Source organism: Pavona decussata, unplaced genomic scaffold (genome assembly GCF_977016875.1).
Source record: "Pavona decussata unplaced genomic scaffold, jaPavDecu1.1 SCAFFOLD_102, whole genome shotgun sequence".
NCBI lineage: Eukaryota > Metazoa > Cnidaria > Anthozoa > Scleractinia > Agariciidae > Pavona > Pavona decussata.
Genome location: NW_028145517.1, coordinates 8,059,643 through 8,320,000, shown reverse-complemented (window position 1 = coordinate 8,320,000; position 260,358 = coordinate 8,059,643). Strand labels below are relative to the sequence as shown.

The following is a 260,358-nucleotide window of genomic DNA, read 5'->3' as shown; positions in this document are numbered from 1 at the left end:
AGTAATGCTAAAGGAGTGTTCAGAATACTAATAGACAAGAACAATAAACAAGAATGTAAAAGTGTTGTTTTTCCTAGTTAGAACAGAAGTTGTAAAATTTTAAAGGAGGTTACTTTTGTTAACTGCCCACTGTTTCTTTAAAATGTGGGAAAACTTGTTGTTCTCCTGTTTTTCTTCTTCCAGTTGCTCATTGTGCTTCATCTCGTCAAATAATTTCACACTGGAAAAACTGTCTAAGGCAGGATTGTCCAGTTTGTCTTCCTTTGAAGCATGCGTCTGATAACAGAATAAGAGGTAATGAGCCTAAAACATTCATGTTTATGTAGTAAAAAAGATTGACTAAGGATTTATGTGCTGTAAAACAAGTAACTGTGGCTATTCCACTAAGTACACAACACATGCGTACAGTAAGTCACAAGTTTTCTTGGTTCGCTGCCCAAGATTTTTTTGCTCATGCCACTCATCGGCTTCCATAAGCAAAATTCTAGCTGTTGAGGGAACCAATCAGAGTGTGCTACTGCCTATGTCTTTCAAGGCATGTTTTTCTCTGGATTTATCCATTCAGTCCTCAGATTGTATCGCCAAAAAAAATATTTAATAATTTTTGCCATTTTTAAATAACTCAAAAACTGTTCTTCTTCCAGGGAATGCTCCAGGCAATGCTCCAGGCCTTGAGAGAGCATACGAAGCTCTGGGAATTACCTTAGCACGAAATGGAGAGCCTAGATTACAACAATTTGGTAAGAAATAATTAGTTTGTGGTGTGTAAGAACCTTTATTTTGTGTAATGATAGGTACAGTTGTTATCCTTTTCCTTGTATAGAGTGATCTAGATAGTCCATTGCAACATTTATCTGCATGGATGGAAAGGTGTTGTAAACCAAAGTTTCTTATCTTTTGACGCAATTAACAATGGACAGGCTGTATCCATGGTTTAATCCTTGCACCATCTAGTCTATATTGTGACAAACAAAGTATTATGACCATATGCAGGGACCGCTCACAAATTGTGAGCCTATTTTGTGAATGTTTATAGTTGTGAAAACATAAGGGAATGTATGGGAATGCTGAAAGGTTCACATTAATGGTGAAATATTGTGAGGAATATTCCACTTTAAGTTTGTCATAAAATGTAAACTTACCTCGGTAACTGTGTTCTGTTGTCATTGTGGCTCAAAACAGCAAATTTGTATTAGCAGTTCAAAGGGTTTTGTGTGGCCCTCTACAGCAAATAAGAATAGAGGAAGGGAGGAAAGCTGGATTTCAGTCTGGTCCAGTGCCAAAACGACATTCCAGCCAAGCTGAGTGCTAGAGGTTTCTTCTCATACCATTCAATTGGAACTTTTTCAAAAACCTGAAATGCCTTTTCCTTGCCATGCCTTTTCATTCTGTGAGATAGGAAGCAGGGGCAAATCTATAACCAGCGATACACTTTCTACTAACTACTCTGGGATAGGAATGATGAACTTGTCTTCTTATCAGGTTTCTTTCATGTGCCATTCATGTGCCTTGCCCCATGGTAGTTAGTAGAACATTTGTTGCTGGTTGTTTGCCCCTGCTTCCCCTCCCAGTGCATGAGGTTATTAAAAGTCATTGTTTGATTGCATCCAATCAGATGAGAGTAAGTGGTATGGCTGTTACAGGCCAGAACACAAACCTCCAGCTATGACTGGCAGGAGTTTTGATTGCTTGATTGCACAATATTATTTGACAACTTGTGATTATTTGAGAACTCGGCTTGTCTGGTGCGTGGTTTTGGAAGTTGTACAATGCAATTTTCAGGGTAAAATTGGCCTCACTACTTGGTATAAAATCTGGTTTCCTCCCTTTTTGTATTATGTACAGTAGACAGCCATTCAGCACCCCTCAGATCGCAAACATTCACTGTTTTGAGTCACAAGGATGACAAAACAATGACTAAGTTAGGTTTACATTTATAATGAACTTGAGGACGGTGCCTCCTTTTTGCTACTGCACATATGTTTTGCGCATCTCAGGATGGTTCAAGAAATTTGGGTTTCCTATGGATGGCGCCTAGTAATACAGGGATATTTTTGTGCAGTTTATAACCATGTAGGAAAAGATTATCTTAGCAAGAGCTACTGAAATCCAAAAAGAAAATTGGGGTAACCACGCATTTTTCAGAGATAATTGAGGTTCTATAAAAAAAAAGGCATACACTGTTTTGTATTTAACAGCTTTTTAGAGTTATTGTTGCTTAAATATATATACCACTAATTTTCTTTTTGGATTCCACTTGCCCTTGGTCAGATTTTTTTGTTTTTTTTCGCATAGTCATAAACTACATAAAAATATCTTTGCACTAGTAGGCACCATCATCAAATGCTAATATTTCTCACAATATTTCCTCATTAATATGCACCTTTCAGTTTTAGGCACTGAAGCAAGACATAAACAAACAGGCACAGCTGACTTAAGAGGCTAAACCTAGGATTTTTGAATGTGACACATTTGTTTCGGACCCCTAGCCTTGCCCTGATCCTTACAAGTTTGTGGTATGAAAAAGCATAGCAAATTCAAATGCTCTTTTTACTCAAACATTTCCTATTTGATTTCAGGGCCAAATTCTTTGATGAGATCGGATGCTGCACTGTCTCTGGCAGGTCAGCTAATAAAACTGTACTTCAGGCTTGTTGTGGAAGTTTTAAGTACATAGCAACAGCCTTACAAGTTTTATCATGCCTTCAAAGAACTCTTCAGTTTAAATTTTAATCCTTACTCCTTTCCTCTCCAAATACAATATTTTTAATACTTTTGGGGTTTGTTTTGTTCTTGTTTTTTTTCCTTTTTTCAATCTTCAATGTTTTTCCAGGTACGCACTTGCGCATGTGTGTGCATGTAGCTACGCCCCTGCAAGACTGTGAATTTTCTTTTTAACGTTTCTCCTTTTGTCTGCATTACAGACAACAGATCATCTGGTGAATCGTCCATAACAGCCACCAGGTGAGAAAAAATTTATCTTGTTTGTTTTAGCAATTCCCACTGAAAGTAATAAAGGGAGTTAGTTTGTAAAGCCTGCTGCACACTTGAGGAAAGAGCTGAGCAAACTGCCTTGTGAGAGACCGCGAGGCAATCAGCTGAGCTGTTTCCTCAAGTGTGTGGTTGAGTTTTTGTGAGAATTGTGCTTCACAAGGTGAAATCTCAAATATCAAACATGACAGATATTTTCGTCACGGCCTCCCAAGGCGAAAAACTCACGAAAACACAACCGCACATGTGATGAAAGAGCTGAGCTGATCGCCTTGCAAGGCAGTTTGCTCAGCTCTTTCCTTGAGTGTGCGGCAGGCTTAAAAAAACTGTGGTGCTGCTTCAGTGGGGAGTGGAAACAAATGTTTGGTTTTATAAACAGAGTTGATGAGGTAAATTGGCTATCGTAAAGAGATTCAAGTGCTGAAGTTCCGAGCGTTAGCCCTTTGTCAGAGCAAATTCTTCGCATTATCAAAGGGCCAATGCTCGAAAGGCCAGCGCTTGAATCTCTTTATGGTGGTCAAATTACCTTATCAACACTGTTGATAAAACCAAGCGTTTATTCCAACTGAAAGTAGGCCAATTGATACATTTTTTGCAGTATGGATATAGCTAATCTTTAACCAAAGCAACCTGATCTGGTCAAACATACCAAATGCTTTTGCCACATGTTTCTTTTTCTAGCACAACTGCAAATGGAAATCGTGGCCCAAAAGAATGGCATCAGCATGTGACACCAGATCTCAGGAATCATCTCGTACATAAACTGTAAGTTGGTACTTTGTTGTTATAGTTTGTCTGGAGAGACAAATAGGATTCCTTGAAAACCTGGGTAGTTTGGTGAAAGGGTAAAGGGGTGTAGGAAGCAAAAGAGAGCATCGAAAAATTCTTCAGAACACAGGAAGCTTAAGTTGTTTTATCCATTTATCCCCAAAGTTGACATGCCTGTTCTCCTCATTGTTACTCTCTCTTTCTTGTGGTAACAGGTGGGCAAATTTGTGAAAAAAAAAATTGGTTCAAAGTATTTCACCTCTGGTGATTGTTTCCCTTACGCTCAGGTCCTGTTTTTTTTTTTTTTTTTTTTGATCAAGTGCAGATATTGTAAGGAGAATTTAGATGCAGCTGACTGCTTGTGCTTATAGGGTTATGCAAGCAGGCCTAAGTCACCTGTAATTAAACATTGAAATTGTATCTTGCAGGGTCACAGCTATCTTCCCCACTCCAGTCCATGACCCTGCTGCCCTTAGAGATCGACGCATGGGCAATCTTGTTTCTTATGCACGCAAAGTAGAGGGAGATATGTACGAAACAGCAAATAGTAGGGTAAGTTGATATGCCTTGTGGTAAATAGGGAATGTTATATTTCTTAATAAAGGGAGATGCTTGTCGCAACTGAAGGTAAAATGTCAGTGATGTTTGGTGAGATGTTACAAATTTCTGGTTTTTCACTTCCTGCAACACAGACAATGATCCAATGAATTGAACATACTGTAAGAGTGTTTCTAGTTGACAGTTACTGAATAGTTAAGTGTTGTGTTGCATTCCTACTACATTTGTAAACAAGAGCAGTTTTCTAAGTTTTTTTTAGCCTAAAGTGTTAAAATGTGTCCTTGGTTCGTTTTAAAGTAACAGACCTCACTGCAAGGTTTTTTGTAAGGCACCTGTGGAGATTCAAAGTGCTCCTTTAATTTCTTGAGTTTGGATTATGATATCTCGCAATACTAATTTTTGTGAATTGGGAGAATTTGCTGTGACTTATGTCTAATGAACGAGATGTGGAGATTTCATGTTGGGAATGTTTTTCTGTAAATAAGGCGAATGACTTTCCTGGAAATCAGATTGTGAAAAAGAAAACTCAATTTAAGTGTCTTGAGGACAGTACCTTTTAACACAGAGGTGTTTTGGCATGGCCTTTGACTATGTAGGAAAAGCAGATCTTAGCGAGGGCTATTAAAATCAAAAAAGAAAAGTGGGGGTAACTATACATTTTTTAGAGATACCTAAGCCATAATAATTCTAAAAAGTTTTACAAACATGACAGTGTATGGTCTTTTTTTCCCCCACCTCGAAGCTCAATGACCTCTGAAAAATGTGCGGTTTGCGTCAAATTTTCTTTTTGGGTTTCAAAAGCCCTTGCTAAGATCTTTTTTACTTCCGTGGCTTTAACTATGCAAAATACCTTTGAATTGGTAGGTACCATCATTAAGAAATTATACTTTTAGAATTATCGCAAACAGTAGAAAAAGGAGGCACCATCCTTGAATGTAACAAAGCTTTTTTTAAAAAAATGTAACTTTGTTTTGCTTATGTTTCTCCAGGAGGAATATTATCATCTGTTAGCTGAAAAAATATATAACATTCAAAAAGAATTAGAGGAAAAACGACAAAGGAGACTTCGTCAACAGCTGAGGGGAAATCTGCCTCTTGGGGGTGGACAAGGTAAGAAAGCTGCCAATTATAAGTGATGTTTTAAATGCTCATATTTGATTCAGCAGTTGTTTGTGGTGTTGTTATTTTGGTTACCATTTGCCTATCCAATCAACTGAACACTTAGTCTTACATCAAGAGGAAACAATCAGTGAAGCAACTTAGTGATTAACTGTGTGTGCATACATGTATGAGGAGTCTTCAGTTGGCCGGTTGAAAGAAGGTCATGTCCAAGGAGGAAACAAGGGTTAAGGGCAAACAAGCAACCAAATTGAGTCTGAGTTATTGTGAAAGCCTAATATACTTGACTGAGATGTTGAAAGAAAACTTAAGAACAACATTGACTGAATGATACTGAATACATAAATGGATTTATGAATAATGCAATGTAGCTTGCAATGGATCATTACTGACTTGTTTCTTTTGTCTCCAGGCAATCTAAGTCAATTTCAACAACTGAATGGAGACTTGGGTGGGTCCCAGATTCCAACAGCAATGACAGCAGCACAAGCAGAAGCGGCAGCAGTCGCCGCTGCTCAGCAGCACAGACAGCCCCCCTATGACGTGGCTTCACCTGTATCAATGCAGCCTCAAAACTCTTCAACACAAGTACCTTCCATGACCTCACCACCTCTTCAAGGCAGGATGTCACCACATCTACCGATGGCAGGTCAAGCACCTTCGGCCCCACAGTCTCAAACAGCACAACCCTCAGCAACTCCTCTTTCGAAGCAGCCCATACCCAACCAGATGTCCCCTTCAGGACAGATGATGACACCCCCTCGTTCTCAGGGAAAAACTCCACCTCGTGATTCAACTGGAAAAAATCTTGGAAATGTTAATACTCAGGCACAGTCACCTTCATCTCAAGGGGACCAGTCAAACTCAAATGGATATGGTTCTGCAACTGAGAGCAAACCTAATTTACAGACTCAGTTGCAAACAATTAAGACTGAACCTTCCACTCCTCCTCCCCCACAACCACAGCAAGGACAGGCCAAGGTATGTTCTCTTTATTTAGCTGTTTTGTAAGCAGTCAAGTTGTTTCTTTTCCAAGAGCATGGGAGGCTCGCGAAGTCAAAATGGAGCAAACAAATTGAGACGGGGGAGGGAGAGGGAGAAAAGGTTCCCTCTTCTTCCCTCCTCCATTTTTTGTTTTTTCTCCCCTTTAAGCATTTGTTGTTTTTTTCATGCTTGTTTGGGAAGGAAATGACTCCCACTCAGGCTAGTTACCTTCAAGTTGCATGTCTTGAGGGAAATTCCTGTGAACGTCAAGAATCAAAGTTTAATGAGAGACTTTGATGTGAAATTAAGCTTTTAATTCATTTTCATTTTTATTCTATAGAACTTTTGCAGGCAAAGTAGTAGTAATAGTTACTGCATGAGTTCTCATCAGTAATATTACAGCTTCTATAAACCAGTGTTGCTTTTTATAATGTTAGGCGCAAGACAGTGTGTCTGGTCCTGTACCATCCAGCTCCCCTGCCCAAACTGGTACCACTATTCCTCAAATTAAACAAGAACCTCAACCCTCAGCAACAACATGTACAACACAACCTGTAGCACCACCTAGTTCCTCTCCCAAACCATCCAGTTCTTCGTCAATTCCTGCAGCTGGTACAATGCGGTTTCCACTTAAGAAAGGTAGGAATCTGTGACTGTTAACAGTAAAATCTCTAGACTCATACATGTATTTCAGGCATTTGTTGTGTTTTGTGATTCAAAAGGAATCCCATTTTAAAAGATAAGGTGAATTTTTAGTGGGCAGCCTGTCATCCTTTTAGCTAAAACCTTGAATAAATAAAATCCCGTAACCGCTTAGTAATATTAAAAAAACATGTGTGAGTCGTAAGTGGATATTTGAGATGAGCCTCGTAACAGGCATCAACCTATATGTACAAGGAGGTAAATTCATATGTTGCGTTGTAAACAATTTTATAATGATTTCACCTGTCTCCAGTTTTTCTTCCAGAGGAGTTACGGCTAGCACTCATGCCCACTTTAGAGAAGTTATATAAACAGGAACCAGAGTCCCTTCCGTTTAGACAACCTGTTGATCCAAAGCTTCTGGGTTGTCTGGTAAGTTGAAATGAAACAGTTGTAAATCTTCAGTAAAATAAACACAACTTAGTCTTAAACATCATCAATACATGGCTCAGATAACTTTTTCCTGTAGTAGCCAGTTCCTTCTGGGCCTGTTTTTTCAAAAGCTGATCAACACAAATCCCCAAATTTTACAAGTTTACTGAGGTTTTCATCTCACTTGTTAAAAATGTCTTCAAAAGCTTAAGTCTAAGTGAAAACTGAAGGGCAAAACTCTTTTGGAAGAATCTTCATTGAGAAGTTATTGATCTTAAATCAAAGTGAAGCATCATTACAGAAAGCTACATTTCGCTTGCTTATTTGTGTGGTTTCTGGCTTAATGCTACCAAGGCAGACATAAGCAAGATTTCCATTGGCAGTGGCAAATTTGGTGCCAAATTCTGAGCCCTATGATATTTGATTCCATGGCTGATGTACCGACTAACCAGAAATAGTACATTTTCTGTAATATTCTCTTTGTAACATGTTTGAAATAACTGCAATTAAAATGTGAAAATCAATGGTATTAATAAAATGCTTTGAATTTTACAGGATTACTTTGAAATAGTGCGACATCCTATGGATCTCTCTACAATTAAACGAAAACTGGATGCTGGACAGTACAATAACCCATGGGAGGTTAGTATGAGCACAATACTTTCTGTATCAGATCTCTAAAGCATTTTGTAGTGGGGAGCAGTACAAAAGCAGTAGTAGACAGCAGGGGCCATTATCCCCTATCACAGTAATTTAACTTTTTGATGTAGAGCCAGTAAAGCAAAACAATTGACACTGCTGAAAAGAACACCTTAAAATTAGTAAACAGGCCATGTTTGAGAGCCTTACATCTTTTGAAGTAGCGAAGTCATTAAGTCTGAACATTTTATAGACTTTTGTATGGAAATTGGCAAGTTTTGTTGGTCTTTGCACAATTGTTTGCAAAAAGTCCTGAATTTATGTAATTATATCTTCGGTATGTTTTATAGACAAGAACCTCAGACTTGGCCATTTTATTAATTTAAAGATGCTCTTTGCAGCAGTGTCAATAGTTTTTCATTACCTATATCATAATTTTAAATTACCATGTTAAAGGTCTGTTCTCTTACCTGTTAGAGGAGTCAAAGAAATGTCCAATAATAGAGCAAGAGCTAAATAATTATCTGTAATGAGCACAGTTGCTGTCTACCAACACTTTTTAGAGGGCTGCTTTAAGTTTTTGGAAGTCAAGAGAACTTTGCTTTCAGCTGATAGAGGAGAATTATGTCCAATGTACTAAGATCAGTACTAAGTGAAGGTCAAGCAGATTATGGTGAGAAGAGAAGAGGAAAAAATGGTGATTAAGCTTTTAACCATTCTGTTTTGTGTTGTTTTGTAGTACTGTGATGATGTCTGGCTCATGTTTGATAATGCTTGGTTGTATAATAGAAAAACCTCAAGAGTATATAAATATTGTACAAAGGTAAGAGATTTTGTCATATTTTTCAAAGTTTGAGATCTTGGTTTACTTTTTTCAATTTAAGGCAGACTAAATTCCTATGAACTGAGGCAGTAATGTTTATTGTAACCTTCATATTCCACAGCTGTCTGAGGTGTTTGAACAAGAAATTGATCCTGTAATGAGAAGTCTAGGATATTGCTGTGGAAGAAAGGTAAAAATATTTACATCAAACACAAGTGAGTTTTACTTTATGTTTCACTCTCCTTTAACCTCTTTATTTTGTGAGGTTAATACGTGCTTGCATGTATGTTGTGCTTTCAGTATATTTTCCACCCTCAAGTGTTGTGCTGCTATGGAAAGCACTTGTGTACAATTCCAAGAGATGCCACGTACTGGACTTATCAAAATCGGTATGTCTTTATTCCTTTACAATAAGAGCAGCATCATTCTAATCACTGCCACAAACCATTTCATTATCATCTCACCATCATAATTGTACTGTGTTTCTTGGTCTATCGTTGTTGTCATCGTTTACTGTTCCTTAAGTTATCAGTGTAAATGAGCTATCAGGTGTATATATTTATTCATGTCTTGTTCTATGTAGATATCACTACTGTGAAAGATGCTTTGAGGAGATCCCCGGTAATGAAGTCAACCTTGGAGACGATACTACAATGATGCAAAGGTAAAAAGCTGTTTACACGTGGTCAGAATCATCATTTCTACTACATTTCTGGATCTCTTCTCACTGTCCTTTTATATATATACCCACCACACAAGATCCTCTTTTTCTGGTAACTTCTATGTAGTTTCCTGTGAGTCTCATTCTTTTTTTCTAATTCTTATTTCAGCACAGTGTCAAAAGAAAATTTCAAAAAGATGAAGAATGACCATCTTGACATGGAACCGTAAGTGACTTTGATTTTCTCAAATTGTTCCTCAAAATTAATAGACATTTCAACTTGTAGAAGGTGCTCCATGCAGTCTCTGTTCTTACTGTTTGTTTGTTTGTTTTTTTGTTTGGCACAGATTTGAGGAGTGTATTGACTGTGGTCGAAAGGTACACCAAATCTGTGTTGGCTATCTGTTGTACATCTGGCCAACTGGGTAAGTGTTCACACTGTTCTAGCATTTCTACTCATTCCGTCAGCAGTGTTTATAGCACAAGTGCTGGTAAGCCCAAGCATTGAACTGCACTAAGAATTAATTTCAATTGATCATAACATGGTCAAAAATCCTAACTGGCAGGAGGCAGACCAGCTGGCTATTTACAAGCATGGCCAAAGAGTTGAACAAGGGGCTACTGAGAAATTACTCCAGCTTGCGGCCAGAGTGGGGCTTGAACGCAGCACCTGGATTTCGAGTCTTGACATCCTAACTGCTTGGCCATGCTGTCTCTATCAATCTTCATCTCTTTCAAAATGAATTTTATACTTGCATCGCTCACTGTAGAGTAAAAAAGTTGACAGGAATGTTTTATGACTAGGTGTCACATTTTGTTGGCAAATAGCCGAGAGGGCATCTATTGACAGGATTCCAGAATACAAGTCTGTTCTAATTTGTTCTTTTCAATGATTGTATGATTGGTCTACCTAGATTAGCAACTGCTACTCAGTCCATTGCAACTAACAATTTAAAATAAATGTTGAAGTTGGCAGTGGAATACCATTGATATTCTTTTTCTTAATCAATTTTAATTAGCTTTACTTACTGCAGAATACAATGTTTACAATACTAAACACCTCTTACACTACTTACAATATTGCAATCTGATTTGCAATACTAACAATACTTACTAAGTACTACACTTACAATGCTAAGGATGTTTACTATACAAGTTTACAATACTTATAATACTTACAAAGCTCACAATACATATGTACGTACATCAACCTACACTAATTACAATAGTAACGATATTTACAATACTTCCAATACCAAACCTTACATTAGAACAAAGTGCATAGCTTTACAAAAAAGAAAAAGATAACAATTCGCTAATGTAAAAACCTACGCTACTTTTTAACAAAGATTGTACAAGTATTTGTCATTACGGATGTGTATTTTTCTGTTTCAATTTTATCATATACAAGATTAATGTAATCTGCAAATTAGAACATTCTTTCATTAATCGCATTAGTATATACGAAGTACTTTCCTATTATGATCAGATGTTTGAGGGTTGAACAAGCTGACCAGTCATTTAACACACTGTAGATAATTTCTTTTTCGGAAAGTGTAGTTATTTTTTGTGTGGAGCGAGTTGTACCAATTGACAAATTTGCACCAAAATGGGCAAGCTATCACACTTGTGGAGAATAAATGTGAGATAGTTTGCTCAATATTGGTACAATAAGGGCAATAGGGGTTTGCGTTTTTTCCATTTTGTATAGAATGTTATTATTTTTATTTTTATTTTATTTTTATTTGTATAAAGGACGTTATGAATAATCTTACATTGTAAGACAGATAGCTTTTCTTTCTCTTGTTACCCAAAAGTCTGGAAATAAGAATTTAGAGATTAGAATGTCTCCAAAATTATATTTGTTAATCAACTGCTCATTTCTTTTGCAGTTATCAGTGTGATGCCTGTTTAGCAAAAAGGGGTGTGAAGAGGAAAGAAAACAGATTTACTGCAAAGAGTAAGTGCAGTTGTAAAACTACTGCTGTGAGTATTTGTATCGTGTACTTGTTTCTTGGAATTGCAGTAACCAGGCTTTGCTTTTCCTTAGAACTTCCAACAACCAAGCTTGGTGATCTGATTGAGAATCGAGTGAATAGCTTCTTGAGTAAAGAAAACTGTCCTGGAAATGTGACGATAAGAGTCGTTTCCTCCTTTGATAAGCAAGTTGAAGTCAAACCAGGAATGAAGTCAAGGTCAGTTAAGGGATTTAAGGAGTCCAAAAAAATTGATACTATTGATACTTGAAGTATGTCAGTATTTTTAGTGCAGTGGTAGTTGGTGGGCCTTTCCATGTGAAGATGAGAGGGTTGGCTGTGCAAGGCTAGCTTGTTCTCTGACTCAGACTTGCTCCCAGACAAGCCTCAGATTTGCTCCTGTCTGGCCTAGTAGCTGAGTCGGCAGATCACCGGTGATCAAAATGCGGATGCCATGGGTTCAATTCATGCCAAGGTCAAAGATTTTTTCTTTTCCTTGTGCAGTCCGCCATTTTCTTATTAGGGTTAACACTCAGTGGGAAATTCATCGGTTCACATAGCGCTACAACATACACTACGGAGTTAATTCTCTGATCCATCATTTGTTCTGTTCATTGTCGTGTTGTTTCCTTAGACTAGAAGCTCTATTCCACCTTGTCTATCTCTACCGAGGCATATAAAGTTATGCTGGGGTGAAGTAGCATCCCACTGAGGTGTGAATGGTTGCAGTACTCCTAGGTTCTTCATGCTATCGAAGCTAGTTAAGTGTTAGTGGTGTGGGCCTGTGCAACTTGCCCCTTGACATTCTACTTGATATGGATGCATCCGAATTGTGCCAATACTTTCATTGCTAACAAACATCATAAGACTGTTAAATTTTCCTTTCCTTAGATACGATGGAGGAAGCTTTCCAGAGTCATTTCCTTACCGTGCAAAAGCCATGTTTGCTTTTGAGGAGATTGATGGAGTGGATGTGTGTTTCTTTGGAATGCATGTACAGGAATATGGCTCTGAATGCCCCCTTCCCAATACGCGTCGTGTTTACATCTCGTACTTGGACAGTGTCCACTTCTTCCAGCCACGTCACCTACGTACTTCTGTCTACCACCAGATCCTCATTGGTTACCTTGAGCATGTTGGACAGCAAGGGTATGTCTTGTTTTTGTTTTAGCCATTGTGGTGGGGTTGATTTTTTGTGAACGTTGGGGCTTACTTTAGGCAGACAAATGGCTCCTCACATTTGAACAGATTGACAGTGTGTCAGATAACAATAGGTCGCAGGTCAAATCCACCAATTAAGGCTGGCAGCTACTTGGCCAGATTTTGGTTATACCCTTCCCCATACATTTTTTCATTAACCGCCCTCATTTACAGCTAATTTACACATATCAATTAATCGGGTTGATTTGGCCCGATGTGACAAAGAAAAGGAGTGAGCAGACAGAAATCAGCCAGATTTAAAAGGTCAATCCCCCCCCCCTCCCCCAACCCCCCGCTACACATAGAGAAAGGATATGAGCTGACAATTGAATATTTATTGTAACACGTCAATTTATTGACCCATGCAATTGAACCTACTGATCAGTCAGGCCAATAAATTGGTACAGTCAAACCTCTTTATTACGGACACCAAGGAGACAGGAATAAGTGTCTGTATTATAGAGGTGTCTGTTTTAGAGAGGTAGGCTTCATATATGGATTTCAGTCTCTCAGGGACCAAGTGAACTGTCCGTATTATAGAGGTGTCCGTAAGGAGAGGTTCCACTGTATGTGTAAATTAGCCGTTAGGCTAATCTAGAAAACTGCCAGCTTACTGAGTTGTGATTGATGCATTGGTTACTTGGATGATTTGGTTTTTGATTGATTGATTGATCTGTGATCTCTTTAGGTATCAAATGGCTCACATCTGGGCGTGCCCACCCAGTGAAGGAGATGACTACATTTTCCACTGCCATCCTATTGAACAGAAGATTCCCAAGCACAAGCGACTTGTTGACTGGTATAAGAAGATGCTTGATTTGGCAGTCAGAGAACGTGTTGTCATTGAATACAAGGTAACTACTCTAATTGCATAAAATGAATTTTCCCCACACTCCAGCTAATCCAGGTTTAATGTCAACTTGAAATCTTACTTACTGTAATAACAGACCTTAAAAAGCAATTTTATTGAGAGAAATGGAATTCTCTTGGTCAACTATAATTCAGCTTTCAAAGAAACCTTGCACAGTAGTCTAACTGCAGTTCCCTATGTGCAGAAGACACAGAAAAGAGTCTGGGTAATGGCTTATGTTAGGCTTCCAGACTATCCACGGGTACATACATGTATCAGCCATATAGTATAGTATTTGTGTATTATTATGAGTTGTATATAGTGTTGGATACATTTGAATTTTTTGTCCTTTTATATTTGTTTCATTTACTGTACCCGGACACGACCTTACGTCCTGCAAAGCTTAACCTTTTTATCAAGCTGAAATAATGCCTGCCTGTCTAGACTGCAAGCTGTTAGCTCTCTTGGTTTTCGCTCAAGCATCAAAAGTCACTTGTTTTCTGCTACTAACTGCAAATTTTTATTGATGTTGTAGGACATCTTAAGGCAAGCCAACGATGATGGGTTGAAAACAGCAAAGGAATTACCTTATTTCGATGGAGACTTCTGGCCAAATGCACTGGAAGACAGCATTAAGGAGCTTGACCTGGAAGAGGAAGAGAGAAAAACTGCTGCTGCCGCGGCAGCTGCCGAAACTGCTAGTAAAGAGGTAATAATTTGTTTCAGAGAATGCTGTTACCTTTCAGGTCACTGGCACCAGCATCTGTCAGAATGAGTTTTTTGTATACTTGCTTTTATTTGCATTTGATAATCTCTTAGTGAAGGGAATTGGGTTTTTAGAAAAGGCAATACAATTTATTCTTCAAAATTGTAAGCTTTGTGAATAAGAATATAAAAATGAACTACTATGTTTCTGACCTGGTAACTAGTTTGTAGACAAAAATACAGGCAATTTGGAGCAAGTGTGTTTTCAAGGCTCAAAATTCACGTGCATGATTCCAAGAGTTTTGGGTAGTACACGCTAACCTGTTTTCACAAGTCAGAAGTTGTAGCCAGTTGTGATCGACTTTGCTAGATACAGTATTTGGACAAGAAATTATTTCTGTTCTTGCAGGGCACTCCAGGGAGCAAAAATAAAGGCAACAACAAACGAAGTAACAACAAGAAGGGGACGAAAAGCAAAGCGAATAACCGCAAGAACCCGAAGAAGACTAGCGGTCCAGTAACGGGCTTGTGTGACTTGTCGCAGAGACTGTACAACACCATGGAGAAACACAGAGAGGTGAGGCTTCATTGTTGGTAATATTACTCAAGTAATCTGAACAGTCTAGCTTGTTGTCTGTAGCTCACTGCGCCTTTCAATAACATGCGGACTCTCAAGGTTCAACCAGCCGTTACGTTTTTCACTGCCGTCAGTTACAGCAGCGGACTTCTAACAAAACAACATTTGGCTCAACGGGGTAACAGGTTATGCTTGTGTACTGTGATTGGCGGATATTGATCCACTTTGTCGGTTTCTGTACTTTTTGTGGTCGGCAGGTTGCCTCCGGTATTATAATTGACGGCAGTAAAACAGGCAAATCGTTAGTTGGGTCGCGAAGTTCATAGTCCGTATGTTATTAAAAGGCACAGTACGTGAATGCATGGCTTAATCCACCGTACCGAGAAAGATGGCTACTGGTACATTTACCTATAATACTTAACGTAAGAAAACCCCCAAAACGCTCATAAAACGCACAGAAAAGTTCTAAAAATTTCAAACCTTTATACACAATGTTGTTAGTACAGGGACGAATTTCGCACAAACGTGGCTTTCTATGTGCCTATTGGCTTGGTTAGGTTTGCAAGGTATTGTGGTAAAATGTACGGCCGCCATCTTTTTCTGTACAGTGGATTGCAATACTGCCTCTGCGGTGATCTTTGTGATGATGTTTCTTATCCTTTCTGTAAAGTTTTTGAGCGAGATTGTTCTAATTAAAGCTACCGAGTAAAATTCTCTTGTAACGTGTTGTGTTGTTGTTTGTGGAAATCTAGGAACATCTTTGAGAGGTAAAGAGTTCATGGTTGGTGTCCAAGGATCGACCTTAACCACATTCCGTTCGTTCGTATTTTTCAGGTCTTCTTTGTTATTCGACTGAATGGCCGCAAGACACCAGAAACAAGTGATCCAGATCCTCTGATGAACTGCGACATCATGGATGGCCGTGATGCTTTCTTGACCCTCTCCCGTGAGAAGCATTATGAATTTTCATCGCTGAGAAGAGCCAAGTACTCCACTATGGCAATGTTGGTGGAGCTCCAGGGCCAGGACCGGTTTGTCTACAGCTGCAACTTGTGCAGGAGACCTGTGGAAACACGCTATCACTGCAATGATTGTGAGGTACAGTAACGATCACTGTTTATGTAATCGTTATTTTACATCATGGCCGATTCGACTGTAGCATGGTAGTTAATACAACATCAAATCTTGAAAATTCCAAATCAAACAAAGGCTTTGGGTATGCGTTAACGTAACTTGTGTCTTGTGGTGGGCACAAGGTCCACAAGTTTAGAGTTAGGCTTGAATCAACATTGCTTCAAAGTTGTTTCAAGTTGCACAAGAGAACTTTTCGCGCAGTATAACTTAAAAACAAGGTCTTGTTATAAATCCCCTCAGAAAAAATTACAGATCTATAATGTGACATTAGATATTTGTTATTATTTTTGCAGGACTACGACCTGTGTGTGCCATGCTACAACGAGAAAGGTCATGAGCACAAAATGGAGAAGCTGGGGCTAGACTTAGATTTGGATCAACAGCAAGAACAAGATGGTGAAAAGGAACGACCTCAGCTCAGTGCACAAGAGGAACGAAGGTTAAAGATCCAGCGTTGTATACAGAGCTTGGTACATGCAACCCACTGCCGTGAGATCAACTGTCAGCTTGCAAGCTGTGCCAAGATGAAGCGTGTTGTGGAGCACACAAAAACCTGCAAGCGAAAAACGGGAGGTGGCTGCCGAATTTGTCAAGAGCTTATTCATCTTTGTTGTTATCATGCAAAGCACTGTTTAGAGAGGGAGTGTGTCGTACCATTCTGTCGACACATTAAACTCAAACTCAGACAGCAACAAACACAGCAGAGGTTTGCTCAGTCCCAGACACTTCGCCGTCGAATGGCTACAATGCAACGTCACGGAATGCAACCACCGCCTCAAATGCCAGGTCAGAACATGCCACCTAATGTGGGTGGGCCTGGAGGTATGGGACAACCGCATCCTGCATTGCAACCCCCTCAACAGCCTCCACCCTACCAAGCACCTGTAATGCCTCAGAAGCCTGTCATTAGTGGTCCTCCGCCACGTGCAGTGGAAGCAGCGCAGAAAATCGCCCAGGCTGCCACTATGCAGGCTGTAGGTGGTGGTGTACCAATGGGAATGCAGGGTCGCAATGTACCACACCCCCAGCAAAGTTTTCCACAACAACAGCCTCCAACTATGGCTACACCTTCTGGGCCAATGGCACCTCCAGCAATGATGAGACAGCAGAATCCAGCTCTTGCACAGCAGAGTATCGGACAAACCCTCCCCCAAGGTATGCCCCCTCAGGGCATGCCGCCTCAGAACATGCCTCAAGCCATGCAACAAACTATGCAACAACCGATGCAGCCCACATCAGGAGCTCCAGGCAACCCGGGCATGAATCCTGCAGTGTTAGAATGGTTCCAAAAACAACAGATGAACCACCCCAATCCTATGATGCCTGGAGGGCAGCAACAGTTCCCCCCGATGCAGGCTGGACAACAAGGCGTCCCTACTGTTGGACCTCAGCAGAATCGACCCAACGTGCCGGTTCCTCTGCAGCAGTTGTTGCATACGCTCAAGTCTCCAAGCAGCCCCCAGCAGCAGGCTAAAGTACTTCAAATTCTGAAACAACATCCACAGCTAATGACAGCTTTTATAAAGCAACGGCAGATTGTGCAGCAGCAGCAACAACAACAACAGCAACAACAGCAGCAGCAGCAACAAGGGATGCCTCCAGGAATGCAACAAGGACTGCAGCAAGGCATGCAACAAGGCATGCAACAGGGAATGCAACAGCCTATGCAACCCAGCATGTCACAGAATATGCAACACATGCAGCCCAGTATGCAACAACAGGCAATGCAACAAAGTATGCCACAAGGAATGCAGGGTATGCAACAAGGCATGCAGAATCCCATGCAACAAGGAATGCATCCAAGCATGCAACAGAGCATGCAGAATATGCAGCATCCCATGCAGAATCCCATGCAGCAGATGCCCATTGCATCACAGGCTAGCGTTAATCAACAACAACAACAACAGTGGCTAAGACTTCTTCAACAACAGCAGCTGCAAAATCAACAGCAGCAGCAGCAACAACAACAACAGCAGCAGCAAAATATGTTCCAACAACCCCAGGTACCTCCATTTTCGCAAATGAACGCAATGAGGAGAGGACAGGTTCAAAATCAACTGACCAACTCACAAGCGGGAATGATGCATCCACACAACGGTCAAACGCAGGCGTCTCTACCGCAGCATTTTCAGGCAAAACAGCCACAGTTTCCTTCACATCTGATGTCCCCACAATCAGCCAATCCCATGTCACCACAGCAAGGTATACATCCGTCACAGTCACCTCGACCAGTCATGTCTCCACAGCCGCACCCAACAGGGGCGTCACCACGGCAACAGCCCACCATGTCTCCACATCCGCAACAAACGACACTCACATCCCCACGACCCACTCCCTCGCCGCATCAAGCGGCCACGCCCCAAATGGACAATCAGTTGATGGATAAACCGATGTTTAGTGCCAGAATACTACCCCCGATCCAGACCCCTACTGACCCGGACCTGTCAATTGGTCAGGAAGATTCACCGCTCACACCCCAAGATCAGTTGACGAAATATGTCGAAAATTTATAATAAAAAATGAAATCCCGACACAAAAAAAAGAATTTTAAAGTAAGGAAAGAGAACAGATGAAATGTACTTTATGGAGCAAACTTTATATGTAGTTTTATCGCCGCGATAATCAAGATGACGAAATTTTCTACCATTCATACCATTATTATATAATTAATTTGTATAGCTGTTAAGCTGATTAATATCAGCTCAGGAAGGAATTGATCCTTCAACCAAAGTCAGAGAGGAGAGACTCCATGGAATTTTAGTTTTAGAAGTTTTTTTGAACGTCTTCAGTCAAAAGGCACTGTATAAAGCGCACATTCTTACAATGCATATATATTTGTCCAAACGTGCTTGTGTACCAATAAATGTGTGCACTTTTCACAATGTTTGTGTGCTTACTAGCCTTCTTATAATTTGTAAATAAAATTAAAGCCCTTATTTCGAAACGTAATCGCGACTTTTATTGACTGCCTACCGAAAAAAAAGTCGTTTTGAAGTTTCGTTAGCACGGAAGGGCCAACATCGGGCACTCTAGGGTTAAAAGAACCAGGGTGAATCTATACGGTCGACAAAGTCGGTGAAGACAAATCCAAGAGGAAAATAAAGACGTAGCTCCATTTTTAAGCTTCACCCCAAATATCTGCCCCTGGGACCCCAAAGATGGGATGAAGGATAGTTGAAATGCGCTTTATTATTATTGAGAATAAAATCGAACATTGACATACGAAGCCTTTCATCAGGAGTACCTGATGGGCCGCTCCTCTGAAGGCTGGAATAGAGCTGGCTGGGAACTGAATGCATGAGACGGTTAACTGGCTGGAATTTTTCCAAAAATCTGAGAATTTTTATTAAAACACTGGTTCTAGCTTGGTAAAAAATGTCTCGTTTGTTTTTCCTCCCTGTCAGGACCACAGTCGCGCGCGTAAAAAATCGTTTATGACTTTTCACTCTAACACCGTCTTTACCAATGAAATTTGAAGGCGCCCCAGGAAATAACGACGGCTCCACTGTTCTATGAAAAACTATTTTACACAGAACATGACCAGCGCTTTTCTTCCACTCGAAAAGGCCGTAAAATACACATGGGCGTCTCCAAAATTTGGAATATCCTGCCAATTTTTCAGTGACATTCACGGAAAAGATTTCGAATTTCCCAAGTGTTAATATCCTGCTGTGCCGTAATTATTTCATGTTTCCCTGGCATTTTTCCGAAAATTTCTCAAGATGCGCGAAGGAATTTCCTGTGAAACAGGCCCGTGATGTTGGACACCCTCCCTGCGCGTAAATGTATTTATCGATGTTATATTTTCAAGGAAGCGTAATGTACAGAATTTGTTAAACAATACCCGTCGACAATTTGACAAGGACATTTCAAGATATCTTGAAACGTTTCTTTCCCTACGATGTCTTCGGGCGACTTGCCAGCCTTAATATCAATATGGTTGAAAAAGAGACAAATACAGCCGACAGCGGTACCTCTGGACGTTTTGCCGGAGCGTTGTACCATGACGATACACTACGAGATTTCGGCCCGCGGTTCGCATATGCCAGCTGGAGATGGTTCGGCGATGCTTTCCGATACCTTGTCCCGACAAGACAGTGAGGGAGAGAAAAGTCGGCCCCTAGATATATGAGACAGATCCCTTTCGTTGGCACCTCAGTTCCACCTCACTGACTTAAACTGAGATTCAGCCATGTATATATAAGACAATGTAGTCATGTGGGATGGCTGTGGTACGTTTTGAGGTTTGAGCATGCGCACGGGCTAAAGCGATAGACAGAAGGATGATTCGTGTTCAAACGACTTGTAGTCTTGGAGCTACCGCTAGTCTTGGACTCCTTTTACCTTATTTCATTCTTACAATTTTTATTGCTGTTTTCCCGAAAACGATTGCTCCTTCGATAGATTGTTGACATTTTTAAGGTGGGGCTCTACCTGAATTTGAGTGAAATTTGAAGAGATTTTAAGAATGGATAGAAGAAAGAAAATGATTTTTGGAACACTAACAGACAGTCGATAACCACGCAAGAGCACCCCAGGTTGCTAGTGGACTAATTTGGTATCCGTCTATTAATTATTAACTACAAATTCTAATTTTAAAACTTCACTACATCTTCAACATTTCTTATTTCTTTTAATTTTACCAATCCTTCAAGAAAAATTATTTCCTTCCAAATATACCTAAAAATCACCCAAAAATTCATAAAACACCCCAAATCATTGATTTGCGTTATGAATGGAGGGTTTTTGTAATGCTTGAAATGCAAACAAGATATTTCCATTTGACCGATTTAAAGCAGCGTGAAAACGGCTTTCAGGTGAACCCCCACCTTAAGGGAATCTGTAGCAAAGTTGACGCCAAGAAGTCACGATTTAAGAAATAAAACTAGATATCGTATTCCGAAAATTCCAGAAAATCTAAGAACTGAGGTCAGTGTTGAAAATGCCAGTCATCATGTTTTGAAATGTCAGCTCAAAATTTTGCAACACTGGAAAACTAATTTATTTCGTTTTCAGATGGATAAATATGTTGTTAAAAAGGACAGCTAGCATTATCGTAAGGCTAAAAACAGCTGATAAATTCGGAGAATAAGATTCCATTCCCTAAACTTTCAGCAAGTCAGTCAGTCAGTCAGTCAGTCAGTCAGTCAGTCAGTCAAACAAACAAACAAACAAACAAACAATCAAATCAATCAATCAATCAATCAATCAATCAATCAATCAATCAATCAATCAATCATTTTATTTGCCCATTTCAAAGTAATAGCATGAAGGATCGTAGATTAAATAATGCTTGGGCAGGAGCTCTCAGCAAACCCTTTGGGTCTTTACGAGGAGAGCCCCTGAATAAACTTACACAAACAACATGCCCTTTAAAGGCAAAAAACGATCAGGGAACAGGAGACTACATTCCAAAACGTGAACATTTAAAAATGTTCTCATTGTATGCCCCTGCCAAATGCGCTCTAAGAAAAAGGATCTTTGCTGATATAAATTTGACCTGGAAACAGTGGAGAGAAGAGCCACTCCGTGGGTTCCACTGAAATTCCCATTTATTTTATTATTTTTTTTATTTATTTTAAATCTGAAATACCCCGATTTCAATGCCCTTAGTGATCCTGATAAAACATTGTTTCTTTTCATTAACAAAGATCCTTTGTATGTTAGAAATAAGGTTTTTTTATTTTTGTTTGTTTCTATGCAGGGAGGAAAATGTCATAATTGTTAGGTAATAAATTTATTATTTTACTTATTTTACTATTGCCATACATATATTTTTTTATCACTGCTGTCTTCCCCATTTTCTATTGCAGTAACATCCTAAGAATAAATAAATAAGAATATAAACATATAGCAACCTCTTTCTCGAGGGAGAGAGCGAGAACCCCTATGAAGAGATTGTGCAAACATAGGGAGCTTTAGCAACGACGACGGGAACGGCAGTGAAAACCTCACTATAAAAACGAATTCGTGCTTTTACAGACGCCGCGATTATTCCAACTCGCTTAAAATGCAGGTGAAATTTCATGGAGTTGAATTCTTGGAGACCGCACCCAAGTTTAGAAAGAGAAAGAAAAATTCGTCGTCGTGTATTTGCGTCCCTCATTAACTTCCTATCAGAGGAAATTTCACGTCCTAGTCGTACAGTAACAGCAAAGAAATGTACCAAACAATGTAATGCATGTTCAGAGTTGTTGTTTTGGTTATTAAACCTGTTGCTTTTTTGACGCTCTCGTTGCCGTCGCCGTTTTCGTTGCTAAGGCTCCCTATTGTTGTTGTTTTTGCTGTCGTCATGAAAGAATGGACAGCGCCGACTGCGAGAAAAGAGAGCTGCCCTGGGGACCAGAATTACGGCAGTTCAGTGTAGTCTAACGTTAATAAAATAATTCGCGATACTTTTAGCTAGAAACTAATTTGAAAAGGCAACAGCTAGATTTTATTGACACCCTTTTGGTGAATATGTTTTTCAGTCGAGTGTGCATTCTGATTTTATAATCAGTCGTATTAGCGGTATAATTACAGTTAATCTATACTTGAATACAGATTCTTAGTTTTCCTTTTAACTTGCCGCCCGTACGTAGTCTAGCAACTGATTAACGTATTTTAAAGGGGATAATTCCCATTCAATGTTCAGTTTTGGAGTTAGCATAGTAGTAGCCACAACTGTTAAGATTTGCGACTAAAAGTCATGGGGTCGTTCACTTCCAAGATCGCTGTAACCCCTGAAAATACCAACTTCCACAGGAAATCAAAGGCAACGATAGATGGCAGTGAAATTTTGGAGAGTGTTGAAAGCACAGAGCCAGCCAACGATACAAATAAAGGCAAGTCGATGAGTGATAGCACCAGCGAAGAACAGCCTCGTTCGCCAAGTGCGCCCCAGTCATATTCGTGGCTTGTGTCATCACCTGTTGATTTGGTCATCAATGAAAACGAAAAGAACGAAACTGTGAAAAGGCCCGAGGAGAGAGGAAATAAGGCAAAATACATAGTGGGATACAACAACGGAAATTATCTGAAATCCTACCAGCCAGTCGCTAAGATCCCGGCAGCTACTGAAACGAAACGAAAGGCAAAGTCCCCGCAGGTAATGTCGGGCGCTAGTGCGCTGTCTCCTTCATCGGTAAAACACTGCAACTACCCGTCATATTGCAAGAGTAGAGATGGAGGAGAGCAAGAGATGAAAGGAACAACTCACCAGACAAAATCTACCTCCGAAAATCACACCGATTGCTCTTCGATTCTCCAAGTTCCGTCCGCTGTCGTTGGTTTCGGAGTGGAGACTGATGTTTGCCGCCGCAGGCAACTTTCAGCAAACAGATTTAGCCGTCACCTCGCCCCGACAACATTTTAGAGCCTACGATTTTTCCTTCTATACTGATTTTAATATATTTGGCTTATTTTAGCTACACGTAAGTTGTAAAAAGAAAAGCTATTACTGTTCACAGAAATACTGAGTTATTACTGTTCAATGGCTTTACGAAATTGCGTGCTGACTTTTTCTCGCATTTCTGGCGGCGTATAGTGCCTCTTCGAAACGAAAGGAATTAGTTTACTGGTAGTGTTGCGAAATATTGAGCTGAAATTTTGCTGAAGAAAACTTTAGATTTCTTTAAAACTAAATCCGAATTTTTCCAGGCGATTTAGACCTTCCGAACAGATATCAACTGAAATAAGCCGTTGGGTCCGGTGGCCCAAGCATTATTCGTAAAACCAACAACTGTTTTTTGTAATGGCTGTTTAGTTCTTATAGAGGTTTTTAGTGTATAGTAGTTTTAAGCTTTATACTGTATATTTCTTTTGTAGTTTATTAGTACACTTTTAGTTGTACTTTGCTCGTAGTATCATCTTTTATTATATTTAGAGCCTCTATTGATACCAGTTTCTGCGAAGTCATAACTGAAAGAGGTCCCCTGTCTAAATAAAGGTATGTATCTAACAGTTAGTAAATTCGGGGAATAAAATTGCGTTTCCTTTCAGCTGAAACATCTGAACAGATCAAACCGTAAAAAGTTACACAACATACACTGAAATATGTCTTTAAAATGGCAGAAATCGATCTCGAAACACAACAGATAATTTTTAAAGTATTTTCAGTTTAACTGTTCTTGTTCTATGTATACCGCAGTAAAATGTACAAGAGAAAAACCTCAGTTTGTCTAACACACTTATCAGCGCAAAATGTTAGTCAGTATGAAGTCAAAATCTATTTATTGATCATATGGTCAAAAGCTGTTTTGAGTTTAGTTTTGCCGGCGAACTCGGCTTTTTCGTTGTTGAAAGAGAGCCGCCTCGCTACAATGAAAGCTGAAAATACACTTTAAGAATATGTGCAACAAAAATTTCCAAGAGAATAGTAAGTAGTACGGAAAGATCACTCGCTCACATTTAACCAATCCTGTACTAGTCACCCGCTTGCTATGTGAAACTTGCTAAAATTCGTCCTTCTGAAGTTAGCTTTTAGATTACTGTCAGTAAATCGATCAATCAATCGATCAATCAATCAATCAATCAATCAATCAATCAATCAATCAATCAATGATCAACTTTCCCTGAGTTAAGATTTCGTCGCAGTAGAGACTGAATATGTTCTAAGGAAAAAGATTCTATTTAAGTGTCAGTAAACTTTAACAACACACAGCGAGCCGATTAAATAACGAACTAACGACCCAGTCCTATTGTTATTCAGTCATTGCATGTAACTTTTAAGATTTTAGCTTCTGTCGTTACGAGTAGTTCAGTTGAGCCAAAAGTCATAGTGTCATATACTCTCAAGAAATTGGTGATGATGATTATATTGTAAATAATAATAATAAAAAAAACATTAAAACGAAAAGTAGTCGTGATATTTTCAGAGTCATTCCTTAAAAATCAAATAAGGCCCACGAGGGCTCTCTGGTGGCAAATCAAAACTGGCCAGGGACGCTGTCTACTGGCTTAAAGAAAATTACTAAGCTGCAGTAAACCAGGAAACTAACTGTAAACCATACATCAGTGTACTTTCAGCAATACTAATACAAGCGAAATATTAAAGATATTTAATGATACATTCTCCCGTTCGAGAAATCCATTTTTTTTTTAATTTAAATTAACACAAAGCCCAACAAACGTATACACACATCACAGTCCATAGACATTGAAACTTTCTGAACCGGAAAGGATGAATTTCGTTCTGATGTTCCTCCTTGCTCAAGAAGTTCTGTGTAATACCGCAAAATTTAGTTCGAAATATTAAAGGTATCTAATGATACATTCTCTCGTTCGAGAAATCCATTTTTTTTAAAATTTAAATTAACACAAAGCCCAACAAACGTATACACACATCACAGTCCCTAGACATTGAAACTTTCTGAACCGGAAAGGATGAATTTCGTTCTGATGTTCCTCCTTGCTCAAGAAGTTCTGTGTAATACCGCAAAATTTAGTTCGAAATATTAAAGGTATCTAATGATACATTCTCTCGTTCGAGAAATCCATTTTTTTTTAAATTTAAATTAACACAAAGCCCAACAAACGTATACACACATCACAGTCCATAGACATTGAAACTTTCTGAACCGGAAAGGATGAATTTCGTTCTGATGTTCCTCCTTGCTCAAGAAGTTCTGTGTAATACCGCAAAATTTAGTTCGAAATATTAAAGGTATCTAATGATACATTCTCTCGTTCGAGAAATCCATTTTTTTTTTAATTTAAATTAACACAAAGCCCAACAAACGTATACACACATCACAGTCCATAGACATTGAAACTTTCTGAACCGGAAAGGATGAATTTCGTTCTGATGTTCCTCCTTGCTCAAGAAGTTCTGTGTAATACCGCAAAATTTAGTTCGTTCAAAACTATTTTCTGGAAGGAACTATTTTCGTAGGGGCTTATTTCATCGACTTGAGAACGAGGTTGGCAGGAAGGCAGTTTTGGTGCACCGTAAGTGACGGAGTTTCCGCAGCCGCATGGTTCTGTGAAGGAGAAATACTGAAGTTCCTCGAAGTTGAAAGTCGTTCATTGTAATCTAAATCATGTTTCGTTTAGGCGGTGCCGGTGGATCTCCCGACAAGGCTACTTTAGAAGAAGAAAGAAGGAAAAACAAACAAAACGTGTGGTTCACAGTGAAGGTTTTCGTTGGCTATGTGGCATTACTAAGATTAGGTAAGGTTACCGTAAGTCCCGGGGGGGGGGGGGGGGGCACTCCCCTATATGAGCTATACGGGGACGTGCCGCTGGATAGGGTATGGTTTTTGGCGTCTCTGTCCTGAACAGGGCATATAATTTCAAGCCAGTCTGTCCTGGACCCGTCCTAGACAGGGTATGGTTGCAAGACTGTCGTCTTGTATTTGGGAATCCGAAATCAGAGACGTTAGTCAGTGTATTTACATTCATGCCAACTCTCCCGGATTATCCGGGAGTCTCCCGGATACGGAACGAATCTCCCGGCCTCCCGTACGGGTGACTAAACCTCCCGGATAAAAGCGACTTGGCGTTTTATTTGCATAATAGGCTAGTATTTCAACTCAAATGTTCCATAAATTTAAGAAATATTGTGTCATGGCTGCATTTGCATACCTGCTTTAACCAGTCTGCCACAAACTTTGAAGGAAACCAAAGATACGCTTCATTGCAATGTAAACGACTTTCTGATTGGACAAACGTTCAACCAATTAAAAAGCAGGGCAGATAAAGCTCTAGTGCTGTGCGAATTTTGTGCCAACTGGGTGGGGGCCGGGGGGGGGGGGGAGGGGGTAAGTGCATCAATTTTGTTTAGGGGGAGGGTAAGGTGATTAGAGGGGGGGTGCTCAGAAGAAAAAATCTCCAGATTTTAGATCTTCAGAGGTTGGCATCTCTGTATTTATTTTAGTGAACAATGCTTCACGTCAATTGAGTTTCCACTTAAGGTTCACCGTTGTTAATGCGAAATTTTGGGATTTTTCGCCATCACTTCTAGGAAGTGTATTATTTTATCTGTTGTGATTGGTATTCGCGTTTCAATGCGTGGAACATCACGTCTGTAAGTGACAGTGGGCCTTTAAATGTTATTACTATTGCCAATAAACACTTGTGTAAGACAAGAGATAGATGTTGTCCTTTGTCCTAAATAGGGTCTTGAAATAGAGGGCGCTGTCCTACACAGGGTAGGTATTTAAGGTTATTTTCGTCCTAAACAGGGTCAGGGTTTCAAACCCCCAGCGGCACCCCTTTACCTAAACATGGGCCAAGTGCCCCCTCCCCCCCCCCCCCCCCCCGGGCCGTAAGTTGAGCTTTACGTTACAGACGTAGTCTTATAGTGTAGGCTTTGAGGCGCCGGAGTGTGGCCTCATGAAACCAGAAACTGAAGTTCATTAATAGAACAAGATGAGAGCAAAACCATTAGCGGTAAGGAAGCTTAAATAGGGTGCGTTTCTATTTGATAAATGTTTGAGCCGAGGTGAAAAAATATCCAGCCATCATACTTGACATACTGTACTTACCCCGCGAGCAGAGGCCCTTCAATCTTCCTAGATAAGTCGGGAAGATCGAAGGGGCCTCTGCTCCCTGGGTATACTGTACTGTGATCTACTTCCATGTGCGTAGTACGGATATTTTTTCAATTAGTTTATAATAAGCCTAGCTTTATATAGTTTTCTTTAAATAACCTTTCTTATAGCCGTTGTAAATATTGCCATCTTATAGCCATCTTATAGCCAATTGTAAATATTATAGTTTTCGTCTTTCTATTCCATAGTAATTGTAATGTTAACGGGTTCTTCTTATTTTATTTCTTTTGGATTTTGTAATGTCTGTAATGCGCATTTGATTATTTTTGTAGAAAATGCGCAATATAAATGTTAAATATTATTATTATTATTATTATTATTATTATTATTTCACCAATAATTAAGGACGGTGCCAACTTTTGTTACTGTGCATACGTTCTGTGCATCTCGAGATACTCGGGTTTCCTATGGGTGATGCCTACTAATACAGGGATATTTTTGCGCAGTTTAAGACTATGCGGAGAAAGCAGAACTTAGCAAATGCTTTTGGTATCCAAAAAGAAATTTGGGGTTAACCAGGCATTTTTCAGAGATAATAAAGCCTCAATTTGGAAAAAAAAACTCCATAATTGTTTTGTAGTTTACTGCGTTTTAGAACAGTTGTTGCTTAATTCATCTCTAAAGAAATGCGTGGTTACCCCCAATTTTCTGGTTGGATTTCAATAGCCCTTGCTAAGATCTGTTTTTTCCGCTGTTTTTTTCCGCATAGTCATAAACTTCACAAAAATACTTTGATATTAGTAGGCACCTTACTTAAAATTGGTTTGAAAGGCTTGAACGCCAGGGTGTATTCCATGGCGGCTGCCAAAGTGCCTATGCCAGGAAAATGTTATGCTGACCACCTGTACACTGTAAATCCTACACCTAAGATCTTTGGTGTAACCTGCATAAAATGCAGCGCCTGCAAGGCTCCTATCTCTTGTGTTATTGTAATAGATGCAGTGGATTTAATGAGCCCTGGCCTTAAACAGTTGCTCGTTTCAGATTTTGATTACAGGGGTGGAATGAGTTCTGCAGCTTTTGCCTGTTTAACCACTTTTTTTGGATTGAACAGTTAGGTTTATCCAGGATTGAAATATCCTTGAGGACCATGTAATGGCCAGGAAAATGTTGAGATATGAAACAGTAACAGATCTAAGGGTGGTCCCCCCCTTATTTTTTATATCAAACCGAGGCCTGTAGGGTTTACGGACTGAGATATTTCATTTCACAAGGAGAAGCAAGTTGAACATTCAAGAGCGGGTCCCCCACGTACCTAAAGGTCTGGATCTGCTGCTGTTTCACCTGGATTCATTGTTATGAAGTGATGTTTTGTTCATGTTTTCCGCAAAGTTTACTGCATGTACATGTTAACTTTGAGATCACTTCAAATCAAAACACTCATTGCTTCTCGAGTCATGGGGAGAACAACCAAATGGGTGACAGCATAACTGTTGAATTTAAGGCCAATTTAAGGCTCAAAAGTGCCTGAATTACTGTTAATCAAAGAAAACTGGTTTGCGTTTTTTTTTATCAAAAGTGTTTTTTTTTTCTATTTCTTTCTTTGCTTTTCTTTCACTGACCCAATATTTTGGCCTTGTTTTTCTTGAAAACTAAACGTAAACCAGTCAAAAAAGAGCAACATTCTCCAACTGAATTGAAGGTCACAGGCAAAAATACAGGCACTTTTGAGAAGAATGACAAGTCAGCCTAAAATTTGACATCAGGCTCTCTCCTTCAATTTTAGTCTTCAATGGAAATCACAATCACACCTTGTTTTTTTATGGTGACAAATTTTAAGTATTTTGATACCTGAATAAGACGTTTTGTCCTCTACTGCAATTAGGTCCTAAGGGTGAAAATATTGCTTGTGGCCGCTAAATTAGTGCTTTCTGGATATCACCTTTTGCGATAGCAGGAGTTTGCAGACTGTCTGCACAGAAATGTTGGATCAGAGAATAACACTCTGCAGTGAATGTTTTAAAACATGTTCAACCCTTTGAGTCCTGATGTCAACATACAAACCTTTCAGTTGCACATATTAATCATCAACTTATTGTACAATCTTTTTCAGCACCTTATGTCTACAAAGCTCTCAATGGATGATGGAGTTCAGTTCCTTCGTTCTGGTACCTATACTTATTTGTAATATTGGCTATGAAACATTGTCTGCTTTTCACATCTTCACTTCCAAAGATCAAACTGCTATTTGCTTGGCTTCAGATGTTCTTTATGAAACTTATTATGAACTTGAACTACAACAAACTCCAGAAAAGGCGTCGGACTGTGGTTAATAAAATGAGTTCTTTGCGTACATATCATAACAAAGAGGATTGCTGGAAGCAACGTGGAAACGTCAAAATCTAAACTTTTTTCAACACTAATCAGTGAATGTGATTCTTCATTGAAAGCTGGCATGAACATTGTTATAGAATGTGTAAAGAGGTTTTTGGCAATCTCAGTAATAATGTAACCCCAAAGTTTTTATAAAATTGTAGAAGTGTAATGCCAAAATCTGTGATGAGTTTCACTTTTAGAAGTGCTCTCAGTAATTAAGCCACAAGTAGCACATGCAAGCCCCTCAAATATCGTGCTCGTGATTTCCTTAGACTGCGAGCAGTCTCTCTTTTACTTGAAAATCCTTGGGGAAGAATGCAAAAAAAACTGAGCAAGCATGACATTTAAGGGGCTTGCACATGCTGTTTGTGGCTTTGTCACTTGCCCCTCAACTATCGTCCTCACTCAGGATTTTTTTTTTTGCGTTCTTTCCATGGATTTTTGAGCAAAAGAGAGACTGCCCACAGTCTACGATTTCCTAAGCAAAGTGATGATAGAGCAGGGTTTAATGGTTAATAGAAATTATATGCAATCTGATAAACGAGATGGACATACCGCTAGGAGAGCTCGAGGAAAGTGGTTTTTACATTAATTTCCTAAAAAGACTTTGTGAGAGCAACCATTTTGCAAAACTTTGCAAAACTTACATTTCTGTTCTTGAATAAAAATGGGTCAATCTAAGTTTTAACAAAGGATCAAGTACTATATGCTGCCTTTGTTGTTTAGGGAAACGACCCTTTGCTCCTTCCCCCAAATGGACAAGGACGTCGTGGGCCTGAGACATTGGCAGAAGCAAACCTAAAGGCCCATATAAAACAGTTTCAACATTTGCTTCAAAATGCGTTCTACACTTTGTTGAACCAAATGTTGGAGGCGTTTGAACAGGTTGTTCAACATTGTTGAATGCGTAAAAAATGTTGAAAGCTGGTTGAAAATGTGTTGAATCAAATTTAAATTGGTTTAAACGTTCATTGAACATAATGTTGAATGGAGTTAAAGCCATTTGAACACTCCATAATTCAACATTTGTCCAACATTTCCCAACATCTGTTCAATTTTTGTTGGTCAAAATGTTGAAGTTGTTTATACGAGTTTTAAGTCTTAACAAAACTGGGCAAAAAATTACAGATTTATTTAAATACAGTCAAATTCAAAAATTGCTACAAAAAAAGTTCCATACATTAATCTCATGTCAATCACAAGGTAAACTGAAATATGTAGGAAAGAAAGTCTTAACTAAATGAATATAACTGTTTTACATAGTTTATTATTATCGTCAAAGTAAAATGCAGGGATGGGTTGTTGCAGTGAGACAAAAAACAGGCGTGAACTGCAGGATAATGTGTGCTTTGCTGCGGTTTACAACTCTATATACTAACTGTATATTCAGTTTTCTTACATCTTACTAAATTAGTTGATTTGCAAAACATTCTAGAAATATTATGCCATTGTTCAAGTTTTTTCTGTTTGTTGTTGTACACAAATTTGATTGGCCAGGTTTGTTAATAAAAACCATTAGCAATTATTTCATTATTTCATTTTAATATCCATGCTGAATTTTTGTAGTCATCTCCAATGGCAACATTGTAATGGGTGTTTGTCAAATAGTTATGTGAATAATATACCACATATATTTTTGTTGGTAGTATCCTGCACTTTATGTCATGTAGTTTATTGTATTTTACTTCTCATGCCAACACTGCATTTCTGGTATGAATTGGCTAGCATGCTTTTCACAGTATTTTAAACAAATTTTACCAAATCAGTTTACAGTCGAACCTCGATTATCCGGACCTTGATTATCCGGACTATTCGATTATCCGGAATTTTTTCTCTGGTCCCAATTTTTTCATGAATATTAATTAGTTGTGATATTGAAAACTAAAAGTCGCAAAAAGCCCAATAATCCTTTCAAAAGACTGCTAAAACAGCGTATTATCCAGTGCACTTTTCAAAATTCACAAGTGCAACGAGACAATACCTGAACTAAAAGTTTTTATTTGTAAATACATACAGGCTGTGTAGATTTCACAATTAAAATGATGTTTTCTTTGCTGTAACCTTTTGTTTACATTCCTATCTCATTAATATTCATATTTTCGATTATCCGGACTCTCGATTATCCGGACTATTTACCGAGGTCCCGAAGAGTCCGGATAATCGAGGTTCGACTGTACTGAAATTTTTGCACATCTAACAGAAGTTGTTTTTTATCAACATTAAGCTTACAAGCACCAAGTTTAAACCCCTTTTATCCAAATTATCCCACAGTTTGATTTTAAAGAAGGGAAGTGATACCCATATTACATTTCCAACCCTTGCTCACAAATAATATTATTGCAACCATGGTAGCACAAAAATCCTGTAATTAGAAAAGCCAGTCAGAACATTTTAATGATAAATTTTGTTACCACAAACCTCCTTTAGAAAACTATTTTATTTTAGTTACATCACTGATAACTACTGGCATGAGACTGATGAGTAACTACTGTTTCTGTACAAAGTTTGAAATGTCATGCAAAATCGTTTTCAAATGAATTCCTCTCATTACTTTTACTACATGGAAAGGTTTTCTTAAAGGAAGAAAAAGGGAAGAAAACATTCTGGTTTTTGCCAAGTAAATGTTATGACTTATAAGTTTACTAAATGCAGTCCACATGGTACGTTCTGCTTACAAAGGAGCTCTGAATACCATTGGGAAAGATTGGGAATGGGGAGGGGGGGAGGAGGGAGAGACAAGGAAAGGACTTCAAATGTTTTGACAGTTCTGTGCAAGCATTTCTTGTCTTTTTGTTCACCCTGATACAGAGCTTGCTTGAAGGACAACTAATTATTCCTGCTTGCTCTTGCACTGTTTACCCCAAGTTAAGCATCCTGATGAGGTCTTCAGAGAACATTACGCCTGTTCTTGCAAAACCAAAGATGTCATCAGGTGCGGGAATGAAGGAATGCCACCTTAGCCTCATCATCTTCATCCCTGTGGCAGAGTAAAAGAATTGAAAGGAGGATAATGAATTACACGAGTGTAGATCTGCATTTACTGGTGACTCCTAATCTACAGATAATTTGAAGTAAAATAGTCAACTTGTCTACCCCCTGCCAGTTGGGATTGAAAATTTTATCCCATTTTCGAACTTCCTTCACTGTAGTGATTTCCTTTGTATTCTCATCATGAATTATTAAAACGTTTGGGAAACTATAGCCTGCGAACACGACAACCGGAAATACGTCTGCTGTTCGCAGGCTAGGGAAACTAAAGCGAGAGGTCATTTCCGAGTCGTTTTGAATCTCACCATGAAAGTGAGTCTAAGTGTAAAGTTTTTCATTTGAAAATTAGTTTTGTTTTCATATGAATGAAAACTAATTTTCATAACAAAAAGTATGCACAAATCCTTGCTTTCATAGCAAGGTTCAAAGGAATTCGTAAATGGTGTATTGACCCCTCACTGTGATCTTCACAAGACTATTAAAGAACAGGGACTTACTCCTTGTAGAAAGTCATTTTGATTTTCTTGGACTTGTTGCTTTTACGTTTTCTGGAGCATAGATAGGCTATTGCTACGATCACCAAAGTCAGCAATGCAGAGCTGCCTATCACAACACCTATCCAGTGTTTCTTCACTTGTTCTGTTAAAGTAAAAGGAAATATACCGTGAAAAAATCTGCCAAAACTGACCAGGCTATTATTTTACACTGTAATAATTACAAATTTATAATACAGTTGTTTCCAAAATTTTTATTTTGTCTTTGTAAGGAAACTCCTCATGAATGCCAGGCTATAACACAAGTCAACAACATGCACTGGTGTAAACACCAGGGCAGGGTTGTTCGAAAGCCGATTAACGCTAATCCATTATTAAAAGTTAACCGAGGTTTTCATCTCGGTCGTTAAAAATGATTTTAAAGGCTCATTTTAAGCTAATGCTAAAGAAAAGTCTAGGGCAAGACTTAGGGACAAAAATCTTTTGGACGAATCCTTACGGATTAGTAAATATACTCTAATCAAAGTTCATGTTAACCCAGGATTACCTTAATCGGGCTTTGAACAACTGGGCCCAGTTTATTAAGATACCTTTTAGCATTTTATGCCATGGTTCGTTTTCATCTGTTCTACCGTCAGTTTTTTCCATGAAGATGACTTTTTTCACCCCCAGGTCGTCATCTGTGTTGTCTTTGATCTCTTCCAGCTCTGTTGAGTTCCCATTAGAATTGCCATAGGCACCAAAAATCCACATGGGTTGATCCTTTGAAACAACAAATTTTTACCATGTGTGAAAACTCCAGCAAATATCTCTTTAAAAACACACCTCTGTAATGTGGACGCTTCTTTATTAATTTTATTAACAATTAACTATATCCTTCATACTGAACCAGAACTAACCTGCACACGAGGCTTTAGCGGAGGAATATTTTCACATGCAAATATTGTTCAATGCTGACAATACAAATTAATATGATCTATTCTCTTGAGTAAACTTCAATTGACCCGTATGTCTATGATAAAACCCCCAGGGGTATTCCCCTATATAAGCTATACAGGTATGTGCGGCAAAAGATATTGCAAAGTAGTATGATGGAAAATGATACCACAGAGATAGAAGGCTCCTAGGAAAGGCACAAACTGAAACCTTTTTGGGGATAAAGAAGACCCCCCACTCCTGTTTGTATTGACAGGTGACTTACTGTGATTGGCACATCTTGTGGATCCCCTGTGTCAAGTTTCCTGGTGATATGTAGCACCTGCACACTTGAATTATCTGTAGAATTTTCCGCTGTAACTTGGTAGTCCATACGTGTGGTGTTGTCATCTTTCTGCAATACTCCGGCTGTTTTTATTGTATTCAAGTCCTGTGAAGATATGTGTAACATGATCATTATCTTGCAGGGGATAGAAAGGATGACACTCAGGGGTGGGGTAGGGGATGGTTAGCAGTGCTGAAGTAGGGGCCCATTCTTCAATGCTTGACTTGCTTGCTTTGTGAAATGAAATATCTTGGTGCCTGAGCCCCTGTTATTTTTTAGACCAAACCGCCCCCTTCCCCCCCCCCCCCACCCCCTCCATAGGTCTGCCACTGGTTTGAGAGAAATAGTTGTATGAATGACAATCTTTCCTAAAAAAAGTTGTGGTCTTGCGGGGGAGACAGTATAAATCATTATCATCCTGTGGTAATCTAGATGGAGACAAGAGTGCCTGACTCTCGGTGGGTAAAAAGAGGTATTTTTATGTATTGTAATTAGGGTTTTCAGGTGAAGGGCCACCTACAGAGAGTTGATACACTCATTGATACACTGCAAAATACCACCATCATATATTATCGGTGAGTACATGGAATCAAACTCATGCACAGAAAGTATGGAAATGTATATATATTGATATAAAATGTTTTGTTGTATATCCAGCTGATGTGCTAAAAAAAAACAATTAAGAATACAAAAGAAAAAAAAAGGAAAATATTTTAACTGTAAACAATGTACGGTAGAACCAGTTACTTTCCACCAAATACGGGGTTTTTCAACAAGCACATTGTTTACTTTTGTAAGTTGCAATACAAAACTAGAAAGGAGTTAAAATTTACATCCACCTAAAAAAGTTCTTTGTTTGGTGGGTTACAAAAATATATAGTCGGTTTTGCCCGAGTACGAGAATAATGCAAGATTTTTTTAGAAGTTCTAACTTTTATTAATTTCTGTGCAGGCGGAAGGAACTGTTTTTGTACGCATTGATGCATATACACCAAAGATTATTTAGATCGGAGACTAACGATATAGAGGATTAATATTAAATTTAATAAGGCAAGGTTTCTAATACGATCTTACCAGAGTTTTTCGCTCAGAAGCGGATGAAAACCATGTAAGCACAAAATCTCCTCTCGAATGGTCAATGCTCTTTGGTTCTTGATTTGAGCTCTCAGAACTGTTCTTCGAAGCGGGCATAAATCCCAATAATACCCAGCCTCTGTCATCAACGACGACGTTTAATTTGAATTCAATGCACTGAGCTTTTTGGTCGACCTTCCATTCCACGATGAAATTGTCGCCGCTGAAGTTGACTTTGTTAGTGAACAGCTCGCTTGACTTCTTCTCGTCGCTTTGGTGTAATGCGTCAGCGAATGTTACAAACGTAGCGCAGTAAAACAGTGCATAAATGGTAATTAGTTTGAACTCGTTTATATTGCTTCTACCCATTGCGAGTCTTTAAAATCGCTTTCCAATGTCGTATACAGCTTTTCGTAAAGCCTTTCAAGGTGACAAAGAGCTTAGCAAACGCTATCTGTGATACAAATAAACTTGAGAAGACGAGTAGAGGACGGCGGTTTCAAATGTTACACAACACCACCGCCACGTTTGAATGTTTTCCTCCTCTATGCAGATCTAGAGCGTACCCTTGAAGTTTCAACTATGTCTTTTTCAAATTTTGCGGAGTTTAACACCCAGAACGTGCTCTCTGTTATACTGCAATGTTGCCTGAGAAAAACTGGTTTTAAAAATAATATTCTCGGTTTCCTAGCACTAAATTTGGCAGTCAGACACGCATAAATTCAACAAGTGAGCCCCCTCCACGTAATATTTCAAATGCAAATGAGAGCTGCTCTCATTTGAATAACACTGTTAACAACAAAACCAAAGCTGTTGTACGTTGTAATACTTCAGTGAATCTGTAAGTTATTGAAATATTCGTACCGTTTAAAAATAAAAAAATGTTCCTTGAAAATCAAAAATGTTGAAAATCAGATTCCTTACGACCGGGCCTTACGACTACTATAACCTGCACGTGGTACCACGTGTTTTAACGCCGGGCTGTCAATTGGTTTTATACGCCCGCCAGTTCTTTACATTACGTCAGTTTTCAAAACGGGATTTTGTGGCTGGGCGAACATTGACATCCTTGAGAAAGAAAAACATTTATAGAAACTCCACTTTAAAAACCTCAATTCCTCACAAAACCCTGCCTAAAACCTTACGAAGTGAATTATAAGAAGAGGTTTCCTCAGGTGTAAAATGGTCGCTGGGATTTGCCATTGTTTTGTTGGGATTCGACGTACTCGGAATGGGAATTTGGTCGTTAGCTTTTGGCATTGAAATGGGATTTGAGGCAAAATTTGGACTGGAAGCTGGAATGGGATTTGAGGCAAAATTTGGACTGGAAGCTGGGATTGAGTTATTAAAATTCTTTTCACGACCAGTAGGGCCGCGTCCGACCTATGGACGTGAGCTATTACTAGGAAGATGTTACTTGATTGACAGTACTCTACGGCATATGTGAGCTATCCTGGCAAGCTTTTTTAAGGAGAGTATTACAGTTAGCGGACCCCATATTAAGCGGACAGCAGCACAAGTCCCATTCCCCCCCCCCCCCCTTCACATTTACTGTAAAAAATATATGTATTAAACTTGACTTTTCTGGTCCTTTCTATTAAAAAAACTTGTATTAAACGGACACTGCAAAAGGCATGCATATTTTTTGTTCACGTTTTAATAGATCGGTCATTTAACTTTGCCGACAAAAAGATCTGTGACATCTTTAGCTTTGTAGACACTAAACAAACAGGAAATACTATCTCTGTTGGCAGCCTGATTAACAAAAAGTGGTCAAATTAGTAACACGTGACCTCATCGACAAAACATTTGTGTGGCAAACAGGAAATTTGTGTACCTAGAGACTTGTCTGTAAAACTAATTACATAATACAAATCCTAGTTTCATCAATTTCTGTCTCAACCAGAAAACGTGTCCCCTTGAATAATGTACTCGCGGGGAAGGTAGCTCCAAACGATACCCACCGATTTTCTCACCCTCTGTCCAGTCACTTTCACTTTTCCTGCGTTTGTTGGTCGCTTTAAAAGTTCGGTTAACCACATGGCCATGAGCTTTGGAACGCGCCCAACTGCTACCATAAGATCTGTTATTTCGTTTGGGCAGCAGTGTATAAAATGAAGCTAAAAAACACACTGTAGGGCGCTATACCGTAACCTGAAGGCCGTTGGGAACTTTCTCCAGTGAAAAATTTAAAATTTCTTGATACTTTATTATTATTATTATTTTTATTATTATTATTATTATTATTATTATTATTATTATTATTATTATTATTATTATTATAATATTATTATAATATTATTATTATTATTATTATTATTATTATTATTATTATTAGTCCATAATCACGAGGGCTATCTCTATGTGACCCATCAAAAAGTATGCGTTCTATTTTTAGAAAGACAAGCCTCATGGAAAATGAAATGGTTCAGATACAATGAATAAATGCTGGATGATATGCAAACAAGAGTCGTCATTAGCCGTTGTTTGCAAACACCGACACTACGTTTAATTATTTTAGATAAACTGTCATGAATTAACAGGTACAGAGAGATCTTCTGTTTATTATATTGCTATGTAACTTTTAAAATAATGTTTAATATGGACGAAGGATCATCAGACAATGTGAATGGATTAAGGGCGGTTTTAGTCAGACAATAGGCCGCAATAGTGAAATTTTCAAATTTCAATAATTGTCGGTGATTGTTTACTACAGAAAATGTTTTGATTGGTTGAATTGAAAGACTGACAACATTTCGTCACCAGTCTGCTCTCGGTTTATGGAAATATGTTGGGGAAGAAGGCGAGCGTTTATCCAAGAGGCGAAGCAATAATGGCAAAATATATCTGTTTTCTACATTTCTTTGCAGCCAATTATCAGGGAGATGAAGGTTAAGTGTTTTACCTTTGACTGAGAAGAAGTTGAAGCGATATGGAGGGCGAAGAAGAAAAAAATGACGTGGTTTATTCGAGTGGAGATGAGGGTGGCACGGCTGTTATGTCGGAGAGAGTGTCAAATCTAGCCAACAGTATTTACAGCGAGTTTGAGCGAATGATACAAAAGTATGACCAGGATGTTGTTTCAGGACTTATGCCGCTTATGGTATCAGTGTTGGAACAGCTCGACAGCGCTTACGGAGACAACAACGAACAGTTAGTTGAGCTAGAAATATTGAGCGATGATAACGAACAACTTATAACACAATATGAGAGAGAAAAGCAACTACGAAAGCTGGCTGAAAACGTAAGTGAAACGATCCTTTTTTCTTTTAAGAATCCCCTATGATTATTGAAATCAAAGACTTTGGTATTTCAATGATAAATTTACCTTGCATGTGGGACAATAATTTCTTGAAAAATTGGTAACCTCTTCGCTATAAAGTTTAATTTGAGATCGTTCTAGATCTTTCACAAAGGCACTAGGGTATATAATACTATTGGAATCAGAGCTATGTTTCACTGTGAAATTTTTTATTGTGGCGGTTGATTTGTTTCAGAGATATAAAGCGATGTTGTTTGATCGATAAATCCTCATTCCGTGTTTTTTTTCGTCAGTAGAAGTCGGAAAGGCGTTGTCTTTTTGACAATTAAATCTTTTTGCTTTTTATCGCAACGCGTTGAAATGTTATATTTTCTCAAATAGTACTTGGTCTATAAATTAAATATTGTCATTTTATAGCATTACATTTTTTATTTACCTCGTGCATGTTTTGGTATTTTTCACCTCTTGACAGTATACTAGACACTGTATCTTTTTGTTTTTTTTTTTTACCCCTTGACCATTCATAAGGGTACTTATTTTACATTGACGGAGATTTTTAAACCGTAAAAAGTAACACATTTGCAGGTGTCAAGGATATTTTAAACATACCTTTATTGTTGCAAGGATGACACACATTAGCAGAGTTGCATGGTGCTTGGGCCAAACAGGAAGATTTTTAATAAATTGATTTTAATAACTTGACTTATATACTTTTGTTGTGACCTATTAATTTTGCAATAAAAGCTGCATGTGTCAGATTTTTCCACAGCGGAAACCAAAAACTCTGAACTCTTTTGTTAAATTTTGAAAGAGAAAATTAAGAAAATAGAACACAATTTTGTTCCACGGAGAAGCTGAAAAGGGCTCTGTGAGTGGCCGTTTGTGCCCAAATTTGATGGCTTGTTACTAAAGTTGACATTTGGAAGGCAAAATGAAGTGTTCACGATTTTCAGACTCACACTGGAATAGTTGTATTAACCTGGCTTTCCAGCAAAAGTAAATTACAGATGTTTGACTGAAATAAATTCCCGCTATTACTGACTCTTGCTATTAAGGACACTAACTTGCGGCCCCAAGGGTGTCCACAATAAAGGTAGTTCACTGTATGTAGTAGCCTCTTACAAGGTTATTATATCTGGGTAAGTTGTTTCTTATCCATGGAAAATAACATTTCAGTTATTAAAACAAATCATTTTGAAAAGTAAAAAATAATGCTGAGGCCTCTTTCAACAGGAGACTATCTTTGTCTTGGGTAGGGTGTGATATGCCATGAGGTAAAAGATAAGTGGTTATGCATCAGTCAATTCCAGCTGTTAAGCATTAGTCTACCCTAGGGCATTTGATGGCCTCATAGCGCTTCAATGATATGTTCATCCACAAAAAGTTTGAATTTGTGATTAAACGTATGTCTAAGGAGGATAAAAATGAGATGGTAGATCCATAGAATTAACTGTCACTGGAACAGTTACGTAGAAATGAGACTTATTTGAGACTTATTTTGGTGGGAATTAACTTTAATTACAAAGAAAGTAAGCCTAGAAACAAAGAAATCAACTTAAGTTTTAGCTGTACTGCGGGGCATTTGAAAAGCTCATTTGTACGTGCCTTGGGGCATTTGCCAGTTTGTTTTCAATAAATCTTAATGCTTGGAGGTTGGCTGGTTGAGGAGGGGGGTGGAAACGCTTGATGCATTGGGACAGCATTAGGCTTAGTTTATGTAAAATCTGAACTTTGTTACAGAGCTAGGTCTTTACTGGTTCTTGATATTGATTGGCCTTGAGCATTGACTGTTTGCATTACTCCCTGGAAGGATAGAACAAGTGTTGAAACCAGGATTAAAGTATTTGGTGGGACATTTAATGTCCCCACTGAACACTTTAATGCTGTGGTTTCAAACATTTTTTGACATTTGCCACTGTTGAAAGCCTGTGAACTTTGAGATTTTAAAGAAAGGCCAGTTTAAAAAAGAGACATTATATCTTTGTCAGCACACAAAAATGAATGCTTGATTACTTAGAGGGTTAATAATGTTATTTAGCAAGCAAACAAAAACATTACATTTTTAATTTTAGATGGATGTTAATTACTAGTGGTACTTTGAATCAGGGGTTTCTAATTTTGTATTGTTACAGGAAAGTCTGAAGGCTGTCTAATGAAATGGTGGTTTATGAATGGTTTCTGTACCTGAGAGCCATGGTGTGGGGGGGGGGGGGGGGAGGGAAGACCATATAGTGTGCTATACAGGGAGACTCTACCTACCCGGAGGGATAGTAAGTAAGTAAGTAAGTAATTTATTTAATGTCAAATACACAGGGGGTGGTCTCCCAGTCCCTTGAGCCACAGGCTCATGATAAAAGTGTTTGACAATATAAAAAAAAGATATTAACTACTAATTAAATAACAGCTATCCATAAAGATAAATAAATAAAAATAAATCAGGTCAAAGGCAATTGCTGCATTGACAGCCATTAAAATTTAACTTAGTTAAGAGTCTCCGAAAGGATGATGCATTAGGTGCGTTTTTTACAGCAGATGGCAACTGGTTCCAGATGTGTGACATCATGTACGTATACATGAGCCATGAAGGAAACTACTATTGTATGAAGTTTGTACAACATTTAGACCATTGCTTCTAAGATTATATGGTGTAACTCGGGGTCTGAATAAATTGGCTACATAGCCTGGACCATTCTCCTTGAAACACTTAAAAAAAGGGGTGCCTTTGGTCACCCTAGTTTTATACAGGAGGACATTGGTCGTATTCTAAGGTTCACAGAAATGGTCTGTAGACTGGAAGGACAACAGTTAAATCCAAGTATTAGGAAGGGTACAGCAAAATATAAAAAGGCCTGATACATTAGAACAACATTAGCCTTAGTTTACACTGTATGCAAAATCTTACTGAACCTTGTTACAGAGCTAAATCTTTTCTAGTCCTTGATATTGCCCTTTAGCAATGAATGTTCACTTTACTACCTGGAAGGATAGAACATGTGTTGAAACCCGGATTAAAGAATTTGGTAGGACATTTAATGTTGATACTAAACACCTTAATGCTATGGTTTCAAACATTCATTTGACATGCATCTTCCACTGTTGAAAGCCTGTGAACAACTAAAGAATCAGTCATGTGTTATGAGCACTGGGAACATTAATTTTGTAATAAAAAGAGTAATGTTGACACCATTATTAATGAAAGCATTTAACAGAACATTTAATGTCCTTTTAAACACTTGGAGTACAGTGGTTTTGAACATTATTTCATATTTTAATACCATAGCACAGCTTTAAAAAGACTGGTTTGTGTTACATGTCCGTCAAGCTGAATGAGCAGTGAAAAAATGTTGAAACCAGGCTTTAAGTGTATATGACAGATAATTATCAACCCTTTCAGCTGTACGAGTGCCAGTTGGCACAAAACGCACAATTTTGTAAATATTTGATAAATTGTCTCTGCCTTTTTGCAAACAAAATTGTCCGAGTATGCTTGTGTCACTTACTGAATAATATATATGTTCATTCTCATTTCATTCACCAGGCTTAAAATAAACTATCACATTTATTGTGCATATGCCACACATTGACATTCAAATCCTAGCAGTGTGTCAAATGTTTGTCCCATGAACCTACTTTAATGGCCTTAGCTCCCACGAGTCTCCTGTAGCTCAGCAGTAGTAATTGTAAGGTCTTAGGCTTGACTCCTGATAGGAGCACTCAGATTTCTTTTTTTCTGATTGCTAGTTCCGATTACTAGTTTGGATGCTCTACTACTGAGCAACAGGAGACTCGTGGGAGCTAATGCCATTAAACTAGGTTCATGCGACAAACATCCTGCATACTGCTAGGATTTGTGTGTTGATGAGTGGTAAATGTGAAATAAATGCAATGTTTTAAACCTGGTGAATAAAAGATAGAGGTATTTTTAACAGTGATATGCTTTTCATTGGCAATGTGTTATGGATTTCAGAAATACCTTGAGATTGAAGATCAGATTGAAGTTGAAAAGAGGGAAACTCAAAAGCAACTTGACATGTTTGAACACGACAACAAAAGCTTGGAATCCCGCATCAAAAGCTATCAGGATCACAGTGAGTGTTATGCCTCATGCACTTGAACCTGAAAACCATGTTGTTGTGATTTGTGTGAACACAGCCTTGTTCCTGTTTTCAGTTGAACGCCAGGATGAAAGAATAGCAGAGATGAAGCGTGAATACCACACGCTCCATGAAAGACACTCGGAGGTGAGTAACAAGTCTTATTTCATGTTCAAGTGATTGAGATAATTCTATTTTAAGGAAACAAAGTTAATAGGCCATTTCCGAGTTGCTTTGAACCTCATTATGAAAGCGAGGCCAAGTGCAAGTTTTTATTATGAAAATTAGTTAAATGCAAATAAAACTAATTTGCATGTAGCCTCACTTTCATAATGAGGTCCACAGCAACTTGAAAATGGCCTTTTTGGTGAACTTTTCCTTTAAATTTCTCCAAGAATTGTTAATGGTTTGAGAAGCTATATCAAACACTCGGAAGAGTGTTTCTTTTTCATTGGATTTCCAAACACCTCAAAGTTGGTTTAAAAAACTCGACAGGGCCTCGTTTTTTCAACCTACTTCTCCAAACATGAAGAAGAATGTTTCATTGATTTCCAAATGCTGAGAAGTGGGATTGAAAAGAAAAACCAATTTTGAGGTACACTGTATTTGGAGGTAGGGTGAAACACTCTCTTTAGAGTTTGATATAGCTTGTCAAGCCTTTCATAGTTCTTGGGGAAATTCAAAGCAAATGTTCACCCAATTTTGTGATAATTAAGATCACATTTCCAAACCTCCTTCACGGTAGTGATTTCCTTTGTTTTATCGTCTTGTTATTATTAATGAGTTTGCGAAATATAAATACATAACATCATAGTTGTTCCTCGCGAAGCGAGGGCCGAAGGCCCGAGCGTAGCGAGGTTAATAAATTTGTCGGGCCGAGCCGGCCCGAGTGGAGCTAAGCCGCGCGAATTCGAGCGAAAAATATATTTATATATATATATATATATATGTATGTTTGTATATTTAGTTGAAGGTGTCCGCAATGACGTCAGACTGTCTGGCGTCGTCTGAAAAAAATTTGCATACATCGTAAAAAATATGCGTGCATGATCAAATTTCAACTGCAATGTTCATCAATATTCACTGATGCAGAACTATCTCTCCAGAATCTTTTCCCTTTCTTCCAGAAATCTTTTTTTGTGAAAGATTGCATTGAAGAAATTACTCGTTTTGTGGCCGCGGTAAAATAATTTTCCGTGGGAAATAAATTCATCGAACACGACAGCGCTTCACGCCCGTTGTGCATTTCATCGCGTCAGAAATAGATTTTTAACCGCAAACTAGCCCGTGGAACTACGAAAAGACCATGCTCATCAAAATAGTTGCTATGTTCAGAAACCTTTTAATCTCCTCATTTGATGCTACAACACGAAAGAGGGCTTTCCACCCAGCCCCAGCTTCGCGAGGTTTTGCGAGTCACGTATTTCTAGTTAAAATAGGTTTTTGTAATTTAATGGTTTCTGTTTGATCCTAGATACTCCATCAACATATGGAAAGGTTACAGAGGGATGAAAGGAGGGGTCCAGGGACACCGTCAGATACTACACCGAATAGAATGCTTTTTAGGTAACCAAAATAGATTAGAGTATACCTATTACCTGAACTAAACTAAACTAAACAAACTTTTTAAGAGGGACGTTTAGCCCTTATGTGAATGTTATCCATAGTTATAACAATGAAAAACGGGATGGAAGGAAATTGCTCACCAGCTTTCATCTGAATGGTAAAACTTAAAGTTGAGGATTTTGTCCACAGACTTAAAAGTTAGAACCACCTTGTATAGCATAATGAACAGTACCACAGGAAAGGACCGTTCAGTAACTTTCATTTGAATGATCACACTTTAGGATTTCATCCACAGACTCAAATGTTAGAACCAACTTGTATTTATAATAATAACAGTGACATCATAAATGCCACCACCAGAAAGTACTGCTCAGTAGCTTTCATTTAAATGGAGGGACTTCAAGATTTCATTCACAGACCCAATAGTTAAGTCACTTTATACAGCATAATAAACAGGAAAGTACTCCTCAACAGGTGTCATTTGCAAAGTCACAGTTAATGATTTTATTCACAGGCGTTCCTGCCCACACTACATGGGTAGAGATGAGTTGGTCCAATAAAACCTTTGGAACGATGAAAAAATTTTCTTAAACGTTAAAAATCAAAGACTTCTGAAATCTTTTCTTCTTCTTTTATTCAGCAGACCAAGAGCAGTTTCAACAGAGTCTCCAAGATCCCCCATGGGAACTCCTGTGAACTCCCTAGGGGAGCTGGTGCCCCCTGACACCTCTCCACATTTACGTAAGAGTCCTGACACAGAGATGCCCCCATTTCCTCTCAGAGTGGATGGTAACGAGATGTCACTTGAAGAAGAACAACTAGCAAATGAAGCAAAAGGTTTGTAGGTTTGTTGTTTAGAAATCAGAGAGGAGGTAACCTTGGCTGTAGCTTTCAAGTCACTGAAGAGTCACACACCAGGTTTACAAAATTGGAAGCCCTGAAGTGTCCTGCTATGGTATCTGATGACTGTTTCAAAAATAGAATATTTTTGCTGTTTACACAGGGTAGCCATCTTCAGTTTTGCTTGCTTATTTCTCATCCCAGCTACAGCGTAGATAGCTTGCACATTGTCTGTTTTCGTTTCAAATATTTGCTTATAATCATTAGCTGAGAAATAGCTTCTAGTCATTGAAATGTTGAGTGCACTCATTCCTGTACTGTTATCTGATGTTAATTATTTAAATTTAGATAAATTAAAGGCATTTCTAAGGATCATTTATCGCATGCTTTACTAAGTAGCATATTTCCTAACAGTCACAGTATTTCTTAATACTACGCAGCTAAAGGTGCTGAGAAGACGACACCAGGAGGAGCTTCGGCCAACACTCAGACCAATCAAAAGTCTCCTGAAGAAGTTCGTGCTGGAACTAGTGACACAGAATTGAATGCTATCACTGGTAAAGTGGATGTCAACAGTAGTGAGGCTATGGTTAAAGGCTCGCGTTCAAGCACAGCAAGCTCAATACAGAGCTTAGATACCAACACTTGTAATGTTACAGATGTTGACAACATGCCAATCATGACTGTGACAGATGTTGAACGAGCAATGTCTGGAGAGCCTCAGACACCTCCCGATGGAAGCTTTGTACATGTACACCTGAGTAATGACGCAGCAGCCATCATGGCCTCAACACCTGAGTTGAAACCTAAGGCATCATCATCCCCAGTTGATGTGATTAGAAGAGGTGGGACAAGACAGGCAGAGCGTCCAGTTTCCCTTGATCTGGAGACACTACCTGAGGGTGTAAGTGCACACTCGCTGTTTGCAGAGCTCTCAGTTCAAGAGCCAGACATTATTGGGCAGGTTGATACTGGTGCTGATATCACGACCATGGTTGGGGAATTGGACACAGTATTAAAAGAAAACAAGGAGTTATTACAAGCCAAGTAAGAATATTGATGTTTGCAAATTTTTTCAAACAAATTTATCAAAATATGTTTCAAATGTTATTTGACCCCTCTATTGATGGTTTAATTTTTAGAACCAGACTTGTTACCCAAAAGAATGACCTTCTGAAAAGGGTTGAAGAACTATCCAAGTAAGTGCAATGAAATTATTTGTTGTGATTAAAACTTGTTTTAGGCATACAATTATCCGTATTGGTCTCCGTACATCACACTACATAGCAATATTTAATAATGGTATAATTACTGGTCATGTCTTACAAATTCTACTTTGTCATGTGCACCTTTAGAAGGGGTGGTTATCTGCTGTCAGGGCAGCATTTACATTAATACCTATGTATGATTACTATCTTATAACTAGTGAGAGAGATTTGTCCCGAGATGATGTTGTAGCTCTTCAGGACACCAAGAACAGACTTACCACTCACATATCAGAGCTTGAGCAGGAACTCAAGAGGTATGCGCTGTATTTATAGATTGTTTGTTCAAAGTTAAAGCTGGAAGGTGCAAATTAACTTTGTTTTGCTGGATTTAAAAGAGGCACAGAGAGATCTTTGCTTAGAAGTTTTCATTATGTAAACTTTTTTCATCTGGTAAATCTACAGATAAAACTAGTGTGACCATTGTATTTTACGTTAGGAGTTAACACATACTATTCATGTCGCTTCTCTCTGGATGCTGTACAATTTCAGGGTTTGGGCGCCATCTTGGACTGGCTGACCACCGATTTCATGCGAGGGCCTCAAGCTAATTAATGTTATTTAACCAGGGTGACCTCTTCAGTATAAAATGTTGATATTAATAGGGGCCCTGCCAAAAAGAAAAGAACTTAAAAAACCTAAAAAGCAGAAATACAGCCACTAACTTTAAAAGTAATTAAAAGCTTGTAATCTGTAGACTTCTAAAATACAAGTTTTAAAAATCATGACAGTTAAGATCCTTAATTTGATTTGGTAGCCAACTACAACTGTCCAGTTCACTAGAGATCGAATGCACTTTACCAATCCATGATTATTACTAGTTATTAAAAAGTTAGTAATCACCGTGTTGACTTCACAGTTTTAAGGTGTGGAGGGCAAGCCTTATATGTCTATAGTCTGGTTGGTGTTAGAGTGGATTAATAATTGTTATTATTTGTTTCATGTCAGAGTCAAAATGGATGCAGAAAAGGCAACTGTTGCTTTGAAAGAGGTGAAACTTTGCTATTATTTGAAAACAACAACAACAATAACAAAAACAACCAAGGTTGCCATTTTACAGTTTCTTTATCACTAATAAATGTTACAGTTCAGTGACTGACCATGGCACTGGGTATTTTGTTTGACAGGCAAATGTTTCAGCTGCTCACCGTAAAAGGTTCACTCGAGTTGAAATGGCACGGGTACTCATGGAGAGAAACCAGTACAAGGAAAGACTGATGGAGCTTCAAGAGGCTGTGAGATGGACTGAGATGATCAGGTAACTGATTGGCTCTTCATTGGTGGGCTGTGAGCCTCATTATAGCTTACTGTTTAATTTCATGTTCTCAGTTGACAAATGAGTGTTCCTATGATAGAGCATCCAACAGGTGTGTCGATGGCCATGGGGTTAAACTTTACGAGGGTTATCACATTAGAGACCTTAAGATTCTAGTACGAGTACGAGTACGACTACGAGATTTGACTTCAAGTTTTTAGCGAAGTACTAAGAACAGATATATCACAGAAAATTTCATTTCACTCTTTACGAACGACAAACTTGACGCCGCTGGTTTGAATGATGATAGTTTAGCCCTTTCGTGTTTCCAAAAAGACGAGATCACCTACGTTTCGAGGACTCATTTTCGCCACTACGAGATTCTTACAAAAACTCGTTGTAAAATGAAGACAGCTATCTCGTTTTCCCACCAAAATGACACTGGTTCACGCGCGCCCACTCTTTGTCTATTGGAGAAACTCGTAGTCGTACTCGTACTCGTACTAGAATCTAAAGGTCTCTATTAGTAATGATTGTTTATTTTTAACTCCACAGAGCATCGAAAGAGAGAAACCTAGAATTGCAACAGAAGAAGAAATCATCCATTTGGAAGTTGTAAGTTTTCGTTAAAAAAAATAATATTAACTTTGAGGGGTTATTTTCAGTCTTTTAAAGTGTAATGCAACTTGGAAGTTTAGCTCAGCGTTAGGAGGATGTATAGGTCCAGGTTATTTTATTTAAATGTATATATTTATTTATTATGCTTTTAGGAAGAACATTTTTTGAACAAAACATGTTTCAGATGTTCCAGTACATTTTTCAATACTTGACTAAGAGAGATTTGACACCCTCTCCTGAGGTTAACCAGTGCCCATATTTCACTAACAAACAACCACAAACTTTATTTGTGTACCCCAGTGTCTACAAAACACATTTCCATTGTAACACACAAGTAATAGGGGTACTGGCTACTAGACTATACATGTATAAGTTCCCCCATTGTTGCCCTTCCCTGCTGTGGAGATGATTGCAAACCTATTGGCATACTAAGGCAAGTGTATTTGAAGATTTCTCTCACACATACAGCACCTTTGTAGGTACTGTGACAGTCTCTGTTATTTTTTTAATTTTATCTACATATTAGTGTTTTTCAGATGCTCAAGTCAAAGCAGAAATGAGCACTTTGTCCTTACGTTTCCTGTCTCCAACCTATGCCATTTCTCAAGTTTTCTAAATTAGCACATTAGACACTAAAATTGAATGTGTTCAGTACTAAGGAGAATAATTAGTCAGGTTGTACTTATATGGGACAACCCTCTTATCAGTTTCAGCAACTTGTTTGGCCCATCTCCAAAGAAGCCTGCCCCTCCCATGGTCAGTATAAGGTACAATTCCCCTCAGGGGGATGGAGAAAAATCTCCTTCTCGACGCAGTAACTCTCTGGACTCAGGATCTGGAGGCAATATCACTGTGGCTGGTGGTGGTGGATTTGGTAGTGAAAAGTAAGATGGAATTTTTGTTTGCTAAGCAATGCTGTAGGAATTTGTGTATGAAGCTGATTTTGTTTCCTTTGTTGGATAGTCATGTAACTGAATGTACTTTTTCGAGCTAACGGGAAAGTGAGGCAGTGATAACCTTGTGGCCAGTAGAATCAGATTTGTGTGCATGTGGCAGAATTCCATGTGCATTTTCAGGGCATATCTAAATGTGGGTTGTGGGTTGAGTTTGTTGATGGTTCTTGTCCCCACTCCGAGGGTTTTTCTCCGGGTAATCCGGTTTCCTCCCTCCCAAAAACCAACATTTCCAAATTCCTATTCGACCTGAAAAACAGTGGATGGAAGAGCCAACCCATGGAATTCCCTAAAAATTCCGATTTCAAATTATAGCTAGACTATGTTTTTTATAGAAGTTTTAGGACCTTGTGAGCCTCTGTCTCCTTTCCCTACTCTCCTCTTCCACTGTCTTATCAGTGTGATGGGTGGCTGTCCATTTTGCTTTGTGTGGAAGTTACTGGCTGGGTGCTTTGCCAGCCATGGGACTAGACCAACAGGGTTACTAACATGCAATTATTCACTCTATGCAGCTTTGACAGGCAGCGACTTGTGGATAGAAGAGAGCGTTACAGACAAGTTAGAGCATTTCTAAACTCAGGTGAGAATATCAACATTTAACTTGTACATTTATGCACTGTAAAGACAGAGACAAAAGTATTTAATCACATTCTCCACATACACACTCCCTTAGGGTTGGTTCACACTGGAAGTGTAAGGAACCTTCCATTCCAGTGTGAATCAAAAAATGGAGACTGAATCGCAATTGCGAATATCAGAATGTTTCCTTTTTCTTCCAATTCCACTTCTGATTCCGTCACTTTCCAATCACATGGCTCATTTCCAATCCCTTTACTCAAGATTTAGAATGGAAAACATGTGCCTTCCAGCTTTTTGAACTAAAGCGAGGTTTCCGTTTCTGCTTCCATTGTATTGATTCACACAAGGTCAGAAGATTCTTCTGATTGCAATTTGGCTTCCATCTCTTCTGTCGCAAGTGTGAACTAGGCCTTCCTGCTTGCTGTATGTTAAAACTTGTGTTTATCTCCAGATGTGGCAGAGGGGCGCATGCAAGCCTATGGGTGGAGTCTTCCTGCCAAATATTCAACAGAAGTTGCCGAGGGAGGAAAAAGTCTTGTTTCAGTTCCTGTGCCAGTTTATTGTCGACCACTTAATCTTAATGACCCAGGAATGAAGGTGAGTATTTCAGATTAATTATTACTTAAATGCTTATTATTTTTTAACTTGGCTATTTCTTACCTTCTTTTAATTCAATTGTCCTATAAGCCAAGCTGGGAGAGTTGGTGTGAATGGGACATAAAGGAAAAGCATTATTTCAAAACAATAACTGTGCATTTAACGTATTCTTGAACAGATCTGGTGTGCTGCTGGAGTAGATCTTTCAGGTGGAAAGACTCAAGATGGTGGTTCAGCTATCGGCGCCAGCAGTGTATTTTACACAGACAGTGCTCGTGAACAGGAAGAGGAAGGAAAAGATCCAAAGACTGATGCTAAAGTGTCTATGGTTTGGATCGGCAGCAGTACACACTCTTGCAGTAAAGTTACTGTGGTGGATGCTAACTATCCTCAGAACATCTTAGACTGCTTCATTGTGTGTACATCACATTTGCTATGTATCACGCCAGTCCCTGGTGCCTCAGAAGGAGATTATCAAAGCTCGGAATCAACTCTTGAAGGTAACAATGGTTGCCATTTTTACAAACATGTAACGAGAAAGTAAATCTCCGGTAGGTACATGGTGGAAGTAAAACTTTCTTCTTTGCACCCTAACTTACATATTGCTGTTGATTATAAGAGATTTAGCTTTAAGAAGCTGTTCAGTTCTAATTGGCATTGGCATGTGAGGCCTGAAATTTATGTCAGTATTGGAAGTACATGAAATCTCTCAAAGCTGTTCGTGGCAAGCTGTCTATAAGTTAACTCTTCCTAGAGGTAGACAGACAGATAGAACTGGCCCCTATGATTTGCTTTAGAGAGAGTTGACTGTACTAAATATGTGAGTTCACACTAGACACTAAGTTGGTCTTAAGTAGACTTAGCTCAAGTCAACCTAAGTCAGCCTAAGTATGCTTCGTCATTCAGATGGAAAAAAGCTTCTCATGCCAACCTGTCAGGCGCTGATATGGTTAGTGATAAAAATTATTTTTGTTTAAACTCATCATCAATAGATGAGCTTGGGAACAGGTGCCTAAAGGTGGTGGAGCCAGGCTGAAATTTGGCGGCAAGGAGGTATCCATGGCAACCCTGCGAACGGCCACCACCCGGCACCGTCACACTGAATAAATCAGTGGAATACTTACCTAAAACTTACCATAGAGAAGGGAGGGAGGGAGCGGGAGCAAAATCACAGCAGCAGACAAACAGCTAACTGCAGCCGAGCAAATGCAAACAGCGAATGACCTTTGAGCGAGCAAAGCGACGAAAACAACTGCATGAAAGCGTCACAGCGTGTCCCTGCTAGAACTCCTGGGCCGCCCCTGTGACCACTGTGAGGGAAGACTGCTGACCCGCATTGTTTCGAGCTTAACTTAGCCTAAATTTCATTTAGCCACATTTTGTTTTCTGTCACACATGCCTTGGTTTTTAATTGCGAAAGCAAGACAAGACTGATCTCTATCCAGTTTCCTTTGATTTGCCCCAAGACAGAAATTCTGTACAAAATGAGACCAAGAGGTTTTTAAGATCACTGTAATTACCACAGTGGCATTTTTGCATAATTTGCAAAAGCTAGTTAGTGAAATGACACTGATAAAAATGTGATAGAAATGCCTTGAGAAAAAAGTGAAACTATAGCCACACAAAAGGGCTCAACTTACATAAACTAATGTTGTATATGAGAAGAAATCCTTGGAACACAGTGGAGAATCATAGTGGTCCTCCAAGGGCTGATACATGTTTTATTTTATAGCGCCAAAACATGAGGTCTTGACCCTGATAAATCTGTGGTTTTGATGGGTTTTGCATATCATGTTTCCCTTTGACTTTGCAGCTCCGAAGTCAGAAATCGTGCATTTTGTACTTAGCAGTTCACACATGTAATTTTTACTACGTCAACTTAAGAGATTGTTAAAGTGTATATGACACAAAATCTTTTATTAGCTTATTAGGAAGAGCTTTCAAAATGATGAAGAATGGCATTTATTTCATTGCGATAGCATTCTTGGTTGCCGAGTTATTCAAGATTTAGGCTTATGCAAATTAGACAACTTGTGACGTCACAATACTGACACTAATATACAATACTGACGCTAATAAAAGATTTTGTGTCATATACACTTTAAGACAGACTTAGTGGTCTAGTATGAACCCTTATAATGTGTTATATGGATCTTACGGTTAAATGTGAAAAAAAAAAAATGTTCTTTCAGAGCCTTTGCAGGCAAACTCGGAGAAAGGAGATTCAACAGGAGCAGCAGCATTTAGTGATCCATTGGGTAAAGCATTTCCTTGTGATTAAAACTTAAGGGAGCTGCTAGTTTGCAACCTGTTTTCCATTGATTGGTGATAGTTTTATGTGCATACTTGTTTTGTTGCCCACCTCAACATGGCAAAAAAGCTGAGCTTAAAAGACTGCTCTACAGTTATCAGTATTATGGTAAACGACATGCCAACAATTCAAGAAAAACAATACCTCGCAAAACAACATACCAGCAAAGTTTTGTCAACAAAATCTTTTGAATACTCACCTCTTTGGACAATGACCAAGTCTTTTATTCCATTCTTGATTTTTTAGTTCATTTTGCCATGTTCAAAAAGTTTCATTTCAAGACAAAAAAACCGACATTTTGTCGCAGTGCATTGAAGTAAAATGATTTTACTTCAAGATTTCCTGCGGATTCTGGTACACCTGACGTGATAAGAGATATGAAAATTCTTCCTGTTCCCGGAGCTAATCAGATTGTAGGATTTTCAGGATACTGCCTGCTCACGAACACTGAAATAAATGATATTGTGTTCTACTTTGATATGTTTCCAGGTGTCCAGACAGCCCAGGGACCCGGTCAAGATGGTCCAACAGTAACAGACATAACAACTGGAGAGAGCATGGTGACAGGAAATGGAAACATGGATGGAAGAGAGAAAATGAGTAGTGTACTGCCAACCATGTGGCTGGGAGCACAGTCAGGATGGTAAGATAGAACAGCTGCAATGGTGGTGTAGTAGTTAGCATGTTGGGTTGGGAGATCAGAGGGTTGGTGGTTTGAGGTTGGGTTGACCTCTGCATTTGTTGTGTTGTTTCTTTAGACAAAGAACCTTACTCCAGCATATAAATGGGTTCTGGTAGCCAACATGCTGGGGGTTTTGCTGCGATTGAATAGCATCCCATCCAGGGAAGTAGGAATACTCCTAGTTGCTTCATGCTACTGAAACTGGGTTATGCTCTGGCCAAGGTGGCACCTTTCCTTCAATAAATGTCAGTCATTCAGTTAGTTAGTTACATTGCTGTTTTGTCCCAAGCATCACACAAATTATTAACAGTATACAGTTCAATCTCCTGTGAGCGACTGCCCAAAATGTCAAGCTTGCTTGCGAGAGGTCATCGCTTATGAGAGGTTTCAAACTATAGCAATTTGACTGAGAAGTGAAACGTTTGGTATGCTGGAAACATGGTCGCTAACTGGAAGTGGTCATCACGTACAAGAGGTGGTTGCACAGGGAGGTTTGACTGTAGTACTATGGTGGAGAGTGGAGAGTCTGGACTGGAGGACAACAGAGACAGTAAACCTCGGTAAACCTCGGTCATGGCATCTGTTGAAGGCATTGATGTTTTCCTTGCTTAATGACTGCTTCCCTTCATGAGTGTCAAAGCCATTTAGTTAACACAATCAGTCTACTGTCAGTCTATTGTCTGGTTTGTGAGCTAAGTCACTAAGTCATGTTTTGCCTAGTCAGATGATCCATCCAATCATCAGTTAGTCAGCCAGTCATTAAACCAGTCTATTCATTAGCCTGTCAGTCAGTCAGTCAGTGAGTCAGTCAGTCAGTCAGTCAGTCTGTCAATCAGTCGTTCGGTCGGTAGGTCAGTCAGTCAGTCAGTCAGTCAGTCAGTCAGTCAGTGAGTGAGTCAGTCAGTGTGTCAGCCAGTTAGTCAGTCAGTGTTCAGTGTTAATTGTTGCTGGATTTTTGTTTCAGTGTGTATGTACACTCTGCCATTTCTGACTGGAAGAAGTGTATACACTCCATCAGATTGAAAGACTCTGTGCTGAGTATAGTGTAAGTTCATCCTGACATTTTATCATGTCAATAATGAAATTTCTAATGTTGTGCAGGCGTGGAATCTATCTATTTTGTGTTCTTGTAATTTACATATAATGCCTTTCTTTTGCAGATATGTTAAAGCACGTGTTCTAGTAGCTCTTGCAGATGGAACTGTTGCTATCTTTCACAGAGCTTCTGGTGAGTTCAAATTTCCTTCTTTTGAGTTCGGTTCATGTAAAGGACATCCACCCACTGGATTTGTCTCCTTTGAAGTTATTAGAGTCAAAGCTCTTCTCCTACTCAGCAGAGATGAGTTACGTGATGACTTCAAATAATTGCAGAGATAGAGACAACTGATGGTTATATTAGATGGAACATTTTGCTCGTAGGGCGTCGTTAGTACCCACAGTGAAGATGCTGGGGCAACTCAAAATTAGAACGTGACTGCAAGAAAACAGGCTGCGTGATTTGCCTGTTCAACCTTGGGTTGGGTAGTATAGGAACTGTTGAGAAGGATGTGTTAATCTGTCAGCGACACAGGCCTACCCGGAAGAAAAAGAAATCCGAGTTCTCCCACCATGAGTCGAACCTAAGACCATTACTAGTTCGGATGCTCTACCGCTGAGCTACAGTTGACTCGTGGGAGCTAAGGCCATTAAGCTATGTTCATCTGACAAACATCCTGCATACTGCTACGTGTAGGATTTGAATGTCAATGTGTGGCAATGCACAGTGGAATAAATGTGATGGTACATTTTACACCTGTTAAAAGGAAATCTGAGTTCTGCCAACAGGAGTCGAACCTAAGACCTTCTGATTACTAGTACTCATGGAAGCTAAAGCCATTAAACTACTGTAGGTTCATGTGAGACAGAGTGTAGTAACTTGTGTTGTTGTATATTCAGATGGTCAGTGGAACTTTAACAACTATCACCTGTTGGATCTTGGCCGGCCGCATCACTCCATTCGCTGTATGTCTGTTGTGCATGATAAAGTGTGGTGTGGATATCGTAATAAGATTCAAGTTATACATCCTCGGAGCATGAAAGTAGAGGTAGGTCATCTAGTGACAAGCATAGGGAGGGGAGAAAACAACGAACTTTAAACTCAAGTGTGTGCTAAAGAAGAATGCTATAAGATAGTTACTACCTTCTCCACATTTTTGTTTTTGTTTTTGTGCTTTATACTTTCCATATTGATCCATTGCTCCAGTCTTAGTGACGTGGCCGACAACCTTGATGGATTAGAAAATTATTCTGCAGTGTATGTTAAAGTGCTAAATGAACCCATAAATTTCCTTCTGAGCGTTAGCCCTAGTAAGAAAGTGGGAGACGAGAGTAAGTCGTGGGTGTTCTTTGTACCCTTCACATTCACATTGCCGCAATGAGCATAATCATAATCACCGAGTTGCTCCCGTCTGGCCTCGTAGCTCACGACTAACGCTCAGTTGCAAATTCGTGGGTTCATTTAAGCACTTCAACATGCACTGCGGTGTTATTCTGTTCAAAACCCGAGTATGCAGTTTAATTACTAATCAATAAAGATTCTTCCAAAAGACTGTTTGTTCCTTAGTTTGGAATAAGACTGTTTTTTTATCATTAACTTTAAATTAGCTGTTAAAAATAATTTTAACAGACGAGATGAAAACATCACTTAATGTTTAATCGGGGATTAGCTTTACTCGGCTTTTGTGTCATCATTTGTACCCTGTAACAATCTTGGCCCTTTAACACCTCGTTTGGGTTTGAATTTTTCTCTCCACAGAAAACCTTTGATGCTCATCCCCGGCGTGAGAGCCAGGTTCGTCAGTTGGCCTGGATAGGAGATGGTGTATGGGTGTCTATTCGTCTGGACAGTACTCTCAGACTGTATAATGCCCATAGTTACCACCATCTACAGGACATTGATATTGAACCGTATGTCAGCAAGATGCTTGGTAAGTCATCATTTGTCTTCACTTCCCACAATACACTAAGTAGCCTTTGAGAGCAGTACGCCTGTTACGGCTTTTGTTTCACCCGCCGTGAAAAGAACCAAAAAAAGGAAAAGGCGTGTGCTGTCATAAGCTAAGTGCTACACGGATAAAACATTTCACGTGTGAAAAGTTGAAAAACAAACAGTGTCACTAAAAAAGGCACTTTGAGCCTAAATGGCCATATGGCCAGAGTTTCTGCAACAAGAAGCAACTTTGCGTATTCAGGCTCCTGATGGAATGGATGCTATTCCACCGTAGGGTTACCTCTAGCAGTATGTCGGCGGTATCTATTTATACACCTGGGTGAAGAGAGACGATGTGGGAGCAAAGTTTCTTGTCTTAGGAAACAGCACAGTAAAACAGAGACCAAGCTAGCCTCGAACCCTCCACCCCTCTCTCATGCTCCGGCCAAAATTGTGATTGCCTATCGCGCTAACCACTACACCACCTTGCCTCCGTGCAAAGACAATATAAATTATTTTACTCATCATAGACTACGCGCTGAGGTTGTGTCTGTTCTTTAATGAGACGCAAAATTTTCCCACATGAACAAGTGAAGAGGCAGTAAAAAAATCAAGGGCGATTCTGCTAGCCACCAGCCCGTGTTGAATTCCTATATGGGTAGTGTTAGCCTCTGAGGATGTTTCTTTGTATGTGGAGTGTCTTTGTAAGCAGAAAAACCAAGAACCACATCAGGTGGAGGCTGTCTTAAATAACTTCTGCCTTTGCTAGTCACAGAAAGACACAGCCGTAGACTTTATTTCGAGCTATTAACAACTAACACTCGCACAAAACTCCAAACAAGAGCCTGCTCGCAAGGGTGACTCTTTGTCAATTGACTTCTTTTGTTGTACCCTGTATCCTTGTCCTACGAGATTTGTTTTAAATAGAGCTTTTAATGATCCTTTAATTAGGCGTCAGAAAAATCTGTTTTATCTCGAGTTGATTGCGGGTTCTCAATGCTCATGTGTGAGTTTATCAGTGTCTTATTCCTTCATTTACGGGCCACTCATCATTACGGAGATTTAGAATCTCGTTTACGGCAAACGGCAAACGTGAGATTCGCGTTTATGTTTTCTTGAAAAAATGAGTACATAGATGAGAATAGTGCAAAATAATTCTGGCTTTTGTTGCTAACGCAGCGAGAAAAACAGCGAGAGGCAAATGTAGGATTGACATGGTCACGTGGTCAATTCTGCCGTTTGCCTAAATTTCTGTATTACGTTAAAAGTAACCATAAATAAAAAGACTGTTAAGCAGTCTACCCGAGTTAAATCTTCGTTTACAAACGTGTGTTGATCTTGTTTCAGGTACTGGCAAGTTAGGTTTTTCTTTCGTTCGTATCACCTCACTGATGCTCACCAATGACCGTCTCTGGGTGGGAACTGGAAATGGAGTCATTCTGTCAGTACCTCTGGTGGCTGCGCGTCCTGCAAGGGATGATGGGGAAACAACGACGAGCTCCCCAGGGACCGGAGGGACAGGCGGTCCCGGTGGGCCGGTGCGAGTGTATAGTAATGAAGGGAGAGATGGAGAAGCCACCAGGGGAGCTAGCTTTATGCCCTACTGTTCTATGGTGAGAAAAGAAAGAGCTCTTAGATAGCTTTATGGGGAGGGGGGGGGGGGGGGAACTCCTTGGAAGTTTTTTATTTATTTTTTTTTTTGGGGGGGGGGGGTGCGGCTCAGTTCTCGAAAGCCTGACCCTATTTCAGACCAAAAAATGCCGTTTTAATGCCACAGACCTGGCCTCTGTAATTCATACCGATTTTCAGACCGAGTTTCAAAATCCATACCCGTTTCTGTAAAACCGATACCCGATTTCAGACTTAGAGACCAAAATGGTTAAAATCTATGCCCCATTTTAGACCAAATTGGCTGAAAAGCTATAGCCTTCGGGGCCGCACATACCTATATAGCTTATATATGGGAGTATCCCCCGGCCCCCCGGAGATTTATGCCCTACTGATCTGTGATGACAGCAGACTAGAGTAGAAGCTGTCGAAAGGAGCGAGGGGAGGTAAGGGAACACAGATTTCTCTCTTCCTGTTTTGCTGTTGAGTTGAATAGGTGTTTGCAAGGTCATAATTAATGTGTTATTATTCTATGGTGAATAAAAAAGTATACAGCCCGGTGTTGGAGTTTCATTCACTTTGGTACAAAAATTGCATTCTTATTCGTTCATTGCGTGTGATTGCCTTTGGTTAGAGTGATTACTTTGCTTTTGGTTTCTAATTTCCAAATGGCTTCCCCTGTTACAGGTGAACGCGCAGTTGTCATTTCACGGTCACCGTGACTCGGTCAAGTTCTTTGTGGCCGTACCAGGCTCTATGAAGAGAATATCACAGCCTGCACCCTCCAACAGGTCAGCCAGCCCCACTGGACTCCCGGCTAAGTCCAGTCCAGAGAAGAGAGTCACCGAGTCCATGCTGTTGGTGTTATCTGGGGGAGAGGGGTACGTGGATTTCCGTCTGGGAGACGGAGAGGAGACTGCGCTGGAGGAACAAGGCGGTGACTTGATATCTGTCACCACACGTGGCCAGTCAACCAATGAGAGAAGTCATATCATGGTTTGGCAGGTGTCAGTCACGTGATAGCTGAATTGGCTTTCTTGGAAAAGCATCAGTTACGCCACGAAGACTAAAAAAAATGTTTGTTTGGTTGGCTTCGCCGGTTTTAATGATATTTAAGCGTATGCCTACCCGGCCTTAAGAGTCCACGTGGGCCCAAAGAGGATAAGTAAGTAAGTAAGTAAGCGTATGCCTAAGCTTGTGAAGATAGCAACCAGATAAGCACAAGGATACACTTATGCTTATGTCATTGCCATTCATTCTAGCTTCCTATGCGAATGCTTATGTCACTATTAAAAAATCAGCTCTAAAAGATCTGCAAGTAGCGGCAGTTTAGTATAGCGTTGAGGAGACAGCAGGCCGAATGAATACGTTCAATGAAAGCGCCCTTTTCTCTAGCATGACGCTTTGAGATCTTACTCACAATTCTTCTCAAGTAAGAGAAGTTGGAGTTGACCTTTATAATTACTGCATTTTGAGGAAGCTTTTTTATTTTGTAGATATTAAATCAAATGCATTTATTTTCACAAAATTAGTTTACAAGCCCATGTAAGAAGCACTCATAAATAAGCTTCATTTTAGTCCTGTTTTTGACGATTTACGTTCTGTGTTTTGTTGCAGTGCCGTGAATATTTGTAAATAAGTTCCTAATTAATTCCTAAAGTTACAGAAAGTATTTTTTGGTGGTATGTTAAATTCGTTACGAGCGGTATCTATTTTCTCAGGTTTGTGGCCTGTACTTTAATTACAGTGTAATGTATTAGAAATCAAATATATATGATATATAACATGGTGAATTATGTCAAGGTGAAGACTAGCCTGTGTTTGGGCTAGGAGAAGAGTAGTACTAGTAGGTTGTGAAAACAATTTTAGACTGCGATTGGTCTTGATTTTTCCTCAGACCTTCTTCACTGGAAATTATACAAAAACGGCGAGGGATTCTCTGCTTACTGAATCCAACGCGCGCTTCGTAGATTAGAAGAAGAAAAAGACCGTTTGCAGTCTAAAACAAATTAAGTAAATTGTTAAAGACTTTAGTCTGGTGGCTCTTCCTTGTCAAGAAACTTTAAAACCGCCGAACAACGGTTTTGGTGTCATTGGCCAGACGTGAGGTAAATCTCAGCCCGCGACATTCAGACAACGTGTGGTCGTTATTGGCAACTGAAGTAGAGGGTTGACGTCATTATCAACCCAGCCTAGAAATACATACCATTATAAGAAGGAAAGGAGCCCCAGGGGGGGGGGGGGGGGGGGGCTCCCACATAAATATGACGGGGTTGATTGCGGTATTAAACTGAATAAGGGACTGTTGGAAGTCTAGGTCCTTGTCGTCGGTTATCAAGTTTCTTCATCTGGTGTCACGACACCAAAAGTAATCAAAAGTATGTTATAGAGATTACACAAGAATAACCATTTCATGTTTGAGCCAAGTAGACTGATCTTGTCGTAGCGATTCTGTTTTTAAGTATCACTAGTAAACAGAAACCTATCAGTGGAAGTACCGTGCGCTTACCATTTGCAGGGGAAAAACAGCTTGGGAAAAGATGGTACATGTCATCAGTTGATTTTTTCGAGAATCTCCGGTTTTGGTGAACGACAGAAAACGTAAGACGAAAGAAGAACTTCTTTCACGGGCGAAGATTTAAGTTCGTTCTCCATCGTATATTGAAAGACCCTGGAGAAGTTTGGCGAGCAAACGGGTAACCTACATCTCCCTTCCACTTCAGTGAAATTACTCTATCCTTGGGCTTAAAAAAATTATTTATTGTCTATTGTCTCAACTCTTAATATTTAGTCGACTAAATATTAGTTAATTTAATTCAAATCTTGACTGTGTACCTGTTGGAATGTCGTGAAGTGGAATGGCCGTGAGGTAATGATATCTAGCAAGAAATTGAAGTCATTAGAGTATTTTAAAAACACCTGTACGTCTGTGTTTAACAAAAAACACTAAAAATTAAACTGAGGCGTCACAGTTTGTGTATTTTTATGTACAGTGAATGATTTCATTGTGGTGTTCGTGGAGAGTCATTTTCTCCATCATTTCTCCCTTCGGTCATACGTAAAAGAATATAAAAGTTCGTCGAAGTTTTACTTTGAGAGCTCAAAGCTGATAAGTTATTTGTGAGTCTCGGTGGGTTTACTAACTCATGTACTAAAAATGTTTCAATTTGAGTTTTTTTTAAAACTGAACTATGCATTAACTATGCATGTCTAACCTCGGTAAATCGAAATAATAACTTCTAAGTAGTACTCGACAGTATAAACAGTGGAAATTGAGAGACTTTACTTCGAATAAATTACGCCTTCACAAACAAATCGAATAATTCAACGCGAAGGAAGCCAGACAAGTTTCAGAGGGGTCATGACGTTATCGCAGAGTAATTTCCGGTATAATTCCCAGCAACACAACGATAAAATATCACGCAGTCTCTCTGAATAAAACCATTCAATTATCTCGATTGCGAAGGGAGGATAGTTTTTAAAAATCTGCGAAGCATACAATGGGGAATGAATGGGGCTACATTAAGCATTCCGTGTAAATGCCATAAGGGGCATCTTGTTTTAAAATTCTTTGACCAATAAGCGTAGCAATTTCGGTAAAAATGATTTCAAGCTGTTGCCTTTTTTCCTTCCTTTCTCTTCCCCACCCCCCACCCCCCCTCCCCGCCCCGAAAAGCCTGATACTCAGGCTAGAGTTGCCAACGGAAGGGATCTGTCCCATATGGTCTAGGGGCCGACTTTTCTCTCCCTCACTGTCTTGTCGGGGACAATCAATCGGAAAGCAGCATGGAACCATCTCCAGCTGGCATAAGCGAACCGCGGGCCGAAATCTCATGGTGCATCGTCATAGTACAACGCTCCGGCAAAGTGTCCAGAGGTACCGCTGTCGGCTGTATTTTTCTCTCTTTATCAGCCATTTTGATATTAAGGCTGGCAAGTCGCCCGAAGACATCGTAGGGCAAGAAGCGTTTCATTCATGTCCCTTGTCATGTCCTTGTCAAATTGTCGACGGGTATTGTGTACTATTCATAACCTTTAAGCCAATTTTTCACATTAAACACATTCCCTTGAAAATATAATGTCGATAAATACATTTTCGCGCGGGGGGGAATGCAACCCTTTGGTGTCCAAGATCAAGGGCCTGTTTAATAGGAAATTCTTCCGGAAATTTGAGATATTTTCCGTGAATGCCAGCGCCGAAAAATTGGAAGGATATTCCGAATTTCCGGAAGAGGGTAATTCGATTGGACAAAATTGCCTGGGGAGGCCCATGTGTACTTATTTTACGGCCTTTTCGGGTGGAATAATTTACCCTTTGATACGAGCTCCAACCTCCTTTTGTCGAAGCTTAAGTGGGACAAGCTGTCCCTTCGCCGTAAAAAATAGAAAGCTCTAATTATGTACAAAACAATTAACAAACTTATCCGGAATACCTTCAATGTTTTTTCACTCGACGCTACGCTGCTGATTATAACTTGAGAAGCTGAAGAGAAACTCTCTTTGCCCAAACCAAATGCCAATTACCTGAAACGAAGCTTTTGCTATATCGGAACTCGTCTGTGGAATAACTTGCCCCAAGACTTAAAAAAAACTAGCTTTGGGTCCACTATAAACAAAGCATTTATTTATTTTTTATTTTATTTTTTATTGGGCACTTCTCAAGAGGGTTTCTGACATATCGGATTCCCACACGGAAATCAGGTAGAACAGTTGTAATGAGTTTTTAGTTTTAACTTTTAGGTCAACTGATGATTCTCCGCGGTCACTGCTCCGCGGTTAAATAAAGTTTTACAATACAATACAAGAAAAGCGCTGGTCATGTTCTGAATAATTCTACTAAATTCCAGGTAAAACACTTGCAGTTCAAGTCCACTACTCGATAACATGGTCTTGATATCGAAATACTAAAGTATGTACTTCATAGTTTGTGTTTTGGTGAGATAAATGCGGTGTTGACTAGCGCGTGAATTTTACAAACATAAAGGACCATGAAGGGTGTACTGAACGCTAATGATAAACTTTGTACGGTCACACGTTGTTTTTTGATAAAAATTGCCGGCAATTCAAAATAACGTGGAAACATAGACCTTAGTGGATGACAAAAGTTGAGAAAAAAATGAATTTGTTGTGTCCACATCAGTGGCGCCGGCGTCGATAAGTCAAAGGTACATTGAGAATACTTGCTTGCAATCGGCGAACGTGATGAAAACAATATTGGAGACAGATTACACTCTGTTTTTTATATAAGAACCTCTAATTTTGGAGCTGAGGCTGAACGTTCTTACATTTAATTGCGATTTGAGGCTGAAAACGTTCTTAAGATGTTCTTAAATAACATGGTATACACTACATGTATTTCAGTAAATCAATGAGGACGTGACCAGGAAACCTTTCAAAGCGCATTGTCTGCTGAGATATGGTATCAAGAACTGCTGATTATGGCAAACCAAGATGTGTGTCACCATTGTTAATGTTATACAAAACATGCCCTTAAGTATTTTGGTTAATTTCCATTTGTTACCTTGATTTTATATACAGATTAGCAAAATAAAAACGTTCTTAATCGACTCTCAGCCTGAGGAATGTTCTAAATACGTTCTTAAAATTTTGGTTAATCTCAGCCTCGACGTTCTTATAAAAAAGGTTCCGTATAGAAAAAAACAGAGTGTATGTGATTGCAGTTCGTTGTTTAGAGTATTCAGGTTCTTAGTAAGATCATTACTACTGGAATATTATAACGAACCATCGTATTCTGTGAGACACTCGTCTGCCTGTTCCCAGTGTAATCTCTGACGATTGCTCACTTTATATCATAAAAAGAGTAATTCTCAGCGATGCAATGTCGAACCAACCTAAAAATTCCACCTGGAATTTACGTAGTACTTCTCTTTTTCACTATTTTTCACCGCTATCGATGACAGCAATTAACCTTTAAAAAGATTTCGATGTGGAGAATACTTGTAGTGAAAGACAAACAGGACTTTGTGGCAGAACAAAGTAGTCTAAACACCAAACTGCTTGTCTGTTAGACTTTCTAAAAGTCCTTTCCTTCGTCTGTTCTTGGTAAGTGAGCAAGTCCAAGTGTTTTTCACGGTGATTGCTCACAACCCAGCTGGGATAAAAATTGTGCTTCCGAAAATGAACCTTGTAACCTCCAAAACTTCAACATAGGTCATACACGCTTTGCTTGCCTATGTCAATGGCCATTATGCCTTGCAGTATTGTGCCCCTCCTCAGTTGGGGCTCAATTAGACTCTGGTACCCAGTGTTGACCACGTGATGTTCCCATGGGTCGACGCGCGCCGTGGTGGCCATCTTGTTGGCTGCAAAGCTGATGGGTTCCATTTAGCGGGAATTTTGAAGTGGTTTGGTGATTTTTGTGGGGCTGCAAGTTCGTGATAAGGTATGTACGAGTGGTTTTTACAGATATATTTGTATGTTATGTTTTTCTCAAGGTATAAAGTCAGAGTGGGATTAGAAAAGAGTTTTATGGAAGAATTCGAGCCGAGTGGAATGGCGCGAAAATCGCTCTTTCATTGATTTAGAATGACTCAAAACTGCACGAAAACGCATTTTAACCCAACGTTAGGATAGGCAACAACAACATATAGTGTTTTATTTACTTTATTCAGTAATAAGACTTGTATTTGTTCCTCAAATTGCGCTGCCAGTCTTACAAATTCCAAACTCCTCACCCCCCAACAACCTGGTTCCCAGGAACCTCTTTCTTCCTCTCTCGAAAATGGACCCTGCGTGACTGTGACACCTGAAATCTGGGTGCTTGACAAAATTGTTGTTGGGAAGGAGTAGCCCAGGCAAGGAAATAGGAGATCGCATGACACAAAGAAAGCTTATAATTTTTTTAAATCGTATTTATTTGTAATTTTTTCCTTTGCCTCGTATAATCTCCCATGTCCTTACTAGGGCCAATGATCAGTGCAAAATTCAGGGGTTCACTTTTATGATAACTTTTTAGCACTTTAACATATACTGCAGAATAAATTCTCTGATCCATCATTTATTGTAAAGAGGCCTGTCTTACACTTCACAGAGCCAAGTTTATGGGACAGGGACATTTTCAGGTTCTGTAAGGGGGCTCACCCTATACAGCTACCTGGAGGCCCCTGATTCTGTGTTCAAGATGTCTTGTAACTCTTAAGATTGCTGAAGTCCAACATGGGAGCAAAATTCTCAAGTTTTGAAAATTATTATTGTTAAACAAAATAATTGCAGGTCTGAAATGCAGTAAAAGTTTTAACAGGCATGCAGCAAACTCCCACCCAAAATTTAGAAAAGCACTCCCCCAGAAATGTTTTCGTAGAGAAGCCACTTCAATGAATCTAAAAATTCCAATCCTGTTAACGAAGCTCCACTTTCACGTATGTCAATATCCAAAAGGTAACAATGTTGTTTCTGTCTGCTGTATTGTCATAGAGATCATACTTGAAAAATCCCCTTTATGATTATGTGCATCAACAACTACAAGGAGATTTTTGCCTTTTAAGAGTCCTGCTGTCACTGTGCATACAAAAGATGAGATATTGACAGGGGAAATTGCAGCTTGTGGTTTGCCTGCTCTGTCATCGTCACTGACAGTGAAGCATTTTTCTTGCTTCACCCAGACTAAAAGTCTGGAACGGACTACAGAGCTGGCAAAGTACAGTAATGCTGATATTTTTGAAAATGGTAGTCATGCTTGAAATGTTTTTGTTTTTATAATCACAGAAAATGCCAGACGAGAAAAAGGTAAAAAATAAACTTCAACTCCAAACACCCAAGCCAAAGAGGTCAGTATAGACAACTGTTTGACATGCATAGTTTATTATTTAAGGTTACCCGGGACCTTCAGAGGTGTCTCGCGTTTAAGCGATGTAGCGCGTCCAGTTTAAACTATAGATACCTAAACCCCTACATCAAATTAAAGCTTATAGAGCTGACTATCAAACCATACCAAGAATTTTGAAATAAAATAAATTGTCGAATTTTTCACGACCTCTAATTGCCAGCGTCCGAATCACCTTTTTATAGCTACAAGTCAAAGTGAATTTTGTTTTTTGCTAATTTAATTTGCTCCTCAGTTTCCGGACCCAAAGCGCTAAAATAAAGTGTCTGCGTTTTGCCATATTCAATTGCAGTGAAAAGTTATAGAGCATTTTCGAAATAGGATGAAAAAAATGTGGAGTAATCGTACAAAAATCGATCTTGGAGAAAAAATATTTCGAAAGAAAAAATGCGCAGACACGTTTTTGTTGTTTATATGTTAAACTAGTTACTGTCCAAATTTGAAGGCAAACGAACAAATTCCTTTTGAGTTTTAGCTCTTTGAAGTGGCTCCTCCAAGTGAAAAATATTTATTTGAGAAAACAGCGCTAAAAATTCGGCAATTCATTTTATTTCAAAATTCTTGGTTTAGTTGGATAGCCAGCTGTATAAGCTTTAATTTGATATAAGGGTTCAGGTATCTACAGTTTAAACCGGACGAGCTACATCGCTTGGACGCGAGACACCTCTGAAGACACCTCTGAAGGTACCGGGTAACCTTAAACGGGGCAATCTATAGCCTATTTAAAAATTAAAGGGAGGGAACCATTAGGATTTACATTTTTGGTAGAAAAATGATTGTGCACTCGGTTCATGCAGCGTTACTTTCTATTCCCGTTAAAACTGCTCTTTTCTCCATTTACCGTATTTACGGTACCCAGCAGTTTTCAAGAACGATTTCTATTCTTAGCGCAGATTTGAGGCTAAACAAATTTTTAGCAAGAGAATATTAAAATTTTGGGAAAAGTTAGTTTTCAACACAAAATGAAGTAAAGCGCAGTTTTCAACAGCGGGTTGTATTCTTTATGCAGATTTGACGCAAATCGAATATTTTTGGAAAATGTGTTTTTCAATTTGGCAAAAGCCAGTTTTCAACACAAAATAAAGTAAAGTGCAGTTTTCAAGTGCGAGTTGTATTCTTTGCAAAGATTTGACCTAAAGCTCATTTTTTGGCAAGAGATGCTTAAAAATTGGCAAAAGCTTGTTTTAACACAAAATAAAGTAAAGCGCAGTTTTCAAGAGCAAGTTGTATTTTTTTATGCAAATTTGAAGGAAAACGAATTTTTTGGCAAGAGATGCTTAAAATTTGGCAAAAGCCAGGTTCCGAAACAAAATGGAGTAAAATGCACTTTTTTAAGAGCGAGATGTATTTTTTGCGCAGCTGTGATGCAAAACGAATTTTTTCGGCAGAAAATGGTTAAAATTGGGCAAAAGCCCGGGTAACCTTAAACAGGGCAATCTATAGCCTATTTAAAAATTAAAGGGAGGGAACCATTAGGATTTACATTCTTGGTAGAAAAATGATTGTGCACTCGGTTCATGCAGCGTTATTTTCTATTAATTTACTCCACTTGAATGTTGTATACACTTAACATTCGATGCTGTAGACTAACTTTTTTGGTTGGCCAAAAAATCAATATCCATTGGACAAGAATGCAAATTTCAATCCACAGGCGGTTGATCTATACATGTGTATAAATGCAAGTGATTCAGAGGATGAGGATAGTGATGATAAGGGTTGATGTCGATACTTCTTGATCTCCCTCTATAAATAGTCGATAATTCAGCACAGTATGCACTTTGCTCATTTGCCAAAATTCCATGCTTAACCTTGGGGCATTATTTTATTTTGTTTTGGTTTTAGCCTTGCACCAACCAGATATCAACTGAAGGAATTAAAAGAGAAAGAATTTGGCAGGAAAAACCAAGACATAAGGTAATTAAAGAAATGACTATGAGGAAATGGGAAATGCAACAGAATGTAGTTAATTCAAACTTTGAGGGTAAACCCACTCAAAGATTTGTGAATGTTTTGACCAAGCGACACCTGGAAGTTTTGGGTGGGTTACCTATTGCGAGGAGACAAAAATGGACATTTCTAGAAGCAGAAGTCATGCTACTGTGTGGTGGCTGCTTAATATAGCACAATTCTCATTGGATATAAAGGACTGATAGAAGTGGATAACATTAATGGTGCTCATTAGCTTGAGAAAAGATTATCTCTGATTGGCACTAATGACTAATTTAGACTGGATAATGAGTAACAGCTTTTAGTGCCAATTATAGTGAAAAAGTATCGATTATGAATAATGTTAACTTAAAATCATGTTTAAAATAGCTTTTATATGAATGGTTTGTACATTCTTCTCGAAACTGTAGACCTTGTACAGTATAATTAGTATACAGTATGTACCCACAGGAAAGTACTGCTCAGTAGCTTTCATTTGAATGGTCAGACTTTAGGATTTCACCCACAGACTCAACACAACATCAATATAATTTTATTGCATGGCTCTAGGTTAACTTTCAGTATGTTCACAGTATATTGGCGTAAGTATTTTTTCGTGGTTTATGACTATGCAGGAAAAGCAGATTTTAGCAAGGGCTATTGGAATCCAAAAAGAAAATTGGGGGTTAAACCACCCATTTTTCAGAGATAATTAATCAACAATAATCCAAAAAAGCAGTAAAATACAAAGCACTGTATGGCATTTTTTCCATATTGAAGCCTTTGTATCTCTGAAAAATGCGTGGTTCCCCTTAATTTTCTTTTTGAATACCAAGAGCACTTGCTAAGTTCTACTTTCTCTGCATAGTTTTAAACTGCGCAAAAATATCCCTGTATTAGTAGCCACCACCCATAGGAAACCCAAGTATCTCAAGATGCGCAGAACGTATGTGTAGTAACAAAAGTAGGCACTGTCCTTAAGCTGATTTTTACATTGTATCTTTTGTCAGGTAAATAATCTCAGGTGTGGAGATGTCGTCCACCTTTGCCATCGCCGATTAATAAGGTGAGTTCAAACAGATAATCACACTTTTTTATATTTCTTTTTTATGCTTACTCTTATCCATTGAATTCAGCTGTCCTGATGCTGATCGTGCAATGCACAGCTTATTTGTGTTGTTTATTTTTTAAGAGAAATGACAGATCATGAAATGTGTTGGTGAGATGGTCATAATTGTCTCCACTTGAAGCAGCAATGTGACCAGGGAATTGTTTTACCCCTTAGGCCAAAAACCAGAGTTCGTAGTAACAGGATGAAAATTAGGCCAAAAACTAGAGTCTGTAGTAATAAGAATCTTGAAAATTAGGTCAGAAACAGTTGTATAGTATTAGGATGAAAATTAGTCAGAAAATCAGAGTTGTAGCATTAATAATAATAATAATTTATTATTTATATAGTGTGCGAATCATAAACAGATGCTCTCGCGCGCTTTACAATAAAGATATCCTAAATAAATATAATTTAAAATTACAATGGCAAGGTCAATGGCTAAAATACAATTCTCAATAAAGGTCAAAGGCTTGACGAAATAAATGAGTTTTAGGATGAAAATAAGGCCAAAAACCAAATTGTATAATATTAGGATGAAAGTTACGCCAAAAACTAGAGTGTATAGTACTTATTTGGAGGAAAATTAGGCGAAAAGGAGAATGTATAGTATTAGGATCAAAATAAGAGTGTAAATTAGTATAAGGATAAATATGAGTCCATAATCAGAGTTTATAGTATTAGGATAGGAATGAGGCCAAAAACCAAAGTGTACAGTATTAGGATGAAAATTAGGCAAAAAACTAGACTAAGTATAAATAGCATTAGGATGAAAGTTAGGCCTAAAATCAGGGTGTATAGGATAAAAATTAGTCCAAAAACTGTAGTGTTAGTATTAAGATTGAAATATTAGGATGAAAATTAAGCAGAAAACCAGATATATAGCATTGGGATGACATAATATTAGTTTTCTTCATATTAACTTGATAGTCTGTTAGATTTCATCCAAGCATCGATTTTTGCAATAATTTCTTCGTTTAAAATAGAAAATAACTGGGTAGTGTTAGAGTGAGAATAGATGGGCTTAGTGTTTACTTGGGAAAATGAAGCATGATTCTTACAGATCAGTAACATTGCTGACACATTTGAAAGGATTCTTCTATTATTGCATGTTCTTTTGATGCCACACTGTCCAGGAATAAAAGAATGTCACAAAACGCAAGTGACATGTTTTTTTCTCTTTGCTGTTGATTAATGTCAGAAATGTTGCCAATTAGTTATCATATTAATACACTGTATTTCATCAAACATGAATATGACAGTACTGCCAACCAGAATTTACGGCAGCTTGACATGACAAGTTTTGTATATTAATTGATAAGCATTGCAGTTCTAAGTCCAGGAAAATGTCTGCAACCCAGGTCACAATTGATTAATTTTAATTTTACTTGTGGTACCCCTGTCAGACTGCATGGTACAGAATAATAAAATAATTAAAAAAGTTAGAAATAAGAACATTCAGTCAATTCAGAATTGACAATTTTTACAAGCTAGTAAGCTTATTTTTTATAAATTACTTGTTTTGCTTTTCAGGAACGATCCTTTGTTGTATGCATGTACTCGATGCATGGAGCAAAGCTTCCAAAGCCATTGGAAACACTGTAGAAAAGACGTTTGGCAGGTGATTAGTTAAAGAGACTCTTTTGCTTAAGAGAGTTGAGATGGAAAAGAGATGAAAAAGAGATGGAAGGGTTAAAGTAAAGTTAAAGTATTTTAATTTTTAGTAAAGTGTACTAGGTATGTCCAGTTCGAAATGCGTGCAACCAAACAGTGCACACAACAATGAATATGGCAAAAGGTCAAGGGTTTCGATGAAACGTTAAGACCTAACAAAGTTAATAGAGTGGACAGAAGTTGAGGTCTGTTTGACAAAATGGTGCATTTGACTAATAACATTGTTGCCAAAAATAGAATGTATTCTGTTAGATCGTCCCAAATGATGTAAATAGAGAGAAAGAATTGATTAGAAGAGTTTTGTGAAAGATGCAAATTCAACCAAAGTGGATAATAATTGGCAAATTTGATTATTTTTTAGCTCAAGGTGGATTTCATGCAAATAAATTAAGTATGGAGATGACAAGAGCGATAAATTTGAGAAACATAAGTGAGTAAATTATGATCATTTGGGTAAGTGTAGTCCTGAGCAGGGCTGTTTGGGGAGACGTTGACTGATGTTACGACAACCTGAGCAGACATCATTATCAGAGTTCAGTGAATAACAACCACTGACAACCAATAATTATTATTGGCTGTCAGTAATCACAAATCAAGCTGCTTTACTAACTTAGAATAAACACCCCTGAACCATTACTACCAGCCACCTGCCCTTTACAGTGCGACTTCTGTCACCGGGGTCACTTAAGCAAAGATGACCAATCACATCACAGGACACGAACAATGAAGTCCAGTTAAAGTCGATCAAACCAATCAGTGCTTACAACCAAAGCAAGCAAAAATTACAATGTTTTCACAAAGAAAGGTAAATCAGAGGATTCTTTACCGAACATTTTTTTTTTCAGCTGATGAGAAATTACATGTAATATTTAGATTTGGCTCAGAGAATCACGTATTTAAAGACAAGTAGAAGGTAATCGTAAAGAAATCAAAATTCAGTCCATGATCTTGCAAATGGCAGCGCGTCGGAATATCTCAATAAACTGACTGTTGACAAACTTCGACAAATGATATTTCAAAATAATGCATGAAAGTTTAAGGGAAAAAAAAGTTTTTCTTTGAGGTCTGATTTTCTGGGCTTAGTAGCTGACTCTCCTATTTGCTCTATGCCCTGACCAGGACCTGGCCTTGTCAATAATATCAAAAACTCAGAACCTTATTGATCTTTTGATATTCTGTTTGATATTCTGTTTGGTATTCTGCAATCCCTCACCTTAGTGAAAGTTTGATGCCTATATATATTAAGCTTTGTCTAGATGTCTGGTAGCCGGACAGGAAATAGCATTCGCACTAACGTTAAAATGAGCACTTAAGGTGGTAAATTACCTCACTTACGGGGTCCAATTACGCGGGAAAATGCTGCCGTATATATGCTTATAAAAAACATCTGCAAAGACAAAAACTGCAGAACTATTCAGCTGAACTATTACAGGCTATGATTTTCGGTATTGAGGACAATCCTCTTAAATAGGAAAGCCAAAACGAAAGGATGAAATAATGCGACCTCGAAGGCTGATGAGTTTTTTCACTTAAATGTTTGTTTTGCTTGAACTGTTACGACGAGCAAGTCTTGTTCGACATAGCTTTCTCCTTGTTTTTTCTCAAGAAACCTTTCAAATTTTGAATCTCCCTCGTCACTTTGCACTTTTTTACTTTTCTGATTGGTTTCAGATGAGTCGCTGCTTTCGCTAAACGTGGCAGTACTTTTGATTTGCATCTTTGAAGGCTCCATGCTAATTCGCATTGACCGATGATTGTATCCAGATAATCGTAATAGGGGAAACCTTGTTTAATCTTCTTGAAGCCCTCCTCGTCTGTCTTTTGAGCTCGTAGCTTTAAGTTTTTAAACTCGTGTTCAAGATTTTGAATCCTTTTCTTGAGTTGAGGTAAGGTTCTAATGCTTTCAATGAACTGCTCTTTATATTTGTTGTAAATTTCACTCCAGATTCTCCCATGCTCTTTAGTTGATACCTTCTTTAACTGTTCTTAATTTGGTCCGCATGCTTGTAGAAGGTCTTCTGTTTCTTCTCTGTTCCAGTCTGAATGTTTGTGGTTGTTTCAAATTTTTTGAGTACTTTTAGTGGCTTTCTGTATCTTCTGACTTGACATGACCACTTATGTTAGTACCGTTGGACACGAAAAACTGACTTGAATGGGTCTAGAAGAATAAACTGCATTCGGAAAATCACTACCACTGGGTTGAAAAGAAGACGTAGCTGTTAGTGGAACATATCTCATTTTGTTTCCAGTACTTAGTCTCGCATCAATGTCATGTCTGTCAAATTAATCATTAAATTTCATACCAGCTCAAAACAGTGAAATGATACAATAAAAACCTACGTATCTTTGGCAAAGGATATAAAACAGGACTTACATTAAATTGTAGTCAAGTAGATTATCTTTGTGCGCCAAATTATGTCTAAAAAAGTCATACTTGCAAAAAAAAAATTTGATGAGGCCACCGTGACATGAATATCCTTGCTTCCTCACCTGCAAGAGTGAATTTTGCGGCTCCAGATTATTGACACTTCAATAATTAGCTTCCGACACTTTGATTGGATAAGTGCACTTTCAAGGAAGGTTCCAACCTTACTTGAGTGTGCACTTCGGCACTTTGATGTTTGAGGTTTCCGTGGCGACAAAGTACAATCAGTCAAGTGAACAAGACTTGTTCACACACAAGTTTGTCTCAAGTTCACTTCAAACACACTTCAAGTGCAAATGAAATGTCTGGTGTGAACCCACCCACTGAGATATTGTGACATGCCGCCGTTTGCAAGATAATCAACTGAATTTCGATTTCTTTACTATTACCTTCTACTTGTCTTTACGTGATTCTCTGAGCTAAATCTAAACATTAATTTCCCATCAATTGAAAAAAAAAACGTTCGGTAAAGAATCCTCTGATTTAGCTTGTTGTGAAAACTTTGTATCTTTGCTTGCTTTGGTTAAAGTGCTGATTGGTTCATCCAACTTTAGTGGGAGTGTCCTGTGATGTGATTTGTCAACTTTGTTTAAGTGACCCCGGTTACAGTAGTCTCACTGTAAAAGGGTCTTTTGAACAACATCAACAAAACAGGCAGACAATCGAAAAAGGGACTAACTTCACTAACAATAGACTGATGGTCATTTTACCAAAATGTGGATCAAAACACACCATCATGTGTTATAGTCTTCACAGCTAGTACAACCATGGCTTAACTGACAGATTCATGAACAATAACATTTGTTACTTCATTGACCAATCTGGTCAATAACCAGATACATAAATTTTTGCACCATCTACTGCCAATCCTTGATAATTATTGAACTGAGTCCGGTTGTAGAGACATCAGTCAATGTCAGCCCAAACAGTGCTTCTCAGGACTACACTCACCTGTATGATCCAAATTTACCTACTTACATGTAAATATTTCAAAATCATTTCCAATTTTTGCAAGGGTAGCAAAACTGGCAGATTTGATGAAATTTCACCAAATGAGATGAGTGGAGGGTACTAGAAAAGGACAAATTTTGTGAAATGGTAGAATTTACAATTTGATCAAAGGTCAGCATTACATGTTTTAAAGGAATGAAAGCCGGAAGAGAATTTTACAACAAAAATCTTGACCTTAGTAAAATTTTGTCATAGCCACCATTTCTGACAAATTTACTGTTCTCAGGCTCCCTGAACCTGGGGGTCTAGAAAACCAGGGATTGGGAAACAATGATTCAATGAGTGTATAGTACTGGGATGAAAAAAATTAGGTGAAAATCAGAGTGTACAGTATTGGGATGAGAATAAGGCCAAAAATAAGAGTGTATAGTATTACAATGAAAATAAGACCAAAAATCTGAGTGTATAATATGAGGATGAAAATTCGAGAAAAATCTATAGTCTATTGTAGTAGGATGAAAATTTAGGCCAAGCCCCAGAGTTTATAGTATTAGGATGAAAATTAGACAAAAATCTATAGTCTGTAGTATTAGGGTGAAAATTAGATAAAAATCTATAGTCTATAGTATTAGGATGAAAATTATGCTAAAAATCAGGGCCCAGTTGTTCAAAGGCCGGATAACTTTATCCTGTGGATAAGTCACTATCCGACAGTTTCAATCTGTGCAAAGATTTCAGTATTTCATCGTGTACAAGCGAATATGCACACTCTAAGCACAGTCTAGTTTAGGAGTGAACGGAAACCTTGGAGAACGTTTAACGTGAAGTATATTTTAGACCCCGAATAGTGCCTTATCCAGCGGATAAAGTTATCCGGCCTTTGAACAACTGGGGCCAGAGTGTATAGTATAAGTATGAAAATTAGGCCAAACTCCATAGTCTATAGTATAAGGATGAAAATCGGCCAAAAGCAATAGTCTATAGTATTACGATTAAGATAAGACAAAAATCTATCGTCTATAGAATTAGGATGAAAATTATGCCAAAAACCATAGTCTAGGAAAATTGGGCAAAAATGCATAGCCTATAGTAGTACGATGAAAATGAAGACATAATTCAGAGTGAATTGTATGGGAAGGAAAATAGGCCAAAATCTATAGTCTATAGTATTACGATAAAAATTGGCTAAAAAACCATAGTCTATAGTATTAGGATGAAAATTAGACCACAAACCAGAGTGTATACTATAGTATTAGGATGAGTGCTAGGTCAAATCCTATAGCCTATAGTTAATTAGGATGGAAATGAGGCCAAAATCAGAGTGTATAGTATTAGAATGAAATTAGGCCAAAATCCAGTCTATAGTATAAAAATAACACATAAGCTAAAAATCAGAGTGTATAGTACCGGGATGAAAATTAGACAAAAATGTAGTCTATAGTATGAGGATGAAAATTAGACCAAAATCCCTAGTCTATAGTATTGCGATGAAAATTACACCAAAACCATAGCCTATAGTATTAGGCTGAAAATTAGGCCAAAACCCATACACATAGTCTTTAGTATTAGGATGAAAACTAGACCAAAAATGAACGATAAAAATTAGGCCGAAATGCATAGCCCATAGTATTAGGATTAAACTTAGGCCTAAAATCAGAGTGTATAATACTGGGATGAAAATTAGAGAAAAATGTAGTCTATAGTATTAGGATGAAAATTAGACCAAAATCCCTCATCTATAGTATTGCAATGAAAATTACACCAAAACCATAGTCTATAGTATTAGGTTGAAAATTAAGCCAAAATCCATAGTCTATAGTTTTAGGATGAAAATTAGACCAAAATCCCTAGTCCATAGTATTGTGATGAAAATTACACCAAAACCATAGTCTATAGTATTAGGATGAAAATTAGACCAAAACCTGTAGTCTACAGTATTGTGATGAAAATTACACCAAAACCATAGTCTATAGTATTAGGTTGAAAATTAGGCCAAAATCCATAGCCTATAGTATTAGGATTAAAATCAGGCAAATACCAAGTCTATAATATTAGGATTAAAATAAGACCAAAATGAAAATTAGTCCAAAATGCATAGCCTATAGATTTAGGATGAAAATTAGTTCAAAATGTATAGCCTATAGCATTAGGAGGAAAATTAGACAGTCTATAGTATTATGACGAAAATTACAACAGAAGTCAGAGTGGATAGTATTTTAGTAGAGAAATTAGGCCAAAATCCATAGCCTATAGTTAATTAGGATAAAAATGAGACCAAAATCAGCGTGTATAGTATTAGGATGAAAATAACGTCAAAATCCATAGTCTATAATATTAGAATGACAATTCGCCCAAAAACCATAGTCTATAGTATTAGGATGGAACTTTGGTCAAAAATCAAAGTGTATAGTATTGGGATGAAAATTAGACAAAAATCTATAGTCTATAGTATTAGGATGAAAATAAAACAAAAACCCCTAGTCTATAGTATTGGGATTAAAATTATACAAAAACCATAGTCTTTTGTATTAGATTGAAAATTAGGCCAAAATCTATAGTCTATACTTTTAGGATTAAAATCAGGCGAATACCCAAAGTCTATAATATTACGATGGAAATTAGACAAAAAATGAGAACGTATAGTATTAGGACGAAAATTAGGCCAAAATTCGTAGCCTATAGCATTAGCATGAAAATTAGTCCAAAATGCATAGCCTATAGCGTTAGGATGAAAACTAGACAGTCTATACTATTATGATGAGAATTATGACAGAAGTCAGAGTGGATAATATTTTAGCAGAGAAATTAGGCTAACATCTATAGCCTATAGTTAATTAGTATAAAAATGAGGCCAAAATCAGCGTGTATAGTATTAGGATGAAAATAACGTGAAAATCCATAGTCTATAGTATTAGAATAACAATTCGCCCAAAAACCATTATAGTCTATAGCTGTATTAAGACGAAACTTTGGCCAAAAATCAAAGTGTATAGTATTGGGATGAAAATTAGACAAAAATCTATAGTCTATAGTATTAGGATGAAAATAAGACAAAAATCTATAGTCTAGAGTATTAGGATGAAAATTAGGCATAAACCCATAGTCTAAATTATTAGTAAAATTAGGCCAAAAACCATAGTCTATAGTATTAGGATGAAACTTAGGCCAAAAACCAGCGACTACAGTGTTAGGATGAAAATTAGACGAAATCTATCCTCTATAGTATCACGATAAAAATTAGGCCAAAAGCATAGCCTATAGTTAATTAGGATTAAAATAAAGCCAAAATCAGAGTGTATAGTATTAGGATGAAAATTAGGCCAAAATCTATAGTCTGTAGTATTAGGATGAAGATAAGACCAAAATTCACGGTGTATAGCATTAAACTAAAAATTTGGCCAAAATCCCTTTTCTATAGTATTGCGATAAAAATTACACCAAAACCACAGTCTACAGTCTGTATTAGGTTGAAAATAAGGCCAAAATCCATATCCTATAGTATTAGGATTAAAATCAGGCGAATACCCAAAGTCTATTATATTAGGATGAAAATGAGACCAAAATGCATATCCAATAGCATTAGGATGAAAATTGGTAAAAAATCAGAGTGTACAATATTATGTACAGTATTAGGATGGAAATAAGCCAAAAATCTATTGTCTATAGTATTAGGATGAATATTAGACCACAAACCAGAGTGTACATGCAGCATCAGGATAAAAATTAAGCCAAAAATAATAGTCTATCGTATTAGGATTAAACTAAGGCCAAAAACCAGGTCTAAAGTGTTAGGATGAAAATGAGACAAAAATTTAGTCTATAGTATTACAACGAAAATTACGACAAAAGTGAGAGTGCATAGTATTAGCATGTAAATTAGGCCAAAATCCATAGTGTATTCCATTAGAATGCCAATTCACCCAAAACCCATTGTGATGGAGATTACACCAAAACTATAGTCTATAGTATTAGGTTGAAAATTAGGCCAAAATCGATAGTCTATAGTAGTAGCATTAAAAATATGTTATAGAGTTCCAGTTTATTTGATGAAATCATCTGTAATGAGATTTTCAATTGGAAAATAAATTCGGAGTCGAAAATTGTCGATGACATAGCAAATGAACAGAAATAGAGTCGGCTGCAAAAAAAGTTTCATCCTAATACTAGACTATAGATTTTTGTCTTATTTCCATCCTAATACTGTACATATTTTTTTGGTCTGGATCTATAAGTTATAATTTTCGGCATCACATTTTGTATATCTCGACTAATTTTTGGCTTTTGGAATAATATTTCCATATCTGGATATTTTGACCGCGACGGAACGCCATAGAATAAAGTGTTAGGATGAAAATTAGACCAAAATGCATAGCCTATAGCATTAGGACTAAAATTAGGCCAAAAATCAGTGTATAGTATTGGGATGCAAATTAGGCCAAAAATGAGAGTGTGTAGTATTAGGATGAAAATTAAAAGTCATCATACAGTCTTCTTCCGATAACTTGAACCAATTTTATTTTCCCTTCTATTCAGGTCATCTTCTATATAATTTTACCCTCAATAACTTGAACTGCTGATAACTCAAACTTTTTTCAATTTCCCTTGAAGGTTCGAGTTATCGGGAGTCGACTGCATTTCAAATTTGTTCTTTTGTGACATTTTCGTATTCAGCTTTTCAGTAACAAACATTAAATGATGCTCTTTGTCTAAATCTCCTCATAGTCACCCTTTTCCAAATTTACTTATTTTGTTGAAGTGGCAAAAATGTCAGATTTGGCAGAAGCTGCCAAAGGTTGAGTGTGATTCAGTGCAAATGAGCTCAGATGCAGGGTGCCATGGAAGCGATGAATTCGATATAAGCATTTGATGCACACGAATGTTAAAATCTGCTGTGAATGAGCTGAGTAGAATTAATTTGTGCACCTTTCTGGACATCCGTTCTCATTTCAGCCATTGTTGGTGTTGAGTTTCCAAATTGTTCAGAAGCAACTTTTAAAAAATTAGGAAGGTTTCTTTTGTGCCTCATTAAACTCAAGATCTCCAGAAGATGCCATCAGATAAGAATTTCAGGTGCTTCTGAACAAGCACCAAAGTCTGGACCTTGAACAAAGTTCAGTCAAGTTTATCAATAGTTTATCAAAAGTTTATCAAGTTCAGTCTGCAAAAGTTCAGTCTGTAAAGAGGGATACAACTGAAGGATTGAAAGTGAAAATATTGTAATACAACAACAAGCACCAAAGTTTGGACCTTGAAGAAAGTTCAACCCTTCAATTGTATCCCTCTTTAGAAATAATTCTCATTACAGACTGAACTTGATATTAATTGTTCGCTCTTAGAGTTTCTTGTATATTGCTGTAACTTATGGCTAAGAATGAAGGGCTTGGAGAAACAGGGATACGTGACTTGGCCTTGTAATCCAAATTGCCTCAAGCAATCTTCATTTTGGGTTGCAGCTCTACATTCGGGGAATTGGCTGATTTTTTCTTTTACTTTATTAAATTATCTAAATTGTTCTCTGCCGAAAACAGCTATTATGGAACAATTCATGTTTCAAGGTCAAATTGTCACTTATGCCACTTCCATCACACTCGAGGTTGTTAAAATTTACAAGCCTCAAGTTGTAACCATTTTCAAACCTAAGCTGTTGTCAACTTCTAATTTAATTCTGTATTTGAAGTGTAATCTTAAGGAGTGTGATTTCCATGAAAATTCAATTTTCAATTTTTTTGTTGGAATTGTGAATGTTAGAATAAATGTTTTGTCAAATTTCTCAGAACAATTTTTTTATAACAGCATACAACTTCAACACAAACTTTGAAAATTCAATTTTGACTGGAATCATGCTCCATATAAAGTGGCCAAAGTTTTCACTTTTTAACGTGTAATTGTCATATATTTTGCTGTTAATAAAAAATCCATTCAATGTTGTGAGTTTTTGGTTGAGGCTTAGATTTTAATTTTCCGAGTACTTGGAGATGAAAGATGGAGTATGAAATAAAGAGATGGAATATGTTAACAATAATGATATGCATATGACATAGAATAAATATGCATGACGTCACAGCTCATTTACATACATGAATATTCATCGACATAGAATCAGAATCGGGTTTGAACTTTTAACTTGATTCTGATACTGAATCCGATTCTGATGCTCAGGATAAAGACTTATAATCAGATTCAGTATCAGAATCAATTTTAAAGTTTAAACCCGATTCTGATTCCGAGTCTATTTCGATGAATATTCATGTATGTAAATGAGCTGTGACGTCATCCTTCCTGCATATTTAATGATTTGTATCATTGATAAATTCAAATTTATTCTGACATCACCCATATTGAATATTGATTGAAATTTAATTTATTCCAAGACTCACATAACTACAGTAACCAACACCAGTTGCAATACACTGTTTTGTAGTTTTTATTGATTTTCACTCTTTTCATGGTAATATTTAACTTTCATTTTTTACAATTTAATACACCAGAACTCTAATTCCATATACATTTTAAAAAATACGTACAAATAAAGGAAACAATTTAGATATAAATAAAGACAAGTTCAGAAACGAATTTGCCATATTAAAAATTGGAAAAATTACAAAATTTCGTAGAGATCTAATCCCATGATATACAATATACAATTTTCCAAAGAAATGATGGCTATTATCTAGATGCAATACATTCCCTTGTAAAAATTACTTGCGCTTCTGTTTCTCTACTCTTTCCTTCAGTGTAAATCAGATCTTTATGAAACTACATTTTGCTAAATTCAATAAATTCGTTTCTGAACTCATTATTCTCATTATAATAGTATACCCTCTACTTTTCGGCCTAATTTAAACTAATACTATATACTCTAAATTTTGGCCTAATTTTTATCCTAATACTAAACAATAATTTTCATCCCAACACTATAGACCACCGTTTTTCACTAATTTTCATACTTATACTACAAATTATATATTTTGGCATGATTTTCATACTTATACTATACACTCTGATTTTTGGTCTTCTTTTCATCCTTATGCTATAGACTATGGTTTTTGGCCTAATATTCATATTAATACTATACGCTCTGATTTTCGGCCTGATTTTAATCCGTCTACTACACATTCTGATTTTCTGCCTAATCTTCACCCTAATACTATATACTCTGGTTTTTAGCCTAATTTTCGTCGTAACACTATACACTACGATTTTGGGCCTAATTTTCATCGTATCACTATAGGCTATGGTTTCTGGACTAATTTTCATACTTATACTATACACTAATTTTTGCCCTAATTTTCATCGTAATACTATAGACTATCGTTTTTGGACTATTTTTCCATCCTTATACTATACAATCTGGATTTTCAATTAATTTTCTGAGTAATACCAGTAATACTGGCCTTATTATTGGTTTTGGCTTAATTTTCATCCTAATTTTGCCCTAATTTTCATACTAACAGTATATGCTCTGATTTTTGGCCTAAGTTTCATCGTAATACTGTACACTATCATGGTTTTTGGCCTCATTCTTATCCTAATAGTATAGACTATGGATTTTGCCCTAATTTTCATCCTAATACTATACGCTGGGGATTTTTGGCCTCACTTTCATCATAATACTAGACTATCATTTTTGGCCTAATTTTCACCCTAATACTATACACTGGGGATTTTTGGCCTTATTTTCAACACAATACTTAGACTATCATTTTTGGCCTAATTTTCACCCTAATACTATATACTCTGGTTTTAGCCTAATTTTCGTCGTAATACTATACACTACGGTTTTTGGCCTAATTTTCATCGTAACACTATAGGCTTTTGCTTCTGGACTAATTTTCATACTTATATTATACACTCTAATTTTTGCCCTAAATTTCATCGTAATACTATAGACTATTATTTTTGGACTTATTTTTATCCTAATGCTAAAGACTATGGATTTTTGTCTAATTTTCATACTAATGCTATATGGTCTGATTTTTGGCCTCATTTTAATCCGTTTGGTACACATTCTGGTTTTTGGCCTAATTTTCGTTGTTATACCATAGACTATGGATTTTGGCTTAATTTTCATCATTATTACACTCATTTTGAAATCACTGGTGATCCTTGCAATCTGATTGGCTCTCAACAGTGCAATTTATTCCCAAATTGCATCATTTTTTGCTATAAATTGCATCCTTTCTTTAGCCCATCAAAATGGAAATGAAGTAACAAAAATAGAATATTAATATTGACAATAAAACTCTGTGATTTTAAAATAGGTGTAATAAAGTGGTAATTGAACTTTGTGTCGTGCAATTTTGGTCTTAAATCATACTTGTGATTTCAAATCAAACTCGCGCTACGCGCTCATTCAATTTTGAAATCATGCGTATGATTTCAGACCAAATTGCACTCCACTCAGTTTAATTACCATTATTAATAGTATAGGCTGTCATTTTTGGACTAATTTTCATCACAATACTATAGACTATCGTTTTTGGTCTAATTTTCACCCAAATACTATATACTCTGGTTTTAGCCTAATTTTTGTCGTAACACAATACACTACAGTTTTTGGCCTAATTTTCATTGTAACACTATAGACTGGTTTTTGGTCTAATTTTCATCCTGATACTAAAGACTATGGATTTTTGCCTAATTTTCATACTAATACTATACGCTCTGATTTTTGGACTCATTTTAATCCATTTACTACACACTCTGGTTTTTGGCCTTATTTTCGTTGTAATACTTTAGACTATGGGTTTAGGCCTAATTTTCATTGTAATACTATAGACTATGGATTTTGGTATAATTTTCATTGTAATACTATAGACTATGGGTTTAGGCCTAATTTTCATTGTAATACTATAGACTATGGATTTTGGCCTAATTTTCATTGTAATACTATAGACTATGGGTCTTGGGTTAATTTTCATTGCAATAGTATAGGCTGTCATTTTTGGACTAATTCCCATACCAATACACTCTGATTTTTGGCTAAATTTTTATCCTAATACTATGGACTGGATTTTGGACTAATTTTCATCCTTATACTATACACTCTGGATTTTCAACTAATTTTCAGAGTAATACTATACATTATGGTTTTTGGCCTTATTCCCATCCTAATACTATATACTAATGTATTTTGGTCTGATTTTCATCCTAATACTAAAGACTATGGATTTTTTGCCTAATTTTCATCCTAATACTAAAGACTATGGATTTTTGCCTTATTTTCGTTGTAATACTATAGACTATGGGTTTTGGCTTAATTTTCATCGTAATAGTATAGGCCATCATTTTTGGACTAATTTCCATACCAATACTACACACTCTGTCTGCTACAAATTCTGGTTTTTTCGCCTAATTTTCGTTGTAATACTATAGACTATGGTTTTGGCCTAATTTTCATTGACTATGGGTATAGAGTGTTTTCACATGACGTCATGGCGGCCATGTTAGTGTCCCAAAACAAAGAAATGGCAGCCATGTGGGTGTCCCAAACTAAACCTCTGGGAATTGAACTCTATTTTTATGCAAATACTTCCTTTTGTTTTAGGAAACCAATATGGCCGGTAGTCACGTGAATGAAAATGCTCTATAGTATAGACTATGGATTTTGCCCTTATTTTTATACTAATACTATACATTGGAGATTTTTGGCCTTATTTTCATCGTAATACTACAGACTATCATTTTTGGCCTAATTTTCACCCTAATACTATATACTCTGGTTTTAGCCCAATTTTCGTCGTAATACTATACACTATGGGTTTTGGCCTAATTTTCATCGTAATAGTAAAGACTATTGTTTTTGGACTAATTTTCATACTTTGTCTAATACTAAACACTGATTTTTGACTTAATTTTTATCCTAATACTATAGACTATGTATTTCGGCCTAATTTTCATACTAATAGCATACGCTCTGATTTTTGGCCTAATTTAAATCGTAGTACTGTACAGTATGGCTTTTGGTGTAATTCTCGTACTAACAGTATAGACTATGGATTTGGCCTAATTTTCATACTAATCCTATAGGCTATCGTTTCTGGACTAATTTTCATACTAATCATATAGGCTATCGTTCTTGGACTAATTTTCATCCTAATACTATACACTCCGGCTGTTTGCCTAATTTTCATCGTAATATTATAGGCTATAGTATAGGCTCTGATTTTGGGTCTAATTGTCCTACTAATAGTATATGCTCTGATTCTTGGCCTGATTTTCGTTGTAATACTATACACTATGGTTTTATTGCCTAACTCTCGTCCTTAAAATAAAACAGTTTTTCGTGCTTATTAATATAGACTATGGATTTTGTCCTAGTTTTCATCGTAATACAATACACTATATGTTTTGCCCTAATTTTCATCCTAATACTATAGACTGTATTTTCGCTTAATTTTCATACGAATGGTATATGCTCTGATTTTTGGCCTAATTTTGGTCGTAATAGTTAACAATAATTTATTATTCACCGAAGTGGAGGTGAATATAGTGGTGGATATTTACCAAGCCACGAAACGGCAAGGTATACATCCACCACGTCTGTTTTCATCCTAATACTGCAGACTATGTATTTTCGGCTAATTTTCACACTAATAGTATATGCTCTGATTTTTGGTCTAATTTTCGTTGTAATACTATAGACTATGGGTTTTGGCCTAATTTTCATCGTAACAGTATTAAGGCTATGTATTTTGGCCCAATTCTCATACCAATACTATGCACTTTGATTTTTGGCTTAACTTTCATCCTCCCACTATAGACTGGATTTTGGCTAATTTTCATCCTAATAACATTGGCCTTAGTTTCACTACAGTAGCATACACTCTAATTTTCATCCTAATACTATGCATTCAATTTTTTTTTTGCCTGATTTCCATCCTAATATCAGACACTCTAGTTTTTGGCTTAATTTTCATCCTAATAGGTTTTTGGATAAGTTTCATCTTAATACTATACACGTGTCAAACTAGCAGTTGTTGTTGTTTTTCCTTTTGTAATACAATAAAATATTGATACAACCACAAGGATGTTACAGTGAATGCAAAAACTCAGCAATTCTGAACAATAACTTTGAGAACAGCCTACCTCACGGTGGTCAAGATTAATCACTGTCAACTTATACCTTAGCTTTCCTCACTTTACAATCAGCACAATCAAGGTAAAAAATATTATACAGAGAGACTTCAATAACTGTACGGCCAACTCAAAAACTATGCTAAGTGGCAATCTGGTCATAAAATGTAAGTTGTTCCAAAGAAGTTCTAGTTTGGTATAATGACTGATTTTCATAAAAAAAAAATATAGTTTCATCACAAGGCTTTGAGTTATTATGCTATGACATTGCATTGCTTCCACTAATCCAATTACCTACGATCAGGAAAAAGCCACACTAGTTATTCAAATTCAAGCCTTCAGATCGAAAAATTGTCATTGAACCATGTTTCTTATCAGATAGTAAGTCTTTTAAAGCAACGTGCTCAAACTTGGCCCAATTTGGCATTCATGGTTACGTGTCCACTTAGCAGTCGTTTTTGAGCAAGCCGTTCAACTGAAAGACATGGTGCATAAAGAGCTTATGCCTACTTGTCAACTTAAATTGACTGAAAAGGCAATGGAAGTTAACTCTTCTTCTGCTGGTTATAGTCATTATTCTCAAAATCTCATTCACTAATTATGGTCTCTCATTTCCCAGTTTCCATTTCCCATTCCTGTATCTGACAGATACTGCAAAAGATGATTTAACCCTTGTAGTAATATGATAGTGCATGATTATGCAATACATGATACGTATCACATGATTACTGTAAGCAGAAAGCACATGGTATAATACAGTGAGTTAAACGGATGTCTGTGTCTTCACTCGTGTCTTCAATTATATAAAGAACCCTTCGGTTACTACATTGGCGACGAGGATCCCACAAAGAAGAAAGGAGTAGAAGAACATCAGCCAATGGCTCCACCAGAAGAAACCGATAATCCTGGTCCGAGCACAAATCCGCAACAAAACATCACAGTCGTGAATCGTCAATTAAACATCCGTCCGTTCACCATCTCAAATGATGCTAACGACACAGCCGTGCGATGGGCGAAATGGAAAAAGGATATAGAGAGACAATTCAGGTTCTTCGGATTAACAGATCCAGAAGTTAAGAAAGATGGCTTAATTATCTATGGTGGATCGCAGATTGCCGATTTAGAAGATTCCCTCCCGGATCTACCCGCACAACACGAGGGCGAAGATGTCTACTCGCGTTTTATTCGGAAACTAGACAAGAATTTCCTACCAAGAAAAAACAAGGACTATGCACGATTCCAGTTTGGAAACCTTTCTCAGCAGATCGATGAGAGCATGGCGAAATATTACGCTAGACTACGAGAGATAGCAAAGAAATGCGAATTCACCGACGAAGATGATGCAATCCGAGACCATCTTATCAAGACGATGACAAACAGCCGCTTACGAGTAAAAACAATTCGCAATAACTGGACGTTGTCCCAGATCTTGGATGAAGCAGCCATAGAAGAAGAGTCCACTACTCAAGCAAACGAAATCGACCAGAAACTCCAGGACACAACGGAATCACACAAAGTTAAACAAGTCAAAAGTTACAAGCGTGACAACAATGGTATGTGTCCCCGCTGTGGTTCAAAACATGGAAAAGGAAATTGCCCAGCATACGGAGCTAAATGCTACAAATGTGGTAAACGTAACCACTACACCAAAATGTGCCGTAACACGGATCAAAGATACCGCTCAGATGATAAACAAGGTGGCAGATCGGGTCGCCGAAATGACAAGAAAGAAGATTTTCAGCACGCGCCGCGACCGCCAAGACCGCCGACAGATCATCAACACCGCCGAAGACGAGTTCGACACGTTGAACAAGATGCACAAGATGCACGCGACATTTCAGAAAGCGAAGACTCTTTCGATGAGGACATCGCCAGACTCGTACAGCACATGCACGTACACCGTACAGCACAGGACACCATCGAGAAAAACAAATGCGAGATTTGGATCAATGGAACCAAAATAGAAGTTGAACCGGATACAGGCGCCGATGCAAACGTCATGGACGAACACCAGTTCAATGAATTGCTACGAGTAACGCCGGAGGTTAAATTACGCAACACGAAGATCAAGCTGAAAACACTCACCGAAGATCTACCAGTTATTGGAGAATGCGACGTCACCTTAGAAAACAAAACGCGAAAAACACAAGCGACAATCGCCGTTATTCAAGGAACAATCGATTCCCTACCGTTACTCGGAAGACAAACACTGGAAGAGCTGGGAATGATCCAATTTGACGCGACAGGAGGACTGAAAGAACCAAATCGAGAAGAATTACAGAAGATCCACAAGATCCAAACCGGAAATGAAGATCTTAACAAGATTCTCTTTCAGCACGAAGAGAGATTTAGAGGCATTGGCAAAGCAAGAAGAGATGGACAAGACATCGAAATCCATTTACCACTTAAAGAAGATGCGAAACCGATCGCACAAAAGCCCCGCCGAGTACCATACCACCTGATGGAACCTCTACGTCACCGAATGGAAGAATTTGTCGAGAGAGACATCATGGAAAAGGTGCCAGAACATGACTCCATCACATGGTGCTCACCACTGGTTGTCCAACCGAAACCAAAAAAACCCAACGACATCCGTGTCAGCCTTGACTTAAGAGTACTGAATAAGTCCATGGAGCGCACAAGACAAGTACAAGCGCCTATCACAGAGGACTTCATCACCACTTTCAAAGATTGCAAAGTCTTCAGTAAACTTGACATGAACCACGGATACCACCAGTTCTCACTAGACGAAGAATCAAGAAAACTCATGACATTCTCAAGTCCATGGGGTAACTATCGTTACAAGCGACTCGCGTTTGGAGGTGTCAACAGCCAAGACTTATTTGATGCTGAAATGAGCAAGATTATCTCGGGAATACCAAGAGTCCTTAACAACCGAGACGATATCATGATTGGCGGAACCAACTGGGATGACCACAATGCCAACTTAGCAGCTTTACTTCAACGACTGAAGCTCCACAACCTTACCCTACGTAAGGAGAAGTGTGAATTTGGAAAATCAACCATCGACTTTCATGGGCACCTGTTCACTGCCGAAGGATTGAAGCCCAGTCCCAGTAAAGTCAAAGCTGTCAGCGAATGCAACCCACCGAAATCTAAAGAAGAGCTTGTGTCATTCTTGCAAATGATGGCCTATCTATCACGTTACATCAGCAACTTTTCCAACCGCTGCGAACCGTTGAGAAGACTCACAAAGAAGGAACACAGCTTTGAATGGACCGAAGCTCAGCAAACTGCTTTCGAAGATCTGAAGACTGCAATTACTTCAGCACCAGTTCTCATCCCATACAAGCCAGGTCGAGAAACCATGGTCATATGCGATGGCAGCCCAACTGGCCTTGGCGGTGGCTTGTTCCAAAAGACTGAACATGGTTACCAACCAGTCCACTTTGTTAGCAGATCATTAACAGACACCGAGAAACGGTACTCTCAAATAGAACGAGAAGCACTGGCTGCAGAGTTTACCACCACCAGGTTACACATGTATCTACTTGGAGCACAGCACTTTCAGTTAGCAACTGACCACAAACCGCTCCTCCCACTCTTCAATAATCCAACTGCAAAGCTACCACCAAGAATAGAGCGAATAGTGATGAAGATGCAGAACCTAGACTTCACTGCAGTACATATACCGGGGAAATCCAATATGACTGACTACCTTTCCCGACACCCATTACCAGAGGTCCAGCAAACAAAACATGAAGGCTACGTCAAAGCAGTCATTGACGCAGACCACGCGATAGTCATGGACACTATCCGATCAGCAAGTAAAGAAGACAAAGTGCTGCAGAAGTTGAAGATAGCACTTGAAACAGGGAAATGGAATAGAAACGATCCAGACCTGATACCATACTACGACGTAAGAGCAGACATTTACGAATCCGAAGGAGTCCTGCTGAGGCTCAACAGGATTATCCCACCAGAATCACTGCGAGACAAGATTGTCAGCATTGCTCACAAACAGGGACACTTAGGCATTTCAAAAACAAAAGAACTTCTCAGACGGAAGTATTGGTTTCCCAGCATGAACAAACGCATCGACGATATTGTTAGCACATGCTTCAGCTGCCAAGTGACCACCAACACTCAGCACACTGAACCCGCCAAGATGACGGAACTGCCAGAACGACCGTGGAACACCGTCGAGGCCGACTTCTGTGGCCCATTTCCTAATGGCGAATATGTACTCGTTGTAACCGACCAGTACTCAAGATACCCAGAAGCAGAGTTCATCAGCTCAACATCTATCAAACCAGTCCGAAGAAAACTGAAGAAGATGTTCGCCACACATGGGGTACCACAGACAGTGCAAACCGATAATGGACCGCCATTTAACTCAAAAGAGTTCCAGACACTTGCAACAGAAATGGGATTCAGTCACAAGAAGATCACACCCAAACATCCGAAAGCTCAAGGCCAAGTCGAAGGTTTTAACAAGCTCGTAAACAAGATAGCGACAATCGCAAAACAGGAAGGGATAGATGTACGCGAAGCAACCTACGACATGCTCCAAACATACAGGGATACACCACACCCAGCAACCAGGAAGACACCCTATGAGCTAATGATGAACAGAGAGATCCGGACGAAACTTGAACACTTCCCATCATCCATACCAACACAGGATCAAGAAGTCAGAGTCAACGACCGAAACTACAAAGAACGAATCAAGCAATACCACGACAAGCGATACCGAGCGACGGAACTGCACCTAGACATCGGGCAAGCAGTCATCGTAAAGCGAGACAAGAAACGAAAAGCTGAGACGCCGTACGAACCGCACATATATGTCGTGACCCAGGTGAAGGGATCAACCATCATCGCCAAGAGGTTAACTGATGGCAAAAGTATTTGCCGAGACAAATCAAAATTCAGACGTCTCAAAAGCAATACCAGCAACACCGATTCCAACGAAAGGGAAACAGGAACGCAACCTCAAACACAGATACCACCTGCATATCTCCCACAACCACCAGCAATAGCAGCACAGAGGGTGGATGCAGCTAGCAACGATGCAGAACATAACCAGGCCGCACCGGAACCACTCAGGCGATCCAACAGAAGGCCTAGATCAGTCTTCGAAGGACACTTAAGAGATTTTGAACAATGACAATTAGAATTTGAGAAACACGTGAGAGAATAGCTAAGAATTAGGACACCGATCGGACATTGGACATAAACTGTTACTGTTATGTAATCGCACGAATCATTTATGATTATATTTTAGTAATAAGAGATCTTGGTCGATTATTTTTTACATTCACGATTTGTACAGGAATGTACTGAAAAGGGAGGAATGTAGTAATATGATAGTGCATGATTATGCAATACATGATACGTATCACATGATTACTGTAAGCAGAAAGCACATGGTATAATACAGTGAGTTAAACGGATGTCTGTGTCTTCACTCGTGTCTTCAATTATATAAAGAACCCTTCGGTTACTACAACCCTTTAGGCCCCAATAGTGATGAGTATCTATTTTCCCCTTATAAAGTCACTAACTGATCAGACATGTAAGTGGTAAGTGACGAGAATAAAGCAAATGATCACCAAAGATGAAATGTAATGATGTTTAAACAAATTCTCCCCATTAGTACCATAAGGAATTATGGAGAGCAATGAGGAGAGCAAGAAATAACTGAAATCTGGGAAATGGGTTTTTGGGCCAAGGGCTACAGTCCAATGAACGTCTGTGCATGTAGTACTTACTGTACATGCAGTTGAAACTGTGTTTTGTTTCTGTTTCTTCTTTTCTACAGTGTAAACATTGTAATAAATGTATGCCAAATAACAATTTAACAACCATGTTTACAAATTTGTGCATGTGCCCAATTTGATATATAACTGGCGCATTGAAGTCCTTGTATTTTTCACTAACTGATTATATGTTTTCATAAAGATTCTTCACATTAGGCTCAGTTCATAATTTTTGCTTTGGTTAAGGACAGTGCCTACTAATACCAAAGAAGTTTGCGCTGTTTATGACTATGTGGAAAAAGCAGATCTTAGCAAGGGCTGTTGGAAAAAAAACGGGGGTAACCACACATTTTTTAGAGATAATCAAGCGACAATAATTCTAAAAAGCACTAAAATACAAAACAATGTATGGCATTTTTACCAAAAATGGAGGCTTATTATCTCTGAAAAATGTGTGGGTACCCCTAATTTTCTTTTCGGATTCCAATAACCCTTGCCGAGATCCAGCTGTTCAAAGAGCAGAGAATTTTATCCACTGGATAAGTTGGTATCCCGAGGGGCAAATGTACTCCAACCAATGCTTTTGGCAAGGTTGCCATACAATCCCATTCTTAAATTTGACATATGCCTCTACTCTATTCACAAATTATATAGGACTATTGGGAATATCTTACACACAGTTTATCTGCCAGATAGCGAACTATCCAGTGGATAAAATTATCCGCCCTTTGAACAACTGGGGCCTGGTGATGAAAAATCACTGATTCAGAAAAAGGTCAAGCCAGTTTGAGAGCTTGTCTTTTAAAATAGCAAAGGTGTAGTTCTGTGAATTCAGGAATTTTTGGAGATGTCTATATGACGAAAGGCACAACTATGCCTGTCTCCATACAAACGTGTCTAAAATTTTCAATTATGCTAAAGAATGATTCACAGCTATGTAAATGACTCTGTGGAGCGAGAAGCTGAAAAGTGTAAAATTTTGGGTTCTTGCGTGGTGAAATCCGAGCTTCTGGCAGGGTGACGGTGTTTTTTTTTTGCCGTTATATGGAATGTTTGAAAAAAATAACCTTATATCCTTCACTTATTTACCTAGGCCTTCAAACTGACAAAGTATGAGCGAAATCGATTTTTTTGACCGCGGTCACAATTTCTTTCAATATTGTGTTTACTGACATTTACTCTTAACCTCTTGTATCAAAGAACAAATTTTCCAACCTTGTTCCCATAATTTTCTTATAAAAGTACTGAGTAGAAGTTATTAAAATATCAATAAAATTCACCTTGGGTGATCATGTCCTTAATTCTCACGACCTCAGGGGTAATTAATAAGCATTCATTGGATATTACAAGGAGAAATTTGATGCTCATCACTGTTAGGGCTTAAAGAGTTAAAACTGGAATGGACTGTTTACCTGGGAAGGGTATTTCCATCCAAGAGATGAACTTAAGGACTGATAAATGCCAGGGACCAACTCTGACTGTACCTGATCCTGATCCTCCTTAAACTCTGCTCAACATCGCAGAGGTGCAAAGTGGTAGCAAATCAATGTTGGCTTGTCTTGGTGGATGACTGAAAGTAGATATGAGATAGAGATTTGCACAAGATGTTAAAAAATAATTAAATAATTTGTGTTTTTCAGTCACCGAGGGCTGGTAAACTATGTTACTTTGGTTTAAAAAGCAAATGATCTTGAGTGTGGTTCCTGTGAAAATAGTCATGAATGATCAAAGCTGGTGAAAAACGACCCTGCTACCACATCCCATCCTTTTCACAATCACGCAAGGTCTCCACCTGGCGCTATCAATGAAGCGCTAGCTCAATTAAAGGGTAACATTCTGATTGGCTAAAAAGGAGCACAGTTTTCATGAAACATGAGTGCAAATTTGTAACACGAGTGCAATTACTAAACTGGCGTGGAGAAAAATGGCCTGGCGCTGGGCTAGAAAATTAGCCCCAAAACTTAATTTTCACATTCCAAGTGGGCAAAAATATTTTCAACTGAACACCTCAACACATGTAAAGAAGAGCAATTTATGATTAACCTTCTCAAAGCAGCCAGGTGTAATCATTTTCATACAACTCTCCATGCCAGAAACCTGTATTAGGCTTGTAATGAACTCACCTCTCATTAGCAGTGTTGAAGGATCACTGATTTCCAGCAGTCTTGTAGCAGTCAGTATCTTGTCTTCTCTTCTCCACCAGTCATCTCTGCAACTCCCTAGACAAAAAAAAAATGTAAAAAGCTTTAGAAAACCTTTCTTATCCCAGAGCATCAATGTTTTTTGTACAATAACTCTGACAAGTAACTGGTAAATGTTCAAAAGGTTTTGCCACCAGAAGCAACTATGAAGTTGAATCTGTTCATTTTAAATAGAAAATCCTGTCTCCTTGTCGTACCTTGTCAGCTTATATACTAGGTGCATATGGCAACTGCTATCAGTCGTTAGTTGGTCCCAACCCATTTTTATGATCGTGAAACAGGATAAAGTGAATGAATGAACTTGAGATAGACACCAGGGGTGGTCAATTCCAGAGAATTGTTAAGATCCCAATGGTTCTTTTACCTCCCGCAAGAGTGATCAGTGAAAGTGCTGTGGAGTGGACCTATGGTTTTTCATCCTTGTCTGAGACCACTAGAAAGTCAAATCATCTGCAGATGTCAGCTCGCAAAGGCAGCACTTTCTCCTTGAACAGTTATTTTAAGACCCTGAGTGTTGGTCCAGGCTGGGAATGGAACCCCAGGAATATGGCTCAAAGTCTGGTACCCAACCAATTCATTGAGCTTATCAGTTGGCTAATCAGGTGACAGATAATGAAAATTACCTAGACGTTTGAAAACTTCCTCCATTCAAATGAACTGTTCTTGTCCAAAAATGTCCAAGATTTCTCTCCCGGTATAGGAATTAGAGTCTACAGGCAGCCGGCATTACACTTTCCTGGCTTTGGTGTTTCAGCGGCCGCTTGGCGTGGAACTTCGAAACTCTTGGCGCATCTTTGGCGTGGGTTGTACACGGAATGCACCTTGGGATGTAAATCAACGAAAAGAACCATCACTGTCGTAATACTGAGAAATAAGACTTAAGCTTACATGAGACTTAATTAGGCCAAAGGGAACTGGTCAAAACTACTATACTCAAACAGGGCCCACCAAACCTCGAAATAGATGGCAGTCTCTGCCTGCAGTCCCCTTCCTCAACCTCAAACTGATGGTGTCTTTACTGCATAGCCACCCCTCTATCCAGCCGTAAAAAATGACAATGAGATTTAAACCACACTTTTCTTGTTTATCAAGCAATTTCGACTCTAGCTAGCTGAATATTTTTGTGTAAACTCAAATTTCAAAGCCAATAAAATTTTGTCAGTAATGTTCATGACATAGGTATTGTCTTCGATAACCCCCCTAACCCAGACAAGGTGGGTCCTCTCTGGACAAACTTGTAATGACCAGTTTCCAAAATTAAATTTCCTTGGAATGACCAGACCAGAAACCAATAAACGAACCAACCTGTTTAACTCCCCCGGTGAAAGAACACTCCAAGAAACGAACGTCAGCGATATAAACCATTTGAAATTGTCCCCTTCAAACTCATTCACTTTGGGATAGACAATTCAGTATAATGCCCTCAGAATCCTTTTCCTCTGACTCTTTCTATCCGGAATTATCTTTTACACAAAGAGAACGTATTAGAAATGTCTCATTCGTTCCACGTTTAAGTATAACAGCCATTTTGGGTTTCCCGCGGTCTTCACGCGCATGACAGCTGGCGGTTACCAAGTCTCGACCCAAGGTTCCCGGCTCCTGGTTCCCGGTTTTTCGTGAAACCGCGGAGGGTGGAGGGTACTTAGCAAAGGTTCCGCCCCGAGGTCCAGACCGTTATCCCTTTATAGTCTTTATATACCTCCATTTTTGCCCTACCGTATGTTGATCATCCAAGCACGTGCCGCGGCCAGTCTGCTGGCTGTTTTCTTACTGTTCCGGCCTGTAAGACCTGTACTTTTCAAGCTTCATATTTTATTCGTATTGTTAAACTGTGGAACACCATATGCAATGTGACTTTCCCCAGTAGTTTTACCTCTCTGGGCTCTTTTAAATCATTTTTGAAGAATACGTGTAAGTCTCTTTTAAAGTCAGTTTTTGATATAGGCCTGATCTGTTCGTGGTCCATTTCACGGGATTGTTCAGTCATGTTACATAGATAACTTCCTTAACATGAACTTGATGTCGATATACTAGAGTATAGACTAGAGTACAGAAAAGAGCCGTGTTGAAAAGGCTCAAAGAGAAATCGAGACACATGGTCTGAGTTGGCGGGGGCTTAGAGTAAAATGGAAGGAAAAAATTCCGTTAATGGTAAGAAATCGTTTGTCACAGGCAAATATTTTTTTTCCTAACCAACTTTGAGGTGTTCGTAAATCGGATGAAACACTCTTCCGAGTGTTTGCTGTAGCTTTTCAAATTATTAATAATTTTAGGAATAATTCAAAGCACAAGTTCACCAATTCAGCCCAGTTCATGAATTTTTTGAATTGTTAAAATCATTCATTAACTGAAAACAAAGGAACCTGGATTCTCAGGGACTTAGCACTAGACGTTTGGATACATTTTGAAAGTCTGTATCTGGGCATTATTGAATCGGTAGATAATTTTAGATAGCGCGCGCGTTATAAGTATGCACGATTCTTTCGTAAATTTCAAAAGTCTTATCCTAATGTCCAGTTTCCAAAAACACTTTGCAGCTTGTGTAAAAAATAAAATCAAATCAATTAGGGGGCTGCCAACACTTTATCACCCGTTCTGATTTAAAGAGCCTTGATTGTAATATTAATAATCCAAAAACAAGGCAAGGCTGATTTCTCGGTAAGGGAAATATATTTTTCCAATTTTTCGAAAGGCAAGGGTCAAGGCAAAGGACGACGGGGATGCAATTAAATACCATATTAACAGAGGTTAAAGTAACAAAAACAGAAACGTCACAATTTGAAATTGAAAAATGCAACTTGCCAGGAGACATGAGAAAATAGCTAACGTTACAAAGTAGAAAGCGAAACAAACAACGTTACAATAAGAAATTTGAGAAAGCAACATAACACTGGAGGATGAAAGACGGGAAAAATCTTCATGTCTCGTCTCTCCTATTTATACCTAAGGGTTCGAGAGTTTGACCTCTGTCAGTAAGGCAAAAATAAATTTCACTGACCGTGAAATCAGCCTTGACTTTTTTTCCCCTTTTTTTTGCATTGTTTGTTTTATAATTTGTCCTTTGTTGCTGATTAGATCCTTTACTAGAGGATCCGGTACATTTATTTTGTCGCTGGTGGTCGTTACAAAACAGTTATTGGTTTTTATTTTGATATTTAGTCCACCGTTTTAGCTGCATTTATTTTCACAACAAAGCACTCCATTTGAAATTTTTAAAAAGAACAAGCTTTCTAAGAGAGCAGTTTTGTTTTGGATAAACAGCAGACTTCTGATGACGTCACGGCACAAGAGTTCAAGGCAAAGACGTGAGGGGAGTTATTTACTGAAAACCGATATGTGTTTTTACTTCGTGTATCACTGACTCGAGCAACAGGCCATGATCATGCATGATAAATGTATCCCACTGTATATTTCCTTCATGTCTGACATATCTGCACGTGTAAAACACAGTGTTCGCAGAAAATACCTGAACAAATTAATATAATGATTTTAAATGTACTTCAAAATGAAGCACCAGAAAACTAAGCGTTACAAAAAGGCAGCCCATTGCGTTTACCCAGCAAAAATTCTTTAGTTGAACTGGATTTTTTTGGGGTTAAATTTACAAGTGCTTTTTTATCTCAAAAACTCCAAAATTTCAGAGCAATGGAAGCTTGAACATTTAAAAGCTGGCAAATCTAGTGCACAGAAAATAACAGTAAGCTTAAGTCTCTAGTGTTTGGGTTAAGTTGGCTAGCGAATGAAATTCATGTTTAAAAAGTCGGTAGACTTTTTCATATTTTCCAAAAGTTGTTCCATTACAAAATCGAAATATGATTGGTTCGTTTGAGAGGTCGCTTGTTCAGTGGTATAAAAGACATTCTTATATTAGCAGTGTTCTTAGATTTAAAAATTTGCTCCTTTTTACCAAACCGGGAGAAATCTCTTGGTATTGGATATTCGTGGTCAATTGCACAAAAAAAAATTCAGCTCAAATTATATTTAGCTGTTATCTAGTAGCTTTTCCGGCACTTGTTCCTGTAAACGATACGAATTGAAGTCCAAGTGGTTTTTGTTCCACATCCGTTTGTTAAGTTGTTTATCAATAAACACTTTGCAATTAATAATGGAAGCTTCCCAATTTCTATTCCTGCGCAAAGTAACCAACGCGATAAAACAGCGGGATGTAAAATCAAACAATAAACAATGGCGGAACGTGAAATCGATCATACTCTTTCAGTTATCACATTTTGGATCTTTGAAGCCAAATTCCTTGACCTTAAAATACGATCAACCAGCAGAGTTGATGGAACAAAAATAAATCTTTCAAACAAAACTTCGTTAGACAAATTTTTATCCTAATCTCCGACAAATCAGGCTTTAACTCAATTTTAAAGAGTTGCTTTTACGTTAATACTATTTTACAGATTTTAGAAGATAACCAAAAACACTAATTGCGTTTCAATTAGTGAGACCCCGAAAGTGTTAACGACTTCCGGTTTACCACGACAACACTACATTTTACCTTCCTAAAATCTCGGCCAAGGTTATTCCTTTTGCCAGGTCCAGGACGTAACTATTTTAAGTAGTCTTTCTGTCTGGCATGACTATTTATTGAGAGTATTAAAAGGAAGGCAAGCTAAAATGTCTGTACTAAAACGGGATTAATCCTTTCGATTGTTTCAAGTGGGTGACAGTTCACAGGTCACATCGTCACTTCCTACCGGACTTTCTGTCGACAAATCACAATCCTTTTGTAGTTTATCCTGGGCTTGTGCCAAAGGGCAGTTGTTAAAATCGAACTGCGTCTTAAGGTTCCCCAGTTGGCCTCACATTTCACAACGAGCTATTGATCGCTTGCGGGTGAAAGAAACTGAGGTTTTTATTTATCGCCATGAAGACGTTTTTGGTCTTAGTTCTGCTGTGCTTGGGTAAGGTTTTCTCTCTTCCTTATAAACAGACATGTAACTGTAAGCTGTGTTTTAAGCCAGAGTGAAGAGACGAGAATTGTAATCCGGCGATTGTTCAATTAACTTTACCTGTTTAGAGCTAGAATAAGAAAGATTGTAGAGCTGATCAGAGCTTAAGATTGTCCAATTACTCTACACCCCTAGAAAAACTGCAGGTTTTCGTTCTCCTAACAAACGTAGAATCAACAGAATCGTCCACAATTCTTTACAGATCAGTAATCACTAATTTGCTTGGCGCGTGGCGCGGTTTTATCTTTCAGTTCCAGGATTCCAAGCAGCCCCACAATTGACGTGTGTGCGCTCAGTAAGATGCAATATTGAGCGGTTCCAAGGCTGTTATGTTGTGAAGGGGATGTGTCGTTGTGCGCAGGCATATTGCTGTAACAATCCGTTTAGTTACCCTTCACTGGAAAGCTGTCTGGCCATAAAAGAAAACACAGCTCAGTTAGGTAAGTAGAAGCGTTGGTGAAAGAACAGATCTCACACGCAAAGTGAAAGGAAAAACCCGAGACCCCGAGAAAATTGTCGAGGACCAACTCGACATTAAAAAAACACGATAATTAGATAATGGTATATCATCCATTAAACCATATACCTGAGTGACAATTGAATTGTTTTCTGGTCGTTCCTGCAAAGCGAAATCAGCAAGATCAAACAATACCTCTGTTTTGTTTAATAAAACAATTTTTCCTCTCGCGCTTGTTGGATATGGTATGATTTTAGCCTGCGAGACGTTGGCTATCTATAATCTCATATCCAACGCGCAGTCATGAAATAACTGTTAAATATAGCATGACGTACCAATATTTTCTTCTTTTCGATGCACTCCAATCCTCAGGGTGCTGGTGGTAAGGGAGGGGGGGGGGGGGTTGTTCCTTGCTATTTACCATTTTTATAACAATTTTCATTTCTGCCTTGCAGAGGACCCATGTAAGGAAAACCCTTGTAAGAACAATGGCTATTGTGTCCAGTTATCAGGATCAGAGGATTCCCCTTACCGTTGTGAATGCCATGGAACAGGCTATTTTGGGCCGCGATGTCATAAAAGTAAGTGGCTACGTCTGACGTGATGAAAACCACAACACAGCACCAGGAACTTGTCAGAATTTAGTGCACTGAAAAAGCATGGGCTGATTGATAAGTATACGCGCGGGAAAACACGTAGCCGGTGTCAAGCTTGCAACCGTTGCCAAGCGCGGGAAATCATACGATCGGACCGAGTGGGAAAGCCAACCGGCAGTACAAGCGCGGAAAAATGTCTCAGCATTGGTAACTGCCACTTACTGGGAGACGCTCAAGCACAGAAGTCACGATTCATTTTCGTTTTGCTAGGATTGGACAGAGTAATCAGTCAATCGCATAATAGCTGTAGTATTGGTAGCTGATTATTGCTTTTTTTTTTTTTACAGAATGCCCCAAAGACGTCAGAAAGGCAATCCACAGGCTTTCGGGAAGCAAGGCAGAGTTTGCTCGTCAAAGAATTCGCCAACTGCTTGTATGCACGGTTTAAAACACCTTTGACAAATATTAAAAAGAAAAGCAAAAATGCACACTGCTGCTTTATCGTTCGGGGGAACGTGAGACACTGTACACTGTACAATGTAAATACATATTTGCCTCGTTAGATGTATGTTCTTTTAAACAATAGTGCGGGCGTAAACTTTTGTACAAAGCCATTTGCTTTGATACCTTTCGTGACTCGACTTTATGAAACCTTTCTCGGTTCTGACGTTTGCCATGACTTGCGTGACTGTGAAAAAAAGTAACTCACTTTCTGTCACGCAAAACGATATTAGCAAGAACCATAATATTTTGCACTTTTTGTAAGGGGACAGAAACGGCGTTAACGTCAATATTTTTATATTACTCTCTCAAGTTAGAAAATGATGTAAGTACGGAAATAAAAGCATTAAAATTTCAAGATGATTTGAAATAAAGGAGACAGGCAAAACTACAACAGCAATCATTCTTTATTTTCTGAATGCCAGACAAGTATTAATGATATAGAAATATAAAGTTTGTCTCTTACTATTATAAGCAATACTTTCCCCCAAGGAATCAACATTTTTTTCTGTCAAATCATAGTTAGTAACTATGGTCAAATAATGAAGGTATTGAAAACCATTAAGAGTAGCATTTAAAATCCCTTTGAACAAAAGCCACAAGGGGTCAAATGCAGCTTCACCGTTTAGAATGCTCAATTCAAAGCTAGAAACTAACGTGTAAGGAAACTTACTTTATAACGGTGCCGCAAACCAAATGAAACATTCAGTCTCCTTACATCTCGCACGGTTCTAATACATGATCTTGTTAATGATTAACACAGTCAAAATATTTACTCCAGTTCATTAATAGCCAGCATTAACGGTCGCAGGATCAAACTATATCCCCGGGCCCAGTTGTTCGAAAGACGATTAAGCTAATACTGGATTAATGTGAACTTTGATTCAAGTTTAATTACGAATCGGTAAAAATGCTTCCAAAAGATTTTTGCCCCCCAGTTTTGACGTAGACTTTTCTTTACCTTTAGCTTGAAATAACGTTTCAAAAACCACTTTTAAAGAGCGAGATGAAAACCTCGATTAACTTTTAATCTTAGAGTTAGCGTTAATCGGCTTTCGAACAACCCGGCCCTGGTTGTTACACTTGACAAAATACACCTGCTTCTAAGCCAAGTTGTCCGAGTTCTTTTAGTATTCTTCTGTACAAAATATCTGAGTACTTAAAGAGGTACATTAGTGAACAGATACGACACAGATTCGCCATTGTGTGTTCTACGGATTGCTTCTGCGAGGATCATGGAGATATCAATACACTGAAATGGAAGGAAAGAAAAAAACTGAATACAAACGTGGATAAATAGTCAACGCCAAACAAGAAAGCAAAATGGAAATTAATCAAAACTTAAGGATGGTGCCTTTTAATACAGAGGTGTACCGATAAAAAAATACCAATACCGGAAGTTTTGCCGCCAAAGCGTACGCAATCATTGGCTAGTTCAGTCACATGACATCTCACAATAGAACTGTTTGCTGTCGAAAGCTCATGAGCGTGTGACGAAAACTATGACATCAGACTGACGGTAACAGTGACCTGCTTCCTAGTGCTGGGATCTTCCTCCCTCCATGTAAACAGCCCCTTTATTCCCATATATAGAGAGTCGCTGCTATTATCGTTAATTAAAAAAAAGAAAGAAAACGTATTAGTCTACAAACCTTAATCTTAGGACAGTTTTGCATTTTGCTTTCCTGTGGGATGGTGTTAGTAACTACAACAGCTTCCAGGTCACTTTCTTCAATTCGTCGTAGGGCAGGTCCAGAAAAGATGCCATGTGACAAAATGGCGTACACTTTGGCTGCCCCAGCCTCCTTCAATCTGAGGAAACAAAGGAAAACTGTGTTTGGCTGCCTTCATCTTTAGTAAAGTAAAATGTTGTGTGCATTTCAGTCCTGGCAGCGGTATCCATAAAATTCGGTGGAAGAATTAATTATGGTTTGAGAAGTTTTATTAAATACTCAAAAGAGAGTTTCATAAGGTTTCCAAACCACTCACAGCTGGGGAAAAATTTGCCTGCGTGTCAACTTTTTCAACACATTTCTCAGTGTCTGGATATCATAATAAAACACTCTTCCATGCGTTTGATACAATTATTATATGAAACCTTTGAATTGCTTGTTTTCGCCCCTTGTTTGCTTGACATTAATGCATAATGCACTGTAAGAATATATCATTCTTATAACAAAGTGTGAGAGCCGCATAGCACCCATGAAATAATAATAACAATAACAATCATGTCATTGTTACTGGTAATGATCAAAGATTAGGGAGTGCGTTTGATGCCACCAGGCTCTCTCTCCTTTGTCAAGATGGTGATAATGTCATCCGCCCCTGCAACATCTGCGGGGGATACCAGATACACGTCCCAAGATCCATTCATTTAATCAACGCTGTCCCATACAATCTCTAATCCAATCTGCATTAGGAGTGCGTTCCCTCTACATCGAAAGCAATTCTCATTTTTTATGAATATTATTTTAATAATAATGATAATAATAATAAAATAATAATAATTTTGTTCCATTTTATCATTATTCCCATAACTCTTACTTCTGTGCTGCTAATGTTAGTGTGCCGCATGTGTCAGCCATATCATCAACAAGAATAGCTGTACGCCCTTTGACATCTCCTACAAGGACCATACTTGCAACTTCATTGGCAACTTTTCGCTTGTCAACAAAGAATACAAATATGATTAAAATTGTGTACAGTACTTAAAGAGAGTAGGTGATTCCAGAAAATCCCCATATCTACCCCCTCCCCCACCCATAAAGGGATTGAAAATTCCATGGAGTGAGGGGTAGGGTCTTTTCAAAACTCTCAATATCTTTTAACAGTAGTTACAGGCCATATATAGCAGCTACTAATCACAGTCCTGCTCATAAAGTTGATCTTGCAAATACCATCATCATGTATGCATGAACAACAATTCCGCTAACTTCAGAGTTTTCCTGGTTAGCTACAGGGAGCAAAATTGAATATGGTGAGTGGTAGCTTTGAACCTCTCACTTAACCCTATCTAGAATGGGGGAGGGGTAGGATTCTGTCTGCAGTGAATTACTTTTTTGATATCGCACTAAGCCATGAACATTTAGGACTGTTTAGGACATTTTTCTGGATACAAATTCATTGTGTTTGCTAGTGTCGTTGAATCTGATGTTACCATGGCAACCACTTTTTTGACAGGCATTTTTTTCGGAAAATAGAAAATCCCTTTTTAAAATGAAGAAAAACTACTTTTTTTCTGTAACTTTTGTGTTTTTAACTCATATTAGGTCTCCCTCCATTAACTATGATATTATTGTTCTTTTATTGGTTTGATTACTTTTTGCTCAGTTTTAGTGCTTTCCTGAAGTTTTGGGGAAATGCAGAAATCCAAGCTGGCCAATCTGCTCCTTTTTCTTCAGTTTTTCTGGGAGCCTAAGAATAAGCGTCTATTTCAATTTTGGCCTAGAGAATCCCCCCACCCCCACTGAATTTCTAATCCCTTCTACAGGAGGGGGTAGGGTAAGGTTGGATATACATATTTTCTCGAACTACATCCTCGCAGACCCATGGCCCAAAAAATTAACCTAGCATTTGAAATGTTCTTTGCTGTTGGCAGAAAAACAGCTTCCAAATTTTTCCTCAATTTTTGGCTAAATTTCTTCGGTACATTTTGCTTTGTATATTTTTTCCCTTTCGGATTAAAGATTTACCCATGAGAAAAATCAAAGCGAATTAAATGTCAGAAAATCTTTTGAAGGAATCTTGACAATCTTGAGTTTTGAGATCGAAGGATTTAAAGACGAACTTGAAACGTTTTTTTTTAAAGCCGATATCCCATATCCGTTTTGAATTCGGCTGAAAAACCGTTGGAAATTGCGTCGCGTCCCTAGGTTTTGCATGAGTGATCACGCTAAGAGTTTTCAGCCAATCACCAGCGCTGTTACATTCACGGCTCATAAAAGGTTCAAGCTTCCAAAGCCAAAGTTTTGTTGTCATAGATACCAAGCGGCCAAATTAACCAATCAAATGTTGTCATTCGTGAGTATATTTTCGTGAGAGGAGTTGTAGCTCGCGCGATCGATTTACGATGGCTGACAGCAGCGATCACGTATTGGATGAGGCGTCAGTTTATGAGGATTTAGAAGACGAAGAAATTAGCGATGGGTCTGAAAAGGGGGGAAATATTTCTGACGATGATTCCGATCTTGATTTCGGCGATTTGATTATCGACGAAAGTGCGAGTGAAGCTGAAGGAGACGAAGAGCAAGAGGTAAGTGACGAAGAAGTCGAAGAAGATCCCGGTGAACTTCAATGGACTCATCAGCTTTCTGATCTTAGTTTTCCCGATTTTGTTTCGGCTACCGGCATAAATTTCCAGTTTCCTAATGATCCCCAACCAGTAGATTTCTTTTTAGCTTTTGTGGGAGATGACTTGTTCAATAAAATCGTGACAGAGACCAACCTCTATGCTCGACAAATTCTCGCAGGTTCCCCCGAGCGCCTCGCGAAGTTTCAACCCGTTACGCTCGCCGAAATGAAAGCTTTCATTGCAGTAAATATAATCATGGGTATCGCTAGGCTACCATGGTTATCGATGTATTGGTCGAGCGATGATTTTTTTGGAAATGCGGGAATTAAGAAAACAATGGCAAAGAATAGGTTTGGGGAATTAAGCAGGTATTTGCATTTCAATGATTCGTCTCTGGAAGTGGCTCGCGGAACTCCGGGCTATGATCGACTCTTCAAGGTAAGACCTGTGATAGATTATATCAGAACAAAATGCGAAACTAATTTCAGTCCAACTAAAAATCTCTCCGTTGATGAAGGTATGGTTGCATTTAAGGGTAGGCTTTCTTTTCGACAATACATGCCGGCTAAGCCGACGAAATACGGAATCAAGGTTTGGATGGTTGCAGACTCGAGCAACGGGTACGTGTTAAATTTTGACGTTTATTTGGGGAAAGAAGCGGGGCATCGGCGAACTCATGGTCTGGGTTATGATGTTGTCACCAAAATGATCACCCCTTTCATGAATAAAAACCACCATGTTTATTTTGATAATTTTTTCAGTTCGGTTGGGCTGTTGGAGCATTTGCTGGCTAAGAACACATTTGCTTGTGCGACTGTTCGAGTATGCTCGAATCGCAAACACCTGCCAACATGTGCAGGGCAAAAACTGCGTCCCGGGGAGAAGATTGTCAGGCAAAAGGGCAAAATAGTTTTCACAAAATGGCATGATAAAAGGGAAGTTAGTATTATCTCTTCTAATGTAAGTCCAAACAGCCCTGATGTTGTCATTCAAAGACGCAATCAAGAGCAACTCAGACCTGCCGTAATCGATTTGTACAACAAAAATATGGGAGGGGTTGATCTCGCCGATCAATTACGTGGGTATTATTCTGTAACGCGTACCTCCAGGAAATGGTATAAGTATTTGTTCTGGTTTGCAATTGATGTCTCAATTTGTAACGCGTTTATTTTGTACAACCATCACCGCGTTGGGCAAGGGAAGGCAAAACTGAGACAGTTGGATTTTCGGACCTGTCTGGCCAAACAGCTTGTCGCGGGGTTTTCATCTCGCGTGTCGGCCGCGCAGTCAACAAAGCGCCGTAAAATTGAGGAATTTTCACTTGAGAAGGGAAACGCCGGGAAACATTTCAGTGAAAAAATTAAGGGCAGGAAAAGGCAATGCGTTCGGTGTAAAAGGGTGGGAATTAAGACTCAATCGGGGCGGGCTGTTGAAACCAGCTTTCAATGCGTGCAGTGCGGGGTGGCTCTGTGTCAGGTGAACTGTTTTGCTGCTTTTCATGCGGTTGGTCAGAGTTAAACTTCTTCGTTTTTTGAGTCCTCATCTGTCGTGGAATCCACCATGTGAGACTGCGGAAAACTTCACGAAATAATAATGTTACTGTTGGCCATCATGTTTGGCTTCTGTTTGGCCTCTAATTATTCGTGGTAAATGAAATTTTGGATTTTATATTTCATGATTGGCTTTTGAACACCATTTTGACCTTTTGATTTGTTTTGGTTTGAATAAACTTTGCCTTGAAACCAGATGCTGTGTGTGTTTTTATTACGCGGGATGCCCTTAGGGGGCATACCGTGTCTAAAAACGGGTCGATTTCTTTTTTTTCTTTTTACGCAGGATGCCCTTAGGGGGCATACCGTGTCTAAAAACGGGTCGATTTCTTATTTTTTCTTTTTACGCGGGATGCCCTTAGGGGGCATACCGTGTCTAAAAACGGGTCGATTTCTTTTTTTTCTTTTTTTTTTTTTCTTCCTCGTAGCTACAAATCGGTACATTAATTACGCGGGATGCCCTGAAGGGGTATACCGTGTCTAAAAACGGGTCGATTTCTTTTTTACGCGGGATGCCCTGAGGGGGCATACCGTGTCTTAAGGTGGGGGTTCACCTAAAAGCCATTTTCACGCCGCTTAAAATCGGTCAAATGAAAATATCTTGTTTGCATTTCAAGCAATACAAAAACCCTCCATTCATAGCACAAATTAATGATTTGGGGTGTTTTATGAATTTTTGGGTGATTTTTAGGTATATTTGGAAGGAAATAATTTTTCTTGAAGGATTGGTAAAATTAAAAGAAATAAGGAATGTTGAAGATTTAGTGAAGTTTTAAAATTAGAATTTGTAGTTAATAATTAATAGACGGATACCAAGTTAGTCCACTAGCAACCTGGGGTGCTCTTGCGTGGTTGTCGACTGTCTGTTAGTGTTCCAAAAATCATTTTCTTTCTTCTATCCATTCTTAAAACTCTTCAAATTTCACTCAAATTCAGGTAGAGCCCCACCTTAAAGGGGGACAAGAACATACCTTTCTTAACATTTAAATCGAATTTACAGTGGCAGATATATCCATCTGAAGTAGATACAAGTTAAAACGCGCCTTTTAACATGTTAATATAACAATGAAAAAAATTAAAAATAATTTGAGCAAAATGCTCCCCCGTCTCTGCTCCCCCCTACCCCCTCATTGGGGTAGAGTTACTGGGCGCAGAGTCTCTGCAGAGTCCCACCCTCACCGGTCCACCCGCCGAGGGAGCTCCGAAAACCTGATGATGCTGAAAACATTATATATAGGACGCGACAGCGTCTTTCCCTCCCATGTGGGACACATTTTCTTAGACGTGCACGAGGCACGGCCTCGTTTTGGTGCGAAGCTTGTTTTCGTCCTATAACGTCATAAAATCACTTTTTTCGTTCACAACTCTGACAGAAGTCTTGAACGCGTAGATTTCTTGACATCTTTTAGGTTGATGTCGATTACATCAAGGATTTTCTTGAAAATGTTCGTCTTAAGGTGGGGGTTCACCTAAAAGCCATTTTCACGCCGCTTAAAATCGGTCAAATGAAAATATCTTGTTTGCATTTCAAGCAATACAAAAACCCTCCATTCATAGCACAAATTAATGATTTGGGGTGTTTTATGAATTTTTGGGTGATTTTTAGGTATATTTAGAAGGAAATAATTTTTCTTGAAGGATTGGTAAAATTAAAAGAAATAAGGAATGTTGAAGATTTAGTGAAGTTTTAAAATTAGAATTTGTAGTTAATAATTAATAGACGGATACCAAGTTAGTCCACTAGCAACCTGGGGTGCTCTTGCGTGGTTGTCGACTGTCTGTTAGTGTTCCAAAAATCATTTTCTTTCTTCTATCCATTCTTAAAACTCTTCAAATTTCACTCAAATTCAGGTAGAGCCCCACCTTAAAGGGGGACAAGAACATACCTTTCTTAACATTTAAATCGAATTTACAGTGGCAGATATATCCATCTGAAGTAGATACAAGTTAAAACGCGCCTTTTAACATGTTAATATAACAATGAAAAAAATTAAAAATAATTTGAGCAAAATGCTCCCCCGTCTCTGCTCCCCCCTACCCCCTCATTGGGGTAGAGTTACTGGGCGCAGAGTCTCTGCAGAGTCCCACCCTCACCGGTCCACCCGCCGAGGGAGCTCCGAAAACCTGATGATGCTGAAAACATTATATATAGGACGCGACAGCGTCTTTCCCTCCCATGTGGGACACATTTTCTTAGACGTGCACGAGGCACGGCCTCGTTTTGGTGCGAAGCTTGTTTTCGTCCTATAACGTCATAAAATCACTTTTTTCGTTCACAACTCTGACAGAAGTCTTGAACGCGTAGATTTCTTGACATCTTTTAGGTTGATGTCGATTACATCAAGGATTTTCTTGAAAATGTTCGTCTTAAGGTGGGGGTTCACCTAAAAGCCATTTTCACGCCGCTTAAAATCGGTCAAATGAAAATATCTTGTTTGCATTTCAAGCAATACAAAAACCCTCCATTCATAGCACAAATTAATGATTTGGGGTGTTTTATGAATTTTTGGGTGATTTTTAGGTATATTTGGAAGGAAATAATTTTTCTTGAAGGATTGGTAAAATTAAAAGAAATAAGGAATGTTGAAGATTTAGTGAAGTTTTAAAATTAGAATTTGTAGTTAATAATTAATAGACGGATACCAAGTTAGTCCACTAGCAACCTGGGGTGCTCTTGCGTGGTTGTCGACTGTCTGTTAGTGTTCCAAAAATCATTTTCTTTCTTCTATCCATTCTTAAAACTCTTCAAATTTCACTCAAATTCAGGTAGAGCCCCACCTTAAAGGGGGACAAGAACATACCTTTCTTAACATTTAAATCGAATTTACAGTGGCAGATATATCCATCTGAAGTAGATACAAGTTAAAACGCGCCTTTTAACATGTTAATATAACAATGAAAAAAATTAAAAATAATTTGAGCAAAATGCTCCCCCGTCTCTGCTCCCCCCTACCCCCTCATTGGGGTAGAGTTACTGGGCGCAGAGTCTCTGCAGAGTCCCACCCTCACCGGTCCACCCGCCGAGGGAGCTCCGAAAACCTGATGATGCTGAAAACATTATATATAGGACGCGACAGCGTCTTTCCCTCCCATGTGGGACACATTTTCTTAGACGTGCACGAGGCACGGCCTCGTTTTGGTGCGAAGCTTGTTTTCGTCCTATAACGTCATAAAATCACTTTTTTCGTTCACAACTCTGACAGAAGTCTTGAACGCGTAGATTTCTTGACATCTTTTAGGTTGATGTCGATTACATCAAGGATTTTCTTGAAAATGTTCGTCTTAAGGTGGGGGTTCACCTAAAAGCCATTTTCACGCCGCTTAAAATCGGTCAAATGAAAATATCTTGTTTGCATTTCAAGCAATACAAAAACCCTCCATTCATAGCACAAATTAATGATTTGGGGTGTTTTATGAATTTTTGGGTGATTTTTAGGTATATTTGGAAGGAAATAATTTTTCTTGAAGGATTGGTAAAATTAAAAGAAATAAGGAATGTTGAAGATTTAGTGAAGTTTTAAAATTAGAATTTGTAGTTAATAATTAATAGACGGATACCAAGTTAGTCCACTAGCAACCTGGGGTGCTCTTGCGTGGTTGTCGACTGTCTGTTAGTGTTCCAAAAATCATTTTCTTTCTTCTATCCATTCTTAAAACTCTTCAAATTTCACTCAAATTCAGGTAGAGCCCCACCTTAAAACGGGTCGATTTCTTTTTACGCGGGATGCCCTGAAGGGGCATACCGTGTCTTAAAACGGGTCGATTTCTTTTTTTACGCGGGATGCCCTGAGGGGGCATACCGTGTCTTAAAACGGGTCGATTTCTTTTTTTTTTTCTTCGTCGTATACACAAATCGGTATATTAATTTATTCATTAAACTCTCCCCTCTCCTACTCGGGATGTATTGTTTTGATTGTCTTCAACAAAAGCAGGCCAATCAAAATCCATTCTTGTCGCTTATATTGCGAGGGAGGGGACCCACTCACCCCTACCTGTGTGACGTCAATGCATCATTTGATATATTTATTAAAGACGGATTAAGTCGCGCCATATTGTTTTAACATGTTCTGGACTCAAGTGTGCCGTTTTCAAAGGGAAATTTCACCATTTTGAAGCCGTAAATCGAAAGAATAACTTCTAAGAAGCACCCGACACGTAAAACGGTGGAAATTGGTGAGTTCTTAGTGAAGGAATCGTGCTTTGTTTGACAGTCTTAGACCACGACGCGAGACTGAAAAGAGGTCATTGAGAAGCTTACGTTATCGTAATGGAATTCCACAAATTTCCGCTGATAGTCTGAGTCGCGTAACACACGGAAAACAACGTAACGCGATCGTCGTGACTCAAACTATTCCATTAGCAAGGATAGTTTTATCAATCGGCGAAGCATACAGTTGGAATAAATGAATCAGCCCCAGCATCTCGCGTAATGCCAGTATAGCAGGCATCTTGTTTTTTCTTCGTCGTATACACAAATCGGTACATTAATTTATTCATTAAACTCTCCCCTCTCCTACTCGGGATGTATTGTTTTGATTGTCTTCAACAAAAGCAGGCCAATCAAAATCCATTCTTGTCGCTTATATTGCGAGGGAGGGGACCCACTCACCCCTACCTGTGTGACGTCAATGCATCATTTGATATATTTATTAAAGACGGATTAAGTCGCGCCATATTGTTTTAACATGTTCTGGACTCAAGTGTGCCGTTTTCAAAGGGAAATTTCACCATTTTGAAGCGGCAAATCGAAAGAATAACTTCTAAGAAGCACCCGACACGTAAAACGGTGGAAATTGGTGAGTTCTTAGTGAAGGAATCGTGCTTTGTTTGACAGTCTTAGACCACGACGCGAGACTGAAAAGAGGTCATTGAGAAGCTTACGTTATCGTAATGGAATTTGACAAATTTCCGCTGATAGTCTGAGTCGCGTAACACACGGAAAACAACGTAACGCGATCGTCGTGACTCAAACTATTCCATTAGCAAGGATAGTTTTATCAATCGGCGAAGCATACAGTTGGAATAAATGAATCAGCCCCAGCATCTCGCGTAATGCCAGTATAGCAGGCATCTTGTTTTTTTTCTTCGTCGTATACACAAATCGGTACATTAATTTATTCATTAAACTCTCCCCTCTCCTACTCGGGATGTATTGTTTTGATTGTCTTCAACAAAAGCAGGCCAATCAAAATCCATTCTTGTCGCTTATATTGCGAGGGAGGGGACCCACTCACCCCTACCTGTGTGACGTCAATGCATCATTTGATATATTTATTAAAGACGGATTAAGTCGCGCCATATTGTTTTAACATGTTCTGGACTCAAGTGTGCCGTTTTCAAAGGGAAATTTCACCATTTTGAAGCCGTAAATCGAAAGAATAACTTCTAAGAAGCACCCGACACGTAAAACGGTGGAAATTGGTGAGTTCTTAGTGAAGGAATCGTGCTTTGTTTGACAGTCTTAGACCACGACGCGAGACTGAAAAGAGGTCATTGAGAAGCTTACGTTATCGTAATGGAATTCCACAAATTTCCGCTGATAGTCTGAGTCGCGTAACACACGGAAAACAACGTAACGCGATCGTCGTGACTCAAACTATTCCATTAGCAAGGATAGTTTTATCAATCGGCGAAGCATACAGTTGGAATAAATGAATCAGCCCCAGCATCTCGCGTAATGCCAGTATAGCAGGCATCTTGTTTTTTTTTTCTTCCTCGTAGCTACAAATCGGTACATTAATTTATTCATTAAACTCACCCCTCTCCTACTCGGGGTGTATTGTTCTGATTGTCTTCAACAGAAGCAGGCCAATCAAAATCCATTCTTGTCGCTTATATTGCGAGGGAGGGGACCCACTCATCCCTACCTGTGTGACGTCAATGCATCATTTGATATATTTATTAAAGACGGATTAAGTCGCGCTATATTGTTTTAACATGTTCTGGACTCAAGTGTGCCGTTTTCAAAGGGAAATTTCACCATTTTGAAGCGGCAAATCGAAAGAATAACTTCTAAGTAGTACCCGACACGTAAAACGGTGGAAATTGGTGAGTTCTTAGTGAAGGAATCGTGCTTTGTTTGACAGTCTTAGACCACGACGCGAGACTGAAAAGAGGTCATTGAGAAGCTTACGTTATCGTAATGGAATTTGACAAATTTCCGCTGATAGTCTGAGTCGCGTAACACACGGAAAACAACGTAACGCGATCGTCGTGACTCAAACTATTCCATTAGCAAGGATAGTTTTATCAATCGGCGAAGCATACAGTTGGAATAAATGAATCAGCCCCAGCATCTCGCGTAATGCCAGTATAGCAGGCATCTTGTTACGCGGGATGCCCTGAAGGGGCATACCGTGTCTAAAAACGGGTCGATTTCTTTTTTTACGCGGGATGCCCTGAAGGGGCATACCGTGTCTAAACACGGGTCGATTTCTTTTTTTTTTTACGCGGGATGCCCTGAAGGGGCATACCGTGTCTAAAAACGGGCCGATTTCTTTTTTTTTTTTTTCTTCCTCGTAGCTACAAATCGGTACATTAATTTATTCATTAAACTCACCCCTCTCCTACTCGGGGTGTATTGTTCTGATTGTCTTCAACAGAAGCAGGCCAATCAAAATCCATTCTTGTCGCTTATATCGCGAGGGAGGGGACCCACTCACCCCTACCTGTGTGACGTCAATGCATCATTTGATATATTTATTAAAGACGGATTAAGTCGCGCCATATTGTTTTAACATGTTCTGGACTCAAGTGTGCCGTTTTCAAAGGGAAATTTCACCATTTTGAAGCGGTAAATCGAAAGAATAACTTCTAAGAAGCACCCGAAACGTAAAACGGTGGAAATTGGTGAGTTCTTAGTGAAGGAATCGTGCTTTGTTTGACAGTCTTAGACCACGACGCGAGACAGAAAAGAGGTCATTGAGAACCTTACGTTATCGTAATGGAATTTGACAAATTTCCGCTGATAGTCTGAGTCGCGTAACACACGGAAAACAACGTAACGCGATCGTCGTGACTCAAACTATTCCATTAGCAAGGATAGTTTTATCAATCGGCGAAGCATACAGTTGGAATAAATGAATCAGCCCCAGCATCTCGCGTAATGCCAGTATAGCAGGCATCTTGTTTTTTTTTTTTTTTCCTTCCTCGTAGTCACAAATCGGTGCATTAATTTATTCATTAAACTCTCCCCTCTCCTACTCGGGATGTATTTTTCTGATTGTCTTCAACAACAGCAGGCCAATCAAAATCCATTCTTGTCGCTTATATCGCGAGGGAGGGGACCCACTCACCCCTACCTGTGTGACGTCAATGCATCATTTGATATATTTATGAAAGACGGATTAAGTCGCGCCATATTGTTTTAACATGTTCTGGACTCAAGTGTGCCGTTTTCAAAGGGAAATTTCACCATTTTGAAGCGGTAAATCGAAAGAATAACTTCTAAGAAGCACCCGACACGTAAAACGGTGGAAATTGGTGAGTTCTTTGCGAAGGAATCGTGCTTTGTTTGACAGTCTTAGGCCCCGACGCGAGACAGAAAAGAGGTCATTGAGAAGCTTACGTTATCGTAATGGAATTTGACAAATTTCCGCTGATAGTCTGAGTCGCGTAACACACGGAAAACAACGTAACGCGATCGTCGTGACTCAAACTATTCCATTAGCAAGGATAGTTTTATCAATCGGCGAAGCATACAGTTGGAATAAATGAATCAGCCCCAGCATCACGCGTAATGCCAGTATAGCAGGCATCTTGTTTTTTTTTCTTCCTCGTAGCTACAAATCGGTACATTAATTTATTCATTAAACTCACCCCTCTCCTACTCGGGGTGTATTGTTCTGATTGTCTTCAACAGAAGCAGGCCAATCAAAATCCATTCTTGTCGCTTATATCGCGAGGGAGGGGACCCACTCACCCCTACCTGTGTGACGTCAATGCATCATTTGATATATTTATTAAAGACGGATTAAGTCGCGCCATATTGTTTTAACATGTTCTGGACTCAAGTGTGCCGTTTTCAAAGGGAAATTTCACCATTTTGAAGCGGTAAATCGAAAGAATAACTTCTAAGAAGCACCCGACACGTAAAACGGTGGAAATTGGTGAGTTCTTAGTGAAGGAATCGTGCTTTGTTTGACAGTCTTAGACCACGACGCGAGACTGAAAAGAGGTCATTGAGAAGCTTACGTTATCGTAATGGAATTTGACAAATTTCCGCTGATAGTCTGAGTCGCGTAACACACGGAAAACAACGTAACGCGATCGTCGTGACTCAAACTATTCCATTACCAAGAATAGTTTTATCAATCGGCGAAGCATACAGTTGGAATAAATGAATCAGCCCCAGCATCTCGCGTAATGCCAGTATAGCAGGCATCTTGTTTATTCATTAAACTCTCCCCTCTCCTACTCGGGATGTATTGTTCTGATTGTCTTCAACAACAGCAGGCCAATCAAAATCCATTCTTGTCGCTTATATCGCGAGGGAGGGGACCCACTCACCCTTACCTGTGTGACGTCAATGCATCATTTGATATATTTATTAAAGACGGATTAAGTCGCGCCATATTGTTTTAACATGTTCTGGACTCAAGTGTGCCGTTTTCAAAGGGAAATTTCACCATTTTGAAGCGGTAAATCGAAAGAATAACTTCTAAGAAGCACCCGACACGTAAAACGGTGGAAATTGGTGAGTTCTTAGTGAAGGAATCGTGCTTTGTTTGACAGTCTTAGGCCACGACGCGAGACAGAAAAGAGGTCATTGAGAACCTTACGTTATCGTAATGGAATTTGACAAATTTCCGCTGATAGTCTGAGTCGCGTAACACACGGAAAACAACGTAACGCGATCGTCGTGACTCAAACTATTCCATTAGCAAGGATAGTTTTATCAATCGGCGAAGCATACAGTTGGAATAAATGAATCAGCCCCAGCATCACGCGTAATGCCAGTATAGCAGGCATCTTGTTTTTTTTTCTTCCTCGTAGCTACAAATCGGTACATTAATTTATTCATTAAACTCACCCCTCTCCTACTCGGGGTGTATTGTTCTGATTGTCTTCAACAGAAGCAGGCCAATCAAAATCCATTCTTGTCGCTTATATCGCGAGGGAGGGGACCCACTCACCCCTACCTGTGTGACGTCAATGCATCATTTGATATATTTATTAAAGACGGATTAAGTCGCGCCATATTGTTTTAACATGTTCTGGACTCAAGTGTGCCGTTTTCAAAGGGAAATTTCACCATTTTGAAGCGGTAAATCGAAAGAATAACTTCTAAGAAGCACCCGACACGTAAAACGGTGGAAATTGGTGAGTTCTTAGTGAAGGAATCGTGCTTTGTTTGACAGTCTTAGACCACGACGCGAGACTGAAAAGAGGTCATTGAGAAGCTTACGTTATCGTAATGGAATTTGACAAATTTCCGCTGATAGTCTGAGTCGCGTAACACACGGAAAACAACGTAACGCGATCGTCGTGACTCAAACTATTCCATTACCAAGAATAGTTTTATCAATCGGCGAAGCATACAGTTGGAATAAATGAATCAGCCCCAGCATCTCGCGTAATGCCAGTATAGCAGGCATCTTGTTTATTCATTAAACTCTCCCCTCTCCTACTCGGGATGTATTGTTCTGATTGTCTTCAACAACAGCAGGCCAATCAAAATCCATTCTTGTCGCTTATATCGCGAGGGAGGGGACCCACTCACCCTTACCTGTGTGACGTCAATGCATCATTTGATATATTTATTAAAGACGGATTAAGTCGCGCCATATTGTTTTAACATGTTCTGGACTCAAGTGTGCCGTTTTCAAAGGGAAATTTCACCATTTTGAAGCGGTAAATCGAAAGAATAACTTCTAAGAAGCACCCGACACGTAAAACGGTGGAAATTGGTGAGTTCTTAGTGAAGGAATCGTGCTTTGTTTGACAGTCTTAGGCCACGACGCGAGACAGAAAAGAGGTCATTGAGAACCTTACGTTATCGTAATGGAATTTGACAAATTTCCGCTGATAGTCTGAGTCGCGTAACACACGGAAAACAACGTAACGCGATCGTCGTGACTCAAACTATTCCATTAGCAAGGATAGTTTTATCAATCGGCGAAGCATACAGTTGGAATAAATGAATCAGCCCCAGCATCACGCGTAATGCCAATATAGCAGGCATCTTGTTACGCGGGATGCCCTGAGGGGGCATACCGTGTCTAAAAACGGGACGATTTCTTTTTCTTCGTCGTAGCTTCAAATCGGTACATTAATTTATTCATTAAACTCACCCCTCTCCTACTCGGGGTGTATTGTTCTGATTGTCTTCAACAGAAGTAGGCCAATCAAAATCCATTCTTGTCGCTTACATCGCGAGGGAGGGGACCCACTCACCCCTACCTGTGTGACGTCAACGCATCATTTGATCTGTTTATTAAAAACGGATTAAATGCATTTGGCGTGATATTGTTTATAACATGTTCTGGACTCAAGTGTGCCGTTTTCAAACGGAAATTTCACCATCTTGAAGCGGCAAATCGAAAGAATAACTTCTAAGAAGCACTCGACATTTAAAACGGTGGAAATTAGTGAGTTCATGGCGAAGGAATCGTGCTTTGTTTGACAGTCCTTGACCACGACGCGAGACTAAAAAGAGGTCATTGAGAAGCTTACGTTATCGTAATGGAATTCCACACATTTCCGGTGAAAGTCTGAGTCGCGTAACACAAGGAAAACAACGTTACGCGATCGTCGTGACTCAAACTATTCCATCAGCAAGGATAGTTTTATCAATCGGCGAAGCATACAGTTGGAATAAATGAATCAGCCCCAGCATCACGCGTAATGCCAGTATAGCAGGCATCTTGTTTTTTTTTTCTTCCTCGTAGCTACAAATCGGTACATTAATTTATTCATTAAACTCTCCCCTCTCCTACTCGGGATGTATTGTTCTGATTGTCTTCAACAAAGGCAGGCCAATCAAAATCCATTCTTGTCGCTTATATCATGAGGGAGGGGACCCACTCACCCCTACCTGTGTGACGTCAATGCATCATTTGATATATTTATTAATGACAGATTAAATAGTCTCGCCATATTGTTTAAACATGTTCTGGACTCAAGTGTGCCGTTTTCAAACGGAAATTTCACCATTTTGAAGCGGTAAATCGAAAGAATAACTTCTAAGAAGCACCCGACACGTAAAACGGTGGAAATTAGTGAGTTCCTGGCGAAGGAATCGTTCTTTGTTTGACAGTCTTAGACCACGACGCGAGACTGAAAAGAGGTCATTGAGAAGCTTACGTTATCGTAATGGAATTTCACAAATTTTCCGTAGCCTCCATTGGGGGTTCGTCACGCGTTCCTGCCCTAAGAACGTTTGCGTGGGAGGCTAAAATTTCCGGTGATAGTCTGAGTCGCGTATCACAAGGGAAACAACGTAACGCGATCGTCGTGACTTAAACTATTCCACTAGCAAGGATAGTCTCATCAATCGGCAAAGCATACAGTTGGAATAAATGAATCAGCCCCAGCATCACGCGTAATGCCAGTGTAGCAGGCATCTTGTTGCGAATGGTTCATAGGCACGCAATGCGCGGAAAACTGATCACCACTTCCAGTGTTCGATGGTTTGACTTACTGCGCAAAATGGAAAAGCGTAATTCTGCCCCATCCTTAAGTGTAATGATGGTTCATTTTGTCATCACAGTCAAACCTCCATTGAGCGGTCACCCTCGGGAAATAGCCAGATGATTGTTTTATAGAGGTTGGCTGCTTAATAGAGGTGTTCTAAAATTTAGCATGTACTACGGAAATTTAAATTGAACCAGAACACAACATCAAGAGTCCTGAAAGGACTGTTCTTTGAGCCCAGGGGGTTGGTGGGGGCATGTCTTCTCAGGAATATTCTTACCCTGTTCTCACCTAGATGATCGCAATAGACAATACCAAGACACCTGGACCCAGTTGCTCAAAACCAAACTAAGTTAATCCTGGGATAATGTAAACTTTGATTCAATTTAAGTATGAAGTAACCAATAAAGATTATTCAAAAAGATTTTTGTTCTTCAGTTCTGAGAAGTTTCTTTGTAAACCTTGATGAACTTTTTTACCTAAAATTGGGATTAGCGTTAATCAGCTTTTGAACAATCATACTCTTGGGTCCAATCTTACCAGCTTGCCAATAACAAGAAACTCTTTTATTAAAACATACCTCTTTGTGGATAAGGGCAAAGCCAACATTAAGATGATCCGCGATTGATGTTACTCTAAAAGCAATGACACAAGTAAGGTCAAATCAAAGTGAACTACAAACAGCAGCTTCCAGAAGCTTTAGAGAAGACTTGCTGTCAGAAATTGGAAAACTTGGCATCATATTTGATTCTTTTTGCACAAAAATGTTCCTCTTGTTCAGGAGTAACAGTAGATGCCTCCTATGAAAAAGTAAGCATCCAGACACCATTCTAGATAAGACCTCACCTCAGCCCAATCAAATTCTGAATATACACCTGTACCTGGAAACAGCCAACCAATGTTGTGGACATGTACACTAAGTCCACAACATTTTTCAATGACAATACAGTGGATCACTTTTGAACTTGTTTAATAAACTTATTCTGAACACCAGATTTTTTTTTTTTGTGTGTGTGTGTGTGTGTGTGGGGGGGGGGGGGGGGGTGGGGGAGGAGGTCCAAGCCAAAAGCGAACCTGTCACAGGAAGGGTATGGATATTTTTTGGACAAACCACAGGAGGTGGTCACTTGTGAGTTAATTTTACATATTAAACCAGTAACTGGTCGATACAATGGAAGGAATCGTGGGTTTTCCCCACCTTTTAGCTCCTCCAGCATCTGGTGACACTATCACTGACTGTTGCCAGTCAGAAATGTTTTCTTTGATCCACTTCAAGACAGCTGGTTCAGCATACAAATTGTCTACAGGTATGTCAAAGAAACCCTGAAAAAAGTCAAAAAAAGAAGAGAAATCGGTGATCAAAACGCTGCGTGTGGTGAGGAAGGTATTCATAAAGGGTAAACTTGGCAGTTGCAATGACTTCCTTTAAATTTACAACAGCTATGGACTGGAACAGTCTTCCTAAGGATCTTCACATGCTCAACTCTTTAACTCTTATCAAATCCAAGACTTTAAAGTTTTTTTTTAAACCTTGATAATAATCTATGTCATTGTCCTATTCTATGATCATTTTGAACAACATTTTTAACCTGCTTTGCATTGATTAGTATATATAAAAAATAAAATACTTTTTTTTATTGATGGACACCAGCTGAGCCTTTCATCAGCTGATTGGTTTTCCATGATAAATTAAGTTATTATTTCTATTGTGCTGTTCCAGAAAATATCCATACTCCCCCCACGGAAGGTCATTGGAAATTCCTAGGGGGAGGGGGGTCTTAAAAGTCAAAATTTTAGAAGCAAAGTATGAAGCTAAACTGAAATTTCCTAGGGAGAGCGGGGGTGCAAAACAAAAAGACCTTCTGTGGGGGGAGTATGGATATTTTCTTTCTTAATGCAGTGGTTTCTTCTGTTGAGTACCATGTAACACTTCAATAATCAAATCTAACACAGCTCTCACAAAAAGCAGTCTTTTTTTTCATCTGTTTCATAACTGTTTTAAACAAAGTTACAATGTCAGTGTCGATGTTTGGTTGGGTAGAGAGAGATAAAGCAAGTCATTTTATTAGAATGAAGTTAAACAACTCGTCTTCCACATATCGATGTACATAATAGAGCGAGATTTAGAATTGACAAACAGCAAAAATGACCAAGTGACCATGTTTACCCTATATTTGCCACTTGTTGTTCTCAGTTTCTCAGTAAAATTGCATAGTTTTGCGTTAGCATGAAAGGTCAGAATTATTTTGCATTATTTGCATCTGTGTACTAATTTTTTCAAGAAAACATAAACGTGAATCTCATATTTTCCATTTGCCGTAAGTGCGATTCCAAACCTCGCCAATGTGTGGTTGGGTGGAGAGAGATGAAACAAGTCATTTTATTAGGATGGCGTTACACAACTCATCCTTTTCAGATGCACATAATATCACCAAAACAGAGCCTGCTCAAACCTGAATCTGAGATGCGTGTAGATCCATAGTAATGATATGATCGGCACCAGCCACAGATAGCATGTTGGCCACAAGTTTAGCAGTTATTGGTGCTCGGCTCTGCAAAAGCATCAAACAACCAAAACATATTAAACACAACATAGCTGCTTGTCAAGGCTGCTTTCAACTTCAAGTCAGCAGAAAATCGTAATTTTTTATAAATATACCTCTTCAAAGTACAAAATATTTTGATAATTTGTTTTCAACAGCACCACAGAAAAGTACTGGAATTCTCTTAAAATTTTGCACTAGTATTTCATTTAATATCAATCTATGAAAAGTAGCTCTTTATCACCCCCCCCCCCCCCCCACAGGGGTTGGGTGTGGGGACTCTCACTTTTATAACCTATAGCAGGAGAACAAATGAAGAGGCACCTGGAAAATAGCCCTAAGTGACTTATGATATTAAACTGCTAGATTATCTTTCCAAATTGCCTTATGTTTCCCTGAAAAAAAAATGAAAGAATTTAACGTGAGATCAAGAGTCACTTGCAGCCATTTTCCATGCACCACTTCAAATGATGCAATGTACATGTTATTGTAGCAACGAACCTTATCTTTCTTATCTTGTCTTGCGTATGGGAAACATGGAATGACAGCTGTGACACGCTGGGATGATGCAATCTTGCATGCATTGATCATGATCAACAGTTCCATTAAGTTATCATTAATGTCACCGCAGCCACTTTGTACAATAAAAACATCTTCTCCTCGCACTGACTCGCCAATTTCAACACTGAAATCAACAACATGTAAATACAAATAAGCACTCTAACTGAATCCTGCTTGACACATTTTGTGAAGGTTATGATAAAAATGAAGACCAGAGAGGATTCTTTGATGGAAACAGAGCAACTGCTAGACAGTTTGGGGAATGGAAAAAAATTTATTTATTGATTTTCTTGCTTGAAAAAAAAAAAATTACTGTGCCTTTCAAGAACAAGTGAACTCTGAACTTCAGAACACAACAAAGGATTTGTGTGTTTTACTGCAATCAATCATAATAAATTATTACATGTATTTCAGTGAAAACCAATTGACTGCAATAACACAGAAAATGAGGAAATAGATCAAAATCCACCAATCGCAGTGTTTGAATATGACTTCTGACCCTCTCGAGTCAAGCAACTTTGTTTGCTAATAGGTCTGCTGCACTGATTGACAACAGTGAAAAACAACAGTTGGTTAAATCTTGAACTTCAGAGTCCACATTATTGAAAGGCACAACAGAGAATTTCTTACTTTCACTGGAGACATCTAGCACCATGTTTTTAAGCGGCCAACATGCAGTAGCGTGACTGCAGATTCAAGAAATGCCTGTTTTTGTCTGTCTTTTTTCCTCGTCATGGGCGCCCACCCCAGTCTTTAGGTGTCGCTTGGTTAAACAGTGACGGCCATGGCAGAAAGATAATTTTTTTCTTCCAAATACAAGGTAGTACATTGGCAGCCCAATCTCACTATCCAAAAACGTGAACGTGAAATTGATGTGCATGTATAGACTTCATACATTTTTATTTTGGTAAGAAAGAGCTGTGTTGAAAGGCTCAAATAGATCGAGATTGTGATTCAAATGGCACGGCAACATCGAGGGGATGAGCCTTGCTTGTTGATCCTGGTGGAACTAGCACGGGTGTAGTCTTTTATTCATTTTGGGGGATGATTTTTTTACCCTTTTCACGGTTTGTGCTCAATGCTGGTCATAGACCAGAAGCCTAGATCTTTTCCCATATATTTGTGCTGAAGAAGATACTCTGTGAATTCCACAAATGTTTTACCGAGTATATCATCAATTCTTCACCTTTTTTTTAAACTGATGAATTACAAACCTTTTTTTAACTATTAGAAAGTAACGGCTACCAGCTTGTCTGCTGCTTTAGAGAGGACCCCCTTGAAAACCACTTTTTAGTGATGGAGGCCTCCTCTTAAAAGATATATTTTATCATAATTACAGTTGAACCTCGCCACAACGGCCACCTTGGGGACAGAAGAAAGTGGCCGTTGTGGAGAGGTGGCCGTTATGGGGAGGTGGGGGTGTAATATGACACCTTTTTTCGGGAAGTACAACATGTTTATTGTGCCAAGTTCATGCTTACTGTAGCCTATAATGACAATCCAATCTTAAATAATATATATAGATAAAAAACACAGTAAAACGTAAATAATGTTTTGAATGAAAATGTTAACCCGAAAGACAAAACGAGCAAGGTTCGCAACATTCGCTATATTATTGTAGACAATTTAATTGCTTACTGCAGCATATAAATGGCACACGTATATCATTAAAATGGATACAGAAGCGTAATTTTCCGAAGACAAATGTCGAATACTGCATCAGTTTATAGAGAAAGATTTTTACACAGGAAAAAGAACTGTATACAGGCCGTTGTCGAGAGGTCATTTTGGCAGTTGGGGACGCGCTTTAGTGGCCGTTGCCGTTGTAGAGAGGTTTAAACAAGAGCTAATAATGTATGGACTCTCCGCCGGGACAAAAAAAAGTGGCCGTTATAGAGAGGTGGCGGTTGTGGAGAGGTGGCCGTTAGTGTAGGTTCGACTGTATATTATTACTGTTCAGACCTGTCTGGGGATCAAAGAAGATATTCCTAAAGACCAAACTTATGATATTCAGTACCAATGTGAAGACCAATTTGCTGTTAGGCGTTGAAACTTGGAGAGTTCCAAAATATTATAGATAAAGAACAGGCCTTTACAAATCAATGCCTGTGGTACAACAAGGATGTCATCAAAAGTGAAGACCCGTGGACAAGACACTGACTAAGTGAGGAGGAAATGGAAGTGGTTGGCCATGTCTTGAGGACCTGAGGGAACTGCATGATGATAGAACCAGGCAAGCTCTCTCCTGGAACCCGAAAGGCGAGAGGAAGCAAGGAAGATATATGAACACTTGGAGGAGACCAACTGAACAAGACCTACAACAAGTAGGTTTGTGATGGAGTGGCATAGAATGCAAAGCTCAGGAACAGGACGAATCAAGAAGGACTGTAGATAAACTATACCTCACTCATGAGCGATGGGGATTCAAAGAAGGAAAAAATATCCACACTTACACATGCACCACTGTCAGACTAACCCTCTTCCAAACATGGTGAGGATGAACATAGTTAAGGTCCCAAAATGTAAACATTTTTAATGTACCGGTATGGGGTTGGCCTAAATCTTGCCCGAAAATGGACAAGACTTTCACACAGCCCCATACATGTGCATGTACTGCATGAAGATTGTGGTGCATATGCATTAATTAACGTATAGGGCTATCCCGATAATGTAGAGTTTAAAAAATATATATAAAATTCGTCCATGATTAAGCTTATGTCACAGCTTCAAAGTGCTAAACACACAAAACGACTTTTGGTTGTCAAGATAAAGCTATATGTTGCTGGAGGTCTGCGGCATGGAAGTTTTCAACTAATTTCAGATCTGTTTGTTATCAATCAAGAAAGGTTGATAGTTCAAGCATAATAACTTACCTTTCCCCTTAGAAAGTGAAACTGTAATAAACTGTTACTTAGACGATCATTTTCATTACTTGCAAGAGCTTAATTCATTCCTCGTGGCGAGTATAGACCTTACCTTGTTTCCTTGTTAGAGAACTTTTTCAACACACATTTCCCGAGGTCGTTTCCTAGTCGCTCTGAAATCAATCTAGCCAGTTGTTGATGAGAATTTCCACCAAATATCTTTATGTTTGGCATATCTAAAACCCCGTTATTACATTCAAACAACTCTACTCGCATCAAGCTCGCTCGTGGTTGTTTGGCACGGTTGGCGGCAAATTTGATTCGCTGAAGGCGCGGTCGCTTGGACAGGCTGCGCACCCAAAGTGTCCCATGGGATTTAGTGTTTGTTAAAACCACCCCGGAACTCCGGAACACCCAGAACCACTGAATTTGACGGTGTTGTTTTGTTTTCCCATTACAGACCATGTAAAAAATGAAATATCAATGTCGTTATAAAGTGTAAGTGTCGAGTAGATTAGAGCGTGTGAAGCGCACATATGCTGCATGTGACACACAGGTGCCAAATACCAATCCCTTTTACTTGAAGGAAATAACTACACAAATTAAAGTTTTTCAAGGGTCTACACGGTCTCTGAAGTCAACCAAAGGAGAGCTGCAACCTCCTCCATACGATTATTGCGTGGCAAGAAAGGAACGACGACCTTACACTGACCGTGGCACTGGTCAGCTGCGTACTCCTAGCCGGGAATCTGATGCCCATTACCACCTCCGAGAAAAGTGCGTCAAAGTAGCGGAGCCTTCATTTATCCGTACATCTCTGTTAATTTCAGAAGATCTTCCACAAAGATCACATTGCATCGGAATTCGGATTTTACTTGGGTGATTAACTGAATGGCACTCGATGTCAGTCGCAAAACTTAGTTGTCACTTTGTCCATCCAGGTTTATGTGTGAAAACAAAGAAAGCCTCTGTGAAACATTCTCGGCGTAAGAATTTTTTTTGTGGTCTTTGTAGTTTTTCCCATACTAATGTACCTTGGGGCGGTGGGGGGGGGGGGGTGGGTGGGTGGGTGCGGGGGGGGGCTTCCTTTTTGTTTCTTTATTTGTTCCTTTCTTTACCTCTTTACCTGCTTATTTCTTTATTTATATTTTTATTTATTCGTTCTTTCTTTCTGTCTTTCTTTTTACTTTTTTCTATATTTTTAGCGCCTGCTTCTAAGCTCTTTCGTGTTACGTGGGTAAACAAATTACATTGACATTTTATTTTTTACATGGTCTCTAATGGTAAAACAAAACAACACCGTCAAATTCGGTGTTCCGGTGTTCCGGTGTTCCGGGTTCTAGTACAAAAGGTATCACGTATGGTTTTTGAGCCGTTTTGGTCTGAAGGTCTGAAAACGGGTATTGATTGTAGAAACAAGATCAGAAAATGGGTATGAATTTCAAGTCTGAAAAAGTTGCTCTGCTAGGAAGCAAATGCTTTCACCTCTCCACCATTCCTGCTCGATCGATCTCCCTCCGAATGTAATTAAGGTGAATTCTCGAACAGCTCACTGACTTCCCTCTTTTGTATTTGAATATTCCTTAAATAAAAATCGGTGTAGTAAGTTAGTAAACTTTATTTGATAAGATATAAACAAAGAAAAAGAACTATGTACTAGGAGAAATCAATGTATACCTATATACTAGACTAGAACTTGATTAAGACAATAGAACCAAAAATTAAAAATTGATAAAATCATCTTTTTTCGCGGTGATCAAAGTCGCTTCCTTGCTGAAAGAAAACCCAGCTATGTCCCTGACGTGTTTCTTCAATATCTGCTTATAAGAATAAAACTTTTCAGGCACTTTGACTAATCTATTTAAGGCCTCTGTACTGTTAAGTGTTTCTTCCAGTATCAGATTTAAACCCAATGATGTTAAATTGATTGGGAAAGCGAGTTGACCTAGAAGTTGCATTTTTAGAGGAAAGTTCACCAACAGATTGGCTCGAAGTTTCAAAGTACACATTGTGCATTAACATAAGACAGGGGGACCCAACGACAGTTTCCTCTCAGATCCTTTGAAACGCTATTTTAGGCTATCTGAAGTGCCTTTAAAGCTCATTTTAGGCCGCGCTATAATATTTTTATCTGTTCGGTCATTCTAGGGCAACCTGAGTCTTTTCGAAATTACTAGGGCATCTTTGTCCATTTCACGAGAACCTTAGGTCTTATTTCCTTTCCGAAAATCTTAGCTGACCTTTTTAGGCACCCGAAACGACATTTTGATCAATCCGAAAACACTCGAAAGTTCGTGGTGAAAATTCCCTTCAGAAAATTGTAGGGGATTAAGGGCCTTCCGAACAGATAATTTACCGAAACGATCCGTTGGGTGCCCCTGATAAGAGTGGACATTTTGTAAAAATAAGACAAGGGTAGCCAATTCGATTTAATGAGACAGGTGTCATCAGCCAGAGACGGTTAAAGGTTGATTATAACACGACAAGCTCTTGCGTGGATGGAGTTCAGAGAATTTATTAGAGAGGGTGAGCAATTTCCCCAAACTGAAATACTATATGTTACGTTGTGGATAATAGATTTGAAGTATATTTCCTCAAGTAACTGTTTAGGAAGAATTCTCATTCTCTTTAATGCTCAAACTTTTTGTATGAAATGTTTCTTCACAGAGTCAATGTACACAGACCATGAGAGTCTTTTGTCGATTTTAACTCCTAGGCAAGTGGTAGAGTCAACTAAGCCTGTCCCAAAGTAAAGAGGAGGGAGAGGACCAACAAAGGTGGATTTCTTTAGAATCATTGCCTCAGTTTTGATTGGATGGATGGTTAATCGATTCTTGACACTCCACAAGAGGACATGCTTCATTGTTTCATTTAGAGATGATATAACTTGGTCGACATTTGGGCCAATACAGTAGACTGTGGTGTCGTCAGCATACATGTAAAGATCTCCTGAATCAGTGTGGTCGGGGAGATCGTTAACATATATGATGTATGATGTACGATGTACAACCTAGGGCCGAGAAGTGAGCGTTGAGGGACCCCATAGTTCACAAAGTCAGTGCCAGACCTGCAGTTGTTTCCCTCAGTAAGGTAGCTCATAAGGGTAAAGCCATTCATAGAGTGATCCTGATATCCCAATGGCATGTAACTTTTAAGATAATATGTCGTGGGGAACAGTGTCAAAAGTTTTTGGGAAGTCGATAAAGACCGCTCCCACTGTCCGACCGTTGTCAATTGTTATACCACTTCTCAGTCATTGAAATCAGCATTCCTTCAGTTGAAAGTCCTTTCGTAAAACCCCATTGTTTACAGCTTTTTGTGCCACAGCTGTTCAGATGATTATCAATTAGACTGCAAAACTGGCTTTCAAGGAGCTTGCTGGGAATACTAAGTAGTGAAATTGGCCTGTAATTAGAAACATCTGCTGGACTTCCCTTTTTAAAAATTGCATTAACTTTTGCTAACTTCCATGGATCAGGAAAACTAGACAAAGCCATACTGTTTTAAAAAACCGTTGACAAGCCGTCTGAAGCAGATGATCCCACAACAGCTTAACTATGAGATGAAATACCATCAGGGCCAGAAGCTTGGTTAGGTTAAAGGCTTTTTAGATCACTCTTAATTGAGCTTATTGATGTTAAACTCCAAGTCCTGTATGGTAGGGCTAATTCTGTACACGAATTGACTCTTTTCGTCGGTTTCGGGGAATTTTACAGCAAACTCCTTCCCAATGTTTATGAAATAAGATAGAGGGATAGAGGGGAGGCGAGTTTCCCCAAGGGCTGGTCTTTATTTGTTACATTATTCTACACAACACACGAAATGACCTATTAGGTCACAGAATATGTAGAAGTGAGCAGGCTCCCAAATGGAGCATAGTGCTAAGAAAATAATCGGTGAGCGGAACAGACCAAGCTATTTTTCTCTTCGCCCTGTACCACCCCCCCAGGGGGGTACGCTAAAAAATTTTGGGGTGGGGGTATGCCGCTGGGACTCTGAAACCCTTACCCTAAACCAGACCAATTCAGCTGCATTTTGTAACCCTATACTAGACTAAAGACCAAAAATCCCTTCCCTATCACGGACTCACTGTTTTCCAGAAACTCGGTCACTATCACAGTCCTACCAAAACAAAATCTTACATGTGTACAACAACTAAAACATCTTTTTTAAGTGTCAATTCTCGGAAAACCTGATTTTAATTCTTCGAGCAATTGATCAGTTTCCTGGAAAATGACACCCTATTCTAGAGCCAAACTCTCTGATTTCTATACCCTATCCCAGACTAAACGACTTGAAAATCATGCCCTTCACAGTGGCACATACCCATATAGCTTAAACATGGGAGTACCCCCCCCCCCCCCCCCCCGTTCACACGCCACAGAATATGTTGTGTACAGGAGACGGATATTGAGCGCAATGCGCAATTTTGGACAGTGTTATGAACAGTTTCTCAATGGTGCCGCACCTTGTTACTAAGAGAATCTACTTGAGTACATGATGTCCAATTGCTCGTCTCAGGGTGATCACCCGTGATGGGGAGGGACTGTGCCTTTTCGGTAGCTGCAGCGAAGGCTGTGGAACACTCTAACTTTGAAGACTTTATACTTTCAAAAACGTTTTGAAAACCTCTCTCTCTAAAGTGACTTTTAATGTTTTTTTGTATTTAAAAAAGCCCCTTGTTTTAGATAATTTAGTTTTTACCCTAATATTCCTCCTTTTTAGCATTATTCGTTGTAAAGCGCCATTGGCAATTATTGATTTGACGCTATATACGTATATATTTGAATATGAAACGTAAATTTGAACTGCGGGTGAAAGATTAACTAACTTACTTAATATGTGTATGTGTACGTGTGCGCGGTCAAAGTTAATTTACCATAAGTCCATATTGTAATTCTAATATAAGATTAGTTAAGTGAGGAAGCCTGACTTGTTATAAGCCTCGTGGTTTCTTTCAGGTTTCCTCGCCATTTATTTTCTTTCTTCAATTTTTTTTCTTCATTTTTTCTTCCCATCTGTAAATGTTGTGTATATGGCGAAATAAATATTGTATTGTATTGTATTGATTAAATAGAAGCAAAGTTCGAACAGGGGAAAAAGAACATTTTTTCTAGGCTTTTTTTTTCGCAACCGCGAGGATCTTTCTTGTATTTAATAAGTATACATTGTTTTTGTGGATACTCGTCGACACCGAGAATTATTTAGTATATACCAAACCACCGGATAAGCCAATCACAACAGGTCCCTTTGCACTAAGAAGTCACATGAACCATGTCCCACAAATAGCGATGATAGTAGAAACAGAAAGAGTACATACATGAACAATCTCGTGCCCAGAGCCCGCTTTCCTTTTGGTCAGCAACAAGAGCGCACAAGAAAAGCGAACTCTGGGGACGACATGGACATCAAAATTATTGTAGATCCCACGCTTTAAACGCAAACCCATCCAAGGCAGATATTTCACGACAGTTTGAGTTTTTAACAAATTATAGGAAATTGTATGACTGCCGAGTTGGCCGTCAATACTCCAACGCCTGTCAATTATACTCAAATTTTTTTTGTGAACAAAACCAAGCACATTTTAAACACTCCTTTTGGGTTTGTTTGCCAAAGGCATCTCTATTATTACCCCGTGAAAACATCAAAACGAGACCTGTCAAGTGATTTCTGAATGAAAGTGGTTGATTGGTCCTTTAACCCCGACCTCGTTCCCAGGGTCTCTGCTCTTCCCAGGAAACCCTTGGGAGCTAAGTTGACCTGCACCCTTCAAAAGCTCTTTTTTCACTGGACCCTTATAACCTGTAGCTGGATTGTTTTTTAAGGCTGAGAAAACTATTCTATTGTTTGCTCTTTGTCCCCTCAACCGACCATGTAAGACGTTGCAAACATTCCAGGTCGTCCTGAAAAGAAAACACTATCTGGAGTTCGAGTAAACATGGAATTGCGGTAAATTCGCCCACGTGCAAATTCACCAACAATAAACTTGCCCACAGGGAGGTACATGAGTTACAAGTTGCACTGGGCTTCACTTCTTATTGTATAAGCAAGTCAACTTTCCTGTAGACAAATGAACTGGTTACCTAAACATCATCCCCTAGATATGGGCTAATTTGTCATGTGACATTTTTCTGAACACTGACTTCTGCCTTTGTCAAACAAGGAAGGGTTACAAAATTACAAAACTGGAGATCATCTGACAAAGGAAAGTGCTTTAATGTGGTTCACATTTTTCTAAACTAATACACAAAACGATAGAAAAGGCATCAACCTTTGTACATCCTATGAAAAATGCACTTAGAGAGGGAAGCATGGACCCCTTACTTACTAAGCATGTTACCCGTGCATGCTCAATTGCTTTCATAAACTTGCAGCTACAAAGCTGATTATTTCATATAGATCTTCTGTTGCCTATTTTGTTCAAGATATGTCTAGGGCTGTCTCTTCCCATCCCCTTGGATAGGAGGGACCCTGGGAAGGAAGTTACAAAATAACCAGAGAAGTGAAAAGAAAAAAAAAAAAAATCTTGTGCACTAGGTCTCTGTAAGTTCTTTTCAATTGGTGTCGCATAGAAAAACGAGTTCCTTAAAATAGCTTAAGCAGGAATTCAATTAACATCTTAAAAACATGGGCCTTCCTTCCAACCTACAAGTGTAGCTTTATTAAATTGACCCATAGAAGCCTATAACGAACAGCATTCATTTATGCGGATTTTATGATAAAATTCAGGCAAAGGCAACCAAGTACAGTGGAATCCCGCTTCACGACCACCTCGTTATTACAACCACTTTTTTGTGCTCCGAACGATTTGAAATTCCAGTCATTTCCTTAGCTTTACAACCTCGTTAATCCAACCACTGTTATTAGAACAGCGTTTTCGTGGCCTGAAGGTGGTCGTATACTGTGTTCCACTGCAATCATTTTTGTAAAAATACCTGCCGTACGAATAACTATTTGAAAAGCCCCGGTCAGCCAACTGAACTAAGCCATTAACAGTAGTTTTCAGAAAAAACCAACAGCTTCTTAAATGCGATAATCTAAGTGGAATGGAACATCTCCAGTGTGAAATTCACTTGATTAATACTAGTGTATCCAAAAGATAATAATTGCTGCGGTAAATTTGTTGTTATACCAAGCAAACACAAGGCTGTTTTATCATGTCATTGGTTACAGTTTTTTTGGAAGCTGTTTTATTAGACCACAGCCTTGTGTTTGTTTGGTTACTTTATCTGTTACTGGAAATGTAATAGGTTTTAAAGCAGGCCACATATTATATTTTGTTGACTTTAGCAAATGTTTGGAGTACCTGCATGGGAAAAAATACTAGCATTTTTTGAGTTAGCTGAGCTTTGACAAATTTGGTTATATTTCAAATGACATCTTTTCTAATATCAACCACAATTTTTGACACCCAAATTTGTAAAGACTTATTAACATTGTTTAGTACTATCTGCCTTTACTCACGATACACATTTATCAAATAGCTACTACATTTGAGCCTGTGGTCAAATTTGTTTAAACATTACTGTATATGACAGAATTTTTTTTGTTCGCCTGATCAAGTCTTCATGTTGTCATTGTATGAAAGTCCCAAACATTTTCCTCAATTAACTTTCCTTTCTCAGGTTAAATTTCACTTCCAGTAGCACAAGACAGGAGACTGGGGAACGTAGGGTTGTGAAATCAATACAGGATTGCTAGTTGCATAGTTTCTCTGTCTGTCAGTTGTTTTTTCGTGTGTGGAAGAAAACTGTGTGGATGAAATTAAGAGAGCAACATAAAGATTTGGACAAGCAAATAAAAGAAATAATGGTGTCATATACACGGTATGGCCTATTAGCCTTGCTGGTGTGTCAAACTACTGGAAACTGTAATTAAAAGCTATCACTACAACTGCCAACAGGTGCCTGCACTAGCACATCTTTGCATAACAGAGGAAAATTAAACAAAAAGCAGTAATCATCTAGAGGCTACCCTAAAACCACATTTACAAAAACTGATTTATAAAGCATCTGAAAAGCTTTTGAAGGAGGATTTTAACTGTCGATAATTTTCACACATGCAAACACAAGAGTACAGATGATGTAGAAGAAGTTTGTGTGAATGCAAAATGTTGAGGTGTGATCGACTTATAAAGATTAAACAAGCTGCTCATACATCACCATGCCTGCATGCAAGTAAAATTATCTGGCTGTCGACAACCAACTCAAGGGTGCGTTGCAGTCACTTTTTATCCTATCATTTTTTTTTAAATAAATGAAAGTAACAATTTAATCAAATGATTTAACACTTTCCAGCACGTCAGAGATTCTCACTTTTACTTCAATTTTCGGAGCTCTCTCACCATTTCCTCAAAGTCCATGTCATCTTTGTCACTGACCTGAAAACACTTTCCAAGCTGCAACTTCTTTGACACAGCCTCCTTTGTGCTGGAATACACCATTTTTTTCTTGACATTTCCAGAATCAGCATTCCTGGAAGAAAAATTAACAAAGACTGTTAAAGTGCACATTTTGACAACATTCTCAAAGTTTCACTAAGAAAAAGCTAAAAAAAAACAACCTTACTACAGAAAAAGTTATTTGTTACCACTAGATTTTGACTACAGTTCAAACCTCATTCCCAGATGGCAGCTAGTCAGAAGAAAGCCCTCTTAACAGCCTGGTCATTTGTGTGTGCTTACTTTTCCACATTTTTTGTTATATAACTTTGTGTAGTCCTATTTTACAGTTTAACGAAATTAAGTTGTCAGTTGAAATTAAATCTGTTAGAAGCGGACAAAGCCACAAAACAATGCAGGTACAACTCAGCTCCAACAATGCAAAATTTCATTATCCCATAAAAGAAAGGACCTAAGAACAACTATAAGAAAAAAATTTCTCATTGACCGAACACTAAATTAAACTTGCCCATCCACTGGTTTGCTATGTCTTTTCCATCTAGTGTATCATACAAGGAAACCCAAGGCTTATAAGCTTTAATCTTCTATTGGGCTTCCTCGGCACATTCCTCATATTTTTTCTTGTTGTTAGTTTTAACACATCTTTCTTGTAATGTTTGTGTAGCAAATTAACCCTTTCACGCCAAAGAGTGCCATATGGCACAAGACGCAATTATGAGCTCAGTATTTGGTCAATTTGTGTGAAATTTGCACAACCAAAAGATCTTGGAAAGATCTACAAATTGAAGGCATAAAATCATGCCCCCCTCCTTGATTTACCACCCCTCAAACTTTTGGATTTTTTTCCTTTTGTACGTTAAGGGTCCAGCTGATATCTTACAACAAGCAATGCACTGAGAGCTGTACATTAAGCTATAGTTTAGGGGGATACCCAGTATGTACAACAAATAAGAAAATTTTCAATGTTTTTTTCTTTCGTTTTGGACTTTTCTCACTCTAATATGTGACCTCTTCCATCTCTGTTGGTGTGATTTATAGCACACCCCAGAAAATACCTTTTAAATGGTATATCACATGTGGTCTTCCAGTTCATAGTTAGCGATTTAGAAAAATTCGACATTTCCCTTGGGCGGGAAAAAGTTAAAAAAAGAAGCCTTAAATTTTGTACAGAGAGACTACAGCAGCTGAACATTTAAATCAACAAATAAGCTAACTGAAAAGACAAACAAATGCACTAATCCTAACTTTTACGGATAACAACACTCCTTTAAAATTCTTGCAGCAAATTTGAGATGATAAATTTAACTAAATGTCACACACCTACATGTAGCACACAAGACAGCTAGTGCTCATGAAGAACCTATTTACACGGTTCTGAAGAAGCGGAAATCTTGCGTCAGCAAGATGCCTGGAGGCGTTCATGTGGGATGTTTTGGTCGATGCAAGCATTAACTTTAAATGGCTACCCACAGTAACAATCTGTTTATATGTACAATTCAATTCAATTCAATTTTTATTTTTCACACGTACGAGATTCAGTACAATACATAAAAAACAATAAACATTTATATTACAAAGGAGGATTAAAAAGAATTAGGATAAATTACAAATAAATAATCAAAGGCCTTTACTGGTGAGTTCGTGGATAGAAACACGTTTCACTTGGTACTTGCATGGCTCAATTGAATCCTTAGATGACAGAGTAACAAGAAAGCCACAAAAGCGTAATAAGAGGTATTTTTTGCTTCATAGCACGTCTCACAGATTTTATAAACGTTTTCCCTGGTGGGACTAGCTAATTGAGTAGCTTTAGTTAGAAAGGTAGGGTGGTAATTGTTTTGCTGACCTTCCGTCATGCTACTTGACATCATACTTCTGGATCTAAGTGCAGCATTTGATGCCTTGGACCATAACATACTACTTAATTGTCTTAGACTGAGTTTTGGAGTATCGGGCACTGCTCTTGACAGGTTGGCAACCTATCTGACTAAGAGACCGTTCATTTTTTATGAGCATGGGGGGGCTGGTGGGATTTGGTTAATTGCCACTACGAAACTGTATGACCCCCCCCCCTAGCATGCAATTTTTTTCCACATGCCCCCCCCCCCCCAAGCAGAAACTATTTTTTTCTGATGACCCCCCCCCCCCTCCCGCCCAACCAGAAACAAATCATACTCTAAACTTTAGCAAAACGCTTATGTACTGTTTATATCAAAGATAAACGTTATTGTTACTGCGATTTCTTTACAGTACTATTAAAAAGTTACCGCGCTCTGCTTAGGTAAAGATTTCTCTTGTTTAAAAAAGAAACGTTTTATAGATAGCAACACGTTTACGGCAACGGCAAACCCTAAATTTCCATTTAGATTCTTAAAGGAACTATAAAAATTAATCAAGCAAATGTTTAAAGTGAAATTACTCCCCTTTGAGTAGAAACATATAATACACATACAGATCTGACTAACAAAATATGGATCGAAGCATACCAATCAACGATTACGAGTCATATTAAACAGAAAAAAGACAGCGGACGCACATATATCAGGCGCGTAGGTAAGGGTTAGATAGGGGTGTTTGTTGAGCGCCGGAGGCGCTCTTACTAGGGGGGTCCTGGGGCATGCTCCCCCGGAAATTTTTGAAAATCTAGGTTCCCAGAAACCTCATTTCCTCCATTTTGAGACCCATTTTAGGCAAATCACAAATTTGTTTTACAGCAGCTTTTTAAGCTATATACATCATTTCTTTGGCATAATTGTCTCAACTTAAACAAGAAAGTTCAATGTACATTCCGCGCCCTGTCAAGTTCTGATAGCTATTCGATCTGCTGATAGTCATACACCAAGCTGGTAAACTAACTGCATCATTCTCGGGTGTAGGCCTTCAAACAAATTGACTATCTCGTCAAGATTGACAGCCATATCATATTTGATATGCATTAGAACCAGGGCGGACATTCTACTCTCTCGCTTGGTACACCTCATGTAGTTGTTCAACCTCCTCATTGTGCTTTTTCTTCCGCCATTATTGATCTTCAAAGGGGGTTCGTTCAAACCCCTAGAACCCCCCCTCCTACACGCCTGGATATTAAAGTACTGCTATTAAAAATGACAGTTACAAGCTTTTCTGAAGATGGCCTACGGCTCAGATTTACCGTCAACTGAAGTCACCAACAACAGTTCTATTATTAAAAACTAATCTGGATGTTCACACTAGACATACTACTGAGTCTACTGATACTCCTGGGTTCAAATAATTTACTAATCAACAGTCTTTATAAAAGTGAGTACTATTAAACAGAACATTAAACAACCTGTTGATATAGTTCTGAGTACAACCACTTAATAGAAAACTACTCCCCCACGGATGACTCAATTCAATTCAATAGTGAGACTGTTACGTTTTTATATTAATTTGAACTTGTACAAACATAGGTTTCTACTTCAGTTTATATTCATTATTGCTTTTCCAACAGATATGCTTCATTTCCTCAGTCGTTGTAATATGAAATGCAGATTTCGACCTCAGTATGTAAAACAAATTAAAAGTAGTTAGGAAAATCGTATTAAATAAAATTGAAATAATATTCAATTTCTTCATCTGTTTCTGTGTTGACCCACTTTCAATTTCCCCTACTAGCCAATTATTGCTGGTGACCCCCCCTCTTTCACTAAATTTTTTTTGGTAGCCCCCCCCCGTTTAGTGACATTATTTTTCTCGTGGCCCCCCCCTAAATCCCACCAGTCCCCCCATGCTCATAAAAAATGAACGGTCCCTAACAGGTATCAGTGTCTCCATAAATGGATGCATGTACCTCTGAGAGATTCGCTCTCCCTTTTGGGGTTCCACAGGGATCCTGTTTAGGTCCGTTGCTCTTCACAGTTTACATGGGTAAGCTCTTCGAAATTATTCAGACACATCTACCAGACATTCACGCATATGCAGATGACACTCAACTGTACATATCTTTCTCACCATACTGTGACGCTAGCCAGGCTGATGCGTGCTATGGAGAGCTGTATTTAAGATACTAGGATCTGGATGACCGTTGACAAGTTAAAACTGAATAAAGATAAGGCTGAATTTCTATTTATTGGATCTCGTCAGCAATTTAACAAAGTCAGAGTTGATCATATCACCATTGGCAATGCTGGTATTTCCATTGTTACATTTGTTAGGAATTTAAGGGCATATTTTGATTCAAAGCTTGGTATGATAAATCATATAAATGCAATATGCAAATCACGTTTTTACCATCTTCACAATATATGACACATCAGGAAGCTTCTGTCCTTAGACAGTACTAAAGCGCTAGTTCAATCTGTAACTATGGCGCAAATTGATTATTGTAATAGCTTACTTGTTGGAGTCCCAAATGTACACTTATCAAAGTTACCAGGGCTCCAGAACGCTGCAGCAAGAATGGTCATGTTATCTCCAAGATATAGTCTAACACGCCAATCTTGTTTAATCTACATTGGCTACCTGTCAGTTATAGAATAGACTACAAAATAGCCCTTTATGCATTTAAATCTATATATGCCCTTGCACCGAAATATCTTTGTGATCTAGTGCATGTTGAGGGAAAATCCGGCTACAGCCTTCGATCAAATGACAGTATTTTGTTATTAGCATCTGGAGGTATAACAAAAGTCTTTAGGAGATCGGGCATTTGCAGTTGCAGCACCGAGGATATGGAATGGACTGCCATTAGAAGTAAGGAACGAGACAAACATTGATTGTTTTCAGCAGCTTTTACAGATCCATTATTTTAAGTTAGCTTTTTATTGAAGTCAAGTGGTTTCAATAGAATTTTATTGATTTCATCTTTTATCTATTTTAACGTTTTGTTGAAACCATAGTAAATTTATGTGTTTTAGGATTAGTCTTACTTCCTATGATGTACAGCGCACTTGATCATTTTATGGAAAGTCGCGCTATATAAATTTTTAATATTTTTGTTACCGGAAATTGCTTTTTCCTGGGCCACCTTCTTCTGAATCAAGCATTTGCAATTCTGGCGTGTCAAACTTATGTACATAATTCAAATGCAGTGCTTTGCAATATGGTTTACCATTGCTGAAGCAGGAGTGGTTCACTTGAACTTTCCTTATGGGTATGATAATAATTCTCACAATTGTTGTTATCTGTTTGCTTGGTAAGTTCACTGAGTAAAAAAACAGCTGTTGAATAATGATTTTTCTCAATCTTGCGGTGGGACTCCAGGCCACTCACGAAATGCTTTATCTTTGTTTTTCTCTTTGTATACAATGTTATAGTCTGTTTCATTTAGTGAAAATAACATTTAATTCTTAAGCTTGGAAATACTTCCCACAAATCTCACATGTAATGATTTTTTTGCATCTCTGCTGAGTATTGTATTTGTTGCAAATACTTTGCTGAACAAATACAGTTGCTCTCTTAACGGACACTCTCTTAAGCGGACAGCTCTACTTACGGCCACCTCGTTTGAAACCCTGTTTTAACTCCCATACAAACTCTGTATTTTTACATTCTTGTAAGCGGACATTCCCGTAACCGGCCGCGGACACTTTCAGAGATTACGACTTAGACTTTTTCTTCGTTTTTAAGCTCCCATAGGCGGACACCACAAAGAAAATCCTATTAACAACCTCTGTACCTTGTTTTTTATCAATCAACTTCACATCGTCGTTCGTTACAATGATTTTACAGTAATTCCAGTACCACATTTCAGTGTTTGTTTTGTCGTCATCCACGTCCGGTTACATTTCAAAACACCACTTACATGCATAAGCCCTTGTGACTGGAATTACAACGTTGTCAGCACAACACTGCAGCCAAAGCACTCAAGTTTCGATTTTAGCCAAGGCAGAGACATTTGAGTGTCCCCATGAAAAATATACTGGCAAGGAATTTCTAAGCCATATCTGGCTTCTCTGTTTACTTGCTTTCCCCTTACAACAGCCTTTCCTTTGTATGTTCCCCGCTATAAAAGTTGCTAACAAGCACCGACATCCTCAAAGGAATGTGTCCAAGTATTTCATCATTCTTGTTTATGGTGTAATTGTGTTAATTGTAATTTGTTGTTTTTAAAAATCGTTAAGGAAAAGGTCCTAGTACTGCAGTATACACTGTAATACTGTTCGTAGGGTTGTACAGCATAAAATGTCATTCAATACGGCGAAATTTTTTAGTATTCCCAATACGGTACTGTATTTATTGTTGGCTGGGCAAGCTCCCGTAAGCGGCCATCTATCCCCTTCACCTCTAGTGACCGCTTACAAGAACCCATTCTTGTAAGCTCAAGTTACGGACACTTTTTTCGCGTTCCGAGGGTGTCCGCTTACGAGAGCTTTGACGGTATTTCAATACAACCTGGAGAGTGCATTTAAGTCAATCCACATTCAGGAACATGGATGTGGCTGACAAATAATTAAGGGGCTGAGGGCATCACCCTCGTGTTGAATTTATGTAGAGTTTTCGTTTTGCCTTTAAGTGCCCGAATTTTTACATGTGGCCATTTAATCGAAAAAACGTCGCACTGTGTTTTTTCCCTGCTCCGAGCCACCTATTCTTACAATTTTTCTCTTTGCTTTTCTTTCAATGACTCGAGCGTTTGGCCTTGTTTTCTCAAAAACAAAGAAAGACAGGGCGATGTTCTCTGACTAAATTGAAGGATACGCCCAAAAATTTAGGTACTTTTGAGTGGAATGAATAATCAACCTCAAAGTTGACAAAAGAAGGTTATGCATGTAACCCTTCAACTCAATGACAATATTATTACTTACCAAAAAATGAAACCAAGTTTGTCTGTATCTCTCCCATCAGCGGACTTGAACCGAAAATCATAGATAATGTAACAAGGCTCGTCATCCTGCAAGGTTTCTTTCAACAAAGCAAAGGATGCTTTACATTGTTCATGACCACATTCCTTAGGATGTGCATCACCAGTAGCATCCAACCTGACTTCTGATCCTTTCTGGCCTTCAGGCTTGTTTTTTATCTTACAGATAATGTAGGCATGTTTCTTTCCAAGTTTCATATCCTGATTAAAAATATCTACAATTTCCTGATGGACTGAAATACCAGACATAGCAGCCTAAGGAGAAAAAAACCCAACAACATGTGTCAATATCACATTTGAACACTAAAGTGAGTTTGGATGAAAAATTAACTTAGTTGTTACTGTGTTTTGCAATGAATGTGTGAGGAGTAAATTGAGCTGAAATATTGTAGAATATGCAATTTTAAAATGTAACAAATTGACTTAAATGCAGTGTAGCAAAATAACCTGCTTCTCAGTCGCCACAACACTGGCAAGAAGCAACCAGAGGCATCTGCAAGGCCACTCATAAATTTGGAATCCTTTGCATCAACTTTGTCTCGGGGCTATAACCACACGCACACATCAAATGGCAATAGGCCGATATGCCATAATTTCATATGATTTCTCTGGAATTGGTTTAACCCAATGGCTCCTGCAAGATTTCTTAGTTTTTGCAGAGACTAAAGTTTTTAAGAACAGACAAATTTACCTAAATGTGTAGTAGATAAAGAAAAATCTAGGCTTCCCAAAATAAACTTCTTTCTACACTGTGATAGTTAAGATTACTGATAGGTTTCACAGGTGTCTTCAGAGAAATCTTGTGTATGCACGCTTCTTTCGACAAACAACGGAAAACTATGTATCACTGTAAAGCAAAGTAATTGAAGATTGTGAAAATATCAAGGTTTTTTATTTTATTGGAAAAATAAGTGCTCAGAGGCCTTCAAACTCAATATTAGTGATGTGTATTTAACTGAATTACCAACTCTCACATTAAGGCACACAACCTTGGAAACAAACTGCACAATATCAATCAGAAGATAACAGGCTAACAAAAGATGTCAGGCTTTTTCTTTATTCCTATTGTTTTATGAGAAATCCCATCCTAAAGTTGCACAATGGATAATTTTTGTAGACTCGTCAGGAGTTAACATGTCACGGAAAAAATTATTGTTATGACACATTTTTATGCAACATTTTGGAACATTTTGGCCAAATTTCATTGAAATCTGGCAAATCTACATAATAGCACGTCATTAAAATTCTTGTTAACGCGCTCATGTCGCTGGCCAATCAAACACAAAGAAGCATCCCCTGTGGAGTTCTATAGACAAAATAATAATTTAAATTTCCGCGAAAGCATTCAGCATAACCGTAGTTGTAAAGCGATATTGTAATGGGAAAAGTTAGGTCTGGTGCGAGAACGCCACCGGCTAAATCAGCACATCCATTGGTTCTGCATGCTGAAGTTCGCTGCTAATTTTTAGCCAGTGAACAACAACGGAAGTGGCTGGATCGTTGCTGGCATCTTCAAATTGGAACTCCCAAGGAGAGCGCTGGTGTTGGAATCTCCACTATCTGATAGTTCATCAATGAATTCCTCTGCTGCCGAGGCAGTTACTTTCACTCGACTTACCCCAATATCTTTTGACGAGGATGGTTTGAAACAACATGTATCGGGCTGGTTGTACCACGAACCTTTATTGCTTGCTGCCAGCTGAAGTTTTTTTGTCTTGGTCAGACGATTGTTTGACCTTGTTCCCCTTTTTCAGCCCTGGTTTTTTCTTAATTTTCACCCAAGGCAATTTTTCTTGCTTCGCACTCTTCAAATTCAAAATGGAATGCTGCCTCACTGTAAAATTTAGTATAAAATGCCATAACATGCCATAGAAATGATGTAAACAAATATGCAAATTTGGAAGTAATTCAAGATCGCAACACAGTCCAGCATAAACTGATTATGGCACCCTCACTCGTTCACCACTATTCCTACAAAACTTTTTTTTACAGATAGCTAGCGTTCTTTTTACGATTACGAGCTACTGTTTCCATTAAACGCTGCATCCCTTTTTTAAAAACAAAAAATCAACTTTTTCTTTCCCTATCAGTAACCTTAAAATAACATATTAAGTGTTAAAACACAAAATGTCATGTTGAGTTCCCTAGGAATCATGGTCTAGCTCAACCACATGCTCAGAGAAACTGTCGAAGTAGACATCCCAAGGTCAATTTACTGAGCTTATTTTACATCACTAGTTTTCCCACTAAATACTCAATTTCCCTGGAGACGTAGCAAAAACTCCGTAAGTACCGAAAAACCTCCATTAACCCATTAAGCACCAGCCGTTTCCAGAGGTTTTCCAAAATTCAGCAAAATTGGCAAAGTGGTTATTTCCTAACCCATGTGCAGTAAAAATACATAACTTACAGGGCAAAAAAAACAACACCCCTTTGGTCTAAGATAGTTAAAATTACTAATTATGGAATAAAATACACTAGTTGCCAATTAAAAATTTTTCAAAAAACAAACTTGAAGGTAAAAATTTCCGAAATTTCGATGTAATTTGATCCGCGCGTCACATGGGCGAAATTGGATCCGTCTCGAGAGCATGTGTTTGTTTACGCAAGATTACACAGTTGTCACGTTTTCTCAATGAAAATAGAAAGAAAAACACACAGAAAGCTTTCCTAAATGAAAAATTTATTCAGAAAAGTCTTTGTTTACGCCTTAGAAAGAAACGCGTATAATTATAAATGCGAGACGAGCGACGCGCAAGCGATTTGAAGGAACAACAAGTCCAATTCGAAGCGAATTTATCGACCCGTGCGGGGCACGTTTCTCAATAATTTCGCAAAAACTGTTCAGAATACAAAGAATCGGTCAATTAGAATAGTATTTCAGTACAAATTCACAATCAAACCTGTATTTTTTTGGCTGTTGAATTCCCAGAAGTAGTCTAAAATTTCGCAGAAAGTCCGTGGCCTGAATAATGATTTGAGCTGTCCGCTCGCTCGTCGCCTGGATAAAACAACAATTCGTACTCGAAGCGCAATTTCTTCCCCGTTATTTCTCGGATTTTCGCTGTCGAAACTGTTGAGTATTCCTTAGCAGTTCTTCTTTCGATTTACCATTTCGAAAAGGTGTGTTTTCCTTCAGAAAACGCGAAAATCGGCGACTAAAAATTTAGCCGCGCGGCCCACGAAGCAAAAAAAATTGAAATCGGACACCAATTCCTAAAGATAAAAAGCTCTTTTGTCTGGGCCCCCCTAAGGCCTAAAAATATATGCGCAGTAAGTGGATTCTGATTGGTCAGTCCTTTCTGAAGACAATGAGAACAATAGGGGACAAAAAATTCCCTTCTAGGGGAGGTAGGCTCAAATCGTGGAGTGCGCGCAGATGAGGCCAAAATCACGGCCGGTTTTGGCCGGCACGGTGCGTTATGGGTTAAGATTAAGGGGGGGGGGGGGGGGGGGATAAAATATCTGTTGTAGTGTGTTTGGAGTAACTAACATCTACATCAAGTACTGGCGAGCAAACATCCTTGAGAACAAAAAATTGCTAAAATTTCCCACACGTTGATGAAAACCATTTGTATGTTAGAGGATTTTAGTTTAAATGATCAGTTAAACAATGGTTAAAAATAAACATTTGAATACAACATATACCATATACCCAGGCCTTGTAAAATCCATTTCAAATCTGAGCTTCAGTTTAAGTGAAATTTACATTGTGCCTTGGAAATTGGAGAAATCACAACACAAAATGGATTTTTGTCACTTTTAAAAACCCCATGTCCACTTTTTGGTGGTTGATTATTTTGTGTTATTTCTTTCCTATTTTGTGCTCAAAAAGGAGGAATCTTATTTTTAAGCGATGAAAAAATGTCTTGAAAATTTAGGGTTGATCCATGTGGGCCGCCATTTTCTTGCATTTGCACAATTCCATGTGGTAGGTTAAAAAGAAACCTTTCCACTACCCTCCACAACTCACAAATATATGCACAGCAACAGAAAATGTAGCCACAAAAACCAGTCATTTGGTGTTGAGTAAATTGACCCGTATTTCTGAGAAAATAAGTATCTTGGTGATGCTCAGACAAGTGCCAACATATCGACACCTGTGGTAACCAACAGCAAGAGGTAGAGTTGGAGGGCCTGCACTGCTCGGTGGAATTACCAATGAAAGTTCATGCAACCTTGAACTGGTAAAGAACTACCCACCCAGTGCTTAACCAAGTTTCTGTAGCATAAAGCAACTAGTCCATCACAAAATTACCCCCAGTAGTATGTTGCCGATACCCATTTCTACACCTGGGTGATGACAGACAATGTGCAGCACAGTTTCTCGTCTAAGGAAACAATGCAGCCATGAACAGATCAACCTAGCAGGAATGTCACCAAAAGCTGGCTACTGTCTTAAAGAGATCTTGTCACCGGTTCAAAATTTCAACAGAATACACATATTTGAAGCTTAAGAGGTGCACAGTCCAATAGAGCCAGCTGGGTTTATTAATGACCTTGCATACATTTTTCTTAGCTACACCAGAGCCACCACTGAACCTCCAATCCACCCAATTGAAAGTTTCACATGCTGAACGTTATGCTGGCATGGCAACTCATGTTGAGGCTAAGCAGCGGAGACTTATAAAGAGAAAACAGACTACAGCAGAGACACAAACTGGTGGTCCAAGCTTATCACCACAAAGCTTGAAGCAAATTGCAGCTTATTTTCCACTTTTTTTTAGTATTTTCTCATTACATAATTTTCAATGATTACTTTGCATGTAAACTTTGTCTGCAGGTAATAGATTAACCTTTTTCCTTCACCATTTTGAAGAAATAAAGAGGAATCCTTCTAAAAGATCTCTTAATATGCCACTTCTTACATATTTCTGATGTTTTTGTTCAATTTTTGCCAGCTTTATATGATAACAGGAATTAGTATATACCACACAAGTGAACAGTACTTTTCACGCGCGCTGATTGGCTAACTCGAAGGTGATTAGCCAAGTACTATTCACCTCCGAGCAGACGAAGAGAAACAAGATGGCTTTCCATTTCACCACGGCCACTAAAAAGTAATTTCTTTAGATAAACGAGGCAGCTGTTACAAAAAATACAAAAATGGCAACAAAGTTTAGTTTGACGGCATTAAATGGTAAGTTTTTTAATCTTTACAACCTCTTATTGTAAGGTGAAAAATGAAACTATAATGCCTTGTCTACGAAAACTGCCGCATACTATAATTACAATGAAACATCTAATGTTTTGCAGCATGGTTTCAAAATCAAAATGAATTTCACACACAATTGAAGAAAATGACACATTAGCAAGTAAACAAGTGCCTCAGAAAGTTTTTTAAATTGTTTGCAAGAAAGCGAGACGAAACTTTGTACAACAAGAAATCGCTTACCCAGCGGCGCGCAAGATTTTAAAATTTCCCACTTTTTGTCAGTATACTGTCAAAAATCAAGGAATTTTTTTGGCCTGCTAGTTATTCAGCTTGTGTGGTATATACTAAAACAATTATTCACCTCAGTGTCAGTGAAAGTGGTGGATATTTACCTTCACCTCCACTTTGGTGAATAATTGTTAAATAGTAATAATTATTATTGTTGTGATTGATACACACTAATAACTTGCTTATGATAATGCATATTGCTGATGGCAACATACACAAATATGTTTTCAAGTGGTACCATGCAACACAAAAACTCACCATGTTGAAATGCTGTTGTATTGGACCCACTCCTTAGACTTGAAAATCTAAAAAACATATATATTAAATAAAATCAGTTACAATATTGTCCTCCCATACCCTTGATGCGAAGAAACGAGTTGTACGCTTAGAGTCATTTTTTTCCAATTAATCTTAGAACCAGACTGATCGGTTAAACTTCTTTGATAAAGAAGCCCTTAATGGTCTTATTAGACTCCACTGCAAACCAATGCTGCACACACACAAACTTGCTTTTATTTAAGCTGTTGGCAACGCAACGTCTTAAGAAAGGAAACAAATTTGTCAAGCGACGCCATTGACAAACTGAAACCTTGACAAGCTCATATGTAAATTTAAGATGTTTCCGTACCAAAGACGTAACGATACGTTGACTAAACAGCAGCAATTTCGGGTGTATGTAGTTCTGGTCAGCAAAGGAACTTGGTTTCATCTTAAACGAACTCGATCGAATGCAATGCCCTTCTTTCGACTCCATTAGGGGGTGGGGAAGTCAAAATTTTATACGGCAAATCCGAGCATTTATATTTCTCAAGACACTTTGTCCCTAAGCAATATCATATTAAAAGTTAAAAGCATGGCTTTTAAACTTCCAAAATGTAATAAACTGCAAGAAGACCCATCAAACTCGTGCAATAGATTGTTTCACATCCGCCCGACTACAGAGTTACGCCAAAGGATTAGACGATACATTGTTTTTCTTCCAGGAGCGACTACAACTCGACTCCTTGCTACAAGAAACGAATCAACAATAAATTGAACATTAAGTAAACGAACAAAGACCTCGAAATTAATTTTTACCTTTTGAAATACTCTTCTCACCACGAAATTCTTCCCAACTGTAACCGAACTACAGCGCAGAAAAGGACGAGGGGAGGTCAAATCACGTGTTGTGATTCTGCAAAGCATGCCACAATGACCATATTTGGTCACGAAACCGTTCGATATGATATTCAGCGCAACATCGGACAATATCGAACCAAATATAGGCTCAGATGCCGTACACAGCGTATGAATTAATTTCCGGCGAATACAAATTTGTGTTCGGTTCGCGGACTTTCCAGGGGAAGAAACTGAAAATTTTATGACGAAACTAAATTATAAGGGTAGAAGGTGGGAGAAAAGGCAAACCCTAACAGACATTGGATTCTCTGAAATTTGGTGGTACTGGATTGTATTTTACTTCATTTAATTTTAATCTTCACGTTAGGCTTTACAGCAAGCGCTGTTCTAAAGAGTCCTAAAGTGTGATGTCACAAATATTTGAGTTTTTGAAATCACAAGATTTGTTAGTATATCCGGAAAGAGCATGATTTTTCCGAATATACTAACAAATCCCATAATTTCATAAATTTAGTTTTTGTGACGTCATCACTTCAGGACACTAGCGTTTTTCTGTTTTTCACTTTCTAATCGAAATTTTTCGCTCTCGTCCCAGCTTTCGCGCGGTCAAAACAAAAATATGGAAAACCCTATGGAGCCGCTTCATGGCATGTGTTTTTTCCTCCCTCTCCCCATAATTTTACCGTCACCGAAAAAAAAGTACGATTGCTTGCAATCTTCTTGGTTGCAGCCCGCGTAGCAAAGCGTAGCAAGTGTTTCTGTTTGGACCTCGCGGAAATTTTGCTCTCGTCCCAATTTCCGCGCGGTCAAAAAGCGAAATCTGACAAAACGGCATGGAAACGCTTGCTACGCCCGGGTTCTCAAGGGGTGAAATAGGAACTGGGATTTGTTCTTTTAACTGGGAAAATGGGATTCAACACAGTGGAAATGGGGCTTGGATCTTTGAGGGCTGGAAATGGTAAGGAATTTGGGCTGTTTGAGTAAAATTTGGACTGGAAAAAGGAGATTTGTAACTTTCCCTTCAGAAGCCTCTAAAACGCCACTGGGCGTTTACTAAAAATAGGTGCATTGAGGGGGTGTTGATTCTAAAAAACAAAGACACAAAGTGAGTCTGGCTCCCAGAGATTGATTTAGCATTCATTTGTGTGAATCATCTGAATTAACACTACTCATCACTCTTTCTAGAATGCTACTTTCTGAGAGTGCTTATCATCGCCACTTTCCTAGGCTTCGACGCGTATAATACCATGTGAGCCGAACTTTACTCGGAGGCTTGTGACTAAGGGTGCATTTTCCTGGTCCCGAATCAGCCGCGGCCTCTAACTGTTCAAAGGATGGCGTCACTGCATTCATTTGCGCGCCAAGTGTCTGCCAACGAACCCTGTGGACGAGGCTTAATGTAATAGAGGATATTCATGGCGGACAAAATTGTTGAACAGCAATTGATGAGCAAAATTATAATTTCGTTCTCCTGTGTTTCCTAGTGTTTAGTGGGAGGGTGGCGTGGCCTAGTGGTTAGGGGCGCCAGACGTGTAATCTGGAGACCCCAGGTTCAAGGTCACGCTTTGTAAATAGCCAACTGATTTGCCTCCCACTAGTTAAGACTTTTAACAGTGTTATTTTCAATTTGCATATTTATTTCACTGATTTATAGTGTCCCCAATTAGCACAACAGCGCTAATACTTTGACGCTTCATAAAGTCATTTATTATTATTATTATTATTATTATTATTATTATTATTATTATTATTATTATTATTATTATTATTATTATTATTAAATGCTCGCGCTTGATTGGCTGAGCAAGCCCCTCTATATTTCACTATTCGGAATATCGAGAACAGCCTGGGACGAGTTCGTTTACCATGCGTGATAATAGTGCCTTGATGCCGTGCAGAGCGAGCTAAGCTGAGAATTGGCTGAAAATTGCAACTGTCATCTGGGAGATCTTTCTCGGGCCCTAGAGCTCTTTGCTTGTGCGCATGACTGACGACAGTCAAGGCCCTGGGGTCGAGAGTCTTGAGAAATGCGGCGTGTTTGAGTGACAACAACAACAAAAGAGACAAGACTTGCACACTTATTGATGTAGCTATACCATTTGACAGGAATACGTCCATCGAAATGGCAGAAGAGCTGTAGGTGTACAAAGATCTTGAGATAGAAATCGAGAGAATGTGGCATCCGAAAACGGAAGTTGTTCCAGTGGTTATAGGAGCCCTTGGACTAACAAAGAAAGGACTAAAGAAGTTTATCAATAAAGTCCCAGAGAACATCAACCTCCAGGACGTTCAAAAGACAGCACTCCTAGGAACAACGCACATCCAGCGCAAAGTGTTATCCATCAAGTAATGAGGAAAAAACATCCCTTGAGCGCTTTAGGGCTATGGTTTGGTCCTGGCTATTAAGGAGGAAACTGATCAAGCTTAGGAAATAATGACAATAACAACAATAATAAAATTAATTTTAGATGCTGTTGTAATTCAATTTTTTCCTTTTTTGCTAATCACAGTAAAAAATTGATTACATTTGCTGTTTCACAGCGCCTATGAAATATATAAATTTCCGTTAATTTTGATCTACATTCAAACAACTATCTAAAAACTAGACTACTCTAAAAATATCCACCTACATGTATAAGATATTTACATCATACTCCGGTAGAATAAACTCCCTTTTATACGGTGATTTTCTATCGATCATCGAAAATAACCACAGATACACGTAATAAACTTTACAAAAGTGTTGTTCTAAACACCCTTGCCAAGCATTCAAACTTATTAGAGAAAGCATGCTGATTCTTCCAACCATTCGGGATCGGCACCAAAATAAGCGACTTCTCCCGAAGGGCAGCAGTTACATGTTTACTGCGCCTGGCAATGGTAACATGCTTTCCCGCGCTTGACAATTGTTAGTTGTTGTAAACATGTTTTCCGCGCTTAACAATAGGCCATTTCCGAGTTGCTGTGAACCTTACTATGAAAGCGAGGCTAGGTGCAAAACTTTTCATATGAAAATTAGTTTTGTTTGCATATGAAACTAGTTTTCATAACAAAAACTTTGCATTTAACCTCGCTTTCATAATGAGGTTCAAAGCAACTCGGAAATGGTCAATTGTTCAGTGTTTTCCCGCGCTTGGCACCGGTCACCTGGTTGCGTCGTTAGTCACATTTGGCTAGATGTGACTTCCGAAATTGCTTTGGTCAGAAAACAAAACAAACGGCACGCATTGTTAAATAACTCATGTACAAAGTTCCAAGCATAAAATATATCTTCTTATTGATAACTTCCATAACAATTTTTTTTGCTTTGAGATATTTTTTTCATTTTCCTTCATCAGGCGATATTTCAGAAGTTTACTAAAAAAAAGTCCCCAGCACAGCTCGGTCCTCTTCCAGACCATCAATTCTACGGCCATATTCGGATCTCGATGGATCATCCTCACATTATTCCCCTCCCCCTCCCCTTTTAGTACGTCAGGTCATCTATTCACAACATTTGGCTTGCGTTTAAAACCAGTCGATATAGTCGAGCCTACAATTCATCAGTTTCAGCACGAAAACGGCTTACAACGGAGTGAATTGTCAAAATGAAAGCACACGCCGTGCCGCCATGTCTTTGAGCGCTGTTTCTAAGGAGACAGTACCAGTGCTCTCTCGTATCATCTCTTGCTGCTCGGCTTCTTCCCAGAGGGTGGCCTGGGAGATTTCGAGCTTGGAGTCGAGGGTCTCATAGGATACTGAGCCAGAACAGTCTTACGCGGTGGTTTAGTGGTGGACTTCTTCTTTCCATCTTGTTTCTTCCCTGTTGGTTGGGACGATTCTGGTTGAAGCAAGCTCTTAATGTCATCACTTTCCTTTCCCGAGCCGGCTACCACCTCCAAGCACTTCAACAGATTTGTTTGCTCCAAGTCCTTTTTAGAGAGCAGCTGCATTATATCCCGGCCATCATCGAGAGGATTTAGCCAGGTGGATTTTCGAACGTCGGCCAGATTCATCTTGGTACCTTTGGGGACGTAGATCTGAAATAAAACTTCTACTGCTTCGGCTTTGGTGAGACTGCGGCCTTTGGCGGACACTAAAGGAGAAAGATCAAGTTAGTGTTACGGTATGCTAAAATTTAAGAGCGTTTGTACTTCAGTCAACGAGATGCAATTCTGGCCTCCGATATTTGAAAAGCCAGTCTACCGTAATACTCGATAAAATAAAGTTTTAAAATGTTGGATGAAAACCAACGGAAGGACGATATACTGAATTTGACGCCAGCTCGCCGGGGCAGATAGCCTAATGCTTATAATTTTTTTGCAGGCCTTTTTTGAATTTGCGAAAACAATGCAAAATTGCCCAGTTAAATTTCCGCGGGTAACATTTTCGCCATTCTGTATTCGAGGAAATCCGTAAAAAAACTAATCAACATATTGCTACATCAACAGAAAACAAAAGCCATTAAGATGATTAGAAAACGACTTAACTCGCTGTTCGATATACCCTGACCGGCTGTTTGATTGTCTGTCTGTTCGTGGGCCTGTCCAACAGTCCGTCTGTCTGTCTGTCTGAGTGCCTGTCTGTATATCTGTGTATATCTTTTAGTCCGTCTGTCCATCTGTTTGACTGTCTGTGTATAACAACTGTTTGTGTCGATGTTTGTCTGTCTGACGGACGACATATCAGGATGGGTGAACCCTTATTCCTGTCCCTTATTGCGTGACTTACTTTTTGTTACGATCTCGATAGCATCGTCGATTTCTTTTTGTGAAGGTACGTGTCCCACAGACTCAAAGAACTTCTTAATGTCTTTATACTCTAAAACACCACTCGTTGCAAACTTGTCAAATGCCACTTCATATTCTGAAAAACGTAATATTCTTAATAAACAAGCCTGTTGTGGTCAGTTTTCGCTGCAACATTCGCAGAAAGAGCAAACGCATTGTTAAATCACTTTGTTAGGAGCAGTAAAGGGCAATATATTTTACTGGTATTGCATTTTGTTTCTTCGTTGGAGCGTCTATTTGATGCAGGGGGAGGGGTGTTAGAACAAAATGGTTTACTAGACGTTTTGAGGCTACTGCTTGTTCTACTGTGGAGAAAAATACAACCACAAATCTAGCCTTCTTCAGAGACTATCACAAACCAACCCCCCGTATATCTGTAATTTTAGAGCCACTCGCTGCTGCCATTGCATTGTACTTACTGTTTAGCCGCTCGACATATTCCATCAGCTCGTTAAACTGTAGAGCCGTAGTTGGCTCCTTGATACCGTGTCGTTTTTGTATCCGGTAGAGTAGGGCCTGGTAACCTTTGATAAATTTGTTGAAGGACAGCGTCCGTTTCAGAGCCTATAGTGAAAACATTTTAAACAAGATACAAGATCCGTTCGCGTAAGGTCGTCATCATTTATCTTTGATATAAAGCGTGGCGAGGAGATTTTTAACTAATATGGACCCTAAAACACCCACTGACTGACAACAAAAGTGCTACCTGTGTAACGGAATGGTTAAATTTATGGCATTTTCACGCAAACAGCTGCTACTGTTGCCTGTTGCTCCTCCTGGAGCACAGGCTACTAATGATGTCTCTTCAGCTTCCCAACAACAACTAAATGAGCTTTGAAGGGCACGCTTAATAACAGTTAGTCATCCAACATTGTCCAACCATATTTCTAAAATGTCCGACTAATTGAAGGGTTCAGTTTGTACAAAATGAGCGTATAATACGTTTCTGGCCAACTACCTAGAAAAACACTCCAAGCTTGCCCAGTTTTAGAATGCACAGTGATTTTGTGTGTTAAATATGCATTCATATTTGCTTTTTTCCTAAAGGCTGAATTCTGCAGGCCGGATTTGATCACATAAACTGCCACTACATTAAAACAGAGACAACTAAAATACCTTGCAGGGTTTAGAATGCTTGTAGGGGTTGTAAGCTTGGGAATAGATGGGCTGTGATGTTAAACTATTGATCCCACAGTAGATTAACATTTTGCTACATTGATACATTGGGGCCAGGTCAGACGTCCTGCTTCTCATTCGCCGCACCAAGTTATACGCGGTTGTTTTGTAGTGGTATGGCGTCTAAATAAAAAACTTTCAAATTGTGGCAGATCTTGCAGCATAGTTCAACATGGAAGCGGAAAAATATTTGGTATGGTGCCTAAAAGTAACGTCACATAAACTGTGCTCCCCTATCTAAGCAATATAGGTATGTGCGGCCCCAAAGGGTGTCGGTTTTGAGCCGTCTTGGTCCGAAATAGGGTAAAGATTTTCACCATTTTGGTCTGAAAGTCTGAAAACGAGTATGGATTCAAGATATCAGGCCTGGAAATGGGTATAAATTGTAGAGGCCAGGTCTGAAAAAGGTACCGAAAGATTGCATATTTTGGTCTGCAATAGGGTCAGGGTTTAGGGAACCGAGCCGCCGCACACCCCCACCAAAAATTCCGAAGAGTACCAACCCCCCCCCCCCCCCTGGACCGGGCCTAAGTGGCTTTCTTGTTATGTTACCTTTTCCTTTGATTTCGCCAACATTCGACGAACAAACCAGCCCCTGAAGTACCTAGAGGGTAAAGAACAAAGTTTTCTGTAAAATATGGCAAGCTGTGGGGTGAAGTTTCAAAGGACAGCAAAACAATGAAAGACGTTGGAGAGTGTGAAAGATGAAAATTTGACTGAAAATGAAGATTTGACATTCAGTTTTTTCAGTCAGTAACACAGACATACTTGGAAAACGAAGATCTGAATTCTCCCAACAGAAGTTGAACCTATGACCGTACGAGTACTGGCAGAACATCCGAACTGGTAATCGGAAGGTCATAGGGAGAACTCGGATTTTCTTTATCCGAGTATACCTGTGTCACTGACTGGAAAAAAATCATTACATATCAAGCGATGTGATGTTACCTTTGTATAGTGATGGCTGCAGCTTTCTTCTGGGCTTTGGTTGGACCTTCTGGTGTAGGATGAAACACACTAGGAAAAAAAAAAGAAAGAAAATCAAAAAGATTATTACGACAGACAGTTAGTACCCCAACGTAACAAAAGTGTAATAAGCTTATTTCCACTGCATCACAAAAGTTTATCCATCAAGTCATTACGGGCGAAGCATCGGCGGTACTCAAGGGTTTGCTACTTGAGTATGCACCAATCAGCGAATATACGAATCACCAGGGAGTCACATGACATTTTCCGCGCTTGCCACTAGTTCAATGGTGTCCCGCATTTCCCATTTGCCACATTATCCGTCGCGCTTACCATCTTTTACATGTTTTCCCGCGTTTGGAGTATGGATCTTGCGCATGTCACTTGCTGCAAGTTTTCCCGCGCTTTTCACCGGTTGCACGTTTCCCACAGTTGCCACTGGTTACATGTTTTCCTACCGGCTCGCCGTCACCCACAAATTCTCCTCGAACAAAAGGAATTCCTACCTAGCATTGCTAACATGTTTTAACTTCGATTTCTCAGCAACAAAGACAACAAATCTACTTACTCAAATATATGTTGATGAGCCTGCACTTGCTTCATTTGTTGTTCCTGCTTTTCAGCTTCCCTATTTTGCCTGCATAGAAACAAAGATGTAAATAAAATAATAACTTGATTACAGTTTCGCATCTCGTGACTGCCCTAGTAATCGACTCAGAGACTGTTACCTTGTCGAATGGGAATTTGGAAATGTTATTCCTAGGAAGTTTTGCTGATGGTGTGCGGCTCAGTCTTCCAAACCCTGGCCCACCTTTTATCAGACCTGGCCTCTAAAATTCACACTCATTTTCAGATCTGTTTTCTAGAATCCATACCCGTTTCTGTAAAACTTATACCCTATGTCAGACCAAAACGGCTCAAAAACCACACCCTTTGGAGCCGCACATGCCTAATATAGCTCATATAGGGGAGTACCCGCCCGCCTCAAACCCCCCCCCCCCCCCCGGGGGACTTGTGAACCTAGACGCGAAGTGGAAAAAAAAAAAAAAGATTCAAGCATCACCAAGACTCACATAAATATAGCGTATTGATTTTTCTGCCTTCTTGCTCCTTCTCGCTTCTTCAAGTCCTGTTTGTACTTTCGCGCCCACTCTAAGTCACGTGAACTGGGAGTATACGCTTGCAAGTTCTGTTCTATTTGCCTCTTACGAGCCAGAAATCCACGGAAATTACTGCAAATAATACATGAGGTTAACAAATTAGTACTGTCACAACCGAAGGAAGATATTACTTTAAGGACGATTTAAAGGACGATGCCCCATCTGCTTTTACGCATGCGTTCCACATCTCCTTGGATTGTCCGAGAAACTCGGACAATCCTAAGGACGGTGCATACTAAAACAAAGATATTCTTGCGCGGTTTATGATTATGCGAGAAAAAAAAAAACCTTAGCGATGTATGTATGTACCTTTGAAGAGTCACCGCCGCCTTTCGCTGCCGTTCCACATCAGCTGCTCTCTGTTGTCTCAAATACTGCCTTGCGATATAGCCTCGAAATATCCTAAAACCCAAATGGTAGAATAAACACATCTTCAAATACTACTTGAACGGAAGGTTTTGTTGACTTTATATAGATCCGCAGATAGAGCGGTTTTTAACTGAATGTCGAAAGTAATTTCGCGTTTGCTTTGGTTTTTCTTCACTTCGCTCTGTGATTGGTCAGCAAGATTCGCGGCACTTTCTCAACCAATAAGAAATAAAAACCAAACCAATCGGGTCTTGCTCGCACCTGTTTTCCCGCGCTTGGCGCCTGTTGCACGCATTGGCTTCGAGTTCTGATTGGTGTTTTCATCGGTTGTGATTGCTCAGAGCAATCACTTTGGTTTTGGTTTTACGACGCTCAATTGAAAACCACTCAGCTCTAAGCTGGAAAAAAAGACTTGAATAGGCACTTAGAACAAATATGAAAAATCTCCAAAATTTAACGAACGGGCTCACTTATTTCTAGTGAACGCATATACCTAAACGCCATAAAGTGTACCCAACTACACTAACGGTGTGCTAGGCTGCAGAACGTTATTCCAGTGCGTTCAACTTGTACAATGCAGCCAAACTATCCGAATAATCCGGAACAGAACAGGTGGGAACAGCGTTCAAGTAAAGACGGAGAATGAAAAATTTACCGTCATGTGCTCACGTTCTCCGCAAAACCTTTTATTTGGTCATTTCACGTTGTTGTTTTGCAGAGGACGGCGAACAAATGTACGAAAATTAAAACACACGCGCTGGGTCATGGTTTTGCTCGTTAAATCCTGTTGTTTTAAATGCCGTCGTTGTCGTATTTGCTTAAACTCCCTGATACGTCAAAACGAGTCAAGTCTCCTCTCACCTCTGGATATTTACCGCTGCCCAGACTTCTCGTTGCCTCATGTAATCTTCTGTCAATAAATACTACGAGGAAAAAATAAAATGAAAACAGTCCCTCATTATTCAGTACAAAATCGTACAAAATAGAAAAGAACAAAGTTGCCTGGATGGGAAGAATCACGCCAAAGCGCTGATTGAAAAATCACCTCTTCGTCCCAACAGAAGTGCTTGAAGTTTTTAACTGTAAAGTTGCAAACATTCTCGTTGCGAGTACTGGAGACACTCCGAGCTGACGAGGGTCTGGACGAACGACCGGCTGTGGGGATTGGGATCACTTTACGAGGTGAAGCTGGCGAGGACGGGCGACCTGGTGACGAGGGACGCGGCGAAGACGGGCGACCTGGTGACGACCGACGGGGCGAAGACGGGCGACCTGGTGACGACGGACGTAAGGTGTCTGGAAGAGATATTTCCGACGGAAGAGTAACCAAAAAAAAATCAACATTTTATGAGTAAAACAAAAATTTGTGCGAGGAGACACGAGAAGAGTGGAAACATTCCCACAAGTAGGTGGCGCTAATCAGCCTTTCTGTGATTCACTAATGTAGGCATTTGTACCTCGGTTGCTTTGTAAAAGCAGTTAAGCTAGGTGAGGTCCGTTACTTCTCCCCTGGTGGGGAATAGGGCCGGAAAGCTAAGTGAAGAAATTTTCAATTAAATGTTTTTAAAGTAAAACCGAGTGTCCTATGATGTAAGGCAGTTGCGCGGCTAACTTTGGAGTCTGGTTGATATGCTTGACTGAAGTATGAAGTATGACGGTTGAAAATGAACAATGTTTTTCTACAATTAACAGCAAAGTCAATTTGTTAACGCTAGGTAATACATATTATAACGGAATTCACTTTCGGATATGAAAATTGACAACAAAACTTGAACCCTTTGTTTCTATCTCAGAAGCTCCACTAATTCACAAGGCTTGTTTGCCACATGATTCTTTCAGATCACGTCAGAAAAGATGACTGAAAACAGCTCAAACCGAACAGGGAGGGAGGACACGATCTTGATTACGGATAATGGCACTTATCAGTCTTAAGACATTAGTTTCGACTGGAACTTTGTTAGTTTGTGGAAGGAACTCTAAACCATACAAGTATTTGATCAGTCACCTCTATAAACCGTCACTGAATTTGAACTTACCTTTGGCTTTGGTTACTGTGCTACCGTGACCGCTGTCCAGGCTGATCGTGGACGGGGATGACATCTCTTTCTGTTCCCAGAGTGCTTTTCGTTCCTGCTTGTGTTCATCTGGACCGAAATGATGGCCTTCCACCATCAGACTGTTGTCTTTCGGAATTCGTACGTCAGAGCGACGAGTCTTTTCATCACTGAAAAAATACGAACATGACACCTGTTAAGGCTGTCTCAAAACCAGAGCCAACTAGTAATCGCTTAGGGCCATTAATTGTGATTACGCAATAGACAAAACTAAGACAAGACGCGGGAAAATACGTAACCTGTGCCAAGCGCGGGAAAATACGCGACAGGTGTCAAGCGCGGGAAACAGGTGTATGCTTAAGACATTGAAGAGTTAGCCGGCTTACATATGCGAGAACTGTTCTTTAGTTTTTTACAAAGGTTATTAGACACAGCTAGTTAAATGTATATGTGAGAAGGACGTAAGTGGGGGGGGGGGGGGGGGGGGACGTGTAGAGAAGAGAATATCACAGACCTGGTTTCTGCTTGACTTTTTGCTGGTTCTCGGTAAAGTCCATGCTCTCCTTGTAAGTACCAGTTCACTGTTGAAGGATTCTCGCACTCTCCTGTATTGATTCAAAACCATGGCAAGATCATTGTGTCAAATTTCGCTCTGAGGAACAATTAAAAACACTCATCGCAATAATAACTTGAGTTTGAACGTGCAGGATTTCATCCAATTTATGTAAGAACTTAAGACTAGGACCTTTCGAGTCCTGTGGTACTTTCCTTTAGTAATGTTTATCATGCCGTAAAAGGTGGTTCTACCTTTTGAGTCTGTAAATAAATCCTTATAACTTATAATAAATAAATAAATAAATAAATAAATATATTGATAAAATTCAACTGAAATCTATACGGCCATAAAAAGATTTCTTCGCACTTGTTAGTCGTTGAACAAACCTTTATATGCAACCATACAAGTGAGAGCTACAGAGCATTAGTTTCTTCTGTTGTAATTTATTAGGCTCTACCATTCTAACATGTGGATTTGTGATTGACATCTTAAGTGTAATTGTCCTGGAACATTCATAGTAAAGCAGAGGCTAGTGAAGTATTCCTTTGTGACAGTTTCTCAAGCTGTGCTTTTAATTTTTGCGTCTACTAGATAAATAATATCCACAAATAAATAATTGTGGATCTTTTGAAAGAATGCTAGTTAGCAGAACTTTCATGAAGCAACGCTCCCTTTTCGGTTTATCGCTTAAACTGCACAAATGAAGAATTCTCAAATATCGAAGCGATAAACTCACCAAGCCTGGGACCCACCGGCTGGCAGAAGGACATGTATTCCAGATTGTAGCTATAATCAGCTACATTATGATCATGACCCGGACCAGAGATGAGCCTTCCGCCCTGAGGTACTGAAATGCGGTCACTAAAAAGATCCAGAAACAAACAAAACGTTAAAACTTAGTACAAAATTCGCCAACTAAAGCGCTTTTCACGGGAGGAAGAATTTTTGTATCAATTTATTTGCTTGCAATACAATAATGTTGCTGCTGTTATTGTTGTTGTTGTTGACATGGCGATATCTAACATGGCCGTCATTATCGGCGTATATGGCGCGGGGGAAACAGAACAAACTTGGGGAACTGGTCATAGAAAGTTTGTTTAAAAGAGGACCCACCTTGTCTGGGGTAGGGGGGGGGGGTATCGAAGACATCATCTATCTCATGAACATTACCGACAAAATTTTATTTTTTGAAAGTCAGCATTGCTAGACAAACAAGAAAAGTGATGTATGAATCTCATAGTAGTTTTGAATACTTCCCTAAAAGCAAATGAAATCTGCGATGAACATAGAATACAACAGCTGAACACAAGGTGGAAACAGTACAACGTCACGATCTGCTGTGTGATCCCCACCATTTTTGCCTGTGTTTCTTTTTGTTCTTTTAATCGTTTCTTCGTAATATTAGTTATGATGGAAGATAAATAAAAAATAAATAAATAAATAAATAAGCTAGCACGTCTTACATGCTCCGTCTGTCTGCGTCACCAAGATGTCTAACCACCACCAGGGAAGCTAGGGTCCGTTTGTCCAGTGACCGGCTCCCGGTTGGCATGGTAACTTGGAACGTGGGCTGGATTTGGAGTTTCTTTCCTGTACCGCGAGGAGACGTTGGGGGCCTGGGAAAAAGTACTGTATTAGATCATAGGGACCATACGAAAACGTCAAACTGTCATCTTCTGATGAAAGTCCGCCGCGCTAACCACTTCACCTTCCGGCTTCTCCAAATGAAGAAAATATGAAAAGAATCCGTCCAGCTACAATTGTTTACATGCGCAATTTACAGTTGAAGCGGAGCGCGAAAAAAAAATCGTTGTGGACTGAATAAACGGGCCATGACAAGGCAAACGAGATCGATAGCAAAAAAAAAAAGACTGAGGAAACTTACTGCTTTCTTAGTTTTTTCAGGTATGTTCTGTGGCCAAACCCGTCATCTGTCCATCTGTTAAAAAAAAACCACATCATACAGCTGTGAGTTGCTTCTTTAGCTACATGGTACTCAACAGAGGTCGGGAGGAAACTAAAAAAATTCCGGCCTTTGAAAATGATACTTCACAGCAACCTTTGGTGAGTGCAAGCTCTCACTGACTCAAAACGTAGTCGAATTAAAACCTTGCGAAAAACGAGACCTATAACCTATTTGTCAAATTAAAGACGCGCTAGGCTCCTGATACGCGCAAAAAGTAGATAGAATGAGGTGGAAATATATTACTGAGCCGGAATGTCGGTCCACTCACTGATATCTGACTGTGTCTGGTATAACTGGTCCTGACGTCTTATAGCTCTTAGCTGCAGCTTGTTCTTGTGATTTCTCCTGTGGGAAATGTACGGCGTAATCCCTGGAGTTTCTCTCAGGGGCAAGCTCCGGTTCCTTGAATTTGAGCTCCATTGATTTGTTATCAGATGTATCTGAGGCTGGCCTGACAAAATTAAAGGAGAAAGTTCGTTCGATGAGGGGATGTGACACACGATAACTCCTGATTACTACGCCTTTTTACGAATTGAGAACCCCGTCCACACTTCAAACTAAATATCAAACGATAGCGAGTCTTTTTAACTGTATTAAATTACGCTATTTTCTTGAATAAAATATACGCTGAATTGCTTCGTGGAGGAGGCATTATTTTTTAATTGAACCAAAATAAATAAATCAATAAATAAAAACTGAAGGCAGAATTTGCTTGCTATTGTTATAGCCAGGAATACAAGAGGCGTTTATCGACGCGAGTTCATACTTGGTGTCATACCCTTCTGTATATGTACAGCTTCGCCGCTCGAGATAACCCTCTGGTACGCAGGACATGAGCCAAGAGATCGGTCGTTACAAGTCGATTGTATGTAATTTTGTATTCCTGAAGTGCATGCGTATCGTGAGAGAATAGACGCCGGGAAATGTTGCTGTTCTCGCAGGATAGTGAACAAGTGCTTCTTACTTTGTTTTCTTAACCCTTAACCTCTACACTATAAACTAATTACTGTGAATACCTGATACCATATTTGGTAATTGGACTAATCTAAGTTAATTACTGAAAATACTAGCCACCTCGAACCCAGAATAAACTTACAAGGATTGTAATAAATCTTATGCGGTAAATACCCTCTTTGTACTGGAATACCAGTGAATGGAGAGCGAGGGAAGGGTGAATACTATACTGTGAGCAAGGTCTCTGGGTGAAGGCCCCCGGGGGGGGAGGGAAAGGGAAAAGAAGGGGTACAGATGCTCTTCTTTCTCCAAAGTGCAGGTAAAGGAAATGAAAGCCACGCTGGCCTCTTTACACCTCTTCACAACCTGACATGAATAACAACAAAACTACACGGATCAAGTGAAAGCTTCATTTAAGAGCATACCAAACGTGCTATTTACGGCCGCCAGAAGTGACTACGAAGGGCTGCCTAGAATCGACTACAAATATTCAAGCTAACCTACTTTGAGAACGCAAAGACCAAAAAAACTACACCTTTAGACTGTGACTAAAACATAAAATTTAACAGTTCAGACATCGTGAAAGATAAAACATAGAGGGCTCGCTACTTACTAATAAGCTTTGTTGTTGAGAAATAAATTATATCACAATACAAACAGCAACCAAATATTAACAAATAGCGCAAACCCAGCTTCTATAAAGCACGTTACCTCTCGTCAAAAAGATATCTTCCAAAGTTCGAGTGCGCGGCGATATTCGGTAAGAAAAATCCTTCTTTAGAAACAGCGGATCGTGTCCATGACTGCCGAGAGATGCTGTAATAACACAGGTTTTGCGATGTTATAAAATCACAGAAAGTCACACAATAGGCAAACAGTGCGAACTGTTTAAAAAATGCGAGCGTACCTGGACGATGTTTCGCGAATATCGTCGCTCAGACAAGGACACGAGGAAGGCCGGTTAGAGAAACGTGAGTACGAATCAAGACAGGGGAACGCCTGACGAGAAAAGCCGGTTGGTGAAGCTGGTATGTTTTTCATGGCTTAGGTAGAGGCTTGTTAATTTCGAACTTGCGAAGGCGCTAATAACAAACGCTTTATGATGTAAAATGAATTTGAACACTTCACAGAGTAAACAAAGCGTCACCCGTCACATTCCATATCATTCTCGCGAAAGTCGTGCTCGTAAACTATACAGTTATTACTCATTTTTGAATAACTCCTTCTTACATGTAAACATTGAAATAACCTTCGTAGGAACTCTGTTGTTATACATAAAACGGTTCAATGGTTTTTAGTTTTCTTGAGATAGGACGAGGAAAACTTGACTGAATTCATCCACCGAGGCAATAAGTACATACAACCATAGAACTGTAAGCAGAAGACTTGTTCTTTTGTCAAAACTCGCGCCCTGATTGGCTGATTACCGTTGTTATTTACTGATTCATAGCACAGTCACGGTTTGTTTAACCCTGAAAAGTTGATTGAGCCATAATCACTTGTTCTTCTGTTTGAATGACAGTGCAAGTTGTTTCATGATATAGAAAAAAAAAACTGTTCAAGGAATTGAATTTATTAAGTATTTAAAACGTACAAGAACGCTTTATAAATCACTTGTGAGACCAATCTTGGAATACGCATGCCCAGTATAGTCACCTCACTTGGTAAAAGATATTGTTGCCATAGAGAAAGTACAGCGAAGAGTATCGAGAATTGCCCTCGGTTAAAAACGGCAGGATATGCTCTACGAAGAACGATGTGCGCTACTAAACTGGAATACTCTTGAACATCGAAGAGAGTATCAGTCTTTGGTAGAATGCTACAAGACAGTATTTGGACTAAATGGCCTGAATTTTAACGACTATTTCGAGTACTGTAAGAGTAAAATTACGTGAGCTAATCATCGACATACAATCCAGTTGAAATCAGCAAGAGTGAATTGTTTTTTTTAAAGAACTCTTTAATTACTGAAATAGTTCACGTTGACCTTTAACCGGTAATAACGCATCGGAAAACATGCAAGATGAGCAAGTCAAGTAAGGACGGAGAAATTTTATTTCGGAGAGTGATATGCAACAGATATGAAGGACGCGGAAGTCCTAAACAATTTGCGCACAACTTTTATAAGGAACATTTTGATGCCGTATAAATTTAGTTTTGAAATATGAAGGCAGTGAATTTAGTGTTGTTGAAGGTAGTCTTTTCACTTCATGTTCCTTTGTTACTGAAAAAGTCTGTACAGCCTTTTCACCTTCATCTTTTTGGACAACAAATAGGCAGCAACGACACTTTTCAAAACCGACAATTTTTGGCGCACAAATCTTTCCTGAGCCTTTTCACGGTAGTGGTAGATATGTATGACAAAAATGGTCTGAAAGTGTGCGTAAAATAAGACAGGAAAAATCTGCAGCACCTTTGTCAAATGCTAGTTTGTTTTAAACTAAACTACCGGCGCAACACTGCAACTAGTGGTTGAAATCTGTTTTTGCGACCGCGTTACATTGTATTGAGATGATAGCGTTTTGAGGATGACTAACATATCACAAACAATAACAATTAATCAAAGAAGCTCCAAACAGACAAATCAACACATCATGAATCACAGCACGGGAAAAATCACGTGATCAAAAACATGATTGGTTTTAGGCTGCACAAAGGCTGCACCTGATTGGTTAAAATGAACCAGAAAAACTCGTGGGGCCCCCAAAATAATAAATTTGACGGGGAGTGGGAGGGGCAGGGAAAGGGAAAGGGCTTCCCATGAGATTTTAGGGTACAACACTCGAGGACACGGACCTGGCGGAATGATTGTCCTCAGATGGAATGCCATGTTCACTGAAAGACACAGAGGGATTTTTAGGAACATTATCCACTTCAGAATTCTTCTGCGAAGAGTCTGCTGTAGAACCTGTTTCCTCCTCACTGACAGGGGTGGAGACAGAAGATTTTGACGATGTGCCAAGCGGAACTCTAATTGTCGGGTGTCTTTGTCCTGATGAAACCTTTTGGCCAATCATCTGAGGAAAAAAAAAAGAAATTTGATACAATTATTAAATGTACGACTGCAGGTTGCTTCGTTTTACTTGCGTGACACAAGAGTCACGACTATCACACCTGGACAAGTCACGCAATCAAGGAGAGTCCAAAATTAACTCACCCTCTCCCGGTCGTATTCCATTTGTGCACCAATCGGCGCTACAAGTCCAAGGACCGCGTCAACTTTGATAACCTCCTGCGGACTAGAGACCAAAACAGACAATCACTAGATGGCAATATGGCGTTTCTTTGTCAGAAAAGAGTCTTACTGGGCAAGCTTGCTCAGTCCACAGGAATAACAGCATGGATTCTGCTTCTTCCAATTAAACCAAAAACTTCCCAAAAGAACAAAATTCCTTCTATTCTGAGCAAAAGCCCTCTCTTTTAAATCTTCGGGAATCTTCAGAGTCTTCTGGAGTCTTCGGAAACGTTCGTAAGAACTTCGAACAATCTTCGTGCAATTTTCGACAATAGTCGGAAATCTTCTGAAATCAGAGTATCCAGACTTACTTATTGTAGGGTACTGTGGCGTGCCTGACGTGTCTTGCAGGGCTTGTGTTTGACCGCTGAAGGCTGCCTTCTGTCTGGCTTCTACTGTGGCCGTTTGCTGTAAAGAAATTTAACATTTTTTTAATTTTTTAATAATGCTATAATTAATGAACCTTGGCATACGAAATACGGTAAGTTTCCATAATGAAAAAATCTCAAAAAATTTCGAACGAATAAACAACTGGCTCGAGCTATCTGCTTGAGCCATAAACGACGACGTATGTCTATCAGTACATGAATTGTGCTGGGAAAACCGCTCAGAATAGACTGCACTAAATATGCATGTTCGAGAGAATAACTTTCGGACGAAACATGCAGTTTTGTTACAATTATTTTTATTTAATGTCATATCCTGGATTTCTCATTCGTGAACAATTTCCACGTGAAATTATTTCAGTTTAATTTGCAAGAAAATGTCTGCTATTCTCTTGTACAACAAAGAAGAACATTACTGCCTCACGTCCAACAATGAGTCATTCTTTAGTGGCGAGAGAAATTTTTTGTCGGCTATTTCAGTTGCTACGGCAAGCCATTAAAGAGATGAAAACAAAAATATAACCAAGTCCACAATGTAAAAGCTTAACTCTAATTCATACCATAGTTCAATTTTGACCATAGTGACATGTTCGAGGAAATACCATACAACAGACTTGATTATACGTAGAAGTGAAATAACCTGGTCGTTCCCTGTAGCACTTGGATAATTGTCAAGTGTTCCGAGGTACAAATGCCCACCCTAAGAATAAAGTGCAATGACAACTGCTCGCGCAATATTTATTTCTCGAGTTTTGACTGAGTGTATCCTGTTTGGTTATTCAAGGCTTTATTTTACTTTACGACTTTATTTCAGATTAAATCAAAACAAAAAAGAGAAATCTAATTAAGCACTGATAATCATGACAATAATCCCTGAACTCCACTCCAAATCGAAAAAAAAATAGCCTTTTCCAAAGCCGCCACACTCGTCTCCAATTTTCTTTTCTTTCCTTTCTTAAGGAGAGGAAAATCTTCTTCAAACAAGCAGCTGTACGTTACGAAAATGTAGCTTAAGAGCTTCCATTTGAATTGTACCAGTTAAGAATTTCATCCACAGAGCTTGAGGTTAAACCATGTTGCTTAAAGCAATGAAACAAGGTTGTTCACGAGAGTGTATAAAAGATTTTCTATTAAATCTGGGTTAAAGTGTATTGGCGGGGGCAGTCAGTCGAATTAACGCTTATATAACGGTAACGTCTTAGTAGTAGTTTTTATGCTATACAATGAAACGCGATACTACAACAGCTGGAAAAGAGAAAGTTAACCTAGATGATCATTTTCTGCGCATTACACCTTGGCTTGAAAAGTCAAGCGCTGTCTACAAGGTATTGCTTACCTCAAAAAGCCACGGAACAATCCAACAAGAATGTGTGGGTCAAATGTAGGGAAAAATAGTGTGCTAATTGACTTAAACATGCAGTGCAACAAAATAAGCTGGGAACGAGAGAACCACTGTGATTGGTCAAATATAGAATTAATGCCATCTTGAAAGTGCAATTCTAAAATAGTATTTTATTAATTTCCTTTTTAATTGGTTGTATTAAAGTCTCTCCGAAATTTCAAGGAAAACTCGGAGTTTGTACTCCGACGCAAGGATGACTGATAACGAAACCTTAGATGCAAAGTTAACACCAGCCGCACCTCGCACACCGGCTACTGAATGGTTTTGATTCTCTGGCTCGGATCTCGAACAAAAATCAACTGTATTACGGTGTAACGGTCAGCACGTTTATCCCGCTTCACTTGAAACTGGGAAGGTACTGAAATTAAACATGGAGATTCGTCTTCTCCGAGCTGACGAAGCTCAAAGCCATAAAACAGACAATCAATTCTTCAATTTCACAGAGCTCTCATTTTTATACAATATATGTTTCATATATTCATATTCATTTAGACTTCTCATTTAATACATGTTTCGCGCGGCTTTTGATTTCGTTATTACAGCGCGCTGCCAAAGGTTTTTGAACATGCAGTAAACCGACGAGGAAATTAAGCACACAAAGGAAATGTAAAAGATTGTTTACCATATACCCTGAGGTAATTTCCGCAAGTTTTTCATTTCCTTAACAATCGAATAGAACTCTTGTGTCTGAAAGAGAACCTCGAGACGTTATTGCCATGGACTGAAACCCAAACAAATAACGTGATTTGCGTTTTGTTATTTTTTGCTCGTATCAAAAACAAAACTTTGATTAGTCGGTGGCTTTGTAATTTTCTTGGTTTAATACTTGGCTTATCGAATATTGCGACAAAATGTTTCAAGCGAAAATTTAGCCGTTCAATTTTGTACGACTTCCGTGAATTCTAAACGCTATACGAACAAATCTCTGCTTTCAGATAACAACTATTGCCTCACCGACTGTATCGCTTATGTGTTAACGGCTTGATTTGCACCTAGCGGTAACCTCGTTCCCTGGGGTTAAAAAACCTCGGAACGAGATTGGCCGTGCACAATATCTCTCAAATTCAGGTAAGATAAATCTCCAAATTCCGGTTGACTAAAATTGAACACAAATAAAGATGATCCGATGACTGTTGACGCCGAAGCTTGTGACGTAATGACTGACGTGACTGTGGGCTCAAATTTTGGGGGCGCACGGGAGCAGTGAAAATAAGTCCCCTGAAAGAGTGCCCACGAGTTTTGGACCTAAAGCGCACAATTCCGTGGTTGTTCAAAGGTTAATCTAACGGAAAAAAATGTACTTCAAGTAATACATTTTATCCGGCGGATAGCGACTTATTTGCTGGATAAAGTTATCCGCTCGTTAAACAACTGGGGCCAGATTGGCAGCGGGGTGCAGGAAAAAAAATTCTGAATCCACTAGATGATAATGATCTAGGCAAGATGCCCGTTGAACTTGAAAAATTTTAAACTTTGACGCATGCCCCTTATTTTTGCGAGGGTTTTATTCAATTCGTTAATTATTTTTTTTTTTGCATCATTTGAGTTTTGCTAGTATTGTGCTCGCAAAAATTAATCGAGAGAGCGGAAACGCAAAAGCCATTTCTTACTTATTTAAAAAACATCTAGGAAAACAGAAAACAGCATTTTAAGGATTCGCTAAAATTTTCCCCGTTGGATGACTCGTGAAACAGAACGCATTGAGACATTCCCAGTTGATCCCTTTTTTCGTAAAAGTAAAGGTCCTAACAGCACTTGTCATCATAGGCCATGGAAACTAAAAAGACTTACCAGTGCTTGATCCAGAGTACATTATCGAATAAGTTGGTATAATCTCAGGCGCGGAGAGATCATAAGTGCCGACAGGAGCCGCTTGCACAGTTTTCCTACTGTCCTGAGTATGTTGCACAGGTTTCCTACTCTCCTGTTCACCCTTCTTTAATGTCACATCTCCGTTTACAATTTCTAAATCTACTTTCTTCTCCTGCGATGAACCCATATCTCGGATGTAATTATCATAATCATGAAGCAACTTTTTCTGTAACAGTTCGTGTTGCTCTTCCAAAAGTTCTTCCTCCTTTTTCTGATTGTTTAGTATCTGTTCCAGTTCTGATGAGGTAACATCTTTAGGTATAACATGTGGTGCTGGTCTCTTTGCTGAGCCTGTTCCATTTAACGCAGAACTGTTTTCTTCCTCCTTTTTGCCTTCATCATGTTCGTCGTTCATGTCAGCCTCCTCGATCGTTTCATGATGAATGACTTTGTCCTTAGCGATTCTTGAAGATAACTTCACCGATGGGTCTTTTACAATGTCAGGAGTAAAGTGCGCTGATAACGGTGACTTGGTTCTACTGCACAAAACAGAGAGATAAAACAGTTGAGGATTGCAGTAGACTGAAAGGCAAACTTGTCGTCTTCTCATTCGTCAAGTTTTGGTAGGGAAACTACAGCCAAATTTCTATCAAACTGCCAACCCCTTTACAAAATACTGACTACACACAAAACCTCTATAATTCTGAGCTGCAGCTGAGAAAAATTATCTGTTGCCCCTAGGGGTGCTAAATTGTTACTTTTCGTAGCCGGTTAAACAGACAGCAGAAGTAGACTTGGCTTTTCTATATTTTTAAAAAAGAACTGACGAAGGAAAGAGTCTGAAAGATAGCTAAAAATGATGAGTGTGCATTTATTTATACATATTGGCACTTAACTGCGTAGTTATTGCAATCACAAAGTACTGATGTCATTTCAAAAATCTACTGAACAAGCACTTCATTATGAACAGAGCAGTAATCGTTTTGTTAAACAGTGATTGAGAATCGATTCTTTCGACAGTATACCTAAAGTGCAGAGAAAACGTTGAAGGAACAGAGTAAACGCAAAGTTAATAGAAAAAGCTGCAGAAAATGGACACCAGATGAGTGATATGCATCCTAAAACATCAATGTCTATTGGCTATTGATCGGACAAAGGGCGGTGCATACATCACAAATAAATAAGGGTGTTAGTTTCTAAAGAAACTGTGGTGCTGCGTCGGTGGGGAGTAGAAACAAATGGTTGGGTTTATCAATAGAGTTGATAAGGTAATTTGCCACTGTAAAGAGATTTAAGTGCTGACGTTTCGAGCGTTAGCCCTTCGTCAGAGAGGATTTGCTTTGATGTTGGGTTAACCCTCGAATGTCAGCACTCAAATCTCTTTACGGCGGCCAAATTACCTTATCAACAAACCAAACATTTGTTGCATATATCACATGCTAACCTTGTGGGGACAGGGGAGTCCCTTGGCGATGACAGGGGCGATATAACTGGAGATGAATACGGAGCAGGACTGCTGTTAGCTGGCCGCAGAATGAATGACTTCAGCTGTTCAGGATTCACTCTTCCCTGCAAAGATAACAAGAGAAAATATGGATACAGTAAAGACATGTTTCAATTCAGAATTGGGCAAGATTTCCATAACGAAGATACGATGTATGATACAAAATGGGAACAAATGTCTGACAAACCTTAGTATTCCTGATCACAGGTGGAGCTGTACCAGGTCTGAAGAGGTACCCACTTGACCCAGGGTCATGATCCATTAAGGCTCCATCACTGGGGTGGGGACCATAGGCACTGATATGAAGGCTCCTGGTCAGGAAATCCTACAAGAAAAAGATATCATTCCGTTCAACATACACATACACCAAATGTGATGTTAAGCCTGGCGATTAAATGATAGATGTGTTTTTCAGTTAACGAACGAGGGATACTCAGAAAAAGAAAATCCGAGTTCTCCCAACAAAATTTGGTTGAACCTATTATCTTCTGATTACCAGTTTGGATGCTCTAGGCCATTAAACTAGGTCTTAGGTTCAACTCCTGTTGGGGAACTCAGATTTTCTGTTTCCAAGTGTGACTGTGTCACTGATTGAAAAATACATCTTTCATATACAGCCTGTTACATAACTTTCCTTCAATAAAATTGTCCATTTGGAAATTTGTCAGCCAATGTCTTATCAATCGACAGCCTACTATTCTGAGTTCTGCATCAAAAATTTCTTAAAATAGAAAATATACCTTGTTATTTAAGTCTAAGACTGCTTCTGAAACAATAATTCTCTCTAGTCTCTCTAGAACATGAGTCAAGCTTAGAATCAAGTATTTACAGTGATTCTAGCAGTTAAATGTGCATTACAACTGTGTCGACTGTATAACTGGACAAGCTATTCAGCACTAGTTTTCTGTGGTGAGGTAATATTTTTTACTTTTCCCCAATGCCACTTTTACAAACAAACATTATTTCCAATATGGCACATTCAAAACAAAGGACGTTAACCTAACCTTCCTCCAAAGATCCCTTTGAGTTTTCAATGACTTAGAAGCTGAAGATGGCCTTTTGGGTCCATTTTGCTGTTGGGCCTCATTCCAGGTCACATAGCGTACCCCTCTGCGGCCCTCAATTGATGGTGCTGTCTTGGGCCGTAGGTGAAGCTTAGGAACTTTTGTGAGTTCTTTCAATTCCTCCTCTTCTTCATCTTCATCAAAGCTGTCATAGCCATCAGAGTCCCTTTCATTCTTCTCAGGGCTTGGAATCGGAACTTTCTGGTAGTTAAGCACCAAATAAAAATCACCTACACTGCACTACTCGACCTATGTATTCATATTTTAGTGTGCTCAGCCTCTTCAATAACATACAAACTCAGGGGCAGAACCAGGAGCATAACAAATACAAAAAATGACAAATAAATGTGTGACTCTTAGATTTCATACTGAAATCTGAATTTTGGAATCAATGGTTTTTGAGAAGAACTTGAAGGAGCACCACACTCAACCCACATGATGCCTAAAGTCCAGGAGAGGGCCCTCACTACTCTGCCATCTCTGTAGCCCCTTAAAGGAAAAAGGTTAAGAGGGTTGTCCCTTCCTGGTGAGAGATTGCCGAAGGACTGCAGAAAATGCTTTGTTATGCACTATTCATATTTGTTGGAGACTGCTTACCGGGGGAGAGGTAATCAGCTTCTTGTTAGCCTTGTACCACTTGTAAATCTTCATCAAATCCTCATGCTGCTTGTCAAAGTACTTTGATCTATAAGTTGAAGAATACAAGTGGGTTAAAGGAATCCTACTTGGCTGGCACCTAGTCAAGTGGTCTCTATTACTGCATCCCCCTGGATTAGAAACTAATCTGTTTTTAACATATTTTAGACCTAAAGCCCCATCAAAATACATTGTTTCCTTTTTCTTTGCCAAAATAGCAAAATCCATTAATTTTGCTGTATGAAACCAAAGCAGTGTTATATACCATATTTTATACCGTATCCTATAGCTGAATAACTTCTATAAGGGAGTACCCCTGGTGCTGTCCTTGGAGAAGGTAGTTTTTTCTCTTGTTCTTTACAAGTATTGCCCTTGATACTGCCTGAGGGGGAGGGGGTGATTCTTTGAATGGCTCTGACAGTTAAGACATGCATTGTACCAGCATTTTAGTAAGAACCCAGGGAGAGGGGGGTCCCTATATAAGCTGTATAGGTGTATGCAGCAGCAAAGGATATGGTTTTTGAGCCATTTTGGTCTGAAATAGGATATAGATTTCAACAATTTTGTCTGATAGTCTGAAAACAGGTATGGATTTAACAGTAATGGGTATGGATTCAGAGGGCAGTTCTGAAAAAGGGCGTTGGAAAATTACATATTTTGGTCTGAAACAGGGCCATGATTTGGAGAACTAAGCCACACAGCCCCATCAAATATTTTGAGGACACCCCTCCCCCCCCCCCCCGCCTCCCCCAACCCAGAATAGGAATAACCAAACCTTCAACAATTTATGACTGTTAAGTTAATAAGCATTACTGAAATGACAAACTTACGTTGCAACTTCAGACAGCATCTTCAGCAGTGTTCCATAGAATGGCTTGTCATATGGGTCTCCTTCATCATATAAATATGGTCTATAAAGCCAAATTTTGAAATACATTAGCCACCTTTTATCAACATGAGAGAGCACTCCTTTTCATTCCAAAGAGTGCTCTCAAGTGTGAACTTGAAACATCCTAAAGTTTGCTGAGAAGGCGGTGTGGCCCAGTGGTATTAGGGTGCTGGACTTGAAATCTGAAGGTCCCAGGTTCAAGTCCCGCCTCGGCCACACTTGCAAATAGCCAGCTGGTTTGCCTCCTGCCAGTTGGGTTGGGATTTTTAACATGTTATGTTAGATTTGATTATTATTTGTTTCCCGTTATTTCTGAGTGGAATGCCTGTAAACTAGCTTTGGGTAACTAAGTGCATTTCCACTGTTAAGAAATATATGTCTTTTTTTTCTGCAAAACACCGAAACTGACCAATTTCAATACAGCACTATATATTGACAAATACTTCTCAATAGCTTTATATTAAAAGTTGTAAAGTCAGAATCAGGATACAGATCACGTTATGCTGCCAGGGTTAATGTTATTATAAAATTGCAATGATTTTGCAAGTCTAACTATGTACCTCATGTCCAGATCTTTGGCTTCTCTCTTTCCAGTCAGAATTGCAATTTTGACATCCTTGTAGTACCTTTCAAGAGCAGTGGTCATCACACGAAACTCGGAGTAGTTCATGAGCTAAAATATTATTACAAAGAATTGTCAGGCTACAATTAGGTAGGAGAAAAAACCACGAGTAGAACTGTTTCTCATTTCCAATCCCTTATGTGGGGGGAGGGAGAGTATAGATATTTTCTGCACCTAAAAAGTTTACTCTTAACAGCTTGAAATTTCAATAACTTGGACAGTTTTGTGCTCTTTCCACTGAGAGTTTGCACAAGTCACTGTACCATGACGTAACTGTATTTTGTATCTACACAAAACTAATGATGACTCTCCCAACTGGGTCTGCATACCCAGATTGGTAGACGATGGCAATTTATTATAACAACTCAATTAACCCAAACAGTAACAAGATATCAAAATATTAATGATACAGGTCTTTTTGTCACAGTGGAATGAGAATCTGTATCCATTACACTCTCATACCAAGTAAAAAGTTTGTTATCAATGATACCGCTCATAAGTAGTGAGAAATAGTTTGGTACACCTGATTACATAACAGTTCTGACATTAACTCAACTTGACAACCAAATACCTGCAGGCACCAGACTGTTGAATTGCATGTATGATTCAAATGCTTTACACGGTATAGTGGACTAGTTTTAGGTATCTAATAGCTGTAATTTACGGTATTGAAATTAAAATCATAGATCTGTAATAACTCGCCAAAACCATTGTTTTCAAGAAGAATAGTTAAAACATGTATTGAAATTGTGTACAATATGTACAATAGAAGACGACTTCAAAAGAATCTAAAAATCAGATCTAATCTTAAAAAGTTTGAAAAGTTTTCAAAAGAACAATATGAAAGTTGATTGCTGCTTCAATTCCGTAATTATGCTTCTACAAGCAAGTTATCACAAAGGTTATTGATAATTAAAAACTCCGCAGATGGTTTAAGTTAGATGCCTGATAAATAAGTGATGAGGCCTAATTACACAGTGTGCTAATGTGTGAATTACATGTAAGCGACAGATCATTTGACTGAAATTTGACTTGTCATGTCATTTAATAGATTATTAAACTGACATCACATTTGCCGTAAATCAAGTTGACGTTCAAAGTAACCTCTAACCGCGACTTTGATTTAACAGCGTCAACATTTAATGAACTGATTTAATATTGAACAGTGGTGTCAATACAGTAATATTGCCACCACAAACCAAACTACTTGAGAAATTGCAACTGAACCACATGCACACGTAAGATCACGACTGTACTGATAACCAAAAGTATGGCGGATTGAAACCTGTTCAGTGCTTTAAGAAGTATAGAAACTTTAAGTGACATGCAACGAAGTCGTAGCTACAGATATTAGGGATATACCGGTAGGCTAATATCTTCAAGACAGCTAAAAGCACGCTATATATGTGTCAGCACAGCACCAAGAGTTCAGGTAAACTTGTAACTTCATCAAATACCTTCGATCTCCGCAAAGTTCTTAAATCTCTCTCCATCTTTTCTTTTTCAAGCTCTTCAGCTCACTAATCAGCAAATTATTCACTCGAGGTTAGCCATTTCAGATCGAACAAACTTCATGTAAACTCCTTCCAAACCAGGATGTTCCTTTTCAACGAGCTGTTGCGTTGCTAAGCTAGTCTGTTTTACATAAGAGCGAGTTGATTGAGCGAATTCCGTGCCCAATATCTTCACAGGGGTGCGTGTGTACCGTGTTTATATGTCATCAAGCCAACCAAGCAACACAAATTAATGTAAAGAGGGAAATATATGCTCTGTTTGTTTGCTCGACTAAACCTCTATGCCATGTTCGTCACGCATTCCTGTGCACTTTGTTGTTTGTTGTTCATTTGAGAGGTTTGAGACCGCAGTATCACGAGTAGTGGGCAGCAGTCGTAAAATTATGCTTGATGGGTAGGGTGGGAGGGACGACTTTTGTCATTTAGTGCTGATGGTGGCTCTGGATCGACTCTGAAAGAGAAGAACAAAAACAAAAACCTGCTACTTTCGAAGATTTTAGAACTACGAGGAAACTAGAGAAAGATAACTCGCAAACAAATGCACATATTTCCTTCCTGTTACTTGACACGTCGTAGAATTTTTGACGTATAGCATGGAAAGTCAGGTGGCTTGGGCTTCCTCGCCATTAGTCTTTAAATATTTAGTTTTTTACATTGGTAGAACTTGTGGCAAAATAAATAAACCAAACCGTGCCAAACCGTGTTGCGCAAAAGCACATTGTTCATACGTGTTTAGGGTAACCCCAAACTCGGGCAACCCATTGAACTTTTGGAAATTGGTTTGTTCAAACAATATTAGAAAAATATTGGAGTTGGAAAAGAAGAAACGGCTTGGGATGATATCAAAACTACACTTTACATATAATATTAAAAATATTCCACGAACATAGTACAGAAAATAAATGCCACATTTTGTTTCTGGTCAGTGTTCACATTAGCAGTAGCCCAAGGTATATCGATTATTTCAATAAACGCCTGATCACTGCGTGGAATAACAGATATAAGGTGGTGTAATGAGTCTTTATTAAAAACTGGATCATTGTATAATGCAATCCGAGCGATTTGATTGGCTTAGCGGCCATGGTATATAAGGCATTATACCATGCCCGAGAAACAGAGACCATTAATTATTGTTCTTGCAAAGCGAAATTGGCAAAATCTAGCAATATTTCTCGATTGTTTTTAATAAAACAATTATTCCACTCACGCTTGTTGGATATGAGATGATCATAGCCAACTCGGCGCTACGCGCCTCGTTGGCTATCTATCATCTCATATCCAACAAGCGTGAGTGGAATAATTGTTAAGTAAACATCACGTACACTGAGGCATATACTGACGTATAAGGATGTAAGGCGAATTAATGGTAGATAGATAGAAGGACACCGGTCTATAAGGACTGTATAATGACCAGTAACAGGAGCCCATTGCCAGTAATACGTTTGATTCCTTATATAATATTAAACGGAATCCTGGTAAAAAGAATATAAGATCCGTATTTTTTCTTGGCATAAGCTCACGTATACTGTAACAATTATTCTACGAACCTATAATCATCTCATATCAAACAAGCGCGAGTGGAATAATTGTTTTATTAAAAGCAACCAAGAAATATTGCTAGATCTTACTGATTTCGCTTTGCAAGAACAAACAAAAGACAATTTAATGGTCACTATTTCTCAGGCAGGGTATAAAGGTTCATATACCATGGCCGCTAAGCCAATGAAATCCCTGAGATTATACAATGATCCAGCTTTTAATAATGATCGTTATATGGACCTTATACGTCATGCGACCTCCTTATATTTTCCGTATACGACTTTGAATACTGACTGTGTACGACCTGAGTAAAAGTCCGTATATCGATAATTTGATACACGCTAGTAACAATAACGTGTCAAAAATTTAATCAAAAACTTCAAAGCTACCTTCAGATTATAAAGAACGAGGAATTAACCCGATGAAGGAGAATATTCCCGTCTTACTAATCAGTTCTACCGCTGATTTTTTCCTGTTATGCCATCAGAATAGAAAGGCCGATGAGAAATTTGCCTCAAACAAAACAATAAGTCTGAAATTTACACTGGACTAGAAATAGAAATAGAGAAAGCATACCTTATATTTCCAAGTCTTACGTTGACAAAATGGAGTTCACCTGAGTTACTTCAGCAAATTGAGGGTATTCATTCAAAATCTGTCTATCAGATCAAAGATCATCGACAATAAAAGATGTCAGCAAAATGGGGCCTATATAGGGACATCGCTCTTTTGTCTATTATTAATACAATTGATTAAAAGTAATAAAATTTAACGAAGGACACAACTCAACCCACGCAATTATCGAGCACCGAGAATGCTAAACAGAGCGATAATAAAATAGGGTAAATTATCTTGACAAGAAAATGCAAATACGCCTCATTTCCGCAGCGTTAATTCTTTTTGACACTAATGAAATGATAAACATTGCGAACCGAACCAGTGGAAGGAAATTTCCGCGATTAACTGTCAGTCTCCTTACAGGTCTATATGTGCAAGTCTAGACAGATCAGTCGACGTTTGTCATTTTTTTTTTCCTAAAGTGCATGCAAAAATTACATGCAGGTGTTTTTAAATCTACAGTTTCTTTCTGTTGCAATGACTAATGTCTTGTCACAGAGATTTCAATGACAAAACGAAACTAGAAGTTACTAACGAATACATTCTGGGATTTGGCGGCAAAACAAAACCTTCGCCGGTTGGCCAATGGAGATCTACATTAGCCAATATTGGTACCTGGTAAGCTATATTAGCCTATATAGGCCAGTGGTAATCCATATTAGCCAATACTATCCTATGATTACCCATATCGTCCAACATTGGTCTGTGGTGACCGATATTGACCTATGGTGAGCCATGTTGGCAAATATGGGCCCATAGTGACCTTTATTAGCCAATCAACTGGTCCATGGTGACCTATAGATTAATAGGTAGGATATGGGAAATAATTACTTCGTTGGTCCCGATCCCTCAAAGAGAATTCCCCAATAGCTGCGAACGGTTTGGTTTCTAAGCCCTGCACGAACTCTACTGGTACTTTTTGCTCCTTTATCTTTAGTTGTACAGATGCACGTGCCAGACGCCATTTTACGCTTAAATAAACCAAACTAGTTGCAAGGATGGCATTTCGACACTGGGGCATTTTTAATCATGCAGGCCAAAAAAAAAAAAAAAGACAGTCAGCTTCTTCTGGGTCAGCGTTACAATGAACAATAATTGTAGCCCTGACCCTGGAAGAAGATAAGTTGCTAGTTCAAATATTTTTTTGGCCTGATTAAAATTGCGCTTTTCCTGTAGTGTCATCCCTGTGGTCAGTTTGGTTTCTTTCACTGCAATGCTTAATGCAGTAACACTTCAGCAAAAAAGCTATTTTTTAAATATAATTCTGATTTTAATGTCAAGGGCAAAGTAACAAAACAAGTTTATTAAGACCACTAGAATGGCTTAGTAAATTTCAACTTATTGCAGTCATTATCACTGATTATTTATTTTCTTTTTTCCTCTTCGCTTCCTCGGCGCCCGCGATCTTGATCCAGCAGTTGTGAAAGTGATGCACTGAAACGCAAAACACGTGACGTCATGTAAGAGAAGTTATTGTTACGAGTCAGCAATAGAGTACGAGCGTCGCCAAAAGTGTGAAAGTCTCAGATGAAACGAGAGCTAAATTTTGAGCTTCAGTAAATTCTTAACTCTGAACAGATTCAAACTTCTTGAAAGCATATGAAAGTCGACAAGAGCCTGTAAGAATTTTAAATAAAATGACCGCGAAAGTTACCCCTCTCGAACTTATTTGACTCGCGCTTTAAGGAAGATGTCCAAAATACCAACTTCTATAACCACAGATATTTTGATATCGGAGCTCTTGTTTTCGCTGGACTGGCGGTGAAGACGAACTCCTTGAAAGCCCAATGAAATGACAAGTTTAATCATACCAGCCTCTTACCTGCTCATCCAGAAAATCTACGAGTTTTCCTAGAGGACAGTTAAGGCCATCAGCTTTGATCTGTTGATGCAGTGAGACCAACTCCTGTGGCTGCGAAAATAGAAAGCAGAAAAGAGCATGAACAAACAAACAAACGCACACCAGATGAACGCAGAGAAACAAAGAAAACAATGGGTTTACGGTAGGCCCTTCCTTTTCCCTCTCTTTAACCCTCCCCTACCTGTCTCGTTTCGCACGCTCCCAATCCCCCCCTTTTCTAGCCCCTGCCATGCAAACTGTGATACGGTCTCCCTGGTGTGGGTCCGTTTCTATAGTGTGGTTATTACTGGGACAACCGTAAGAGCCTCCTTCACTGTGTCTAAATTTCATTCTGTAAATTCCTGCGAGGGCGATAATCTTAAGAATTAAATGTTACCCACAGTATACAAGTATTTTTGCATTTAATCACCTGAAATTTGAGTATTTTTCTGTACAGCTCGGTATTATTTTGAATGTAGCCTGTAAGTCTCTCTTTCAGGTTGCCTCCATTTACCTGTGTAAGGGAAAGAAGCATATAAAGAAATGACTCTTCGCTGTAGTTACGTAAAGTTAGGCCACAAAATTGTATCGGAGAGCCCGCAAACACTCCTAGCTTCCTCACAAGTATTCCCGAAAGTTTTACGCTGTGTTGCTTAGCAACCGATATGTGATCTGATTCGCAGGCTCAACCCGTTTGGATGAAATTGAATTCTATATAAATAAGATAATCGACCCTCCGACTAAGCAGACCCCAAAACTGCCTTTCTAATGGAGTTTACTTTCCTATTCTTATCAACTAAAAATTTAATAAAAATTATGATCACATTTTGTACATTGGAATTTTTAGAAGATTTGCATGGTAATAATAGTGTTCCTTACCTGTTGGGAAGCGGTAATAACCTCGTCTTCGATCATCACTGTACAGTCTCCAAATTCTGTGTCTTCTTCGTCACTATTCAAACAGACACAGGGATAAGGATTTCTGGTGAACAATCTAAGCCTTAAATGAAGGATTCAGTAACTACAGAGCCCAAAAACGATTGCGGAAAAGGCGCCCTTGTCAACAATACACTCAACCCCCACCCTCCCCCAGCTCACCTGTCATCACTACTTGCCGTTCCATTGCCCTCCACTCCGTCACCAGCATCTGATTCCACGACATTCGATGACAGCGGTTTATCAGCATTTGGAGCATGCTCTGTTTTATTTTCTTGCGGAGGTGGTTCAACTATAACGGAGATGAAAAAAAAAAACTGGTGAAGACTTTTTAAAACGCATCAGTTTGGTTGGGCGGAAGCGGATGTAAACCCAAAGCAAACACACAACAAGACGCAATACTGAGTGTCTACTCGGGCTGTTTTGGGACTGGGTACATGAGTCTAGCAGATTCCTGTTAGAATTAGAGGTTGAGATAAAATAATTCAAGTACTTTGATATGATTATACACAGTCGTAACGGAAAAAAAAAAACGCTAAGCGCCTAAGCAATGTGATACCCTCGTGCACTAACTCTAGAGCTAGCAAAGCACACTGGGATTACCTCACAGGATTAGGCAAGAATACAGATTTGCGACGTCGATGACAAAACCGGTTTTTCTGCTGGTGGCTCTCGCCCGAGTAATTACTCTACAGGTCACTACTAGGAAAATAACAAAAAAAGCAGGTTTCATGGTTTACCTTGATGTGTATAGTCATAAATTTCTTTCAGCTTTAAGATCATCTTTTTCTTCGGAAGAGGACGAACACCAAACTTGTGCAACTCATTCTGCAAATTAATAAAGGAATGATTGTACAGAACACGGCAGAACTCTTTTGCTTTTAGATTCAGCATTATTAATTTGCGCTAACTTGAGCTAATGTGAAGTGACTGGTGCATTTTTGTCCAGTTCTTTACTATGCATTTGGGAAAAGCAGATCTTAACGAGGGTTATTACAATCCAAAAAGAAAATTGGGGGTAGCCGTACGCCCCAATTTTCTTTTTGGATTTGAATAGCTCTTTTCCCGCCCAGTCGTAAACCGTGCAAAAATACCTTTGAATTAGAAAGGTGCAAATCAGCGTTTCACGGACCATTTCGAGATGTGCAGAACGCATGCGCAGTAGAAAAAGAAGGCACCGTCTTAAGTGTCATAATAATAGCGCACTAATGGGGACACTGAAAAAAAAATAAACATCTTTGATAATAGATAGTTATCTACCTTAGTGATGCTTTCAGTGTTAACTTACGAAAATTAGACCCACTTGCACTATTTACATACTTGTAAATGACTTATACATTGCTTACAAGGCAATTAGACACTGTGTCTGTGAGCCTCGAAGCAGTCTATTTTGCGTCGTATTTCTCTTAAAAGCAGACACAGGGGACTGATTTCTAATGTCTTAACGTATATAGTCAACCACATTTTGTGTTCTGTGTATCTAAGTGAATGCTCACTGAGAGAAACAGTATTGAATCTTGGTATGACATATCCATTGTTACATAAAGCGTAGTTTATATTAGGACCAGCTACGTCTGTAATATAACCTTTACTAAAGAGTAACTTACAGTACCACATACCTTTAATACAGGAGTGGCCATGTCATGGTAGTCAGGCATGGGTGTCACTGGCTGACTCACTGTCTGTCCTGCTGGCTTGCATGACTGACTGTCCGTCTTTTTCCCACGTTTTTTTGAGGCCTCTGGTATCTTATCCTCGTCATCACTGTCCTCGACTCTCCGCTGACTCGGAGGAATCTTCCTCTTGCCAGCTACTTTCGCTCCCTTCTCTTCACGTAGATGTTTCTTGTCCTTAGAATGACCTTCTTCTTGCTTATTAAGGTTTGTTTCAGCGATGTCATCCTCTAAACAATTTTCAACTTTGTTTAACTCTTCGATGTCAAAATTGTAGCCACCATCATCATAAAAGTCAAACTCTGAACCCATTGAAATATTTTCCAGCTCTTTCATCTCATTAGCAGTGTTTCTATCTTTGTGTTGCTGTGGAGAAACTATCTGAGACTTTTTCATCTTGGATTCAATTTCATCTCTTGTGGAACCATCATCACTGTTACTATCACTGCTATCTTCAACAACGTTCTGTTCACCATTACGAGCAGCTCTTAACCTTTCCATTAAGGGTATGTTTGGATCAAACTCTTTCACTTTTATAGTTTTCGTCATTCCTTTGTGGTTTACACTCTGTTCTAAGTCTAGTTTTCTCACAACGACTTCTGTTCTTCTTTGCATACCAACAGCAGGAATTTCTGAGCTAAATGAACAAACCGAGGGAGACTCGGGCGAGTTTGACTGCGGACAGGTACCCAGTCCACTCTCCGACACAGGGGGCTTGCAATTGACAGGAAGAGTTGGTGATGCAGGATCTGGTGATAAAACAATGTTTTGCGGCACAGGAGAGGTGCATGGCATGGGAGAGCCTGGGCATGAAACACGATCCATGAAAGTATAGTCCGGTGAAGGGACTGGAGGCGACATAACATCTCGGGGAGAAGAAGGGGTGGATAATGCTCCATATATATCTGCATCAGTTTTGTCAGGACTAGAGTCTATGATTTCAACATCACCGGGTTCTTTAAAATCCAACTGTTGCACTCTTATTACATCGCTATTGTTGTGATTTCTGCTATCATATCCACAGAAATCTCTCACACCTGGGCTTGAGCTGTCTTGTCCTTTCCTTTTAACATTGGAAGTCTGGGGTGAAACCACAAGAACTGGCGACACCGGTGGAGACTGCTCAAGACAATCAGAAATGTAACCTTCTTGTACCAATATTAGCGAACCAATGCGGTTTTCAAAACCCCTGGGGGACCTCTGCATAGGTGAGTCACCCCTGGGGGAGGCCCCCCTTGGCGAAGCACTGCGGGACTGTAAACGCCCAGGGGAAGCCTGTATGTTACTTGTCAGTAGAGACATTCCAACCTGGTTTTGTTGACTCCTACAGGGAGATTGCTTTGTTGGTGTTGCATGTTTTGTGGGACCATGACACGGGGGCTTCTTTTTCCTGCCATTTTTCTTAGCCTTATCTTTTCCTTGTCTCTTGCCCTTGCCCCGTTCCACACGCTTTTTCAACTTGGACAGATATTCATTGGCTTCATCCTTCAACTTTTTTCGAGTTTTGGAAGGCGAGCTAACATCATCATCTTCCTCACTAACAGAGCATGTTGAAGAAGACTTACTTGAGGCGCTTTGAAGAGAGTTTCTTGTAACACGAGGCGTTTCTGGGACGATAGTGATGTTAGTTTTGGGTGGAGAGACATCGAGAACCTAAAAAACACAAAACAACCTTTCACTGTTATGAAAACTAACAGAGTACATCCAGGGGACCGATTAGCTTTTATTTGGTAGGAATTCATCCTCGTTGTCTTGTATACCCTGATGCCTCGTTTTTTGCACATTGAAGGGCTCGGTGCATAACCAACCTCTACTGCTTTTAGATCGTTGATCCCGTGGAGATTAAGAGAAGGGGTAAGATTTTAAAGATAAATGTTTACTCTTGTGTTCCATGTTACCATGCTCCCATAAGCTCGCTATATAAACCTTATACAACCCACAAATCCTTGATTCGCTCTGACGAGGGGCTAATGTCCGAAGAGTCAGCACTCAAATCTCTTTACAGAGGCCAAATTATGTTATCAACTCCATGGATAAAACCAAACATTCAGGGAAGAAGTAGCAGTGTTAATATTCATCATGTTCAGACTACAAGCCATTTCTATTTGAGAGATGAAATGACCATAACGCATTAGAATATTTTCAGTGTTTGGCTGATTGCTGGAAGCATACACCTGTGCATGCATTACCCTAAGGAGACAAATCATTTGGTGCAGTTAAGGCATTAAACACAACTACACAAACCTCTTCATCATTATCGCTGATCAGTGTAATTGATTCATTCACAGCTGCCTCTTCCACTTCATCATCATCCAGCAAAGTTACTTCCCTTGGGGACCCTTGCAAGTCTTGTTCATCATCCCACCTCTCCTCCCCTGTTGGAAGGGGTAACCCATCCGCTTCTTTGTAACTCCCAAGCAAAGGAAGATCTAGGCCATTGCTTTCGAGGGGCTGAAAGTCAGACAAAGTTTCCTGGATTCCACCTACTTCATCGAGTTTAGTTATATTGCCATCTTCTACTACCGCAGGATCATCATTTAAGAAATCTATTGACATGTTGGTAAAATCAGCATTATTTTCCTCCTCAAAATCTTTTCCATCAGTTTCATCAATATTGGACAACTCTTCATTAACATGGCAGTTCTGCCCTTCGTCTCTTCTTCCCAACTGTCTTTCTAAAGCATATCTCTCATTACCACCTTGAACGTGATCCAGAGCCTGTACCTTGATATCATCTGAATCGCTGATTGGCTCGTCAATTTCGACACAAGCCCACTCAGAACTAGAAGAATGTGATCTCACTGGTCCTCTTTCTTGACTGTCACGTGACACCACTCTCTCATCACACGTTAGTATCTCAACTTTCTCTTTAGAGTTAGCTGATGCAACCTGTTTCTTCCCATCTGTTTTATTCCATGAAGACGCTGGTGGCAGTTCCTTCGCTATCATATGTTCATGCTGTGGTGAAAGCCATTCATTTTTAGCTATTTCTTCCTTGTTGACATTTCTCTTTTCATGCAGTACAATCAGTTTCTCCTTTTCCATCTCTTCAATTTGACCACAAGGCGGTATGCTTTCTCTATTATCAACAGAGTTACGTGACAAGGTATCTGTTCCAACATACTGTGACAAGTCGACTGTGGCAACGGGATCGCATGGCAGGTTAACTTTCTTAGTGGGATTGTGTGACAGGTTAACTAACGCAACAGGATTGCAAAGCAGATTGCCTTCCTCAGATGGATTGAATATAAGGTTCCCTTTCCCATCAGAATTGTGTGACAAGTTACCCATCTCAATGGAATTGTGTGACAGGTTAACTAACGCAACAGGATTGCAAAGCAGATTGCCTTCCTCAGCTGGATTGAATATAAGGTTTCCTTTCCCATCAGAATTGTGTGACAAGTTACCCATCTCAATAGGATTGTGTGACAGGTGGCCTTTTTTAGCGGGATTACGTGACAATTTATCTTCACCAAAACATGTCAACGATTTCTCTTTCGTTTTCTCTAATAAAGAATGATTACCTAAACTGTTGCTAGCGTTTTCCTGTAGTGCATTGCTCATAACTCCTATTGATAAAATTCCTTGTTCGTTGCTAAGTCTTGGTGAAAGTGGAGATTGTTTCTCTTTCAAATTTTTACCTTCTTCACTGTTTTTTCTTTTAAGAGACTGCGTCTGGAAAATCATAATCTCTTCAATATCATCATCGTTCAAAAAATTATCTTCATCGCCTTTGTCTTTCCTAGTTTCAACATCGCTGCTAAAATCGTCTTTGTCATTATCTCTCCACAGATGCTCCTCAAGTTTATCCAAATCTGTGGCAACGCAGTCATCTGTCCCATCATCCTCTTGGCTCGCACATACTTGATTCAGCTGTTGCTGAGTTGCTTTGCATGCTTTCAAAAGACAAGTAAGTTGAAGCCTAGACAAAAATGAAAACAAAGAAAAAAGTCAGTAAACTTTTCTTACAACCGAATTGTAAACAATTTAATGTGTTCCTTCATACTTGGTATTTATCAATGATTTCTCATACAAATCAGCCAACTGGATCATTGTAAGTTGTACTGAGCCATTTTGCCTTGTTTCCAAAAGAAAATTTGTATGCGGATTTAAGTAAATAACCACTACTGAGAACAAAAAAGCCGCCGGGAAATTTGCAAAGTTTCAAAGGCACCACAATGAAGTAGAAAACAACAGCTTTTTCTTCAAGGTTGCCCATTCTGTAATCCATTCCTTCCTCTCAGGTATGCTTGTGACATGTTGAATGCTCTATTCTTCTTATTTTAGCTACTGCTCATGTGAGTTCCTAAACAATGTGCTAAAAAATAATGGCATTGTCCCCTTTCTACAGTGTCAATATGTGTTTTAGTTTTTGCAAGCATGCTTTACCCCCAAAACAAAAGTAACCAGGATAATGGGAGACCTTACCACAGAAGAAAGCAAGGTGTTTTAAAACAGGAATCACTGATGCAAAGGCAAAACACAAATGTGACCGCAAATGGGGAAACATACTCTAATGCTTTTTCCATTAAACGGTTTAAGAAAAGGGTTGTAAACGAATACTAGACTGTTTTTTCCAGTTAACGAACAGCTACATGTAAGTGCTTTAAACGGTTGACCAAAGTCCAAAAATGGATAGGTGAAGGCATTAAACTGTTGACTTAGCTCACCAAAAATGCAAGGACATTACAGCTGTATGTGGTAAATAAAGAATTAAATCCTACCTTTCAGCTAAGTTTGTTAACTCATCTAATTCACATTCCTCAGGAATGGTGACATCACCAGTGTAAATGTGCCTCAACACAGGTTCAAATACAGATTGGTGCACGTCATCAAACTTCAAGCAAACCTTTTCTTTCCACGAATCACAAGATGCTGTATTTGCACAAAGAACTCTTTGTTCTACCAACAACTAGAAGAAACAAAATGACGAAACCATGAAAACTCATTAATTAATAAAACTACACAGAAGTTATTCCAGCAATTTCAAATGTTTTTGGTGTAAAAATTTTCAAACCAGTTTCATTTATTTTCCTTTATCTTTGACTGTGATAATGGAGCCCTTTCAATAATTATTCTGGTATGAGTATGAGTTTTTTAAATAAACAAAGAGCATGCAACAAGTGCACCAGTGTCAGTTTGCTGGGAAATCAAAATAGCTGTTGTCATTTACTACAAGTTTTTGCGAGAATGGTGTAGCGGTGAAAACAAGTCCTCGAAACATAGGTGATCTCGTCTTTTTGAAATCACAAAAGGGTTTAGCTATTGTTATTCAATACAACTGCTTCAAGTTCGTTGCTCACAAGGAGTAAAATGGAGCTTCCTCTGACATTTCTTCTTAGTAATTCGCTAAAAACTTGAAATCAAATCTCTAAATCGTAGTTGTACTCGTACTCAAATCTAAATCTCAATGTGAGGTCAGTAAACAAAAATAAAAACTGAACTGGTTTGAAAAATTTTCAGGCCAAGTACAAACTTAGGCAATGATAACGAGTCTCAACCAACCTGGACACTTCAAAATAACATTGACTTCATTTATCTATCCTATACAGTCTTGTTTCTTAAAGAATGCTAATGGTTCTTTATTGATTGCAAATACACATTATACACATTATAGAGAAAAGAAGTGTTTTTACACAAACCTGGGCAAGGACCTCTGATCTCAGTGATAGAATAAAGCTGTGTGCTACCATTTCTTGGCCATCTTTCAGTTTAAAGATGACATCGCTAAGATGCGAGTTGTTGACCATTGATGATAAATCCTCAAGCAGTTTTGGAACTCCATCTGGTATAGATTCACTCTCCTATGCACAACAGAGAAAAAGGTAAAAATTATCCATATTTGTGTTGAATTTCCTAAGAGTACATGAATTGAGTGTCACATCAAACACAAGCCCAGGAAATGAAATTTGCTTGTTTCTGTCATAAACATGTAAGTAAATTGTCATATGACAAAACAAATATGCATAATTTATAATAACTAATTCAGCAACAAACTCTTCATTTCATTATGGATATGGAGTAGTAAACAAAATAATTTACAACATCATGCAACCTTTCAATACCTTCTGCCCATGACTGTAAAAGGAAATGTTAGTAGCCAGTGGAGCAGTGCTGGCCTCTGATGTGTCTGCTTTTTAGGTTAGTAATTATTTTTGTAATAGATCTACAAAAACCACAGCTGAGCCTAAATAACAATAATTGAATTATTCACCTGGATTTTACTGTTTTCTTGTTCATCAACACAGAAGCCACTGGCTGCAACCAAATGTTGTGAGTCCATTGACATGTTAGAGACGTCTTCTTCTCCAACAAGCTCCAAAAGCATTTCCACATCAGCAGCTTGTGAGGGTGTTATCTCTGTACATTCACCGTTTTCAGTTCTAATTGTTTGCACCTGTGCAACAGATTCCTCCCCTTCTTTGGATCGTTCAAGATTTTTGTCTTCCTTGGTTTCGCCACAATTGGCAGCTTGGTCATTTAAATTGTTTGGAGCATTTTTGTTAGAAACTGCTCTCTCAGAGGCTGTTATCTGTTCAGGATGTTTCTTTTCTCTGATTGGTGATGCATGAGGTAGGAGGCCAGGGACAAAGAACATCTCAGAAGGCTTTTCCTTTAGAGCTGCTAATGACCACAGAGGACTGGGATGAGGTGCCTGTTTTAATAGTAATAATAATCATCATCAGCATCATGAAATCACGCAAATCTGGAACTTAAAAACAGAAATAATTCCTATTATTGGGAGAATTGGGTAATATGGTGGGTAAATATTATCTGGATAAATGGCTGGAGAGAATTGCCATCACAGACATGGTGGCTTATATGCAGGGTAGTTTTCTTAGGTTCAGCTAGTATTTTTGGAAAAGTATCAGATGTCTAAGGTCTTTAACTCATGAATGCACGCATGTGCAATGAACGAGTTATAGCCATGGTGGGGTTTTCACTTGGTTGGTTGGTTTTGGTTAGTGGGTGGTTAACTTTCAGGCATGCGCAGTGAATGAGTGATTGTAATGTAGCGTAATTTCACTCTGGCGCTGGTCGAAATTGGCAAAATTTTGCGTTTTTGGAAGGGAAATTTCTGAAACTTCAAACTTCCTTTTCAAGTTTACCAATTACTGAGGTGTCATCTGCATTCACGAGTTGGCTCACAGAAGCCTTTGATTTAATACACATGCAGTAACTCTGCCACTAGAGAAGTACTGTACTATCTCACCGAAATGCACCTTACAATCCCATGTACTGTTAATTAATTAACCTATTGGCTTCGGGTTTTCTTTGGACAAAGGTTTTAAGAAACACAAGGCCCATGTCTGGTGCAGGCACACTGGTTCCCAATGAGGCCTACTTGGTACACATACAGCAAGCTATGACACAACAACTGGCATGGGTATGTTGGTTGTCGTTCAAAATTTTCTGGGGTTTAAAAATTTCCAAACCAGTTTGATTTTTATATCCCTTTGCCTCAGATTATAGTGGCTGCACAAAGGAAAACACAAATTAAACTAGTTTGAAAAATTTTAGACCAGAAAAAAATTTAAACCACAAAAGGTACAACACCCTATGAAATATCACATACATTTACAGTTATCACCTTAACTTCAGCTTCTGGTTTTTCCTCATCTTCAATATCATGCAGAAAGTTTAGAAATGATTTGCTCAATGCTGGGTCAACAATGAAGCTGGACTTTGCAGCATCCTTGAAAACTTTTCTGCCCTTATCACTCTCAATCCCAAATCCACTGTTTGCGTCCATGGGGTTGTTGACATCTTCCTCATGATCTGATGTATTTGTACTGTCAACCTTGGTGTCCATGTCACCAGTAGGAACAGGCGGCAGGTAACTTGGAACATTTTGAACTAATCGGCTTGGTGCAAGAGCAGGAGTGCAAGATATTTCATCTTCATCATCACTGTTGTCCTTGAAAAACAAGAAATCAATTTTGTAACCTTGGGATGTTATCCCTGCTGTTGGTGGCTGATCTTACTATGTTTCATGGTGGGAAGGGTGAACTGATTTAAAGGAAGGACTCATGTCTGCAGGAACTGAAGTCTTGCTTCCTTTTCCCGCAACATTTGCCATGTGCTGGAAATCAAACTAAGCTGCACTTATACTAATGGACCAAAGGAAACACTAATGAGCAAGTATCTTTATTTCTGTGTTAAAAGTTGTGATCTATTTCCATGTAAATATTTTCATGAGTTTCTGTTTTGCTCCAATCTCTGAGCAGTTGAAACTCAGTTGGTTACTGAAATTTACATAGTAGCCAAAAGCTAAGTTGTACCATTTGTATAGAGTATTAGCCCAAGTATAGTTTATATTTTTGAAAGACAGTGTGAATTTTAAGTTCAGCATTCAAGTACATTGAGTCTCATGGATGACTAATTTCTTTTACATCTATTTTGATGGTGCCGCAACCAATCAGAAGGGAGATCAAACCACAGGGAGTACATGAGATTAGCTGTCCCAACAAATTAAACAGAGTAATGCTTTTTTGACTCCCATATTGTAAGTCAGAGAAAGTTAACTACTGCACAAACAGGTGCCAGGACATACTTGGGTGCAAAGAACTTGGGCTGCTCTCAATGCCACAGCTCTCTGAGCAGTCTCATCATCTCTGAGTAACAAGGGAGGCAATTCATTTCCACTGTATTAAAAAAATCACAAACAAAATATTAGTAAAAAACAAAGTGCTATGAGAATGCCTTGATCATATTTCTTAATGTCTGACCAATTTAAAGTTTTGAAAGTGCAATATATGAAATTCGTATATTTTGAACTGTGGATGAAAGAATAGATAAATGAGTGACCAGTTATGAGCAGTGACTGAGGGTAAAGTACCAAGTTGTTCCTGTTACATTACACTGAACCTAAAGGTGAGCTAAACACAGCATCATGTAGAGAGTGCATCAGAACTGCCATACCCTTTATTTTTCTTCCCTTTCCTCTTCACACTTTTCTTGTTGTTCGACTCAGGGGGTGGGGGTGGGGCCATGGAAGCTGACAGCGCCAAAGCAATCTGTGTTTCCTCATCAAGGTCACTGAGAAGAAAGAACAAAGACAGTCCTCTGATCAAATCAATCAAAACATTAACTAACAAATCTCCTTGCAGATTTAATACTTTAAGTGATTTGTGGTAGAAGAGCCACTCTTGTGAAACTGTAAATAAACAAATATTTGTTTCCTTTAGTTTGTTTAGTTTATTGTTTTCTAATAGGTACCCCCCCCCCCCCACCTAGTTGACAGTTTTCTCTGTTCCTATTACCTGTCTTCTCATTGTGTTGAAAATGCAAGAAGTTTAATTTTGATCAATTTGATTAAAGTGTGATTTATTGGAGGAAAAAATGATGGTGGATTCCCAGACATTCAAACCGTAATGCAAGGTTGTTAACCCCCCAAATAAAAAAATGCTTTTTGTAGTTACAGAAGCAATTTCTCTCACACAAAATAATGCCAAAAGAAGCAATAAATACACGTAACTGAATGATCAAATATCAATTTACTGATTGTTGAGTACAGGTGCAGCTATTCTGCTGTCTTACCCAACTTTTGGTACAACCCCTCTTCTCTTTCTTCTCCCTCCACTAGGTTGGCCAGTTCTTGACTCTGTTGCACTTCTGAGGTCAGTTCCAATGACTGCTGTAGCAGTGGAATCTTCCTGCTGTTTTTCACGATGCATGATCTCTAAAAGCTGATTTGTACCCACATTATACTCTTGAGCACATTTTTTCAGGTGCATTTGTCGAGACTGCAAAGAATGGTTTATGTACAGTGTAAATAGAGAGAAACGAAACCTCAAACAGTTCGTGACAAATGAAATTTCATGAAGTGTGTTTTGGCCAAAATTTGGAATTTATATCTTGGAATTAAGTGTATTGAGTTTTGATTTTATTAAATGCTCTTAAACGGTCCCTTTGGCCATGTTGTTCTGTCATTCGTCGTCAGCTTTACATCCAGTTTCGGTCCATTGGTGGGAATGTGGGAAGAAGAAAGGAGAGAAGTGAGAAGGGGGGGGGGGGGGGGTGGGTAAACTCTCTTTTATAAGCAATAGAGGTATGTGCTTAACCAAAGGTTACATTGTTTTTGTGCTGTTTTTATTAGAAAAAGGGTATACAGTGTAGATTTTAACCAGCTTGGTCTGAAATTGGCAATGGTTTTTAGTTCTGGTCAGAAATTGGATATCATTCTTTGGGGGAGCTACAAGCTGTGATGCAAACATGAAAGAAAGACAAGAGCAAAAGAAATCAAAAGAGTCATGCATGTGTATTACATGGAAAATGGGTCATACTTTTGGAGGCCTGGTCTGGAAACACATAAAGATTTTAAATTTAAATTCGATTAAAAAAATTAATTTTGTAAACTTGTACAGTGCACAATTCCATGACAAGATGGTAAAATATACTTTACAGTATGGGGACACTCTCCAGATTGAATCGGAATTTGGAAATGTTGGTTTTTGAGGAGAGGGGAAAACTGGGGTACCAGAGTAAAAACCTCTGGGAGCTGGATAAGAACCAACAACAAACTCAAACCACATCTGATGCCAAGGCTGGGAATCGAACCTGGGCCACATTGGTGGGTAGTGAGTGCTCTCACCACTGCTGCTCCCCAGGAAGCAGGGGTTGGTTGGTTATGCACTCAGCCCTTTAAGTGTGAAGAAGGCAAGTTAACTTCCTTGTGGGCAAATTCATTAGTTACCAAAATATATGATTGTTCTGGTTTAAAATGTCTTTTTTTGTTTAAAATTTTTCAAACCAGTTTAGTTTTTATTTTCCTTTGTGTAGTATTTGTTACCATAATGCGAAACAAAGGGAAATGGAAATCAGACTGGCTTAAAAATTTTTAAACCAAAAAAATTTGAACCACAACATATACAATTATTTACCTTAAAGGATTTAAAATTTTTGCCACAAATAGGACACTGTAACAGGTTTGAACTTTGACCTCCAACTTCATTTACATGTGACATTTCTTTGGCTTTACTAGCTTGATCACAACACCTGTTTATATGCTGTTGACGGCGTTGTGAATTCATTTTAGACAAGTCTTTTTGGCAAAGTTGACAGAAAAACAACTCTTCTCCAGTAATGTCATCAGTTGGTTCTGATAAACCATCTTCTGTGATCCTGTTACCCGAGTCTTTATCAAGACAGCCATTAATGTGTTGATTAATCGCATCCATATTTTCTGTTGGTAGGAAAGTCATACCACAAACAGGACAAGTCTGGTTTCTTGTGGAATCTGTTTTGTCATCAAGCAACTCTAAATCATCTTGACCTTGCAAATCAGTGTTATCCTGACTTTCTCCTTCATGTATGTTACTTACTTTGTCTCCTTTTTCCATTTCTAATTCCAGTTCTTCATGGGCATCTTTGTCCACCTGACGCAAAGACTTCATTTTATTTTGCAAACCTTTTGTATGATCTTCCATCTTGTTTCTTTTGTTACATTGATCCGTCTTTTGACTTTCAGATCTTCTGTTATACGCACATTTCTCTAACTGTACTAAAGGTTGGTTTAAGTTACTAATTGCTTTGCGTGCCCTTTTAAACCTGGAAATAGCTCTTGTAAAGCCTGAACCTTCAAGTTCTTCAGAGTTAATTCTCTTGCGTTTATTGGTGTATGCGTCACTACCAATAGCACCTGTTGTGTCGTCGTCATTAACAGCGTCATCATCATCATTATCACAAAATTCAAATGCATCATGCTTGGGATTTCTTAACTTCTCACCACAAACATTGAGTTTTAAAGAGTTAACACCGATTTCTTCCGTTAACTCTGCAACTTCATTTTCCAACTGCTCAACCCCTCCTGGCTGACGTAAGCTATCTGTTTGTCTTGATCGGACAGCTGTAAACACTTTTCCAGTTGATTGGGAGCAAGCATCATCATCAGAAAATTTCTCGGGTTTGGAACGCTTACTACGCGACAAGCATCTTTTAGATCGCGTGCGTTTCTCTTCCCCCGTCATGCAGACTGGCCCATAATACTTAATATCCTCCAAAATTTCTCAGTCACATTTTGAGATCGCGCTGTTAAATCAAGGCATGTTACAGTCAATTGAGTTTGATTTCCAGCAAAATAACGTTTTCAATTCAGTTTAAAATAATCAAAATTCCAAAATGAAATCCTTCCAAAGATGAACTAAAATTCAAAACGAATCGAAATAGCGCACAATCAAGGCTTGGATTTCTGTTCGTCGATTTTCTCCTGAACGGTGCGACGGAATTCCAGAGCCTTTTGAATGTTATACTCCTTTCTCTGCCTCTGCTCTTCAGTGTTGACAATAAGCTTGTATCTGTGGTAGAATCCAAAGCCGAACAAAATCAGCACTCCTCCAAAAACGGCTGGAAAAACTGTCCCGCGAAACGCCATCCTCTGTTTTTCCAGCAAAGCGCGCGGCACACTGCGCACGTGTCATAAGTATACCCGCTGACCCATGTGTATCGTTCTGTTTGTCCCCGCATAGCTTTTTTGTTCGCGTTTTTCTTGTCAAAAAGAGAGCAATCATTTTGCTTCTTTTTGGTTCGAATCGGTAAGTATATCTCTCAAGAACTTGATTTTGTTCTAAGGTCATAAACTGTAATCATATGAGCCAATTTACGTGTCAAGGGTTGATGTTCTTGGGTCACGCGACCCGCGCTTGAAACTGAATGAAACATGAAGATTTCACGTCTTTGACAGCGTATATTTAAGGTATTGAGAGATCGCCCGCACAGGTTTAAAACACCACTTCTTTTCTTTGCCAGCTGTTTATTTGTAGAGAGGATCAAAAGTATCTGCGCTTTCTCACTGTCTCACATGAGTTTGGCACGTGCTGCACCACCCCTCTCCCCCCATGAAGGAATTTGCCATGCTGTTCGCCCCTGGGTATTCGGTTTTAATTTACTGACCCCCCCCCCCCCCCTCAGGCAATATGAGGTAACAATCCCCATGAAATGCATGACCAACCCAGTTTTAATTCTTCTTTTTAGAAATCCGTATCGATGAGGCTGGTAATCTTGGATGACTATGACCAAGTGTCAGAGTGGGCAGCTAAGTATGTACGGAACAAGATCCTGAAGTTTAACCCTGGACCTGACAAGTTTTTTGTACTTGGTCTGCCAACAGGTATATTTGGAATTATTTATTACATGGCTGAAGAGGTCTGTGGTGAAAGGAATATTTATGCTTTTCATAGCAGTCCAAATTTTGCTATATGAAGCACTTATAGAAACCACTTGGGCATTTTTTTTTTACAGCAAAGTGTTATCAAAATAGGTTTAAAAGTATATGGTTTTGTGTTAAGTAGAAGCATTTACCTGTGTGTCTGGCGTGCAACTTTAGCATAACCTGTGTGAAAGTTGTATGGAAAAATTACAATATTAACATCACATTACCTGTCAATCATCTCTCTTGCACTTGCACTTGCCAATGTGTAGTTCCTGAAATATTTATACCCCTGAAAAATCTTTCCCCTACCATCACTTCAGAGGGAATTTGAAATTCAATGCTTAGAGGGCCCCCCCCCCCCAAAAAAAAAAAAAGTTGAAAGTATGAAGCTAAATTGGATTTCCAAGGGTTAGGGTCTTTCAAATAATCTGTTCGAAGGGGGGGGGGGGGAGGGGGAGGAGTGGATGTTTTCTGGAACTGCACTGTATATACACTCTATGTACTTTGTTACAAGTAAATTAATAAAAGAGCTAACTTAACTAGCTTCTTCTGTCCACATTTAAGTAAAAATTATTATTGATTGCCTAGGTCTGTGATATGCAAATAAAGAACAAGACTAAATTTTTTCCATTACAGACCATTTCCTTGTTCTTGTGTCATTTGGTATTAGTTCCAACATCTGAAACTGCTTCAGTGTTGTTAAGTGAGTAGTCCAATTGGCCCTTTGCAGGTAACGGTCTCATGGTACAGAATCCATCATGCTGGAAAGACAAATCTTGAATTTTCTTTGTTTTTCCCAGTGCATAGCTTGCACTCCAGCATGGTGGATTTTGTACCATGTGACTGTAAATAGCTGCAAAGGGCCTATTTCAAATCATATTTCAGGTAGTTCACCTCTTGGAATGTACAAGAAGCTTGTTGAATTCTATAGCAAAGGAGAGGTTTCCTTCAAATATGTCAAGACTTTTAACATGGATGAATATGTTGAGCTGCCCCGTGATCACCCTGAAAGCTACCATTCTTTCATGTGGGAGAATTTCTTCAAGCATATTGACATAGATCCCAAAAATGCACACATTTTGGATGGGAATGCAGAAGACTTGGTTGCGGAATGTGACGGTTATGAGGAAAAGATAACGAAAGCTGGAGGAATTGATCTGTTCATAGGAGGTATATGTCATTTTTATTTTCCTGTCAGATAACAAATGCGTGACAGGTGTGACTTAACCTTGAACATGTGCAAAGTTATTTATGTTTAAATAATCTACTGCCTAATTTCTGCGTGCTCTCAATTGGCAAACCAAATCCTGTGGTGCAAAATCAGATGCTATGAATTGTCAGATGAAAACTGGTGCTCAATGTTATAGAAGAGGAGTAACCAAAAACCTGATAAAAAGTCTGACATACTTACTCTATAGGCACCAACCTGCCACTTCGTCTGTTCTATATAATGTTTTATTTCCTGAGCAATGTTCCCAAAATTATCCATAACCCCTATGAAAGGAACTTTTTCTAAGATCCCTCTACCTCTCTGGGATTGCAATTTAGCCTCTCATTTTCCTTTTACATTTTTTTGGCCTTTGAGAGCCCCCTCCCACCCAACCCCTCTGGAATGTTCAATCCCTATAGTTTGTGTGTGGTGGGGAGAAGGGGGAGGGGGTGTGGGAGTGGGTATTTTCTGGAGCTACACATTTAGTCAGTATTGTAGTTTCCCAATGATGCTGGTAAAAAATAATCAAAGATTTTTGTCTGGAGCCCACAACACGCTAGATGTCAGATTTGAACGTAGGTTGGATTAGTCTGAGGTTAACCTAGCCATCTGTAACAACTTTGTTTCCTCAACGTACATGTACTCTTCTGTTGTTCTACAGGAATAGGAAGTGACGGTCATATCGCATTCAATGAACCAGGCTCGTCACTGGTCTCAAGGACTCGTGTCAAGTCCTTGGCAAAGGAGACAATCGTAGCTAATGCCCGGTTCTTTGATGATGACATCTCCAAGGTGCCAACAATGGCTTTGACTGTGGGTGTGGCTACTGTGATGGATGCTAAAGAGGTATGTTGTCTGCATGGTTTGAATCCTGGACTAGTTTGTTGAATGTGGGGCACTTAGCTTGTTTGAGGAGGTGTGAACCCTCATATAGAAATGATTGGGTGATCACTGGAACTTTTGAAAAAGACCCCAAAAACGTATTTTGTTGATATCCCTTAAATTCATTTACATCCTTAACAGGTACCAAAACAGTTGAATTGCTAAATAGTTCCTGTCATTTTTTTTCTAGAGTGGTGATCATTTCAGATTTTTGAACCCGTAGTGGTACCAATCCACCATTTTTGCCCCTCAAAGGCATGGTGATCAACCATCATTTGTAATATGGGATTCCTCCCCTACCAAGAGATCTTTTGATTCTTGTACGAGTACGAGTATGAGTTTTTCCAATAGACAAAGAGTGCACGATGAAACATTCTTTAGAGAGTTTGAGCTTCTCAAACCATGAATAATTCTTGGACAAATTCAAGCGTAAGTTCACCAAATTTTCTGGTAATTAAGATCACTTTTCGAAACCTCCTTCATGGTAGTAATTTCCTTCGTTTTCTGTTCATGAATTATTAATGAGTTTGAAAATTTTAAATAAGTTCTCCCAACTAGTACTATAAGACATATACCAAGAACGGTGAAGAGAATTCGCATGTCAATATTAGGACCTAAAAAAATTGGTTCTTTCCTTAGGTTCTGATTTTAATCAGTGGTGTTAAGAAGGCTCATGCCCTGAGGTACGCGACCGAGGAAGGCGTGAATCACATGTACACAGTGTCGGCATTTCAGCAGCACCCGCAGACCATCTTTGTTGTTGATGATGATGCTACGATGGAGCTGAGGGTGCGCACGGTCAAGTACTTCAAAGGGCTGATGGATGTTCACAACAAGTTGGTTGAGGACCCACAAGATCCAACTGCTCCGCCTAGCGCCAAAAGGCTTAAGTCAGTGTCATCTGCAGAAGATTTGAAAAGCATGAAATGATAGATGAAGAACTTAGAAAATGAAAAATATCATTTATTCCTAAGTGAGAACTGAATCAACCCGGTTTGAAAATCTCTTATGTGCTTAAAAAGCCTGAAATGTTTGTGAATACAAAACGACCCAAGTTTCTCAAATTCCTTTTCAGTAGAACAAAAAACTCAAGCTTAAGACGAACAGGTAAAAGAATTATTTTTAGATAAATAACGAAGGTAGAAGGAAGTTTTTGGAAACGCGATGTAAGTTAAGTCTTAATGTACACAATAAATTAAATAACTTTCCCTACTTTTGTTGAAAAAATATAATGAAATATTTGAAGTGAATATAATGAAAACTATTTTGGCAAAGACGTTCTAGTTTTTTTTCCTGCTAGGGGACTTTCTCGGGGTCATTTCGTGAAGCCGATGCCAGGTACCAAATATCGTCGACACACATTGGTTTGCCCGTAAAATATCGATACTCGTGAGTCCTAGTGTTGGCTGTCTCGATACTGTTCTATCACTACTCACGTGACTATTTGGAATAGGATGTTGCGTTCACACTTGAATTCTCGCAAGCTGAAGTGTATTACCGTTTTCTGGTATAATGCATCAGTCATTTCTAGCAGTGCCGGTTTTGCCCTACGTACAACGCTGACCAACTGTTTCTTTTTTCCTTTTTTTGAAACCTTTGCCCGTAAGTTCCTCAACCAATGAGAATTAAAGTGACGGCAATCGTGTTTTCGTGTCACGCGTTTTCCCTCGCTTGACTCCGTATTTGCTTCGAATCCTGATTGGTTCATGCTGCTGTTTGCGTTCGTTGTGATTGGTCAGACGGATTTCTTTGAGTTTGGTTTTGCGATAATCAGTTGAAAACCACTACAATGAAAAATTGACCACTCAACGATCTGTTGTCGGTAAAATTCCACCGGTATTGTACGTAACATGCAAACATACACAGCGCGAAATACACAACATTTTGTTTATGCCACAGATATTTTTAATAATTCTCATAAAATTTTAGAGTTTTTCAAACAATTTTACCAAAAGCTAGCAGGGTATTTATTCTTTATTACCATTATTATCACTGTCGTTTCTTTGTGCAATTGTTATATGTTTTGTCTACATTAGCTTCATCTAAACCGCTTGTGTTCCCCCCAAAAAAATTAATATGGGAAAATTTTTATTGCAATTAGAGTTTAGCCGAAAACATTTGTGTTTTGCCCATTAAAAAGGGTGCTAGACAACTTACCACCCCAAAACGAGAACTTGGTCTCAGGAAATGGGAGGTCGTTCTAAATTTTCAATCGGATATCTCAGAGGATTTAAATGATCCAAGCTGTGAATATTGCTTTCCTTTGAAACTGTTATTTGTTTATCTTTATCTTTTTTCAAGTGAAATTAAAAACTGAAAAAATTACTTATGCTCACTCAGGAGCTGTAAAGGTAACCGCATGATAAATAATGCAATAATTGTTCGGATACAACCAGCTGTGTGCTGTCAGACAACTGCGTTGTTACCTGTATACCTTTGGAGTTAGCCGTGAGTTACCTAGCAACGCGCGCCCTACCTTGACAAGAGTTAAATAGTAATGAACTCCACCACAAGAAAATAGTTTTCTTGAACCCTTTAAAGAATTTTAAAAATGAACTTTTGTAACAACAATCTTTTACAACTGGATTATTAAGTTGTCATGCAATGGGTTGCAGACCCAGTGACAAGCTCAAATGATAGCCCAACTCTACCACAATTAGGTAATAATAAATTCCACCACAAGAAAATTGTTGCGGTTTCCAAAAACACTTGCACTGTGGCGGCACCAATCTTCCACCATTGGATTCTTTTTCAATTCATCTCTATTTTCACAGTTTTCATTCAACAGGAAAGTGTAAAGTGTCCCTAATGAGTTCGAGTGTTTAACTGTTTGCATCGGTAAAATCTTCTGACTGTTTCTGGATCATATCATTGTACTGTTCTAAATGAGATCGACAGGTAAATATTGCTTATGATTTCTGTGGCCTCGTACCTGCTGTTAAACTGTAATTTAATTTCAGCTCCAGCTAGCTGTGACGAGGAAATCTTGAATTTAGTTGAATTATATCTTGCACGTCGTCAAACTATACCAAAGTAAAAGACGGTGAGTTTTGGTCGATACTCGAGAAAGATCTGTCGACTTTGCATAACGCACTGAGAAAAATCCTACAAAACTTGCAGTTTATTGAAGTATGTTTTCGAATGTCTCACATTCACATTGAAGCTAATCAGTAAGGTCAGATTTCCTCCTTTCCACAGAACTATTTTTCTGTCCAACCAACCATAAGATTACTGAAAACAAACAGAATAATATTTTGAATGGTGTTCATGTTTGCACTTCAATTCTTGGCCTGCTGTTTGATGTGTGAGTATTGTATTTTAACTTTGTATTATAAACTGGTTTATGCTTTGGTTTATTGAAGATCCCTCTTACTCCGAGAACGTTCTCAAAAGGTACGAACAAGGAAGGATGATTTGCCGGGGAGATGCTTGAATCAGTATACGTAGAAAGCTGACATTGGTAAGCCACTTTATATTATTAATGATCGATGGATTAGGAAAATTTTCACTAATGTTATTTTCAGCTGCATCACTTGGTTTCAAGCACGTTTTCGTTAATGAAGCAAATTAATTTTCGTAATTAGTTGAATATTGTAAGACATCATATCTAAGCCTCACGCGAATGAAACCTCTGAGTTGCATGTGAAGATGGTTGTGGAACGGAGACGAAAGGCTTTGTATTTTCTTTTTTGTGTTACACTGTCAAAGTAAAGTGTGTCATACAGTTTATTATCAGGGTGTAAAATCATCTCAGCTTCCTGTGTAAAATTGGTTCAGTATAAACCAATGAGCCGAGATAATGTCACCTCAGATCATCGTGTACACAGAAACGTAAAATACAAAATGTGTAATTAATTTCAAAAAATACGAAGTTGTTGTGCCAACAAATTGGTAACGTGTAGGGAACCTTATGTCTGAGTGTGAGAGTTTTTTTAGTTGCATATTTCATGGTCTATAAGAGAGTTAGTTTCTAAAGAAACTGTGCTGCTGCGTCGGTGGGGAGTAGAAACGAATGTTATGTTTCTCAAAAGAGTTGATAACTAAAGGCAAATTGGCCACCGTAAAGAGATTCGAGTGTTATTCCATTCCATGTGTATATTAGGAAGCCAGGAGAGGATTAAAATCAATACTGGGAAACCAAGGAAGATCCGAGCTCGATTTCTTTTCTGCCCTAATAAACTTAGTACTTTTTCATGCCACTTGACAAGGAACATTGGTGGTGAAGGTGACAGCTTCATTTAAGGGTGTAAGGAGGACCAAAGGCTGTACAATGATGCCTTAGACAAATTTCGCTCAAAGCACTAGGGTCCAACTAGCTCGAGCTGCTCGCTTTCCTATCTCGAAAAGAAACTCATTTCGGTTGGATATTCGTTACTGACTATCTCGCATTACCGCTCTCTTACTAAGCAGTTTGGCCCAAACGTTCGTGAAAACTGTTCAGTGGAGAGAATTGATAAGGAAGTTTTGCAAATCGTCGATTCGCTGGACTCATAAGATTGATTGAACCACCACGGAGGTCTTCAGTTCATTGTTAAAACCTTTCTTGAAATCCTAGCTGATTACAGAAGGCAAGCCCTACCATTATTCATAAATGCAGTTTAAAACTTTCGAGTGCCATTCGTTGTGAAATGTGGTAGGGCGCAACGCAATTATTATTATTATTATTATTATTATTATTATTATTATTATTATTATTATTATTATTATTATTATTATTATTATTATTATTATTATTATTACTAAGGGGATCGAAAACTCCGAGAAGGAGGAATTTAGATGTTAAGGATAGGGATCTAGAAATAGAGAAGGGTCAAGCAGGACTTCCCTAGACTCAACAGTTATAGATACTTTATTATTGGGTTGTACACAGAAATGTTCATTTTTTAATTTATAGATAGTTGTTTATATCTGCTCTGTTGAAACCACCAGACCACCAAGAAGTCTTTTTTAACTATCGCTTTACCAACACTTGTATTTAAATCTGTATTTAATTTTTCAATGAGAAGAGTTTAGTAAAATTTTCCTTATTATTTTAAAAATTATTATTATTATTATTATTATTATTATTATTATTATTATTGTTATTATTAAAAAAAATTATTGCTGGAATTGTGCTTGAAAATAGTCTCTTTTTTAATGGAAATAATAGCTCTTTTTATATATACTTTAAACGTGTAAATAGCAATTTGTGTGGAATATTTTAATAAAGATACATTTCATTTAATTTATTTATTATTATTATTATTATTATTATTATTATTATTATTATTATTATTATTATTATTATTATTATTATTTAAATCAATCACTGTGAAAAATTCGCAAAAAAACCAAAGCCAAGAACGGTATTCCTGCAAGTTTGAATAGCAGTGTCGTGAAACGCCGGAAATGCCCTAAGTTGAAATGAAATCTCGTCTTCGTTGTTGTACTCGTACTAGAATCTAAAATGTAGGACTGAATGTATGAATGGAAGTTCTCCAAAACAGTGCATGATTTTATAAAACGAAAGCTTGTCAATAGAAGAACAATATTTTCTTTAAATGTCAACAAGGCGTGATTCATGATATGCCCTCTAGTCATTGAATGGTTCAAATAGGACAAATTCTACAGGTATATAAATATTATAAACCACTAGAAATCAGTACATATTTGTATAAAAGTGGATATTCTCGTCTCGATTGTCAATATAACGGTGTCAGCAAAACCTAGCTAATCTACAGTCTGCTCGCGGCAAGCACTTTCGAAAATTGTACTGAGTCTGATCTGATTGCTTCGTTTTGGTCTCCGGCAACGCGCATTAAATGTTGCCCTCCTCCATATTCCTTACAAATATTCATCTACATGTATTTTTAATGGCTGTTTTCTTGAGGGTGCATAATGTTATAGCCGCTTAACTTTCAACCTGGCAAACAAAGCTTCACTCGTTCATGACTTGGGCCAGAAAGAAGCATCACTCATTCAGTCAAAGCATTGTTTTTATCAGTGTAAATATTTTTTATCCCTTTTATTTGTCATTGTTTTCTTTTCTCTCTTTCGTCACAAATGTTTTTATACCCGTTTTATGCCAGGTTATTGTTCAAAATTGTGTTGTAGCCACCGCGACGTGATAGAAAATTCGTTTAAACATGTACATATGTGCTCTAATGAGTTCTTGCTTTACCTACTACAGTTTTACTGACTTACTGCCTCTACAGCTTACTTAACGATCGTTGCCAAGTATATTTCGGCAATTTCAAATTGATATTTTGGCGGTCGGTTAAAAAAAGAAACAAAAAGCGATGAAAACGATCACGAAAACTTAGAGTCGAAATTAAACACCGAACATCATTATCAAAAAAAAAAACCTACTGCGCTAACATAAAGGTGGAAAACAATAAATTCTGCCAGTACCTACTTTTCATAATATTCGCCAATGGCTTTAATTAATTATACAGCCATCTGCCGGTTCCTTGAACATTGTGATTGGCTTATAAAACAGAGTAAAAACAACAGATGGCTTGGGTAACAAAATCATTTTGATCTTTGAAAATAGAGACGAAGCCTGCCCTAAAGTCTTTGAATTTTCATCTTCTTGAATCTCGCTGTTTATAACGAAACGCAAGTTCTTCATTTGCCGAGAACAAGAAATCCAGCGCGAGTGGGCACAAACTAAGATGGCGCGTTGGAAACTTGTAAAAGCTGAGGTTAGCATATGTTTATTTTTATGTCTCTCCTCTTACATTTAACAACTACAATGTTAATTCCGCCGGATCTTTATGCTTTACTTTAGCGATTTTAAATTCAGAGTATGTTCTTTGTTGTTTGTATCAAATTCGAGAATTCACATATTTAGAGGATAATCTTTAGGATTTGCCGGCCATATCCGTAACGTTCCGAGACCTTCCTTCGCCTTACTGAGGTCTAATTTTAGTCAAATTCAAAGGTCTATAAGTGAATCTTCAATGTAATTCAATAATAACCACTCAGCCAATTCACTTCAGTTTTTCTGTGGACTCACATATAAAATCTTAAAGTTTAAACTTAGAGTGCGCTGATGCCAGCCATGTTTGCTTAATTTTATGGAAACCTTTCTTAGAATGATTATGTTTGAGAGACAATATTTAAATACAGTCGGTGGCGCTTTCAATTTTTACCAAAATGCAAATAAATGTGTATATCTCATACTGGCGAAAAATAAATCCGGCCTCGCTTCACGCTATCTAAGATAAGCTATTAGGAGGGTCTTTAATTCTGGTGAGACACTTGTCCGCCTCTTCAATATGCCTTGACCGTAATGAAAAGGGAAGCTGGCGCACTATTGTCAATTGGCTGAATTATAATCAGCAATGCTTAGTCCCAAACGTATTTCTCCTTTCAAATGTTACAAGTCAAAACACGAAAATCTGGAGGCTTGTAATCAAGATATTTCCGGTGAGAAAACTCACAATGCAAAGATAGTACTAGCGCTTGCAGTAAAACTGGCCGTTATCTTTGCCTGTTACCTAAATTTTTCACGTCAGAAATTATGAATAATTATTGTATCGAAAAAAATAATAAATAAACGTGTATGTTGCTATCAACGAGCAACACGTTTCAGGAAAAGTAGTAACTTTACTGGAAACCACAGTATCATATTAGAAAGCTCGTTCGATTTCTAAACGACTTCTTAGAATGTGTCTGATGCAAATCTTCCAATTTAAAACACACGGATAATCATCTGCTAGTTATTTATTTCGGGCTCGTTCTAGAGCGGCGTTTGGAGACAGGCTTCAAACAATACACACATGTCACTTATTCATGAAAGCATCCTCCAATATTGAATAAGGCAAATGAAACGTTGACACTGTTATTACAGGTAAACCGAAGGTTTTTTATTTTAACACCCACGTACATCAGTAACCCAAAAATATTCAGCTATTATTTATCGAGGTGGTGATGGATAGAAGTGAACTGATATTTTTGGCGAGGTAAATCTACCGTTTTTTAATTCACCGTTTTAGAGTGCCTCGTACCCAGACGTCTCTCCCATTATGCAAATAGGAGCTTTAGCAACGGCGACGGCGACGGCAACGAGAACTTCAAAAAAGCAACAGACTTAATAACCAAAACAACAACTCTGCACATGCATTACACTTTTTTGGTACATTTATTTACCATCACTACACGACTGGGACGTGAAATTTCCTTGGACGTTTTATGGAGGACGTAAACACACGACGACGAATTTTTCTTTCTCTTTCTAACCTTGGGTGCGGCCTCCAAGAATTCAACCCCAGGAAATCTCACCTACATTTGACATTTAAAGCGAGTTGGAATAATCGCGACGACGTTCGAAAAAATACGAATTCGTTTTAGTAGTGTTGTTTTCGCTGCAGGTCGCCGGCCATCGTTGTTGCTAAAGCTCCCTAATTAAAGACGCCGTTTTTCACGTTCCCATGGTGCCCCCCAGTACCAATTAGTCACTTTATTTCTGACAAACTGGCAAAACCCTTGTGAACGTACTCCAAGGTAGTTTGAATAGCCAACGAGGGTACGAAAAGCACTATCTAATGGTTTGGTGTATTTTAATTCAAATTATCGCTGGTATTTGTAATCTGTTTAAACCCGGCAAGCAGTTTTTTTTTTTTCTCCCAAATTTGGATACTCTACGGTAGGAAAGCCTTCTATCGACTGCTATAACTCCAACGATGGTCATTTTAGATTTATGTACCCTGTATTCCATTGCGAGTTGAAGAAAAAGTAGACCACTCTTCTACAACAACAACAACCTTTTACAGTGCAACGTTGCGATAGCACCACCTCTGCCTACTGAGTGCCACTCTAGCTAGCTGTCTTTAAATGTCAAGTAATTTAATAGCTATTTCTTTTGGATTATAATTTCCTGAAGATATTATTAAAACGTCATTCATGTCATTTGAATTCCAAATTTAACCCCTCAAAAATATTTCACCGTCACAAACACTTCCTCAGGTGAAGGTGTGTGTTGTGAGCGGTTTTATTTATGATTATTATTATTATTTCGGCACGGAAACGACGAACACAATTGAAGAACTTTAGCGCTTTTCCTCTTCTTCAAAGTGTAAGTTCAACTCAGTTTGGTTTTTTATATTTCATTAATATATTCTTTGTTTACTAAAGGTCTGCCATGATTTTGCCCTTTCTTACTGAACACAATTTTCCAAATACATATGTTCGTTCGCTCAAGCTGTTCAACACAGGAACTGTTCTATTTCTTCCTGTTTCCTCGTGTTTTCGTTGTTATAACTCTCAGAGAAGTTAGCCGTTTGCAGTTTCCACGTAAATTCTACTACTGATACAAAAATTTACGGCACGATTAATACAGCGTGGATTATCGTTCTTGTTTTAAAATACGTGTATTCGGAAATATGTAATTAATACACGTACCACCTGGGCAACAGTTTTATGATAAAAGAATTTCCACACTTAAAAGCCCTCGCACATAACACCATGATTTGAGGAATATCTCTGATATCTCATCGATTTTTGTATCTTTTCTCCCCAGAATAGTTTTTGGTTCTCAGTGTTCATTGAGAACATCGTCTTTTCACCCATCTTTACAGAAACTGCACCGACCATTCATGTAGCAGAAGCTGTATGCCTGCATCACTGACTGAATGATACATAATTTTCATTTATTTACCAGGCTTTATCATACCATCACACTTATTCCATCATGAGTCGGAAGGTCATCGGTTTGATTCCTGTTGGGTGAACTTAATCTCGTACCCTGATCTCAGTCGGTTCGGGAATGTCGAAATGGGAGATCTGGGTACGAGATTAGGGAGAACTCGGATTTCTTTTTTCCGAGTATGCCTGTGTCACTCACTGAATAAGACATTATTATTGGGAAGATGTTAATTGATTGACAGTACTCTGCGCAATATGCGGGCTGTTTCAAGGAAAGTGGTCTTTTGGACTTCCCAGTTGCTGTTGTTATTATTAGTTTTTTTCTTTCTAAGCTGGGTCCAAACTTTATTAGTCTAGCTTTTATTTCCAGAGGCAGCTACAACTAGTTGCAAAAAGACTTGAGACACTGTAACATATTTGGCCTTAAATGAAGTTGCCGTGATCACGTGCTTTCCATTCCCCCTCCCCCCCTTATCAATGTTGTTAGCAATGCAAGATGACGCTCAAAATTGGAGGAACAACTTTGTATGGAGGGGAGGGAGGGGGGTACTGTCATGTCTCACAGATTTATGAGCGGCAGCAATTTGAAGTGGTAAAGGGCGATTTTTGGTTGGAGTGTCTCACTATTTTTGCAACTGGTTGTAGCTTGTGATTTGTTTGATCGTTTGCTTGTCCTCATTGGTTGTTTTTGGTTACGAGTTGCTCTCTCCAATGAAGCAGTTTTAACCAAGAGCTGAGCTCACTCTCTATATTCACCTGTTATGTCCGCTAGCCAGCGCTGTTCCAAGTGGCGAGAAATTTTGGTCCGCCCGCTACTTGCCAGTGGCGGTACTTTTAGGGAACCTTTATAAACAACTACTAAAACTATTATTGTTGTTTTGAAAGATTTTATTGGTTAACTTCTCTTTTATTATTTTTTAAGGCTAGGATTCGGTAAGGATGAATTTGTCAAGTTAAATGAGTTTGTAAGTGTACAAAGTAATATTAAGTTAGTACTTTTTAAAAGCTAAGGAGAGTCACACGGGTGAAACGTAAATAAGCGAAGTTGAATGCTAATAATAACAAAAAAAAAATTTCTTCGCTAAAGAAATTTAAAAGTCAGTGATGTACTAGTTGAAACTGTTCTGGAACCAAATAAACAATAGTTCGAGGCTTGGATTCCATCTGCGACAGTTTCAAGTCATAATTTAATTTTTCTTTGCAAAGTAAGTGAAATAAATTTTACAGTTTCATTTCAAGAATTCAGGCCATAAGTGCAGCCGCGTTCAATTAACTTGAAGCAACTACAGCAGTATAGCCCGCTTTAGGCTAAGTCGTGAAGCTTTCTATACCCTGTTTTAAGGCAGATTAGAAGACATTTTTTTATTGCGTCGACGAAAGAGACGCTCCCTAATCGAGTCGTCCCAATACTGTCCATCATGACCAGCGCGCGCGTTCCTTAGCGCGAGAAATCGAGAAAAGAGGTTGTATGTCAATGCCATTTTTCAACGTCACCATAGCATTATGAATAGAGAACTTTAGATTCTAGTACGAGTACGAGTACGACTACGAGTTTCTCCAATAAACAAAGAGCGCGCGCGCGTGAACCAGTGTCATTTTGGCGGGAAAATGTGATAGCTGTCGTCATTTTACTACGAGTTTTTGTGAGAACATCGTAGTGGCGAAAACGAGTCCTCGAAACGTAGGTGATCTCGTCTTTTTGGAAGCACGAAAGGACTTCACTATCATCATTCAAACCAACTGCGTCAAGTTCGTCGTTCGTAAAGAGTGAAATGAAACTTGCTGTGATATATCTGTTCTTAGTACTTCGCTAAAAACTCGAAGTAAAATCTCGTAGTCGTACTCGTACTCGTACTAGAATCTAAAGGTCTCTAATATGACAGTCCATCATGCCCAGCGCGTTTCGTGCCCAGTGCCTACCGCTGTACATGTTCCTGAGCGAGCGCGTTTCGGGTAGATAACCCTTTCTCAGTGTGGAGAAAACCGCTTTTCGTACTTAGAACCCTCTGTGCACATGCATGTTATTAAGCGCGAGAAATCGAGAAAAGAGAATGTGTATCGGATATGATTGTTATAAAAATAAATATCAAAAGGTGTCAAAAATGGTTTTAAAAAAACATAGACGTTTCTTCAGTGTGGTCAAGTCACTCATATCCGAGGAACTTTTCTTTCACCGTTCATTACAAAAACGTCACAATAGCATCTTGACGTCCCGCGCGCGTTTCGTACCGTTCCTCGTGGTTTCACCGCGAAAAGTACAAAACGAAAAGTATAAGACAAGGTAAGATCCCTAAGATCCTTTTCTTTCTGAAATATCCGCCGCATCCTTGGTAGGATACCCTGTAAACACCTGGGACTGGTTGCATAAAACGTTTCTACGATAACACGGCTGTTGACAATTGTTCCCAGACAATAAGCTAATGTTTTGCAACTATACTTACAGGTTCCTATAATCTTAACATGATTTATGCAACCCAGTTAGGTGCCTAAGGGCCTAAGTCGACGCACTATAATCTGCGATTACTACTAGTCTACCTACTAATAACTGTTACACTTCCCTGTAAAGGCCAAATGAACTGGGGGACGGTTCAACGGCTGCGGACAGGCATCAGGGAACTGATGGGGTGATTTTGCATCTTCGGTCGCCACGGGTATATCTGTAGTTCCGGTAGCCAAAACACCTTCGTATGATCGGTAAATCTCGGTGCACTATCGGAAATCAGGAAATTTTAAACGGGTTTCTCGGTTCCAGACTTCCCACAGACAGGCTAAGTGCTTGCAACTCATAATGGCAGCGAGCAAAACGGATCTGACTGACTTTTAATTGATGCAAGGGACCGTGCGCGGGCATAATTTTCTTTAACCAATAAGCACTTAAGGCGAGGACCACAGGAATGAATGTACGTGTAAACAGAGCGTTATGTTCCTGCTGTGTACATTATTTATGCCCTCTAAACCTGGTTGAGTAAAATTTAAAAGCCAAACTCGAGCAATTTTAAGTTCGTTATTGTTTTAAGGTGACAAATTCTCGAGGTCAAATGCCATAAATTAAAAATTAAAATTTAACAGAAGTGGGGCTTAGTTGGAATTATAAGAAACCACCTGCCTTTTAAAATCATTTGCATTTTTGAAGAATTAATTCTGACAACGAGCTTTTACAGCGTTTATTACAAGGCTACTGGTTTAGCGCGGTCTGCGTTGTTAAAATTGTTTTGAAGACGTTTTCAAATTCCATCTCTTTCTAAAACATGAATTGCGAATTGAAACAAGATTAAACAAAAATTTTTGGAATCAAGTGGAATCAAAATTTCGTTCTTCGGCTTTGCAATATATTCCCGGGTTCCATAGTGCTCTAGGTGGACTCAAACCGCAGCCTAGGCACAGGCCTGATCAAAAAAGACGCGAATTTTTTTCTCCCGTTTTGTTAGAAAAAATCTCGTCACCCTTATCATATAAAGGGAAATATATGGAATTTGTCGTTCTCGCCTCTCGAAAAGCGCGCGAAGCAAATGTGGTCAGTATGACGTCACAGATGCAAGCGACGAGAGCACTTCCTGTGAGTCGGTAATAATATGTTGCAACAAAAGCAAAATGGCTTCGCAGAAGGCGATCGATTCATAGTTCAGAATCAAACATTGAATTGTAAGCGACGAACACAAAATGTCCGTTTCCCGTCGTTTGTTAAGTTCTCGCAATGTTTCTTTCGCTCCGCAATTGGGCATTAAAGGCCTGGTAAGTCAATGATTTTACGCTCGCATTTTATAGGCTATAAACCAAAGAAATTGAAAGTTACACCTCCCTGTACGTGCTATATTTGATTTTAGCGAGAAAGCTCAATGCATGATGTGTATAAGAACTGCTGATGGTTTGTTTGCTAACATGAGATACTAAGAGCGATTCAGTTCGCCGGGCAGTTTAGCGAAACAGTAAGCTTAATTTACTCAAAGCTCCACTTGGGCGTACTTTTCAACGATACGATTTGTAAGACAAAACGAAAACAGCATTACAGCGTTGTAGCGACCCCCTTTCGACATTTGATTATTTTTTGACAGAATTATTTACTTTTATGGAATTTTTAAGATGTCACTGCATTCCTGGGAAACCACGCAGTGCATCCCACTGTCATCTGAAGATGCATTTTAGCAAAAAAATGTTATTTTGACTCAAAAGACCTCTAAAAGCTCGCCTATTTTATCAAGTTTTATTTTAACAAACTTTGCAATCAAAGGATAAGCAATAACTGAGCCAGTTTTGAATTCTGAAACGACGAACTTTACTTTTTAGCGGCAGGTTTTGTTTCAAATGATCTTCATTTTAAAAGTAAGCTATGAATATTTTAAGAATTCGTTTGATAAACTCGGGGCTAAAACTCAGCATTAGGGCGGAATGTTTATACTTTGCCTTTTGCATTAATACTAAAGAATGTAAAATATCAGCTATTTTATTCTTAATTCTTAAAGGAATATATAAAAATATGTTCTTTTTTTGCTATATACGATGGCGTCTTTGGGCAAAAGCAGAGTTGCTTCAAAACACTTTATCGGTGTTTTTTCATGTCACAGGGTAAACAGGTAATTAACTTCGGTATCGCCAGGTATTCTTCGATCGTCGCATACGGATTTGTACTTTTGATCAGATGGCTTCAAAAATAAGATGCAATCTAACCCTAACAGCGATTTTATCTAGCGTCAGAGTTTCTTTAATCGTGAGTTTAAATTGGAAACAGTCGCTCTGGTTAAAAGACATCATTTTATAAATTATTCTGTTTAATTTAATCTTTGATATTTCGTGGTATATTGCATTGAGTGAGTAATAACCCGCTAACTAAATGATCTGTTTGACTTGTCTTGACGTTTAAGACTCCACCATGCAATCGTCTACAGCAACAAAACTGTGTTCTGGGGCTCATATTGCCGGATAAATATTATACTGAGGGCGCTTGCTAAACATCGCTTCTTCGTCATGAAGAAACCATTTTCCCGACACAGGTGAAGTGGCTTTTTAGTACCATCTGCTGTTGTCATTAGTGAGAATTTGCATTTCCCAAACAATTCAGTTAAAATCAAGTTAAAAAAGGAAGATCATAAAATAGAAAAACAATGACTTACACCTTTTTAAAATATTATTTTGCGAAAATTGTTTTTTATTCTTTTTTTTTTTTTTGGCGAAAATTAAAACTAATGTTGTCCGGCCTTTCGTCTTGGCGAGAAACTTGATAACCGGCGTTCTGCTGCTTTTTAGCGCCAATATATTCACGAACGATAGCTTATTTTCATGTGATTTAAAATTCCTTTCGTCTTTTATTCTTCTTCACGTTAAGCTTAACTTGAAAGTGTTTTTAAACAAGGGAGTTTGATAAGGAAGTTGTGAAAGATATGTTGGAAATTAAAATAGCAGCAAATTACCTTAAAATGATTTGAACGCAGGAAGAGGAAAGCTGTAAAACCACATTTGCAATTTGAGGGACAAAAAAACCGGAGCCGGCGAGCAGTTCAGGCCGATTAAGGAAAAAAGCAAACCGTCATTTGAGGATGGGAGTTAACATAACATAGCATATCATTTTCTATTGTCAAACTCCGTCGAGATGGGCTATTACTTTATAAACTTGCCATTACGACTTTCTCAAGCTTTCCGCGCACTTTGTTGCACGAAAGGTTAAATTCTATCAAAAAAGAAAATTTTAAGTAAATAATTGATTTGAGGCTCATTGTAAGTCACTGGACTTCAAGTGCCTCAAAAATATTATAACCAGCTGTGCATATACTGCGGTTTGAATAAACGACCAAGCCAGTGCCACTAAGCAAAGTAACACCGTGAAATAACGAAAAAACCAGACGTCGAGGAACGCTGATCGCGTATGTGCTGTTTCTTCCCCGGATGAAATGATTTATAGACATGAACGATGGAAACTAACAGTTTTAAAAAATAGCACTTAGACTTATATAAACGAAAAGCGAAGAAAATCGGACGGCATTTAACGATACAAAACCAACTGATCAAGACGACGGAACGGTCAAGCCGTGATCATGTGGGATAAAATATAACCGAAAGTTCTCTTAGCATTATTCTTGGACGATAACACGTGAAGCGTAGGTTTTAATCTGAGAAATTGATAAATACGCAATATTTGTTCGATAATCCGTTCATATTTTGTTTCCGGAATAAACAGAAGCTGCCGTTGGTATTTCGTTCATTCTACCTGGAAGTTACTTGGTACACGGCATTGTGAGGCAAGTTTTGGCGGGAGACATGAAGAGCGCGATTCAAAATGTCGGAGTTAAAATTGTTCTCGGGGCACTCCGCAGATAATTTCCTATCTTCTTTTAGAAATACTTTGGTTTTTCGCGTATTGTATTATCCCTAAACCCGGACAGAATTTATCAGAATAGTCTCCAAATAATGCACTCATTACATTTTGTTTATTTACAGGTCATGTCGCTCAGTACAAGCTCCAATCCTCGGCCGGACGCATTTCTGCACCCGTGCACGGTCCGTCATGACTCTCTCTTCAAAGCTGTGTGGGATTGGTTGATTCTTGTGCTTGTGATATTTACAGCGATAGAAATCCCTTTCTCTGTGGCTTTCTTAATGCCTATTCAAGAAGTGCCCAACTTAATTGAAGTCAATCCACTACTTGTCTTCAACCTGTGGGTCGACCTTATGTTCATCGTGGACATTTTGATTAATTTTAGAACAACTTTTGTTAAGGGCAGTACCGACGAGGTCATAAGTTGCCCGAAACAAATAGTACTGCATTACTTGAAGACGTGGTTTTTGGTGGACTTTGTAGCTGCGATTCCTTTCGAGTTCATGGTCCTGTCAGAGGTTGAAAAGGTTGACTCGGTAAGTTTCTTTACAAAAACGTCTCGTATTCATCTTAACTGCTGTGGTTACAAAACTGTTTTAGTTTTTTTTTTTAAGTATGTTTTTTAAACCTTGCCACGTCGGTATATTACCCTCGGACAGGAGTAGGGGAAACGTGAGGAACGCGCAAAACTTGTCAAATTATACTAATTTAACATAATTGTATCAATCGATCGATTGTCAGAGATAAAGAAAATGCATTGTCCATGCATTGAAATGTTTAGTTTTAAATTTTCTTGATAGATAGTTCTTTTTTAATGTAATATTTTTTTTTCCAGACGACAACTCTATTTGGGCTTTTAAAGACCGCGCGTCTTCTTCGCCTGGTGCGAGTGGCGCGAAAACTCGATCGCTACTCCGAGTATGGCACCGCTGTCGTGTTACTCCTTACGTGTTTGTTTACACTCATCGCTCATTGGCTGGCTTGTATCTGGCACGGGATTGGTTATTCGGAGGGGTCCAATGAATTTGGCTGGATACAGGAACTAAGCAGACAGTTGAATCTTGATTCTTCAAATTCGACCTCAGGCCCCAGCCTCTCTACTCGGTATATAACAGCATTATACTTCACGCTAAGCAGCCTCACGAGTGTTGGTTTTGGAAATGTTTCTCCAAACACTGATGCAGAAAAGATTTTCTCAGTTTGCGTGATGATAATCGGAGGTGAGTTGCTTTTTAAGAAGTGATTTATTACATTTCACGAAAATTGTCGTTTGGACCAAGGATGCCAAAGGATTTTCACATTCTATTTTACCGCTCAAAGTTCCGATTTGCCCCCGCATTAGATCGACATTTTTTCTTTTCTCACTTGTTCGTTATAAGCGATGTTTGTTGTGGCTTATTTGACTTGTGATCTTATCCAGTCACTGTCTTTCGATTTCTTTTTAAAATTGCCATTTCCGTGAATTTGTTGTTACAACGGGGTTCGCTTCAGAAAAACGTATTAAGGGCTAAAACGTTGTTCTTGTGCTTTGATTGAACCACAAGGGCCCAATTCCTGAAATCTGTTTACTCGCGGGCCCCTTCCACAATGTTTCTAAAACGGGATTCATTTCAAACTAAACTTTAAAGTTTAAAGCAACCCAATGATAAGTTTGTACTAAAAATTGTTAAAATTGTCACCAATATAAAACACTTGTGCGTTTTTCCCGCGCTTGAAGCTTGTTATCGTTATTTGCTTAGAATTCTGATTGCTCAATAACAACCGCACCCAAATTTAGAAAGAGATCAAATATTCGTCGTCGTGTATTGTTTGCGTCCTCCATCAAACGTCCCATCAGGAAATTTCACGCGGTCCTAGTCGTGCAGTGACTGCAAAGAAGTGTACCAAAAAGTGTAATGCACGGCAGAGTTGTCGTTTTAGTTATTACACCTACTGCTTTTTGACCTTCTCGTTGTCGTTGCCGTCATCGTTGTTAAAGCTCCCTACTGCTTCTTTAAAAACAATCATATTTTTTTGCAGCACTGATGTACGCTTCCATATTTGGAAATTTAACCGCGATCATTCAGCGGCTGTACTCACGAACCTCTCGCTTTCACCGAGACTTGAAGGTTATTGAGGACTTCGTTCATTTTTACAAAATTCCCAAGTCGACTAAAGAGGAGCTTGACGAGTACTTCAGACACGAGTGGGCATACACCAAGGGCGTTGATATGGAAACGGTAAGATAAACTAGGTGCATGCGCGAGTCCATAGCAGGACGATTCATTCTCGACCCCAGAGCTTTTCCGTTTGGCGCATGACCGATGGCTGGAAGAACTACGTTTTGCGCTTGCGCAGTCAAACCAAAGACTCTGGTCTCACTCTCGTTTGAATTTGGCGATATATTTAACAATTATTTCACGTGTACGCTTTGGATATGAGATGAGTTGGCTATCTATCATCTCATATCCAAAAAGCGTTAGTGGAATAATTGTTTCATTAAACACAATTACGAAATATGTATTGCTAGATTTTGCTGATTTCTCTTTGCAAGAACGACCAGAAGACAATTAAATGTTTGACAACTTCTCGGGCACGGTATAATGCCTCATATACCTTGGCTGGCCGCTAAGCCAGTCAAATCCCTGGAATTGCATTATACAATGATTCAGTTTTTAATAATATTTATTATACATTTACGTTTATTAGTTACCTTGTCCTGGTGGAGATGCCGTTTGCAGAGCAATGCATTAATGTTGTATTTTTCTTATTTTCAGGTACTTAAGCGTTTTCCCGAGTCCCTTCAAGCCGACGTTTGCCTTCATTTGAACAGAAATTTATTTGAAGACTGTAAAATTTTTAAAACCGCTACAAAAGGTTGTCTCCGAGCACTGGCGTTGAGGTTTAAGATTCGCCATTATCTTCCAGGACATTTCATTATTAAACAAGGAGACGAAGTCAGACAGTTGTACTTCATAGCTAAAGGAAACATTGAAGTCGTCAAATGTGACGATGTTATGCTGACATTAGGTTTGTAGTCACTGTTTTGAGGTCGAGAGTACTTATTTAATATTTAGTTATTGATTTTTTATGCTAATTTGTCTTATGCTAATTATTTATGTTATTTAGTTACACTGTATTTCGAACCGTGAAACGATAGCCACGTTCTAAACCAGTTAACTTGGAAGTGGACAATGACATTGGCATTAACTCGAAGTCTATTGTTGTTCTTGTCGCTTTTAGAAAAAGAGACTAAAAAGGGTTTATAGGTTTTTCTGGAAAATGTTGAATGTTGTTTCTTAATAAGTTTTTAAAAGCACTTCCCTCGTAAAAACGTTGCCCCAAAATAAATGCCAAGTCGAACAATGGAAAAACATAATTATTGCCGGAGTTCCTGTTCGGGTTGGTTCTTAGGTTCCAATAGGCCATTTCCGAGTTGTTGTGAACCTCTTTATGAAAGTGAGGCTAAGTGCAAACCTTTTCATCTGAAAATTAGTTTTGTTTGCATATGAATGAAACCTTATTTTCATAATAAAAACTTTGCACTAAGCCTCGCTTTCATAATGAGGCTCAAAGCAACTCAGGAATGGCCTATAGTAACCGGCTGCACGGCAGTTTTACCTTTTTCCTTTGTAAATTGGAAGGGGTCCTGGTAACGAGATTGGTTTGTTTACATGTTTCATTTCTTACGTCATTAACAGGTAAGGGTGACGTCATCAGTTGTGATTACAGCACTGTACAGAGCCTGTACATTCCTCAAGCTAACGCCAGTCTCCGCGTCCAAACACACGGCGAGATTCATTCAGTGGACTGGAGCGAGTTGGTTGCAGTGCTCAAAGCTTACCCTTCATTCAGAGAGGAATTTATTTCTGATCTGGAGCTGGCGTACAATCTAGGCACTGAATGTGAGGTGAGATTTCTTATCAGACACCAACAGTCATCTGTCCGTTTCTCTCAGCGGTAGACAAGAGAAAAGAATGCCCAATTGACAGATTTTACAGGCAAATCTATAGACATTCTCCTCTACAGATCTGCGATCCTTTTGGCCAGCACCACAGATGATCCGAGACGCTGGCCAAAAGGATCGCGGCTATTGGTTTCCAGTTGCGATGATAATCCTCAACATAAAAATCTTTCAGAATCTTTATATGGCTAGCTCCCTTTCAACTCGAACGCACAATAACGACATTAAAACTGGGAAAGACGGTTCAAGTGCCATGAAATTCACTGACAGACTTCACGATTTTTAAACTGATAATTGCAGTGCAATAAGTTTAACTTTTTTTCTTTTTGTAAATTCGAACATGTTTTCTTTTGGTGTACAAACTAAAACAATTCATGTAAAATCCCCATCATAAGTCGTTAGAGAGTTTAAGCAACGACGACGCCGAGGGCAATGAGAACGTCGCAAAACAATAGGTTTAATGAGGAAAAACAATCACCCTACACGTGCATTTTGAATTTTAGTACATTTCCTTGCCGTCCTCTGCGAAACAACGTGAAGTGACCAAATTTAAGGTTTCTGAAAGAACGTGAGCAAACGAAGGTGTATTTCTCATTCTCTTCCTTAAATTGAACGCCATTCCTACCAATTTGGTTCCCGAGTAGTTCGCTGTTTTTGTACAAGATGAATGAGTTGAAATAATCACCAAGTAGCACAGATAAAATGAGCTTATATTTTCAAGTAACGTAGTCGTTGCTCAAGTTTCCTATTATGTTGTGCTTATTTTGTAGGAAGAAGAAATTGTTTTGTTACCAGATGAAGTAAACCCAGCCTCACCGCGGAGATTATCTAACGCCAGGTCGACATTTTCTTCTCGACTTGCTGTGGACAGACTCGAGCGCTCAGGATCACCAACATTCTTCGTAAATGGACAAATCCCTCAGGCTCAAACTTCTTCACCGCTTGATTTTCATTCTCGGTGGAATGGAGCCAGAAGTGAACCGAGAATCCATAACCTTATGCCTACCGCCAACACCAACCATCCCTCGCTAGGTTCTGGTCAAGTTCAGTGTTCGCACGGGGCAGAGTTTAGACTGATAGAACAACGACTGAACAACTTAGAAACAAGACTTACCGCCATGGAAGAAAAACTAATAGGAAATTTTGAGACGATTTTGAGTTTTTTACGAAACTCAAACAAGGGTAGTTCGGCTCCTGAACTGAGAAACACGACTGTTTGAATACACAAGGCAAATGCGCCTTCCAATGTTAGATGATGATTGGTTGCTGTTTCAAACAAGTCACATTTTTTCGCGTGACGTTATTTTGGGAGTCATGTGATTTTAACAAAGACGTTTGTAAAATAAATTGAATTTGGAAGATGAAAAAAAAAATCCGATTACACCAAAACAGTGATCACATTTCAGGAAAAAAAAATTGGATATATTTAGGTGCTCACATTATTTATGCGGCAAAGGTTTACAAAGCACTCTTCGGATACCAGTTTCGGATCTAGGGGAGGGCCCCCTTATTTTTAATTGAAGCACGAAGAGAAGCAAATGAAGCTTTTGAAAGCGAGACCCCCCCCCCCCAAGTTACCTAGATACTTCAGACACTGTTGAATGAAGTTCCTCATTTCTACTTATTTTTTTATATAATTCATTTACAGTTTGGTTTAAAGCACTCTTCGGATACCAGTTTCGGATCTAGGGGAGGGCCCCCTTATTTTTAATTGAAGCACGAAGAGAAGCAAATGAAGCTTTTGAAAGCGAGACCCCCCCCCCCCAAGTTACCTAGATACTTCAGACACTGTTGAATGAAGTTCCTCATTTCTACTTATTTTTTTATATAATTCATTTACAGTTTGGTTTAAAGCACTCTTCGGATACCAGTTTCGGATCTAGGGGAGGGCCCCCTTATTTTTAATTGAAGCACGAAGAGAAGCAAATGAAGCTTTTGAAAGCGAGACCCCCCCCCCCAAGTTACCTAGATACTTCAGACACTGTTGAATGAAGTTCCTCATTTCTACTTATTTTTTTATATAATTCATTTACAGTTTGGTTTAACTAAAAACCTCCTTGCAAATCTCCGATCGTTTTGAGATTCGGGAAATTTAGAGAAAACTACAATGTTGTTCGTTTATAACGTATTTCTTTCATTTTGTATGTTTTTTTATGAGAATACAAAATACTGATTTCTTTGCCATACAATTTCTAAAGAGAGGACATAATTATGGGCACTAACATTATTTATCATACAGAAGGGTGTGTGGCATGTTTGTAAATAAGCATTTGTCTTAAAAAAAAAACTATTAACTATTTGTAAATAGCGCAAAGAAACCTAACTGCGTGGTGAAACATGACGTATTTTTATTTGACAACAACCAATAGGCCATTTCCGAGTGGCTGTGAACCTCGTTATGAAAGCGAGGCTAAGTGCAAAGTTTTTCACATGAAAACTGGTTTTGTTTACATATAAATAAAACTAATTTTCGTAATGAAAACTTTTCACTTAGCCTCGCTATCATAATGAGGGTCTAAGCAACTCGGAAATGGCCTATTTTACAGTTGGATGCTCAGTTACCTGGCCTTAAAGTGAAAGCGAGGCTCAAGTTGACTTTGTTATGTGCACCTCAAATGTAAATACAAACTAGTTAATTAGCATAAGAACTACATGGTTTTCATATGAAAAGCTGTGAGGTTTTTATCAAAACACAGGCAACGTCTGCGTCCTTTCCAGGCCAGTCACTAAATACCCAGTCAGCTGCATAAAGGGCTGTTAAATTTATGATTTCGATATTTCTATCCATGAGTCGCCCTCATGAGCCTCCATCATGCATGAAAACCGAAAGCGAATGATCTTTTGAAAAGGTTTAATTCGAAATATTTTCTCAACTTTTAGCAGCGGGTTTCGAGCCCCATTTCGCTACTCACTAACGCTATGACAATAGTTTTAATTTCCGTATAAATTTTGACGTTCTTAAAACTAGCGCATAATATAAACTCTCGAAGTTTTATGAAGCGTTCGAACGAATAAACCAACTGTTTTAAATTGGTTCTAAACTATATCGTGAGAAGTGAAAACAAAAAAAAAAAATAAAAAAATAAATAAATAAATAATAACGGCGTGACCTAGTGGTAAGGACGCCGGACTTGTAATCTTGTTAATTACTTGTTTTCTGTCGTTTGTTTCCTTTTGGCCTCTGAACATTTACCGATCGCTTGAGCTACTTACTTGAGCTCTTACTTTTGTGGCCTTCTAATACCAAACCAGAGTTTTTAGTCTGACCAATCACCACAGACATAAACACCACAATGAACCAATCAGAACTCGAAACAAACACAAGTAAAGCTGTAAGGGGCGTCAAGCGCGGGAAAATGCCGGCGTGTGAGATGTGCGCAAGTTCTTTTAACCAATCAGAAGGCATAGTGAAGAAAAACCAACGCAAATGCTAAGCAAAACGTATTTTCAGCTCTGACCAGTCGACGGACTGATCAGATCGTAACTGGTGGTATCCATCAGTTTGTAAACAGTTTGCACCTTAGCTTCACACAGCAGGTGGAGAACGACAGTTTCTCTTAACGTTGCAAGCAATATCGCGCATGCGTGTTAATGTTGTACCGTGTACACCGTCTCTTATACTAATAGAGACATAGTAGCGGTCGAGAAGGATAATTTCAGTTTCGTTGCGTATAGCAGTCCTCTCTAGTGTGACTTCCTTTACATGCGCGCACATTCTTTACTAGGCTTACTCTCGCGCGCGCTCTGATGCTGGTGGTCGCGCGAGTCAAACGGCCGATTATTCGTATCTTTAATACACGTGTGTTGCAGTTACGTTCAAACAAATCGGTTGGTATTTCTTCAGTAGAAGCGAACTAAGGTAAGTTTACGAGTAAATTCTGTAAGTTAACACGTAAATTCGGATTAGTTTTGTAAAGTTCCTTCTTTGTAAAGATTTTCAAAGCTTGGAACCTTAGTGGTCAGAAAAGTTGATGAGAACGGTCGTTTACATTCAGAATTTTTCGCGTTAAAATCAACAAACTGCGTCCGATTGAAGGATAATACAATTTAGGTTTAATACAACAAAGTAAGAATCCTTTAAAGCTTGTAAAATTTAGAGTGGTAGCTGCCAATTAAATTAAAATACTAGCAAAGATGTTTTCAACGGATGTTGAACTAACGGTATTATTCCGTTAGGAGCACACTTCCATGCTCAAAAGTGGAAGTTTTAATAGAGACAGATGATTTCTTCTTTTGAGTGCTTCGTGGAAGGTAACACGGAATATTTTTGTCCATTTTCAGAGTGTTTGCTACTTTCTGCTGCGCTTAAGTTTCCAGTATTTAGGATTATAGCAGTTCCAGACTCAATCAGATACTACAGCTGAGTAATGCGGCATACAGCTGATGTGGTATCGAAAACAAGCCGCGTTTTCATTTACAGAATCCTGTTAATGTTAAATTTCTAATATAGATGTGAATTGTGTACATCTTGGCCCTACAGAACATGTCTACAACTTCACAGACTTCACTTCACTCGCCTTATAAAGACAAATGTTGCTTAATACGTCACGACTCCGTGTTCAAAGCCATGTGGGACTGGCTCATTTTGGCCTTTGTCATCTACACAGCCATTGAGATCCCCTTTGACGTAGCTTTTATGATCCCAAGACAAACTGAAGTGAAGACGAGCCGATTTGGAGCCTTAGCGGCCCTCTCTCCAATCGCTATCGGAAATCTTATTGTAGACTTGCTGTTTATTATCGATATTCCAATAAATTTTCGGAGCGCGGTTGTTGATAAGGTCACAGAGGATGTGATAGCAAACCCCAAGAAGATAGCGATTCTTTACCTCAAGTCCTGGTTTCTGGTTGATTTTGTGGCAGCCATTCCGTTCGAATTCCTTGTTGATCCTCGACATGAAAGGGTGAGTACGAGTTCAAATAACTGGGAACTTAACTTGAGTAAAGACGCTTGCGACGGCAACGACAACGCCTCAAAACAACAGGCTAAATGAGCAAAAACAATCGCTCTTCACTGCGTTTTAAAAGTTTTGGTATACTTATTTGTCGTCTTCTGCAAAACAACGACTTGAAATAACCAAATTCAAGATTTTGTGTAGAAAGAATACACGACGGTAAATCTTTTAATATTCTCTTTGTTAACTTGAACGCCACTCTATTACATTTGTACCAATTTGGATCCTGGGTAAGGCCAAGTAACACGGGTAACATTTTTTTTTATTTTATTTCATATAGATTTTATATTATAATGAATATAGTATTTTATTACATTTAGGTTCTGTTTTTGTAGTTTTTTTTTTTTTGATTTTTGGTTTTTTTTTGTTGTAAATTTAGGGGTACAACTTCAATATGGGGATTTGGTTCTTCTTTGTTGTAACCCTTTTGAAGTTTTTTCCTTCTTCAATAAAGCTGTTATAAATAAATTATAAATAAATAAACTTGTGGCGCAACAAATGTTGCGTTGGAAGTCGGGATTGTTTGTTTCGCATGTTACCTCCTCTGCCCGAAACAAATTTTCATGTTGCAGAAAATAAGCGCTGTTTCTACTCTTTGCTACTTAAGGTCAAGTAATACCGTTAACATTTTCTTGTTAATTGCAACTTGGTATAACGCTGTTAAGAGTGATTGCTATGATACGATACTCCGTGAGATTATTCATCATACGGCAATTGAATCATAACTTGCAAAGACAGTACCACAACCATGCTTGAAATAATTATACTCATATATAAACACCAATTGCATAGGTAATTCCGAGTGTTCAGGGCGCCGAATAGAAAGTTCAGGTCCAGTTCTTGCCGCTTGCTGGAGTTGTTTGTTCAATATGTGGTTTGCATTGCCGCCATGTTGGTGGACAAAACAAAAGAAAATTTACTCACATAGCTTGCATAAAAATGGCAGTTAACTCCCAGAGGAGAAAAAACTTCTTGACCTTGTTTTGATACAAACCTCAATGCTTTTCATGTGAAGATCATGCTGTTCTTATGCTAACTAGTTTGAATTTGCATATGAAAAGCAGTGAGGTTTGTATCAAAACAAGGTCACCCCAGCCTCGCTTCCAATCCAAGGCCAGGTCACTAAGCTGTAAAATAGGCTACTCCTCGGTCACGCTTGTAAATAGCCAGTGGCATGCCTCCTGCCAGCTGGGATTTTCCATCAAGTTATGCTGAATTTGAATTATTTGTTTGTGAAGTTTATACTGTAAACACTGATCGAGGGTCATTGTTATCATTATTACTTGTTCTCAGGCCACTACACTGATGGGGCTGCTAAAGACCGCGCGTCTCTTGCGCCTGGTGCGAGTGACACGAAAGATCGACCGCTACTCCGAGTATGGACTTGCAGTTGTCCTTCTACTCACGTGTTTATTTACACTCACTGCTCATTGGCTGGCTTGTGTGTGGCACGCGATTGGAATTGCAGAGGCACGTGAAAACAGTGGCTGGCTATCCTCTCTTGCAGGCGAAATAGACAAACCTATCAACCAATCGAATCCCACCAGTGGGCCTTCCCTTTCAACAAGATACATCACTTCATTGTATTTTACACTAAGTAGTTTGACCAGCGTGGGCTTTGGAAATATCGCTCCGAGTACCAACGACGAGAAAGTGTTTGCTGTTGTAGTGATGATCATCGGAGGTAGGTGGTGTTTAAAGTACTTATTAGAGTAGACTGTAAAACAGTCCGTATTTTTTGCGTTGTAAGTCACCATCTAAGGAAAAGTCTGGGGCGAGCGAGGAAATGGAGTTGAGACCGTGAGAATCCACGCGTCGCCACTGGCAAGTTCGCGCTTTCTGTGATATTCGCGTCACCTTCCGTGAACTTCAAGACCGTTTTACAGTCAGGGACAGTTTCAGGCTGTGAATAATGCACTGCTGTTCAAGATTAGAGTATTGAAGAGTAGGATTTGAAATTGTTTCCTTTTAGGTGCCATTAGCAAGTCTTGTATTCCTTCCACTGGTTGGCGTAATAACAGTGAAATTTGCCACGTCAACAGGTCACGTCTCGGAAGTACAGTGCGTCGAAAAGTTGTTGCAATCCATTCTCAGACTGGTATATCCCCGTGTGTAGCAATTGTTTTTTAAGGTTTTCCCGCATTTTTCGCGTTTTGACAGCGCGAAAGCTGGAACAAGAGTTGTTTGATCTCAGTTGACGTCGCATTTCAAAGTCCATTTTTAATGTGTTACTGTTATTAGTACTGGTCATAAAATCAAACCATTAATGTTGGGCTTCCTGTGATCATGGTAACTTCTTTTGCCTTTTTTTTTTTTTTCACCTTTTCGAAATCAACACTCCATCTCTAACTCAGCAAACCTTATTTTTTTTCTCTTATCAGCATTAATGTACGCATCAATATTTGGTAACCTGACGGTGATCATTCAGCGGTTGTACCTACAAAACTCCAAGCAACATGAAGATCTTCGTCTCATCCATGAATTCGTTCAATTCTACAAAATTCCGCGGGCGCTTAAGGAAAATCTTGAGAGTCACATTCTTAACCAATCAGTCTTCACGAAAGGATGCGATCTACAAGCAGTAAGTGTTATAACTCCAAAGACTTTGCTTGTTTTCTCATTTCTTCACCGCTCGCGGTTTCGTCCGACGACGCTTGAAGTTTTCAGCTCACCTCGAACCTACCTCGCGCGCGCAAGAAAGCCTCTGCTACACGGCCCTTGGCGCCCGAACCACCTAGAAACTTTAGAATATTACACTTCTCTCTTTCCCTCGTTTAATTGCAAGCTATAAAAGCTCCCATGCAATTAGCTTAAATAAAAAAACAGTACGAGTATCATTCCCAAATTCTGAGATTGCTCATTGCTTCACACCACATCTCGTTCCCAGTGTCCTGGGAACAAGGTTGAGTTTGACTCAGATCTTTTCTTATTGCACAGCAGTTCATGTTTCGAACTACAACCTTGTATAGAATAAAAGGAGAAATGAAGCCCCCCTCCCACTCCCCAAAATCAATGATGAACTTTCGCGAGCAAACTGGGAGGAGGGTTTGTCTGATTTTTCATTTCAATTGTACAACGAAGATTGCTGAAACATTTGTTATCAATAATTCACAGGTATTAGACATGTTCCCAAGCATCCTTCAAACCGACATCTGCCTTCACATCCATGATGGGTTGTTCAGGGAGAACTCCGCTTTCCGCGCCGCTGTTCCTAGCTGTAAGCGGTCGCTCGCCACCAAGCTGAAAGTGCAGCATTACTTGCCACGTCAGTACATTTTAAAGCAAGGAGATGAGGTGGATAAAGTGTTCTTCATTCTTAAGGGAATCATTCATGTGGTCGTCGATGGACAGACTATCCTTGCTCTCGGTAAGGGTAACATCTCCGGCAATCAGAGGCCTGTTTCTTAATAGGACTACGAGCAGTAAATTGGCGCTGGTTATATGCATTTGCTTCCTGTTCTAATTGGTTCATTGCGCTGTTGTGATTGGTCAGAGTATTACTAATTGCACTGGGTTTGGTTTTACGACACCCAATTAAAATCCACCATGCTTATTTCCAGGTCGTGGTGACACCATCTATTGTGAGTACAAGTCAGTGAATAGCAAAGTTAGAGCCATAGCAAGCCTGTTAGTGCAGGCAGCCACTCACATACATTACATTGACTGGGACGATTTCTCATCCATCCTCAAAGACTACCCCGTGTTCAGAGAAGACTTCTTAGCAAAGATGGTGTTTTCATATCAAATCGGAAATGTCGTAAAGGTAAGTGTCATTATGTTAATTCCAAAAACAAGGATAAAGGAGATTTAGTAACAAATACAACGCAAGTTGCCCGTGAAAGAGGCAATCTATGTTCTCTCTTTGAGGTTTTGCAGTTGAGTCAGACTTTGCGTGGTGAAAGTAAATAAAGGCTCTTAACAAGTAGTTTCCTGCGCATGGTGTGTTTTGTTTTGTGTGGTTTCATTTTTTGATGTCCATAATTCTGAGTCAAAATTGAAACACGGTGCAAAAAGTGTCAAATTAAAGCAAATTATTTAACCCTATTCATTGAAAGTCGTCGCACAGGTTGTAGCTCATCGAGTGAACGTTGTACTGTTTCCTCGGACCTTAAGGAAGTTAAAGATTAATTGATTTTGCTCAGTTACTTTGTGTTTTGCTTCCCTTCAGGAGAATGACGAATTTGAAAAGTTAGAAGGTTCTCCTTGGGGATCGGAACCCAACGTAGAGATGAACCAAATGACGGATGTAAAACCCGCAGAGTCCGCGGAAGAAGACAAAGATACTTCGAATGTTTTGGCGTCTAAATTGACTGACGTGGAGGAAAATATGAAGATCATCGACAACAGACTGTTAAATATGGAGAGGAAAATTTCTCTTGCAATTCCACTGTTAAGAAAAGCGCTAAAGGATGAGGTCTAAAAGAGGACAAGAAACCGGGGTTACGGAACACTGTGGGAGGATAACGACTGCTCCTTTTTTACTTCTTTATAGTTTAGATTGCGTTTTTGGACCGTTTTTAATAAACATTTATTTAATTTCATTTATTTTCCTGATTGCTTACGATTTCCAAAACCCAAACACTGCTCCTCATGGAATACATACTATTTGTCCACCGTACGGCTAATCTTACATAAATTTACCCTATATATATTTATTTGAAAAGGCACAACAGCGTGGCTTCGTCTTTTGACTAAAGAGGTCTGACTTCAGAAGTACCTGATGGGGCCGCTCGACTAAAAACCCGCTCTGCAGGCTGGGAACTGAATACAATAGTCGGTTAATTGACTGGAACGTTTCTAAATATCGAGTTTGCTGAAAAAAAGTTTTTTCAATAAAACACTGGTTCTAGCTGGGTAAAAAATGTCTCATTCGTTTTTCCTGCCTGTCAGGACCCCTGTCAGGCTCGTACAAAATCGTATTTGACTTTTCGCTCTAACACCGTCTTTACCAATCAAATTTGAAGGTAAGTAGCGCTCCAGGAAGTGTTATATTTTCAAGGGAACGTGTTTAATAGTGAGCAGAATTGGCTTAAAGGCCATGAATAGTACCAATACCCGTCGACAATTTAACAAGGACATGGCAAGGGACATAAATGAAACGCTTCTTTTCCTACGATGTCTTCGAGTCACTTGCAGCCTTAATATCAAAATGGCTGAAAAAGAGAGAAAAATACAGCCGACAGCGGTACCTCTGGACACTTTGCCGGAGCGTTGTACCATGACGATGCACCACGAGATTTCGGCCCGCGGTTCGCTTATGCCAGCCGGAGATAGTTCCGCGATACGTTCCGATACCTTGTCCCCGACACGACAGTGAGGGAGAGAAAAGTCGGCCCCTAGACCATATGAGACAGATCCCTTTCGTTGGCACCTCAGTTCCACCTTACTGACTTAAACTGAAATTCAACCATGTATATATATGACAATGTAGTCATTTTGTCTTCCATGTGGTACGTTTTGAGGTTTGAGCATGCGCACGGGCTAAAGCGATAGAAAGAAGGATGACTGGTGATCAAACGACCTGTAGTCTTGGAGCTACCGCTAGTCTTGGACTCCTTTTACCTTATTTCATTCTTACAATTTTTATTGCCGTTTTCCCGAAAACGATTGCTCCTTCGATGGATTGTTGGCATTGTAAAGGAAATCACGTCGTCACTCGAAGAGCTCTGTGAAAGCCTTTGCTATTTTTCTGTTTTTGGCTATTACGTCAACGCTTATTCAGTACCGTGCCATGTAATGAAAATGTGCCACGTTTGTTACTACAACTCAGATGCTACCTTTCGCCTCTTGATGTCTGATGACATCAATCCTAACCCTTTACCGGTTTCTGCTTCGACTGCTGGTAAGATCAATTGCCTCGTGATGAATGCCAGAAGCTTAAAAAATTATCACAAACACAGCACAACAAACTGCCAATCCGTGTGTAACCTCCATCGCTTCCAGGACCTGGTGTACGCCGAAAACTCTGACGTTATATGCGCAATGAGACATGGTAGAACCAAAATATCAGCAACTCTAAAATATTGCATTCTGGCTTTACAATATTTAGGAGAGATCGGTCTGATCGAGGTGGTGGTGGAGTTCTTATCGCAATCAAAACAGCCTCCCTCAAAGCTGTCAAAGAATTTAAACCTGAATCGGAAGCCGAGCTGCAACAGCTTGAGATCACTTTTGCCGAAATTACTACGCTTACTGGTCAAAAAATTTTATTCTGTTTTTGCTATAGGCCACCCAATGAAGACTCAAGTTGGATGGATGTATTCGATAATTTTCTGCATGAAGTTTGTGACCAGTTCGACAATATGGTAATTTCGGGTGACTTTAATTTGCCAGACATCCTCTGGGACTCCATTGACAGTGCATCGGGTGTTAACGAACTAGTCTTCATTGAAACCCTTCACGACCACCTCTTGACACGACTCAATAAAAAACCCACTTGTGGCAACAACATACTTAACTTTGTTATCACGAGTCTGCCGAACCGTGTCAATATTACCCGCGTATTGTCTCCAAAAGATACGGTTTTTTTTACAGACCACAGGGTCATTATTTTCCAGTTTAACGCTTTTACTGATAAAAGGCCCACCAAAAACCCTGAGATTTGTCTACGATTTAATATGGAAAAGGCGACTTTGAGGGTCTGCGCACGGCTCTGTCAGCAATTAACCTCTCTTCGATCATAGCCAATGACGATATAAATACTGACTGGCATCAATGGAAAGACACGTTTCTTGTAGTGGTCTCTGACTATATACAGACAAGAGGGTTAAGGGACGGAATCCCATACCTTGCATGCATTGGATGTCTGCTGCCATACTTGATGAACAAAAAGGAATTTATGAGACAAAAGCTGAAACTCTCTCCCTGCGCAAAACAGTTAAGTGCATGCTGTGGAACAGTCATGATGAGTTTCTTGGTTCCGTCGAGTCCGACCTCAACACAAACCCAAGGCATTTTTTGGGGTCGATATTGAAGCTAAATTCCAAATGACATACAATTCCTGATCGAGTCTCGACGCCAATATCAGTCAGTGCATCCACTGACCCAGGTAATCGTACGCCGTTAAAATCTTCAGGTGAAATTCCTCGGGAAATAGCCAATCTGTTTAACTCCTACGTTTCATCAGTTTTCGCCCATGTCACCCCCTTCCCCCCTTCCTTCATCTGGAAGCGCTGCCAATGCACCAGCCTCTCCTGATATATCGCCGGGCCGAATTAACGCTCACGGTTAGCGAAGTTCAATCCGTCCTTGAAGCGCTTGATGTGAGGAAAGCCACAGGATCTGATAAAATTCCAGAGAAAATTCTTAAGGAAACAGCCTAAGATGTAGAAGATGCATATGAAGATTACTTACACATGTTTGTATGCATGATAAGTAGCCTGAGTATCAGGAAGGCCTAATACTCAGTTTATATGAGAAGAAAACAGTATTAATCAGAATAACATTGTGAATAAAAATTAACTTCTAAGCTGTGGTCTGTGGTGAGTTCACGACTTTAGAAAACTGTTAATCATCTTTGCAGTGAGAAACTACATTTTAAACTCTTTTTTAGTCATGAAAAGCCAACCTCATGTTCTGAAAATGAAAACGAAAATGTCGAACCAGGGGCGGGGCAGAAGACTCGTCAAATTTTCGTATCTGAATCATCCAACAAAAGTTGACGTCACATCCGGTCAAATTGGCGCCCAGCAGCCTGTCTCAGCGAAGTCGAATGATGGCGTCCGGATCAGGCATGATTTCTTCGGATTTTTGAGCCATCAGTATCAGGAATTGTGAACTGTGGATATGAAAGATGTTGTAAAGATATTGCTTCGACTTCATGAGCAAGGGTTTTCCAAAGGAGTCATTTTTTCTATTGTTTTGACGGAAAATACGAGACAGCTAAGCGTCGTGTCATGGCGAAAATTTCACACTCTCAAAACGAGTGGCGTTCAGACTTTTGGCTCTTGTGGCTTCTGATCGTTCGAAAGCTGAAATTTTAATAGCCTATCCCGTGTGCAACATAATGGAGGAGACATCGCCAGTCATAGTTTGCAGTGTTAACATCGGGAACCTAATTATCTCTCGACGTGAAGTGTTGGAAGCCTGTATCATTGAAGCTGTTCCAATTGTCTTCGTTGTAAGAGACTCGTAATCTTCCAGGTGAGTAAATGTAGTTATCTTCATTTCCAGTTCTTTTCTGCCAACGTGAGTACTTTTACATGTGGGCTTTAGAGTAATAAGTCGGTTTTGTGCTTCGTAGTTCTTTAATAAAGACGCAAGTGACGTTCAATTAATAAATAGCTTTAGTAATTCTGGTAATTCTCTTATCTGAAATGCATTTCATATCATGTTGTCCTGCCAGTGCAGGCTTGAGGAGGGGCTTGAGTCAGAAAATGTATCTGCGTGGCCTGGTTCATATTGCTAGTGTGAGACAGTTGTTAAACTTATTGATGTCAAGCTATCTTAAACAATAAATTAAATAGCATTATTGCGAATGACATTATTTCTCAAGTATTGAAAGAAACAACCCCTTCACCCTTTACCTCATCTGCACTCTCACCACTTGGGTGCTCATGGGTTAAGGCTTTTTATACATTTGCACTATAATTATGCACCTGTGACATCAAATTGTGGTAAGAAAAAAAAGTATGCCGCAAGCCACAGACAAGTGGCATGACTGATGTTCTTACCTTGTTTTGAAGTCCTCTTTGGGTTTTCAAAGGACATATGGAAGGCCAAATGGACTTTGAAAACTCTTTATGGCTGACAATGTCATTTGTACATCATATAATTATTTACCAGTTATTTCAGTTATGTTAGTTGGTGCCAAATATGTAAGGGTGGGGAATTGTCTTTTTCTCTGTGTCCAAGGTTGGGGAGGAGAACATAAAGTAAAAATATATATATATATTTGCAAATTCCTGGAGGTTATCTATCAGCAGTAATTGACCCATACATTAAGTTCAAATAACATTGTCTCCTTTGAATCATTGAAATTCAAAGTTCATTTTGACAAGGAATATTGAGTTCTGTTCAATTCAATGAAAAATCAAAAGTTCAATAACCACACAGTCAGTTCAAAAACCACACATCAGTTATTCTTACAATTATTGTAAGAATAACTATAGGTGAAAGGTTTTTTATTCCAATGGGACAGATAAGAGGAGAGGGGAGGGGAGAGGGTTTTACGGGAGCGTGGTCCATATTTAGAGTAGGCAGAAAGTACAAGTGAAACTAATAAGTATCCATATATTACAAATAATGGTAACAGGCTTACATGCATTTAAAAATCTATTGCCCACTTATCCATTGTTTGTCTTTGTAATCATATTTGGCAACAGTTGCCCAATAATGTAGCTTTTTCTTGGACATAGTTTCACTTCCTTCTTTTCAATGATGCAGATTAGTGGTCCGTTGGTAAATTTGTAAAAATCTAGAAGTCCTATGGTTCATTGAAAATCAAAAAGTCAAATAACGATAGCAATAAATCAAAAAACACACATCAGTTCAGTGACAGTAGACGTATGTAAGAAAAACTATAGGTGATGTGTTTTCAACTTTCTCTTCTTTAAGCTTGTCAAGGATGCAAATGAGAGGCCTGCTAGTAAATTTCATATTAGTTCAATTCAAAGAAGGCTTAAAAATTCAATCACCACACCAAAACAACAAACCTTCCACCCCTCCCCCCCCCCCCCCCCGCCCCGCCAAAAAAGGGAGAATTATATAAATGAATATATTTGTTAACCACCTGGGTGATAGCAGACCTCAAAATTAAGAAAATTTACTGGTGTGGGTGTTATTAGTTCAATGGATCTTGCAGGTAGGGAAAGGGGAGGAAGTGGACAAATATGTTTGCATTATATAATAGGGTTTATAAGTTATATTACCATAGTTAAGAATTTTCCTTACCTACATGAAATTTTTAGGGATTTAATGTTTTTAATTTTTCTTTTTAATTATTTTATCTTTAGAGATTTAAACAAAAACTCAAAAGGAAAGAGACTGGCAAATCCCCCTGAGATGGCAAGAAAGGAAATAGACAGCAAACGGAAGAAAGCAACAAGACTGGAAGAAACTGCTATGGCCATACAGTTAGCAGAAGACAAGGAGGAGCTTGTAAAAAGGGAAACAGGGATTGTGGCACTTGAGAGAAGAGTCAAGAAACAAGAAGATCAGTTAAGAAGTAAAGCGAACAAATTAAAAAAAAATAATAAAACAGTAACGGAGGCCCAGTGGGTGGCTGCCCAGCTAAGGCATATGGCTGGTCAGCTTGACAGCTTGGCTGACCAAATTTTGGATCATAGGAATACGTCAATGTAATCAAACATGATGCTGTACACCAATGTGTAAATTATTGTCAGCAGACATTTATTAGACTTTGACACAGTAAATTATAATAAATCATATACACTGTAGCTAAGTGGCCATTGCAGTTACTCCTGGTCTTGTCACATTCTTCCTTTTACTGTCTGTTTCTTTTCTTGCCGTCTCAGGGGGATTTGCTGGTCTCTTTCCTTTTGAGTTTTTGTTTAAATCTCTAAAATAAAATAATTAAAACGAAAAATTGAAAACATTAAATCCCTAAAAATTTCATGGAGGTAAGGAAAATTCTAAACTATGGTAATGTAACTTATAAACCCTATTAATATAATGCAAACATATTCGTTTGGAATTGGAATTTTAGATAAACTTAGATACTATGTCTCTATGAATACGCTTAAACAACTATACTATACACTCATATATCCGTATCAAAATTACGGGTCAATGAGCTGGGGTACTGCATGCCAAACAAAATTTAAAAAGATAAAAATAAGCCATATTACTGCCTTCACTGCGTCTTCTTTGCACACAAAAGAGATAATGCAACATTTTACTCTAATCGAAATCCTTAAGCTAGAGAACATTTTTAAATTGAAAATTGGTTCCCTTGTGCATAAATTACAATACAATAAAAAAAACACCCCCTGCACTCCATGATCTTGGTTTCCTAGCTTCTGATATCCATAAATATAATACCAGATTTGCCACTAGTCAAAACCTGTACAGACCATTTTCTTGAACTAATTATGGTTTAGCACGGTTTAGAGTAGTGGCATCACAAACCTGGGAAACAATTCCAATGGAAGTTAAGTGTCTGCGCCACAATGTTTTTACGAAGAAATACAAACTTTTTCTGCTTGATAGCCAAACAATAATATTAAAAAAATTTAATGTATACCATATACTTATAATTTGCTGTAAACACTTTTTTCCTTACTTGTTGTATTTTCATCTCCCAAGCCTAATTTAATTAGCAGAGCTCTTCAACCAGTATTATAAATTCTACTTTCCCCTATTTTATTTAATTGCACGGAGGTATTTTACAATAACAGTCCAAATTCTGGCGCGCTGATTGGCCCATAGCTATTGTCTATAAAAGTACAGACAATAAAAATGATGTCACATGTAATGCGCGCGCTTTTTCAACGAAAAAAAATTGCCAATTCCGCTCATACTTTTTCCATGTTATTGTAAAAAACAAATTGGCAGCAGTTTTCTATGGTCTATACTCTTATAGACCATAAAATGATGCCATAAAATGTCCAAAACTTGGCAGTGAAACCACTCGCCTGTGGCTCGTGGTTCCACTTGGGTTTTGAACATTGTTTGACGTCACTTCATTGTCTATTAAGAGTAGAGACCATAGAAAACTGCTGTCGATTTGTTAAGTGGCCAACACAAAAGCCTTGCTCCTTTGACCACTACGCACTTCTTCCGTAGGGGGTAAAATCATTTAATTAAGTGCTCTGCACGTTTCATTTTTTCTTACTATAAAATATATTGTATTTCGTTGTAGTAGGTGTGAGTAAAATTGAATTGAATTCAATTGAATTGTCCACTTCCTTCCCTTTCCCTTCCTGCAGGACCCATTGAAGTAAAAACACCCACACCAGAAACTTTTCTTTATTTTGAGATCTGCTATCACCCCGGTGATTAATAAATATATATACATTTATATAATCCCCCCTTTTTTTGGCAGGGCAGGGGGGTAGGGATGGGGTGGGAGGTTTGTTGTTTTGGTGTGGCGATTGAATTTTTAAGCCTTCTTTGAATTGAACTAATATGAAATTTACAAGCAGGCCTCTCATTTGCATCCTTGACAAGCATGAACGAGAGAAAATTGAAAACAAATCACCTATACTTTTTGTTCGGTGGTCTACTGTCACTGAATATTATTGATGTGTGGTTTTTGAACTGATTGTGTGGTTATTGAACTTTTGATTTTTCATTGAATTGAACAGAACTCAATATTCCTTGTCAAAATGAACTTTGAATTTCATTGGTTCAAAGGAGACACAATGTTATTTGAACTTAATGTATGGGTCAATTACTGCTGATAGATAACCTCCAGGAATTTGCAAATATATATATATATTTTTTTACTTTATGTTCTCCTCCCCAACCTTGGACACAGAGAAAAAGACAATTCCCCACCCTTAAATATTTGGCACCAACTAACATAACTGAAATAACTGGTAAATAATTATATGATGTACAAATGACATTGTCAGCCATAAAGAGTTTTCAAAGTCCATTTGGCCTTCCATATGTCCTTTGATAACCCAAAGAGGACTTCAAAACAAGGTAAGAACATCAGTCATACCACTTGTCTGTGGCTTGTGGCATACTTTTTTTTCTTACCACAATTTGATGTCACAGGTGCATAATTATAGTGCAAATGTATAAAAAGCCTTAACCCATGAGCACCCAAGTGGTGAGAGTGCAGATGAGGCAAAGGGTGAAGGGGTTGTTTCTTTCAATACTTGAGAAATAATGTCATTCGCAATAATGCTATTTAATTTATTGTTTAAGATGGCTTGACATCAATAAGTTTAACAACTGTCTCACACTAGCAATATGAACCAGGCCACGCAGATACATTTTCTGACTCAAGCCCCTCCTCAAGCCTGCACTGGCAGGACAACATGATATGAAATGCATTTCAGATAAGAGAATTACCAGAATTACTAAAGCCATTTATTAAGTGAACGTCACTTGCGTCTTTATTAAAGAACTACGAAGCACAAAACCGACTTATTACTCTAAAGCCCACATGTAAAGGTACTCACGTCGGCAGAAAAGAACTGGAAATGAAGATAACTACATTTACTCACCTGGAAGATTACGAGTCTCTTACAACGAAGACAATTGGAACAGCTTCAATGATACAGGCTTCCAACACTTCACGTCGAGAGATAATTAGGTTCCCGATGTTAACACTGCAAACTATGACTGGCGATGTCTCCTCCATTATGTTGCACACGGGATAGGCTATTAAAATTTCAGCTTTCGAACGATCAGAAGCCACAAGAGCCAAAAGTCTGAACGCCACTCGTTTTGAGAGTGTGAAATTTTCGCCATGACACGACGCTTAGCTGTCTCGTATTTTCCGTCAAAACAATAGAAAAAATGACTCCTTTGGAAAGCCCTTGCTCATGAAGTCGAAGCAATATCTTTACAACATCTTTCATATCCACAGTTCACAATTCCTGATACTGATGGCTCAAAAATCCGAAGAAATCATGCCCGACCCAGACGCCATCATTCGACTTCGCCGAGACAGGCTGCTGGGCGCCAATTTGACCGGATGTGACGTCAACTTTTGTTGGATGATTCAGATACAAAAAAAGTGCCAGGCGCTATGGAGTGTTCCCCCCCGCCCCTGTGTCGAACACACGTTTTAAAAAATGGGATCTGTTGTCTGAAGTTTTGAAACAATCAGGCTAAATATGTGGACATACAAGAAGTTTTACAAGTCAAACTGATTCTCGAGTGCATGTGTCTTCTCGAAAAAGTCAAATGGTGGCTGAAACCCGGATGTAGCTAAGGCATTCTGGGATATCAATGGGAACCTCACGTGACCGGATGTAGTGTGAGTAAAACTATTTTCGTCGGGCTTTGTTGATATCTTATTTCCGAAAGGCTCGATCATTTCCAGCCTTTGCACTTTCTTTCAAAAGCACTGGAGTTCCACTACCTCAACATGCCCAGAAAGAAAAGTCAAAGCCAAAATGTAACTAATGTAGGCAAAGATTCGAGAGAAACTATGACTCAAAATAGCGACGTAGAGTTAAAATGGCGTGACACCGCTCTGAAGGAGTTGCAATCCATGTTTTCAGGTTCGGTTGATCCTGAAGTTGTACAGCTGGTATTATCAGAGAGTAATTACAATGGTAGGTATATGAATTAAACTTTTATAAGCTTATTCCCAATCTGAATTACCTGGCTGCTGTTGTAAAGCTTATACTTATAGACGGTAGACTGAGTTATTTCAGAAGAACACAAGCTACTTACACCAAAACGAAGTAAATTGTTCAACATACGTAGACGATCAAGGAAACCGAAACGAAATGTTTTGTTTTCTGCGCCATCTTTCATTCATTATGTTCAGCACATTGCGACGCTAGCTAGAGCGATTGTTGAACATTACTTTTGAATTTCCCACTACTCTTCTGTACCTCTAGTGGCCAAAGGACGTTTCAAATATATAGGTCGATCTCTTTATAGAACGAGCTGTTACAGCCAGCACCCAAACTGAGTAAATCGGTGAATGATTTGAAGCGTTTACTTAGAGGGAATGTTTTGAATGGCCTTCCAGTTTTATTGTAGTATTGACTATGAAAAGCCCCTTGGGGATTAGCCAATAAAGTCTATCTGTCTGTCTGTCTGCATGTATGCATGTATGTAGGTATGTATCAGATGTATGTATTATCAGACAAACTTGCATGAAGCTCCTCGAGTGGGGTTTATATTTTAGCACCATATATATATATATGTATACAAAGGGTTTAGTGTGTCAAATTTTTAATCTGAGGATGATGCTTTAAAACCATGAACATTTGTCATTATTTTTAGCTTATGCTAAGATACAATACCTCACTGCTTCTGGTGTGGTACTGGACAATTGTAGGGAAACCAGAAAGAGCTCTACACAACGCCGTATAAATGGGAATGCAAATATATTGTAAGCCCCTCACTCACAGTTTACATGGAGATAGGGTGACCCTTGTAGGAGGGGCACACTCATTCGGTCAGCTGATCAATCCTCTTTCATTTTATAGTCCTGTTGCTGTTTTAATTATAAACAAGGAAAAGGTATTTTTGACATTGATTTTTCTCTCTGTTTTAGTAAATGATGCCATAGAAAAGCTTTTTGTTCTGAGTGGAATAGATCAAGACCAGCAAGAGGACAGGAAACCTTACAACAGTGATCATTCCTCTACAACACTTAGTACAACACTAGGTGATTCTGAGTTATCAAGACAGAAACTCCCTAGTCACCAGAATGTCACAAATACAAGTTCTAATGAGTCAGAGCGTGTGATGAACTCTCATACTGGCACCTTAACAACATCAAAACAATCGTCATTGGGTAATTGTTTGCCTCATGGAAGCCCCTTTGTAAAAGCTTCAGAAAATGAAAGTGGATCATCTCCTTTTTTATACAAGACAGATAGTGCTCAGGATCAAGCAAAAGTTCCAAGGATCATGCCACCTTCTTTTACAGCACCATTTCACCCACCTTATGTTCAAGTTGAAACAGATTCAAAGTTGCGTACAAATACTGGTAATTCAAGCCCTGGTGTTATGTCTTCTGGATTACCAGATTTTCCTGACAATGTCTCCCAACAATTTAAAGCATTGCAAACACAAACAAAAGTATCCTCCAGTGTTGAAGGCTCCATTCCCCATTCGGCTTCAAAACACAGAGAAGTATTGTACAACCCAAATGGACCTCCTGTAAGTCAAAATATACCTCCAACTGGTTGTTTTGAAATTGGTAAGCCTCACAATATGAATCAACATGGCCATATTCAGGAGCCGAAAGGAACTTTAGAGTCTTTTCTAAAGCTTTTGAGGTCACAAAATACAAGTTCAGAGGATTGGAAGAAAGTTTCTCACAGTAACACAGAACAAAAACAGTTAGACAGTGAACTGAGCAAAAAAAAATTACATAGTGTAAATGTGGCAACTACAGCAGCACATAGGTCTGATAATAAAGAATCAATGCCTTACTATAAAAGGACTTCAAACAGCGATTCTTCATTCACAAACAGTCAAAACTACACGGCTTCTAATCTTTCACAGAATGTCCCCAAAACTTTGCCAACTCATGACTCGCGTAAACCTCAGTTTCGACCAACTGTAAATAGTGCTCAGCAGTTGCCAAATCGTGGGATCCTCAACAGTGTGCCGAGAGAATCATTCATTCCGCCTCCAGCTATACAGAGACAATTTCAACCATCTGCACCCCCTCAGCAGTACGGCCAGGTGATACCAGGCAGTTTACCACAACAAAGGTTTGGTTTTATGCCAATAGCACAGTCACCACAACAACATCTACCTCAAAGGCCTGTGCCTCGTGGTCAAATTCCACACCAATACCCCCAAGGGACTTTCCCATACCAACCCCCATTCTTCTTTGGAAGAGGTTAGTGCTAAAATATCATTTAATTATTTTGTTTGGTTATCTTCGTTCAGTGTCCCAAGGAAATAATTTTACCTTTTCATATCAAGGTTCAAATGATCTGTAGTTTTATCTTGCTGATTAAATTCTTATGTGTGGTGCCCACATTCAGATGAAACCTGTTAAGAATTGCATTTCTGTGATCTGTGATGTCATAGGAGAGTTGATTTAGCAACTTGTTATTGATCTTTGTTCTTTGAAGTAAATTCAAGGAATAGCAAACCACATGGTCACCACACCTCTTGTTGTTCTTGTTCAGGTTCCGTATGATTTAACATGAACCTGCAAGATCTTATTAGGATCCTTTCCAGGATCTTGGGCAGATTATCAACAATAATCTAATATCTTGCCTGCCACATGTAAGTTATCAGCACTTACGAAAAACAGGCCCAGGTTAGGTCTAATAGGTTTCTGAGTGGGATTTCTCAGTCATTACAGAGGAAATATTGAGCAGTACTTTCCTGTGGTGCTGTTTATTATGCTGTACAAGGTGATTCTAACTTTTGAGTCTGTGTATGAAATCCCAACGTCTGAGCATTCAAATAAATGCTACTGAGCAGTACTTCCCTGTGGTGCTGTTTATTATGCTTTACAAGCTGGTCATCAAGTTGTATTTATTTTCATTATTAACTGATGCCAATTTCAGGAGCACACCCTTCAGCTGCTGTTCGACCAGCCAGACCAGCTTCTGCCCCTGGCATTCCATTCATACCAACTATTCATCAGAAGCTGCTCATTCTGATCAGAGGGCTGCCAGGAAGTGGAAAATCTACCCTGGCACAGTTAGTATTATATCTTTGTCAGATGACAATAGGCTCAGCACTAAATGATCAAAACATTATTGTGCTAAGATTTGTGACACACGTCCACTAGCTGTCTTACAGCAGTACACATGGATAGTACTTGAAGTGTTTGCTTTGGCTGCTGCCATGCATGTAGCATGTAGCTCTTTAGAGCTAATTTGGTTGGACCTGTGTTATCACGCAGCTCTGTTGTTTCAGGGTCCATTGTTTCTGTTGTCTGTTCATTGCTCTGCTATTATTTGTTCAGCCAATCCTTTGAGCCGCTCTAAGACTTGCGTGGTGCTCCTTTTTTCAGGAAGTGGGAAGGGGACTTGTGTAACACCTCCCTCACTCCAAAGAAAAATTAAATGACTATCATGATAACATTATCATAATGGTCAAATAGAAGAAAGATCCTCGCAGTTACTAATATGTCGCAGTTCACAATATGACGAGCTCCCAGTTGGCTTGATAGCACTGTACCAGCATCGCAGCAGTCATGAGTTCGAATCCCATTCTAGAATGAATTTTTTATTCAGGCTTTCTTTTCGAAAGTTGCTTAAGTTGCGTAGTAACTGTGAGGATCTTTCTTCTATTTGATCTTTCATCTGCAGTTCAAAATATATGTTTCATATATTTACATTTAATTATCATAATGACTTGTAAATTTAATTTTCAAGTGTGTGGCAGTGAAAGTTTGAGGTCTAACTGAGATGCCTGGTTGATTAGTGAATGCTAAGTGAAGAAGTACTGTTGGTACGAAGGGAGGGTGCGATTGCATGTTATGGTTCTTTATACCACGTGATCTGATGTTGCCTGTAAGAATAAATTAATGCAAAGAGATATCCAAGACTTATTTCTTTAGAACTTCTGTTCAACTTCTATGTTAATGCTATCTTTATCTGTAAATAAAGGCAACTCCCTTATAATGAGTATTCCCCTGGATTGAAATTTACATTCCTCTTAATTATTCCATAGGAAACTGAAAGGCACTCAAGGGGTTGTACTCTCAACTGATGACTTTTTTTACCGGAATCAAAAGTATGTTTGCATGAGAACATGGCTGTTGCCTAAGAAAAATTTCAAGGAGCCCACAAGGCCAAAAGTGGAGAAGTTAGGAGCCCAACATATGAAGCATTAGGTGCTGCTACAAAAAATTTAGGCGCCCAGAGCATTATCTTGGGTGCGCCAGGCTACCATGCTTCTGTTAGGCGGCAGCCATGGAGAACATTATCTTTTTTTATTATCATGGATTGTTTCATTGTGGACAATGATGAAATGAATGAATGTGTGAATAATGATGATGATAGTGATGTTGTTGATGATGATGATGACAACAATGCCCTTAGAAACTGGTGGGGGGGGGAGGGGGGGTGGCAATTGTGACTAAGGCACCTGGGACAGTGGGTAGAAATTTGAAGATGTGGGTTGGGATGGCAGGAATACATGGAAAGATTGTCTTTGAGTTACTTTTGTACTTTATTACTTAAAAAGTCTTCTTTTTTGGGTACAGCAAAAAAGCTGCGAAGACCCCTAGACACCTAAAGGCTATGGGATATCTCTTGATGCTCGACGGCATCAATATACTGCATGTACTTATACCAACTTATGGTGTGAAAAAGAAACATGGCCATCATCATCATCATCATCATCTTATTAATTTTGTACTTTCACAATTTTCTAGGTATGAATTTGATGTCAATTTAATTGGGGAGGCACATGAGTGGAATCAAAAACAAGGTATATTCTTTTTTTTTTTTTTTTTTTGGATTTCCAGCTTCTTTATTCAAAGTATTTAAATATATATATATTTTTTTAAGAACACTTTATTGAGTACTTCAGAACAGTACATTTCATTAATTATATTACTATATGATACTACATTACAAAACAAAAAAGAAGCATACTTAACTATAGTTACCTACACAACAAACTAGCTACACAACTTACAATACAGCTAACACCGGTACGAACATTTATCATATCGTTACTTGCAATACAATACTAATTACTTACAATACTTACATACTTACAACACGGTACTAACGATGTTTACAATACTTATGATGCTTTTAAAACTACAAACTTAAGCAACAAATTATTACACATTACTTGCTGGCACATGGCAGCAAAGCAATATAGCAAAAAAAAAAAATGAACTAAAATTAAAAGGCTCAAAGACTTATTTGCAACTTAGATTTGTGTTTTTCAATTTCAAGGTGACTCTTTAATATAGCACAATAGGCTTCCCAGATATACTCTTCTTCTCTTCGTGGCGCAGTATAGATGTAGTATTTGGCAATAATTAAACAGAGGTTCAAGGTTTATTCAATAGTCGTGACATTATACACCATTCAACTCTGTTTCTGTAGCGTGGAGTGACAAAATTGTTGCTTCTCCCTACAGAGCAAAATAATGGCGCAACTTTATGCGAAGCCTTTTATCTCACAATACACTAAAAGCAGAAATAATGTTCTACAGTATGACAATATTGGGTTAAACAATGACCATCTGGAAAATATTTTTCATTGCAGCCAAAAGTGCACTAGAAAAGCTGATATCCCCTGTGATTATCGACAACACTAACACACAGTGTTGGGAGATGAAGCCTTACGTGTCTATGGTAAGAGTTGATATCACTGACAGAATCAAACTTATGATATTGTGTATGGTTCTTTGTGGATGAAATGTTGTGCTTTTTATTATGTTGTACAAACTGATTCTAATTTTCGAGTCTGTGGATGAAATTGTAAAGTTTGACCATGAAGTGTAAGCAGTACTTTCCTATGGTGTTGTTTATGATGCCGTACAAGATGGTTTCTAACTTTTGAGTCTGTAGGTGAAATCCTAAAGTGTGGCCATTCAAATGAAAGCTACTGAACAGTGCTTTCCTGTGGTGTTGTTTATTATGCTGTACAAGATGGTTTGTAACTTTTAAGTCTGTGGGTGAAATCCTAAAGTGTGGCCATTCAAATGAAAGATACTGAGAGTACTTTCCTGTGGTGCTGTTTATTATGCTGTAAAAGGTGGTTCTAACTTACGAGTCTGTGGATGAAATCTTAAGGTGTGACCATTCAAATGAAAGCTACTGAGCAGTACTTTGCTGCAGCAGTATTGTTTCTTTTTACTATTTACAGTATTTTTTCTTATTTCGATGCTGGTCACTTTTTGAAGTGCAAGGATTAAGGTGACCCTATACCTTACTGATTGATCTTTTTATTCTCATCACCTCTCTGTTTTATGATGTACTATGTATAGTTTGGAGAAGTTACACATCAATCGCACCCTCAGCTGTTGTTTATTTGTTACTTTAGGGCTTAAGGCATGGTTACCACATCAAATTTATTGAACCAGACACCACGTGGAAATGGAATGTGAAAGAACTTTGCAGGTATGTAATAAAAAAAAGAAAACAGTCCGAAACGTCAGCCATCTCTTTGCACTAGCACCCTCTTGAAAGAGACCACAGGGTGGTTATAATTATTGCAAAGACATTTCAGACTAGCTTTGAAAATAAGAATCTTGGCGCAGTGGTGAGAACACTCGCCTTCCACTATTGTGGCCCGGGTTTGATTCCCGGACTCAGCGTCATTTGTGGGTTGAGTTTGTTGTTGGTTCTCGTCCTTGCTCCGAGAGGTTTTTCTCCTTGTACTCCGATTTTCCCCTCTCCTCAAAAACCAACAGTCCAATTCGATCTTGAATCTGATGGCCACAGGTCTGTCAGTCGTAATAGACTGTTAAGTGTCACCCTCGTTAAACAAACAAACAAAGTTGATTTTTTGTTTTTAAACTTCTAGTAATTTCAAAAAGAAAGTTGGGGGTACAATGTATGGCTTTTTATTTCCATATTACAAGTGATAATCCAATGGAGCCACCTTAAGTTCCTAATTTTCCCCTGCAGACGAAACAAGCACGGAGTTGGCATAGAGGCAATCAAAAGAATGAAGGAGCGATATGAACAAAACGTTACGGTGGAAAAGATAATGAACTGTGAGAGGAACATTGATCTTAAAAAGACTGGGAACGAATCCGAGACTAGCCAGGGGACTGGTGCGAACAATCACCGTTCTAGTCCCATGCCTCAGCGTTCAACCCAGGAGAGAGGCTCCGAGGAAAGCGGAAAGGAGAGTGCGCCGAGCCTTACAGGAAGTGAAACGATATGCTTCTCACAAGGTATCAAAAGAAAAGACAATTTGGAAGCGAAGGCAAGTGAATTACTTGATGAAAGCAAGAATTACACAAATAGTATTGAAAAATTGGAGAAAAGTGATGGGAGAGGAGTAAAATGTATTGAATCTGGACACAGGGCAGAGGAGGTTATGAAGGATGAAACTCACGAGAACTGTAATCCCAAACCGCAGAGGGTTCCGAGGGTTCGTGAGAAGAGATCACCAAATAATCAACAGCGTGTCGATACAGAATCGCCAACAGTTGTGTGTGAAGAAAGCATGGGCGTGAAACAACAGGAGAACCTCAATCCTAGTGACATGCCTGATGAACGTAAAGTGAACCAAAGAACTACAACTTCAACTACCCCAAGGAGTGAAGCATTGTTAAGTAGTGAGGGCCTTGAGCTGTCAAATATGGCGTCTTTTGCTGACAGACCTGCATCTTCTCCGGTTTTTCCTGACAATAGAGATGACTGGGATATTCTTGAAGGGGGTCATGCGGCTGAAGTTTCAAAGTCCTCTATGAGGGCTGTGGATAATGGACCCCTCTCAGACAACCCTTCAGAAGAATGTAGCGCGCCAGTGTTAAACCCGTCCTTAGAAGACACGAAGAAATCAGAAAGTGACACACATGAACGCGTTTGTGAAGCAAAAACAAACGATTTCTTCAAGAAGTCTTCGGAAGGGCAAATCACATGCGGCTTGGAATCTACAAGGGATTCCACTAGTTTATCTCCAGAGGGTATTGGTAATGATGACGTTACAGAAGGTGAGAATGTGCTGAGATACAATGAACCTTGTACGAACAAATCAGACGCCACCCCTCCTTCCTTGTCAAGTATTTTGGCTTCCGCCTCACGGACGAAGCAGAAGAGGCGTTCAAGCTCCAACAGCGATCACAAACAGCCAATCACAGAGGAGAGGAATTCTGGAGAGAACATCGATGTTATAAAATTACCTTCTGAACCGGTCAAAGTTGATGGAGAATCAAAACTGTTAACTCAAAGAGTTTTCGAAGACAGCGTCACACAAAACAACGAGACTACTAGTGGTGTCTTCAGTGACGTGCAAAACCTCACTGACGAGTCAAAACAGGTCACATCCGGGAACTCGATGAATGACATGCCCGCTGGTGTTGAATTTTTGAAGACGTGTTTCCCGGATGTGGACAAAGACTTTATGAACTCGCTGTTCACAGCAAATGGCGGTGATGTGATGAAGGTAGTTGATGAATTGCTCGCAAACAAAAGCTACTTACCGTCTTTGCCTGCTGATGCTTCTAAAGTGACCGAGCAGCAGAGTCTTGCTAGTGTGGTACCAACCTTCCCGGACTCTCAAATTTTGGCTTCTCAAAATAGGTCCTCGATTGAAAAACCAATATCGTTTAGACCAGCTGATGAAATGGTCAGCAATATTGATGCTGCATATGGAATCAATCGCCAAAGTCCTGCTTCTCGTGAAAATGCTGGGAATCTTGGAGAAATGTCACCAAAAGTAGACCGCGCAAATCAACTCAGGGATTTGGGTCCAAAGCCCTTGTCTCAGCCCCAGTCTCCTGGTCACAGCACGTTTCAGCTGACGCTTGAGCCTGCAGTAGCACTGCACCTTATTGAGATGTTCGGACCTTTTACTGGGGTCAACTTTCAAGGTTCGTTCGTTTCTTCCTTGCTAATTACGTTGTTTCCTGGATTAAGTAACCTCTGTACAGTTACAGTAGAGAAAGGGGGCTGTACATAGGCTACGATTAAGAGTCCCCTCTTCCCCTTAAAATGGAATCTGGATGAGTGAAGAAAAAGAGAAGAATTATCTTCAAATACAGTTTATTGCCAGAAAGAAAGGCTAATTTGTTGAAACTGGAAACATGAAATTTGAACGGTGACTGCGCTGGATGCTTCTCCGAAGAATTCTTATTATTTCAGTGGCATTTCAGGTTTTAGGCATCACACGATTGGGGGGGGGGGGGTGGGGAGTGTTAAGTCGAACCTATACTAATTGTGTTGTACGTTTTTTCACAGAGGAAATCAGTGATGATGATCTTATCATAGATGTGGATAACTCATTAGCGAGACAGTTGTACAAGAGATGGGAGAAAACTGTTCAGGTACTGAACTGCACCACAATTTATTGTGGGGATTCCTTAGGAACAAAAGTGTTTATTCACTTTCTCTTATCTTGTTTTAGACGCGAAAAGGGATTTCTGTTAGCAAAAGAGGTAGGGTATGCTTGTTTTGTTTTTGATTTTTTTCCTTTAGTTTACGTATCTTCGACGTGCATGTCTACAACGACAGGGAGATTAAGAATAACGTTTCCAGCGAACGGCAAAAATGACCACGTAACTATTTATCCTATGATTGCAGCTCGCTGTTTTCAGTTTCTGATAGCGAAAGATTTGTAAAAACATTTCGGAATAAAAAGTAGCGAGATTAAAACATGACGTTTCGGCGACGACATGTCACATTTGATAATGGTGACATGTCGCCAAAACGTCATGTTTTAATGTCGCTACTTTTCAGTTTCGCTACCGTTTTTTTGTTTTCAGTTTCTCAGTAAAATTGAGTAGTTTTGCAGTTGCATCAAAGGCCAGAATTGTTTTGCACGATTTTTATCTGTGTATTAATTTTTTCAAGAAAACATAAACGCGAATCTCACGTTTGCCTTTGACTGAGGTAAACACCATTCTAAATATCTCTGTTATAAGCGTTTTGGCACTGTTAGCACCCTTTTAGACCTGGATAGAAAAACTTTGTGTAATTGAACAGAAGGAGACTGATTTCTTTGTTCCGTTGTCCCTTTCAGTCAGCTCACCACGAGCAAACCGAGAACTTACAGATCCAGGTGCGAGGAATTTTAGTGGTGACCAGACCTCCTCGGTCAGTCAGAGATCATCTCCGCGCCAGTCGACTGGGCACCAAGCAGGTATCATGAATATCTTCAGCGGAGTGGGTTGTTGCCTTTGTATTGATTCTCTTTTAATTTTGACAGAAACCTTGAGGGAGATTATGGATGAACAGCTTGCACTGGAGCTTAGCAGAAATACAAATGTAAGAAGCACGAGTATAAAATCTTTCACTGACTAATTTCGTTCTTATAGCTTTTGTAACAACCATGAAAAACGAACAGGACTACATGTACATTAAAGTACTGCTCAGTAGCTTTCATTTAAATAATAAGTGCTCACACTTTAGGATTTATCTACAGGCTCAAAATGAAGAAGCACTTGGTAAAACATAATAAACAGCACCACAGGAAAGTACTGCTCAGTAGCTTTCATTTGAATGGTTACACTTTAGGATTTCATCTACTGACTCAAACTTTAGAACCACCTAGTACAGCCTAATAAACAGCACCGCAGGAAAGTACTGCTCAGTAGCTTTCATTTGAATGGTCACACTTTAGGATTTGATCCACAGACTCAAAAGTTAGAACCACCTTGTACAGCATAATAAACAGCACCACAGGAAAGTACTGCTCAGTAGCTTTCATTTGAATGATCATCCACAGACTCTCGGCAAAATGTAATACTTGAGGTTTTTACATAGAATACGAAAAGGTTAAAATAAAGAAAAGACCATTTTACTCCCTTTTCTGTATTTTTCTGACAACGAAGTTCCCTTCACGCATTTTGGAATCATTTTTTTAAGGTGGCCGAGGCAAGTGATCAAGACATAGCTACCAAAATTAGAAGACAGAAACTTTATGACATGTTTCCTGGCGTGGACCCTGTAGCGTTAGAGGAAGTATTTCAAGCAAATCGGTGAGTTCACTCATGACTTTAACGGTGTTTTTGTCCATGTAATGTACTTTGCAAAGTTCCAATTTCTGGAATTCATGTGACGTTCTCTTTGCGTTTCTCCGTCACCAGGTTTACGTTTAGCGCGCTTGACAGCGTTTGACACTGAATTTGTGTTTCCCGTGTTCGACGCCGGTTACAGGTTTTCCCGCGCGTGGCACCGGTTATGTGTTTTCCTGCACTTGGCACGCGTTCCATGTTTCCCGCGCTAGGCAACTGCAGCATTTAATTGGTGTTCACGCTATTGGCGGCCCTCTTGATTGGCTCTTGGTGTTGTTGAAAACTGCTGCAAATGATTTGAGAATTTGCTTTACCAATCATCGCCTGTAGAACGTCGTGTAGTGCCAGAGTCGTGCGAAAAAAATTGACGATTCAAAATGTCAAGGTTCTTTCATTTAGCAGAGTTGTTAGGATCAAACATTACAGGCGGGCCATGCTTGGCCTTCTTTTATGGTTTATTTTGTTTAAAAGACAACTTTAAATCAAGAGAAGTTGCTTTAATGAACGATCTATCTAAACCTACCCTCATAACGGGTCAGGCTGCTGCTGGGTACCGGTTGTCCTAAGGTCCTTGTGTTTTATTGAAATACTGTTTTGTTTTCTGTAGCTATGAACTGATCCCCTCTGTGGAAGCGGTGAAAGCGTCATGTAACTTGTCTGGTCGGCAAATACCCAGCACTGTCATGGCACCTGAGTTTAGGAGCCGGGTCCCCAATCAGGAGCAAATGACAAGAAAGGTATGACGTGACGCATGTTGCGTGACACAATTCGCATGTATGAATGAATTGCCCTTTTTTGTTGTCATTCATGTTTATTGCCTTTTTTTTTCCTACTCTTCCATACCCCAAGTGCGGATCGCTGTGTTAGTCTTGTTAGTCTATGTTAGAAGGCAGGTCCTTCAAACACAAATGCTGATTAATTGACAAATTTTCCGGCCAAGGCAAAAACGCGTCTAGAATGCGTCAAAAACGCGCCTAAAACTTGTCAAAAGCGCGTCTGGAATGCGTCAAAAACACATTAAAACGAGTGCGTAAACAAGAACGAGACATTGCATTGGATAGTTATGAAGAGATTTCTTTTTTCTCTCCCATAGGAAGCCGAAGAAGACTGGAGCTGGCTGTATTTGGATGGTAAGAGATACCGTTACCTATGGTAACGTTAAATATCCGAAGATCATACGGAATTTGTTGACTTTTGGTGTTTCGTTTCTTTACCATTTTACATTTTTATCATGTTCAACTTGTGATAACCGCCCGTTAACATGTCAGTTATCTTTGTACCATTCGATCGCAGGCTTTTTCTGCTGTTTTGGGGTCTGGACATACTTCGCTGGGATTCTTGCGTTGTTTCAATTGATATAGACTTGGAATTGATTTCGTACATGAGGTGTACTGTTTGAATATTGCAAAGACGCGGGCCTGGGCGGCTCTTTGTAGGCCATTCCCGGTTTACCACTTTCCAGGAGCTTGTTGTTTATACAGTTTTCGTATTAGCTGTTACTTTGATTTTTAGAGTTAAAAATACGAGTATCGTGACCATGTCTTGTCAAGCTTCTAATGTTTGTCGGGCCATCTATAATAAGAGTTTTTATGCCTTTCAGCAGACTCTTCTCGTCCAAAAGACGACGAGGGCTCGTTCCAGACCCTTGAGTCTCCGACTTATCGGGATTATCGCGCGGAAGCTTTTCAACATTACAAACTGAGAGACGATTGTTTTAAGAAAGCTGCTCTAGCTTTCTCCAACAAGCAAGGGCAACTGGCTCAATTTTACGCGCAACAGGTATATATGCATGCTTTAGTTGTCCTTAGAATCTCCACTTAGATCACTCGGGTTCATAGCTTACCGTTTCCAATTGAGGTTTGTTTGAGCTCCGTTTTGATCGGAGGCGTTGCTTAGTAACGTAACGTACTTACAGATGTGACATTTCGTGATAGTTTTCTGGAATCTTCGCGAGTTGCAGCATGAATTATTTGAAACAGAGCAATAGGTAAAAATCTCCTTCAGTGATGAAGGAATCTTGGAGTTCCGTTCATAGTCTGATACAAGGACTATTTGCAGAAATTGTTTGCATTTCATGATTTGAAGAAGAATGCTTGACAATGTGAAACGGTTCATTTGATGTTTGGTTTCTTTTTATTTCAGGGTCATTTACACACAGAGAAAATCAAAGAAGCAAATGCAAGAGCGGCCGCTTTAATTTTGGAGCAGAAGTAAGACGAATCTAAGCTAAATGGGTTTGAATCCCAAGGCCTCTTTTTAACAGTCTGAGCCTGTAAATTGGTTTACAAAATTCATGCATCATAATAATCTATCCAGTCACAGCGAAGGTGTTTTTATTTTTAAACAATTTGAATCAAACCGAACCCACTCCCACTGTTTACATGTTTTCCCACGTTCGGCCCTGGTTGGGTATTTTTCCGCGCTTGCTACTTGTCACATCTTTTTCTCGCGCTTGTCATAGTTTGCGTGTTTTCCCACGCTTTCACTTGTTACATCTTTTCCCGTGCTCGGCATAGGTTCATTAGATTAGGTGTTTTCCCGCGCTTGTCACTTGTCACATCTTTTTCCCGCGCGTAACAAAGTTCGCACGTTTTCTTGTTAATTTTAATTTTCGTTTTATAAGAGGTATAACTTAATTGAAAAACGTTTCTCAATAGCTTTTTTTTTGTTTGCCATATTTTCAGGAACGAGTTAACTGACGAGAACACCATTGATTTACATGGTTTGCACGTGACTGAGGCAATCGAAGCTCTTGAAACCATGTTATGTGAAAAAACAGGTACGTTACCTCATGAGTCTGTCCGTTACCCATGGAACCAATGGCTTTTAATAAAACACTTGAAATTGTACTCAGTTTTTCTGAAGAATAAGTAAGATTTGTGCAAAGTACGTACCCCTTGGTGGGAAAGGAGTGCTCCAAAAGTTCAAACAACGCATGTTCACGAGGCTACCAGAAGAGAAGAAAACCTTTCAGGTAACACCATGGAAATAACAATTAGTACATCGCTCGAAGAATTCCTATTATAAGATCACCGGAAACCTTTGGAAAATTGTTAAAGATTACCGACTAGAAAACTTGAGAAGATTTCTAGAGATAAAGAGAAAATGATCATTTTGGAGCTTGGTCATGTGATATCAGTTTCGCTCCAGCACTGGACTATAATTCCGAGTTGCGTGGACGGGAGTTTAAACCGTGACCTTCCGTACACCGATCAGAAGCTCTCAGTGAAAAACCTGTTCACATTTGTGGGATAAGCACAGAGAAGCTCCTGCTTTGTGATAAGCACAATTGGAAGGGGACATACGCACGCGCAGTGCTACTAAGTTCTTGTGCTTGTCTGACACCGTTTCCTCCCACTTGTGAAATAAGCCGCACAAGCACTCATAAAAGCGCAAGGGTAGGCGCTTATGCTTATCCCACACTGGTTCATTCACGATTTTACGTATGCTTGTGCTTGCGCCTTTTGTCTTTTTGTATGTTTTTTTTTCGCATGGCAAAACTAAATAAAATAAAATAAAATTATTTCAATATCACTTCGTTGAAAACTTGAACATTTACTTCTTTCCCAGATCCTCACAGTAGTCAGTCCAGGAAAGGTTGCAAGGCCATCTCTGTGATCACGGGACGAGGAAATAACAGCCGTGGAGGCAAAGCTCGGATAAAGCCCGCCATCTTGGAATATCTCAAGAAAAACAATTACAGGTGAGTCGGTCATGTGGCTAGCGTGTCGAACTTTCTAAGTTAAATGTGGTGGTTTTAAAACGAGGTTTTCTCCCTGTATTTGTGTCCTTCAATCAAACTTTTTTCGACAATGTGTACAACACCACAGGTATTACAAAAACCCCGAGTGGCGGTTATACAGTGGTAGACTGTTGGACTTTTGGTCCAAACCTCAGTGATCGACAATTACGCAAACCAAGCTTAAGGTGTTGGTTGCTTGCGTGTGCGGTCGTATGCCTTATGCTGTTTTACTTAGCTTGGCTAACAATTGAAGAAAGAAAACATCTATTTTGTACTTCTTGTTGATTGTTTTTGTTGTTGTTGTTGTTGCATTTGTTGCTTTTCTAGGTATACAGAACCACATCCAGGCTTGGTGAAAGTTCACTTGTAGATTAATATTTCACAGTTGTACAGTTTTATAGAAACCATTGTAAGTTATAGTAAAATTTCTTAGTGAAGAGTTTACCCGGCTGGCCGGCATTGAATTAGGAGTTACCATATATTTTTCAGTTTTTACATGGCTAGGTAGACGGATTAGAAAAGAAAACCAGAATTTAAAAACAAAATTTCAGTAGATTTGCAATCGGCTAGATGTAGACTTGCCAAAATTATTTTATTCAAGGTAAAAGTAGTATTCGTACAGTATACATTGCATATGTGTATGTTTTGAAAATTAAACATGTAATTTAGTTGTTTTGAAAATTAAAATGTACACTTTGTAGTGTTGTTAATATTGCACCGCATTGGCCATGCGGGCTATGGATTAAAATAAAAATTAATAAATCAACTTTGTTTCACGAGAATGACACTTAACAATCTGTTACGACTGTCAAACCTGTGGCCATCAGATTGGAATTTATAAATGCTGACTTTTCAGGAGAGGGGAAAACTGGAGTACCCAGAGAAAAACCTCTCTGAGCAAAGACGAGAACCAACAACAAACTCAACCCACATATGCTGCCGTGTCCGGTCCACATTGGTGGGAGGCCATTGCTCTCACCACGCGCCATCCCTGCTCTCTTTAATGTTAAAGAAAACAGGATGCAACGAGAGCAAGGGAAGGGTATAGTTTAAAATTGTCCTCTGGTTTTCAGGGCAGCCAACGTGAAAATTTAAGCAAAATGCTTGTAAAATCGAAGTTGCAGAACGTTTTAGGGAACGACATCTTATTCCTCGAATTTACTAGCCGTTGTTGCGTTTACTGAAATGCTAGCTGACCTTTTCTTGCGTTTTTAATCACATGTTTTCCCCTTCAAAAACGAAAGGAATTAGTTTTCCAGTGTTACGAAATTTTGAGCTGACATTTTGGCGAAGAAAACAGCAATTTCTTTACGACTAAATCGGAAATGAACTGTTGGTTGTCCTGTGGGTTGACCATCGACTCTTACGCCTGCACTCCAGTCTACTTTGGATCCTTGTCGCCATTTGCCCGCTGATTCCCACGGGCTCTCATCGAATTCCTCCCTTTCTCTCTAGATCACGACTAAAAGGTACAAATCACCGGCATGAACGATCTTCTTTTCGTTACAACTTAAGGACCCTAGTCAGCCTCCGCCATTTTCGAAGCCATCGAAATTATTGATATTGCATGGTGAAGCGAAATATTATTGCTTAACTGTAAGTTGTGTTCCTGAAAAAATGTTTCATTATCTTTATTAGTTTCACAGTGATTTCGTTCATTTCGACATGCTCCTGATAAAATATAATGCTAAACTCTCGTATGTAAACAAAACCAAAGGTGTGGCTGACTAGGGCCATGCAAGTCAAAATACTTTTTCCTCAACGTCTTCCTAGACCTGCCACATACCGGCTTCAGTGATATGTTACCTTATGACATGAAATTTTCACGGCTTCTGAATTTTTCCCCTTTTGTTTTTTAATCGCGATAATTTGATGCTGCAGAATAGAAAAGATGTGTGTTCATTAGAAGGGCATTTTAACAATACTCACACCCTCAGAAACAGTGTTGCGAGTTATTGTCTTTTAAAAGTCTCGAAATTTCGTTGGTGCGTGAATGGGGTAAGTTGCTGAACACACAGGAAGACCTAAGGTCTCTGTGCGTGGGTGAATGACGTGGATTCCCCTTTGTTAATTACACTTGGATCAATTACTTTTAGAAAGGAAATATAAATAAATAAATGATCTGCTATAATAAGAGTTTTATCAACTATAAATAAAAAAAGGCAAACAACGTATCGTGATAACGTAAAACCTCCGGTAGAGAACTCTAAAAAAAAAAAACAACAGTGGGTAAAAATATATAGCTTCATTATGAAGTAGGGGTACTTTGATAGAAAGACTGTAATTGTCACAGAATTGAAATATTTATTTTGATTTGCCGTCACTGTGGTTTGTTTGGCCTTGCTAACGGTAATTATTTCCCACGTTCGTCAGTCCAATTTATTCACGGACACAGCGAGGTTTGTTTATACTGTACTTATTTTTTTCAATATGTAATTGTTTTTTAATCTTTTTATCTCAACGGGTCAATGCGATTAACAGTTTTTTTTATAGCATTATCACACTAAAAAGAAGTCCACAGGAGGTATGGAAGATCGCTTTTCAAAGTTACTGTTTTTGAATGTAATTTAAAAGACTCCGCAATATTCATTCAACAGCTTTGCTGTTTCAACACGGGGAAAAACATCAGGCCTTACATAAACGCAAAATAATGTATCTACCTACAACCTACCTACGAAATGTTAAATCTTAAGAGTTGAATAAAGAAAAATGCCTGCTTTCCATGATTGCCGTGTATTGTTCAAAGACATCAATACAGCTGAACTTGCCAAAGAAATGAATATAAAATGCAGAACGATCTATCAATGTTAAAGTGTCCTTTAATAGCGAAACCTAAGCTTTGACATAATATTGTTCTTTTACCAAAAGAAGAACCATTACCTCTCGTTAGCTTCCATAAATCTTAGAAAATAACAACCGGATATCGGAGATAAATTAGTAAATCTTGGCAGCTTGTTCCTGTCATTATATTCAACCACCATTTCTTTTTTCATGATCATATTGTACTCAAAATCAAAACGAGGCGGCTGTGTCGGAGTTTAGACCCCCACCAAATTACTCCCTTTTGGGGGGTGGGGCGGAGGTAGGCCGGTTTTTCCGGAGAACTTTAGAAAGAGCTTTCGATCCGGAAGGGCAATCGGTAATGCGTGGGACAGTTAAAAAGTACAAAACGACTGGGTGTCAATCAGTTATTAGTCGTGCCTGAACAGAATTACGTATGAAAATCTTTTGACAATTCACGCGTTCGTATTTTCCAAAACAACGTAGAATGCATCTCTTGTTAATTAATCCCTTGTCCTCCAAGCAAATTGCGTATAAAACTGTAGCTTCGGTATCTTTCGTGCACAAAGCTGTCTAGACTCTTGAACAACAGCTCTCATAAGCAACCGTCCCCCTTCAGTGAAAGTTTTCACGCATTTGATCTCATTCCACATCTGCGTTTGGAACTGGTAGGTAACAATTTCTTGTAAGCTGTCGTCGCATGTGTAATGTCACAGTTATTTGGCTCATGAATGTAGCCACTCTCTGCTCAAGCAACACTGTAATTCCTCACTTCGCTGTGACAAGTTCAACCAGCTGATTTTATTGCGAAATTTTTTTGCGATTCTTTAAGCTTTCGCGTCCTCTTATGAGGGTGGCTGTGCGTGCGATATTGCCTTGCGCTGTTGACGCGACCGCATTCTTCCGCTTGTGTGCGCAAAAACTTGGCCACGAAAGATTTAACCTTATGAGAGGAAACGTTAATTCACAATTGAAAACAGTAAAGGGAACGTGTTCTGCAACTGAAACTCTCTTCCTGGTAGAATTTTCCAGGAAAGCGACTACGAAAGAGCAAACTATTTTCGTGAAATCTCTTTTTACATGGAACGCCTTTGTATAATCGTTGTCGTGAATTTTAACTTTAAAATAAAAATGGCTTTACTGCCATTGCTACGTTTCACTTTTCCAGATTTTCTTTTTTTGTTCGTTTCATCAGGGCAATACAAATAAGTAGCACTGCAGAAAATAGAAATAATAAAGTGAATAAATAGAATAGAATGTCTGCTTGAACCAAAAACAAACGGCCGAAAGGCTGAAATTACGGCATTGTATCTCTAATACCCTCGAGGGTGGAAAAAATAAAGAAGAGTGGATTATAAAAATGATCTAGTTCCAAATAAATTCACCCTAAAATTTTGCAGCGAAGTAATCACTGTTTGAAACTGACTCAGTGTTGGGGCGAGCGCATTTTACAGATAACCCGCTAGTCATGGAATTCGTGGGCTCGGTGATTTTCACGCCCAAAATAACCCACTTATCGTCCGCTGGAACTCACTAAAATCTGGACAAACCAGTTCGCAATCGATCGGCCTAGAAGTTTTGCGACGTTTCTACTGAATTCAATTTGCGTTCTATTTTTTTCTTTTAATGAGAATTGGCACGAACTTTCAATGAGCAACCTAGCGTGCAGTAAAAGAATATGACTTCATGCTTCAACTGGCTCTAACAATGGGCAGTCCATTATTCCACACTGCATCAATTGTGTTCAGGGTTCTTACCAGTTTTGAAAGAAGTATGAATAAGCTTTACAACTTCATTAGCTGTCGAGAGTTCTCCGCCCGCAAATTAAATAAATCCTTGCACAATGAGTCTTTGTATAAAGAACGCTGGAATTTTAGCACTTCAAATCCGTGCGAGCACGGTTGATTTATTTTGGAACAATCAGTAGCTGGGGCATTTACACACGGATAAGTTGGTTTCCTAGGCACGTACTAAGATCAAGTTGTTCAGATTCCCCCATGAAACTGAACGCAAATTTGTTTTATCAGGTCGTTTTTCTGTAGTTTGGCTTGTTTCTTTTTCTATGCAAAGCTTGCAGCTCTTTGAGTGCTGTGACTCTAGGAATCATACACCCCCTTCATTTCTCCGCCCCCTTATTAGCTGATTGTGTCGTCCTAGTCGTTAAGTTTTTCGTGATTAGTTTCTCGTGATTGTATGCTCGAATTTCCTGTGTGGAGTCATTATCGAGCCTTTCTCCGCCTTTTCATTACAAATTTATTGCGCCTCAACTTCAAAACAGGAGATCGTTAAGCGGCTGAATACGATCTAGTAGGTGTCAATTGCATGATTCATGCCATGCCTAAGTGTCAAAAGAGTGCTATGATTAATACGAGCTTGAGCGCAACACGGTGCAGAGAACAAGCCAATCTCATTGACACCAAACAAAGAAACGGAACTTGTTGTTTTCTATAATCGGAAATGGCGCCCGCTGTGGTTTTCAAGCCCTTGTTGTGCATCTTTCACCAGATCCCCTGTGGAAGATTTAAGTGTTGCTCGGCCTAGCTGCACGCTCATCTACCAAGCTTTGGCCAGCGAGATCCGGCCGTTGACCTTCGAACAAGTCTTCACCGAGTAAATATTTTCTCCTAAAAGCAACAAACGTGATTGAACGATCAATTCGCACGTCGGCCTGTCAAGTGATCTTTTGTGAAAAGTTTACACTTGTAAGTGACTGTAAATGATTTGCATGTAATCACTGAAGAACCCTAACACGTCTTCCAAAATTTCCATTTCGCCAGCTCATACTTACAAAAAAATTCGATTTTTCAACGTTTTCCAAAGCATTTCCTTCCCAAATCCGAGGTAAGTGCACTTCAACACCATGTAACATTTTATATTTTCGCTTGAGTTTATCGTACCTCGTTAGAGTCTAATATCATAAAGTTTTTAATTCGCATCTCTACTAGTGACAAAGTTACATTCCTTTGATATTGGAACTGTTTAGAATCATGCATATAACGAGACTTGATTCTCTAAATCTACTTCATTTGCTTCAGATACTCTCCAGCTCTGTTTAAAGATGTGTTTTACCACCACGTGCTGCTACCTCTGGGCGATAATTTTTTTCCTCTCACACCCTTCGCTGCCTCTGGCAAATCGACATACCTCAAGCGGAAACAGGAATCCACTTTCAGCTGAAAAGCCCTCGCCAAGTAAAGGGAGTCCGCTGATTCCTGCAGAGGAGGCTGCATTTTGCAATGGTCCTAGATTGGCGATTTTGCCCCCTAGCGTAACTCTACCAAAATCTCTGTGGTCTGTGCGCGCTATGATGTTTTTGCAAATTCTAACCGACGGCACGATAAATGGTACTCTGGAATGGAATCAATATGGTGAGTATACCCATTTTTACAATTTTTCTTCATCAATTTTTACTCATTTGACATGTACTCTGCTCGGTAACTCTTTCATCGATTCGTCAGCCTTTCAACTTAACTGAATAATCGCAGAACTGAAGGACAATTTTCCCGCTTTATACAGGCAAAGCGCGCGCGTTCGATATATGAACTAGGTAACGGTATCTATGTGTTTATTAAACTAAAGCTTAATTTCTGGACTAACGCGCGCTGAAACTAATTGCATAAGCACGCTCTTTAGGGAAATGTTTTGTACTTACTTACATGTATTTTTTTCTCCCTCGTTGCACTGCATGTGTGCCCTTTAGTGTGTTTAGTTGTTTATTGTAGCCCTACGGACTAGAAGCTTCAACTTAGAAAAAGAAATCAACCGGGGATCCGAGTTTTTACGCATTTCGCTGCATGGTCCCTCAGCGTGTGTCTTTTCTCACCCAGGGTGAGGCAAAGAAACTTGACTGGATAGATCTGAAACAAGAAGATCCCTTAGACAGCTAATTTACGCATTACTACATTCATTCTATTCATCACTGTGTAGATTTATTCTCGAGCCTGATTATCAAAGCATTTTTCAAAGCAGTTGATTTTACTGAAAGGATAAAGGACGGACACATCATTTTCTTGTTTTATTCCGGCGCAAAAGACTATTTGAATAGCAACTGCGTCTTTAGAAGATCATCAATAAGTTCTAAAACGTAAAAACAAACATAATTAATGGCTTTTCGTCACATTTTAATCAACAATATCCAACTATCGGTTTCTTTGTCGTTGGTATTTGTTAATGTAAGTTACAAGTAAACAATTCAGCATAATGTGTTACGTGTGACGTATGTAGGCTACATAAGCGAATGAAATTAAAAGGTCAGCTTCCGTCTAAAAAAATAAGATATAACATATCATTTACCGTGCCATGCATTTAAATTCCTTCTAAACTACATCATAACAAGAGTAAAACATTTAAATGAGATTATCTAGCAAGGGAGGCATATTTCTGATATTTTAGCTTTCCTTTAAATGGATTTCCTGTAGCGCTGCTTAACCCTCAAAAACTCGGCTACTTGTATCAGACAAAATAGTTTTAATTTTTCAGTCGATATATGGATAAAATCCTAGAGTATAACCTTCAAAAGAAAGTACTTGAGCAGTGCTTTGCTTTAAACTGTTTGTTTTTCACACTTTTCAAGGCGAAAACTTTTCCATGGTAAAGTTTTTGAAGTTGCTTTAAAATACTTACGCATATTTAACAAGTATTGAATGCCGCTTTGAGGCGTAGCTTTAAAACGATAATTAAAAAACAGCGCTGGAATGAATATTTAAATTGAATTAAGGAGAGTGGGGATGACAAGAACATTTATATCCGTCTAAGTATTTTTTTTTTACTTAAAATAAGCAAAATATCCATTGTTTACCTGTCCGCGTTTTTTTTTTATAATGTTGGATGTTATACCTCAAGCTACTCTATACTTTCAATTTTTAACTTTCTTTAATCAGTACGTTGCATTGAAGGGAGACGGTCGCTGGCCTACATAAGATTAACGAATCATGGCTAAATAGATCTGTAAAGTAACTGAACCGAGAGGATAGGTGCTAATGTAGGGTGTTTCGACTCGTGCTGTTCCCTTGAGCAACGCGCAGTATAGAATGGTTTGTGATTTGAAAATGGCGCACTGGCGGTGCTGGCTAAAACAATTGATTCTTATTCGACCATTTCAGCCGGTGGCATGCTGTTTGCTGTGCAGTCCCAACGCTTGTTGAAGTCACGGAGAATAAACTATCAACTAACATTTTCAATATTTAATTATATTGAGCTTTTACCCTGCCATTTTTTTGTTGCTGTTAAAAAAGGCACACGAGCTGCTCTCGTGCTTTCTACAGCTTCGCCAAATTCATCGCTGAGTTTAAAGGCATGCACCATCAAACGGAGGGTAAATATGTACGAAAATGGTCCGCTTATACCAAAGAAAACTCGGTATTGCATTTACCAAGACAGACAGATCAATGAAGGTTATTTCATGTCCTGAGCCACTTAGTCCAAGTGGATACACAGGATGGTATATTGGATTTTACGTTGATTCGACAAGTTCAAGTTTAAGTACTTTAGCACACAGCACGAACAGTCACGTTCGTCCACCGTTAAGCTGAAGGACTTCAACTCTCAAGATGATCTAGGATTTCTTCCCCAGTTGCTATTTAGATTGATCTCAAGTTGTTCGAAGGGTTTTTAAAGGTGATTAAGAAGCTTTGGTTTCTTTAATGCGTCTGAAAAGGTTTAAAAGCTCCTTACCGACCGCTATAAGCTCGCGTGCTCATGATAAGAATCAATTTAACTCGAGTAGAAGATCATTAGTTTTATTATCTAAAGCACCGCTAACATTTCATGCACTTAAGCAGCTACAATATATTTTAATCTGATCTCAGATTCATCTGGGACCGATGTAAACTTATTTTTACTTAAAAGCGCGCGAGAAGCTGAGTTGCCAAACAAAAACCCAAACTGATTGCATCGCTAAAAGGAAATTTTAACAGTTATTCTGATTGGCTAGAGCGAGACGCACCTCATAGACTGCGGATCACGTGACGAAGTTTACAAACAGATTTCAACTAAATATTAGATTTCAAAAAATGCAAAACCAATGTAACCTAACAATAGCTCATAATAGCGATTTATAATTTTGTAGTGTCACTTTGAAGATTTTTATCGCTGAAAACGTTAAAATGATAGTACATAGTATCTTTGGCTGCGGATGACCAGGGTTGAAATGGAAGGAAAAAAGGCCAATCATTTCAAGTTCTTCCAGTTTATTTTGGAGTAATCCCCAAAAATAACTGATTAAAGGTTGTTCTACCCAGAAGAAATCACTTAATATTTTCTTCTCAGTGCTCTATGAGTAATTTGCTGTTAGCGAAAAGGTACTAGTTGTCAAATATTAGAGCAGTTTGCACCACAACACAGAGAAATCCCCATAGCGCTGCCCCTGTAAGTGGCCTACTGATCCATTCTTTGCCTTTCTTTCTTTTAGCCGATTTAAATATTGAGGTAGTTGGCAACTGTATGGTGCGAATCAAAGGTGTTGCTAGTCAGCGGTATCTCGTCATGGAGGAAAATGGCACGCTCAGCAGTAAGGTGTGTACATCATGTAATTAGCGTGAATGTGTTTTCTTTTCCCACTGTTTATGGATTTCCACATAAAGTCTTGTCATGTATAATTAAGAGGTAACGAGTAAGAAGAGAATCATCAGATCATGTATTGATATTGAAATTTTGATGTACAAACTGAAGATTTTTAAAGCCCTTACAGTTAACATAAAATTCTCAATAGATATTCTACTTGTTGGGGGGAACTTGATTAAGATCTATTAAGACACTGTTAAGACCAAACTGCTTCAAAAAAAGAAATCAAATAAGTCGGGGTATTTTTTAGAGCCTTCAAGAACACAGTATCGGATCTGTAAACGCTAAGACTCTTATGCCTTCTCTCGACAGGCTTGGTTATTAATAACAGTTTGTGGTGCATTGGGATGTGTTTTATATTTCAGTTGCGCGTTCTAGTTTCCACAGGGGACAGCCCGGAAACGATTCATTTTCGTAGATATCTGTTCGAATAGATAATCTAAAGTTTTCGTCGGAAAAATTTCAGCTCAAAATATCGTAACACTGGAAATCTAATCCCTTTCGTTTTCGAAGGGAAATGCGAAAAAAGGTCAGCTAGCATTTCTGTATATAAAGCCAAGAACAGGAAGTTAATTTTGGGAACAAGATTCCTTTTCCTATAACTTTCTGCAAATTAAATTCCAAACAGACCAAACTGTATTTGCTTACACAAATACGTCTTTAAAAGGACACAAAATGTTCTGGGAACGCAGCAGACATTTTAAGTTTACACTTATTGTTTTGACTCCTTTCAGGCCACACCAGACAAAAAGAAATCCTTTTTCAGAGTTCAGCTACCGACGGACTTCTATGCTTTCAAAAATGGCAACCATTTTATTGCGTTCAAACATGGAGGCAGAATCAAGAAGATCAGAGCCAACAGAAATGGTCGGAGCAACCGAAAAAGCACTCGGTTTGTATTAATCGATCCACCGAACCACACACGAGCGGTGGCATCCGAGAGTGACTCGAAAAAGCTTCTCGGGGTTGGCTTACGGCGGCGCTGAAATAACCTTAGCTGCTGTTGTAAGGAGAAACATCATCAAAACTTTGTATTTGTCCGAGGACTGGCTTGAAATCAGAAGAGCTTGCTATTTAACCCCATCCATACCAGAAAAGATAACTAGATATGATGAAGCAGCTTTTGAACTCGAAAATATTACTATTCAAACAAAACCCCTACTGTATTTAAGGTTCAAAGTAGTTGGATTGTTTCAAATCTTACACACATTCAGTTGTTATTGAGTTATATTTTCTAGTTGTTAAGCTTATCGAGAAGGTTTGATGTGCAAGATTTTCGAATTCTAGAACAGAGTTGATAACTTTAACCTAACTTATGTATAAGTCAAATTGTCGCACTGGTGTTTCGTGGCCTAACTCACAATTTGCTCGCAAAGAAAGATATCTGCTGTACAGTGTTAGCTTTTCGCAGAGTTAAAACGCCAGACAAAGAGTATGCTTTATTTAAAAACACAGTTAATCGTCAGGATACAATGTTTTACTGTAGATGACGTTTGGAAATGATGCTTTATTTATAACATAGCTGTAAAAACTAACCGTAAATCAGATAAAGAAAGTAGTGTTGTACATAAACTATTGTGGAATAACGAAAGCTGGTTTGTATGTGTCTTTCATTTTAATTTTTTACAAACTGTTAAATCAAATGAAATCAAAACTTAATCAAATCATTCTGGCTGTATGTGTTCGGAGGAGGCAGCCACAAACTTTCACAATTCATGTTCATCCCAGGACTTTCTTAGGGGCTGTTTACATGGAGGGAGGAAGATCCTAGCACTAGGAAGATCCTAGAGGGCGGATCATCTTAGCACTATATATTTTCTGTATTCAGTTTACATGCAAAAAGTTGCACTTGGCCCTAGCGCTAGAATCTTCCTAGAGATAGGATCTTCCTAGCTGAGAGATAGGAAGATCCTAGCTCCATGTAAACTATAGTTTTCATACCTTCGCTCGGAAGATCCTAGTACTAGAAACAAAAAAGAACAAAATGGCGGCAGCCGAGTGTTCAGCTTCTAAAGGCCGACGATTTTTCTTCTTTTCCCTCTCCTCTTGGTGACCACTTGGACCGAAATTTCTGCATGTAAACCAAATGAAAAGTTGTTTCGCCTTCTAGGATCTTCCTAGTGCTAGGATCTTCCTAGCTGAGAGATAGGAAGATCCTAGCTCCATGTAAACTATAGTTTTCATACCTTCGCTCGGAAGATCCTAGTACTAGAAACAAAACAGAACAAAATGGCGGCAGCCGAGTGTTCAGCTTCTAAAGGCCGACAATTTTTCTTCTTTTCCCTCTCCTCTTGGTAACCATTCGGACCGAAATTTCTGCATGTAAACCAAATGAAAAGTTGTTTCGCCTTCTAGGATCTTCCTAGTGCTAGGATCTTCCTCCCTCCATGTAAACAGCACCTTAAAGTCCGTTTTTTTTTTAGACCAATTCAGTTACACTTTAGGGAGCTTTAGCAACGACGACGGTGACAGCTGCGAAAACGTCACTATTAAAATGAATTCTCGCTTTTTCAAACATCGTCGCGATTATTTCAATGCAGGTGAAATTTTCTGGAGTTGAATTCTTGAAGACCGCACCCAAGTTAAGAAAGAGAAACAAAAATTCGTCGGTGTGTGTTTGTATCCTCCATAAAACGTCCCATCAGGAAATTTCACGTGCTAGTCGTGCAGTGACGGTAAAGAAATGTACAAAAAAGTGTAATGCACGTGCAGAGTTGTTGTTTTGGTTATCAAGCTTACTGATTTTTTGACGTTCTCGTTGCCGTTGCTTTCGTCGTTGCTAAAGCTCCCTTTTCTCGCCTCTTGACTCCGTCACTCGTTGCTCACTTTAATTTGGAACTGCCCATGGAGGGACCTTAAGCAGCGATGACTACGACGGCAAACATAACAAGAAAGTCAGAAAACAATAATTTTAATTAGCGAAACACTGGCTGTGCACGTGCATTGTGCACTTTCTGGTACATTTCTTTGTCGTCCTCTGCAAAACAACAACGTGAAATGATCACATTCAAGGTTTTATGGAGAATGTGAATACTTTTTGTGATTAATTTTCCTTTATCAGTGCTCTTTCATTTAATTCTCTGAATATTTTTGATAGCAGTGCACTGTGTTGGACAAGCTTTGTCTACTGGGCACTGTTGATCATTCGTCTAGCCTTGTCGCGTTGTGAGACAAGGCTACACTTTCTTTTTCTCTTGTCGTTGAGCGACAAGGCTACACTTATCTTATCTTTATCATAACGAACAATAAAATGGTTACTTAACTTTTCCTTGTAATCGTCGAATAACGCGACTTCAGTGTAGACTGGAAGAGGTTTGTTCACTCGTGTGCGCGGCTTTG

At 38.9% G+C, this 260,358-nt stretch overlaps 14 protein-coding genes, 7 long non-coding RNA genes and 1 pseudogene across 38 annotated transcripts in view; 12 read left to right on the top strand and 10 right to left on the bottom strand.

Moving 5' to 3' along the window:
- LOC146472099 (ubiquitin-fold modifier 1) overlaps positions 1-9,896 on the bottom strand; it is a 37,766-nt gene extending 27,870 nt beyond the window's left edge. The window contains exon 1 of the mRNA XM_085120665.1: positions 9,890-9,896. Within this exon, the coding sequence (XP_084976791.1) occupies positions 9,890-9,891 (2 nt within the window). The 5' untranslated portion in view covers positions 9,892-9,896. The remainder of the gene's footprint in view (positions 1-9,889) is intronic.
- LOC146472098 (histone lysine acetyltransferase CREBBP-like) overlaps positions 1-19,008 on the top strand; it is a 23,137-nt gene extending 4,129 nt beyond the window's left edge. Inside the window, exons 5-29 of one of the 2 annotated variants that reach the window (XM_085120660.1) lie at positions 184-294; positions 645-740; positions 2,580-2,624; positions 2,925-2,964; positions 3,673-3,756; positions 4,188-4,311; positions 5,307-5,427; positions 5,849-6,417; positions 6,858-7,059; positions 7,376-7,494; positions 8,050-8,136; positions 8,873-8,956; positions 9,078-9,146; positions 9,257-9,345; positions 9,540-9,620; positions 9,787-9,843; positions 9,965-10,042; positions 11,510-11,577; positions 11,668-11,812; positions 12,485-12,742; positions 13,482-13,647; positions 14,179-14,352; positions 14,758-14,925; positions 15,760-16,023; positions 16,353-19,008. In XM_085120660.1, the coding sequence (XP_084976786.1) occupies positions 184-294; positions 645-740; positions 2,580-2,624; positions 2,925-2,964; positions 3,673-3,756; positions 4,188-4,311; positions 5,307-5,427; positions 5,849-6,417; positions 6,858-7,059; positions 7,376-7,494; positions 8,050-8,136; positions 8,873-8,956; positions 9,078-9,146; positions 9,257-9,345; positions 9,540-9,620; positions 9,787-9,843; positions 9,965-10,042; positions 11,510-11,577; positions 11,668-11,812; positions 12,485-12,742; positions 13,482-13,647; positions 14,179-14,352; positions 14,758-14,925; positions 15,760-16,023; positions 16,353-18,572 (5,519 nt within the window). In that variant the 3' untranslated portion in view covers positions 18,573-19,008. The remainder of the gene's footprint in view (positions 1-183; positions 295-644; positions 741-2,579; positions 2,625-2,924; positions 2,965-3,672; positions 3,757-4,187; positions 4,312-5,306; positions 5,428-5,848; positions 6,418-6,857; positions 7,060-7,375; positions 7,495-8,049; positions 8,137-8,872; positions 8,957-9,077; positions 9,147-9,256; positions 9,346-9,539; positions 9,621-9,786; positions 9,844-9,964; positions 10,043-11,509; positions 11,578-11,667; positions 11,813-12,484; positions 12,743-13,481; positions 13,648-14,178; positions 14,353-14,757; positions 14,926-15,759; positions 16,024-16,352) is intronic. The other variant, XM_085120661.1, reaches the window with a different exon arrangement.
- A 6,996-nt stretch (positions 19,009-26,004) lies between these two features.
- Positions 26,005-30,601, top strand: LOC146472097 (uncharacterized). Its single transcript, XR_014866768.1, has 2 exons — positions 26,005-26,208; positions 29,644-30,601. It is a non-coding gene; the product is annotated as an uncharacterized LOC146472097 (long non-coding RNA).
- A 1,676-nt stretch (positions 30,602-32,277) lies between these two features.
- On the bottom strand, positions 32,278-36,469 carry LOC146472096 (uncharacterized). The gene is made up of 5 exons (XM_085120659.1): positions 35,724-36,469; positions 34,590-34,754; positions 33,979-34,150; positions 33,392-33,533; positions 32,278-32,883 (listed from the first exon to the last, which is right to left on the bottom strand). Exons 1-5 carry the CDS (start codon positions 36,090-36,092, stop codon positions 32,835-32,837), a joined length of 897 nt encoding a protein of 298 aa, XP_084976785.1. The 5' UTR covers positions 36,093-36,469; the 3' UTR covers positions 32,278-32,834.
- Positions 36,470-38,499: 2,030 nt separating this feature from the next.
- LOC146472095 (C-Jun-amino-terminal kinase-interacting protein 4-like) lies at positions 38,500-61,292 on the top strand. 3 transcript variants are annotated; one of them, XM_085120657.1, is made up of 25 exons: positions 38,500-38,967; positions 42,953-43,073; positions 43,156-43,226; positions 44,554-44,645; positions 45,286-45,482; positions 45,926-46,532; positions 46,628-46,684; positions 46,912-47,007; positions 47,699-47,741; positions 47,878-48,008; positions 48,561-48,620; positions 49,331-49,507; positions 50,089-50,156; positions 50,607-50,752; positions 50,931-51,252; positions 52,945-53,010; positions 53,553-53,706; positions 54,710-54,790; positions 54,906-54,973; positions 55,681-55,829; positions 56,540-56,711; positions 58,061-58,326; positions 59,009-59,420; positions 59,480-60,922; positions 61,002-61,292. In XM_085120657.1, the coding sequence occupies exons 1-23, from the start codon at positions 38,656-38,658 to the stop codon at positions 59,339-59,341; spliced, it is 3,789 nt and encodes a 1,262-aa protein (XP_084976783.1). In that variant the 5' UTR covers positions 38,500-38,655; the 3' UTR covers positions 59,342-59,420; positions 59,480-60,922; positions 61,002-61,292. The 3 variants fall into 3 exon arrangements, with proteins under 3 accessions (XP_084976783.1, XP_084976784.1, XP_084976782.1); XM_085120658.1 differs by having other exon boundaries at positions 45,289-45,482; positions 59,480-61,292; XM_085120656.1 differs by having other exon boundaries at positions 59,480-61,292.
- Positions 61,293-64,637: 3,345 nt separating this feature from the next.
- LOC146472094 (uncharacterized) lies at positions 64,638-68,267 on the top strand. The gene is made up of 3 exons (XR_014866767.1): positions 64,638-64,724; positions 66,047-66,108; positions 68,007-68,267. It is a non-coding gene; the product is annotated as an uncharacterized LOC146472094 (long non-coding RNA).
- Positions 68,268-70,735: 2,468 nt separating this feature from the next.
- Positions 70,736-73,155, bottom strand: LOC146472093 (uncharacterized; annotated as a pseudogene).
- A 2,007-nt stretch (positions 73,156-75,162) lies between these two features.
- On the top strand, positions 75,163-92,451 carry LOC146472092 (uncharacterized). The gene is made up of 3 exons (XR_014866766.1): positions 75,163-76,034; positions 76,074-86,001; positions 90,806-92,451. It is a non-coding gene; the product is annotated as an uncharacterized LOC146472092 (long non-coding RNA).
- Positions 81,639-94,803, bottom strand: LOC146472091 (uncharacterized). Its single transcript, XR_014866765.1, has 5 exons — positions 94,554-94,803; positions 93,872-94,069; positions 93,171-93,266; positions 92,460-92,617; positions 81,639-85,975 (listed from the first exon to the last, which is right to left on the bottom strand). It is a non-coding gene; the product is annotated as an uncharacterized LOC146472091 (long non-coding RNA).
- Positions 94,804-98,000: 3,197 nt separating this feature from the next.
- LOC146472090 (cysteine-rich motor neuron 1 protein-like) lies at positions 98,001-99,715 on the top strand. The gene is made up of 4 exons (XM_085120654.1): positions 98,001-98,158; positions 98,458-98,646; positions 99,119-99,244; positions 99,607-99,715. The coding sequence occupies exons 1-4, from the start codon at positions 98,122-98,124 to the stop codon at positions 99,705-99,707; spliced, it is 453 nt and encodes a 150-aa protein (XP_084976780.1). The 5' UTR covers positions 98,001-98,121; the 3' UTR covers positions 99,708-99,715.
- A 434-nt stretch (positions 99,716-100,149) lies between these two features.
- On the bottom strand, positions 100,150-123,504 carry LOC146472089 (ribose-phosphate pyrophosphokinase 2-like). Its single transcript, XM_085120653.1, has 8 exons — positions 123,316-123,504; positions 120,280-120,463; positions 119,689-119,787; positions 118,434-118,558; positions 117,816-117,870; positions 102,305-102,423; positions 101,413-101,572; positions 100,150-101,012 (listed from the first exon to the last, which is right to left on the bottom strand). The coding sequence occupies exons 1-8, from the start codon at positions 123,477-123,479 to the stop codon at positions 100,920-100,922; spliced, it is 999 nt and encodes a 332-aa protein (XP_084976779.1). The 5' UTR covers positions 123,480-123,504; the 3' UTR covers positions 100,150-100,919.
- A 7,088-nt stretch (positions 123,505-130,592) lies between these two features.
- LOC146472088 (actophorin-like) lies at positions 130,593-145,052 on the bottom strand. The gene is made up of 4 exons (XM_085120652.1): positions 144,948-145,052; positions 144,129-144,175; positions 138,372-138,682; positions 130,593-131,677 (listed from the first exon to the last, which is right to left on the bottom strand). The coding sequence occupies exons 2-4, from the start codon at positions 144,129-144,131 to the stop codon at positions 131,521-131,523; spliced, it is 471 nt and encodes a 156-aa protein (XP_084976778.1). The 5' UTR covers positions 144,132-144,175; positions 144,948-145,052; the 3' UTR covers positions 130,593-131,520.
- Positions 145,053-147,447: 2,395 nt separating this feature from the next.
- LOC146472087 (uncharacterized) lies at positions 147,448-172,519 on the bottom strand. Of its 4 annotated transcripts, none has more exons than XM_085120650.1 (28): positions 171,967-172,519; positions 170,448-170,560; positions 169,829-169,909; positions 168,960-169,047; positions 168,303-168,563; positions 167,486-167,623; positions 167,239-167,363; positions 165,774-166,333; positions 162,506-162,602; positions 162,117-162,198; positions 161,756-161,976; positions 158,274-158,456; positions 157,925-157,978; positions 157,503-157,655; positions 156,776-156,900; positions 155,998-156,088; positions 155,466-155,653; positions 154,702-154,725; positions 154,475-154,668; positions 154,291-154,352; positions 153,370-153,462; positions 152,974-153,132; positions 152,469-152,537; positions 151,883-151,951; positions 151,487-151,538; positions 150,178-150,322; positions 149,700-149,834; positions 147,448-149,064 (listed from the first exon to the last, which is right to left on the bottom strand). In XM_085120650.1, the coding sequence occupies exons 1-28, from the start codon at positions 172,000-172,002 to the stop codon at positions 148,649-148,651; spliced, it is 4,014 nt and encodes a 1,337-aa protein (XP_084976776.1). In that variant the 5' UTR covers positions 172,003-172,519; the 3' UTR covers positions 147,448-148,648. The 4 variants fall into 4 exon arrangements, with proteins under 4 accessions (XP_084976776.1, XP_084976774.1, XP_084976775.1 ...); XM_085120648.1 differs by having other exon boundaries at positions 154,475-154,725; positions 171,967-172,031; positions 172,147-172,512; XM_085120649.1 differs by having other exon boundaries at positions 154,475-154,725; positions 165,774-166,330; positions 171,967-172,513.
- A 2,944-nt stretch (positions 172,520-175,463) lies between these two features.
- LOC146472086 (uncharacterized) lies at positions 175,464-191,024 on the bottom strand. Of its 2 annotated transcripts, XM_085120646.1 has the most exons (17): positions 189,513-191,024; positions 188,170-188,375; positions 187,552-187,668; positions 187,184-187,274; positions 186,221-186,547; positions 184,844-185,284; positions 184,272-184,433; positions 183,354-183,541; positions 181,917-182,551; positions 180,874-181,856; positions 178,576-180,282; positions 177,697-177,784; positions 177,119-177,248; positions 176,900-176,972; positions 176,451-176,534; positions 176,003-176,092; positions 175,464-175,614 (listed from the first exon to the last, which is right to left on the bottom strand). In XM_085120646.1, the coding sequence occupies exons 1-17, from the start codon at positions 190,596-190,598 to the stop codon at positions 175,534-175,536; spliced, it is 6,489 nt and encodes a 2,162-aa protein (XP_084976772.1). In that variant the 5' UTR covers positions 190,599-191,024; the 3' UTR covers positions 175,464-175,533. The 2 variants fall into 2 exon arrangements, with proteins under 2 accessions (XP_084976772.1, XP_084976771.1); XM_085120645.1 differs by having other exon boundaries at positions 180,874-182,551.
- Positions 191,025-191,061: 37 nt separating this feature from the next.
- LOC146472085 (glucosamine-6-phosphate deaminase 2-like) lies at positions 191,062-195,145 on the top strand. Its single transcript, XM_085120651.1, has 5 exons — positions 191,062-191,162; positions 191,602-191,737; positions 192,665-192,949; positions 193,651-193,835; positions 194,511-195,145. The coding sequence occupies exons 2-5, from the start codon at positions 191,614-191,616 to the stop codon at positions 194,799-194,801; spliced, it is 885 nt and encodes a 294-aa protein (XP_084976777.1). The 5' UTR covers positions 191,062-191,162; positions 191,602-191,613; the 3' UTR covers positions 194,802-195,145.
- Positions 195,146-197,239: 2,094 nt separating this feature from the next.
- LOC146472084 (voltage-gated inwardly rectifying potassium channel KCNH7-like) lies at positions 197,240-215,121 on the top strand. 6 transcript variants are annotated; one of them, XM_085120641.1, is made up of 8 exons: positions 200,418-200,554; positions 204,421-204,463; positions 209,928-210,341; positions 210,641-211,025; positions 211,825-212,024; positions 212,562-212,814; positions 213,486-213,694; positions 214,519-215,121. In XM_085120641.1, exons 3-8 carry the CDS (start codon positions 209,931-209,933, stop codon positions 214,966-214,968), a joined length of 1,908 nt encoding a protein of 635 aa, XP_084976767.1. In that variant the 5' UTR covers positions 200,418-200,554; positions 204,421-204,463; positions 209,928-209,930; the 3' UTR covers positions 214,969-215,121. The 6 variants fall into 6 exon arrangements, with proteins under 6 accessions (XP_084976769.1, XP_084976766.1, XP_084976767.1 ...); XM_085120643.1 differs by lacking the exons at positions 200,418-200,554; positions 204,421-204,463 and adding an exon at positions 197,240-197,331; XM_085120640.1 differs by lacking the exon at positions 204,421-204,463 and having other exon boundaries at positions 200,376-200,554.
- A 661-nt stretch (positions 215,122-215,782) lies between these two features.
- On the bottom strand, positions 215,783-217,132 carry LOC146472083 (uncharacterized). Its single transcript, XR_014866764.1, has 2 exons — positions 216,998-217,132; positions 215,783-216,956 (listed from the first exon to the last, which is right to left on the bottom strand). It is a non-coding gene; the product is annotated as an uncharacterized LOC146472083 (long non-coding RNA).
- Positions 217,133-217,513: 381 nt separating this feature from the next.
- On the top strand, positions 217,514-223,580 carry LOC146472082 (voltage-gated inwardly rectifying potassium channel KCNH6-like). The gene is made up of 7 exons (XM_085120629.1): positions 217,514-217,607; positions 218,229-218,651; positions 219,996-220,386; positions 221,084-221,283; positions 221,817-222,069; positions 222,263-222,465; positions 222,871-223,580. Exons 2-7 carry the CDS (start codon positions 218,232-218,234, stop codon positions 223,120-223,122), a joined length of 1,719 nt encoding a protein of 572 aa, XP_084976755.1. The 5' UTR covers positions 217,514-217,607; positions 218,229-218,231; the 3' UTR covers positions 223,123-223,580.
- A 2,730-nt stretch (positions 223,581-226,310) lies between these two features.
- On the top strand, positions 226,311-229,104 carry LOC146472081 (uncharacterized). Its single transcript, XR_014866756.1, has 2 exons — positions 226,311-226,844; positions 228,656-229,104. It is a non-coding gene; the product is annotated as an uncharacterized LOC146472081 (long non-coding RNA).
- On the bottom strand, positions 229,030-232,386 carry LOC146472080 (uncharacterized). Its single transcript, XR_014866757.1, has 2 exons — positions 231,842-232,386; positions 229,030-229,221 (listed from the first exon to the last, which is right to left on the bottom strand). It is a non-coding gene; the product is annotated as an uncharacterized LOC146472080 (long non-coding RNA).
- Positions 232,387-232,609: 223 nt separating this feature from the next.
- On the top strand, positions 232,610-248,435 carry LOC146472079 (NEDD4-binding protein 2-like). 2 transcript variants are annotated; one of them, XM_085120618.1, is made up of 20 exons: positions 232,610-232,900; positions 233,857-235,158; positions 235,841-235,976; positions 236,955-237,017; positions 237,661-237,716; positions 238,511-238,599; positions 239,291-239,367; positions 239,878-241,793; positions 242,161-242,246; positions 242,327-242,357; positions 242,942-243,061; positions 243,128-243,186; positions 243,787-243,899; positions 244,543-244,672; positions 245,029-245,065; positions 245,539-245,714; positions 246,078-246,145; positions 246,620-246,714; positions 247,506-247,638; positions 248,005-248,435. In XM_085120618.1, exons 1-20 carry the CDS (start codon positions 232,711-232,713, stop codon positions 248,045-248,047), a joined length of 4,920 nt encoding a protein of 1,639 aa, XP_084976744.1. In that variant the 5' UTR covers positions 232,610-232,710; the 3' UTR covers positions 248,048-248,435. The 2 variants fall into 2 exon arrangements, with proteins under 2 accessions (XP_084976744.1, XP_084976743.1); XM_085120617.1 differs by having other exon boundaries at positions 245,536-245,714.
- Positions 248,436-250,973: 2,538 nt separating this feature from the next.
- On the top strand, positions 250,974-258,610 carry LOC146472078 (fibroblast growth factor 2-like). Of its 5 annotated transcripts, XM_085120611.1 has the most exons (5): positions 252,800-253,160; positions 253,236-253,299; positions 253,494-253,826; positions 256,868-256,971; positions 257,754-258,610. In XM_085120611.1, the coding sequence occupies exons 3-5, from the start codon at positions 253,517-253,519 to the stop codon at positions 258,003-258,005; spliced, it is 666 nt and encodes a 221-aa protein (XP_084976737.1). In that variant the 5' UTR covers positions 252,800-253,160; positions 253,236-253,299; positions 253,494-253,516; the 3' UTR covers positions 258,006-258,610. The 5 variants fall into 5 exon arrangements, with proteins under 5 accessions (XP_084976738.1, XP_084976740.1, XP_084976737.1 ...); XM_085120612.1 differs by lacking the exons at positions 252,800-253,160; positions 253,236-253,299 and adding an exon at positions 250,974-251,126; XM_085120614.1 differs by lacking the exons at positions 252,800-253,160; positions 253,236-253,299 and adding an exon at positions 252,571-252,765.
- The last annotated feature ends 1,748 nt before the right edge of the window (positions 258,611-260,358 follow it).

What these genes read in the sequence shown, in the direction of transcription:
- LOC146472096 (XM_085120659.1), bottom strand. Translation starts at nt 36,092, where the DNA reads ATGGGTAGAAGCAATATAAACGAGTTCAAACTAATTACCATTTATGCA. An exon ending in CACAAGATGTGCCAATCACA is followed by an intron (nt 34,151 to 34,589) that starts GTAAGTCACCTG and finishes GTTGTTTCAAAG; the next exon opens with GATCAACCCATGTGGATTTT. An exon ending in ATGGCATAAAATGCTAAAAG is followed by an intron (nt 33,534 to 33,978) that starts GTATCTTAATAA and finishes TTACTTTAACAG; the next exon opens with AACAAGTGAAGAAACACTGG.
- LOC146472095 (XM_085120657.1), top strand. Translation starts at nt 38,656, where the DNA reads ATGGAGGGCGAAGAAGAAAAAAATGACGTGGTTTATTCGAGTGGAGAT. An exon ending in AGATGGACTGAGATGATCAG is followed by an intron (nt 48,009 to 48,560) that starts GTAACTGATTGG and finishes TTAACTCCACAG; the next exon opens with AGCATCGAAAGAGAGAAACC. An exon ending in AAATCATCCATTTGGAAGTT is followed by an intron (nt 48,621 to 49,330) that starts GTAAGTTTTCGT and finishes CCCTCTTATCAG; the next exon opens with TTTCAGCAACTTGTTTGGCC.
- LOC146472090 (XM_085120654.1), top strand. Translation starts at nt 98,122, where the DNA reads ATGAAGACGTTTTTGGTCTTAGTTCTGCTGTGCTTGG. An exon ending in CTTAGTTCTGCTGTGCTTGG is followed by an intron (nt 98,159 to 98,457) that starts GTAAGGTTTTCT and finishes TTTATCTTTCAG; the next exon opens with TTCCAGGATTCCAAGCAGCC. An exon ending in AGAAAACACAGCTCAGTTAG is followed by an intron (nt 98,647 to 99,118) that starts GTAAGTAGAAGC and finishes TCTGCCTTGCAG; the next exon opens with AGGACCCATGTAAGGAAAAC.
- LOC146472089 (XM_085120653.1), bottom strand. Translation starts at nt 123,479, where the DNA reads ATGCGAGTAGAGTTGTTTGAATGTAATAACGGGGTTTTAGATATGCCA. An exon ending in TTCTCTAACAAGGAAACAAG is followed by an intron (nt 120,464 to 123,315) that starts GTAAGGTCTATA and finishes TGTTGATTTCAG; the next exon opens with TGTTGAAATTGGCGAGTCAG. An exon ending in TACACGCATCTCAGATTCAG is followed by an intron (nt 118,559 to 119,688) that starts GTTTGAGCAGGC and finishes GACTTTTTTCAG; the next exon opens with GGTTTCTTTGACATACCTGT.
- LOC146472088 (XM_085120652.1), bottom strand. An exon ending in AAACTTGGTTTCATTTTTTG is followed by an intron (nt 131,678 to 138,371) that starts GTAAGTAATAAT and finishes TTTTTCTTCCAG; the next exon opens with GAATGCTGATTCTGGAAATG.
- LOC146472087 (XM_085120648.1), bottom strand. Translation starts at nt 172,002, where the DNA reads ATGGAGAGAGATTTAAGAACTTTGCGGAGATCGAAG. An exon ending in AAAAGTCAAGCAGAAACCAG is followed by an intron (nt 155,654 to 155,997) that starts GTCTGTGATATT and finishes GTATTTTTTCAG; the next exon opens with TGATGAAAAGACTCGTCGCT. An exon ending in ATATGTCGAGCGGCTAAACA is followed by an intron (nt 149,835 to 150,177) that starts GTAAGTACAATG and finishes TACGTTTTTCAG; the next exon opens with AATATGAAGTGGCATTTGAC.
- LOC146472086 (XM_085120645.1), bottom strand. Translation starts at nt 190,598, where the DNA reads ATGACGGGGGAAGAGAAACGCACGCGATCTAAAAGATGCTTGTCGCGT. An exon ending in GGGGTTGTACCAAAAGTTGG is followed by an intron (nt 187,669 to 188,169) that starts GTAAGACAGCAG and finishes CTTTCTTCTCAG; the next exon opens with TGACCTTGATGAGGAAACAC. An exon ending in AAAGGGAAGAAAAATAAAGG is followed by an intron (nt 187,275 to 187,551) that starts GTATGGCAGTTC and finishes TTTTTAATACAG; the next exon opens with TGGAAATGAATTGCCTCCCT.
- LOC146472085 (XM_085120651.1), top strand. Translation starts at nt 191,614, where the DNA reads ATGAGGCTGGTAATCTTGGATGACTATGACCAAGTGTCAGAGTGGGCA. An exon ending in TGTACTTGGTCTGCCAACAG is followed by an intron (nt 191,738 to 192,664) that starts GTATATTTGGAA and finishes ATCATATTTCAG; the next exon opens with GTAGTTCACCTCTTGGAATG. An exon ending in AATTGATCTGTTCATAGGAG is followed by an intron (nt 192,950 to 193,650) that starts GTATATGTCATT and finishes GTTGTTCTACAG; the next exon opens with GAATAGGAAGTGACGGTCAT.
- LOC146472084 (XM_085120639.1), top strand. Translation starts at nt 207,159, where the DNA reads ATGTCCGTTTCCCGTCGTTTGTTAAGTTCTCGCAATGTTTCTTTCGCT. An exon ending in AATTGGGCATTAAAGGCCTG is followed by an intron (nt 207,231 to 209,927) that starts GTAAGTCAATGA and finishes GTTTATTTACAG; the next exon opens with GTCATGTCGCTCAGTACAAG. An exon ending in AGGGCGTTGATATGGAAACG is followed by an intron (nt 212,025 to 212,561) that starts GTAAGATAAACT and finishes TCTTATTTTCAG; the next exon opens with GTACTTAAGCGTTTTCCCGA.
- LOC146472082 (XM_085120629.1), top strand. Translation starts at nt 218,232, where the DNA reads ATGTCTACAACTTCACAGACTTCACTTCACTCGCCTTATAAAGACAAA. An exon ending in TTGATCCTCGACATGAAAGG is followed by an intron (nt 218,652 to 219,995) that starts GTGAGTACGAGT and finishes ACTTGTTCTCAG; the next exon opens with GCCACTACACTGATGGGGCT. An exon ending in TGTAGTGATGATCATCGGAG is followed by an intron (nt 220,387 to 221,083) that starts GTAGGTGGTGTT and finishes TTCTCTTATCAG; the next exon opens with CATTAATGTACGCATCAATA.
- LOC146472079 (XM_085120617.1), top strand. Translation starts at nt 232,711, where the DNA reads ATGCCCAGAAAGAAAAGTCAAAGCCAAAATGTAACTAATGTAGGCAAA. An exon ending in GGAAAATCTACCCTGGCACA is followed by an intron (nt 235,977 to 236,954) that starts GTTAGTATTATA and finishes ATTATTCCATAG; the next exon opens with GAAACTGAAAGGCACTCAAG. An exon ending in TGAGTGGAATCAAAAACAAG is followed by an intron (nt 237,717 to 238,510) that starts GTATATTCTTTT and finishes TTTTCATTGCAG; the next exon opens with CCAAAAGTGCACTAGAAAAG.
- LOC146472078 (XM_085120612.1), top strand. Translation starts at nt 253,517, where the DNA reads ATGTGTTTTACCACCACGTGCTGCTACCTCTGGGCGATAATTTTTTTC. An exon ending in TCTGGAATGGAATCAATATG is followed by an intron (nt 253,827 to 256,867) that starts GTGAGTATACCC and finishes TCTTTCTTTTAG; the next exon opens with CCGATTTAAATATTGAGGTA. An exon ending in ATGGCACGCTCAGCAGTAAG is followed by an intron (nt 256,972 to 257,753) that starts GTGTGTACATCA and finishes GACTCCTTTCAG; the next exon opens with GCCACACCAGACAAAAAGAA.